Genomic DNA, 263,247 nt, shown 5'->3' with positions numbered 1-263,247 from the left:
GTAGAAAGATGTGGCTCCCACATCCAGGACTTCAGGACAAGGAGACGGGCCTGTCTCCCTGGGACCTGCATGTGTCCTGTCACTGAGGTCCACCTATTCCTTTCCCCCCAAAAGCGGCTTCAGCCAGGCCAGGAGGACACCCCAGGAAACCCCAAAGCTCCTCGAGGCCCCGCCCAAGACTCTGTAACTCACATAAGGCCTTCCACTGCTGGGAGTCGTAACATGGTGCTTCTTCTTAAATGTACACTCTTTACTAAAATAAGTAATGTAAAGTGATGCTTTTTTGTGACCATGGTAAAGAGAAAACTAGTGTCATTGGTAATCATACAAATACATACGATGAATACAAATTGTTCTTAAACGCGAGCTTGGAACTATTTCTGGCCTGGAGGGAAAGCACTGAATAACTGAAGAGTGAATAACTTCTTCACTACGTGATGCAAGGTCATCAGTGCCAGGTCTGCGACTTGGCAACACTGGTGTGGAGACAGGGAAACTCCCTGAGGGCAGGCATGTGTGTGCCCAGGCCCAGTGGGGGTGCTGAGTGCCACTCCACGGTGACTGGTAACTTCCTGAATTGTTACTGTCCCCTCCATTTGCCCTTTCCTACAAGAAGGATCTCAGCTGCACTTGGCTTCTAACAGTTTGTTTTCCTCGTGTGCCTGGGGACCCCGAAGCAAGGGAAGCATTCTACATGAGTTAATGTATAAACACAAAATGAAACCAACATACACATCCTCTGAAATACAGTAGAAAAGTCACAGAGGATCCAGCAAAGGAAGAGGCCAAGAAAGTCAATAAACAAGTTGGTGGAGACGCGACATACAGAGACGAAATATTAGGAAGAAATAAACATTGAGAAGAGGGAAAAAAGAGACAACACAGACGTTTCTTGAGCTAAGAAGTTCCTTGAGCCTTCATTTCCAGGACTATAATCTCTGGCGTCTGGTCACAAAGCCTGGGAGGGAGACTCAGTGTCACAAATGCTTAGAAATGCCTGCTCTGCCCTACCAGCCACTTCACATCCCCTGGGTGCCCACGTGGCATCGTCTGGCCCAAATTCACACAGCCTGTTTGGATACTGTAATTTAGCCCATGAAGTATGCCATATTTTGCCAATTGTAGAGGCAAGACAAGGAATTAACCTTTATTGAGGACATTCTATACAGCAGACACATTTGACTTTTGCAGTGGCTACCAAACTCCACGCAATAATACCTAATCCTTAGGTAAAGGTTTTTCTAATTTAAAAATTACCTTGCGGGAAGTCATACAGCCAGTAGAATTGGGATCAGGAGCCCAGATTGCTCTTAAAAAGCCCCTGCTGACTACTACGCTCCCTAGCAACCTCCAGCCCTGCCTGCCTTCCCTTCCCTTTGTCTTGCACTTTAAGGACAGAGGAGCAATTGTAGGAAGTCCTGTTCTTACAGCTCAGGACTTGGGGAGCCTTCAGGCTGGCAGAGGGCCTGGGATGAGCAGAGGGCAGGGAAGCCGGTGAGGAGGCCAGTGCAACAGTTTAGCCAAGAATTAACCACAGCTACAGAGGTATGAAAGTAGGGGGATAAAACACTAAACGGAGGCTTAGAAAATAAAACACATTTGAAAGGAGCTTGAATTATTCAGCCTGGAAAGGAAGTTTATGAATGTTTTGCATACATTTCATAGGAAAGCCGCATTTCCACACGGAGGTGACGGAGGCTGGTAACCATCGTCCCAGCGAACGCACAGAGGTTACCCCCAGCACAGTGCTGATGTGAGGAAGGGATGCGAGGTTGACAGGTTAGTTCTTAAAGAGCGCTGCAGCTTCTGATGCATGGAAAATAGAATCTAATGTTCTATCTTGTTCTATGACCAGCCAGCATCAACCAGTCTTTCATCTTTAGTTACAATCAGTTCCCATCTTGCTGAATTCTGAGGTGGTTTCTACCAGCAACATGGACTACTCTCTTTTATATAAGGTCAATAGGACCTCATTCTCTCTCTGTGTTTAAGGCTCTGAGATGAAGAGTAACAATTCAGATACACTGGTATTTCTTAAAGTTCCATTTGTAATGATTTCTCTCTGGGGATTGGGATGAAACAAAAAGATCCAGAGGCTATGAGGAATATTGCCTTGTGAGGGTCTCTCCTTGAAATGGGACAAATAATGACTGTGTTTAGATTCAAATACTGTACTATGTTTTGGTTTAAAATGTTATAAATTAGGGGCACCTGGGTGGCTCAGTTAGTTAAGCGTCCGACTTCAGCTCAGGTCATGATCTTGTGGTTCGTGAGTTCAAGCCCCACATTGACCTCTGTGCTGACAGCTCGGAGCCTGGAGCCTGTTTCAGATTCTCTGTCTTCCTCTCTCTCTCTGCTCCTCCCTTGCTTGTGCTCTGTGTTTCTGTCCCCAAAATAAATAAACATCAACAAAATTTTTTTTTAATTTAATGTTTATTTATTTTGAGGGAGAGAGAGACAGAGTGTGGGCAGGGGAGGGGCAAAGAGAGGAGGAGACACAGAATCCAAAGAAGGTTCCAGGCTCTGAGCAGTCAGCACAGAACCCGACACAGGGCTCGAACCCATAAACCATGAGATCACCACCTGAGCCTAAGTCGGGTGCTTAACCAACTGGGCCACCCAGGCGCCCCCATCAACAAAAGTTTTTAAAAAATAAATAAAATGTTATAAATTAGAGAGCTCTGTATTGGTGAACAGGACCTAGGCTTTTTCTTGGCTTCTCTTAGTTTAAGAAATGCTTTGATTTCTGTAGTTAGCTAAACATTGTTGCTTTAAGTAACAAGTTATGTGGCTAGGCCATAAGGAATTATGCCCACAACTCCTCTTACCAGTTACTGGTTAGAAGGATAAATGTCAGTGAGAGAGAATGCCCTGCTTCTCACGCAGGTCTGGGGTGTCTGGTCTGGTGCTGCACATGGGCTGGGCCACTGAAGGGCATCTGCTGGCTTTCAGGATAAGCCACGGCAGTGATTTCCCTGTCCTGTTCCTGCTGCAAGCCCACCTAGTCACCAAGTGGAGCCATGCCAGGGGGTAGCTAATCCTTCCTCAGTAGTGGAGAAACGGCCTGTCTTTGCACAGGGATGGTGGAACAGAGAAGTGAGAAGGTGGTGCCATTAATCGCTCCCCTTTTTTACGTGTAACTTTCAATGACTAGAACTTGCCCTTACTTTCACTAGTCCTTATTATCATCCAATTGGCTTGACAGGCTTTAAAATGTTACATGATTTTGTGTTTCGTTCAGTACCAGGGGATTGGACTTTTCCATATTTTTATTGGCCCCTATGGCTCTTTTTTGAGCATCCTGATCACCGTCCTTCCTCCCCAGTTCTACTGGTTCGGCCCAGAGGGAGCAGGAGCGGGAGGGGTGGAACGGGAGCCCCAGCTAAAAGGGGGTGTTAGTTCCCACTGCAGCCACCATCTCAGCTAGAGCTGCTAATGCCTCCCGCAGGTGGTGCATTTGGAGTGCTCAGCTGTCTCTGCTTTATGCTCAGTCTTTGGGACGTTGTCGGCAGGCAGGGAAAAGGAAAGAAGAGGAGAAAGAACGGGCAAGATCCTTCCCCTTTCTTATAGACAGAGTCAAACTGACACTTGTGAGAAACGCAAAAAAATGGTGGTCCTTCAAAGTGATGTTCTTTTAATATGGGAATGGGGGTACCGTGGTGGGGGGCAGGGTGGAGAGGGAAGGCCTCTGGCAGTTACCCCAGGACTCCCCTGTGATCCCAAAATCAGCAAGCCTGGTCCCAACCTGCACGCGCACTTGGCAACACGAAAGCCCTGCGGGTAACAGACTCGCCCTGACAGTCCGTGGAACAACCACTTGCTTCTTCCTAAGCATTCCCCTGGGGTTGATCCCACCCCCACCCCACACACGAGAGAAGTTCTGAGGACCACCTGTCTCTCCCTGGTGACAGTGCTGTTGTACCTTCAGGCTCTTATACATGGGCTGACCCACCTGAGTGGGGTTCCTGAAGCCCCTTTCCCCCCCGAGTGAGACTCAGTGGGGCAGGTCAGTGAGCGTCCTCTGTGTAAACAACTTATGATTGAAAACTTTCGTTCCACTTGTAGCCTTTTCTTTTTAGTGTGAATAATCCTGATGGCTTCATCTCACTTTCTGCCCTTCTGTCTAATCTTCCAACTGCCAGCCCTCTGGTGATTCTGGGCTTTAACACAGGCTCGTCCCTTCACACAGTTCCTTTTGCACTTTTCTGGACTACCTAGCTCCTCCTCGGGTCTAAACATCAATGGTTCCTTCCCTCGGGAAGCTTTCCTTAGTGCAGCTGAACCAGAATGTTTTCCTATTAGAGTGGACATCACACTGAGTTGTTACTCGTGTAGAAACGTCTGTCTCCCCACCAGGCGGAAGTCTCATGTCTGATGTGTTTAATGGAATATTTTTGTCTCGCAGAGCCGTGCTTGACACTTAGACAATAGGAGTTGAATGAATGTTCCTTTCGTTGAATTCATAGGACTCAATCATCTTTTAGTTTTAGGACACCATTCTCGTCCCTGATTTCAAATTCTGGTCCTTGTTCCTGACCTGCAGCCCCGGTTTCCACCCGACCTGCAGACCCTGTGTACCCAGCCTGATGGTAACCGCGCCCTGTGGCCTGCTCTGTGTCTGGAATGTTGGCTATCTTCAAAGGCTTTGTCTGTATCAGCTGGAAGGACTTCAGCGCCTTCCTCAAATCAGGGTGAACATTACACTATCCAGACTCCGCAGGCAGGTTTTGTTTATCCTGGGATCTCCTCCAAGATACCAGCTGATGGCTTCAAACACTTTTTATGGCCTCAGATTTGGACAGACTCAGATTTTCCTCCTTCATCTTCCAATCCTTCCCTAAGATTTTCCTCCTTTCATTTGTTCAAGCTGTATTACAAATGCTTTTCCATGTGTGGCTTTCCCTGCAGAAAACTGGCTTCATAGCTTACATTTGGTGCTGAGATTAGCCTTGCAAATGCCAAAGGCTAGCTGGAAAGGGCAGATGGCCTATTTCCTGATGCTCTTTTGTTATCGATCCATATTTACTCAGGCTTTCTTCCTTCCACAGGGTGGGAGTGGTTTTTTTGGTGTAGAGACAGTGGAAATAAACCAGTGGTCTCCTTAAGGAAAGTGGAGTTGAACACATTTTTAAAGGCAGGGATTGGGGACAATAGAGGTGTAAGCTTGGTCCCCTAGGTGCAGACGAGGATAGCATGAATCTTGGTGAAAAGTGTAAGGCACAAACGTATTTAAGACCACATATATTCACATTTGTTAAGCATCTCCGATGTATGCCAACATCTGGCCCGGCAGGTAACTAACATAAATAAGCCACGGTCTTTCCATTCAAGGAGCCCACAGTTAGTTAAGGTAGTAGCACCAAATAGAGCTGGGAGACCATGACAGGAAGAGCAGAGCCATTTGATTTATACATAGTCCCTTGACCTGACTGTGGCAATGGAAGCTAGAGAGCCATTTCTTAAAAAATCAAACTCCTGGGGCCCAGGATCACAGGTGTCTTCCATGGTAATGAAGACTGTTTGGAGATTCTGATATTTTCCTCTCACCTGGACTCAGAATTCAGGGAAACAACCCCTACACAATCCCCCCTGCCCTGTGCATTGTTTATTGCTGTGTAACAAATTATCACAAAATTATATCTGGAGACAAAAAAATAGAACCTCCTCCAACTCTACAAGCATCAAAAAGGCAGTAAATTCATATCTTTCAGTGCTCGCTCTAAACGTCAATGGACTCAATACTCCAATCAAAAGACATCGGGTAACAGAATGGATAAGAAAAAAGATCCATCTATATGCTGTTTACAAGAGACCCACTTTAGACCGAAAGACACCTTCAGATTGAAAATAAGGGGATGGAGAACCATCTATCATGCTAACGGTCAACAAAAAATATAACCTCCTCCAGTTTCTAAGGATCAGGAATCTGAATCCATCTTAGCTGGGTGGCTCTGACTAAAGGCTCTCGTGGGGTGGGCATCTCAGCTGAAGGCTTGATTTGGAGGAGGGTGAGTAGGATTCAAGAGAGAGCGTGAGTACCCTGATGGAAGGCACAGCCATTCATAACTAATCTCTCAGAAATGACACCCATCATGTCTGCCATATTCTATGTGTTAGAAGCCAGGCACTAAATCCAGCCCACGTTAGGGGAGGAGGTTACTCAAGGCTGTGGATACCAGAGGCAGCAACCTCTGGGCACCATCTCAGATGCCCACTGTGCCCCTCCACCCAGTCCCATTCTCCTTTCTGTCTCCCTGCTTCCTTCCTAGTTCAGGAAGTGCTTATGGAAAGGACCGGTGATGGCTTCCCTCCTTCCTCTGTGCCACCAAGACTGGGGAATGGTCTTAAGTCAAAACAGGACATTAGGTTGAATATTCTGCTTTTACACATAGTGGACCCAGAAGGACTTCTGCTGGCAGAGCCTCAGCTATAGAGGCCAAGTACTGGGTGGGAGGCAGCAGATTTAGGAAAAAGCCCTTTCTTGAAGTGTTTGGCTAGAGAGGGGAGCCATTTTGCAAATTATGACTTGAAGCTCCAGGCTTTCCCTTGGTGCTGCTAAGTAGTCTGCTATCTTATAAAGATGCTTACAGTCCTGTTGATGGCTCAGGACTGAAAAGCTGTCTTGCCAAACTGGATAGTTTCTGTGCCATCTCAGGGCTGAGCCTCACCCATTTGGTCACAGAAGCCAAAATGGTCGTGGAGCTCCCTTACCTTCTCTTAGACCCTTCCAATCCTTTCCTGGTTCTGCGGCTCAGCCTAGCCATCCTCAGCCCTGACCATCCGTGTCTCCTGTGAGCTCTCCACTGGCTCCAATCAGTCCCTGCCTCCTAATCTTAGCTAAGAAGCACTTGAGGTACGACTCCTTCCTGGGGGCTGGCAGAGACCCCTGGTTATCCCACAGTTCAGTATATAAGCCCAAAGTCATAAGGTGGCAAGGGAAAGCAAAAGTTGTTACAACCCAGTGGTGACTGGGGAATTTAGCACTCATAAAATGTGTCCATATGCAAGTACCTTGATCCTGATTAAAGCAGCCTCCTTCCTAGCCAGCTGCTTCATCCTCCTGGCCAGCCATCCTCCAGCTGTTTGCAATGTTGTGCATATGCAGAAATAAGATGCAAATCAAATGCACTTTCAGGAAGCGGGCAGTGAAGTTGGAGAATTACTCGTTCATGGGTAAACTTAACAAAGGATCTGGCAGAGGAACTAGCTCAGTTAGCAGAGGAGGGAAAATTGACAAGGAAACTGACACATCAGGCTCTTCAAAGGAAGGTGATTTGAATATCAAAGGCCGAAGAGGGGCCCTCAGGAAACCGATGAAACTCTTGAATATTTTTTTGCAAAATTATTCCTCTTTATCTTCCTGTCCTTGAATGTAAAATGGAGGAAGACATACTGTGCTGTCTTATAATTTTATCAAACAGCTAATGCCAAAAAAAAAAAAAGAACTTTCTTTTTTCATTCTACGAATTAGTGTACAATCATACAACATCCATTTTATAAAAGAGACAGAATATGTTTTTGTGATGTTTTTGTTTTGTTTGAAGATAAAGTTCCAGTAGAACCCTTTTTTTCTCACTATTTACTATGGTATTTTAGATGAAGTTGATGGGGCAGTGATGTGAGGCTGAAGGCAGGTTCAAGGAAGGAGAAAGAATGTTTTAAGCAGAGGCAACAGCTGACAGGATGTGCGATGGCACTTTTCCTGTTGTCGCAGGTGTTGGCCGCAGCTTTAAAGCTGAAGTCGGTGGTGATAAGGACCCCCACGTTCTGAAGTTGCTAAAGAAATCCCACAGGACTTGCTAAGGAAAGACTAGAGGTTCAGGAGAGAAAGTGCTTTGAAGGGAATTTGTAAGACATGCCAGCTTTGCTTTTTCCTCTGCTCCCCGCTGGAAAGGGGAATCCTTCACCCAAAGGAAGCAAAGAGTGGGGGCAAGAGAGCCTCAGGCTTGGGAGACAGGTCGTGCAAGAAGAGGAGACAAACTGGTCTCTTACTCTGTGGACAGAAGCTTGTTGAGTGGCAAAAACATTTCAGACTGTGGAGCGCTGTTACCACAGCGGAGAATGGAAGTGTCTTGGGAGAAGTTACCATGTGTCTCTTGGAGTCTGGGGGCATGAGGCCTGGCACCTGGCTCTCAGGGAGCTGTGAGTGCAGCCAGCCAGCTGGAGCTGGGTGGTGGGGTAAGGTGAGAGAGGGCAGCAGGGATAGCAAGATGTGATTCTGCCATTTGGAAGGTTAAGAGTGAGGGTTCCTGGGTGGCTCAGTCAGTTAGGCATCCAACTCTTGATTTTGGAAGGCTAAGAGTGAATTGATTCCCATGGGCCAAGTGATAGCCAGAGAGCTGCCTTGCAAGGGTCTCAGCAGAGAGAGACCCAGATCAGCCAGATAGTGCGTCACTTGTGGTGCACTGTGGGAAGACTCGGTGGTGGGAGTAGTGGAGGGCATCTCAAAAGTCCTAGCATGCCCTATAAAAGAGTTGGGCTTGGAATGAAGAAGACTTCAGGCCCTCAGGCGATAGCCACAAACTGCACCTGTTGAACATAATGGCCTCATCAGTTCCTCTCATTTTTCTCATCCCTAGTGGATCCTGAAGAAGACTGGGAGACTGGGAGGCTGGGCGGGCGGTGGGGGAGCCGTAAGTGAAAAAGGCAAATCTGGAAGAATGAAAGAACAGACATACCACCTTCCTCACTGGAGACTCTTAACACTTATGTAAGAGCTAGGCTGAATAGTGGAAAGGAACTAAACCAGATATGAGACTCAAGTGTGGGTTTAGATTGGAGCTTTTAATATCCCCAGATAGGAATGTTCTAGTACCTGAATGAGACTGAAGTTTTGGACTCAGCCTGGAGAAATCACTAAAGAGTAATAAAGGAGACACAGAGTTCATTTGAAGGCAATGGTGGAAGAAAAACAATGTTACAAATTCAGCTAGCTCAATAAACTGATGGCTTGTGTTTGAGGAAGGCTAGTGTTTCAATCCGCAACAGGACAGTTTTTCCATTTTACCTGTGTACTTATTCTTGGACTTTCACATCCAAGATAGCATTCCTGCCCTGGAAGAATGCATTGTAGTAGGAACACTGGAAAGGGAACAAGTGGTTATAATGCAATTTCATATTGGGAAAGTGCAGGTCACTGTACGAACATAGTGGGAGGCCAACCCAATCTTAGGGGCCAGGGAAACCTTCCAGTGAAGTGATATCTTGGTTTGGCTCATTTTTATGAAGAAGTAGCATCTAACCATACAGAAAGGGAGGGGGGAGGCAGGTAAAGACAGAATGGGGAGAAGGAAATGAAGGGAGGTGTTTGGGGACTGCTAATGAATTAACTTTTAGATGTGTTGATCCTATAATAAGATATGGGCCTGAAGGTCAGGAACCCTGTCTCTGTGTTAGAGATGGTGATTTGGCATCATCACCCACATGCAATATTTGGATCCCTGTGGGTAGGTCAGATTTCTCAGGACAAGCGTATATAGAGAAGAAAAAGGCTATGGCTACAAATCGTGAGATAAAGATGGACCTCAGCCCCTAAATCCTGTTCTGGGACTCTGGGACAGATAAGTTTATAAAGAACCTACCTATGCAGGTTTGATGTTTGATGGCTTTAGCCCCTGCCTTCAGGGACTGGCCCCTGGCCCTGGTGTGCTGGGTCTAACTCATGAAGCCACAGATTCTCTGGCCTGCAGTGGACACATCTAAGATCCAACAGACTGAATGGCCACGTGTCTTCATAAACCCAGATGCTAGTCTCCACTCTGTCTTATCCTTTTTATAGAGCAGAAAGGTGAATCCTAGAAAAGGCATGATGAAAAAAAGGGTAAGGAAACAAAAAGGGGTTCATTTTGGTGTCTAGAGCATTGTTGGTGAAACTGTGCCTTTATAAGATGTGCTTTCCCAGCAGCAAGTGGCCACAGGCTGACTCACTAAACCAGATATCTGGAAGATAAGAGCCCCCCAAAAGAGGGAGAAAGCACCAACTCCAGACCCTTTGGCTCAAGATAGGGCCTTGACTGTGAACTAACTGTTTGTCACTGAGCTTCCTCCTAAGAGCTGAAGAAATATCAGTGCCCTTAGAGGCCAAGAACGATCCCCAATGTTTGAGGAATGAGTGGAGGAAGAAAGATGAAATGGAACAGTTGGGAAAAATGGGAGAAACACTAGGAGAGAGTGTTCCCATAGACACTGAGGGAAGCGAGTCAAGAAAGTGGATTAATGGGGGGGGGGGGGGGATGTCCATTGGATTTGGTGGAGGTAGTCACTTGACAAAACCAATTTCAGTGAAGTGGTGGATTCAGGAACCAGACTTGCTGTGAGCTCGAGTATGAATGGGATGTAAGCGATTGGAGGTGGTGAGTAGAGTGTTCCCTTTCCAGAAGGCTGACTATAAGCAAACAAACAAAAACCATGATAGTGTGAGAAACAAGAAGTACCTCTAAGCATGGAATGGCATGAGAGAGGGTTTCTCCCTTTGTTAGGAGATCTTAGAGCATATTTGAATGATGCTGGGGAAGAGGGAGAGAGAGATTGACTAGGTGAATGGGTGGGGCATAATGGGTGGAACAGGAACTCAGGAAGCAGGAAGGAATGGATTTAGAAGAGAACAGATGTTGCATGGGTTATTAGTCTGGGATGGATAAGAACAGGAACAGATAAGGAAAGAGCAAAGAGCAAAGGAGATAGGGGTGAATGTGCCTAAGTGATAACTGGGAGGACGGAAAGGTTGAAGCTTGTTTGCTTTCATGGTGGGTAATGACATATCAACAAAAGCATTTTATGGTTTTAAAACATTCACATAAATGTTTAATAATCAAAACAAGCCAACCAGGTTTTCTGGCTAGTTCCAAATCTTGACACACCCCAGGTTCTTTATTACCCTTGGCTACCTGAGCTGGTGTTCTCTCCTATAGCTCCACACAACTAGAACTCTCACAAATTAATCTTCCCTAAATACTGGCCCAAGACAACTCTCTCTTAAAGCTGCTGCCATTGAGGGGATTCAAACAACAATTGATTCTTTTTTACCTTACCTCTGAGCCTCAAACTTCCCCAACATCCAGTGGCAACCAGCTCCAGCATGGCTGGTCAGTGCTCATTTCTGGCTTGTTGCAGAAAAGGATTTTGACCAAACCAAGGTCTGCATTGGATGCATGGTGGTACCTCTTGGCTATAACCAAGGAATATTCTCTGGCTTAATGGAGGTTCAACTTGATTTGAGTTGAGGACACTTTGGCCAGTTAACCACTTACATTTCTTCTTTTTTTTTTTTTTTTTAAGTTTATTTATTTATTTATTTTGAAAGAGAGGACACAAGCAGGGGAGAGGCAGAGACAGAATCCCAAGCAGGCTCTGCACTGTCAGCACAGAGCCCGAAGTGGGCCTTGATCCCATGAAGCGTGAGATCATGACCTGAGCTGAAATCGAAAGTCGAACGCTTAACTGACTGATACCTCCAGGCACCCCCACTACATTTGTTACAGTCTTTATAGATTTGGGTCAGTGGCCATGCCCCTTGGTCTCTGAGATTACAGGCTGCAGTTGGCTGCTCTGTCTTTTTGCTGGACATTTCCATTCTCAGCACTATTAAAACACATCTGTTGGGATCTCTTAGTTATTAGTTCATGATGTGAAAGAGGGGAGATGGGCTGGGACAAAGTTGCAAAAAATGTGAAAGACAGAAAATTGCATTGGCTCAAAGAAGCAAACATGGGACCCTCAAGTCAGGTGACATCATTTTGCTTTTATGCTAGTTGTTGTTGTTTTATGTGCTGATTTATCTGAAGGCTACTTTGAAAGAGAGATTCTGAATTTCTAGCAATAATGGCATCATTTGAGTAAAAAGATGGTTTCAAGAAAAACATTTATTTAGGTATATATAACATATTTGTGTTACACATTGTAATGTATTTGGGTTTTTTTTATGGCCATTTAAAGATCATTTAAAAGGTTCATAGTTTAATGGTCATAGTTTATCAGTCCTTCAGGCAGTGCTGCGACTATTAAAATAAAGCTCTTCTAGCTGAGATAAAAGATTTTTTTTAAAGTTTCAAGTTTATTTATTTTGAGAAAGCAAGCGAGCAAGAGAGGGGCAGAGAGAGAAGGACAAAGAGAACCCCAGCAGGCTTTACACTGTCAGTGTGGATCCCAATGTGGGGCTAGAACCCACAAACCATGACCCAAGCCAAAATCAAGAGTCAGAAGCTCAACCACTCAGCCACCCAGGTGCTCTGAGATATTTTTAAAATGTAGATCCAGTATCCAACTCTGTGCTAAGTATCTTTAACCTGTTCAGTGCAAAAGAAGAGCCTTTTGACATTGTGAATTAATAGCATGGTTAGAAGTCATAGGTTGAAAAAAAGTTGACACAGGTTAGCTTTGACTTGTACACACAAGGGGCAGATCTTTTTGCTCCCAAGTGAAGGAGAAACTGCTAGCGTTAATAAGTCAGCTCCAGAAGGCAAAACCATCTTGTTTTGAAGGCAGCTGTTTTATTTGGTGCCGTACTTTCATGTAAACCAAATAGACTCACCACCCATGCACCAAGCAAGCAATTAAATACAAGCCTGGATGCTATTTCTGCTCAGGGAAACTGTCCTGATTACCCAGGACAATTCAGAAGATTGTCCTGGCCTCTCCCCATCATCTCCTATCCCTTCTTCTACTGTCCATCCATTTCTGCAGTCAACCCAGTGGGTTTTTTGTACTTGTTCTGGGCACCATGTTAAGTGCACCGAACACAGAACTGAGCTTCCCCAGGCTTCCCCTGATGCACCCCAGGCAGCTGGACATGCTTGCTCTGGCCTTCTTGTTCTCGGCTTTTGCAGGAACTCCCTCTCAGCACCTCCACCAGACAAGGCCCAGCCTCTCTGGAGAACAGTCACTGTAATAGTAGGTAACTCCTATGCTTATCATGGGACCATATACGACGTGTGGGTTTACAGCAGGAGTGAACAAGACATATTTATCCCAAAACCTTGAGATCCTAAGTTGCTCTTATTTTAAGATGTCTCCCCAGAGAAGCCCTTTTGAGTGCCATCATGCTGCTAGCATGATGTGCCTTTAAAAATCTGCATAGACTTATTTTACATTTACTAAGCTCCCAGTGGGCATGAGTCATCACAAGTATATCAGAAGCTTCTACACCAATTCTCTGTGCTCTCTGAAAGTGCTCTCCATGTCCAGGGAAGAACCAGTGCCTCCCAGGCCCCATCTGGGTGGTGTCAAATCTATACATGATCATGCCTCTTGTGAAATCTATACATGATCATGGGTTTGGTGGTGGGTAAGGGGGGGGGGTCCCTTAATTTTGGAATAAAAGAAAAATGTACAGGGCAGGAACACAGTTATGTTGTTAGAGTGATTATTTGGCATCTGGATAACTTTTGGTCTCATGAGAAGCAGAGAGGAGAAGGTTTGGTAAAAATTAGCTCCGTTCTCTTTTCTGCAAACACAACCGGAAAAAATGGAAACCAGCTGAGTCAACAGAGTACTTACTTGCCCCAAATGGAGGCGTTTATGGAATGAAAGAAAGTTTATAGAGACATTTCAAGTTGGGTTTCCCGTGAATGAATTGGGAAGAAAGTGAGTGGATAAGACCTGGATGGAACTGGACTATCTTCATTTACATGATCCACCAAAAACCAGGACCCTTTATGGGAAACAGGGAGATTTTGTTTGGAAGATGGGTCTGGGGGATTTGAAGAAACTTCATACCAGAAAACCCTTTGAATGTGCCCTGGACTGAAATATGGTTTCCCCAGCCCTGGCCTTGGGATGGACATTTCAGAGAAGATTCTTGAACAGCAAGGTTTTCTTCTCCAAAATTATGATCCTAATAATCCACAGTATACAGTCATGGCGGCTCAGGCAGCCCAACTTTGACAACAGAGTTAGTGGACCAGTGTTTTTATTTGTAGCTTCATTAATCAAGGATCTTCATTAAGGTGTTATATTCCAAGGCTGTTTCCTCTACACAATATAGACGGGGTGATGTACAAACTTTCTTGCTCATGATGTTCAAATATATTGAAAAGACTAAAGCTCATTAAGATGTTGGCACCCAAAGATCAGTTACATTTATATCTGACACCTGTAATATTCTTATTTATCTCTACGTCAATCACACCCATGCGTTGAGCACCTTCTAGGAGGGCGGTGTTTCAAACTGGCATATGGAAGGAAGCCTTAGATGTGGTCCTTGCCCTCAGGAAACTTCATTAAGGAGACAGAAGATATGAAACATTCGTGAACAATTCAAGGCAGGATGTGATAAAGTGCCAAATGAGGAAGAATAGAAAAACCTAGAGAAACTGAGAGAAAATATAGGGCAAATGAGAAATGAGGCTTCCTATTTTTACAGGGATCTTGAATCTGTGTTCTGAAGGAAGAATTTGGCAGTTATGGAAAGAAAAATTCCAGCCCATCAATAAAAAGAACTGAGTTGGGAAAGCGAACCTAGTGCGGATGCTGGAGGCATGCAAAGAGAGACTGAATATCATTTGTTAAGGATACTGCAAAAGGACTTTCCACACCACATAAATTAAATGACATCTTCAACTCTCTTGGATCTATGAAGTGGTGATGTGCACAGTTACTAGAACATCAGCTCAGTCTGGATCTCCCAGAGGAGCAGGACCTTGCTGGACCTCAAAGGATGAATGGCCTCTAGATGGGTCCCTCCCCTCCTGTGTGTTCCCCTACCACCCCACCCCTACCTGGAAGAGGAGGACCTATGGCAGAGCAGTATCTATGACAACAGAGGCCAAGGACATAGAATTAAGTGTCCAAGATAGATGCATTCATGGTATACTTAAGGTTTGTATAATTCACCAAATGCAAATTTTACCTTTAAAAAAACTAGATAACAACATGCATTGTAAAAAGTACTGATGTCTGGGGCACCTGAGTGGCTCAGTTGGTTAAGCATCCAACTTCAGCTCAGGTCATGATTACACAGTTGTGGGTTCAAGCCATGTGTTGGGTTCTGTGCTGACAGCTCAGATTTCTCTGCTCCTCCCCTGCTCGTGTTCCCTCTCTCTCTCCCTCTCCCTCTCCCTCACCCTCTCCCTCTCCCCCCACCACCTCAAAATAAATAAATAAACTTTAAAAAATAAATAAGTACGGGCACCTGGGTCGTCAGTTGGTTAAGCATCCAACTTCAGCTCAGGTCATGATTCCATGGTTTGTGGGTTTGAGCCCTGTGTGTCTTGTTCTATGCTGACCGCTCAGAGCCTGGAGCCTGCTTCGGATTCTGTGTCTCCCTCTCTCTCCCCCTCTCCCAAGAGAGCTCTCTTGTGCTCTCTTTCTCAAGAATAAATAAAAAAGTAAATATCTTAAAAAATAAATAAAATGTATTTTAAAAATGGATTGATGGGTGGATAAGAGATAACTATATAATAAAAGATATATAGCAAATTGCTAATTATGGAATCTAGGTGGTAGGTATATGGATGTTCACTATACAATTTTCAACTTTTCTGTGTGTTTGAAATTGTTTATAATAAAATGTTAAGGAGACAAATCCATGTTGAAGAGAACCAATGGTTTTCAGCATTCACTGACATGGAATATAGAATAAGATAATGTGGATTGTTGAATTCTTACTGCTCACTAAGTGCTTTGTAGATACTATCTCGTTTACTCTCACAACAGCCTATTGAGTAAATACCACCATCCTCCCTTGGTAGATGAGATAACTGAGGCACAGAGAGCACGAAATGTTTGCTCAAAGTCACACAGTTGGTTAAGTTTCAGGTTTAGGATTTGAACCTAGGTCTAACTCCAGAACCCAGACCCAAAGTTAAAGAACTTTTTAATAATTCAGCGAAAGCAGCAGGCAGTGAGCATCTCACTGCTGGAGGCCTGAAGCAGGGCCTGTATGAGAAAGTGTCCATTCTAACTCAGAGACGCCTCATGAGGAAGCAGAGAGATGATGTTAGGCCCAGGACCCGCCTACCCAACGTAGCAAGTTCGTACCCTCCTGGGCTAGAGTCCTGAAACAAAAGGTTTTTGAAGCATTTGGTGGGAAGGTACTCACCGTTCAAACTGATGATGCACTGGAGGCAGTGCACAGAATGGTCGGACTGTGTACTCTCCAACGGTCGCAACCTGTTGTGAAGTCATTGTAGTCAGTTATGCCCTGCAGTTTTTAAAAACGGAAGTAAAATTGAATAGAATATATCAGAGTGCAACACCCAGGATAAGGATAGGTAGTAGATGTTTTTCAAAAAATATTTTTGGCTACATTTTGTGTGCCGGTGTACAAAACCAATGTAAAAATTATGTTTTACTGTGGGTTTAACTTTTTTTTTTTTACTTAAAATTTAGAAGCAAATGCAATGCCTGGAACAGAGGTGTCTGGAGTCTTCAAAGTGTGTCACAAGTTGTTAGGCCACATGCCAGAATAGAGACGAAGGGTCTCTACCAGGCTGGGCAGCTCTGACTGCTTGCTTTCTTGGCCCAGGACAACGTGAAGTTCAGGTCTGTGACCAGCAGTTGGGCCCATGGGGACACACACACACACACTTTCAAAATTAAGGGATGCTGCTGCCAGTTCTACGGGAAATCCTTTCTATAATGCAGGGTATGCGTATGATGGATCTGTTCATCCAGTATCCCTTCCTGATTTTGACATCAGCATCCACAGTCTCCACTTCCTGTGGGTAATTGTTCCTGTCCTGCTACCCATTCCATATGGTTCTAGTGGGACAGGCCATCACAGTATCTTGCCCCATCCCCCTGGCTTCAACTCGGTCCATTAGGAAGGCAATCGGCCCAAGCCAGCCCAATCAGGGTCTATGTCTAGGACTTGGAAATATTAAAGCTGTAGGCAAGAACTGAGTTTTCTCAAGGGGTTGCTAATCTTGGACGTTTTGGCCACGTTTTCCTCTAGCCACGTGGAGGAGCCCTACGGGCAGAGTGAGAGAACGAGAAGCATGATGACAGCCACGCTACTCTGGCCAGTTCTAGTTTGTGCCCCATCAGTGAAGCAAATGACAGGGTAGGGGTGTGTATGGTTGTGGTGATTAGAGGGGCTGTTTGGTTTTTGTTTAAACTAGTATGAGTTGGTTTTTGCAATTTATACCTGAAAGAGTTGCAAGTTGCTTCAGCGTGCATGTAATGGATTGGGTACAGGATTTGGAGTGAAGACCTACATTCAAAGCCTAGATCCGGTTCCTATTAACCGTGTTCAAGACGTAGAACTTGTCCAAACCTCAGCTTCTTCATCCGTACAGAGTCCAAGGTATTTGTGAGGATTAAATGAGCTAAGTGTGTGAAAGTGCTTTGTATAATGATAAAATGTTATCTCAATGTGAATTACTAATCCAAGCATGCTTCTCCAAAAGAAAAGAAGAGAAAAGGAAAAGAAAAGAAAAGAAAAGAGAAAAGAAAAGGCAGGGTGGGGGGAGTCTCCCTTGTGCACCCTTTCATTCAATGCCCTCTTCTGGAAGGAACTCTATTCTGACCTCTATCTTCATAGATTGTCAGGAAACATGGATTTGAATTCCAGTGCTGTTAATTATTAACCGTATGACTTCAGACAAACCACCTAACTTGTCAGAGCTGCGATTTTATTAATTAATGACGAGGTTAATTAAAAAAAAATTTGCCTTGGAGAGTTGTTGCAAAGTATGTTAGAGTGACATAAGCTTTTTAATAAAGATCCTTAAAATGTGATGAGCTAAGAAACAGGCCATTTCTATCTCTGTCACGAAACCATCTATGACAGGTGCTCTGGGTTGTCGGGGGCTTAGGCAACAAGTCTGATAGCATCTCATGCATTTTAAAACCATTACATTTTTTTGTCAACTCAACCAACAGGAAAGGGGAGAAGGCATGGAGGAGGCAGACTATTCCCTAAAGGCTCCAGCTTGAGTGTAGCATCCTCGCGCTCACCTTCCATTTGAGAAGGTATAGACACTCAACCTCACCTGGCCCCAAGCAGGCTGGGAAATGTAGTTCCAGGATGGACGGCCATGTTCCAGCTACAACTCTTGACAGAGAGGAAAAACAGAGTTTGCTGGAAAGCCACTGTAGGTGAGATAATGCATATAAAGTACTCAGAATATTTCCTGACAAAATGTAGCCCTCAAATATTAGCTGTTTTAGTAGTAGTCTCTCATTCTGTAGGAATTAGGAAAGAAAGCTTTTCCTCAAATTAGGCCACAAAATGATTCTTTCTAGGAAACATGTACTGGTCTCACAGTCCTATTCTGCCAGCTTCCTTTGGCAACTCTGAGCACATCGCTCAGCCCCTTTTCTCTAAGTGCCGTTCCTCTGCCCCAGAGAGCGTCTAAAACACTTGCTGGTGACAGTCCTGAAAGACAAGCCGCAGAGAAGGTCCAGCTCTATCTCTGGAATGCCTCATTCACTGTGGGATGAGCTCAGAATAGAAGCCAATTAAAGGATGATAAATGGGTGTTGGACTTGCTACACTTCCCGGCCTGGTTTTGGCCACAGAACAAATTTATGCAGACCAATGTGGAGACCCTGGGAGTCTTTTTCTTGTTAACTCTGGCATTGACTACCTTCTGTTCTGCGGACAGACTCATGGGGCAAGGTATATGGTGGGCACCTGGGTGTAAGAGGATAGCCAAGATTGATGGATGGATGGTGTGCCTTCCAATGCTATAAATAATACAGACCCAAGTCCCATTAGCCATGGAAATTTGCAGTAGGAAACTAATGATGTCTTTAATTATAAAAGTTCTAGCTATTTAGTCTTCCAAAAAGTCAAGGCTCCTAATAAACACTTTGGCAGAGGCCAGAAGCAGGGCTGTGCTGTGTAGCTGGTCAAGTGTGAGTGTGAGAGAGCACCCCTTAGACCGGCATGGCAGGGAAGCCTGAGTGGAGCTCGTTCATGACCTCAGCACATGGGCTGCCGAGGATACAAAATTCCCCACTGCCCTTTCCCCTGCCTCTTACCCCACCCTCTGGACTGCCCAGACACGTGGGAGGAACTGGGCCTCAGCTAAGGACAGCCTACCTGCACTTGAGCTGATCTGCAAACGTTACCTGGCTCTTTAACAACTTGCTTGGAGCATCTCTGTGAGTAATTAATTTGCTGGTTCCCCTAGTAGCTGTGGCTGGAACCTGATTTCTTCCTTTGTGCTTGTTACAGTTTCCAGCCGTGACCAAGTACAAGCTTTGCTTGGAAAAGAAAAAGAAGTCTAAATGATTCTCTCCTCTACTTGGCCTATAAGGATAAATGGAACCGAGAAGGCCTTCTGCACACCTATAAAAGTGTGTGCAGGTTTGAGATACCTGGATAGGGGCCAGGTGGGGAACCGGGAGGGGGGGATGGGGTTGGACTGCCCAAGGCTGTGTCCACACATACAGTGTGAACTGCAGGCAGTTGTCCTAATCATTTGGGCTAAAATTCTTTTACTGAAAATATCTGGAAAATTGAAGTTAGGTTGCTTTTTATTTTTTTGAAGTCTATTCATTGATTTTGAGAGAGAAGGTAAGAGCACGAGTGGCAGAGGGGGACAGAGAGAAAGGGAGAGAGAGGATCCTAAGCAGGCTCTACGATGTCAGCCCAGAGTCCAATGCGGGGCTTGATCCCACCATTGTGAGATCATGACCCAAGCCGCAATCAAGAGTCAGACGCTTAACTGACTCCACCACTCAGGTGGCCCAATGCTAGGTTGCCATTATTTATTTATTTATTTCTCTCCCAACTATTTTAGAAAATTAATTCTGTTTTCTGCCTCACTTCATTTGTCCAGCCAACTTACAGGGAGCTCAGTTAACTGCCTTGCTCCTAACAAGGTTCGAATCCCAAATCCAAGAGGCTGCTTCTAGAGGCAGCTACAATGTTTTGGTCATCACAGTGTCACCCCTGAGGGGAAGCGGTGCCACACGGAGGCAGGTGATCAAGAGAATGCCATGTCATCTCAAAAGCAAGAGCTAAGAGGGACCTACCATGGATTTCCAAGGGAAGGATCAAAAAACAGAGGAAGCCTGTGTTAGAAGCTTTCAGAGCCCTTTGGGATGGTATTCATGGAAACTGGAGGAAACAAAGGTAACAGGCAGCCTTACTTCAGGCTGTGGAGACAGCCCAGGGTGAGTCAGAGCTAATAAAAAGTGCTCTGTAATGTTCCCATACAAACTGTTGAGACCAAGCCTTGGAGCATTTTCACTTTGGCCTGGAGCCCCAGAGTCCATTCAGCTGGTGATTAATTGCAGGAAAGACCCTGGGAAATGGATCAGGAACAGAAAGTGGTTTATACCAGTGTGATCATTAAAATTTGATCAAAAGCTGGATGTGGCCAGTTACCTTTTGATGGTGTTTTCTGAGAGCCAGTTCTAAAAAGACATCCTTTCCCACCAGCAACTTTCCCACCAGCAACTCTCCTTTAATTCCCAAGTAATATTTTGAGGCAACAGTGCATAATGGGTCAGAAAGAAGTAGGGCAAAGCAGATGAGTGGATTGGAACCTTTTTAGGTGGTGATCTGGAAAGGAAAGCAACAGAAAGGGCTTCGGGCTTAAGACAATTGGGAGAAAAAGGTCTTAGCAACAATGAGTATGATTGACTTCTACGTCTGTTTTAGAAAGAAATAGCATACAAGTAATCTGAAATTTACATGCCAAGCAGGTCTGATAAAGTAGTTAAGTCTGAAGTTTGGATTTATAACATTTTCACACAGTTACAGTGTCACAGATCCGTACGTTTCAGATGTGACCTTAGATGACAGTTTCTGGAAGCCTCTATCCATCCACCCAGGCTGCACTGGGGATGACCTCTCTCGGGATCTTTGTAATACCTAAATCCACCCAATTTTAGCCTTATTACACTGTTGTAGTTGCCTTCTTGTGTCTGTATTCCCTATTGAACTCTGAGTTCATTTTGAGAAACTCTCCAGCTTTCGCTCAGCCCTGGGTATTCAGTAGGTGTTCTGTAAATATCTGTTGAATTAATAATAATTAAAAAAAATAGTGGTGAGGTTTCCAGCGCTTCCATAGAAACCTATATATTTTGTGGGGCTCCTGGGTGGCTCAGTCGGTTAAGTGACTGATGATATCAGCCCAGGTGGTGATATCAGGATCATTAGATCAAGCCCAATGATGGATTCTGTGTTGACAACATGGATCCTGCTTGGGATTCTCTCTCTCCTTCTCTCTCTGCCCCTCCCTCACATCTCTCTCTCTCAAAATAAATAAACTTAAAGAGAAACCTATATTTAACAGGAAAAAAACACAACTCTAACTCTTATTTTTTATAGGTTATATCTGTGTTTTCTTCTCCCATCCTGATCCGAGACTATATCCCACATGTTCTATAGAATCCCACTGCTTCTGTTGGCAAATGCACATGGCTTCCAACTGGAGCTCAGGACACTAAAACCTTGTTCATCTTGCTTCAGTTCCCTTCCTGAAGACAATTACTCTCTGCCTCCCCACCTGCTCTGGCTGTGAGTGGGGTTCTTTCCCTTTCTTTACTTTATTATTATTAGTATTAGTATTATATTTTAATGTTTGTTTTTAAGAGAGAGAGAGAGGGAGGGAAGGAGGGGCAGAGAGAGAGGGAAACACAGAATATGAAGCAGGCTCCAGGCTCTGAGGGGTCAGCACAGAGCCTGACTTGGGGCTTGAACTCATGAACCATTGAGATCATGACCTGAGCCCAAGTCAGACATTCAACCAACTCAGCCACCCAGGCACCGCTCCCTTTCTTTTATTTATACACCATTCCCTGCACTTCATGCATAGAGAGGGTGTCTCCTGGGGTCACAGCAGAAGGAACACCACCTACTCACATTCATAAGCACATGTTTGTATCAGAGAGAACATTCTTTAAGCAATGGATTTGTATCCTGGAAACTGCCCCTTTTTTCTCCCTCTTTCTCTCTCTTCTCTTTTTATTAGTTTGCTTATTTTTAGGTATTGAAAAAAGGAAAATAACAAGACAGTTGGACCTTTTATTTTTCCCCTGTAATAAAATCATTCAGAATGCTTGACTCTTGCTCTGCATTCTTACAGTAAGCCAAAATGAAAAAGCTACGCTCTTCCTCTCTGAGAGCATCTACTCTTTTTAAATTATTTTTAAGTACTATTTCCTTTGTGCATTCCTTAGCTTTGCTCTTGCCATTTGCAATATGCAAGCGCATCTCTTTCCATCTTGAGTTGCCAGTAGTTCAAGCTTTTGGAGATTTTGAGCTACTTCACTGATCCATGATGTCACTGGTCGCTGGAGTGAGGAGTTTTAGGGATGGCACAGGGAGTTCATTAATGTAGATGAGAAGTAGAGAGTGGTCTGCCTGAAAGGCAACATCTACCCCATTCATATTTTGTGAAAAATATTACTCAGTGAAAATAATAAATAGTGAATATTAATTGAATCCAAGTGTGCTATAATTATGTGGGAAGGTGTGAAGTGGGAAAGGAAGGATATATTTTTGTGGGGGGAGCATGAGAAGGTTTTGAAAAGTTAAATCTAGCTCTTCCATAGTAGGAAGTCAATAGACAAAATCCAACATTTTACAATCAGGAAATTGCCCCCATGTTTTAATGTATATCACTTATATTCATTTCATGCCATCTAAAATATTTTTTTCTCATTTTAGGTATTTTTTACATTTAGATCCAAGTTAGTTAGCATATAGTGTAATAATTATTTCAGGGATAGAATGTAGTGATTCATCACTTATATATAATACCCAGTGCTCATCCCAACAAGTGCCCTCCTTAAGGCCCATCACCCATTTAGCCCATCTCCCCAGCCACCTCCCCTCCAGCACCCCTGAGTTCTCTGTATTTAAGGGTCTCTTATGGTTTGTTTCCCTCTCTATTTTTATCTTATTTTTGCTTCCCTTCCCCTATGTTAACCTGTTTTGTATCTTACATTCCACATATGCGTAAAATCATATGATATTTGTCTTTCACTGACTTATTTCGCTTAGCATAATACACTCTAATTCCATCCACATTGTTGCAAATGACAAGATTTCATTCTTTTTGATCACTGACTGATATTCCATCGTGTGTGTGTGTGTATGCACACACACACACACATACACACCATATCTTCTTTATTCATCAGTTGATGGACATTTCGGCTCTTTCCATACTTTGGTTAATAGTGCTGCTATAAACATTGGGGTGCATGTGCACCTTTGAATAAGCACTCCTGTATCCTTTAGATAAATACCTAGTAGTGAAATTTCTGGGTCGTAGGGTAGTTCTATTTTTAGTTTTTTGAGGAAACACCATACTGTTTTCCAGAGTGGTTGTACCAGTTTGCATTCCCACCAGTAGTACAAAAGGGTTCCTCTTGCTCCATATCCTTGCCAACATCCGTTATTGCCTGAGTTGTTAATATTACCCATTCTGACAGGTGTGTGGTGGTATCTCATTGTGGTTTGGCTCGTATTTCCCTGATGATAAGTAATGTTGAGCATCTTTTCATGTGTCTGTTAGCCATCTGGATGTCTTCTTTGGAAAAGTGTCTATTCATGTATTTTGCCCATTTCTTCACTAGATTATTTGGTTTTTGGGCATTGAGTTTGATAAGTTCTTTATACATTTTGGATACTAACCCTTTGTCTGCTATGTTGTTTGCAAATATCTTCTTCCATTCCATCAGTTGCCTTTAATTTTGCTGCTTGTTTCCCTTGTTGTGCAGAAGCTTTTCATCTTGATGAAGTCCCAATAATTCATTTTTGCTTTTGTTTCCCTTGCCTCCATAGACATAGTAAGTAAGAAGTTGCTGTGCCCAAGGTCAAAGAGGTTGTTGCCTGTTTTCTCCTATAGGATTTTGATGGCTTCCTGTCTTGTTTAGGTCTTTCATTCATTTTGAGTTTATTTTTGTGTGTGGTATAAGAAAATGGTCCAGGTTCATTCTTTTGCATGTTGCTGTCCAGTTTTCCCAGCACCACTTGCTGAAGAGACTGTCTTTTTTTCCATCGGGTATTCTTTCCTGCTTTGTGAAAGATGAGTTGGCCATACGTTTGTGGGTCCATTTCTGAGTTCTCTATTCTATTCCACTGATCTGAGTGTCTATTTTTGTGCCAGTACCATACTATGTTGATGATTACAGCTTTGTAATACAGCATGAAGTCCTGAACTGTGATGCCTGCAGCTTTGGATTTCTTTTTCAACATTACTTTGGCTATTTGGGGTCTTTTCTGGTTCCATACAAGTTTTATAATTGTTTGTTCTAGCTCTGTGAAGAATACTGGTGTTATTTTGATAGAGATTGCATTAAATATATAGATTGCTCATCCAAAATATTTTCTAATTTCCATTGTTATTTCTTATTTGAGCAAGGGATTATTTAGAAACTTATTTCTTTATCTCCATATATATGAAGGTTTTCTAGTATATTTTTATGACTGATTTCTTTTTAAAAAAAAAAATTTTTTTTTAATGTTTACTTATTTTTGAGACAGAGAGAGACAGAGCATGAACAGGGGAGGGGCAGAGAGAGAGGGAGACACAGAATCTGAAATGGGCTCCAGGCTCCGAGCTGTCAGCACAGAGCCCGACCCGGGGCTCGAACTCACAGACCGTGAGATCATGACCTGAGCCAAAGTTGGACGCTCAACCGACTGAGCCATCCAGGCGCCCCAACTGATTTCTTTTCAATTGCAATGTGGTCAGAAAGTATGTGCTGTATGACTTCAATCCTTGGAAATGTGTTGAAATTTGCTTTGTGACACAATATATGATCAATTTTTCCATATATGCTTTAAAACAATATATGCTCTGAAGTTGTTGAATGCCCCATGTTCTCTCATGCTGTTTCTTTTTTTTTTTTAATGTTTATTTTGGGAGAGAGTGAGAATGAGTGGGGGAGGGGCAGAGAGACGCAGAGACAGAATCTGAAGCAGGCTTTAGGTTCTGAGTTGTCAGCACAGAGCTTGACGTGGGGCTCAAACCCATGAACCGTGAGATGATGATCTGAGCTGAAGTCGGATGCTTAACCAGCAGAGCCACACAAGCGACCTTCTCATGTTATTTCTTGATCATTTTGCTGCAGTCCTCTGTGTTCTTACTGATTTTGTTTGTTCTATCAGCAAAGTATGTTAATAAAAACTCCTCCTAAAGTATTTTTGTCTATTTTCCCCTAAGTTTCTGCCAACTTCTGCTTTATATTATTTTGAAGCTATATTTTTGAAATGGATATTAATTTATAATGGTCACATTATAAATTTCCTAATGCAAGTTTTATCATTTTGTCCTTCTTTACAGATATAGTTTACTGGATCTGATATTAACATAGCCATACTCACTTTCTTTTCATTGGTATTTATATTGTATTTCTTTATCCATCTCTTTACTTCCAACATTTTTGTATTCATATAGAGATATAGATGATTCTTAAAAACATAATTTTGTATGTCAGTTTGAAGATATTTGACTTTGTCTCATTGCAGTATATATGATTACTATGTTGGGGTTTATAATCTTATTGAATTAAGTAACTTATTGTTACCCTGGTCTACATTCTTTTTTTTTTTTTTTTTTTTTTGTCTCCTTTCTTTGTTTTTACTTTGAATTTTTTTAATTATTATTATTTTATTTTTTCCCCTCCTCTAGCTTAGAAGTTATATCCTGCTGGAGTGCCTGGGTGGCTCAGTCAGCTAAGCGTCTGACTTCAGCTCAGGTCATGATCTCACAGTTTGTGGGTTTGAGCCCTGCTTTGGGCTCTGTGCTGACAGCTCAGAGCCTGGAGCCTGTTTCAGATTCTGTGTCTCCCTCTCTCTCTCTGCCCCTCCCCTGTTCACGCTCTGTCTTTGTCTAAAAAATAAATAAACATTAAAAAAAAAAAGAAGTTATATCCTCCTTTGCATGTAGATAATAAACGAACTCTTCATAAGTCTAATGTGATTGTTATTTTTATCTTCTTCCTAAACAATGTAAGGATCTTAGAGTATTTTAATTCCATTTATTCCCCCCACTTTTACCTGACATTGTGGTTGTATATTCTAATTTTTATTGTGTGATAAGGTCATTATTTAGTTAAATTAAACTTCTCCCACCCCTGACTTCTCCTGAATCTTCAAGCTTTCATCTGGAGTCTTTTTCCTTCTGCCTGAATAATGCCCTTTAGTTTAAGTCTGTTAGTGACAAATTCTAACCTATTTTGTCTAAAGATGTGTTTCCCATTCATTCTAGTACATTTACAGTTATTTTTTCAGCTTTTAAAAGATAATACTCCATTGTCTTTTGTTTTATATTGCTTCTGTTAAAATCAGTTTTCTGTCTCATTTTTGCTCCTTTGAATGTTTGTATTATAATCAGCATCTGTTCAACATTATTCTTTGTCTTTAGTTTTGGAAGTTTTACTGTAATATGACTAGATATGGTTTCCTCTTTTCTTTTTTAAAGATTTGTTTGGAATTGGTTAAGATTTGTTGAATATATGGCTTAATATCTTGATCAGCTTTAGAAAATTCTTACCATAATTTCATCATGGTAAATGAATTTTACTTTATTCTCTCTTTCTCAAGTATGTGATATCTTCTTATTATATCCTCTTTTACTTATCCTAGATTAGATATTGTCCATTAATCAATCTCTACATGATTTGTTTATGAATAAATGAATTATTTCCTCTGACCTATCTTCCATTTCACCACTTCTCTCTTCATCTGTGTTAAACTCATCCGCTAATTTCAGTTATCTTCTTTCAGTTCTACAATTTTCATTTGTTTACTTGTATAGTTTCTAGTTCTTATCAAAATTACCCATCTTTTCATTTATCTCCTTGGGCATAGTGAACAGTTAAATAAGACTTTTACTGCTAATTTGCGTATCTGAAGCTCTTATGGGTCTGTTTTGTGGTTGGTTGGTTTTTTTCTGGGTTTGTTTGATTGATTGATTTATGTTCATGTTGCCTTATCTCATCACTTACCTTGTTATTTTTTATTGGGTGCCTAATGTTGTATTTTCAACATTGTTTGTAAAATTAATTTTAGGCCTAGGATGACATTTCCCTCCAGAGAGGAACACAACCAGTTTGGATTATCTCAATTCAACTTTAGAGATGAGGTCATTTGAAGTAGAGATTTAATCTTTATAAAGCTTTATAAACCTAATCCACCCTTTTTCCTAGAGTGATCCCTCAGGGTCTCAATTTGTAGCTCACCAGAGATCCCCTTGGTGGGGTGCCTAGCCCAATATGGCTGTCAAAAGCAACTTATAGCCTCTCAACCTCTTCTTTCAGAGTTGGCAAAAGTCCCCAGGAAAAAATCATCTCCACATGTTGGGTCACCTCCTTGTACCTCTATCCTCCAGCCTGGGGATTCGTTACTATCTTGAGAGTTCTCAGATGTCTTCAGACAGACATTTCTAATATTCTGCTGAAAAATTCCTCTAATTTTCCTCAGTGGGTAGATTGGTTTAAATTGATAAGTCTATCATTACTAAAATCTAAGTTATTAAAAAAAATGAGTTACAGAATCTACTTAATGACATTACACCATTATATAACTAGGGCTAAAAATGTATATCTTGCTTCCAGGGTGATATATTCCATTTCTATACCAATATTAGAGTATAAAAATTACTTTCCCTACTTTAGCGTCTATGAGGGAAATTGCAAAATTATAATGACAATTTGAGAATTTTTAGGTTTTTTATTATGATATAAAGTAAGCTGTTAGGAGATCTTTCTCCATTTCCCGTCTTCAATTGTAATTTTTTATTTATTTTGGATATATGCTCACAGGGTAAAAATATATTAATGTAGAATTACATAAATTCTGGATTGGCCTCTGTTCTGCTAGGGGAAATCTGAAAATGTTTTGGCCTTTGAGAAAAAAATTAGTCTTGAATTTTTTTTCTATTCTGTGTTTCTAAGATTTTTCCTCCTTTCCATAGAGTTTTTATCTCCTTCCCCTCTGATTGCTATCTTGTGCCAGAATCCTGACAAATCATTGCTTTAAAGGAACCAGCATCATGGTTAGAAGATAGCAGGAAAAGTCCATTTTTTTTCTTTTTTATTAAACAAGCAACGGCATTTAAGGTCTGAGATGACCAGAGTCCAGTGACGTTGCTCTCAGATTATGTGCCCTGGAGCCTCAGGAATCTCTTGTGATTGAATAATTCCCAGGCTTGAGCTCAGCATTTTGTCAAAACAGATTAAAGAGTGTTTTTTTGCTTGATATAATTTTCAATTAAATAATCCTATATGCTATGATTCCTCAAAACTTTGCTATTGGATGAGAGCATATGGGATTTGCTTTTTTTAAAAATCAAGCACTTTATACATAGATCGGAGGATTTGGATGTGACAAATTTGCCCAATATGTTCTTGATACTCCCTTTCCTGAGGCCTGCAGATTAGAAGATCCTTTCAAGTAGATAATGGCAATGGCTTCCGTCACAGGTGGGTGGGTGACTGATTATAGCTTTCCTGAATGAACTCTTGTTATCCGTGGGAGAAATGTCCGTAGGCCACAGACCTAGGTCAAGCATCCTCAGTTGAAGTTGCTTATTCATTTTTATTCATGAAATAGCATTGCATTTGTTGAGTAGGTCCTAAGTATCAGCCCTGGGAATAGAGCAATTAAAAGTCAGACTTGGTCTTTGCCTCATGGGACTTCTGTTCTAGCGGAGAAAACATGATGAAAGTACATAATAAGTAGGCAAGAGAATTGTAGGTTGTGCTGTGCATCCCAGGAAATAGCAGGATGATGAGAGAGAGAGTAATCAAGAAGGCCACTTCAGATAAGAGGGTAAAGGAGAGTCTAAAGCAATCAGCCTTGGCCTGAGGCATGTGAATAAGTCAGTCATGTAAAGATCTGGGGAGAAGGAAGTGCAGGCAGAGGGAATAACCAGTGGGAAAGGATTTGCTATCATCAAAGACCAGAAAGGAGGGCACCCTAGGATGGGCAGGAATCAGGTTTTTAGGAACCTAGAGGCCTTGGTAGATTGCATGTTGGTCCAATTGTAAGTGAATATTTTCTCAATATGCATGACTGAAGGGATCCAATTATCCTTCTTAGAAGGCCAAATAAATTTGTCAGGACTGATCTCATAAACTGCATAGAGCTCTGTAGCCTATAGGAAAAGCACCAACCCACTAAACCCAAAGTCAGGACACATGAAGTATGGGTCTCAGTTGTGTTCATTGTAAAGCAATCCTCATGATATTTAGCCAGTCATTTCCATGAGGCTCTTACCAAGTCTGGATCAAATTCTGACAGAGTCTCAGCTGGTCTGCTCACCATAAGTCGGGATGCAATATGGAGTCAAGGAAAGCACTTGACTCAGAAAGGCAGCACACTGAGGATATGGCAGACTAGTGTCCCAAAGATCCGGCCCCCCACAGCGTGGAATTGGAGCTGCTTTTATGTTAGGAAGAGGGGGAGGCAAAAGGGGGTTGGAGTCAAAAAGTAACTGATGGCTGTAGACACCTGAGGAAGGGCATGTAACCTTATCTTTGGTCCGTGGATCTTTGCATACAGGAATCTGGTCATGCCGTTCCTGTAAATCTTAAACATAACATAGTCATGGCTGTCCTTCCTTATCTCCTCGAGTGAGGTAGGTTTCAGGTAAAAAAGTTTGTACTTCCTTATCTCCTCATGTCAGGTAGGTTTCAGGTACAAAAGCAGTTTCTGGCAAATCTCATCTGTAAGCAAAATTCCTTCCATGATTAACATACCTACGTGCAGGGCTAATCAAAAGTTCCTTAAGCTATAGGTCACAGCAGCAGGGGAAATAGAAGCAATATGGAGTCAGACATGCCACGTTTCTCCCTGTTACAACATAATGCATGTGAAAGCATTTGTCAACACAGAGAACTGTGTGAACACAAGATGTTATTCTTTTGATTTCTGGCACAATCTATGTCCTGTAATTATCTTTCAAAGAAATTTCAGAGGGGTTACAGACCATCTGGGCATAACATCCTGAGTAAAGCAGGGAAGACTATGCCCACTTATGTGGTTGTAGGAAGGGTTAAATGAGGTTGTAGGAAGGGTGATTGTGCCATACTGCATGCCTGTCCCAGAGGTCATAGCTGCCTCCTCCCAACAAACTTTGTTCAGTGCTTATGTTCTGGATCTTTTACTATGTCAGCTCTAGTCCCCACTTCAAAACTTACCTGTCCTGTGACCCATGTTATCATCATTCTTCCTTGTAAGATAAAGTAGGATGCCTTTATGATATTCCCACCAAGTTATACCACCCCAGAAAAATGAACTAGTGTCCAGAAGGCCTAAGCAATAACTAGTTTGGGGGCTGTCAGTTACTGTAGAAGTCATTGGTCACATATGTGTATTTCTGGATTTTTTTGGACTCCCTGAATTACATCCAGTGAATAGCTGCTGATTTTGCATGCAGGTAGTTTGGATGTTAGACCAAAGCAACACAACAGACATTAATTATCTATACATTTTTTCCTCTCATTTAGGCCTTATCACTCAATTCCGGGCCAGATCTCCCTGATCTATCCACTGCTCTAACAGTCCTGATGTCCAACCCAACATTTTGAGCAGCATTTTCCTTCCTTCCCCTTCACCAGGAGCCCTGTAGCTATGGTGACCATATGTCCCGGATCGTTCTGGTGTCTGTCTGTTTCTCTAGCATAATTATTAATTCATGTACTTACTCCCACCCCCTTTCAAATGCATGCTAATTTGAAAAAGAAGTTATGTGGTAACTCTGCTTGCTGCTGAATGAATTTGAGCAAAGCTGGAAGGCACATCTAGGTTGAGAAAAAGAGACTGCAGAGCTATCAAAGCAAAGTTAAGAAGATGCCAGTGTCTCTGGGTCTCCTGGGTGGCTCACTCGGTTTAGCATCAAACTTGGGTTCAGGTCTTGATCTCACGGTTTGTGATTGGCTAAGGTCATGATCCTGTGTTTTGTGCATTCAAGCCCTACGTCAGGCTGTCTGCTGTCAGCACAGAGCCCTCTTCGGAGCTTCTGATACTCGGTCCCTGTCTCTCTGCCCCTTCCCTGCTCGCATGTGTGTGCATACATGCGCACGCTCTAAATTAAAAAAATTATTCTTTAGTACATAGAGATTTTACATTGTTTCCTTTTTACATTAGGCTAATTTCATTATATGCCCCCCAAAGAATTTCACTTCTGATGTCTATATGCTTGAAAATCTTTTTTTTAATTATCCTATCATATTTCAACAAAAGTATATGAACAAATTGAAATTAGAAAAAAATTCTTGTGACTGTAAAGCTCTAAGGGTAAAAAAAGAAAGAAAACTTAAGGTGGTCCTGTCACTATAATTGTTTTCACCAACTATAATCATTAACCATGAAAGTAAAATTTCACTGGAAATATATCACTTAGTAAGATGGATGGGGCTGCTTTGGTTTTTAAGCAAGTTCAGTTATTTTTGGCTGAGTATAATTTATTGTATCAATTGTATTACCTTTTTTATTTTTCAAACGTCAGTGCTGAGGAGCATTATTTATATAAATAAGCAATGAAAGGACTTTTCTTCTAGCAACGTCATTCATTTCTCTGAAGTCCAGAGTTATAGGTAAAAAATGAGCCAGTAATCTGTTATCAAAATACATTTTTAAAATTTTTTTATTTTAGAGAATAAGAGTGCGAGTGAGCAAGAGGGGTGGAGGGAGAGAGAGACAGAGAGAGAATCTTAAGCAGGCTCCACGCTCAGTGTGGAGCCCTACACAGGGCTTGGTCCCACCACCCTGGGATCACGACCTGAGCAGAAATCAAGAGTCAGATGCTCAGCTGACTGAACCACCCAGGTGCCCCTCAAAAATAATTTTTAATATGCTATCAGCTGACAATAGGTTCACTTTCACCTTTTTGGAAAGTAAAAACTTGGAAACTAGCTTTTGCAAGAATTGGACTTACTAAAGAATTTATTTCCCAATCTTTAAAGTTGTTCACTTTCTCAAAAGCAATGCCAATATTTTGAACTGTTCCCTAGTTTGGAATCCCTGGGATCTTTCCTCTCTGGAGCAACACCCAGAATGCAGTACAGGACAGGTGGGAAGTATTCCTGCCTTTTGTCAAAAGTGAGAGAAAAAAGGCTAGAAGAGAGGAAGTGAGAAAAGTAGAACCAGCCAGGCAAGGGACTTTCCCAGGCAAATGAATTTCAGGCAAGAGCCCCTGTGCTCATAAATCTGGAAACTGATTCCCTTAGCCTCTAACCCACAAATATACACCCTGAAAGAAAATCTTCCTGATGCTCAGGGCTACATGTACCTCACTCTGAAGATCCAGCACCAATATCTAAAAACATCGACAGTGTTCAAGAACTGTCAGAAATTTCTTTTCTTTTTATTAAGTTAATTTTATTTACTTATGATTTGGTAATATGTTCACTGGAATAAAATTAAAAGACATTAAAGGGTATATAGTAAACCTTTGCCCTCCCACTCTTGTCTGTCAGCCATCAGTTCTTTTCTCCAGGGAATGGGTGTGACAGTTTCCTGTGAAATTCACAAAGATAATCTGTGCATATTCATGCAATTATCAACAGATATACTTCTTCCTCTTTTGCAACTGCCACTTTACACATTGCATTGCGCCTTACTATTCTGTTACTGTTTTGCTTAGAAATTACACTGGAGATTTTTTTTCATGCCATCATGTGAACAATCACGTTTGTTGGACTGAACAATATTTTATTGAATGTTACATTTGGCTTAAACATGCCCAAATTAATAGCCTTTTAGGTTATTTCCAATCATTTCTATTAAAATAATACTGAGATAAATGTGTTGTTCATGTATGACTTTGCATCTGTGTGAATGGATTTGTTGGGAAACTTCTTTTTTTTTTTTTAATGTTTATTTATTTTTGAGAGAGACAGAGACAGAACGCGAGTGGGTTAGGGGCAGAGAGAGAGGGAGACACAGAATCTGAAGCAGCCTCCAGGCTCCGAGCTGTCAGCACAGAGCCTGACGCGGGGCTGGAACTCACGAGCGGTGAGATCATGACTTGAGCCGAAGTCTGACGCTCAACCAACTGAGCCACACAGGCACCCTTGTTGGGAAACTTATAAAAGTGGGATGTCTGGGCAAAAGTCCTGTGTATGTATTATTTTGATCAAACATTAGTAGAGTGCTCATCTCCAAAGAGGATGTACCAATTTAATCTACCACCAGCCAACACTAAGAGTGCCTATATTATCTATGAAATCTGTAACTATTACTGCATAACAAATCACCCCAAAACTTAGTGGCTTCAAACAACAATAATAATTTCTTTCAGTTTCTGTGGGTCCAGCCGAGGAATGACATAGCTGGGTTGTTCTGGTTTGGGATCTTTCAGAAGGTTATGTTCAGATGGCAGCGGGGGCTGGCGTCATTTTGAAGACTTCCTCAGTCCTGTGTCTGGTGTGGGACTGGGTGGAGCCAAATCGTTGGGCAATGAAATTGCTGGGTCCACTGAAATGTCTCTTTCTACCCTTTTGTGGTCTTTCCACATAGTTACTCTAGCCTGGTGGCATCAGGGTGGCCAGACTTCTTTGGAAACAAGAGGCAAGATAGGTGCCCAGGGCATAGAATTTAAGGAGGCATTCTTTTTTTAAGGCTGACCCTGCATTGGCACAACATTGAGAACGAGTGCTTTCTTTCTTTCTTTTTTTTTTTTTTTTTGAATGTTTATTTATTTTTGAGAGAGAGAGAGAGCATGAGTGGAGGAGGGGGAGGGGCAGAGAGAGGGAGACACAGAATCTGAAGCAGGCTCCAGGCTCAGGGCTGTCAGCACAGAGCCCAGCCCCAGGGCAGCACTCACGAACTGGGAGATCATGACCTGGACCGAAGTCAAATGTTTAACTGACTGAGCCACCCAGGTGCCCTGAGGATGAGTGCTTTCTTGCATTTTGGGACCTGGCATATTTCTTGCCTCACCTTGGTCCTGGCCCTGCTTACACGTCACATGACATCCCTTTTACACACCATTCTTCTGAAGAATAACAAGCCCATCCAGAGGCAAGGGGAGGAGGTGCAGAGGAGAGAGCTCCCTCTTGATGGGAAGAGTGTCATTCACCTTGTACAAAGAATATATTGAATATACGTTCAAGCTCTGTACCTTGCCAGTCTGACGAGTAAAGCATGGCTTTCTATTTCAAAATAAACTTCTTTCTGAGTCACCTGAGTGGCTCATTCACTTGAGTGTCTGACTTCAGCTCCGGTCATGATCTCAAAGTTCATGTGTTCAAGCTCCAGGTCTGGCTCTCTACTGTCAGTGAGGAGCCTGCTTTGGATCCTCTGTCCCCCTCTCTGTCTTTCCTTCCACCCCTCCCCAAAATAAATAAACATTAAAATAAAATAAACTTCTTTCTGAATGTAGTGAGATTATACTTTTAACTTACATTCCTCTTATTATAATTTTTCTATCAGTTAACTCAATGTGTGAAGGGTTAACCAATCTTTTGTCTGTGATGTGAGTTGTGAACATTATCTCAGTTTATTCACCAGTTGACTTTGTTTATGATAGCTTTTTCATGAAAAAATGTATTTTTCTGTAGTGAAATTTATCTTTTAGCCTTCTGTATTTTCTGTCATGCTTGGAAAGGCCTGTATCACTCTGAAATTATAAAAGTTTTTTCATGTTCTCTACTCCTGTGTATGTGTGTTTAGCTTGCCTTTTTTTTTTAATTTATTATTTATTTATTTTTAAATTTATATCCAAGTTAGTTAGCATATAATGCTGTAATGATTTCAGGAGTAGATTCCAGTGATTCATCCCCTATGTATAACACCCAGCACTCATCCCAACAAGTGTCCTCCCTAATGTCCACTAAAGGGTGGACCTTTAGTCCACCCCCCCCATCTACAACCCCTCCAGTAACCCTCAGTTTGTTCTCTGTATTTAAGAGTCTCTTATGTTTTGTCCCCCTCCCTGTTTTTATATTATTTTTGCTTCCCTTCCCTTATGTTCATCTGCTTTCTATCTTAAATTCCTCATACAAGTGAAGTCATATGATACGTGTCTTTCTCTGACTAATTTCACTTAGCATAATACCCTCCAGTTCCATCCATGTAGTTGCACATGGCAAGATTTCATCCTTTTTGCTCACCGAGTAATACTTCACTGTAGGTATGTGTGTGTGTGTGTGTGTGTGTGTGTGTGTGTGTGTATTATATACCATATCTTCTTTATCCATTCATCTGTCAATGGACATTTGGGCTCTTTCAATACTTGGGCTATTGTTGATAGGGCTACTTAGCTTGCTTTGTTTCTTTACATGTTTCCCTTTGATGCATTTTTACTATTAGATTAGTATTTTTACTTTAAGTTGTGAAGAAGGGATTCAAATGTCCTTTTTTCCAAAAGGTATCCAGTTGACTTAAAATGTTACCTATGTCATGTCACATTCATGAGATTTGTCTCATTTTTGTCTCGTTCTTCTGTCCCATTCATTCATGTGGGTGTTTATGTGATAGTTCCATGTGTCTTTGATGGGACCACAGATTTATTGGGGGCTCCACACATGCACTCACGATGTCACCCAACAACTGCATGGTTACTCAGTGCCCATGAGGTGGCTTCTGCCCGAGGCTGTGCCCAGAGGCAGTGGGGTGCAGTCTTCTCCCTGGTGGCCCAGGCCCAGCTGGTGCCTTCCTCCTGGGCAGCTGAGGAGGGCACCAGGGTGGCCCTCACCTGGAAAGGGGGTGAGCAGGGAGCCAGTGGCCAGGGTGGAGGGGCTGGCTGCCCTCTCCCCAAGGAGTGGAGCATCTGCAGCTGTTTCACCATCTGCTGGCTGGTCTCTGGGATCTTGCCAGCCAGGAACACCTTGTCCACAACCGTGTAAACGTTGTAGAAGTTGAACACCAGGTCCAGTTCACAGACATTTTGGAAATACTCCTTTAAGACCTCCATGAAGTTGTGGATTGCCTAGCATTGGGAAGTGATCTAGAAATGCAGACCTCCACCAGGTTGGTGTGATTGATCTCGCACGGTGGTTACGCGTGCACCTCCTCATTCAACCCGTTCCTCATCGTCATCGAACTGCATGTACCATGTGGCCAGGTGCATCTTGCCCATGCGTTCCTGGTTGAGGATGTAGCAGATCTGGGGACTCCTGTCTGGACCCCAGCTGCTCAGTCTGGTGGCTATCGGGCAGCTCCAGCTCTGGCAAGAGTTCATTTTTTTCTCCCCACAGTTTTAGGAATCGTAGCCACGTGATGTATTTTAATACCTGGTAGTCTACTTCCCCTTATTTATCATTTTCATGATGTTCTGGGTTATTCCTTCTAGTTTACTTTTCCATGAAAACAATTCCTACACTTGATCTTAGCCAAAAGGCCGAGAAGTGATCCGTGAAAACAATTCCTTAAGTTAATTGCATGGTGATATTACCAGTCATTAAATGTGATTAGGATGACACCCTGGGGTGTTTGGGATTTTTCTGCACATAAAAGAAGGAAATGGGAGGTAACCTGGCATCCTAAAAAGAAAATTGGCATTCGGAGGGATGAATTTCAATCTCAAACCTGCAGAATATTCTATGGCCTTGATCCAAGCCATGACAATGCTTGAATAGAACTGAACCAGGGTGCTGAAGATTAATGAGAAGAAAAAAACCCTAACTTTTTATAAGATCGTTTTCCTCTTTTAATAATTTTAGTATGCCAGATCTCTCAGGGTAATGGAATCTCTCTTTAGTGACTAGGAGTCATGCATTATTTCTGATTGTTCATCTGTGGTGGTGTTTTGGTATAATTTGCAGAAAAGCAATTTTTTCCTAAAAGCATAGAAGGGAGTAGTAGATAGGATTCAGTCATTAGAGGTTTTATTCACAAATATTGGGCTTTTACATGATTTCCCACAAACAAATAAGTCTAATGAAGTCTCCTAGAAGCACATTTTTGTTACTTTTCCATTTCAGTTCCAGGACTGTAAACACACGTTTCTATGTTGTGACTAATGCACAACAATATTTAAAGCCTAGGACTTGGCTCATATTGAAACTTTCCTACTGAAGGGATCAAAGGCATTTTGCTATTACTCTTTCTCCATTTTCCTGGGATCTGGGAGATACTGCAGAATCTCTTGTGGTCCATGCTTATAAAATTCTTGGATTTATTGAGGCTTTGCTGTTATTATTTAATAATCAGTCTTAGGATTTTGCGATTCCTATCCAGGGAAAAAGCAAAGCTCAAAATTCAAGAAAAGCATGAATACGAAGCAAACAAACTGAAAATGTGAAGACCCTGTCATGTATTGAATTGTAGCTCCAAAAAGACATATACAAATCCTAACCTCTATACCTATGAATGTGACCTTTTGTGAAAGTAAGTTATTTCTTAAAGTTTAAGGTTCTAACATGTTGATTTGATACGTTTATATATTGCCATATGATTGCCAGCATGGCTTTGGTTAATACTTCTATCACCTCACATAACTATAATTTTTGTGTGTGTGTGTGGTGAGAATATTTAAAATGTAGTCTGTTAGTAATTTTGAAGTATGTAATTCCATATTGTTGACTATTGGGAACAGGCTCTTTGGAAGTATGATTACTTAAGGTTCTCTAGATGAAATCATCCCGCATTTAGACTGGGCCTTAAATCTAGTAACTGGTGTCTCTGTGAGAAAAAGGGGAAGATTTGACACACAGAGACACAGAGGAGAGGACGCCATGTAGGTGGAGGCGAGGATTGGAATGATGCATTCACAAGCCACGAAAAACTAAAGATTGCAGGTAGTGACCAAAAGCTAGGAGACAGGCATGAAACAGATTCTCCCTGAGGGCCTCTGGAAAGAACCAACCTTGCTAGCACCTTGATTTCGGACTTCTAGTCTGCAGAACTGTAAGAGAATACGTTTCTGCTGATTTAAGCCACCTAGGCTATGGTAATTTGTTATTGGGAAAAAAAAAAAAATGGCAGCCATAGGAAATTAATATAGCCCTGTCAGGAGAGGCTGGGAAGGAAAGCTTTTGTTCTGAGTCTAGCACACTTGTGTTTTGCTATTTGTGTGTGTGGGTTTTTAAAAAAAATTTTTTTAATGTTTATTTATTTTCGAGAGAGAGAGGCAGAGTGCAAGTGGAGGAGGGTAGAGAGAGGGAGATACAGAATCTGAAGCAGGCTCCAGGCTCCAAGCGGTCAGCACAGAGCTCAATGCAGGCTCGAACCCACAAACCGTGAGATCACCATCTGAGCCGAAGTCAAAGGCTCAACCGACTGGGGCCACCCAGGCACTCCGAGTCCAGCACACTTGTGAAGTAGAAGAAATATTTCTTCAGCAGCTTTCTGCCTCCACCCGGTTCTCCTTCTTTTGACTTTCCTGCCCTGGTGTCCACTGTGTCAGGCCTCATTCAGATTGCTCCTTTGTGAGTCACTCTCTTCCAAGTCACAAAAGTACCCTCATTTCCTCTTCAAATCTTTTCCTGTGCCAAGACCTCCACCGGTGATCAGCTTACAACAGCTTGTTCACAGCGTGGTAGAGAACAATAATGTGGGGTGTTGACCCTCTGAGGAAAATTCTTATCTTTAAAACAGATGGAAAGGACTTTACCACAGAGGAATTCTCTCTTCTGGTATAATCTCCAGAATTAACACGTGGGCGAGGTGGATACTTTTGCAGAGGCTCTTCTTCCATCCTCAGACCTCCGTGCCTTCTCCCCCTCAACTCTTTGCCAGGAATCCTGGTTTCCATGGCTTCTTTAGAGTGAAAGAGGGACCCCACTATCTCCATCTACACAACTGCCCTCTCCAGGCACAGCATGCCACGGCTAGTGGGGCCAGGTTGGGCAAGGCAGATTGGCCTGGAGGTTAAGGTTCGTGGAGAAACTGCTTTGAAGGAAGGGAGATTTTTTTTTTTTTTTGAAAGAGAGAGAGAGAGAGAGAGAAAGGGTGCAAGTGAGTGGGGGGTAGAGAGAAAGGGAGAGAGATAGGGAGAGAGAATCCCAGTGGGGCTCATGCTCACCAGCAGTGAGGCTCAAGTTCACCCAATGTGGGGCTCAAGCTCACCGGATGCAAGGCTCAAACTAATGAACCGTGAGATCATGGCTCAGCCAAAGTTGATTGCTTAACCAACCGAGCCACACAGTCACCCCCAAAGTGAGATTTTCTGTGAAGGTCATGTGTGGGCTGAACGGCTACCTAATTTTCACAGCCCAGTACAAAATAAAAATGTGGGGCCCCCTGCGCATACATATTAAGAATTTCATCATGGTGAAAGCAGAGCATTAAACCATGTCAGGCCCCCCCTCCTTCTTCTGAAAGAGAGAGAGTGCATGCAGGGGAGAGGGGCAGGAGAGAGAGAGACCGAGAGAGAGAGAGAGAGAGAGAGAGAGAGAGAGAGAGAGAGAGAGAATCCTGAGCAGGCTCCACATTCAGTGTGGAGCCCAGTATAGGCCTCGATCCCATGATCCTGGGATCGTGACCTGAGCTCAAATCAAGAGTCAGAATCTCAACTCCCTGAACCACCCAGGTGCCCCAATATCAGGGCCCTTCTAAACATGGGACCCTGTGCCACCACATAGGCTTCACACCCATGAAGCTGGCCCTGTGTGGGGGTCACCGAAAGCTTTGAGTCAGAACAGAGGGGCTGTGTTAACTTGCATCAGTAGGTGTCTATTTGTGGACTTGAGCTCATTCCAGAAATTGGTGTGGTGCAAAGAGAAGCTGCCACTATCAGAGATGTGGGCTTGGCATGGGGACTCAAAGGAGGGGATGTGCAGGTTGGCTAGATGAGGTGGTGCAGGTGATGGAAGAAAAGAGAAAACAGAAAAAAATGGCCTGATACTTAAAATTTTCTCCACCAGGAAGAGCCTGGTATCTGGGGGAGTTCTTGTTTTTGGACCCCAAAGTCATCTTCTGCCAGTCCAAGAGCCAATTAGTTGGCATAAGCAAAGGGGTGAGGTGCATGTGATGGGAAATTTGAGGTGAAGAGGAAGGATGGGATACTGAAGCTGAGGGAGAAGCATACAAAGGCAGAGATTTAGGGGAAAAGAGGCACATCTAGGGGACTTTTTTTTTCTTAATGTTTATTCATTTTTGAGAGAGAGGGGCACAGAGCACGAGTAGAGGAGGGGCAGAGAGAGAAAGAGGAAGACACAGAATCTGAAGCAGGCTCCAGGCTCTGAGCTGTCAGGACAGAGCTCGACGCAGGGCTCGAACCCATGAACCATAAGATCATGACCTGAATCAAAGTCAGAAGCTTAACCCACTGAGCCACCCAGGCGCCCCTAGAGGACTTTTCTAAGTGCAATTCTGTGTGTGAGTGATGTAACTCCCCTGCCTCCTTACCCCACCCCTAACTCCCTCCCTCCCTTCACCCTGGCAAACCTTTTATAAAAGAACAATTTCTTAGGAATCTTTGAGGGGGACAGAGAAGTGTTTATCAAGGGTGAGAGCAGAAGATGGGGCAGTGGGGGTTAGTATATTGTAGCCTTGCTAGAATGGAGAAGTAAGCTTCCATAGAACTCACTCAAATGAAGGGGGAGGGCTGAGCTAACCAGCCTCAGAGAGATCACGAAGACAATCGCTGTACACTTTTTTAAAAATTTATTTATTTATTTTGAGGCAGAGAGAGCATGTGGGAGGGGCAGAGAGAGGGAGAGAGGCTCTGCCCTGTCAGTGTAGAGTCCAGTCCAGGGCTGCAACCCATGAAGCGTGAGATCATGACCTGAGCTGAAATCAAAAGTTGGATGTTTAACCAACTGAGCCACCCAGGTGCCCCTCTACATTTTCATTTAGTCCCTCAGCTTGGAAAAATACTGAGGAAAAAAAAAAAGGAAAGGTTGGCAGGCACAGCCTGATTGGGGCAGGTCTAGTTACTAGGGAAGGAGGAGGCTAAGCAGGACTGATGGCGGTCTAGTTCTGGGGGCCAGGCAAGGAGTCCAGGAAGAGTACTGAAGCCTCAAGCCTCCTTCCTGACAGCAGATCAGATTTAGTCCCAGGGCTAAAGTCATGCTGTGTATATCCCTCCTGCCCAATTATTGTGGGCTATTTTCCTAGCCAGATTCAAAATTACTGCCCTGTAACATTCCCTCTGGCTACTGGATGTGTTGCTGAGGAGGTATAACATTATTTGCCTAGTCAGTAAATACTGGTAATTGACATGTTAGTCTAGAAAGTGCTATCTCTACACAACTAGTTGGTGGTTGTATGTCTGGTTGAACTCACCTGTGTCCAAACTGGTCCAAAGCCAGTGTATATTGTGGTAACTGCCAGTTCCGGAAGGGAACACCGGACATATTTTCTCGCTCAAGCAGCACAAAGAAGTTTTTATTTGCCCTGAGTAAAGATCCAACAGTATCCTACCTAAACAGGTTCTACAGATGAAATGCCTCAAGATACAATGTGTTCCCTAAAAACCCTGAGAATGTGCCCACTCATGTTGTTCAGTCTCTGTAAACCACACTGGTGTGAATGAAGGGGGCGAGTAGGTTGACCTTCGGCATTCTTGTGTAGGGTGGAGAAAGGTATTTCCAATTACCTGCATCACCCCGAGGCCACCTCTAAGAAACACCCATCCCTTATCACTCTTTCAAATTGAAAGCTTCTCTGACCACAGCTCTGTGGAGATTCCCAGGCATCCCCACGTGCACATGACAAAGCAAAAAACAGACCTTCACTCCTGGCTGATGGTTTCCTCTCCACTCCTCAACGTAGAATTAACTGAGGTATATAATTTCTAAAGCCTTCGCTTCGAATCTGTATGTGAGTTGCTCTCTGCTTATGGGACTGCTGTTTGTATTCACTCAAGCAGGCCAGAAAATATTAATATGATGAAGTCCTAAAGTGTCATTTGGTACAGAGATTTAAAAAAGACATCGGTTCCTCACGTTACAAAAACATAGCAATACTTAGTTTTAGATCTCTGTATTGTCGGTCTGGGTTGTCTGTAACATTGGATCCCTGAAAAGGGTGTTTGCTAGTTTAAAGTAATTGCCTGTCTTTTTAATACTTTCGCACTTGTAATTGCTCCCCGTTGCAGCCCACTACTCCTCCCTCACCCCCCACCAAGAGAAAGCCTGCAGGAGGCCAGTGGTCTCACAGCATTGTTTAAAAAAGTGAGTGAAATCATCCATTTGGGGATTCCATCCATCAAATCAAATGTTTGGGTTTGTTTTGTTTGGTAGATGAAGAAGCCCAAATTGGCTGTCTCCCAGTCCATTCCACATACCACTGTGTGAAAACCCAGACCCTGGGTCTTCCCAAGAAACAACAGAGAATGGGTCATTCTGTGAGCTAAGAAGCCAGCAGTTCATCCTTTCCATCAAAGCCTGTGCAAAATTCCAGCCTAGTTGTTGGTACACAGTCTCCAGAACGGAGGGCAAAGGAGTAATCACAGCAGTCAGGTTCACTGAGGCATTCATTTATTTCTTCGAACAAATATTGAGCACCGACAATGTACCACACACCATTGTGAGCCCTGTGGCTATAGCCATGTTCAAGATGTTGATGCAGAGAGAGTTAGAAGGTCAACCCTGGAGACAAGTGGAGTCTCAGAGCCTCCGGGAAGCACACTGTCATCAGGTGTCTCTGCTCCACATCCTCTACGTCCCACAACCATCCTGACAAGTGACTATAACTGAGGGCAGAAAACCTAATGCTTCTCAAGTAAGACCATTCCATTTCCCATCAGTCCCAGCCTCATCCCCTAGAACTGCACAGAGCCACAGTGCCCCTTCCCACTGTGACCACTCTCCCACCATAAGAAGGCGGCTGCCATAGTTCTCATTCTTCACACTAAACGTAGGGACAGATGGCCCAGGCTGGGTCCAAGCTAAAATGCAGAAATGCCTGGGCTTTTCTGTCACTGCCCGGGGTATGTCTGTCAGAAGGCTGAATGAGGCTGTGAAGACCTTGTTAGGAATGAACTCATCCAGGGAAGGAATAAGCCTTAGGGACCAGCTTGACTTCTCACCACGCCTTGATCATTGAGGAAAGGGAAAAAACCTGAGCAAAGCCGGATCACAAAAACAGATGTTAAAAATACGTGTGGGATATGCGTAGAAAAGTGAGATAAATGTTAATATTTTTTCCTCTGGGAGGTGAGATTATGAGGGATTTTACTGTTTTCTTTAAACTTTTTTAGTATTTTCATTATCTCCTATAATGAATGTATAAAACATATTAATAGAATAACATTTTATTTTACAAACCATTTAGAAACCCATTTTCCATAGTGATTGGCTTATCTGCTCCTTTTCACTGTAGAACAACAGCCCTTTAGTTTACATAATAAACAACATTCAGAAAAATGCTGTTAATATTAGCAAATATGCTTCATAGAATTTTTCATCTGTTACTTATTGGCTTTGGTCTCCTCTCTCTCCAAGCTTATGAAAGAAAGCACCGGGTACCAGGCCTATAAAGACACTTTAAAATGCCTTAATGATTTTCTTTAAACAGGTAACCAGCAAATCTTCATTAGCATCCTACCGTTTGGGGGGAAAAAAAAAAGTAACCACCAACAGAAATCCATTCCCCCTAAAGGATTACAAAGTATCTCTTAGAGAAGTCTGAGACAAGGGCATTAGGACAAAATTTCTAAGAGCAGTTAAACAGTGCTTCTTAACACATAATCACATCAACTAAAATTGCTTTTCAGATGGTGGAGGGATTTACAAAACTGATCAAAGACATTGACACACATCAAAATTACCATCCAAAGAACTTAGGTTGTAGTTATAGGTCTTAAGGAAATAATAACTCTGAATTACAGTTTGTGACCAGTGATTATTTAATGCGTGGGATAAGATTTTCAGTAAGCATCTTAATGCGTTCAAGACTATGAATTTTGTTTTCCTTAACTCTGGGCTGGGTAGTCATCAGATTTTGTTTCTAATATGGTGGAAATCATACAAACATGCTGTTTTTTATTTCATTGCTGGGTTTAAGGTTACAGGGTGAAAATGTTGATAGTAAACCGGTTTTAAGACTGGTTCCCTTGCAACGTGCATTTCCAGATGGGCCCGGGGATGGCATGGGATCTCCATGCGGGCCAGAGGCACCGAGGAGTTCCACAAAACAGGGGTAGGAGTAAATTTGACTCCGTGGCAGTTCATCAATCCACAGCTTTTGGTCTGGAAATTGCTCTATTAAAAAAAATTTTTTTTAAGTTTATTTGGAGAGAGAGCACAAGTGGGGCAAGGACAGAGAGAAGGGAGAGAGAGAATCTCAAGCAGGCTCTGGCTATCAGAACAAAGCCAGAGGGGCTCAAACCCACCAACTGTGAGATCAAGATCATGACCTGAGCGGAAACCAAGATTAGGATGCTTAACTGACTGAGCCACTCAGACCCCTCATTCTGGAAATTGCTCTTTAATGGAACTGAAATAAATCTTTCACAATCAAGGTGGTGAGGGGAGGATTAAAAAGATGAAAATGATTGCCCAAAACTTGTGATTTTCTGATCCAGTTTGGTTTCTTCTCCAAACTCTTATTTCGTCTGCTGTAATGATGGCTCCTTGCTCTTTCACAGCAACTTCACAGTTGCTCCAGAAATAGCTGATCTAAGCCTAACGCACTGAGGCGACTCTCATTTCTAGAAGGAAGTATACACAGGGGTCTGTCTCACCTCAGAAGGAAGATAGGTTTAGAGAAAATTAAACTGAGAAAGATTAACTCTTTAGGCTTTAATATAAAACACTAGGGGACGCCTGGGTGGCTCAGTCCGTGTATCATCAGACTCTTGATTTTGGCCCAGGTCTTGATCCCAGTGTCACAGGATGGAAGCCCAACCTCGCTGAGCATGGAGACTGCTTGGGGGGCATTTCTGTCTCTCTGTCTCTCTCTCTTTCTCTCCCTCCCCCCTGCCCCTCCCTGCTCACGCTCCCCCCACCCCCCGCAAAAGAAGATAAAATATTTGGGATCCTTTAAAATCACCTTTAAGTGCACCCTGTGCTGCAGTCTCACTTGTGATCTGATAATTCACTGCTACATCCATTTGAAGTCCATTCCCTCCTGTCAGACACAACTGTGCTTCCAGAGCCTTGTTGCTAGCAGCACCATTTGAAAGTTCAGACTGTCAAACCAGACTACCTGGGTTCAAATCCCAGCTTTGCTATTTACTAGTTGTGTCAGCCTGAGTGAGTCACTGAATCTCTCTGTGCTTGGGCTTTCAGCATCCGTAAAGAGGAAATAATAACAGTAGCTGCCACGTGTAACTGGTGTTAGGATTTAAAGCGTTAATCCACGTAAACCATTGAGAATAGTGCTTAGCAGGCAGTAAATGCCACAGAAGAGCTCCTTGTGCTCTTAGTTCTTTCCAAACTGGCCCTCTCTCCAAAATGTGTGAAAAAAATAAGACCAGCCTTTGCCATTATTGTGGCCAAAGGGAATGAATATTTTTTCCCCTAAGTTTTTTTTTTAAACTTTTTTTTAAGGTTTATTTAGTTATTTTTTTTAATTTTTTTTTTAACATTTATTTATTTTTGAGACAGAGAGAGACAGAGCATGAACGGGGGAGGGTCAGAGAGAGGGAGACACAGAATCTGAAACAGGCTCCAGGCTCTGAGCTGTCAGCACAGAGCCCGACGCGGGGCTTGAACTCACGGACCGCGAGATCATGACCTGAGCCGAAGTCGGCAGCTTAACCGACTGAGCCACTCAGGCGCCCCTATTTAGTTATTTTTGAGAAAGAGAGAGAGAGAGAAAGCGTGAGTGGGGGAGGGCAGAGAAAGAGGGAGTCAGAGAGAGAATCCCAAGCAGGCTCTGTGCTATCAGTGCAGAGCCCGATATGGGGTTTGAACCCATAAAGCCACGAGATCATGACCTGAGCTGAAGTCAGGTGGTTAACCAAGTGAGCCCCCCAGGCACCCCTATTTTTCCCCTAAGTTTTACATTTATTATCAAATAAAAAATCTGGCATTAGAGAGATTGCAACTCCATCTTTCGAAATCGTAATGGTATTTGTTTCCATTTTTGGTATTTTTTTTCTTTTTTGTGGTTCATTTGCAAGTGTGATGGATGTGACTTTTTTTTTAAGTATATTTATTTATTTTGAGAGAGAGAGAGAGAGAGAGAGCAAGTGGGGGAGGGGCAGAGAGAAAGAAGGGGACACAGAATCCCAAGCAGGCTCTGCACTGTCAGCACAGAGCCCAACACAGGCTGTGAGATCACGACCAGAGCTGAAGTCAGACGCTTAACCGATGAGCCACCCAAGCACCCCAGATGTGACTGACTGACTTATTTATTTATTTATTTATTTATTTATAAATTAATTATTTGTCAAATTGGTTTCCATACAACACCCAGTGCTCATGCCAAAAGGTGCCCTCCTCAATACCCATCACCCAGCCTCCCCTCCCTCCCACCCCCCATCAACCCTCAGTTCTCAGTTTTTAAGAGTCTCTTATGCTTTGGCTCTCTCCCACTCTAACCTCTCTCTCTTTTTTTTTTTTTTTCCCAGATGTGACTTTTTTAAAGGGCATTTTAGGAATTTTCAACATGGGAGAAAGGCTTAAAATGTGTCAACTTTCTTCAGGCTAATAAAGCCTAAATGAGATTCTAACCGAAACCTTACATGAGAATAAGAGCACTTCCTCTAATATTGTACCGTCTTCCAGTTCACTCCAGCGTCCTGTTTACCTTTTCCCCTGTGCTGCTTGCTGGCTGTTGCCGCTGTTGCTGCTGGGAAATCACCTACTAACAATACACACTTGGCCTTCCTGGTCTGCTCCACAAGCATTCTCCCCTGTCAGAGATGACCTTACTTCTCTTTGCTTTTGTTCCCTTTTCCTTCCACAGTTTATTTCCCTTCAACTCCTCCTAGAGTTTTAGTGAGATTCTTTTTCTCTTTCATTCCCTTCAATAAGTACCTGGAGCTTCCTACCTGTGGGCTTCACTCCCCAAATTCTGGTGCTCTGCTCCGCTTTGGAAGGCCTGCTTTTATATTTCTTTGGAAGGTCATCTGTGCAAATCATTACAGCTAGAGGGTTAGTACTAATGACCGGTCAACTCCATTAACGCAGTCACCCCTCTGTGAAAGTTTACTTTTCTGGTTCAGTGTCTTTTACTGCAGTGCTTGTTAAGTGCCTTTATTGCTTAAAGAAGGTGCCCCCTTGGAACCTCAAGAGTTCCTGTTTATACACAGTGCAAGGCCAGCTGAACTCTTGACAGGGCAGGAGCTCCTGAGCTTTGCCAAGGGCTCTGAGCGGGTCCCAAGGGGAGCCAGGATGAGGGTTTAAAAGTGAGTATCTGCATGGCTGCCAGAGTGGTGCTAGAAGCTGGGAGAACATGCCCCGCCAGAGCTGGGGATAGGTTTGGTGCTGCTAGTGGACATGTCCATACCAGGAGGGCTGCCATGAACCAACAGGTGTCTTGGTTCTAGAAGAGGAAGAGGCACCGTCTCCTAGGCCCCAGGCTGAGTGGATAACGACCAAAGGCTGAGTTCTCATTTTGCTGACCAGACCGTTATCTTGAGCTCTGGTCCATACACATAGAATTTACAGAAAATCTGAACTTGCCCCAATCCCTTCCGCGTCCAGCAGGGTCTAGACGGTGTCATCGTCAGTTTGTGCTGCAGTGTGACACTAGTCACAAATCAGAGCAGTTTTGCAGGAGCTCAGCATTTCCTGCCCTGGCTGAATTTCTAAGCCCCACCCTGCAGTAAATGCTCTACCTCCAAAGCTGGCCCTGTGAAGTACTTTTACTCAGAATGCCAGCAAGCATGTGACTCCATGCAGGATCTTCTACCCTGATTGGGGGTGGGGGGAGGATCCATTGTCTGGGGCTGAATTAATTGCTGAAAGCTGCCCGAAGGCATGGAGTCTCAACAGAGAGTCCTGGAGAAGAGCCAGGACAGGCCCCCTGCCACGGGGCTTGCCTCCAGGGTATCGAGTTGCTGGCATAGGAAGAACCAGATGAGACACTCACCCACAGGGTCACAAGAAGCAAATCCAAGGAACCAGTGTGCATTTTCCCTCATGCAGGAGGGAAGGAAGCCATAAGTATAAGATCAGCCCTCTGAGGGTCTCAGCCAGGTGTGGAGAAGCCTATGACCCCCAAAATGCCCACCCTCAGGCCAGGTTCTTCCTCCCTAGCATGGCCTTCAATAAACCTGGCATCATCTTGCTTCCTGGCCCCCTTTTATCCGGGCTCCACACCACGTACTTTCTTCCTGTTGGTACAGTCAGCCCTCAGGTAGTAGGGGAGATGTGGGTCCGTTTCCACCTAGTCCACTTTGCTTGGACATATGGGGTGAGTGTGTGGTATTATTATTGCTAAACCCACTACTTGTATTCTTCCTTCCATCCAGGTTCCAACTGTGCAACTGTGGCACAGAGAAGAATAGTCTTCCTTATATATCTGCCTTGGTCATCCTTTATATATCTTCCTTACTTATCCTTACGTATTAGTGCCACCATTGATCTTTTACCACAATAATCGTGCATCATAAATAACCACAGAACCTCTGTGACATATACCAGTGGCTGTTTGTTGTGCTGACATGTCCGGGGTGGTCAGCCAGGCAGCTCCACTGGGGTGTTGTTGGCTGGCTGTTGGTCGGTTGGCGAGGTGACTCAGCTCGGCTGCACACCCCGCCCATCCTTCAGAAGGCTAGCCCAGGCATGTGCTCCTGCCATGTGGAGGAACACAAGAGAGAGACTGGAATCATGGGAGCTATTCTATCCTCTGCAAGATGTTGCTAACATCCCGCTAGGCAAAGTAAGTCGCAGAGTCAAGCCCAGAGTCAAGGAGTAGGGAAATAGACTGCCTCTTTAGTGAGAGGATGTTGGGTCAGGGAGTGTCGCAAATATCACCCTCATCCTGGTCTCACCTGGTGTTAGGCTAACTCCACCGAGAGAGTGAACTTCCGTGACAGCAATCCCAACAGAGTGATGAGTTACAGCCAACAAAGTCAGTTCTTTGTCTCCATGAATGATATAGAGAAAGATCTTTTCCTTGGAGTGTTTATAACAAAAAATGTTTGCTACAAAGTTGTTTTTTCTTTGTTTTTTATTGTTTTGATAAGTGTTGGGAGATGATTCTCCATGGATCTCTCCTTTTCTTCATGTCTTGTGAGCAGAGGCACTAACTGCCATTTGCTCCTAATTATATTTTCAAGTATGTTTGTATAGCAAATAGCCTTGGAAGATAGAGATAGGGGGTCCCTGTGGAGCAAACAGCAGAGGCGAGATATCTCCCTCCAGAGCAAAAGTCAGGCAAATGTGCTTAGTCCCTTTATAAAAGATCCAAGTTTCCCAAGCTCAGGGTTTCTCATTTGTGACACAAAACCATTTGGTGTACATACGACATTCACCAGCGTCCCTCAGCATTGCCCCTGTGGGGTGTGGGGGCAAGAGACACCAGTGCTCATGCTGCTTGTATGCTGTGAGCAATACAATTCTTTGTCTCTGACTCAAGAGTCTCATGTCTCCTGCCAGCATCCATGAAAATATGGTAAACTACTTTGTTAGTCTGCAATTAGGGCCAGATTCCAAACCCTTCATGATTCTTCGCAAGTTAAGTAATATCCTAGCAGGCTATCCATGTACCTTGCTCCTGGTTAACACCAGGATCTATTAGCCATTGCTGTAGATCCCTCTCTGTTGGTCAAAGCAACCTGTTTGTTGCCCTGGACTCGCTGTTCATTAAGATCATTCTGCCTTCTTTGTTCTGATCGTTATCTGCTACCATTTAGTCTCTTTCGGCATTCTGTCATTTCCATTGATACTAGGGAGCCTACTTCCAGGACAGGATCTCCTACTCTCAGCCCTGGTCCCTACCAAGGACAGCTACCATCAAACTTCTCTAGGATGTCAGTGCCTCCTTCACCTGTAATCCTCATTGTCTTAGTGAAGGGAACACTCCCTCTGCCTTCCTGAGGAATACAGGACACCGGTGGCTTCTATGGTCTTGAACAACAAATCTCTTCTAATATTCCCACAGACCTGAGCTTTCTGACCCCTTCATCAACACAATGCCAAAGCTATTCCAGCATTTTTACCTCATTTCCTGTGGCCATTGTTTGAGCTAAACTTCAAGGAACAGTTATTACAATGTATTAGGATCATTCCTGGGTATCCTTTCCGTGATGTCCAAACCATGGGAGAGGGCTCCTTTATCAGTTAATTCCCCCGTCCAGCCTTATAATCTGCCGTCGCTAATGATTCCACCTTCTCCCCTAACTGCTTCTTTTTATATCCACATCCTCATGTGATCCTTGGCTCTTACTGGTACATACGAACAAAGTCTCACAACGTCTTTGGTGTCTATGATTTTTATTCCTGGAGAAGTATCTGTGTTTTCTACTCAGCCTACTGAGACCACATCTTTATTATTCTCTGAAGACACTAAGAGAAATAATATTGAGGAACATAGATATCAAGTGGGGCTTCGGTACTGTCTCTCAGCAAGGGCACTTTGTTCTCTCCTCTAGGAGAGAGGGTTCAGAGGAACACAAAGATTCTTGCTTCTCAGGCTCATCCACCCATACATCCCCATCCAAATCTTAGGGTCTTACCCTTTTTCTACCTTGAATTTGATACAAGAAATTTGTTGAAGCTGTGAATTAATTCCTTGGCTCCTTCGCCACTGTTACAATTAGATCCCCGGACCAATTGAGCACATTCTACTCTGTGACGGCTGGAGGCCTTCTAGCTTTCATGTCATACCTTCAGTTGATAGTTAGCTAACCTGAATCATTGGTTTTTATGACTTCCAGAGAGTTTAAATCAGACGAGCTCCCCAGTCTTTGTAATTCTCCCCCCTGCTTCATTTAGTGTCCTAGCTGTCACATAACCCCGCATTTACCTTCTACCTGTACAGGTGAGAGTCTGACTGCAATGCTACTGCGTGCCTGGGGGTATCCCCACCACACTCCAGACTCCCATTCTGAGAGCCCGCTTTTTAGGACCACTGCTACCACTGGTTTGTATTTGGACCTATTTATGGACCTTCAAGTCTATCTCATTGAAGTTTTTGACTATTTGTGTGTCAGTACCACACAGCTGGCTTGTTGTATTTTGATAACATGTTTTACTTTCAGAAAAATAAATAAATTGTGCTCTCGTCACTTTTCTTTTTCAAAATAGTAAGCTTGTTTTTTCTAGATTTAACTGTGTTGCTGGGCCCAGACCTAAGAGGGGGATCTGGCTCTCCAAGCTAACTCATGTGTTCTTCCCAGGCCCCAGTCCTGAGTCAGGTTCTCTTTGTTCTCCAGGCACAATTAGGAGATAGTTTACATAAATGTGAGCCCACTCATCCATCCCCCTTTGGCAAGGGCATCCCTAAAGGCCTCCACCAGTAGTGCTTCCAAGTTCTAGTGGGATCCACCCTCCTCTGGGCCAAACACAGGGCTTGAAGTACTTCTCTTGTTCAAGTTCTCAGAATAAGTTCTGAAGTTTGATGTTTTTCCCCAACTAATGTCAAATAGCAGGCCTGTAATTTTCCCAAATTTGAGAGCATTTTTCCCTGGCTTCCTGGCTGGCTCAGACTTGTGAAAATATTCTCCATGTCAACCTTGCTTCCTCTAACATTGTGCAAGACAGTGTGTGGCAAAGCCTTTGAATGTAAAACGTTTCTGACATTTTCACTCTGCAACTTGCCAGTTTTTCATTTGATTCTTTTTCCTTTTTATAAAGACAAATTAGAAAGCAATCACTGCATAACCTTTGGCTTTATTATTTCTTTATCCTTTGTACTACCCAGTCCTATTTCCCTGTCTATCATTTTTTTATTGATTTTGGATCGTTTGGTGTTTACCTTGGTGCTTTGCAAAAAGAACCATTGATTTTGAATAGATCTAGGAATGTCGGGAGCATTTGGCAACACAGTCAATCTTAGCGTTGCTCCTAAAGGCATTAGACACGGACTTGCAAGTGAATTTATCATCTCTGTCTTTGATTATGGAAATAAAGACTACTGCCGGCTGTTGGCAAAGACCTTCAGAGTTACCATCTGCCTATCATGACAACAAGAGCCAGGAGTGACCTGTTGAGTGTCCTACTGAACCACCAACGTCTTCAATTTCAATTCTAAAAAATAGGATACGGTGTAATGGAAAGAGAACTTTGGATAGAGAATCAGAAGATCTGAATATAGTCTGGATGTGCTCTGTCTAGGTAAAATCTCTCACCAGGCTCTGGAGAGGAAGGCTGCTGAATAACTCATAAATAGGAGGTGGTTGCATACAGACTGTACTAGATCGTCCCTAATTGATAAGGGCCAGATTTTTACCCAGTTTCTGGAAGATAGCCCATGAGAAATTAGTGGCCAAAGGACAAGCAGTGGAAAAGAGTGAAAGGAAAAACTGAAGTCATTCTCAGGCTGGAGAACTAGATGCTAAGCAGTTGACAGTTGCCTGTAAATATGTAGGAAGGAAGACAGTAAGGGATGAGCTCAGCCCATCCCCCAGCCCCCAAGATGGTGCCAAGAGGAAGCTTTTGTCCAGGACCTAAGGTGCTTGCCGCTTGCCTACCTGGATCCTGCCAGGCTGACCTGCCTGGCCAAGTGTCTTCCCTTACTAAGGTCATCCCCGTGAGTGTCTCTGCTTCTGGAGAAGTGAGGAGCTGTTTCTCCATATAAACTGTTTAGGAATTAGTGATGATGCTCCAAGGAAAAGGAAATATATCAAAATAAGAAATGCACCTGCATTTCTCAGCAGTGCAGAAATTACATTGGAAATGACTCAGCAATCTTGGGTGAAAACTTCAGAGGGCATTGATTTGAAAAACGGATTTCTCAGTTGCTTGGGCTGTGGTGCAAAATGAGACCGCCTTCCATGTCCCCCCAACCCCCCGAAATCATCAATAAATTCTGTGATTCTCAGGAAAGAGAATGGCTTTAGTGGCAGTTGAGGAAAGAGCTCACAAATATGGTGAGGGGTGAAGAGACAGGTGGCTGAATAGTAAGAGGTAGGATAATGACCCACAGGTTTGTGAGCTGACTCACCTGCGAGTCAAGCAAGATTTTTGTCCAGGGCAAACCTTTGCAGGGAGAAGGAGAAAATGTCTCAGGGACACCCACCCATTTCATCCCAGGCTGAGTCATCCTTAGTTCTTTCAGATTCATTCATGCCTTTTACCTTCCTGGATATTAAGGAGAAGTAGGGGTCCTGTGTCTAACTAGAAGTCAGAAGTCTTTTTGAGGTCATCTTGTTTATTCTTGATTTTCAGGTAATGGGTCAGTCTCACATTGATGAGTCACTGCGTCTCAAGTGGTCCTTTTAGCCACATCTGCCTCTTCCTTGAGCAGAGAGGCCCTGATTCCTCACTAATCACAGTAAGGGGGTGGGGAGCAGGTGTTTGAATGCATCTGCAGGGGGCTGAAGAGAAACCCAGTGCACAACTCATCCCAATTTACCTTACCCAGGTTTCCCTCCCTCCTGATGAGAAAATTTCACTCACATTTACTCTTGGTGGAGTATTTGGAATCCCATAATCTTAAAACATTTATTTCAACTCACTTTCCACAATTTTTATCTGACTCAATATTTGAAGTGAGAGAACATGGGAAATATGGCATCTGGGTATAAACTTAGTTTGGGGGGAAAAAACAGTTTCCTTTAATCTGATAAAGGAAACCTACAAAAATCCACTGACAAAGAATAAGTACATAATGGAATATTACCCAGCAGTAAGACTCAATGAATTATGGTGTGCAAGAAAATGGATGAGTCTTAGAAACAATGTTGAGCAAAAAAAAGTAGCAGCTCCCAGAATCCTTCTATATAGAAGGATTGCTAATTGCTATAATAACATAACAATTTTATAAAGACAAAATCTAGCTAAATGAACTGTTTAGGTAGGTAGTTTAGTAGCACATATGTACAAAGCAAGGTGTCTGTGCATTAGTTTCCTGTGGCTGCTGTAACAAAGCATCACAAACTTGGTGACTTAAAATGACACGAATCATTCTCTCACAGTTCTAGAGGCCCAAAGTCTGAAATCAGTTTCACTGGGCCAATATCAAGGTGTCAGAAGGGCTGTGCTTCCTTCCTAGGAAAGAATCCCTTCCCTGCATTTCCAGCTTCTCGTGCTGCCAACGTTCCTTGGCCACATCACTCTGGTGTCTGAGCCTCCGTGGTCACATTGCTTTCTCCTCCTCTCTAGTCAAGTCTCCCTCTGCCTCCATTTCCTATGGATTATATTTAGGCCCACTTGGATAATCCAAGATAATCTCCCCTCTCAAAATTCTTAATTTAACCACATCTGCTGTCTTTGTCATATAAGGTAACATTCACAGGTTCCTGAGATAGGATCTCTTTGGGGTCTGTTATTAAGCCTACCACTATTTTCTCTTCCTTATGATTTTCTTAATAGCTTTTTCTTTTCTGTAGCTTACTTTATTGTAAGAACATGGCATATAAAAGGGGTGCCTGGGTGGCTCAGTCGGTTAAGCATCTGACTTCGGCTCAGGTCATGATCTCACGGTTTGTGAGTTCAAGCCCCGTGTCTGGCTCTATGCTGACAGCTCGGAGCCTGGAGCCTGCTTCTGATTCTGTCTCCCTCTCTCTCTGCTCCTCCCCTGTTTACACTCTGTCTGTCTCTCTCTTTCAAAAATAAATAAACATTAAAAAAATTTAAAAAAAAAAGAATGTGGTATATAATACATATCACAACAAAATATGTTTACATTTTTGGTAAAGCTTCCAGTCAACAGTAGGCTATGTGTAGTTAAGTTTCGGAGGAGTCAAAGGTTATTTGTGGGTTTTTGACTGTGTGAGGGTGGGTGCCCCTAAACCCCCACGTTGTTCAATAGTCACTTCCTCCTAGGATGATACATACTAAGTTCAGGATCAGCGGTGCTGGAACCGGTTTCTACTATCTTGTAAGAGCTGATTACGCACATCTCTTCCCAGCTCCACACTCTGTCACCTCAGATTGGTAGCTTGAAGTCAGTCATGTGGGAGTATTTACTCCCCAGAAATCGACAAGCCCTGTAAGTCAGAGCCTTTCCCCCAGAGAACTGGTTTACACCGTCAAGAGTGATTGCTCTCTGGGTGGGGGAAGCAGAGGGTGGAATTGGGTTTGATACGCTCTAGTTTTTCAATTGGGTGCTGTGTTCATAGGCGTTTGTCTTAGTATGCTTTGAACTTATATAAAACCCATCCACACACATATACACACCTATATATAATCCTGAATTTTTTCCTTTTTTACTTAAAGGGTGAAAAAGGAAGGTAGCAGGATGCTCCTGATCTTTCAAAAAAGAAATAACGCAATGCCAGCTGCTAGTGAGGACGTGGACATAGTGGATCTTTCATACACAGCAGGTGGAATTGTCAAATGTTACTGTCACTCTAGAAAATAGGGTGGCAGTTTCTTCCAAAACTAAACATACTCATGCCATACAAGCTAGCAATTGCACTCCTGGGACTTTGTCCCAGAGAGATGAAAACATTTTTGCACACAAAACCTGGACACAGTGTTCACAGCAGCTTTATTTGCAATAGCCCAAAACTGGAAACAACAAATATGTCCTTTGGTATGTGAGCAGTCAAACTATTGTGCACAATTATTGATACAGGCAAAAACTTGGATGGACCTCCAAGACGTTATGCCAAGTGAAAAAAGCCCATCACACAAGGTCACGTATTGTATGAATCTACTTGTATTACATTCTTGAAATGACAAAATGAAAGAGATGGAGAAGATATTAGTGGTTGCGAGGGATTAGGGATGGTGGAGGAAAAGGGTGGTTAAGTGCAACTATAATAGGGCAGGAGGAAGAGAAGTGGTGGGTGTGGCCGTAAACAGGTAGTAAGAAGGAGCTATTTGTGGTGATGGAATATTCTGGGTCTTGTATGTATTTACATAACCATTAGGGGCAACTGGGTAAACAGAACATGGGATCTCTCTGTTCTATCTTTGCAACTTCCTATGAACCTATAAGTAAATTCACAAAGTTAAAGTAAAAAAAATTTTTCTTTAAACTTTTATAGGAAAAGCTGTGACTGCTGAACAGCACCTTTGGTTTTCCCTGAATCATCCTTCAAGAGTGCTGAAGCAGTTCCAAAAAAGTTCCAAATCAGAGCACCCACCATTGTTCAGCATCATCACCATGTACCCCATCTCTGTTTCTGAGAGCTGTCATTTAAGATGGCTTTCACTCACCTCTCCCTGTCTGCTGTGTGTACGTGACCTTCCTCTAGCCCCCTTCACCACGCTTTATTTGAGCACACACCCACCCACGCTTTATTTGAGCACACACCCACCCACGCTTCCTCCTCATCAGCATAGGGAGCAAACACACAGGGTTTCTTCCTCATCCTGACCTGCTGCCACTTTCCTCCTCCATGGCCTGCTTTTTAATCTCTGCCCAAGCCTGCCTTGCTGTCCTTTATCACAGACACCGACCACCAGGCAGAAGGTTGAAAATATTCTCTGAGAAAAGCAGCCCATTGAACTTGATGTGTTTCCTCTCCTTCTTTTGTTTCATATTTGGAATCTCCCTAGCCAGCTGGTCAATAATAATTCTTTGTTTTTCTCGTCTCTTCCCATACGCAAATTCCAGCCAGGATCAGTAATATTGCCTGCACCAGGCCAGGACATTTCAACTTTGATGGGGAGGGAAAGTAAATGGAGAACAGACTCACCCGTAGGGACTCCCAGCTTATGATACACAAGGACCAGAGGATCATAATGGAGGGATCTTGCAGCCCTGAGATGAGGGCAATTTCAGGCCATTCTTCCCTTGGTATTTCTGCAAATTGCCTCTAGGAACCAATGCCTACTGATGAGCTTTCCACTTCTTGCCTGGGCGTTTTCTTTCTTTTCGTAAATTCATTTATTTAAATTTTTTTTTTTTTTTTTTTTTTTTTACTTTTGAGAGAGACAAAGACAGAGCGTGAGCAGGGGAGGGGCAGAGAGAGAGGGAGGCACAGGATCCGAAGCAGGCTCCATCCAGTCTCCGAGCTGTCGGCACAGAGCCCGACGTGGTCGAACGCACGAACCGTGAGATCATGACCTGAGCTGAAGTCGGACACTCAACCGACTGAGCCCACCAGGAGCCCCTGTTCATTTATTTTTTTTAATGTTTATTTATTTATTTTGAGAGAGAGAGAGCATGCGAGAGGGGGAGGGACAGAGAAGGAGAAAGAATCACAAGCGGGCTCCATACTGTCAGCGCAGAGCTCAAGGCCTGGGGCTCCATCTCACTGAACTATGAGATCATGACCTGAGCCGAGATCAACAGTCAGACAGACGCTCAACTGACTGAGCCAGCCAGGCGCCCCACATTCATTTATATTTTTATGCACGCACAGAGCTAAAGTCAAATTGCCTTACAAGACCTGTGAAGGAAAGCAGCGCCCCTCCACCCTCTGCTCCAGTCTCATTCCCAGAGGTAACTATTCTTACTCTGTCACCTGTTTCCCTGGCCGCTTGCCATATTCTCAGTTTATCATCCAATCTTTCCATTGAATTCTTAACTTCAGCTACCACGACTAAAATTTCCGAAAGCATTTTTTCTATTCTCAAATTGTTGCTGTGTAATATCCATTTCTTGTTTCATAGACACAGTATCTTCTCCCATTTCTTTGAGGATATTAGAAATTTGGTGGGGGGGGGTGCGGTGTCTGGGTGGTGCCATTGGTTAAGCATCTGACTTCGGCTCAGGTCATGATTTCATGGTCAGTGGGTTCAAGCCCAGCATCAGGCTGTGTGCTGACAGCTCAGAGCCTGGAGCCTGCATCGGATTCTGTGTACCCCCTCTCTCTTTGCCCCTCCCCTGCTCGTGCTCTGTCTCTCAAAAATAAATAAATGTTAAAAAAAATTTTTTTTAAGAAAAATTTTAAATCTCTCTACATTATCTTGTTTTCCTCCATGTTCTATTTTCTCCCATGTTCTTGTATGTTATATTCTCTGTCCTTCACGCTAAAGGTTTTCCTCAAATATCTGGATTCCTAGTTGAATGATCAAATTTAAGAGCAACACGTCATACATACAGCACATTAAAAGATGTATGACTGGTAGGTTGTGCTTTAAGGTGATCAAGTGGTAAGCTGGCCTTTCAATGGGGAGGGGGTCCTAAAAGGTCAGGATCTGCAGGAGTTTTCATTGGAACCTTTAAGTTTTTTTCAAAGAGGGAGACTCTAGTCTTCTGTGTGCTATGATCCTGGCTACCACTGTTTTGAAAGCCAGGAAGGAAAGGGGCTGAGGGACTCTTCAGTTAGTAGAAAGATTTTTATTCAACCTCCCTGTTTTCAGTAGAGCATCTCCCACCCATCCTCTCCTAAGATCTAAAATGCGCTGATATCCCAGAATGAGGGTCTCTTTACATTCAAATTTCCAGAGAATAAACATCTAATTTCCAGACTAGGCAGTGCGGGGAAGGAGGTAGCTGCCTGCGGGGTGGGAGAGGGGGAAAGACACAGGGGTTTTCATTTCTCTTTACCTTTATTCCAATTGTTGTGAAGATTTGGGCATCCTTATAACACATTGAGGGAAAACCGCACTTCCAGGTTCTATTTTTAATAGTCATCCCGGCCTCCCATGACTCTTGGATAATATTGTTTCCTTAATTGTCCTGGATGAAACACGGTGTTCTTTATGCATTGTGCATGTCTGTCAAGACTCCAGTTATTTTCCTTGCTAGTTTGGAATGTCATCTGCCATCACTTTGTTTTGTGATTCATATTCCAAGCTTTGGTATTAAGGGTGGAATAGAAGCAAACATGGTGTGAAGTCATAACTTCCCAGCAAAAAAAAAAAAAAAAAAAAAAAATCATAAGCCCTCGGATCCTTAAACTCAAAGGCTAAGGGTTGGCTGCCTAGAGAGAGTCAATGTTTTTTCACTAAAAGCAAAAGAACGATCTTTCTGCAAGCACAAGACTGTGTTCTCTACCTGTTGTATGAACCGTAAAATTGCTCAAGGTGAAAAGAGTGTCAACAGTGGTCCATCCCAACCACTCACACCATGCTCAGAGCCCCCACTCCCTGTCATCCCTCACTCCCCATAAAGAAGGGTTGTAACCAGGCTTGGGCACCTCTGGGGATGGGAATTTACTCCTCCTTTAGGCAACCTCTTCACCCTTCACAGCTTTAGCTATTCTTATTTTTATCATCTATGGCTTATTGAGTGCCAATTATGGGCCCAACTCTCTGCTGAGAGCATAACAAACATCACATGTAATCCCCACCACAACCCTGGAAGTGTTATTATTCCCTTTTTGCAATTCAGAAAACTCAGAGAGATTAATTGCTTGCCCGAGATCCCATACCTGGTGAGCAGCAGGGCCAGCAGGTGCATACGAGCCTATCTGGCTATAAGTCCTCATTCTTCCTACTCATTCTTCCTTTTGTCCAGCCCATAATACCCCCCTCTCCATAGCTTTCACCCACTTGGACAATTTTTTCTCTCTCAGGAGCACAGAGGGCAAAGCCAACCTCTCTTCCACATGAGCTCTCTGCAGCTATTTCAAGATATTTATCTGATGTTTCCACTCCAGGCTAGAGCTTTCTTTAAAAAAAATAAATAAATAAAAAGAAGATCCATATCTGTTTTAAAGGTATTAACTGTACTTCTCCCTTCAGTATCTAAGTTCTTTTCCCCTGTATGGCACTGTAGGACCACTGGCTTAGCCTCATAAAAGGGCAAACACTAGATCTCTTTAGCGTGTGGTTAGAAGTCGCTGCCCAGAGAATGACTGAGGGTCTGGCCCAACCCCACCTTTGTGAAGGGCCCAGGTGGGTCTGGGTAAGCTGGGAGCTTCTAGTACCTCAGCCCCTGATGTTACACCACTCTTAATGGAGTTTCCTCAGGAAGAGACTCGGCTGAGTCCTGGGCAGGATTAATTGCTTAATAAAGGAGATCCGAAGTAGACTTGTTGTGTGCTATTAAAGCAGCTTCAGGTGAAAGGATTGACACTGAGCAAATACCCATATAAATCCCCCCAGATAGCCCGGCACCTTGGTTACAAGTAGGTTTGTTTTACAATGTCATTGCCCAAATTTTCCTGATCATAATCCCTGGGGAGTTTATTTAACCCACAGCGTCCTAGACCCCACCCCAGACCTCCTAAGGCAAAATCTGCAGGGGGTGGGGAACTGAAATTTTAATCAGCCTCTCCAAGGGATTATCATCATCACCCAAATTTGGAAAACACTGTTTTGAGGAGATCGTTGCCAGAAATTTTATTCCTTGTCTTTAAAAATTGGAGTAGGAACAGAGCTAAAGGAAGACTGTGATTAATTTTGTGTTTGTGTTATTTTTTTGTGTCATCTTGGCTGGGTCACAGTGCTCAGATACATAGTCCACCGTTGTTGTGGATATTTCTATGAGGGTGTTTTGGGATGAGATTAATATTTATTTATTTATTTATTTATTTATTTATTTATGTATTTATTTATTTATTTAAAGATTATATTTTTTAAGTCATCTCTACACCCCCTGGGGGACTTGAATTCCCAACCCTGAGATCAAGAGTTGCACACTCCACTGATTGAGCCAGCCAGGTGTCCCTTCAATGAAACTAACTTTTGTATCAGTGTACTTAAGGGATGCATGGGTGGCTCAGTTGGTTGTGCATCCAACTCTTGATTTCGGGTTGGGTCATGATTGCAGGGTCATGGGATCAAGTCCAGCGTTGGGGTCTGTGGTGACTGTGGACCAGCTTAAGATTCTCCCTCTTGGGACACCTGGGTGACTCAGTCGGTTGAGCGTCAGACTTCGGCTCAGGTCATGGTATCGCAGTCTGTGAGTTCGAGCCCTGTGTCGGGCTCTTTGCTGACAGCTCAGAGCCTGAAGCCTGCTTTCGATTCTGTGTCTCCCTCTCTCTCTGCCTCTCCCCCACTCATGCTCTGTCTCTCTCTCTGTCAAAAATAAATAAACATTAAAAAAAATTTTTTTTAAAAGATTCTCACCTCTCCCTTGGCCTCTCTTGCCCACTCGCACTCTCTCTTTCTAAAAAATCAATCAATTAATCAATGGACTTTAAGTAGATTCTCTCCAAAATGGGTGAGACTTATCCAATCAGTGGAAGGCTACAAGGAACAGAAACGCGGACCTTCTCCAAGCAAGAGAGAAGTCTTCAGCAGATAGCTTTGGCTTTGAACTGTAGCCCTGGCTCTTCGTTGAGGGGAATGCATAGAATATTTGCGAAAAGAAGAGATTAAGAGAGTTGTAGTATTCTTCTGAAGGGATGAGGGGAGTTGAAAGCTAGTTGCTGCTTTATGAGTGAACAAAAATGCCTTGATGACCTTGCTATAACCCTGCTGTGACAGCAGCCCATAATCAAATAATTTTGGAAAGCAGCAGGGGCAGAGCTGGGCCTATTTTTAATGCTAGATTTGCGTTTAAGTAAGACAAACTGAGGTGTAATTTACACACAATAAAACCACCCTTTTAAAGTAGAATGTTGGATAAGTTTTGGCAAATGCATAAATTCACATGACCGCTATAACCATCAAGATGCAGAATATTTCCATTACCTCAAAAGTTCCCTGAATCCCTTTTGAGTCCATTCCCTCTGCCTTTCCCAGCCCCAACGACCCCAACCCCCAAGCACTGATTTGTTTTCTGTCAGTATAGTTTCAAGCTTTCTAAAGTTCCATGTAAAAGGAATCACACAGAACGGAGCTTTTTGTGTCCGGCTTCTTTCATGTAGCATAATGCTTCTGAGATACATTCAACACCGCTGCATCTATCGGTAGGCTTTCCTCTCCCTTGCCGCATAGTATTCCACTGTGTGGACGTCCACAAGGTATCCACTCACCAGTTAACAGACGTTTGGGTTGTTTCCAGTTTGGGGCTATTATGACTAATTCTTCTCTGAAGATTCCCATTTTCATTTCTTTTGGTTAAATATCTAGGAGTGGGGTTGTTATATGCTAAGTGTATGTTTACTTTCATTGACCAGCTATTTTTCAAAGTGGCTCTGCATTTCGCATTTATGTCAGCAATGTAGTACCGGAGTTTTTCACAATGACTATTCATCTTTGAATTGAATTGACCTTGATTTTGTGTCATCAGCACAGACAGAGAATTAGCTTTGTATAAAGCATTGTTTAGGAGTGTTGGAGAGACCAAGTTGACAGTATTGCTTCTGTAATTCAGGAAAAGTCACTACATCTCTCTAAGCCTATTTCTCCCAATTGTGAAATGGTGATCATAATGGTGCTTCTGCTTAGGCATGTTGTGAGGATCAATTGAGATAAAACCTGTCAAGTGCTTAATACAGAACCTGGCATGTAGTAAATGATTAGTATAAATTACACTTGACCCTTGAACAACACAGAGATAGGTCTGCAGAACAACCCCCCCCCACCAGCCCCATGTAGTCAAAAATCCACGTATAACTTTTAACTGCCCCAAATATAACCACTTCTGCTCTTGACCAGAAGCCTTGCTGATAATATAAACAGTTGGTTAACACATATTTTGTATGTTATGTGTGCTATATGCTGTATTCTTACAATAAAATAGGCTAGCAAAAAGAATGTTGTTAAGAAAATCCTAAGGAGGGGTGCCTGGATGGCTCAGTCGGTTAAGCGTCCTACTTCGGCTCAGGTCACGATCTCACAGTTCGTGAGTTCGAGCCCTGCGTCGGGCTCTGTGCTGACAGCCCAGAGCCTGGAGCCTGCTTCACATTCTGTGTCTCCCTCTCTCTCTCTCTCTGCCCCCCTTCCCTGCTCATGCTGTGTCTCTCTCTGTCTCAAAAATAAATAAACATTAAAAAAAATTTTTTTTTTTTAAATCCTAAGGAAGAGAAAATACATTTGCAGCACTGTATGTACATTTACTGAAAAAAAACCTGCATATAAGCAGACCCACACAGGTGAAACCCATGTTGTTCAAGGATCATCTGTACTCATAATCCTAAGTACCTTCTTTGGAAAAGTATGCTGTAGTAGGGTTTAACCATATGAGAATATATATACTACAGACTTTGCTTCCTTGGGGTTTCTTCTGCATAATAATTTAGAACTCAAGAAAGCCACAGGAAACTGGAAAGGATGTTTTATCACTGAAAAAAGGTATCTGTAGTTATTTGGAGTGACCACCCACAAGTCTTTTTGCCTCCTTTCTAAACCTGCTGACCTCAGTTTCCTAATCTGTAAAACAGAGGTAAGAATTCTTACCGTGCCTCTCTCATAGGTTTGATGTGAAGCTCAGGAAAACCGAACACTGTAAACTGCAAAGTGTTATGGGCATATTTGCCACCAGTAAAAGTTTTAGAAAAGAACTTTTTTTTTTTTTTTTTTAACATTTATTTATTTGAGAGAGAGGGCGCAAGTGGGGGAGGGGAAGAGGGAAACGGGGACAGAGGATCCGATGCCGGCTCTGCCCTGACAGCAGCGAACCTGATGCAGGGCTGGAACTCATGAATGGGGAGATCATGGTCTGAGCCGAAGTCAGACACTCAACTCACTGAGCCACCCAGGTGCCCCGAAGAGAACTTTTATCAGAGATTGAGTTGGAAACTTTCAGGTCATGGTATCCTTTATAAAACGTCCTTTTCCTTACATTACAGGGGAAAGAATAATAGCTGGGAAAGATTGCAACCAAGTGCTACGAAAATAAAAGATGTAAGAAATTGGTACCAAGGAGACCAAACTACTCTGTTGGTCTCCAACCAGCACTAATGTACTTCCAGGGTAGAACACACATCTGACACCTTTCACACCCTACAGCAGGTTAACATGCTGAATTCACCACGGTATTTCAGAAGCTGCAGGAAAATGGTTTGTCCATGCATCTGAACATCTCCTTTCACTTGCTTAGAGGACACTTGAGTTTGAATATGTTACTTGCAATCCTTTTGGAGCCCCTATGAATTGAATGAAAAAATCTTTTTGTGCAATGGAATTTTTGACAGCACCGGGAAAGTTTTCATAGAAATGTACGTTATTTAGCTTTCCATTGGAACCTTGTGGGGGAATAGAATATAAAGTACAGTGTTGCATTTGGGGACAGAGAGGCTATGTGTCTTCAGAATGTAAAAGAATTAATTATGCCTTCCATGGCATGAGTACGGCCAGACACTCAGCCTAAGCTTCTAAGTCACATCTTTTCTCAGGACCTGGACCTGCAGGGTCTGGTCCTGTCTTTGGAAAAAGGTCTGCTTCCAAAGAAGAGTTAGAGAAGGCGGCCTTTGACACAGCGTTGACACAGCTGACCCTCAGGCTTATCTAGTTGAGGTGGACTCTCAAACGTAGGCATTTAGCATTTCTCATTTAATAAGTCACTTTTCTGCTAAATAAAAGAACATTTATCATGAACCTGAGTTTTTAAAACTCAGGAATAAATGAGTTGTGTTTTGAATTTGCTAATGGATGAATGTGTTCATACATTATCTTTTCCATGTATGTTTATTTTTTAAATTTTTTTAATGTTTATTATTTATTTCTGAGAGAGAGAGAGAGAGAGAGAGAGAGAGCGAGCGAGAGAGCGCATGAGCAGGGGAGGGTTAGAGACAGAGAGAGAGAGAGAAACAGAATTGAAAGCAGGCTCCAGGCTCTGAGCTGTCAGCACAGAGCCCTACGCAGGGCTCAACTCACTGACTGTGAGATCATGACCTGAACTGAAGTCAGATGCTCAACCGAGTGAGGCACCCAGGTACCCCGTCCATACATTTTTAGTGTGGACATGCTGATATGTACAGCATAAACTGAAATTATTTGTGTGGGCAGACACGTAGAACATACTGTTTACACAGAACCCAGCCTGAAATGCCATGAGTCCAAAGCATTCACTAAGCACTTGTCCACCTCCGGGCAGTTACATTCATACAGGATCACAGTTCATTCTCATGATAATTCCAAGGTAGGTATTACATTTATTTATATTTAATTTTAAAGATGAGAAGACCAAAGACCAGAAAGGTAAAATAACTTGCCCACAATGTCAGAGCTAGTAAGCAGGAGAAAGAGAACTGAAGGTGAAGTCCTCGTATATGGCTATTGGCAAGTAACAGCTACAAACCCCCAAAGAACTAAGGACACGGAAACTCTAATAACATTATATTTTGATCTACGATGCCAAGGAAAATGGCTGAAATACCTCAATTCCCTTCCAAGGAAATCGACCTCGAAATTTGGGGCATGCATCTGAAATAGCACTGATTTCCTTAATAATCTGATGAAGGTCTTTAATCCCTAAATTTCCTAATATTTCTTAAATTTGTTGATAGTTCTAACCCAGACTAGCTCTTGCGATAATATGCCTTACATTTACGGCCAATTGTGTTATTCATTATTGCTTTTATATACACCTAAAACATTTTTCAATCTTCAGTGGGTATTCCCCATCTCTGGTGTTCTGAGTTTTGGGGTGCACATTCTTTCCCTAGCTATGCTTGCAGAGTTTCATAAAATTTGCTCATATCTTCCTCCTTAATTAAGAATATACAGGGGCGCCTGAGTGGCTCAGTCGGTTAAGTGCTGACTTGGGCTCAGGTCATGATCTCTCTGTTGGTGAGTTCGAGCCCCACATGGGGCTCTGGGCTGGCAGCTCAGAGCCTGGAGCCTGCTTCCGATCCTGTGTCTCCCTCTCTCTCTGCCCCTTCCCCGCTCATGCGCTCACTCTCTCTCTTTCTCTCTGTCTCAAAATTAAAATAAATTTTAAAAATTACAAAAACTATTCAGCTTCTGGGGTGCCTGAGTGACTCATCAGTTAAGTGTCATGATCTCATGGTTCATGGGTTTGAGCCCCACATCGGGCTCTCTGCTGTCAGTGCAGAGCCTGCTTCAGATCCTCTGTCCCCTCCTCTCTGTCCCTCCCCACTTGCTCTCTCTCAAAAATAAAGAATATTCTTTTTCTGAGTCTGAGTCTGTCCTCCTTCGTAAGCAAGCCTCTTCATTACAGAAGTTGATTCTGAACATTTTGCAGATGAAAGAACAGGTAAAACCTATCCTATCTGGCTGCCTTCACAAGCCTCCCTTTGTTGGACATCATCTCCTTTCCCCCCCTGCCCTGCAGGTCTGCCTTTAGGACACCTGTTCCTCTCTCTCTGCTCAAGGAATGATAACCAATTAGACCTCAGGGTTTTTGTTGCCTTTTGGTATTCCACACCGTTGAAAGGCCAAATATCCCCTACCTTTCTGATGAGTGCTAACATTTTAGTCTTAGCTATATTACATTTTTAAATAGTTTTAAGATTATATTTATATTTTTGCATTTTGTATTTACACATATAATTTTTATATTACATCATACATTCCTTTGAGCAAAATCAAGCAAAGGATGTGGGAGAGAGAGAAAATGACCACTTTATCTAGCACTCGCAACTTCAGTGGATCACAAGTCTACCTGCAGATTCCAGGGCCCGACCCAGACCTGGTGAGTAGGGATCTCTGGAGAGGAGTCCAGGAATCTTCTCTTAACTGGTTTCCCTGGGGAACGATTCTGATGCCAGTGGTCAGAAACAGTGCAGTGATGTGTTTTCTTCTGGAAAGATGCAGTGTCGCTGATCTAAAACTGCAGTTATTCATGACCTGTGACTTGAGATAGAAAATCCTATGTAAAATGATGGGCGATCTCAGAGGCTCTTCTTCTGAAAAGTCTAAAACAAAAAACAAACAAAAACGCTCAGCCATCTAATCAAATAAATGCTGCCCGAAAGAATAGTGGCGGCTGTTCTGTCTCCTCGTCCATGATTGGAGACAGTGTTTCAGTTCTTCTCCATAAAGTAGTAGGAAAATATTACATGATTAGAAATCTGTGGGCTCCTCCTCTGTGGGCCCTCTAGAAAACAAATATAAAATCTTTGGTCTTAAGCCCAACTGAGAAACGTTTAAAGGTCCACATGCACAATCAGATAATCCCCCAAATGCCTTTCCCCTGGCCTAACTCAATTCAGATAACTGTGTTTGTCTGTGAGAAACCCTCAGAGCAAACATTCAGGCCAAATGATCTCATGCCTGGATTTTGCAAAACAATATGTGCACAAGACCAGAATTTATATCATCATCAAGTAGGTGCCATTCCCAAATCCAGCCCCAGGATTTCTCCAACAACATCGCTGCTTTGCCACGTCTGAGTCACTTCCTAGGCCTGGATCCAGGACAGCCTGCAGACCCCTGGCCACCTCACAGACCACACAAGGAAGCAGTTCCGTGCCGTTTCTAGAAATGGCATCTTTTAAAATTATTTTACACTTATCTCACCCATTTTGCTATCCCAGACATTTTTAAAAAGGAGGGTCAGCATGACCAGAAGTGATGTTTAATCCTTCTTGAAAACAATTTACATGATGTTATTGTGTCCAACCGTGAGAAAAATCGAAGGTACACTGTGGTGGTAATGCCCGACAACCCCTGGAGATGCTGGACTGGTCTCTTGGGACAAAATTCTGGAGATTTGTTTGCTGCCTTCAGGTATTAGCTACCTTTGGGCCACTGTTTGAGGGGACATATGGGGGACTCAAGAGTATCTCTTCCTTTCCAGGGAGATGTGAAGATGCAGGAAAAGTTGTCCTGGACTCAACCTCTAACCACAAACAATAAATGGTAACACTTGTTGGTGCTTGAATGTGTTAGACTACATTTTGTGGTTGAAAAGCTCTGACATCGTTTTCCTGGTTGTTGCTTCCAGAAGGGCCACTCTCCACGTGGTATATGTGACCTATCTATACGGGTATCTTTGTATTAAGGAGAAGAGTTAGGGAGAGTTACTCTGTGTCTGTCTTTGGGGAAGAGGCTATAGTTTGTAGACAGGCCTACTTTACAGGAACATCCTAGATGCTGGTATGGCTTCCTGGAAGAGGCACATTCAGTCTAGGGACTAGGGGATGGTATAGCTGAGCCCAAACTTCCCCACACATTACCTGTTCCACGTACCTCCTTGGGCTTTCTTATAAGGTCTGAAAACCCCACCATTAGATGTTTATTCGAGTTCATAGATTTCCTCTTTAAGTGGTCAAATATGAATAGGTTGGGGCATCTAGAACACTCTTCCTGTATCTCTTGTTGCTTTATTAACCCAGTTCTCTAAAGATCAGGTAACAGCTCTTGCAGAAAGCTTTTCTATTCTTGGATCAGGGCTCTTCTATGGGCCCTGATAGTCTAGGGCTGTGTCGTCAATTCTTGCTGGTGGTGAGTGTTCTCTACTGGCCTCCTTGAAGGTAGGAACTGCATTATTGATCATCTTGTCTCCCCTGGGCCTGACACACAGTCATTACTGTATAAATAGCAGCTGAATCATCCCCAGTATCTTCGCCTGTCTTGGCGTGTCCATGAGATAATTTATATCAAAATGTTGCTAAACTGTAAAGTGCTATGCAAACTAAAGTCATTATAATAACTTGCTAGGAGGTGGGAGAGAAGTCTCAAAGAGGGGCATAGAAACCTCACCACTCTGAATGTTTTCCTGAGGCCTGTTCTGAGTGATTACACCTAGAAGGCAGTATGCACAGGACTTTGCTCTGCCCTTATATCAAGCTCCTTTGCCCTGTGTAAACCTGAAAGGACTTATTCCCAAAGGTGTTCCCAGAATTCGTCTTTTTATAGAATACCAGAGGCTGGAAAATGAGATGCTAATTCTCACAGAATCTGTTTCATAACTAGTTTGATGGATACTTGCATTAATTATTAAAGTTAGGAGCCTGAGCTTGAGAGAAGCAAGAATTTACTCATTACTCAGGTGGGCCATGATAGAGTGGGACACTGTAGGGAATCGTAGAAAAGATGCCACTCTTTATCCCCCTCATATCCCCTCCTTATAGAACTTGCCTCCCCTCCTGGCCCTGTCTGTCCACCAGGGATGGAGAGCTTATAGTTCAAGCCTTCACATTTGAAAGAAGTAAAGTCACAACAGGGCTCTACCGTTTGGATCGTCAAGAGTTTGAACAGAGACTCTGGCTAGGAGTGTATTTTGGACACATGATCAGGGAGGCAATCTTGGGCCAGGCTTGACACTCCCGGTGCCCACTGAAGCAAAAGAGCCAGATGAGACCCAACACGCCATTTCACCAGGCCCTATCTCTGCGCCGTGGTCAACTTTCAGAAAGGGTATTTCACTTAAAAGATAGCTAAGATGTAATTGGAATGAAGAGCATTAGCAAGTAACATGCCTGTATCTAAACAAGACAGAAAAATAATAACAGAAAAAGCAGTGGTGTTCATTTATGATAAACGTTGGAGTATGCAGCAAGGAACCAACGGAGATTTTTGTGGAGCTTCCGGAGGGACTTTCTGGGCTGCTTCAGGTTCTTTAGAGACTGATGATGCTGGTGTCTTATGTTTGGTAAGTCTGTATGGAATATAAGTTGCCTGAGGTGAAAGTCAATGTTCTGTGAATGGTGGAAACGGAGGTGAAAAAGGACTCATGGGCAAGATTAAAATTGAGGAGATAAAGGAAGTGGTGGGGAAGGAACAGAGGAAAAGCTATTATCCACGCTTGTCATCTCTGCCATTTAGTTTGGCTGCTATCTGGAGTTGATGGGAAGAAGGATTTTGGTGGAGGTGACAAGGTTGGCTATGACCATGTAACCCATGCACAGCTTTTTTTTTTTTTTTAATTTTTTAATGTTTATTTATCTTTGACAGAGAGAGAGACAGAGTGCAAGCAGGAGAGGAGCAGAGAGAGAGAGAGACACAGAATCTGAAACAGGCTCCAGGCTCTGAGCTGTCAGCACAGAGCCCGACGCGGGGCTCGAACTCACTTACCCCGAGATCGCCCAACCGACTGAGCCACCCAGCTGCCATCCCCCATCCCCCCCCCCCCCCAACCATGCACAGCTTTCTAAGGTGTACTCATAATTGGGTTGTGTCTGTTTGGAAACAGTTCTCCTTGAGAGAAGAAGGGATTCATAGGAAGTCTGGCTTGTTGTCACAATGTCAACATAAAACCCCATGGTGTCTTCACAGACTTAGAGATTATGTATCTTCAAATTTCAAGGCTTCTCAGAGACCTCTGCTGTGTGGCTCTGTGTTTACTATCCTTGCAAATAGAGCTTCAGAGGCCCTCTTCTTACACTCACAAGGTCCTAGAATCCTGACTTGTACTCATGTTTTCTTTTCCTTTGCTTGTCCTCAACCCCTTTTCTTCTTTTCCCAAGTATTATATTGTTTTCACTTACGCTTTTCTTTCTACCAACTTCCTTCCTTCTTTTTAGAAAGTTTCCTTTCCAATTTTTTATCTTTTTAAAAATACTGGTTCTCTCAAACCTCCAACCAGGGAGAGAAAAAGGTAATGTTCTCCTTTCCTGGGTATTTACGTTGCTTGCTTTTTGGCACAATTGTCACACCATTATGGTCTTTCAGGCCCACCACATCTTAGAGCAATAATGTGAAAAATTTAAAAGAACTGTAACCTTGGAGCCATTTGCGAAGTGTTTGTTCTGTAAATACAAAGTTTAGTGAGTTTGAATGTCAGCTTATCTCACATTCCCATTTGTTGTTCATTTAAATGATAAATACACTCAATTTATTGCTCTAATCTTGTACAGGCTGAACTTAGGATCTGCCTGAACATTTCTGGTCCTTTTCCAAGTCTACACAATTTCCAGTGATTGCCTCCTCACAGCGCTTCTCTGTGATCCAAGGTTCTTTATTTGCCAAACTGCGTATTACGTGGGGGGATTGGTGGTTTTCTTTTTGGCTACTCCTTTACTTTCATAAATAAAAAATAAGCTATGCAATACTTTTAGGCAGTAGGTAATCAAATCTATCCATCCTTTCTTTAATCAAAAGCTCAGTGAGTGCCTATCATGAGCCAGGCACTGTGCTTGATCCCGGGGTGCAGTGATGGCAATTGTAGAAACAATGACAACGATGCACCTGCCCTCATGGTGCTCATAGGGGCCCAGTTTAACACTCATCTGAAGAAAGGAACTGTATTGTTCAGAGAAAATATTTTATTACATCCTCCTGAGGGTCATTCTTGACATCATTATTAAAGTTAAGACTATTTTTTTCTTTTTTCCCCCTAAAGTTTGTTTGTTTGTTTGTTTGTTTATTTATTTATTTATTTATTTATTTATTTATTTATTTATTGAGAGCGCACACATGAGCAGGGAAGGGGCAGAGAGAGGGAGAGAGAGAATCCCAAGCAGGCTCGATGCTGTTAGTGTGGAGCTGGATGTGGGGCTGGAATCTAGAAACCATGAGTCGATCCCACGAACCATGAGATCATGACCTGAGCCAAAATCAAGTCGGACACTTCACCGACTAAGCCACGCAAGTGCCCCAAGACTATGTTTTCTTATTCTTAGTACAGTGAATACCTTTTCCCCAGCATTCTCCTAATGAGAATTCTACATACATTGTGGTAGCCTGGCTATCAAGCTGCCCTTTTCCTATTTTTGTGTTATATCATTTACTGCTAAAGGTCTTATTTATCAGGATTTCTTGCAGAGCTCATGGATATAGTCGAGCATCTAACTTGTCCCTAGGGGGTGCTTTTTACCCCAGAGAGAATAGAGCACTAGCATACATCCTCAGTAATAGTGGGCAGGACTTGAAAAAGACATTTGTAATTTTTAGAGGGAAAAGGACTATGTTCTGTAAGTATAACATGTATTTTCTTTTGGATAATGTATTTGTTCATTCGGGCCACCAGGCTAAAGAAGGGCAGAAGCCCTAAGTAATATATTTTTGATCAGCAGTTTTTTTCATACAGCCCAAAATCATGCCAGGTTTTGTGCAGCATTCGAAAGAAATTTAATGGCTGACATTATACAAATGAAAGATGTTATTATTATAAGCAGTGCTGTTGTTACAGTCTTGGTTTACTGAGAGTAATGGCTAACTCTATACATTTAAGCACTTCATAGAACCTGGAACACCATGATGTTATAACTTAGCCTCCATGACCTGTTTGAACATTCGCAATCATTGACTTCTTAGGAAACTTAGCAATATACACAACAAGCCTAGTGCTTCTATCATGTGATAGTCTTCGGGTCTTTGAAGGCAGCTACTCTGTAAATCACATAGCCTTAAGAATTTCTTAAGAAATTCTTATTTGCCATCCTGATTGCCTGTTCTGCATTCCAAGTCCTACATTTCTTCCTTTGCTCCATCTCTTAAATTGGTCTTTTCTTTATTTTCTATCACCTTTACCTGCACGTCTGTGAAAACTACCTCTCCATAGACATGATCACCTGGCTGAAATTTTGGGAAATGCAACATCAGACTCATTTTTATGACTGTCTTTTGGAAGGCATGGGAATAAAGCAATGCATATAACCACTGCCAATCATCCTGGGACAGGATTCAACATGACATCGAGGTTTAGCTTGACTTGCAGTTGCAAAAAAGACCAGGACACAGGAAAGTAGTGTGCCTCTTTCAAGTCTGAGAAGAGAGAGAATTCTAGGCAGAGCAACTGCTTGCTGTAGAAACATTTTCGTATCTCCTAAGACACCCCTCCCTCAAAAACCGTCAATGGTTCCCCATTATTTCAAGTATAGAATCTAAACTTCTGAGCTGCCTTTCAAGCACTAATACCTACCTGCTAAATGAATCTATTTCTTGCCTGTCCTGCCCCAAATAAAAGCTCTGTGTTTTCCTGCCTTTCCTCTTTGGTCTCTTTCCTCTTTAGCTGTTTCTTCTATCTGCTATGCCTTAATTCTCTCAGCCTCACCAAAACCGACAATTTTCAACACTGATCACCTAAGTCAGTCACCCATGAAACGTAAAAAAGAATAAGAAGGAGGAGGAGGAGGAGGAAGGGGAGGAGAAGGAGGAGAAGGAGAAGAAGAGGAAGAAAAAAGAGGAAGAAGAAGAAGAAGAAGAAGAAGAAGAAGAAGAGGAGGAGGAGGAGGAGGGGGAGGAGGAGGAGGAAGAAGAATTATTCAGCAACAATACCCTACCCCAGACCTGTGTGTCACAACTCTGGGGCTACAGCCCAGAGAGCATATATTTCTTTGCGTTGAGAACCACTGGCCTGCCTAATCTATTAGTGTTCAATTCAAATCTCACCTCTCCTGGGAAGCCTTCCCTGACCCTTGCCAGGGAAGAAAGTCCTTCCTGCTTGCGATTATGAGTACACTCACTGGCACCTAAGGCTTGTAGTCTTATTTGGCCCTAAGTTAGATCAGAAGCTCTTTGGCAGTGAAGCCAAGGTTTACAACCTACTATTCTCTGGCCACCAGCATAGTCCTTTGCCTTGGCAGGTATGACCAAAACTAGATAGGGAGCATGTGATAGAAGAACACCAATGCTGGGGATCCAAGGCAGGATGTGGGGACAACAGTGAGTCTTCTAACCCCTTATATCCACAAACAAAGATAAGCTATGTGACCACAGGAACTCATTTCAGTCCAGGTGAGCTGAGAGCAGGGTTCTGAGAGTGCATCTCAAGGGCTTGAGGAGACAGCTTTCAACTGGAGAGAGGGTACCCTCTGGCCCAGGCAGATAGGTGGAATCTCCAGGGTCTGAGGGTATTAGAGGAGAGACAGCAGATGTGGCTAAGGGACTGGAAGTCAGTGAAATGCAGAAAAGGAACTCTCCCAAGGTGGAGTTGGAAGAGGAAGTGAGAGATTGGAGGCAGAGGAAGGAGGCCTGCTTAGAGAGAGACAGATCAACTTCTTGAGCCATGTTTTCATCACTTATGAATTAGGTGAGTGGCAGACTTACATATTAATTGATTCCTTTATTCTCTTACCTAATTGCCTAAGTAGTTGGGCACTTTCACATGTGCTAGGCTGCAGTAAAGGAGGCCTAAGGGAGGGATAGACTGTCAGGGACCGTGTCTGCTGAGAACCGGGTGTTTTCCTGCTGGAGTCCTGCATTCTGAGGACTAGCCTGGGGCGGCCAGCCAGGCAGGAGCCTTTGAAAAGTCACCCAAAGAAAACCCTGCAAAGGAGCCTTCTGTTTGGGAACTTGCCGGGGTGCCTGTTTCATCACAAAGCCTTCCATTTCTGTGATCCCACAAGTGATAGATATTTTTTAAACAGAGGAACTAGATCTTTCTGATAACACATTTATTGAAACATTCCCACCCTACCACAGCTGGAAAAGTCCTCCAACAGAACACTTGATTAGAAACAAATTAAGAAAACAGTCTGTTGACCCAGGGGCATCCCTCTCCCTTGATGGGTGGGTCTCTGGGTAGTGGAGACTCCTGAGGCCTCATCAGTCAGTGATCTGGGGGTGGTAAGAAGGAAATTACCAAATGCCAGCCTTGTGCCTTCTTCTTCCCCTGAAAACCGTCCCCAAATCTCTCTCCTCAGCTAAACACCTGCTCTATGGTGTTGGGGGTGGGGACTTGTACCAGAGGCCTGAGACATAATACCTGTTTCCTGTGTCCCCACCGTGAGCAAGCTCTCTAGCTGCTCTGCACTGAGCTCATTTAAATGTCAACTCTGTGATATAGGTATTAGAATACAGATTTAGAGGGCAGGAAAACAAAGCAGAGAGAGAAGTTGAATACTGAGACTTGGGGGCAAGTGGAAAATAAGGGCTTTCAACCCAGGGCTGTCTGAGTCTAGTTAATAATAATGGGAACGCTTAACATGTATTACCTGTCAAGCATTGTTTCTTTTATTTTACTGAGATAAAATTGACATGTAACATTGTGTAAGTTAGCTTAGCTAACACTTCTATCAATGTCCCGTAATTATCTCCTCTGTGTGCGCGTGTGTGTTGGGAACCATTAAGATTTAGTCTTTTAGCAATACTGAAATTTATAATATTATATTGTTCTCCATGATCACTATGCTGTGCATTAGATCTCCAGGACTTATTTATTTACTGGCTGTGAGTTTGTCTCTTTAAACACCATCTCCCCCACACCCCCACCCACCAAACATTGTTATAAGCCCCTGCATGTACCCACTGACAATAATCCTATGAGGCAGGAGCTATTATTATCATTTTCCTCCTTTTACTTATGAGAAAACTGAAGTACAAAAAGATTAAATAATTTGTCTGAGATCACAGTATTATGTGGCCATGGCTGGGTCTGAACCTAGAAAAGTGGTCTAGCTGCTTCCCCTGAGAGTCCTAGGGTCTCCTTTACTTGGCCTGCCTAGGCCTTCTCAGCCTGGTGGCAGAAGGTATCATTAAATAGCAATGTAGGGCAATTGGTATGATAGAAAATTAGGGTTTTTAAACAGATGAACACAGGGGAAGAGAAGGAAAAAGAAGATAAAAACAGAGAGAGGCAAACAATAAGAGACTCTTAAATACAGAGAACAAACTGAGGGTTGCTGTTCGGGAGGTGGGTGGGGGGATGGGCTAAATGGGTGATGGGCATTAAGGAGGACACTTGTTGGGATGAGCACTCTTTGTTCTACATAAGTGATGAATCACTAAATTCTACTCCTGAACTCAGTATTCCACTATATGCTAACTAACTTGGATTTAAGTAAAATTCAAAAATTAAAAAAAAAAGAAAAGTTTTTAAAAAAATGATTATTGAAATATTTGGGGTTTGTTAACAGAGCTGTATGGAAACCGTTGGGGATTCTCTAATGGGATGTGCACTCTGGGATGGTCACCAGCAAGCACAGAAATAGGCCTTGCTTAGACAGGATTAAAATTGGAACAGACAGAATTTTTACTAACATGAGGAAATGCTTAGGTCGTGGTGTTAAGTGGGGGAAAAAAAGCTACAGGGCTATCTACAGTATGATCTCAGTGATGTAAAAGATGCACAAAAATGATGAAACCAGGGGTGCCTGGGTGGCTCAGTGGGTTAAGCATCTGACTCTTGATTTCGGCTCAGGTCATGATCTCACCATTCTTGGGATTGAGCCCTTCATGGGGTTCTGTGCTGACAGCGTGGAGCCTGCTTGAGATTCTCTCTCTCCCTCTCTCTGCCCGTCCAGCTCTCTCTCTCTCAAATTAAATAAACATTTAAAAATGATGAAATCAATGAGCTTACAGTTTTTCAAAAAAGATGTTAAAAAATGTTTGCCAAGCAGCAATAAAGAAAAATCTTTCTACTGGTGTACATTTCTTCTTTCTTTCTTTCTTCTTCTTTTTAATGTTTATTTTTGAGAGAGAGAGAAAAAGCGAGAATGAGTGGAGGAGGGGCAGAGAGAGGACAGAGAATCCCAGCAGGCTCCATGCTGACAGCCGAGAGCCCAACACGGTGCTCAAACTCACAAACCGCACCGTGAGAACATGACCTGAGCCAAAGTCCGTCACTTAACCGACTGAGCCACCACCCAGGCAACCCCCACAGGGAGTTTTGAGCACCTACTGTGTTGCTGGCTCAGTGACACGGGCACCTCTGCCTTGCCCAGAGAAGTCTGCATCTGGTGCTGGTGGCTGGGCTGTGAGGTCTGCTCTCTTTCGCCACCCTGGCCGGGCAAAGCAGCCTGAACTCAGCCTGGCTGGGAAGACTTTTGAAGTAAATGGAGGTATGCTGTACATTTCCTACCAACTCCTTCCTGAGTCCTGCTCCTACCACCCAGCCAAAATCCTGGCATATACAAAGGCGCTTACCATGTGTGGACTAAAAGTACATCTCTCCCTTTCACTCAGCGTAAAATGTTCCTTAAAGCCGAACAACTCCATTGCTAATCATTTGCTAATAACTTTGAATGTTATCTTTATCCTTTTCCGCATTGTCTTTATCGAAATTAAATCGGGGTTATATACATACAAAGAAAGAAACCTTACCATCCTTTCCTCTTACCCTTCTACTTTTTTACTTTGCAAGATAAACCAGTGGGTTTTAATATAATAGAACGTGAAAAGCTGATAGATTTGTTTTCAGATTCCACATCACAATTAACCTCTAAAAATCTGTTTGTTGAATTTTAGCATCATATCAGAGAAGAATCAATAGCCACTATTATCTAGAAAGCTATTAAAGTCTCCTCTTCCGGCTATATGTCTGTGTGAGGCTGGCTTTTCTTCCTTTACTTCAACAAAACAACATTGTAACAGTTCGAATGCAGAAGCAAGTATGAGCACCCAACTCTTTTCTACTAGGTCATAAGTAAAAAAAAAGATTTGCAAAATTATAAAACAATGTTACTCTTCCCACTCAGTACTTTTTGGTTTCAGAAAATATGCTTTTTTATTTGAGATAAAATTCACAAAACACAAAACTCAGCATTTTAACTGTTTTAAAGTTTACTGTCCCGTGGCTTGCGTAGTACATTCACAAGGTTGTGCAACCACCACCACCACTGATTTCAGGACATTTTCATCACCTCCAAAAAGAAATCCCATACCCATTGGCAATCATTCACCATTTTCCCCTCCCCAAGCCCCTAGTGACCACTAATCTGCTTTCTGTCTCTATAGATTTGCCTATTCTGGGCATCTCATATAACTGGACTCCTCCGTGACCTTTTGTGTCTGGCTTCTTTCATTTAGCCTAATGTTTTTGACGTGTATCTATACTGTAGCATGTATCAGTATTTCATTCCTTTTTATGGCTTAATAATATCACACTATATGAATATACCACGTTTAGCTTGGACATCTGGTTTATTTTTTACTTTTTGACTAACAAAACTGCTATAAACATTCCTGAACAAGTTTTTGTTTGGACACCTGTTTGCAGTTCTCTCAGGGAGATACATAGGAGTGGAATTGTTGGGTCGTGTTTTAACCCTACGTTTAACTTTTTGAGAAACTGCCAAACTGTTTTCTCAAGCAACTGCCCCATTTTACATTCCTGCCAGCAGTGTAGGAGGATTCCAATTTCTCTGTATCCTTGGCAGCACTTGTTGTTTTCCTTCTTTTTTTTTTTTTTTTTTTTTTTTTTAAATTATAACCGTCCTAGTGGGTGTAAAGTGGTATCTCTTTATGGTTTTGATTTGCCTTTTCCTAATGACCAATGATGTTGAATATCTTTTTATGTGCTTATTGGCCATTTGTATGTCTTCTTTGGAGAAATGTTTATTCAGATCCTTTGCCCATTTGGATTTGGGTTGTCTTTTTGTTACTGAGTTAAAAGAATTATTTTTATGTTTTTGGATACTAAAGCCTTATTAGATATATGATTTGCAAATATTTTCTCCCCTTCTGTGAGTTGTCTTTTTACTTTCTTCATAGTGTACTCTGATGCACAAGTGTTTTAAATTTTGATAAAGTGTGATTTATCTTTTGTTTGTTTCTTGTGGGTGCCGTAGTTAATAATCCATCGCCAAATCTAAGTTCATGAAGATCTGCTCCCAAGTTTTCTTCTACGAGTCTTATAGTTTCAGCTCTTACATTAGGTCTTGTATCAATTCTGAGTTGTTTTATATGGTGTGAGGTAAGGGTTCAACTTACTCTTCTGCTTGAGAGGTTCCTATAAATTGGTCACAAGATATTAACTGAAGAGTAAGACTTGGGTCATTAGACACTTGGTTTGTGCTGGAACTCCCCACTCAGCAAATGATTCCATCATGAGTTTGTCTTAATGAGAGATACAGTCTAACATAAGTTCTCTCAAGATACAAATAAAATAAAACTTAGAAATGAATATTCTAAAAGCATTTTCATACCATCCAACTGCCACATAGAATGTTTGGTTAGGTTCTTTATTAGAAAAATGGCCTACAATTAAATCCTGGGCTTGCTTAGGACTTGGACAATAAACACAAAAATAGAAACCAACATTTAATTCTCTCATTCACCACTACCTAGAATGGCCTGAGATAGTAATTGAATCACCATAGCTGCCATTTATACTTTGTAAGATGCCATATACTATTGCTAATAATTTCCATGAAGATTTGAGAGACTTGGGTTATAAAAAGTATAATAAGACTATAAGTTTATTAAAATTCAACTTATGCATATAAACAAACATTATTAAATGGCTTGATTTTACAATGTTGAAAAATGAGAGATTTTCTCAAGGTAGTTCCTTGAAGGACACAATAAATGCACAGTCTCTTACATTAAAATATTAGCAGGTGGGGCGCCTGGGTGGGTCAGTCTGTTGAGCATCTGACTTCGGCTCAGGTCATGATCTCCTAGTTCATGGGTTCAGAGTCCCACATCGGGCTCTATACTGACAGCTCAGAGCCTGGAGCCTGCTTTGGATTCTGTCTGTCTGTCTGTCTGTCTCTCTCTCTCTGCCCCTCCCCCACTCATGTTCTGTCTCTCAAAAATAAATAAATGTTTAAAAAAATTTTTTAAATGTTAGCAGGTTGTTGGCACTGTTACGTTCAGGCTTTGGCAGATTTCCTTCACTTACAATGTCATGAACGTAGAAGCTTTGGGAAGTGTGCTGGGCTGAGAGAAAGAACCTATGCTTCTGGACCACAGCCAGTTTCAGACAAAGGGTAAGAGAGATTTAACAATTTGTTTTCTAAGTTTGAAATGTTTCTCCTGAATTCCTTTTGTGTTATCAGTAAACATGGTAGTTGCTTTTTCTTTTGAGGGCTCTGAGGTTAAAACGCACTTTGAACGATTGTTTACTTTTCAACAGGCATATCATATTGTCTTTCATCCTATGCTGAAATGGCTACTTTCTGCCAGGTCAAAGAAAGTTCAGGTTTCTAAGGGAACTATGCACTGACAGAGTCCCACATTACAAGACACAGAGATTGTTTCTGATGCGGCTTTATTTTTAGGATGGTTTTACTGATTATTTTTTCATGTTAATTTTGATCCCATCAGCAATCAATAAATGCATTATGAGTTGCGCTGAAACTTTATTTTGACTTGAGAATCAATACTTCCATTTGGATGTGAAGGCCTTACCTGGTTTATAAAGTCATGGAGGCTCCTGAAGTAGTCGTATGCAGAAGTGCAAAAGAACAACTTGAAATAAGGGGAAATTTCTTTTTGGTATTAAGTTGTGGAACTAATTAGTAAGATGATGCCTATCAGGAAAGCCAGTTTAGACAACTGGTGCATTTCACATGTCCCCAAAATAAATGACAATGATATTTGATTCAACCCAACTTGGATAAATGTCTAGAGAGTCTCCCAGCCTCCATCAGAACCTGGGCGGTGAAGTCTCTTGCGGGAATGTTTCCCACAGCCTGTTAACAATATTTCGTTTGGTTAGAATGCATTTAGTATGGTGAGATTTATCAGGCCTAATTGTTGGTATGGTCTGAGTGATTGAGAGAGAAATTGGTGTCTTCTAGTGCCTGAAGGCTTGCCCTTGACTCGGGTACTGAGGAAGGTATAACAGGACCTGACTCCACAATCTGGTGGCGAAGGGAAGGATTTGACCCTGGTCTTTAATGTTTCCAGGAGGGAAGCTCCAGTTCTGCCTATCCGTGGCCTACGACAACTTTGCACTCTGTAGGAGTCCTGATTCCATCTGTGGCCCTCCATCTTGTTTGTGTTTACTTGATGACCTCTCTTGCAGCTGCGTGTTCTGAAGATTAATATACATGCATACCTTACAAATACCCATTAAGGCCAGGAATGGGGGGAGGCTTATTTTGGCCTCCTGGGAATCTGTTAGAGATAGGATGGTTTTCCCCTTCCTGACACACAGGTAGTGCCACGAAATCTGATTAAAGGTTAGCTGTCAGTTAGGCACATGCAAACCCTCTGATCTCACGACAATGCCCTTATGTGTGTCCCCTCGCTCTGTAAAATCTAGACTAAGGTCCAGACTTTTTAGAGAATAACTATGCAGCTCCCGTCGATTGTCCTCTGCCCAGTCTGCCTACTGCGCCCCCCCACCCCAAGTAAGTTACCCTGATTAAAACTCTGTGTAAACTGGACAGAGTCACCTGATTTGTTTTCTGGCCTCAGAGTGCCTTCTCAGTTTGGGGGATGCTTTACTGTTCCTCCCCCACCTTCTAAAATACTCATACGAGGGGCACCTCACATTTACCACACCTCCACTGGAATCCATCTCTTATGACATGTTTATTACCTCTGTGGATGACACAGCCTGCCATGTATCACCCGGCCTGGAAACCTGGAGGCCATCCTTGACTTGTTTTCCTTCACTGACCACCCAGCTGGTGCTGTGAGCCCACCATCAGCCCTGATAGAGGTCCTCATCCCCACTCTCCTGGAAGCGTGGTCTCTCCACTTCTGGTCTTGTTCTCATCCAGTCCCTCTCCTCTTACCCAGTTCCATTCCAGGCAGAGCAACCTACAACAAGACTGGACCATCCTGGGATTGAAAACTTTTAGCGGCTTCCTGGAGACCTCGGGTTAAACTTCATAGTGGGACTCATAGGAGTCCCCCACTCCCACTCCCCAGTCAGTGTCTTCTCATCTCTTGCTTTTCTTCTGTGTGTGTTCTTCAGCCTTGTGCTTGCTGGTCTTCAGGGCCTTTGTGCATGCAGTCTCCTTTATCTGAGTGGATTGCCTTCTACTTTTCACGTTATGAACTCCTGCTCCCTCCTGAAAGCAATGTCATCACCCCCAGAAGACCTCCTGTAATGCTCTTCTCCTTCTCCAACTGTTTTTCAATACTGATGAGCTTGTTTGGCACCTGCTCTTACCTTTAGCATGGCATTTTTACCGAGACGGTTCTCTATCACTCCAAAAGGCTGGGTGCCTATAGAGGGTTAGAACGTGCAAACTTTATATCCCCAGGCTTAGCATGGTGCTCAGCAGTGTGTATTAGATGAACACTATGCATTCCAGTTATTTATTTAATTGTGGTTCCACTGGTGATCAAAATATGCATTGATCTTGGGGTGCCTGTGTGGCTCGATCGGTTAAGTGTCCAACTCTTTTTTTTTTAAATAATTTTTTAATATTTTTTGTTTTATTTTTGAGAGAGAGAAGAAGACAGAGTGTGATCAGGAAAGGGGCAGGGAGAGAGGGAGACACAGACTAGGAAGCAGGCTCCAGGCTCTGAGCTGTCAGCACAGACCTTGACACAGGGCTTGAACCCACAAGATACGAGATCATGTTGGATGCTTAACCGACTGAGTCACCCAGGAGCCCCTAACCATCCAACCCTTGGTTTCAGCTCAGGTCATGATCTTGGGGTTCATGAGTTTGAGCCCCACCTCAGGCTCTGTGCTGACAGCCTGGAGCCTGCTTGGGACTCTCTCTCTCTCTGTCCCTCCCCTGTGCATTCTGTCTCTCTCTCTCTCCCACTCTTTCTCTCAAAATAAATAAACTTTAAAAAATATGCATTGATCCTCATTGAACTGTATCCATTCACTAGATTTTAAGCTCTTTGAGTATAAAGCCCATGCTTCATCATCTTTGTATCCTCCTTACACATAGTAAGCAAATGTTTGCCAAAATAATTCCTGGTTGTTGACAGTACAATCATTTCTCCTATCACCTTTTTCTTAATTTCTTTTTATAAATTGAGATATATTTCACATACCATAAAATTCACTCGTCTCAAGTGTATAGTTCAGTAGTTTTCAGTGTGTATTCACAGAGCTGTGTAACCATCACCACAATCTAATTTTATGAACATATTTGGGGCCCCCAAAAGAAATCCATACCCATTAGTAGTCACTGCTCACTTCCTCCTACCCCCAACCTCCACCCCAGCCCTAGGCAACACTAAACTATTTTCTGTTTCCCTACAGATTTGAATATTTTAGACATTTCCTATATATGGAATCATACAATTTGTGCTCTTTTGCTCCTGGCTTCTTTATTTGAGTCATACTGGTGCGTGTAGTATGGTTTTGCATTTCCTGGTTTGCATTTCCCTGATCACTAATGATGGTGAGCATCTTTTCAGGTGCTAATTGGCCATTTGTATATATTCTTTGGGAAAATATCTATTCAGATCCTTTGTCCATTTTTTAATTGAATTGTCTTTTTATTACTGACTTGTAAGAGTTCTTTATATATTCTGGATAAGGTGCCTAATCAGATACATGTTTTGCAAATATTTTAACCAGTTCTGTGTTTTTCTCCTACTTTCTTGATGGTGTCCTCTTACCATACAAAAGTTTTTAGTTTTTATGAAGTACAATTTATGTATTTTTTCTTTTGTTAATTATGATTTTGGTATCATATCTAAGAAATTACTGACTTACCCAAGGTCATGAAGAGTTACTCCTCTGTGTTCTAGGAGTTTTATAGTTTTAACTCTTATATTTAGGTCTCAATCCACTTTGAGCAAATTTTCTCTATGTTGTGAGGTAGGGGTTCTATTAATTCTTTTGCAAGTGTATATCCAGTTGTCCCAGCACCATTTGTTGAAAAAACTATTCTTTCCCCACTGAAATGTCTTGGCACCCTTGTTGAAAATCAGTTGACCATAAATGTGAGTTTATTCTGGACTTTCCATTTTATGCCATCTATGCTTATACCAGTACCACAGTGTTTTGATTCTCATGTCATTAAAAAAAAAAAAAACAGTATAGGAAAACTGTGTAATAGGCAAATTGGAAGAGTGGCCTCTTTAACTTGGAGAAAATTCTTTTTGCAGGAATATGGATGTCAAGGGGAGGGAATAAACATCTGTTGGGCACCTATTATATGTTAGGCATTTTGGTAGAAACCTTCACACACATTGTAATAACAATCATGTAAAGTCATAATAATTCCATGCAATAGGTAGCATTATCCTCACTTAAAAACAAGAAAAATAGGGGTGCTTTGCTGCTCAGTGGGTGGAGCATGTGACTCTTGATCTCAGGATCATGAGTTCAAGCCCCATATTGGGAGTGGAACCTACTTAAAACAAAAAAAAATTTTTTTTAAATATTTAAAAGGCAAGAAAAGTAAAGTTCATGAAAGTAAAGTAACTTGCTTTTGATCCTTTTCTAACCAATGGAGAAGGAAGTGGTATTTATACACAGTCCCTAGGAATCCAAAGTCCATGATCTTTCATAACAAGGAGCTTTTATTACTGCATGCTTAGTGAACACAAACTGCATCTGAAGGCAGTAGAGGTACTTGAATTCATTAATATCAAACATTTTTCTCATGACACTCCAGAAAATTAAAGAGGCACTTATACTATATATATACTATTTTGAGACCATTGTCTAAAAGCAGCATTTCACAAGATATTTAGAGAAATCATTTTTCAACGATAAAAACTAGTTTATTGGCTCACTTTAATTTCACAGCTAATGTTAGTTTCATTTATATGACTCAAAATGATTGAACATTATTTTGTATAATTAGCATAGCACAATGCCATTTAGTTGGAAGAAAAACTAGAACGAGTCTTAGTTGTGTGGGTTGGCCTTGTCCTTAATTCTTTTTTCATTGAAAACCTTCCCAAGGTTGTTCTGAAATGAACACAGGTCACAGCTGTCAAATGCATTCTATGTGAAATAATAGAAGGTTTATAACTGAGAAAGATTTGCGAAATCAGTGAAGTAATGGCATTTTTTTTTGCAAAATTCATTTAATACAAAGCTTTTACATTTTTTCATTATTATTTTAATTTTAATTTTTTTTTAATGGAGGGCAGGGACAGTATCCTTTGGGTCTCAGGATCTAGAGAGTTCAGTTTAGATAATGCGGTTTCAGCCATGACAGAAACACAGTCTAGACAATTCTGTCATTTCTTGTGAACTTTTTACCCTCTCTGCTCTGCAGGGCACGAGTCTACTGCTTTGTCTCAGTGAAGATGCTGCACCCAGATGTTTAGATTGCCCAGTGGCTCTTATGTAAGGATTCCCATGATTCAATTCCTCTTAGAAGTTAATGCCAGGAAAAAGTTTGTCTAACTTGAAGAACAACTCTGATTCTTTTACCAGACCATGAGAACTGTATTATTCATTGTATGTCATTCTTGCCTTGGCTCTGGGAAGCCCAGAGCTAAATTTAATGCTCAACTGTGGTAAGTCAAGACTGGTAAGAGAACTTATTGCCTTCTATTATTTTTTTTAAGTTTATTTATTTAGGGAGAGAGAGAGAGAGAGTGAGAGTGCAGGGGAGGGGTAGAGAGAAAGGGAGAGAGAATCCTAAGTGAGTGGGCTCGAACTCACAAACTGTGAGATCATGACCTGAGCTGAAACCAAGAATCGGATGCTTCACCAACTGAGCCGCCCAGGCACCCCTTGCCTTCTATTGTTTTTAATACCAAGTAACCCCAGGGCCATATGGAGATAGGCAGAATACATGTTATGGTCAATAATACGTAATAATTATATTACCAATAGAAAATAATGCATCTTCTAACTCTAGCACTGTGTGAAAATAGGGTATCCAGCAATTGCTAGTTTTATAGATATACATGTTGCACTTCCTGTTTTCAGAAGACAATTGAAAGAGAGGAAAGGAAAAGTTTTCCTTCAAGGCAAGGTTTTCAGCTTGGAGATTGGGTTTTTCAGTCTGGTCCATATTAGGGACAAGCATCCTCTTCACTGCAAAGAACAGCAGTGGTTTCCTCAAAATCTCATCTCAGCATTGCTACTGAATAACACTGAGAACGTTCCAAATTTTATTGTAAGTACTAATGAGCCTAATTGTAAAATCTTACCTCTTAGAGGTTTTGAGAGCAACAGATAATTCATAATAGAAAAGATAAAGCACAAGTCAGGGACCAGATGTACAGCATTGTTGTAATAAAAGGCTAAAGCATGCTTTCATTGGGTGGTTTTATGCCTGTCATGAACACCATAAGACAGCTAATCCCCCAAGCTTCTTTGTATTTTGTACCTCTTCAGAGAAAAGTTTGTAATCCAGGAAAATGTCTGTAGGTGAATATTTGGAATGAATTTAATTTACCAGTTGCATGTTATTGAGCAGCTAAGAATGTTGGTGAATTTACATGCAACATATGAAGTAATATTGCAGTTGAACATTCTCACTGTATGGAAATTTCCACCTCACTTCAGGGGTAATCTCAATTGGATGAGGGCCAGATGGATTTGTTTATGGTAGCAGTGACATAATAGGAGGAAATGAACAGAGCACCTTCTTGAGCTGAGTTTTGCTAGTCATGTGGAATCAAGTTTTGGAACTATAGGCAGGAAAGCAGAGCACTTCTTTGAGAGAAGTCAATGACAAATTAAAACCCTTGTGTCACTTACAGAAAAAAGGAAGGCTGCAAGGTAGAGGCTGTGGTTTGAAGACAAAAGTGGCCAACAACTTTTAGTTTTGTCAGAAGACAGCAAATGCCCAAAGTTCTGTGTGCTCTTTTCTTTTATGACTTAGCCACAGTGTATTTTTAGAACCATGTTTTCCTTTGGCTCCTGTGTGGACGGTGTCCTCAATACATGTGTGAAAACTAAGGAAGTGTTTTCTACAAATCATTGAGATTTTCTTTATCAGGAGCTCTTGGCCCTTTATATCTGACTTGGTCCTACTGCCCTCCTGTAATGCAGTTACTGAAAAATCCTACGAGCTGATTTGCATCTGTAATATTTGTTCTTACTTGGAGACATTTTGCTATCCTCATTTAACAAATAGCCTAGCATCTTGGTAATGAGATTTCAGTACAAATGGGGAAATTTCTTTAGTATTTACGAGTGTCATGTTCACCTTTGAGTTAAAAACTGCCAGTTAGAAGCAGAAAATTAAATATGATATGGCTGAGTCCATTGGATACTTCGGCCAAGCCAATTTCTGTAGCCAAAAAGACCACTCTGTCTCATGTGGATGAGAGCACTGGTTTTAATTGGCCAGAGCCCTTTTTAATCAGGAGAGCTTTTCAAGTCTTTGTGCTCAAAACTGCCTTTTCTCCATCCATATTTGTCAAGGAAAATGGATTCTTAGAATTTCAGATGACTTCTTTGTATGATTAGATTCATGGGTAAAAACGCATGGTGATGGTTTTTAAGAGACTGTGACTTTTCACAGGATCTCAGTTTGGTGAACTGCAATTTTGCCAGTTTCCTTGAAGAGATTCTCTGCTTAAATCATTTCATCTTTCAGGTGATCTTCAAACGACATTGATTTCTGAGTGTGTATCTAGATCATGGTTTAGGAAATATCAATCTCTAAAACACGGGGGAGGTGGATTTGAGAGGGTAGTTTTTATGAAGATGAGTAGGAAAATTTAAAGTCAATCTATATTCAGTATGCTGACAATCATGAAAATATATCAAATCTGTCTGTTGTAAGTGCAGATCTTATTTGCATTCCAAGCAGATTCACACTCAGAATAGGATACAAAATGTTCGCACATGAAAAATACCTAGCCCTGTTGATGCAAGTTACATTAGGTGGAGTATAATGTTCAGAGAAATGAATGATTTGTACAGGCAAGTAAGTTCAGAATCACAACATTTTAGCCAGGCACCACTATAATTTTACCTTGTGACCTATCTAGTGGCTCATAATTATTTTCTTCTAAGGCCTCCTTGTCATTTGACCAAACTCTTCAGGTACCCTTTAATTTCTTATAATTTCTTCCTCACTCATCTCCCGTTAAGTGTTTCTTGAACATGTGGCTGGAGCACATGAAAGAAGCAGCATTCACAGTATCTCAAAGTTCCTCTTATTATCCCTCTTTCTCCAGCTACTTTTCCAGAAAACTGAAGTACTTTCTTCTTGAACTGTATCTTGTAGCATCTCTTTCCTCTGTTGTCCCTCCCTTTCCCATTGTTAATTTTCTCCTTCTCATCAAGCGTCATTTTTCTACTCTTCAGATCCAAATGATCCTATACGGGGGGAAATTTTAACCCAAATCGCAACAAACACAGTTCTGAGAAAACTTTACTTTCTGATCACTCAGGCGATTCTCCTGTGAATTCAAGGCATAAAATGAGTGTAGGCTTCCTAATTTACATGTCCCAGTAGGTATTTACTGTGTCAGCCATTCAGAAAGATACAAAAACATAAAGCTCAACTCTAGGCTTCAGAGAGATTGAGATGTAGACGAGGCACTAATTTAAATTACACACATATGAAGTATGTAATACCACCCTGTGATGCCACGTTTAGGTACTCAGCAGAGTCCATGAGGGCGGACATGTTTGTGCTTCTCTTGGTTCATTGAGGCACCTTCTGTGCCTGAAACGGTTCCTGGCACATGGTAAGGTGCTCGATAGATGTGTGGAATGAAGTACATTCTAATTTCTAAACGTAGAATTAAGGCCAGTCTCCTCCGTTACCAGCCTGTTTCTGTAATGAGAATATATGTAACACAAACGAACTCATTCGTGATTGATATGTAGGGAAAGGATATTAATAAACTGGGGTGGTTGTGTTGGTTCACAAGCAATTGTTCCCGGCGCTTTACTATTTTGCACTACCAAGTAACAGCAGCTACAAGCAAAAACACAGAGACCGCCAGTTGTGGAGAATACACAGTGCTATGGCTGATGCCCATTCACCTTGTGTTCTTTTGTTTGGATTTTGCCTTCACCATGAGTTCTAATTTGGGAGGGCTTATTGTCAGGGGGGAATTCACCTCTTATGTTTAGGTTTTGTGCTTCTCTTCCTAATGCAACAGCCTCAAACAACTCTCCCTCCAATCTCTTCATCAGTTACCTGCATCCTTTTTTAAAGGTAAAGTCCTCTATATTTACCGTAATATTTATTAGGAATTTAACACGGCCATAAACTCTGCTAGTATGTTTTTTGGATCCGTTACTGTTTTGTTAGTGTTCTAGTTGCAATGTTACATAGATTTGGGCTCGTTTGTTGCTAACCCTATTTTCCCCATAAGCCTTGTTATTTCTAGCATATGATTTCACAAAATGGGAAGAACACACACATCCTTTTATAGAAGAAATGTACTACAAACTTCAAGTTCAATGAAGATAAGTAGGATTTAGCTGTGGGAGAAGATAAAAGAGAGCACTCCATTTCTGGCAAGAGCATCAGCAACTCCCAAGTGGATACAGTATGGAACCTTCTGGGAGGAGGGAAGGAGTCCCAGCTGGCAAGTGAGGCTCTGAGGAGTGGGTAAGTGGACGGGTTTGAACACAAGAGGTTTAAATTCAGGATTTTCTGTGGCGAAGTGCCTCCGGAGAGCTTTTCAAACAGGAAGTGGCCTGCCTGAGCAGTGCTCTAGAACCATTACCCTGTGGGCATGTGCAGATGGATGCCCCTGCAAAGAGGGTCAGAGCAAGGAAGGGGGGCAAGGCCGCTGAGATCATTAAGGCCCCCAAACAGCCAGAAGCAGGAAGGTGGACTTGGACTTGGAAAGGACAGGGCAAGTGGGAAGACCTTAAAATGCAGAATCCAGTGGGAGAGGCTATGGCATTGAAAGAGAGGTTCGGGATTGACTGGTAGGGTCTGAGTTCAGGCGACTGGTGGATACAGGTATCCCAGACCAGAGGCAGAGAAGTTGGGGACAGGAGCAAGTCTGACAGGAAAAAAAGACAAGAAGGGTGTGCCCGGCCACGTCCCCAAGTTTAAATCACAAGAAATATTGCCACCTTAATTCGTGGCCATTTAACTGTAGTTTTTGGTGCCACTCTGGGGTGGCAGAGGGGAATCAGTCCCCTCTCCAACAAGGATGCCTTTTCAGACTGTCGGCTAAAGTGACTTAGGAATTCATCCTGAAAGCGTATTTTGGGCAGAGGAGAATGTTTCAAAACCCAAGCTATCTATGTACAATTATTCTTTGTGACGGCTTGCAGTTTCCTCACCTACAAAATCACAGGGCAAAGAAACTTATTCCTGGAGCCTCCTCTCCGGGAGAGGAAGGTGAGGATGGGGGTCCAGATAGCCCCAACCCACCCTCCCGCTTTGGATCCCCGGGGATCACCGGACGGACATTTTCCCGCTCCCCGCCCCGGCCTGGGGAATTGCTTTGGGCACTCCAGGGCAGGCGATCCGCGGAAGGCGTCCGGCCTATCACCCTCGACTCCGACTTTGCAGCTCCCCGCCTGCGCCGTGCTCATTGCCGGCGCTCCTGAGACGGTTTCCCGAAACTGCCCCCCGAAGGCTCCCCGCCGCGGCTCCGGGGTCCCTCGCAGGATTCCAGGAGGCGCCGCCGCCGCCGCCACCCGGCGGGCGCAGTGACCCGCTCCCAGGCCCCGGGGCCTCTGCCCCTCCTCCCGGGGATCCCCTTTCGCCAACAGCCTCCCGGGCCCCGCAGGACACTCCCCTCCGGAGGCCGGGCCTCGTCGGCCCGCCACCGCCCCCGCCTAGCCCCCGGCCGCCCCGCCCCGCCCGCGCGCCGCGCCGGGAGAGCCCCGGGCCCCGACCCCTCCCCCCGGACACCCGGCCCAAGAGCGGGACCCGGGCGGCGAGGGTGACTGGGCTGCGGCGCGGTGCCGGGTCCTGGGCAGGGAGGCTCGGCGGCCTCTTTCTTTCTCTGCTCCCGCCCCTCTCTCTCCTTCCTCCTCGCTAGCCCCGCCGGCGGCGGCCGAGTTCGGCACTCTCGCCTCGCCTCCTCCCCCACCCGGGGACCCTCTCCTCTCCCCTCCCCTCCCTCGCCCGCTCCTCCCGCCGCCTCCTCCCTCCCGGAGCGGCTGGCTGCGAGGAGGCGTAACGGAAAGCCCCGGCGGGGGAAGGCTGCGAGCTCGGGGCCGGAGACGCAGAGCCGGGCCGGGTGAGTTGGAGTCGCCGGGCCCCGCGCGTGCTGCAGGAGGGAGAGCCCGCAGCCCCGGCCAGGTGGGGCCGGGCGGCGCCGGCGAGGGGGTACCCAGCCCGGGCGCTGGCGGAACCGTCGCGGCCGGCGGAGCCGGGGCTGTGTGCGCGGCGGCTGGCGCGGGAACCGCGCTCCCGCGCTCCCGGAACCCGCCGGGAGGGAAGAGGACCGTCCCCGGGACTGGGACGGGTGTCGGGGGCTAGGAATGGCAGGGATCGTCTGTTTCTGCTCTCACCGCCGTGGCTGCCGGCAGCAGAAGTGGAAAAATTGTGCCGGGAAGTCGGCGTGAGCCGAGCTCTCCCGCCGCCACCGACGGGCTTCGTCCGGCCGTTCCCGCGGGCACCCAGGGCGCACGGATCTTGGGCGCAGCTCGGCGCCGGGCACTGCGCGCCTGGTACCGCGCCTCGGGGGGTGGGGGTCGCTGGCTGGTTGCCCGCTGGTCGCCCGCTTGGGGCCTGGTGTGTGGCGTGTGGGTCACGCCGGCCACAGACGTCAGCTGCTTTTCAGATCTGGGCTGCATTTTTGTGGGCAGCGCAGTGATTTGGGGTGCCTGTTGGAGGAGGTGGGCGTGTAGTGGGGAAGACTACATCTGGGATAGGTGGGTTGAGCCCATGAGATGGGGTAAAGAACTGGAGGAGACTGTGTACTTGTTTCGGGATGTTTTTAGGCTCAGAGTCCCCCCCCCCCCCCTCCTTTTTCCCTTCCATTCAGTGGTCTGGTGTTCTTTGAATTCAGAACAGCAAAAGGGTTTTTCTTCGATCCCGTTCAACTTTTATCTTAATCCAGGAGCGTCCTGAGTTTCAGGGGAGTCCGCGAGCCGTTTCAGTGGGAGTAATGAGAGTGAAGACAAAGTCTTATCCCCCACCCCCATCTTCACTCCCCCCCCCCCTCCCGCCCCGGACCATTTCCTGTATTTCCCGTTTTCTCTCTGTGATTGTGTGCGTGCGTGGAGGTTGCCATCGGTGACCCACATGTGAAAGTAGAACTTCTGTTGGAAATCGCAAAGCAGCCCCTGTGGACCAGAGTGGGTTTGAGCCAGAGGGAGGAGAGATGTGAGGGGGAAGGGGAAGGGAACTGTTAGAGCCCAGTCCCAGAGAGTTAAACCTGAGTAACCAAGTTCGAAGGTCCGTTTATCATGGGCACGTTGCTTTTGCTTCCCTCTGGAGCTTGAGAGCTCCACCCCCGCCAGGTTTAAGCCAGGATCGATGCTAATTTCTTTGGCGTTGCCCTTTCCTGCGTGTTTCTGATTCTTTCCTCCTGTTGTTCTTTAAAAAACGACTTCTTTTCAAATTTAGGAGATAGGGAGCACATGCTAGTAGGGAGTTTAAATGTCTTGAAGACAGAGAAAAGAAATAAAACCCAAGATGACCATTTCTTTTTGCTGTCATACTGTGATAGGCTTGTTATTAATCTGTGTCAGAAATCTCATGCTGGTGAAATATTTGAGGGGTTTGAAGTCATACCACTATTATGTTATAATGCTATTTTTCCAAGTGGTCACACAGAGAGCAGGTAGTGTGTCTGGTTGTGGTTTGCAAAGGGTGCTGCGAACATTTTATAAAATGCCAGGAAAGAAGACACGGTGTGTTGCAGGAGATGATGGGGGTGGAGAGGGAGAATCATTTGTCTTTAGAGCAGTCCAATTAGGAAGAATAATTACACTGTAAATGAACATTCTCAAATATAATTTGAATCATGCTACACGAACCAGTAATTTGTCTTTAGTTAGGAAAAAGGCTCTTTGTGGATGAGAGCAAAGCGATCCCTTCTGGAAAAAGTAATGTGTACTGTTCATGCATGTAGATGGGCTCAAAATTGATGGAACCTGCTTACAAAGATGTGTAGAGTGATGAATTAAAGAAAGAGATTTCACTGCACAGAGCAGGCAGGGCAGGAAGGAAAATTCCAAAGGAGAAGACAGAGAAACAATGTATGAAAAGTATATAGTCTTTTTTAATGAACATTGTATACAGCTTCTTAACTTTAAATTGACAAAGGAGGAGGCTAAACCCTAGGAGGACCCAGACTGGTACTGTTGACTTCCTAGAGGTGCCACTTACTGTCTGAACCTTGGACAAGTTATTTAATTTCTCTCAGCCTTGGTTTCTGTATCTATAAATTGGTGGCAGTAAGAGTGCAAGTCAAAGACTAACCTTGAAGATTAGCTAGGATTACTTTTGCATAGGATTTAGGTGGTGCCTCCTGCTAAGTGCTCAGAAAACGTTAATGATGGTTGTCAAGTATTTCAAATGCCCTGGAAAAAGCAGTGCCATTCAAAGAGCTGGAATGGATACCTGATTTAGAGTAAGCTGTGGCTGCCTCAGGCAGACCCTGAGCTGAGGCTGTACCCCTGCCTCGGGCAGCCCACAGGCAGAAACACTTGATCTTTCTAGAACTTACATGCCGCGTGCTTTTGGCCCATTGTGGTCAGCCTTCTCTGGGACTCCAGTTCTGGAGAGTGTAGCACAGGCTGTGTTTGGCTCTGAGGGCAAGAGCACAGGTGTGGGTGTGCAACTGCAGGCCTCACTGACTCTGTGATGGCAGGTTCTCAGGTTTCTGGTCCATGTTTGAGAGAACAAAAACAAAAAAAACAAACCAGCAGTGGGCAAGGTGCATGCCTCTTTGGGAATCCCAAAAGCAACATTTTACTCAATGCATACTGCTCTTGGAAAGATACAAACAGTGAATATCCAATCTCTAGAATTTGTTCCAAAAAGCAATGGTTAAGGCATGTTTTGGGATTAAGGATACACTGGCCAGTTTTTATTAAGGTTGTATCTAACGGCTAAGTGAACAAAAGGCGTTCTTAGCAAAACGCTAGTTCTTGAGCAGGGCAACTATACTGTATACTGCTCTTCTAACTTAGGAGGACCGCCTATTTGGTCATTCACCCACTGTTTTATCCTGTCATTCAGCAAATATCCATGAAGCCTGTCCCATGGGCTGGGCTCTGTTCTGGCCTCTGGTGACATAGCGAGAACCAAGAGCGGGCTTCCTGCCTCCCAATGCACGCGTGCTAGTTGGAGAAGCAAACTCCATGTGCAAACGACCTCCATCAACCCGGGAAACTCCTTTTATGATTTCAGACAGCCTGTACTGGGAAAGCAGAGCACTGGGCGTGCTTCCCTTCCACAAACCAGCCTGCTCAGAGGGAAGGGACCTGGCGGCGGGTAGTGATGGGGGCAGCCGGGTTTATGGGTTCTCCCTCGGGATAAGGGAGAAAGAGACTATTTCTTCTGTGCTTAATACAAGTCTGTGTCCATTTGGGTAGTGGGTGAGGAGAACCATCAGCCAACATGCCATGAAAACAAAGAGTTTCTTTCTCAAAGGTGAGATTTCTGAGCCTTAGAAAGACAAAGAAGGAATTAAAGGTCACTTCTGGTCATCACCCTGTAAAACCCAGGTGTGTCCAGGGCAGAATCTGCTGTGGCACTTGAGACACCTCACTCTCTCTTGCTGTATAAGGCGTGGCTGAAGGAGGAAAAGGAAGAGTGGATACTTGGTTCCTGGTTTTCTTTTTTATTACTTTTAAAAAGACATTAATACATGATGCAGTAATAATCACACATTTGGAGTCTAGAAGGCTGGCAAAGGTATAAGGCAGGTAGGGCTCTGATAGTAGTCGTGTGTATGGAGGCAAGGTCGAGAGGGAAGTACCTGAGGGTGCTGGGGTTGGGTGCTGAGCTGAGGAACCTGAACTTCGTCTCTAAAGCTGGCTGAAAGAGAATTTGCAGCAGGTAAATGACTTGTTTTGTAGTGCTTTAGAAAGAACTTGGTGGCCATGAGGTGGGTTGGGTGACAAGGAGACCAGAGTGGGGACAGAAGTTGAGCTTGAGAGGCTAGTGTGGGAATCCTTGAGGGACTTGGAGAGGGAGAGGTTGGGAGAGATTGCTTACCCTTCCTGGGTCTTCTCTCAGTTGTGGACACCAAGAGGGAGTCCAGGGTGACTGGTGTGGTCATGGCACCATTCACTGAGGTGAACAACTGTGGGGAACTTCAATTTGAGGAGATGGTATGGAGTAATGAGTTCAGTTGGATCCCGAACAGAACTGTGAGCCTTCCAGGGAGAGATGTCCAGCAGAGAGCTGAAAACACGGGCAGGAAGAGAGTCTGGAGTAGAGATGAAAGATGGAGTTGTTTTTATAGTAGTGGCAAGTAGTTGCCTGGATTGTTGAGATTTACTAAACAGTGCTCAGGATGGGAGTGATCTGTATACTTGTAACTGAATTTTTCTCTTTTATCCTTGTAACAGGCCTCACTGGGATAATTAAACCTCTGACCTTGGCCTTAAATGACCAGTCTCTCACTGTTATTTTACAGACCTGGTGATATCTGTTTATGTTACTTTGAACTGGGATCATTGAAAGGAATATATGTAGAATGGCTGTGAACATACTTAAGTAGCTAGGATGTATAACTGAAATTGATTACCACTCCCCCAACACAGACACACACAGACACACACATACACACATACGTTATAGACCATGTTCTTCCCCAAGTTCATATGTGGAAACCCTAACCCCCAGCGTGGTGGTATTTGGAGGTGGGGTCTTTGGGAGGTGATTAGATTTGGATGAGGTCGTGAGTCTGGACCTCCCTGGTGGGAGTAGTGTCCTTACCCAAAGAGAAAGAGAGATGAGAGCACATCAGCTCTCTCTCCACCACAGAGAGGAGGCTGTCATTGCAAACCTGTAAGAGGGTTCTCATCAGGAACCAAATCTCACAGTGCCTTGACCTTGGACTCCCAGCCTCTAGAACAGTGAGAAATAAATACTGCTTAAATTATCCAGTCTCTGGTATTTTGTTATAGCAGCTTGGACCGATTATTACACAGGTATGTGTTGTGTTTAAGAAAATGTAAGATGACCTTTACTTGCTGAGGAAGTAAAGTAGTTTTGTGCACATCTAGAAAGTACTGAACATACAGGTGTGTTACCTGTGTGTTTTCTTAGTTAAACTGTAATATCGTCAGCTAGGTCAAGAGAAGTTCCCAACTTTGACTTTGAGATTTGCCAGGTAAGAAGGAAGAACCTCAGTGTATTTGAGTTTTCCTCCTGTAGGTTCTGATTTTGATTTGATACTACATTTGTTGATTAAGTGGTGTTTTGGACCCTATTTAAAAAATACTTTCATCAAAATTGAGTAAGACTACAGAGGTGTTTACTTGGGTGAATTGTTGCGGTTCCATTTAGGACATCACAACCAAACTCGCTTTTAAAACTCTTCACATGGTTTCTAAAATAATAAGTACTGAATTCTGTAGTCAATTATGGTATTTGAATGAAGAATATTGAGGGTTTCAGCGGGTTCATTGCAAACAAAGTTTAACAATTACTGAGGTGACATTAGCCGTAAAAGCAGTTCTTTCCTTGTGTCTTCTGTATGTACAGAGAATGGTTCAATGACGTCACCAGGTTTCCTGGCTTTTGGCAACTTACGGGTAATACATTGAGGATTTGCAGCCTAGGCTAATATATGAAGCTAGGATGTTATAACAGTGAATATGTGGCCTTTTAAAGCACTCCCTGTTTGTGGAACTAAGGATATTTGATTACGGGCTGAATATCTTTCATCCTATAAGTGCACAGACTTGCAGGCATCCCTGGATTGCTGGTAGGGAGCTCCACACACACTTGGGGTTCCCAGGTCTTTATTTCCAAATGCTCCATACACCCTTTCTCCCCAACACTAATTTTCTCCCTAACACTAATTTTCTCCCCTTAGAGAGGGTGGTCAGGCTTTTCCCAGCCCCTGTGAGAAGACACGGGGAGGAGGCGGCTGTCTACAAGACAAGGAGAAGCCTCCAAATGCATAGGTGCCATGAGACCTTATATTGTGAGAACTAACTTTTGTTTTCATGTCCACGAAGGAGAGGCTTATCCATCTTCTTTTTTTGAAGTTACCATATGGCCCTTCAGGGCTATTGCTGTTACTATGAATTTCATTCATTTGTGAAATAATTAAAAGTGTGCAAAATAGTCCCCAGTGAATGCTTGTTAAATTGCAAGCATACTATTTGATTTGTGCGCAGCTATTACTTCCCTTACGGCTCTGGATCTAGGGTAAGGCCAGTGGGGGTGACTAATGATTGTCAGTCTGTGTAATGACCAAGAACATCTCCCCTCACCCTTGCCTGCTTAACTGGGGTGCCATCGGAAGGAAAGCTGGTAGCCGTAGACAGACTCGAAGGATGTAGACTAAAATTTTAACTGTTCGCCTTGGTCTGGTGATTACAAGTGACTAGTTATTTTCTTTATTTTTCTGTTTTCTGTAATATTTTCAGATTTTCTGTAAATAGCAGTTACTTTTTTATTAATTTTTTTTAACGTGTATTGATTTATTTTGAGAGAGAGTGGGGAAGGGGCAGAGGGGTGTGGGGAAATGGAGAATCTCAAGCAGGCCTCATGCCCAGTGCAGAGCCTGATGTGGGGCTTGATCTCACAACCATGAGATCATGGCCTGAGCTGAAATCACGAGTCAGATGCTTAACCAACTGAGGCATCCAGGCGCCCCAATAGCTTGTTACTTTTAAAACCAGAGCAAAAGAGTTGGTGGGTCTGTGTGTGTGTGTGTGTGTGTGTATGTAAACATGTTCGCCACAACACCGTACCTCTCCTTACATCTGTGGTGCATCCATTGTAAAGGAGGTTTTTGTCTTTAAAAAGAATTAAAATTCGTATTTGCTATAATTGTAGTTGCTCATACTGGGAGGCTAGGGAATACAACCATGATTAGGTGCTGTGATCCACAGCCAGAGTGGGACAGCTCTCTCAGAACTATACAGAAACCGACTCCTTAGTGTATATTTTGTACGTTTTTGTAAACATTGTAAATGTGATTTGAGAGGTGTTTCACTTATACATCTAGGTGTGTAAATGGCTGTCTGATAAGTCTTGAATCAAATCTGATAAGTACTGAATTAAATATGTGCTATACTGACATGTTGGGTTTCTTTCTTTTTAAAAATTGTTTCAGTGTTCAGTACAACCCAAACCAACAGTGAGATCTTAAATATCCCTTTAGCAGCAACCCCTGCACATGCCTGGAAAATTAGAGGGGCTCTTTTTCCTCTACTGATTCTTTCGTTCAGCATTTTCTTTCTTTCCACACTGAGCTGTGCTGTCAAGGGCACCTGGGGTTCAAGCTTCCCTTCTCCTGGGACAGGCTGCAGTTGGGCTGGATTTCACATGTTGTTTTCCAGTTTTCAGGCAGTTAGCCAGTTGTTTAAGGATGGTTGTAACTGCATGGACAGTAGGGTTGTTTAATCTTTAGGTAAGTGGTGCATAGCACATACATATTGAGGACAAATTAACCTCTTAACAATTTTCAACTCCTTTTTTTTTTTTTTTTTCCTCTTGCTTGTAGAGACCAAATATTCTGGAATTAAAAATAATGGATAGTCTGGGAACTGCAAGCTGTACCAGTAAGCAGTGTTTTTGTCTTTATAAATGACTATTACTTGGGTATTCAATACAGACTTAAAAAAAACATGGGTCACATCTTTAAAAACAGTCTAAAATCACATCCAATTTTTGTAATGGCTGTCTATTCCTAGATGATGATCCCACATAGAAGTATGTCTAAACAGATACCTACTCTGTCATTTGCTCATTTTTATAGTAGTCCTTTCAAGGTTCTTCTGTACTAGAAGCTCATAATTTACTGGCCTAATTACTAATTCTGCATGGATTTATGCTGTACTAGGTAGCATAGTGTGCTGGCTTAAACAGGCGATGGTAGGTCTTTTTGATCTGAATCCTTTCGGTAAATGAGTGTGCTTAGGTTGTCCTGTCTGTTTATGTGTTTTTTCAAGATGGTGCTTAGGCCTATAGTTCTTTTCTCTATTAGTAAAGAAACAACAGCTTCGAAGGAGCTAAGCTGATGTGTGGAATGTTTAAACTATAACTTAGGGCCTAAAAGAGCTATAGCCCGGTAAGGAGGCCACACTTTATTATAAGAACACAGTTGGTAGTGGTGATGAAAAAGTGTGATAGGTTGTGTGTTCATCTGTGTGGACAGGTGGCTGGGGGCCTGTTTAGGATAGTCTTATCAGCTATGCTGCAGAGGGACCACTACTTCCTTGGTCTGGAAACCAGACTGGTGGACCCTAACAGTAAATTGGTTAGCTTTCTCAGCAGGTGTATTAGTCAACACAACTGGCATGTTTTAAAACATTTTATTTTTTTTATTTATTATTTAAAAAAAAATTTTTTTTTAACGTTTATTTTTGAGACAGAGAGCATGAACGGGGGTGGGGCAGAGAGAGAGGGAGACACAGAATGGGAAGCAGGCTCTAGGCTCTGAGCCATCAGCCCAGAGCCCGACGCGGGGCTCGAACTCACGGACCACGAGATCGTGACCTGAGCTGAAGTCGGACGCTTAACCGACTGAGCCACCCAGGCGCCCCTTAAAACATTTTAAAATGAGAAGTGCCATCATGTTAGATTCCTCTTGCTTATGTATGTGTGTTTGATTTTTTTTAAATCTTGACCATGGGACTTCCTGTTTCTGTCCAGATAATTCTGAATTCTGACCTGGTCATCTGCCATGTCAGCCATCCCTCTGGGCTGCCTGTTGTGTTCCTCGACACATTCTGCTCATCAGTCATTGAAGTTCTTTGAGTTATTTACTGGTACTGCTCTGTTAGACCTCCCCATGTCATTCTTCTGAGTCTTCTTTGTAACCAGGGGTGTGTCAGCCTTTGTAGGCGGCCAGAGGTTAGAGGGTTGGAGTCAGTGCCAAGATACAGAGGAAGCTAATCATGCTTGTGACCTTGCCCTCATTAACCCTGTGTTGGAACCAAGAGAGCCAGCATTCCGTGGTATTGTTTGACTTTGGATTGTCTCTATTGATTTATGGTAATGGGCTCCCTATTTCAGAATGTAAGAGATGATCAGTACTTACTGCCTCTTTCTAACTACTGAAAAGTCAGGCTTTGGATTGTCAGATTAGTCATTGGACCCTGTTGATGGTGGTTTGGTCCCAAGACAAACCAAGACTGACAAGAGTGTGAGGGCAGAAGGCCTCTGAGAGTCTGGAGCATAAGCGGGTGGGCTGATGACCTGGGTGTTCCACAGGTGGGGGTAAAACACTCAAATTTCAGTGTGTGCAAGAATTACCTGGGACCTTGTTAAGATGTAGATTTGGATTCAGCAGGCCCACGTGGGGCCTGGGATTCTGTATTTCTAGCAAGCTTCCTGCCATGCTCATGCTGCTGGTTCCATGTAGCCAGGCTCACACAAAGGTGGGTGGTGGATAAGACTATGGACTAGTCAGCTGGACGCTAAAACCTGTACAGTCTGATAACCAGGAGGCATCTGTGGGGTCTGACTTAGAATTGGTTGCCTGCTACCTAGGGCTGGCCTCTATTGGGATGAGACCAAGGGCCCTGAGCCTAGTCACTGTCCTTAGGACCCATAATGGCCACCAGGAGCAGCTGCACAGTGTTTCCCCATAGTCCTTAGGGCAGGGACGTTGTGGAGGGTCTCTTAGGTGAGATACGATTAAGCTAAAGGGCAGGTTTTGTTTTTGCCAAGTTTTAGTTAAATTGATTTCCTCACTGCATGTTGAGTATATTCCATAATTTTAACTAGATAAAGAAGGCTTTACCTTTCTTTAATTAAACCTGCATTTTCTCATAGGCCCTGTAACTGCAGTTAATGTAATTACAGGGTTTTGTAAAAAGTTACCTCTTACTTTATTTGGAGCATTTTTTATGAAACTTGCTTGATATTCTGCTGGGCTAGCTGGCTAGAATATATAGATGTTCTCAGACCTCTCCCCAGAGGTTTTGACTTTATAAGGCTGGAGTAGATCCTGGGGATCTATAGCTTTTAAACAAAGCTTCCAGGTAGTTCTTATGGTCAGGCAGGTTCTAGAAACACCAGTGTAAAGAAACATCAGTTTAGAAACCCATCTATCTGAGCCTGTGATGTTGACCATGTCTGGGGGATGGATGCCCTTACAAGTTCTTTTCTTGCCCTCTTGGGTACTTGGTTGTGGAGAACTGGTTTCTCTCCCTGTGGGATCACTTTAATTTTTATCTTGACACATGCTTTTATTCTTACAGAGGCCCTTATCTTGGGTGGAACCGAAGCAGAGAGTCCTTTTTCAACAGCGTAAGAGCTCAGTTCTGTGAAGCTGTTATTTTTAGGAAGGTTTTACAGACACTGACTATTAAGTGCTTTTGGGCATGCTTGGAAATTCTAGGCTTTAAGCTTTGGGCCTCTACGGAGAAGTCTTAGGAATGTCCTGCAGCTGACTTTTCCCACACCCTCTCCCACTTTGGTTTAGACAGACAGCTGGGGATAATGAGTGTCCCCTTTCTAAGTAAATGCTGACCAGAAATGGATGAGGAGGGGCCCTTCATCCTCCACAGACCAGTTTGGTTCTGATCCAGGTGAACTGACAGGTTGAGGAGTTGGGCTTTCCGTATCATTATATCAACATTAACCTCCCCTTTCTGCAAATGCAGGGTCCATCTCAGCCCCACGCAAGAGGCCAAGTCAGTTTGTGAAACAGATGAAGTAGGAAATGGTCTGTGTGATGAGATTGGAAGGGTGTGGAAAAGGGTTTCTTGCCTGGTGATTTGGACACCGTTACATTTCCATCAGAACGCACATTAGAAGCAGCCTTCATGCCCGAGATCTGAGGCTATTTGAGCCTTTATTACTAGTGATTTCCTGATTGGTACACCTGCACCATCTGGCAGAGAGATTCTTGTCGTTGGTGTTAAAGACGGTCACTGAGATTAAGAAGATTCTTGGTATTTCTGGAATCATGTATGACAGCATCAAAGCCCCTAGGAACTGCTGCATGGGAGTAATGAACTTCTTGATCTATTAAAAATTAAAATAAAAAAAAAAAGGAAAGTGGAATTCACTTAACTGTTTTGCCTAAAATTCTATCATTAGAGAAATTTGGTCCAAACACTTCTCTTTAAACAACTCTTAATTCAACACATAAGGATCTGTATAGGACAGGTAGCATATTTTTTATTTATACCTTAACAGGAATAATTTCATAACATGCTTCTCAAAAGCAGCTAAGGTCAGGGAATGAGAGAGGGGACTCTGACTTTAATGGGGTGGAGTGTGGGCACTGGACAAGGAGGGCAGTGCCACAGAGGATAGCTAGAGGCAGCAGGTACGCAGGCCAGCTCACCAGGAGCCAGGCTACCTAGAATGGCCTGAGGCAAAACTAGTCCCTCTTTACTTTGCGTGTGCGCACACATACTGTGTTGTAGGGACTTGAATAGCCTTGATGATGTGTGTGGCATATTTCTATCTAATGGGGCTATTTCCCATATACTTGACCAGTTGTAATGAAAAGCCAGGTGATCTACATAAGGAAATTAAGATTAAACATCCCAGTTGTACTTGGGGTTATTTTGCTGTCTTTAAACAGTCTGTTTAATTTTGAGAGCAAAGCTCAGGAAATGATGCTGTTCTGTGCCTACTCAACAGGTGAACTTGGCCAGTAGGAGAGACCTCCCTTCTTCTACTGAGGGGCTTTTTCCCAGTCTGTTTTGAGAAGGGCTTGATTCTTCTGAGACTCCATGCCACCTAGAAAGTGTGCTGTAATGCATGCCTTCTTGTCATGTCTGCAAAGAACAGTTCACAGCTCCTGGGTGAACTCTGAACTTAGATACCCTCTTACCAAAGCCAAAGCTTGTTTGAGTGATACAGTGTGTTTTCAGAAAAGTATAATGATGGGTTGGGAGATTATCTTACCCCCGCTGTCTGAGTAAGCCTGAACTAATAGAGAAGTTACACAGAAGTACATCTCAGGACCAGAACTCTGGGAACTTCTACGAAGACTGACCCACACTCTCACCCACAGCCATTTCCTGCCCCTGCTTCTCCTAGAGCCCCTGCTCTGTCTTTAGATTGGGCTTGGTGCCCCTGATTCTGAGATTCACAAGATGTTCCTTCATGCTCTTAGGGTCTTGAAATAAAGCACACAAAAAATGAATACATCCTATTACAAACAAAATACCTTTGTCTTCAAGGGGTACTGGTTTCCTGGTACCCAGGAAAGGTGGGAACACACAGCCTGTGAAAGTCAGAAAGCACTGAGAACCATCTATCCTGACTCCTGTAGTGTGATCATTAGCTTGCTCTGTGACCTTGGACAAGTCATTTTACCTGTTTGGGCTAGAGACAGTTAAGGGATGAATCCAGGCCTGAAATTCTTATTCTAGGTGAGTCTGTATGTCTGTGTGTTCAGTCATTTAATCAACACAAGCTTATTGAGCCCCCCAGGGAGCTGACAGTCTGATAAGAGAGGCTGTAGAAGAGTCATTATCTTTATTTATTTTTAAAATTTTATTTATTTTTCAGAGAGAGAGAGAGAGAGAGCACGCCAGCAACAGAGGGGGCAGGGGCAGAGAGAGAGGGAAAGACAGAGAGAATCCCAAGTAGGCTCCACACCGTCAGTGCAGAGACCGATGCGGGGCTCGAACCCGCGAACAGTGAGATCATGACCTGAGCTGAAGTTGGACACTCAACTGACTGAGCCGCCCAGGTTCCCCAAGAGCCGTTACCTTAATGTGGGTAGTTATGTGTGCATTGCAGGAGACAGACCATGCGGGACATGTATGAAGCCTTTACAGTTGTGGGTTCCACATGCACAGAGAGGGTGGGGAGGCTGGAGAGCCGGGGTGTGCAGGTGGAGGCTGTAGTATAGGGAAGGTGCTAGGGATCTCTGCAGCATTGCTTGTTCCCCTGGACCACATGTATTTGCTTGATTGTTATGAGATCCTGCAGCCCAGCCACCCTCTTTGTGATGTTGGCAAGAGGGGCAGACTCTGGAAGCTGAGTGTGGTTGGGGTATGCAGTATATGGCTATGATCTGTGTTGATCTGAACACTGTTTTTTTTTTTTTTCATTAAACAAATTTTTTTTAATGTTTATTTTTTTTGAGAGAGAGAGCGAGCGTGCGCGAGCATAGTGGGGGAGGGGCAGAGAGAGAGGGATACACAGAATCTGAAATAGGCTCCCGGCTCTGAGCTGTCAGCCCAGAACCCAATGCGGGGCTCGAGCTCCTGAACCATGAGATGATGGCCTGAGCTGAAGTCAGATGCCCAACTGGCTGAGCCACCCAGGCGCCCCTTTAATTTTTTTTAATGTTTATTTATTTTAGAGAGAGAGACAGAGCAACAGAGCGTGAGCAGGGAAGGGGCAGAGAGAGGGAGACACAGAATCCGAAGCAGGCTCTAGGCTGTTAGCGCAGGGACTGATGTGGGGCTCGAACTCAAGAGATGTAAGATCATGACCTGAGCTGAAGTTGGATGCTCAACCGACTGAGCCACCCAGGTGCCCCGATCTGAATACTGTTTTTATTAAAAAAAAATTTTTTTTTAAGTCTATTTATTTTTGAGAGAGAGAGACAGAGACAGAGTGTGAGCGGGGGAGGGAGACACGGAATCTGAAGCAGGCTGTAAGCTCTGAGGTATCAGCACAGAGCCCAACTCAGGGCCCGAACCCACAAACTTGTGGTATCATGACCTGAGCTAAAGTTGGACACTTAACTGGCTGGGCCTTCCAGGTGCCCCTGTTTTTATGTTTTGGACCCCATTTCCCCCCCTTTTGTTAAGCAAAGCAAGAACTATAGAAACATAAGAATGTGAGGATTTGTCTGCTCTTTACAGAAATATCCTTTTTGTTGGGGGGTGGGAGGGATAATTTTTTCTTTCTTCTATGGAGACAGTAGATACTTAGAGAGGCAGCTGAGCTGAGCTATTCTCATCCTGAATTACGTTATGGCTCCTGGGCCTTGGTATCTTTGTAACCACGGAGTGTGTTCCACACTCCAGAAGGAAACTTGACCCTCACATAAAACCACTTGGAGCTTTCCGGATGGCCCATTTCTTTTTCTGGAGTGGTCAGATTCTGTGCCTAGGTGGGGGGAGAAACACAGTCTGCAAGGAGACGTGCGTGCTCACTTTGGCAGCACTTAAAGTAACATTGGGACGATACAGAGATTAGCACGGCCCCTGTGCAAGGACGACACACACATCTGTGAAGCAATCCATATTTTAAAAAGATGAATGAATGAATAAAAAAGAGAAGTATGTGTCCACTTGCCTGAAGCTGGAGTTTATTTTCCTGCCCTGAAGCAAATGGAGGCTGTAGAAGGGGATGGGGCACGTCTTCAGGAAACAAAATCCTCCTGCAGCACCATATCCCCACCCCAGCGGTGGGTTCTGGGCTCTCTACCCATCAGTCTGCAGGGCTAGGAGGGATTCCAAGCCTCAACGGAGTTGTGTGTTTTCTTGTAAACAAAAATGGACATTGTGGGTCATAGGCCAGGCCAGCTCTGTGCTCTGTACCCTCCCCAGCCCCTGTCCTGGCACTGCCCGCGTTTGGTGCCACTGCCTTAAGGGAGCATCCAGATCACTTGGAGGGCTTTTAATAACACATTACTCCCATCCCCAAAGATTCTGAGTTGCTAGGTCTGCAGTGGGCTGAGAATTTGCATTTCTAGCACATTCACAGTTGATGCTGATACTGCTGGTCTGGGGACCACGCTTTGAGAACCACTGTGACACTAGGCACTCCTTGACCTTCTGGAGGGTGTGTTGGGACAAGCAGACTCCACTCCTGATGGCGTGTCTACCTGTGGGGAATTGCCCAGTGCTGGAAGAGCCAGTATTTCAGAAGCAGTGGTTCATTGGAGTGCCACAGGGGCCCTGGCCCTAGAGCCTTCTCTATTGGCTCTTTCCACACAGACCAGGGATGTGGCATTTGGAGTTGCTGATTAGGGCTCTCATTGCCTCCATCTAAGACCTTCTTGTCTCAGGTGTTGCAGAAAACTTCCTGGACCATGTTGCTTTCCTATATAAGATCCTTCAGGGGCTTGCCGTTGGTCTTAAGATAAAGTCCAAAGTCCTAAAATGGCTGCAAGGCCTTTTGTGATTCTCTACCTTTATAGCTTTGTCTCTTGCCAGCCTCCGTCTTGGCCTCTGAAATACTCCAGTGGTCACTAACCTCTTTCTTTTCTTTTTTAAGTTTATTTATTTATTTTGAGAGAGAGGGAGAGAGAGATCCCAAGCAGGCTCCGCACTGTCAGCACAGAGCCCAATGTGGGCCTCAAGCTCACGAACCGAGAGATCATCACCTAAGCTGAAATGAAGAGTCGGGCACTTAACCGACTGAGCCACCCAGGCGCCCCACTAAATTCACTCTTTTATGAACTCACATCCCATTTCAGGGCATCCCATTTTGCTGGTGGCTTTCCCTGGTATGCTGTTTGCTTGTCCTCTTAGTCTGACATCTCCTGCTTGTCAGACCTCAGCTTAGCTATCACTTGCTCTGGTGAGCTTCCGTTGACCCCTCTGGAACCAGTTAGGGCTTCTGTAAAGGTTTCATATCACCTCGCAGTTTTCTCACTTTGGCTCATATCGGCTGCATCAAGGTCCTGATTACTGCCTGTTTATTTCTCTGTCTCTGTGGAGGGGCTGCAAGCCCATCACATGATCATTCATGTGATCCCAGGCTTGTCATGGTGGTTCTGTGAGGTAGATACTGCAGGGGAGGAAACTGAGGCAAAGGTAGGTTAAGTACCTGGCTTACAGTTCAGTTACCCTGTCACTGAGTTACAACCCTGGGATTCTCATTCAGGTCTCTTCAACCTGACCCCCTAGCCAGGCTTCCTGCTTTGAGACCAAGAGCCCCAGGCATGGTCTGCAGACCTTTCCTGGGAGCATTAAAAGACTGGCTATTCCAAATTAACAAAAATGGTCCTTTCCTGTTGTTTTTTAGGTAAACTGGGAAGCAGACTCTTGAATTCACAGCTGGCTTGTGGTTTTTGCATCTCGTTAAAGGGCACTCATCATACAGGTAAGGGGTTAGTTCTTGGGACCTGCTCCTCATGCTTAGGTGGGTTGTAGGAAAACTCTAGTCATGATGATGCACCCTGGTAACTCCCAGAGTTCTCATTCAATAACAAGAAAATCCTTAAATGAGGAAAGGTGTGAGGTGGTCCCCCACCCCTGTTGAGAGTTTATGGGGTGAAGGTGTTTACTTGGCTGGCTTTCTCCTGGGTGTTGCTGGCCTTTTCACCACCCAACATTCTTTTCTGTGTGCAGGGTTCCCTTCTCCCATCCATGTAAGCTGGTGCTTAATTCTTTTTCTAGGGGTGCCTGGGTGGCTCAGTCGGTTGAGCGCCCAACTTCGGCTCAGGTAATGATCTCGCGGTCTGAGTTTGAGGCCCGCATCAGGCTCTGTGCTGACAGCTCGGAGCTTGGAGCCTGCTTCAGATTCTGTGTCTCTCTCTCTGCCCCTCCCCTGCTCACATACACTCTGTCTCAAAAATAAACATTAAACAATATTTTTTTAATTCTTTTTCTTCATTTAAGATGCAGTCCAAATTTCTTTTGTTATTTATCAAACTGCATCAGGAAGAGGCTTCTTGGAGCATAGCCTTTTCCTCACCTTTACAGCACAACCAATCACTGCTTATCTGCTCAGACAGCACACTTGCTTGCTATATGAGCTTTACTTAAGTGTTTGTGTGCATTTTTTTCTTCCAGTCTGTGAGTTCCTTGGCTGTAGTCTCCCATCTAGCATATTTTCTGGCATGAAACAGACTTTCAGTAAATGAATAAATATGTCTGACAAAACAAAACAAAAAACAAACAAAAAAACAACAACCCCTAGTAAGCTCAGCTAAGGCACAGCCACAAAAAAAAATCATGATGTATTTCTAAGCCAATGAAATGATATGTAAATTGCTCTTTTGGATTAATTCTGTGCCTGTTTGCTCATATAAACATGCATAATTGAGAATTTACCCTAATATATTAAATTAGTAGGAGTTTAGACTCTTCCTCCTAATGAAAGGGATAAAAAGTCAGGAGTTTTTGTGTCATTGTCTTTCTATGGAGTAATAAGTGATGTAGGTCTTGAAGCACTAATGTGCTAAATGACAACCTGCAGCTCTGAGTTTGCTCTTGGAGAGACCATTGTCACCGGGACCCTGGGAGCCCTGGTCAGCTCTAGGGCTGGACATGTGTCTAAATGTATAGGCAGCAAGGGAGCAGTCAACAGACTTTCCCAATATATAACCTGGAGGCAATGAAAATATTTCTGAGTGGTTTGACCATTTGTTTTAAAACACAGTTCAGGTTTAAATAATTTTACAAAAAGCTTAAAAAAATTTTTTTTAATTTTAGAAAGAGAGAGGGGGTAGAGGAGAGGGGCAGAAGGAGAACAGGGAGGGGGAGGGAGGGAAGGGGAAGGGAGAGAAAGGAAGGAAGGAAGGAAGGAAGGAAGGAAGGAAGGAAGGAAGGAAGGAAGGGAGAAAGAAAGAAAGAAAAAGAAAATCCAAAGCAGGCTCCATGCTCAGTGTGGAGGCCAGTGTGGGGCTTGATCTCATAACCTTGGGATCATGACCTGAGCCGAAATCAAGAGTCGGATGGTCGGCCAACTGATCCATCCAGGCGCCCCTTTAATGAAAAGCTTTTAAATCAGTGCACCTCAATCCTCCCCAGACTTCTCAGGTCATTGGGTTCTTTGAGAGGTGCACTGATTGGCTTCATCCTGTGGGTTGGGATTAGCAACCCCCAGGGTGGTGGCTCACTGAATATTGAAGCCAGAATGGGGCCTGGGTCTTCATCTAGGAGAATATGGTATTGAGTCTTTACTCTTGCCTTCCTATCCTGTTCTACATTAACACTGCTCATTGTTCAGCCTTTCCAGCTGCTTTGGTTGGGTGTGTGCGGCACTAAAGCAAAGAGAAAGAAGTTGTCTTCTGGTTTCTGCATTCCTAGTAGAGGTACTGGCCAATAAATCCACGTAAAAGCAATCACATAACTGTGGTTTCTTTTACCTGGTGCCGAGCCCCAGTTGTACAGCCGTATGGGAGAATTTAGTGAAAGACAAAGCAGTACAAGAAATGTGACTCTCAGTTAACCCTACTCGTGTTCTTAAAATTTCCTAGGGCTTGGGTAGAGTGAGGACTTCAGCTTTGCTCAGGAATTTCCAGTCTCCATGTAAGCCAGTTTGTCTGCCATATTTGAAAAATAAATTAAGGAAATTAATTGCAGTTTAAAAGCCCACGTGTTAAAATATGAGGAGTTTTAGCTTTATAGTAGGTTTTGAAATTTGACTATTGACTGTTTTGCACCATTCCTGCAGAACCCAAATGCAAGGTGGTTGTTGTGTGTCTAGTTTTTATGCTGCCAAATGCATGAGGAGTGCTTACAGATTGGTAAGAACTGGCAACGCATTGAGCTTCTGGGAGATGTGATTCTCGGAGTGACTCCTGTTTTACAATACAATTCTAATCTGGTTAGAAAAAAATGTGGTAGGTCAAGTTATTCAGCTGTCCTCCTCCATATGGGGTTCTCACACATAGGTGTGCATTCAGGCACACTTCACTGCCTTCTCTGGTTGAATCTTGACTACCCCACATCATTTGGACTAGCCCAAGAAGTGCTACAGTTCTTGGATTTTCCTAGAGCTTCCAAACTTTGTGTTTTGGACTTACGCTGTGGTGTTCTTTCATGGAATGGTTACTGTTTCTAAAGATGAGCCCGCTAGCACCCCACCTGTAGAATTTGTGTATCAGGGTGTGTGTGTGTGTGTGTGTGTGGTTAAGATGGCCTGGGCCCCTAGTGTCCACAGTAGACATTTGGGAGCCATCAGAGCGAAGGCAACTAGCGGGCATAGCGACTGTTCTGCTGGTCTCAGACTCCAGTGTCATTAGCTTGCTGGTCTCTGACTGACCATTTCCTTTATTGCCGAAGTGTCTGGGAACCCAGTCTGTAGCTGGTTATAGACACATGCAAAAAGTAAATGGCACATCCCCCTCCCAACCCCACCGGGTGTCTTTGGTTTTCTCAGGTGAAGCCTTTATCTTTTCTTCTTCTGAAAGAAGCAGCCAAGTCTCCAAAATAGGCTTTTGAGGTTCATGGTAAAGCTGCACCCAGGCATTGACATTTATGGGAAGAGTTTGCTTTTTTCCATTTCCAGGGCACAATCAGTGCATCACTTAGGAGCCACTTTTTACTTTGATCAGGTCACTTCTGAGCTGTGATATGTGGGCTGGTCTGTCTTATCCAGTGTAGAAGCTTGTTGTTGATTTCAAAGATAACTTATAAGTACTTGTTTCCAGGAAAACTTGCTTGTAAGTGGAATATCTTGGACCTTGCTTTATGAAAGGACTATTGTTTTGGTCACTCTCATGTCCCCTTTCAGTTAAGAAATGGCTATTTCCTGTTTCTTAGCATCTTTTTACAATTATGGACCTGAGTTGGAAGGAGGCCTTCAGATAACTAGTTAATAAAAGTAACTTTTCCAAAGAGGCAAAAGAGAGTGAAAAGATTTCCCCTTTCGTCTCTTTTAATGACGAAGAATAAATATCCTGCATTTTAAATGATTCCTTTTCTCTATGAAGCATTTCTTACATTAAGCGGTTTCTGAGGCTTCCGGAATCCTGTTCTCTCAGGTTCCTTCTTCAAAGCTGGTGGCCGCCCTGTTTGGCTCCCTTTAGACCACCTCCACTGATGCTTATCTTTCTTCTCTTTTCTTTCCTGATGGGCAGGCCATGGTGCTTGCCTCCCTGCCTGGGGTGACTGCAGAGTATCCTCCTACCCTTGATGGCTACGAGCTGAAAAAGAAAACAAACAGCTGAAGCTCCCATTGAAGCCCAGCAGGCTGGGGCAAATAGTTCTCATTCTCCTTGTTCCTGGGTTCAAAGTGCACTTCACATTTTATGGGGGTGATCAGCCCTCCCAAGGTGCTGGTTTGAGGGGGCCTGCATCTGAGCCTGGTGGACAATTAACCGTGCTGACCTCCTCCTTTTTGCCTTCGCCTTACTGGCTGAGCTGACGTTAATGCTCCAAGTGAGAAGGGGCCCGCTCCTCCTTTGAGCGCAGCACCAGGCAGGGCTGGAGAAACGGTTGATCCTGTTCAAAGGGGATGTCTCTGAAGCATGAAGATTGAACTGATTGTGACCCCACCCTGGGGGAAGGAGAAGCGCCCTCTGGAGAACAGGCCTGGAGGAAGGGGCTGTCAGTTACTAATCTCATTGGCTTGTGGGTCTTCAGGGACTTACATCCATTTAAAAGAGAATTGGGGTTGAAGGTAATAAAATAGGCCTTAAATTAGAGGAGCAGGGGGTCATTTCATCTAATTTTGTGGTTGTTACTGAGGAATAAAAGGCAGAGGAGATAATTTCATTAGCCCCTTTGAGACCTTTATCACGGTGAGATGGCATTTGGGGATGAGCAGAGCCTCGTGGGTGCTGACCTTTCCCCTTCAGGGGCCTGACAGCTGGATTTCCTTGGCACTGGGGGACGGCCTGGGGAGGCACAGACACCATTCCGGGCACCGTGATCAGGAACATAGTTTCTCCTGCTCTAAGTGATGAGAGTTAGTGACTCAGGACAGCTGATGCGTGTCCCAACATACCACTCTGCCAGTGTGTCATCCACACTGAAAATAAAGAAATCCACCAGACGAGAGGTCTGTTAGAATTGGCATCATATCTTTTACTTTTGAGGAAGGCTTGCCTGTCACCTGTTGATGTGATTTATTTGGAGCATGATGGTCATGACATTCCTTTGAGCTGAGCAGTGTTCAAAGTGTTCAATCTTATGGAGGAGAGTTGGCGTAAAAGTGGAAGCTGTGCCTTCTGTTTGCTTAGTCCTGTTCTGTTCCTAGTGTATGTTCCTGTCCGCTGCTTCCGAAAGCCTCACTCGGTAGGTGGCTATTCCCACCCATGTTTGCAGAGAAGGGAGTAAGGCAGAGGTTCTGGGACTTGTTCTAGGTTCCCCAGGAGGGAAGTAGGGGAGCCGGGATTCTCTCTCCGGGGACTTTCAACTTTCAAATTAAGTTCTCTGTGATTATTATTGAAGGCACAGAGGAAAGAGGAGGAGGAGAATGATCCAGATTCTTCCAAGAGAAGGGAGAGAAAAGTAGTGGTTAATAGATAGTTCTCCACACCAGCCACCAGCTGGCACCGTCCCTCAAGGCAGCCTGGTTTTTTTCTGAAGGGGAGAAAAGTGACCAGGGTGGGCTGGACAAGACGAGGTGGGAATTGGGGGAGATTGAAGAAGGGAGGGTGGGAAGGGCTATTTGTCTATCTGAAGCAGTCATAAAGCGTTGAGTAACTTCTGGAAAGCCTCTGCATATGATCAGGAGGGACAGTGACATCAAGTCTTGCCTCTTGATAGTTTATTTCTGAGGCCCAGCTTTTCCCACGTCTATCTTCATTCGTGGTCTTATTTTCTTCTCTCTAGTTTCTCCCTCCCTGTACTGTATACATTTCTGCTTAATATTTGTGAACTTAGCTCTGAGCAAAAGAGCACTTCTATTAACCTTAACCACTGTTAAGTGCCTTTAATCCTAGATTCCTTTTGTGTAGTTCTTACCAAAATCGATTCCCCCATTGATTCAGGAGCCCCCCTGTCTGTTGATAATGGAAAGTGTACACCCCTCCCTTTCTGGTAGATGTGGGGCTCTTGGGAACTTCCAGAAAGTAAAACTCCAGCCAAGTGTTTTCCTGAAATGTTAGCTGAGGGGAATGTTTCTGGTGGGTAGGGGGCATTTCACTTGTTTCACTAATGTTTCTCCACATTCTGTTCAAGAATCTTTGCCCTGTGGTCCTTAGAGGCAAGAGTCCTCCTGCCTTGGCCGGGTGCTGTTCCTTTCCTTCATGACTGCGGCTAATCAGAAGTTGGCTGCACTTCAGTGCCTCTTAAAAGCTTTTCTCCATGGCTGTGTCCAGGAAGTTGAAGTGCAGTGTCAGAAATGATGTGAGTTGATGAAGAAGAAATAAACAAATCCAGGCAACATGTGAGGAAGCCTTGGCAGCCCAGCTCCTGTTTTTATGTCGTTTTGATCTGAAGGAACCAGATTTCCTCCATGTGGAAGAAATGGGGCAGTGAGGGTCCCTGTGCCAAGGAGCCTGAGGTGTGCATGCCACTGGGCCTTCTAGAGTAGGGCTCCACGTAGTCTAATGAATGTCTGGGATGAAAACGAGTCGTTTTTGCTTGGCAGAATGGAGATAAGTCACACGTCTGCAGCCTGAGCTATATGTACGTGGAATAAAAATAGCATCTGTTCAGGAAAGCAGAACATTCCAGAATGCTTCATTCTCCTCTTGGCACTAAAGCAGAGAGGGAGGGGATAGAAGAGCTGGAAGGGACTTAAAAGAGCTTATCCAAGGCTTTGATTTCAATTAGAGGCACCAGATAACTTGACCAAAACCCCATGAGGGCAGGGACTCCAGACTGTCATGCTTGTTCACCTTCATAACTCTGGTTCCTTGCAGGTCATAGGTGTTTAATATGCCCTTGTCGGGTGAATGACTGATATAAATGAAGATAGGACTTCTGACTCCTAGTCCAGTGGAGGTGTTTGAGGTGTATCTTTGAGGTATTTTTATAGGCTGAAAAAAGTGTAAGAAGTGGTGCCAAGTAACTTTTATGTAGTTGATTGTGATTACACGTCGATGAAAAAATTGAGACGTGGTGAGATTAAACTGATTCCTTAAGGTTGGTGGTGAAGTTGAGGGGGAGAGAGGCCTTCTCAGGCTTAGGGGTGGGGGGGAGGCAGGACTGCCACGTTGTTGTGTGTGTGACCGGTGCCTGGTGGAGCTGGGCAGGGCCTGGGCTGTGGAGAGGTGATGTTCCCCTTCGCAGGTTCCCCAGGGGGATCGACACAGCCATGGAGCAGACAGGTCTGAACTTGTTCTTCCACCCACGCATAGTACCTGCAGCTGGGAGCCACCCCTCCTTCTGTGGCCCAGTGCCTTCACTTTCAGAGGGACGTACTACCTGGGGCTCATGGAACTTTGAGTCTATTTGTGGAGGTGCATGTGTACGAGACGCTGTGGTGTGACTGGAGGTCAGGATGTGCTTGAGCGTTTCAGGGATGGGAGGAGGACTCTGTTCTCTCTACTGCCAGGCCCCATTAGCCAGCAAATGGGGGTCTCTGTCACCACCCAAGCTCATTTTGAAAATTGCAGCAGTGGCTTCTGTCACTGGGCTCAAGCAAGTAAATGAGGTCACTGCAGTGTACTTAGTACTTAGAAACCCACCAGGTAAGCCATGCCATTGCTGTCAGGCCCGTGAGGCAAGGCGTTGCTGTTCATTTCTCTCCCTTGTTTAACTTCCCAGTTAACCCACGAAATAAGATTTACCATTATGTGGAGTTCTAACATTTAGAATCATTAAAGGAGGTTATTTCAAGATTAAGAGTGGCCAGAGAGGGGGCACCTGGCTGGCTCAGTCAGTAGAGCACGCTTGATCTCAGGATTGTGAGTTCGAGCCCTACGTTGGGAGTAGAGTTTACTTAATTAAAAAAAAAAATTTTTTTTTGTTTTCTAAAAGTTGCCAAAGAGATTATAAGGTCAAGATTTTTGTTTAAATTCACAAATATTGAGTAAGGACATGTTATTGTTTGCTACTTAGTGAGTTTCATCTACCCAATGAACCTGGTCTATCTACCCATCCCCCTATCTTCCCAGCCTGGATGGACGTGTATGTATCTCTTTATATTGACCTTTGGGCTCTACCACACGACCTTAATGTCCAGAGTTGAGTGTGCTTCCTCTGGAACCCCTGGCAACTGACCACTTTCATGTGGAATTTTCTGTGCCACCTCTGGGAGAGAACCCTGTTTCTTCTGGAAATTCTTCCTCCCTATTGGTCCTTTCTCTAGTTCACCTGACTTCTGCTGCTTCATTGACTTCATACGATGTCTCCTGCTTCTTTCCAGGGACTATGCAGCAGACATCCCATCTCCCGGTGGGTCATAAGACAAGCTGTAGTCTGACCCTGATTGATGAGTACAGAAAGAATCAGCTGGGTTAGCAGCTTCTGTTCCGTATTAAGGATCACGGATCCGATCATTAAGGATCGGGCTTATTGATCCAAAGTGGGCAGGCATTCTGCAGGCCAGAGGTGGGTCTGACCAGGTCTCTGTAGTGGGAAGAAGAATGATTACCATTGGCTGGACTATTAGAGCTTCAATAAAAAGAGCAAGCTTAATCTTGTCCAGTGGCATTAATCATTACTTTTGTGTGTGTATGTATAAAAACCAGGCCCTGAGAAGTGATTCTCTGGTAGTGCCCTCATAGTCTGGTGTTTGACCTTCCCATGGGGGCTATTCTTTGGCACTGATGTAGTTATTTGTGAGCTGGTCCTATTGTGCAGAGCTAGCATGATGCTTTGGAAATGAACAGTGAATGTTTTACTTGAACTGAAAATATTCTGTGTGCAAAACCATGCAAATTAGAAACAAATTCAATTTTTAAGACTGCATATGTGTTGACAAAAACAGCTTTTGGGGAATATCTAGTTTCTTGAAATCATTTACATGTGGGGAAAACCTGATTATTCTCTTTAGGATTCTTTTTTTTTTTTTTTTAATGTTTATTTATTTATTTTTGAGAGGGAGAGAAAGAGGGAGAGAGGGAGGGAGGGGCAGAGAGAGAAAGAAAGAGAGAATCTCAAGCAGGCTCTGCATTATCAGATCTGTGAGATCATGACCTGAGTGGAGGAAATCAAGAGTCAGGTGCTTAACTGAACCACCCAGGCGCCCCTCTCTTCAGAATTATTACAAGTATAAACAAAGGTGGGGTGTGAGCCTTGAGCATTTGTGAAGGGTAATTTAGGAAGCAGACCTTTTAGTGGAAAAGTGTTTTAGTATTGCTTGTTCATGGAGGCACTCTTTTTACCTCTTTACTTATTTTACTGCATGTAGCATAGTTTCATTTGTGTAGTTCTCCTTATCTTTTCTTTCTTTCTTTTCTTTTCTTTTCTTCCTTCCTTCCTTCCTTCCTTCCTTCCTTCCTTCCTTTCTTTCTTTCTTTCTTTCTTTCTTTCGTTTTTAATTTATTTTGAGAGAGAGAGAAAACCAGCACGGGAGGGAGAGAGGAGACAAAGGATCCGAAGTGGGCCCTGTGCTTGCTCTCAGTGCAGAGCCTGATGTGGGGCTCCAGCTCAGACCTTGAGATCATGACCTGAGCCAAAGCTGGATGGTTACCCGACTGGCCACCCAGGTGCCCCTCTCCTTATCTTTTTTTTTTTTTTCTTTTTCTTTTTCTTTTTCTAGCCATCTATGGGGGTCTGTAACCACAGTGGCAGAAGAAAAGTTAATGGGACTTTATATAATACTGTTCATATTTTTAAAATTAAATGCTCAGATGTGATAGAATTGTGTATTCGTAGGATTCCAACTTACTGTAAAAATGTAATGTTAATAAGTTAGAAGATTGGTTCGTATTCATGATTTTTTATTGTGCAGTGAAATAGTATATATACACTCATTAATTGCTCCCCCCCAAAAAAGGTATAAATCATGTAAGTATAGTTTTATGGAGAATAGGAGTGTAAGAATCAAAGTTTGTGGTTATTTTGCAAGTATCTTGCTCTTGTTTTTACAATTCAGAGAGTTGTAAAATTTGGAGAAGTCTTTAATGTGCTCCATCTGTCTTCTCTTGCATTTATTCCTTCTGTGTTTTCTCTAGCTGATCACTTCCCCTGCTGTGCTCTTTCCTGAGAACCGGGATTAAATCCCTGATCTCCACCCCAGTTTAATCAGCCTCTGTAATGCCTGAACTCTAGGGTCTTCATGAGAGGACCAAGTTTTTCCTCCAGTCTGGCCAGGTCCCAAAGATATCTTGGTCCTTGTTTTGTGGTCCTTACTGGAGCCCAGTTGTACCTCACAAGCAGCCCAGCTCACCCTGAACCTAAGGACCATGCATTTTCTGTAGCCTAAAAATGGTAATGATTAAATATACAGGATTAGATTTTGTTTGGTGATTGTGCAGTCTGATTAAGTGTTTTACCAATTAATAAATATTAGAGTAATGATAAACATTATCAGGCTCTTGGGAAAGAGAATGCTTGGGAGACAGCCCTTTCAGCCCCATTTTGCCGCTGGGGCTAGGACTGGACTGAGTGGTTCTGGTATTTGGATGGGTTCTGTGGTAGGGAAGACCCCGCCTAGTATCAAGGAAGCTTGGGTTCAGTCTCTGCTCTGGGTACCCAGGCTCTAAGACCTTAGGCAAGTCACTTCTCTTTCAAGGCTTAGCTTCCTTCTCTGTAAAATGGGGATACTTGTTAGGAGAATTAACTGAGATCACTTTTGTAAGGCATACCTAGAGCACAGTAAGTGGTAATCATCACTCCTACTACAATGGGAGCAAGTTGACCTGAGTAATCCAGTGATTTCTGAAATTTCTTCTTGAATTGTTGCCCCCCTCAGCTGAGGTGCTCAAAGCATTTTTGTAGCTGATGTTATTTTGAGGCCTGTAGTGAGTGTAATGGGGGGTGGGGGTGGGGAGTGCTGCTGTTTCCATATCAAAGCCTGCTGTGGACCAAGTTTCCGACAGCTCAGGGCCTGTGTTTACCCTTTGTCTGTGGCCGATACCTTTCATAAACGGGCTTTTCCCAGGGCGTCCTTTGCCTTTAGGATCAAAGGAGTTGTAGAGTGTGTATTTGACATGAGGTAAAATTAATAGTCATTTAGAAATTAAATGAGCCCTATGGCAGCTTTGTTTGAGAGTCTGTGTTTGTTGGGAGGAATACCTACTGGGTGAGGGCCCTTGCTCAGTGGCGATCTGCTCTGTGGGGCAGCTACGATTCGGCCTCCTGGAGTAAAATGTTATTTGGAAAGAAGGATGCAAAGCCAAAAATTCTTCAGAAAGTGTTTATGTTTGTCCTGGGAGAGTGGCAACACATCGCACGCTGTTAACGGGCCTGGCCTGCTAATAGTCCGGTGCCGCAGTTTGCACTAACCCAACAGTGTAATTTATTTCACTGAGGGACTTGTGGTTTTATGTGCCATGTATCGGTGTCATTGAGACCTTGTTTGGAGAGGAAAATAGCAATTAACGTTTGAAATAGGAAGTAGCTTTACACATTTGTGGTGGACGAAACCCAATAAAAATGACCATCAGGAGTTCCCTAAAGGTGAACATAAGAGTTTATAAATGGTGGTTTCCGTCTGGTAGGTTGACAGCTTTTGATTTGTAAGTATAAACCAGAGTATGAGAGCCACAAACAGAGCAAGGCATGCGAGGGAGCATGACTGCAGGGAGGATGGTGACTCCACGGGACATGCAGGCAGGTATCTGCGTTGTCTGAGGGGCGGGTGGCTGAGGGTGAGGGTGTGTTTGGCCAGCTTAGGCCATGTCTGCATCACTGCTGGGAGATGACAGATGTACAGGACCCTCCTGTACTGCACAGGTGCTGGTACTGAAAGAGTGGCTGCTAATTTGTGACTGGGTCTGCTTCTGCCCTTGCACAAACATTTCAGCTCATTATCTCAAGAAACAAAAGAACCGAGCAAGTTACTGAGTACTGAATCCTTTGACGTTTGTTTTCTGGTCTGTCTTCGGTGTTTCCGAATGACTAGATCGTCTAAATTAAAAGTAACTTTTAAAAATTAAAGAATGGTTTCCTGAGAATTGGGATTTTCAGGCTTGGGAGACTTCTTTTTAAAATTGAGATAACTCCTAGCGCTTGTGAGAAAGTTGATTATTGTATGTGCGTGGTTCAGAAACATAAAGGGAGAGATGATGGTGACTCTAACGTCTGCTTAACAGTCTGCTCAGAGTGTGTGCCTTCGAGCAAGGTTGCACAGCTACTGACGGTAGCAGGGTTGGCACTCTTGACGTTTTGTGTGGAATAGTTCTTTGTTGCGGGGCCGGGCTGTGCATTGTAGGATGTTGAGGAAGGGTCCCTGGCCTCTGGTGACTAGATGTCAGAACTCCCACCCCTAGACATTGCCAGTTGTGCTGGGATGGGGGCAGGGAGGGCCAAACCATCTTGGCTAGAACCACTGCCTTGGACTGAGTGTGCTAGGAGGTGTTTTCATTTGGTTGTTCACCCAGGTGATCTTGGCTCAAAGTCCTCTCACACATCATCTTGCCTTATTGACTATGCGTGAGTAAGAGAAAATAAAATAGTGAGGGTAAACTGCAAGGGATGACTAAGAGATGATGAGTGGAAAGCATTAGGGATTTACTTACTCCTCAAGGGAAGGCAACCCCAGTGAAATATCTCCTGGAAATTTCTAAAGGCCAAAGCTGTACAAAGAAGAGTGATCGGTTCCGCTACACAACTCTTTGCCTTGTCAGTTCAGAATTTCTTGGTAACAGTAGGGCTCATGGCCAATTTCTAATCGGCCAATTTCCCTGCTGTTTTTGACCAGTTTTTTTTAAAAGCTGTCACTCTGTTTCTTTTTTGTCAGGCTCAGCCCTTGAAACAAGCAATTCTGAATGTATATGTTCAAGGCTCGGTGCAAGTTACCTTTACTTCAAAGTCTTTGAAATATATGTTATACAATATGGCTGGGAAAGTTCTGGATTTTAAAACAACTTGTACCTCCTCGAATCTGGGTGGGTTTGTCACCACTTGACCAGGAGGGTATGACAAAAATTGTCATCATGTGACTTCCGACCCTAGGTCGTGGAAGGCCATGCAGTTCCTGCCTTGTTTGTGGGAAGACTGCTTTTCAAGCCATGAGCTGCCATTTAAGAAGTCTGCTCTGTGGCCATTGTGGCAGGTGATGGCGGTGGACCATCTCGGCTGAACCCAGCCTCCCATCCATTCCCACTGAAATGTGAAGGAAGCCACCTCGATCCTGTAGACTGGCCCATCCGGCCACTGCATGCCACCTCTGACTTGCCCCGTGGAACAGAAGCATCATCCAACTGTTCCTTTTGCCCAAATTCCTAACCCATGAAATGTGAGACACTATAAAAAACTATTTTTAAAAATTAATTAATTATTCATTAACTCATTCATTTAATGTTTATTTACTTTTGAGAGACAGCATAAGCAGGGGAGGGGCAGAGAGAGAGGGGGGCCGGAGGATCCAAATCAGGCTCCACACTGACAGCAGTGGGCCCAATGCGGGGCTCGAACTCACGAACCATGAGATCATGACCAGAACCGAAGTCCAACGCTCAACTGACTGAGCCACCCAGGTGACCCCTAAAAAGTTGTTGTTTTAAAAGACTCCTATAAAAACAGATCAGGGGCTCCTGGGTGGCTCAGTCGGTTGAGTGAATGTCCTACTTCGGCTCTGGTCATGATATTGTGGTTCGTGAGTTTGAGCACTGCATCAGCCTCGTTGCTGTCAGTGTGGAGCCCAATTTGGATCTTCTGTCCCCCCCTCTCTCTGCCCCTCCCCTGCTTGCACTCTCTCTCAAAAATAAATAAACATAAATAAAAAGAAAAGAAAAAAAAATCACATCAACCATTTCATCTAGTGCTCTACTGAAAACTTGTTCTAGGAGCTTCTTGAGATATGGTTTATTGGTCTTCTTGAAGAACTTTTTCAGGGGAATTATGACTGTGTTTTTGCCTCATTCTGCTGATTGACTTTAATACCTCTCTGGCATAGTCTACTAAATTGTTAACAGATGTTTTAATTTTAATAAGTATTGCTTAATAGTAACTATTAACTAGACGTGAAGTTGCTCTGGTTTAACCTGGATATTAGGGTCACAGTCCTTGCCTTCATTTGGTGCCTTATTCCGGATTATTGCTCTGATGTCCCAAGACCCAATGACTCTTGGGGCCCTCCCTGAAGTGTACACTTTTGGCAGAGCTTTGCAGTTCTTAGAAGATTAGATCAGTGTGTCCTAAATCCTGTCCTGGGGTTGGAGGCACTCTAAAAGGTATCTTTTCCTAGAGATGAACAGCATTAAAGTATAGGTTGTAAAAATCACACCTTGGGTATATAACAGAATATCCCTTATGTTTAGCTGGTTAGGGAGGAGAGATACACAATCATTTGAACGCATCCTATGAGAGAACTAATAGTGTCCTTGTAAATGTGAAGTTACACTTCTAGGAAAGCCTGGAAATAACACAGTGACCAACATTAGAGGAGACTCGTGACACTTCAGATTTTGAGGCCTGCATCAGGAGCTCTCCCAGAAGCCAGGGTGTGCTTCAAGGAAGTAAGCATCAGGGATGGCTTCTCCTGAGTTAGGGCAGGCGGGCGGAAGAAGCTGCCTTTTTGCAGATTGGTGCCAGAGTGCAAACAAGTCCAGGTTGTGGGGGTGTGGACCTCCAGGGATGTCACTGTTAATGCTAACATCAGTGAGGAGGGTCAGGCTAATTAATATGAGGCATTATTGGCTGTGATCCTGCAAGGAGAGCTGTGGTTATCTTCCGCAAAGGCTGTGAAGGACTGTGAGGGTAAACGGGACTTCCTGAGGGTGAGCTGTTTCTGTCACCCTCATCCTGCATCCCTTGTAGCAGCCTTTCCTTTTCTCTCTGGGGCATGTCAGCACACAGACCAAGGGATTAGGGGAGCTGAACATCTCCTGGCATGGTTTTCTGAAATCTGGATGTGACTGCTTTGGAATTCTTGGCAAAACCCTTTTCTGGCTCTGTGGTTTCTGTGTAAAGTGTCCTCAGAAGCAATCCATTGTTACAAAGGAAGCCTGAGGAGAGAGGGTTGGATCTGCCCAGGGATTGAAGAAAGGGGAAGAGAGGAGTAGAGGGCAGAATGAAGAAGGAGGGCAAGAAGAGGAGGGGTGAGTAGGTGGTGGGGCACTGTAACTCTTTTGTAGGTGCTGCGGGTCTGAGGAGCACGAGCACCATAAGGCACTTCAAATCCTACATCCAAGCCCCAGCTTTGCAAACATAAACCTCTCTCTAGTCAGCTAGGGGAGCTGCCTTTGGCTGGTCTCTCCAGAGTGACACCACATTGGTAGAGAAGGGAGGGCAGCCTGAGGAAGGAGTATGGGTGTTGTATTTGTTGTGTATCTATCACCTTGACCTTCTTAGCAGTCTATATTTTTGAAGCCACATGAGTGGTCCCCTTGTCAGAATATAGGTTCTTTTCTTTTTTTAACTTCATTAAAAAAAAAATTTTTTTTTTAATCTTTATTTATTTTTGAGAGAGAGAGAGAGAGAGACAGAGTGTAAGTGGGGGAGGGGCAGAGAGTGAGGGAGACACAGAATCCGAATCAGGCTCCAGGCTCTGAGCTGTCAGCACAGAGCCTGATGCAGGGCTTAAAGTCACAAGCCGTGAGATCATGACCTGAGCTGAAGTCAGACACTTAACTGACTGAGCCACCCAGGTGCCTCGTAACTTTTTTTATTTCAGAGAGAGAGAGAGTGAGCGAGAAAGAGCGAGAGCGAGAGCAGGGGTGAAGTGCAGAGGGGGAGAGAAAATCCCAAGCAGGCTCCACATGCAGAGCTAGATACCCGGCTCTGTCTCATGACCATGAGATCATGACCTGAACCGAAATCAAGAGTCGCACTCTCAACTGACTGAACTGCCCAGGAGCCCTAGAATATAGATTCTTACTAATTGTAGCAATCAGGTTTTGAATCCAAATTCAATCTTTATTCTGGGACAGTCTGAGTTCTTTTAAATTAGGCTGAACACAGTTGAGGGCTTTTCACCATGCCCCCGTCAAGAGGTCAGATTTGTAGATTGAAGATTGTCTGGCAGGTCATAAGTTAATTTGAAATCTTGGGCTTAGAGTTTACAAAAGAACAGATTAAGAATGCCTACCATATATGGATTTGTTTTTAGAAAGCAATTTTCTATTAGCTGCTGAGTCTTGATGACTTTTCAAAAGTTTGGATTGTTTTTAGTCTAATTACCAGTTGAACAGTGCAGGAAAAGGAAGGAAATTTGGTGTGTGTCTTCCTTTTGTCTCTCATTTCTTTATCTTGTTAGCATTTCTTGTTTAAATTTTCTTTTTTATTTCGTTTTTTCATCTTTTATTAAAAAATTTTTTTAAATGTTTATTCATTTTTTGAGAGAGAGAGAGAGAGAGAGAGAGAGAGCGAAAGCATGATGGGGTGAGGGAAGAAGGAGAGGGAGACAGAATCCAAAGCAGGTTCCCAGCTCTGAGCTGTCAGCACAGATCCTGTTGTGGGGCTCGAACCCATGAACTGCAAGATCATGACCTGAGCAGCAGTCAGATGCTTAACTGACTGAGCCACCAAAGTGCCCCCTTTAAAAATTTTTTTCCATGTTCATTTTATTTATTTTTGAGAGAGTAAGAGAGCACAAGCAGGGGAGGGGTAGAACAAGAGAGGGAGATGCAGAATCTGAAGCAGGCTCCAGGCTCTGAGCTGTCAGCACAGAGCTTGATGTGGGGCTCGAACCCATAAACCATGAGGTCATGACCTGAGCCAAAGTATGACACTCAGCTGACTGAGTAACCCAGGCATCCTGCTTGTTTAAATTTTCTTGATGTCCTTTTGATTTCCTTTTCTGTTTACTATAATCGTTCTCAATTGGAGCCTGGTTGCCTTCTGTCCTCTCCCCCTTTCTCCTCCATTTACAGGGGGTGTTTGGATCTGGGAGGGAGATTAGACTGCCCTAAGGCTTTAAGAGAATAGCGATGGGGAATCCTAAATGCCTGCATGGGAATCACTCCTGAAATGTTAATACTCCCCGCATTGTAGATGGAAGGCATAGGGTCTTCTGCAAATTGGAATGGAGAAAGAGTCTTGAACTTTGATTTGTAAACTGTGACTAAGTGTAGAGTGGTTAAAAGCTCAGGCTTTGGAGTTAGACTACTGGGATTTGAAACCAACTCTAACATTTACCAGCTGGGTGATCTTTGGGAAGTTACTTAAAGTTTCTTTGCTTCAGTCCCTTCATCTGTGAATTGTGGTCAATAATGCCTTAAAGGTTTTTGTGACAATCAAATAGATTACAATAATACTTGGCATATTTTAAGTATGTTCAATGATTATATCTTTTGGTAAAAGAGTATCATTCCATAAGGTTCCAAGAACCTTCTTCCTATGTCTGAATCTTTTAGTCTTTTTTTTTCCTTTTTCTAAACATGAGCTATTTGATATTCCCATTTTATTTTTATAAATCTAGAAGTATTTTATATTTATAGATTTTAAGCTCAAATATAACAATAATTTTAGAATACTTCATAGAGACTTCTAATAAAATGGGTAGAGTCTTGCAATAGAAAACAGTAAGTTTGTGTGCCAGACAGTGTGAGGAGCACTTACAACAGTCTGATTTAGGACTGCTTTTCTGATTTTAGAGATGGACTTCGGAAGTAGGTTCTTTCTCTATAAGATGAGTGGGCTTTACTCAGACACTTAGATGCTCAGAGTATGGGAAGGAGGGGCTTTCTTGCTATCTCCCACTGTCCTGAGACCCAGTGGAGATGTGAATAGATTCCCTGGCCAAAGAAGATGGTTATAATGGGGCACCTGGGTGGCTCAGTAGGTTAAGCTCCCAACTCCTGATTTTGGCTCAGGATATGATCTTGCTGTTTGTGGGTTCAAGCCCCACGCTGGGCTCTGCACTGACAGCACGGAGCCTGCTTGGGATTCTCTTCCTCTCCCTCTCCCTCCCTCTGCCCCCTCCCCTGCTCTTTCTCTCTCTCTCGGTCTCTCAAAATAAATAAAGTTAAAAAAAAAAAAAAGATGGATACAGTTGTTCCAGTAGCATTTCTCTGTTGGATCCTGTTCCTAAGGGGCCAGCTAGAAATGGTCCTGATTCTACTGCAAGTGCCCAGGCAAACCAGGCCAGTCTGCCCAGGGGCATTGAGGGTGACCAGACCAGATTCAGGGCCAGGACTGTTCAGGCATATTTTACCCGTAAAGGCTCTTGAAACTTAGAGCTAACCCCTGTTATCCACTAATGTTACAAACATAGCATGGGCACCGAAATCAACATCAGTCAGCAAGCATTATTTCTAAGGTCTGCTCGGCAACGATAGTGGGCTACCATCTGGTGCCCGGTGACCAAGCAAAGAAAGTGTTGTTATTAAGTGGCATTTGCTTAGGGTGTCCAAGGCCCCAGGGAGGATACCGACCAGGGTTGTCTACAAAGACAGCCGTTTACTCCCTGCAGGTATGTTCCCAGTAAGCCATTAACTGTGATGTTAATGTCCCACCATGTACCTGGTGAAACGGCATCACAGGTTCCAAAAACTTTCCCAAGATCATACAACCAGGAAGTAGTGGAGCTGGGTTTCTGACCACAGCTCTGTTTGATCTAAACCCAGTTTTAAATCACCACCCTGGCCTTTCTGTTAGTATGAAGTAGATATGGGTAGTCCATTTTGAATGGATTAAAAAATTCGAAAGATACAAGCACAGAAGAATGGAACTCACTAAAAATAGGAGGAGGTTGACTTCATGCCAACAGAAGAGAGTAATAATTGGCATCTGTTGTATGCATTGAATGTGTAATGCATTGCACATTCATTAGCATATTTAAACTTCACAACCTCCCTGTGCAGTATTAGACCCATTTTACAGATGAGACAGAGGCTCAGTGAATATAAGTCACTTGTGTAAATGACACAATTAGTAGGTAGCAAAGGAGGGTTGTGAATCCTTTTTTCACCATGCCATGCTGTGAAGAGTCTGGGAAAGTTTCCTTGCCTAGTGACTTCTAGTCATGTCTAGGGTGCATGGGATAATCCTGAATTTAGTGGTACCTGGGTGGCTCAGTAGGTTGAGCGACCAACTTCGGCTCAGGTCATGATCTCACCGTCTGTGGGTTCGAGCCCCGCGTCGGGCTGTGTGCTGACAGCTCAGAGCCTGGAACCTGCTTTGGATTCTGCGTCTCCCTCTCTCTCTGCCCCTCCCCTGCCCATGCTCTGTCTCTCTCTGTCTCAGAAATAAATAAACATAAAAAAAAAAAAAATCCTGAATTTAAGAGCCAGGATCTTAGAGAATCTAGCTTACAGAACCAGCTGCCTTCATGCTGCAAATTCATTTCTCATCAGGGAAGCTTGCCCATGGCTGAAGAGAGAAATAGCACACAATGGTGGTCGAAGGCTGGCAAAAGAGGCCTGGCCTCTATGTCGTACTTGCCATGGACTTGTTCTCATTCCTATGGCCTATGCTCCTCAGAAGCTGGGAAAGGGCTTATGGCAATCGGCACTTTTTGCACCAGTGGGTACATCTGCGCACGACTGCTGGCTCCACAGAGCTACCCCTCCCTTTTGGTGTTTTATCTGCCACGAGGCCCTCAGGATTGCCGGTGTGCACATGGCCAAGCTTGCTGCATAGGAGAGGCTGGGATGAGTCTGTATGTCCTTGAGCAATTAACGGTCTATCCCACAGGCACCATGAAGGATGGTGCTTTCGCTCAGCCTTAATTCATTAGGAAATCACCATCTCCCCAGCTCATTTGGTGCCAGACTTCAGGGCGCTGTAAATGTAGGACCAAGTGCTACTATGAAATGGAGACTGCTGCTTTCAAGACTGTCCCTGACATCAAGCCTGTGGGCTATTGCGATTTACAGGAGCTGGTTTCGTAGAAGTAATTCCAGGTACTGGGGCAACGAATGCAGCCTTTGTGTAGATGAAATGTTCCATGGGTAGGTAGTTGACTGCTTATTAGTTTACTCTTGCAGCCAAATTATTTTTGTTGCTGTTAAAAATTAATTTTAATAATTACTTTTGGATCAAGCTGTTGAATAACTGAGCCAAGTTTTCACGCCCAATGAACTTTTATGGCAAACTCTCCTCTCTTTATGGGGTTATTATGAGGATGATATTTGTAAAGCACTTTAACTACTCAATGGAAGGCTCGAGATAAATGGTAGTCATACTTTCACGAGTTTTGTAGAGTGATTTTACAATGGCATTCCAGTTCTAAAAGGTGCAAATCATACTCTGCTACTTACCATTTGCTTTAGGGGCTATTTTCCTGTTTTTACTTTTTAAGGGGAAAGCTTTGCATAAGACGGGGGTGATTTCTCTATTTCCGTATCATTATTGAACTAGTTAAAAAAAAAATCTCCTTAATCTGAGAGGAAATGTTTTCACGGTATCAGAGTTTGAATAGTAAGGAGATAGTAGGATGTGCTCCAGTCAATGAACGGCTAACTTTGCACTAATTGGTAACAAAACATCTTATGAAAGCACAATCCTTTGCTATAAAACAATACAGTTGACCTTTGAACCACCTGGTTTTGAATGGCTGGGTCCACTTAATATGTGGATTTTTTTTTCACTCAACACAGTACAGTACTATAAATGTATTCTCTTTTCCTTATGATTTTCTTAATAACATTTTCTTTTCTCTAGCTTACTTTATTGTAAGAATACAGTGTATAATACATATAACGCGAAATAATGTGTTGATTCTGTCGTCAGTGAGGCTTCGCGTCAAGGGTCGGCTACTACTAATAGTCAGGTTTTGGGGATTCACAAGTTATACGTGGATTTTTTAACTGTGCAGGGGTCGGCACCTCTAACCCCCAGGTTGTTCAAGGGTCAACTGTATATTTTTTCTGTCTTACAGTTCTCTTCTGTCCTGCCTTTTGGAGGAGAAACACCCCAACATTGAAATTGTTGTTTTGTTTTTTCGGAGAGAGATACATTCCCTAGAAGGGACCGCCTTACAACGTACTGTTGGTTTTTAAAGAGTGTGCTAGTGTGCGTTCTAGGAGCTTATCTGTACCACCTGTGGGGAAAATGGATTAGGAAAAGGCTGTGCTTTGTGGCCTCAATACATTCTGAGTTTTAACAATAGATTTTCTTTTTTTTTAATTTTTTTTAACGTTTATTTATTTTTGAGACAGAGAGAGACAGAGCATGAATGGGGGAGGGTCAGAGAGAAGGAGACAGAGAATCTGAAACAGGCTCCAGGCTGTCAGCACAGAGCCCGATGCGGGGCTCGAACTCACGGACTGCGAGATCATGCTCTGAGCCGAAGTTAGCCACTTAACCGACTGAGCCACCCAGGCATCCCTTAACAATAGATTTTCAGTAAAATTTGAAAAGTTTGATGACCTACATGATCTGTGATACACACACAGCAGCTGTCAGGATTATTAAGAATGTAAATTAGGGGCACCTGGGTGGCTCAGTGGGTTAGGTGTTTGACTCTTGATTTTGGCTCAGGTCATGGTCTCTCGGTTGGTGGCATTGAGGTTGGTGGGATCGAGCCCTTGTGTTGGACTCAGGCTGACAGCACGGAGCCTGCTTGGGATTCTCTCCCTCTCTCTCTGCCCCACCTTCGTGGTCTCTCTCCCTCTCTCTCAACATAAATAAACTTTAAAAATGTAAATTAGGCTATAAATTTGACTACATTTGCATCCTACTTGAAATCCTCCATTCTTCTCTTGTTGCACCAGGATAAAATCCAAATTCCTTGTCAAGATGCCTTCCTGCCAACTTCTCCAGCCCCTGCTCTAGCTGTCCCTGTGCTCCTCAGCTCCAGCCCTGACACTTGTCTTTCTGGTCCTTAGCCACCGACCTCCTGCCCTTTTCAGGGCCCTCCGTGTGTGCATTTTCCCTGCCTGAAATGCTTTTGCACCAAGCCTCTGTCATGGCTTCCTGGGGCTCAAGGCTCAACTCCTCACCACCTCAGGCTCTGGTATGTCAGTCATTGAGAAGGAAGCCCAGAAGAACCACGGGCCAGGGTCACATGGCGATTCTTACCCTGTCTGGGTGCAGAGACTGACAGGGAACAGAATTCCAGGCCCAGGCTGAGCTCCTTACCCCACAGTGATCTTGCCCTGCTCTGTACTGTCCTCCCACCTCCAGCTCATACTGCAGTTCTGGATCCACAGTGGGCCTCTTCTGGACCTATTAACTGGTATTTTAGAGGAGCCAAGGAACCCTTGACTCCTTGGTGGAGTCTTGCCACTGTTTGGTGGGCATGCATACTGATCTTACCAGACTGTCTTCCCCAGTGGCCTTTCGGCTGCATCTCTTGGAAAAGTGGAGCAGGCCTCAGGCATCTGGTCTTTTCTTTTCTCCACTCTCTTTTGGTGAAGTTGCATTTAGCAATTCCCTGCTCAGTGCCATGGGCTGAGTACAGAGGGCCTAGCTGGTATTTCCTGAACCAGGACCCACCATCCTACCCTGCCTCTCACGAAGTCCCAGAGTAGGAAGGTGAGCCTGTGCTGATGAGCAGGTAGTCCAGTGGCCTCAGTGGCCTCCCCTGGGAGTCACTGCCAGCTCTGATGGGGCAGTCTGAGTAGTTGAATCCACTTGTGCTGGGAACTATTAGCCAAGGCAGGTGCTTCACCAGCCTGAGGATAAGGTGATTTCCTTTCTGGAGCTTCTGATAGATGGACAGTGAATTATCATCCTGTAAATAAAGCATGACTGTTATTCTCTCCAGAAGAGTATTGTTTTTTAAAAAATAGATGTATCAATGACCCCACCCCCAATATAAAGAAAGAAGCTAAATTTTCAGTTGTGTGTGTGTTTTTTCTTCTGTTGTTTAAAGAAATGCTAATTATGGAAAGTTTAAACAACATGTAAAAGTACAGGTAAAGGGAAAATCATGCCAAGTACCTACCTTCTAAAAGATAATTATTGCCCTTTATTTTTTTATGATCATCATGCACATATGCACACTCACAACCTTAAATATATAAGATTGTATTATAGGGCGTTGGTTTGTTTTTTTCTTCACAGTAGATTGTGGTAGTCTTTCCAAGTCAATCAATTTAGACCCCTCCTTTTTAATATCTGAAATATATTCCATTGTATGAACGTGCTGTGATTTATTTGACCAATCTCTTAAAGATGAAATATTTTCCCTGTTTTGAATAATGCTTCATTAAACACCCTTGTACTAATCTAATTCTCTCACTAGACTGCCGAGTCACAATATAATAATTATTTTGGATTTTCACTCAGGCTGACAAACTACAGAAATGTTGAATCATTTTTTATTGTCCTAAATGAATGAAAACATGTTGCTGACTTCTTTAATGCTGTTCTTTTAATGTATTTTAAATGGTTAATTTTCTCGAACTCTTTTGCTACTTTTTTTTCTTGGCAAGTGGACTTTGGATAACTAATGGAGGGAGGTTTAATGATTAATTTTGTAGCTTCACTGGCTAAAAACCAAAATGTATATCCAGTGTGTATTTTCCCCTACATCATTCTTGTATGCAGTTGAATGGGAGGAAGAAATTTTCCTCAGGTTAGAAGCTTCTTTTAGCTGGACTAAGAATTAAGTTTACATGAGACAGATTAACAGGAGAAAAAAATCCAAGTTTTATTATGTGTACCCAGAAGCCCAATAATGAAATTGAGAACCAAGCAAGTGACCAAAGGCAGGCCCTTCTTATACCTTTAAGACAAAGAGACAGTAAATTGGTGGGGAATTGACAGGATAAAGAAAACAGGTGTTTGGAAGCTTTAATTAATAAAATGTTCCCAGTGGAATTTAGACTGAGATACTAGATGAGTAAAAAAAAGTAACAAAGTTTGATTCTCTAGTTTTCTCAGCTTTAAAGTTCCTATCTCTGGTGATAAGAATGTCTTTTTACTTCTTAGTGTGGGGAGGGTACTTTTCATAAGGGAGATTCATTTCCTGCGTTCAGGGGGACAGAGGAGGGATCTGAGTGTCCTTGACTGGCTATTTCCCAAGTAGCTTCAATTCAAAATAATCAGTATGCCATCGTGGTACATTTGGAGCCACCTGTCCTACGCTCTTACACAGTTATGTCTTCTTGCAATTCTGATAGCAGTTAATCATCACATTGGAGGTTATGCAATTAAAACCATTGCCCCCTTTAGGTCTTTATTGTGAGCAATCTTTCATGGTCTGTACTTTCATATTACTCCTAAAACTTTGTTAAAGACAGCTTTTGACAATAAAAGTAACAAATACCACTTTGTAATTGGATAGGGATTTTTAAAAAATAACTCTTAAATTCTTATTTGAAGGTATAATCTTTAGGTGAGTATTCTAACATTTCTACTGTGGAAACACTGCTTTCATGACCATCTCTAGTTTCTTCTAGAATGTTTTCCCCATTTGTTTCAGTCTGTGAAAGTTTTCCCAGATCCGTGTGATTGATGACCTGTTGTTCTACCTCTTTGAACTTTATCTCCTTGATCTCATCTGTCCATCCTCTGGTGTCACCTGAAACTTTGACCAGTTCATTGGTTAATTGCTTATCTTTCTTTCACACTTTCTTGAGTTCATCTAATGATAAGGCTATCATATATCATCTTAAAAAGCTTTTGTAGTGTGTGTTCTTTTACAGGTCAGAGTGATTCAGTGTTTAACATTCATTATGTGCTCCCTTTGTCTGGGTGTTACGTAGATCTACGGAAGGTAGATTTGTATGTTGAGACTGTTGGAATAACAAGATGTAGGCAGTTTAGCTTAGGAGAAAAAGCACCAACTTAGTTTTCTTGGTAAAGTTATTTGGAATTTGAAGGGATGATTTTAAAGTAGTTTGGAAGAGTTTTTCAATGTCTTGTCTCCTCATCAGGTAAAGCCTTCTAGAGGGGATAGACTCTTCATGTACAGTTTTGATTAAAAGACTGGGATCATTAAAAGACTGGATATAAGGAATGGTTAGGGAAGAAACTAACTTAGAATACAACGGGAATGAGAGGTGGGAACCAAGAGGAGGAAAGAAAATAGGATATACAAAAAAAGACATTTTAAAGGAGGTTGTCAGAGTAAATACGGCAAATCTTATTTGTAATTAAATCATAACTTATTTTTATTTTTATTTTATTTTTTTAAGTTAGTTTATTTATCTTGAGAGACAGAAAGAGAGAGAGAGAGAGAGAGTGTGTGTGTGTGAGCAGAGGAGTGACAGAGAGAGAGTTGAGAGAACCCCAAGCAGCCTCTGGAACCCTAGCATGGAGCCCAACGCAGGGCCCAAACGCATGAACCATGAGATCATGAACTGAGCCGAAATCAAGCTCAGCGGGTCATTAACTCAATGACCCACCTAGGTGCCCTGATCATGACTTACTTTTTTTTTTTTTTAATTTTTTTTTTCAACGTTTTTTATTTATTTTTGGGACAGAGAGAGACAGAGCATGAACCGGGGAGGGGCAGAGAGAGAGGGAGACACAGAATCGGAAACAGGCTCCAGGCTCCGAGCCATCAGCCCAGAGCCCGACGCGGGGCTCGAACTCACGGACAGCGAGATCGTGACCTGGCTGAAGTCGGACGCTCAACCGACTGCACCACCCAGGCGCCCCATGACTTACTTTTAAATATCCTTCGTTCATGTCAGAATAGCAAAATATAAACCTGTGTGAGAAGATATACCACAACTTTGGGTGTGGATTGGTACAGGAGACAAGGCTATAATTGACTCAGTGAGGCTGCCATCTTGCCACACCCTGTACTCAGGCTACAGCCTGAATCAGTGCCAAGGACTTCTGGGAGGGGACACAGAATGAAGTGCTTGCTCATCCATCCAACTAAATGCTGGGATTCCAGGCTGGAGTTGGTACTGTGTGGCAATTAACATTGTTTTCCAGCAAACAGTGGGATTCCCCAGTGTCTAATCATGCTGGTGCTGAGTTGTATGGAAATGACTCTTTCAGGACACTAAGGTACCATTTAATGAACTGTTCCTTTAGTGTCATTTAATAACTCACAATCTTAGTGTGTATTAAGTGGTAGTTAATTACTGACTCTTTGAGCCACTGGGGAACCATTTTGTAATTACTACTTCATTGCCATTTAATACATTTCTGTCTTGTACATTAAATAGCTCTGAGCAGTAATTCACAGCCTGGTCCCTGGTGGCCTCTTCCAGAGATGCTCATCTGAAACCAGATGGTTGCTTAGGCATAGGGAGAGTAAAGGTGCCATAAAAATTTTTTAAATCCGTGGTCGCCAGACTTTTGGATTTAATGGACCACACTTTGTTTTTGTTTTTGTTTGTCTTTAATGTTTAGGGCCATACATAAGGTTGTTAAATTTTTTGTTTTATGGAGTTTTGTTCCCCCTAAGAAGCCTGACTCGGGAGCACATTGTCTAGGGCAGGGTATAGTAGGCATTCGGTAAATATTGGTGAAGTTAAATTAAGTTATGCATTTTAGACCAGAATTTTTGTTGGTGACACCTGCTTAATTTTGTTATTATTTTATCAGAGCTCGTATTGGAGATGTTAATTTTTTAAATGTGTTATCACATGTGACTGCTTAAAGAGATTTCATTGTTTATGGGGATTTTGAGGGCTAAATAGTAAATGTGAAAACTTTGGAAGGACCTCAAACCAGATTGTGAATGTGAGGTAAGTAATATTGCCTGCTGACAGTAGTATGCAGAAATGATGAATTTTTCCATTATATTAAACTCTGGGGAATTCTAAGATGTGGAACTGATTAATACAAAAGCAGCTCTTACACAGATTGTCGTGTCTTGATTCCTGAGGTAAATTTGTGACAGATCAAAGGAGAAAGTGGGTTCGTAAGGATGATTTAGTTAAAATTGATACCTTAAAACAGAATCATAAAGGCACTGCCTTTTCTGTGATTTTTGCTTATTGTAGGAGCTAGGTGTATTGTAAGGTGATGTGTCTGAATTCTATCCAATATCAGTAGTGTCATGGCCATGGTGGTGGTAATGATGATATAAAAGATCCTAAAAATCCTGGTGAGTATTTTGAAGGATGGTAGAAGGAAGGATTGACAGCCTGTGGCATGGAGAAGTGGCCCATGAAACAAGTTATTGGAATGGCTGATGACCCTGTGGTGCCATCTATTTCCTGGAAAGACACATGTCCTCTTCTTCAGGGGCTGGGCAATGTATCAGTGCTTTTTTCCTCTGAATGCCTGCCAGATTTGGAAGTTGCATTGCTTGTCTGGTTGTCTTGTAGAATGTCTGATTTTGTCAGCTAATCAACAGTTAGTTGAAACACTTTTCATTAAACTCCTCTTCCTAATAATGTTTAAACCATAATTTAAGCCTTAGCCAAGTCATGGCTTTTGTTACCTGGCTTCAGAGCCCATTAATATACACAAAGTTTACAGGGGGCTGGATAACCTTTTCTTTACCGGAAGTAATGGAAACCTCCTGTCATATTTTCTGATAGAACACATTTTAAAAGATGAATTTTCAGACACCATTATTTTGTAGATGTTCATTCAGCAAATTATCCAAGTACAAAACTGTTGTAAACACATTGCTCAGACATAAAGTTAAGTACATTCTATCAGAAAATTCACTGCATCTGTAATCCTAGGCTTAGTGCTATGGTTTAAGTAAGAAGGGATTTAGAGAGTTCATAAATGCAAAGACTAGCATAAACAAAAAGGATTAAAGGAACTGTTTCCTGAGCAGCACTAATATAGAATCTCATACCTCCTTTCTCTCCAGGGATACTGTTGACTTTATTTTAAAGCCAGTTTTCAAGAAGCTATAGGGCAGACAGGTATCTTAATAACACAAATTAAGAAATTAGGGATGTCTGGCTGGCTCATTGGATGGAGCGTGCAACTCTTAATCTCTTGGACTCAAGCCCCACCTTGGGTGTAGAGATTACTTAAAAATAAAAATCTTAAAAAAAATTAATTTCTCTGATCAGAGTATGCATGTGATGTTGGCATGAATACAGGTTTCTTTGATCACATAGCAACCTATTATTGGTCTCCATTTTGACTTTCTATACTTTGTGTTTCTTCAGCAGATGTGAGCTACCATAACAAACTATAGCCAGTTGAATTCTCATTTATATCATTCTCTGATTTAGTTCTGAAATTGTATCTCCGTGGGACTGTTTTATGGTTTTCAGTGGTGGGTACATATTATTGCACTTAAAATATTTAGCGTTATTGTAATTTCACATTCCATATAGCTGCATTAACTACATCCTCATTTTGAATAGCCCATTTAGTATTAATCATTTTATGTGTCATGATGTGCTCCACTAGCCCCATATTCAGGCATTCGAACTCTTTTCAGTTTGAGACTGGCATGAACAATCCTCCTGTAAGCATCTTTAAGCAGATTGCTTCCCCCTCTCTTCACCTTGGGGTCCTTCTTGGGAATATATTTCCCTAGAGAGAAATCCTTGGTAAAGAGTATGACCTCTTTTGTTGCTCTTGTTCCGTGTTATTGATTCTCCTTTGATTCAAGGGTCCTCTGAAGAAATGCTGTAAGAAAGGGGAGGGACGTCTGGGTGGCTCAGTCGGTTAAGGGTCCAACTCTTGATTTTGGCTCAGGTCATGATCCCCGGGTTGTGGCATCAACCCTGATTTTGATTTCAGCTCAAGTCATGATCCCACGGTCATGGGATTGAGCCCTGTATCGAGCTCTGCGCTGGGCATGCAGCCTGCTTGAGATTTTCTTTCCCTCTGCCCCACTCCCCTGTTCACACACATTCTCTCTCTAAAATAAAAAAAAATTAAAAAAAATTAAAAACAATTTAAAAAGTGGGGGGAAATGGCTGCAAGGAAAAGGAATTGTCTCTGAGGTCTGAAAACTTTTCACTGGCAAGAGACCAACAAGTGAGACTTTGCATGCTATTGGCCAATCAATAAATTAGTGTAGTGGTTAAGAGCACAGCCTGTGTAGTTTAGCCAGGCATGGGTTCACATCTGTTGCTTTCCCGAGCCTCAGGTTCCAGCTTTATAATGTGCACATAATAACACCTGCCTTGTGGGTGGTGTTGAGCTAAATGCTTTACTGTGCTGTGAGGCCATTACATGGCCTGGGCCTGGCTAATACTCAGTACTCCGTGCATGACATCTGCTGTGATTTGCTCTGACTGGGGGGCTGGGGCTGTGGCAGCAGGCCTCTAAGTTGGGTTTATGTAGTGTTGGCAGGTTGTTGCCAAAGTCCTTGGGCTCTAGGATGCTTCTTGGGTGTATCAACTGAATTCCGGGTTAGCCTTCTACCTGGGGTCAGTTCTTGCAATGTGCTCATTCTTGAGTTTGTATATGAATGGATACTGGTAATTGGTTTCTGTGACTTAGGCACCCCTGCCCCAGGCAGATGTTTGTTCTTTAAGAACAAACAAATAAGGACCATATCTTATAAGAATATCAACCATCTCTGTAACAAACATATCATTTTCTTTCTGGTGTCATAGTTTTTGTTTGGATGATAAAAGCAGAATTTGAGAAGGATGTGTTCCTTCCAGTCCTATCTTTACTTAGCTTGCAGAAGATGCCTTTAGAGAAGCTCATGTATAAAAATTTTAAGTTGTTTGGGTATTGTAAGAAAATGTTGCACCTTTTCCTTTCCTGTGACATTAATAGAAATCTCTCTACCTTACAACCACCTAATTTTAAGAAATCAAAGAAGCATCAACATCATGTGGGCCTTAATTTTTTTTTTTCTTATTTCCCTTCTTCATTGCCATCATTGTCCCTGTTAACCATGTGTGTATTTTGGGATCAAGGATTTGTCATTCTCTCTCTTCCTTTTCTGGAAATTTCAGTGGAACCTCTTTTAAATGTGGTACCATATTTCATCAGTGGTTTTTAGAGAAGAGTCTAAATGTGTGTGAGTATATGTCTGTGTGTGTGTTTTCAACATTAATATATATTTTAAAAACAGTTTTTAATTTTTTGGTTCTAAGGAGTTAAACTTCCTCACTCCCTGACTTTTTCATATTGAGGTCCAGCCACATTTACAATTGTTCAGCAGTGTTTAGCTAGGGAGGAGATGGTCTACATCTGCCGGATGAACTGAGGCTCAGAGGAAAATGACTCTCGGGGAGGAGACTGACAGGTCAGAGAAGGAGCACCCCACACCCCTCTCCAGGCCTCCAGCTTCTCTTCTTTCCCTGGCAGGTTAGCAAGTGGCCTGGTGAGAATGCAGCCAACCCTGGACCCTGGGGAGTGCTTGTGAGGGTTGGAAGGTTTGTTTTGTTTTGTTCTGTTTTTTTTTTCCTTCTTTTTTTTTTTTTTGAATTTTTTTTTGAATTAAAAAAAAATTTTTTCTACATTTATTTATTTTTGAGAAACAGAGAGAGACAACATGAGCAGGAGAGGGGCAGAGAGAGACGGAGACACAGAATCAGAATCAGAAGCAGGCTCCAGGTTCCGAGCTGTCAGCACAGAGCCCGACGTGGGGCTCGAACCCACGAACCGTGAGATCATGACCTGAGCCGAAGTCAGACGCTTAATCAACTGAGCCACCCAGGCACCCCATTGTTTTTTTCCTTCTAGTGCTGTTGAATTGATTGGTGGTATAGGTTTGCTACATAGAGATGGCTGATATTCTTGTTAAGTTTTGTTCTTATCTGTTTGTTCTTGAAGAACCAACATTTCTTGGGAAATCTGCCTAGCTCACAGGGATCCTTCAGTATGAGTATTAATTCATATGCAAACCTAAGAATAATTTGCATGGCTAGTGGGCACTTACTCTGGGAGGAGGATTCAGGGAATACTCCATGACTCTACACTCTTGGGACCTTCTGCCCTGAGACCTCATTTCTCAATGGTGGCTTTGTGAACATGGTAGAATCATCTCACCTTCATAAATCTCAAGGCAAACCACATCAGTCCTTCCAGAAAAGGCATTTGTTCTGTTACCTTACCCTCACAAAGAAGTCAAGGGTCCAAATACTTATCATCCGCGATGACACCTCATTTTGCCTTTCACCACCAGACCAAATGGTAGGAGTTGTTCTGCTTCATTGTGTCTTCACAGTTTTTCCTCTGAGGCTCCTCTGTCTGTTGTTACTTGATCTTTCAGACATGAGTGCCCTCCTGGCCTGCAGGGTCACTCTTACATGGAGGTCTGGCAAATGGCAAACCTGCTCATCAAGTGTTGGGCAAATTTAAATGTGATTTCCTTTTACTTTTGAGTTTCAGTCAATTTTTTTTTCTTTAAATGGCTAACTTGATTTCAGACACAGACTAAAATGGAGTGTTGTCCTGGTGGTCTGCTCTTGATTTTCCGCTGTGGAAAGTATTCTCTCAGCCAGAACATTTACTTTAGTTACCACCTTCAGAGTATTTTGTTAGTAACATCTCTCTGAGGGGTAAGTATATTGTCTGCTTGCATTCACTAGTCATTTATTTCTCTGAAGGCTTTATGTTTGATTTTTGAAACTCAGAAAGTAGATAAATTATCTTTTGACCCTGGTCATAATTTTAACTTCTCTTCTCATGAGCCCCGGCTCCACACTGAAGAGCTTACTGATTAACTCTTAATGTGAAACTTTGCTATGGCCATATGCTGAGAGAGCAACATGAAATAACAGGGCTTTGTTAGAACTGGTATCTGGTCTGCTCACTTGACAAGAATATCTCTGTACGTTTTTGACTTGGAAGGCTCATCTTAAAGTGAAAAACCTCACCTTGAAATTTTCAAAACTACTTAGGAATGTAGTAAGTACAATGCTATCATCGTTAGTCTTTCAGTATACTTTTCACACACGAAAACGTTCCCATTATTTGATGTGCATTTCCCTAGGAAGCTTCTCTTTCTGAAGAGTGTATTGCTTCCTCCTTATTCATCTGAGTGAAAGATCGTTAAGAGTCACAATTAAGATTTGCTTAGTTATATAAAATTTTCTTTTGGTCAGATACTTGACTCTGAACAGCCACTTCAGAAATTATGTGTTTTCAGGCATTTTTTAAAGATTTATTGAAAAAATAATTTTTTTTCTTTTGAGAGAGAGCTAGAGAGAGAGAGAGAATCCTAAGCAGACTGCACCCTCAGCACAGAGCCTAATGTGGGGCTCTATCCCGTGACCCTGGGGTCATGACCTAAGCTGAAATCAAGAGTCAGATGCTCAACCAACTGAGCCACCCAGGCTCCCCTTAAGATTTTATTTCTATGTAATCTCTGCACCCAATGTGGGGCTCAAACCTACAGCCCCAAGATCAAGAGTCACACGCTCTACCGACTGAACCAGCGAGGTGCCCCTTCAGGCATTTTCTAAAGAGAACTCCAGAAACTGCTAATAATTTGGGGGATAATTTGAAAAATCTCAATTTGAGGGTTAAGAAGTGCTTACCATTGTGCCATTACCTATGCCAAGTCACCAGCAGACAGGATCCCAAGGCTAGGCGGTAAGCTTTGACATTTGTCATTCGTTGTATCTTTGAACTGGCAGGTAGAGCCAGTATGTAGACATATGGTCTCTTCTTAATGAAGAAGTTCTATCTACTAGGAAGAGAGTTTAGCCTTGGCTTTTCATTCTTGGAAAGTTTTTATCTGTGGACATCATGGGAGTCTCAAAACGCAATTCGCATTAATTGAAGAAATAAAACCATATCCATAGCACTTGGGAGGACAAAGGAATGGTGTAGTATAACAAAATAAATAGTACTGCTGTGCCAAAAGGAGAGTAGTACGATACCAATAGTTATTGCGAGCTCAGCATTTCCTGTGACTCGTTGCTTGAAAAACTAGGCATAACTGCTTAGATTATCCAATGGGTCTGTATGTTCCAATTTTGTGAAATTCATGGGACTGTCTCCTGTTTGAAGGCTTTGCACAAATGTAATGATGCTTACTGTGAAAACAAGATAATTTATTGTCGTTTTACTTTGAAATGTTATTTGAAATATAACATGGAAGAAAATAATTCATGAAGTTACTGGCTTGTCAGTGGATAGACATTCATGATTATCATTGTTCTCATTTAAGAATACTTGGGAAAGCACTATTCTGGAACTCCTCCAGAATGCTTTTTCTGTCAGAATGCAACGTTAAATGTGTTTTGAGCAAGTGAATTAAGTTGTGCGGTGAAAAAAATCTCGTAAAATTGCCTTGACCCAGAAGTTTCCAGATTTTCTCTCTTTGTGGTGCTCTAAGTTTCTTGATAATTGTTTTTAAAAGAAATACCTGACAGTTTTTATTAAGCAGTTAAGCACAAACCAATTAGTATTTATGTCCTAATAATTGAGTTTCCATTTGAAAAAGTAAGACTTATAAATTTGTAAAAAACATATACTTTTCTCTTAAAACTTTAAAATTTATTTCATTCTTAAATAACCACTATTATTTACTGATAATGTGTCTACTTGTTGGACATTGCACAGCTTCTCAGACCTTGGAATTACATTAGACATCTCATGCTCATTTCCTGCTCCATATTGATTTTCAAATGACACTTGGGTTTTTATCACAGGAATTGCAAAACACACACACACACGCACACACACACATACACACACACACACACACACACACACACTCCTTTTCACAAATATATGAATGATGTCATCAAAAGGAATGTAATGCAATCTGTGAATTAACTTGAACAACACTTCACTATGTTTTATCTGAGAAATTGGAATGCCCTCCACCTTCCTGTAAGCTCCCTCTGGCTCTCCAGGGCACCTTGGCACACGGTCTGGGGACCTGCGTCTTAATCTGTTTTTGTTCTCTGTAACCAAGTCAGAGTTGCCTTAAGGGGCCTGTATTAACTGTATTATCTAAAAATTGGCTTTTGTTGTTAGTTTGTGGTTGTCAAATTTTGGTGAACAACAAAAACATTTTTAGGTTCTGTATGCTAGAAATTCTGATTTATTATATTTGGGATGAGTTGATGGCACCCAGACACCTGCATTTTTTTAACAAGCTTGCCTGGTGATGCTAATGCATATGTAGTTTGAGAGCCAGTGAATACCATCACTAATCCCTTGAGTTCAGGGAGCTTGTTGCTCTTCACTTTAATCATCTTATTCCTGTAATGCACATAATGTACATTTGGCAGATCTTCCTGGAATGGCCTTAAACTAATGTCGTGTCCCTTACTTCACTTCTGTCTCCTTCCCAGCTTTAATTTCGCTTCTTAAAAGGAAAAAGGAAGGAAGGATTGGGGATCTTAGGGTTTTGTAACTTGCCAAGCCTCCTGTCCATGGTCTTCCCTAATCTACCCTACCAGTTCCTCACTTTCCCAACAAATCCCTCCACACTGTTGAATCAGTCTGCTCATCTACCCTGAGATGCGGTTGGCACATTTGTCTCCACCTTTCCTTGCTTGTGTCTGGTATTAAGAGTTGTAAGTGTCCAAAGTGGGAAAAAACTCTGGGATTGGGAGAAAAAATTTTAAATTTATATGTGTTAAGCTAGAAGATACTCTGATTGGTATTTAATACAGTGCTTCCATGTTAGAATTGAGGAAGCACATGGAAGACATGTGCTGTCCCCAAGGTTACGCAGGAAGTGAAAAGCCACGCTTAGAAAGTTATTGCCTGGCTCCTTGCCTGGGGCCTATCCACTACACCACAGCCCACCTGATCTCTGGAGAGCAGTACTGGATGATCATACTTAATCTCTGGGAGGCGGTCCTAAATCATCATACTTGATATCTGGGGGATAGTAGTGGATCATTCTACTTGATCTCTGGAGGGCAGAACTGGATCATCCTACTTGATCTCTGGGGCATGGTACGGGATCATCTGTGACTTTTTCACGTCTCACAGGTGATTCTGATATAGAACAAGGGCTGAGAACTGGGCTTGGTAATTTGCTCATGAAAAGAACACATTTGGTGTGTTAAATATTTGTGATTTATTTAATCAAAACTTACAGATTGAATTTGTTTTTAAATGTTTGAATTTTGATTTTTATATGAATTTACAGACTTTGGACATGGGCAACTTAGTCACTCAACTTTTGTGGTTTAATTGGGAGAAGGCAGAAACTTGAAAGAGCAGATGAAACTGTCATTGTTATCATAAAAGGAGAAATTGGTCTTTTCTGGATGTTTATTTATAAGTTGTATTCTATCAACATCAGAATATGATGGGATATTGTTGGGATTTGGACAACATTTCCCTGCTCAGGGCCCCTTTCTCCTTCCCGGAACCTAGCTGGATTCTGAGTGATTGTGGTTCCGGGGGCCTGACTTTGGAACATAGCTGTAGTAGACAGTTTCAGGAAGGCACGTGATACCTTCATCCCTAAGCAGAATTGGAGTGATTAGATAAGAATCACAAGGATCGGCCAAGGAAGACCAGTCACTTTTACTGTGCTTCTCTCTATCACATTTCCGGTATATTTTAGAAGAGGTAAAACCAATTTATGTGTAGGGAAAATTGGGCATTGGGAGACTCATGCAAAGTACTCTTGGAACTTTGCAATCCCAGAGTTACTTTATTGAAATGTACAATCAATCATTCATTCATGCCTACATGCCTCACTCATTTATTTGACATTTATTCACTCATTCATTTATTCTCTCTGAGAGGTCTTCCTCCAAGTGGCTGCTTCTCTCCTGTGAGATGATGTGGAACTACGTGTTCCTTGGAAGTTCAGCCTTTTAGAATGAGAACCCTCCCTCATTACAACTTTCTTGAGAAGTCATCTTGTAGCTGTGCCTCTTTTCAATTCAAATTTCAGTTAATAATGTGCTTAGCTTCAATGGTAGATGTTATAATGATATCATAAGGGAGGGGGAAAAAAGGATCATTTGGGTGTCATATGAAGTTGCTTGTAATTTACGACAGCTCTTGTAATCTGTTTCTTCAGTTTAGTTGAGAATAGCTGGGGAACTGAGAGTGCTACCTTTTTTCTAATAAAACAGTGTCTCAACTTTATTAATCAAGAACGAATTGACTTAAATCTACAAATAAGAGTGACACTACTTAATACCATTACTGTTAATTTAAACCCCCCTTTCTCTTCTGGCTTTTCTTTGTTGCGAATCCCCTCTAAAGAGGGGCAGTTTCGGAAGGAAGGGGCACCGTGGGCTCTCCTGATGCCCTCCTGAACAGCCAGGACTGCTCATCACGCCTCTCTTGTTACTGAGCCATCAGGTACCATGGGAGAAAGGGCATGCGAATTATGGGTGCCAGAAATCCATCCACTCACTGTGCTAGGGTTGCTTTTAAGCACTGACGTGGCTTAAACTGCATTTGACCTGCTGCTTCGGATGCAAGCCAATAGGTGACTCATTATTTCAGATGTTTGGATTGTGCTGTTATAGTTGAAGCAATCTGTAAGGAAAATAGAAAAGCTTGTTGTAAAAATACGTCTGTCTCCAGGAAGGAGAATCCCTGTGCCCTGACTGGAGGTGGGGTGTCGGCACATGGCTTGTCAACTTGTTTTACTTCAGATCCTGGGTTGAAGCAGTCCTAGGAACGTCCACCGGTGCATATTTAGAGGCATTGCCACTTTTTTTTTTCTTTTTATATTCTTGCATGTGAGCTCTGAAGAGGCTGGGTATGAAGCTCTCTATCCTGGTCACTGAGAGATAGCTGTGCACCCTGAGGATAGGCCAGCCAGGTACCAGTCCCCTGGCCCCATTCTGAGGGCAAGAACCCGGTGCTCACAGCCATACAGAAGGTTAACGTCCTCAGGTAGTTTCTCTCTGAAGTTTAAGATGGGATGAGCCAATTTATATTGTTTCATAGATCACTGGAGGCTGTTCATTTTCTAATATGGGGTTTGCTAATTATGCTTTCTAGAAAGTAGGCTTTCTAGAATCAAAGACTATTATAAAATGTCATTTTTAAAAATCTTTAATACTATGTTTTTAAGTAAAACATTTTGCTAACTTAAATTTGTGCCCTTTCTTTTTCTCGTGTCTTGGTTCTTATATCCCAGGGGAACTCTTAGGAAAAATTCTCAACTCTCTCCCCAAACACTATGGTAAAGGAACTGTTCAAGATTTGTAGGGCTGTGGCTATGAACCAACTATTACATGCCAGTTTAGACTAAGTCATTGCTTTTTTATAGAATTTTGATTAGTTTGTTAGATGGTGACTGTCAGATGCTTTTTTTTTTTTTTTTACATTGTATTTTTAAGTTATCTGTCTACCCATGTTGGGGCTCAAACTCACAACCTCAAGATCAAGAGTCTCATGCTCTACTGACTGAACCAGCCAGGTGCCCCTGTCACATGCTTGTTTTGAAAACTTTGAGCTGAGTCCGTAATAGCTTCTATTGAATATGTGCCAGGAACTCCGTTTAATCCTCACAGATCTACTAGGTGGCATATATTAGATGCAGTGGGTAGTCAATACTCAGAGAGGTTAATTAACATGCCCATGACCACACGGCTAGTAAGAGCTATAAAAGCCATTTACATCAGCTTGACTTGGCGGATGTGTCTACACAAAGCTCTACTGCCTTTCTCCCTGAAAACAAGGTCATGCTACATAGTGCTGAATGTCCTTCAGCCTCTCTACTTGTCTATTGATACGTAAATAGCCCTTCTTTCAGAGAAGCTGGAGAGCATAATGGTGAAGAACAAGGACAGCTGTCTGACTCCCACACTTAGTAGCTCTGAGACCTTGGGCAAGTTCCTTACCTTTTTATGTCTTGTTTTTTTCCCATCAGTGGATAAGACAGTACCTGTGTTTGTGAGGTTGAAATAAGTATCTATGAAGTGTTAGAAGAATGGCTCGTAATGATGACTATGCAAGTATTCGCTATTTTTGTATATTATTGCGAAAACTGATGGGCATGAGATGTCTTCTCCATCTCCTCTTTCTTGCCGCAACAAGCAAGGTGCCCTGGGTCTGCCTATGGGAATGCTTTGGAGTAGGGCGGGACTGGCGTCACCTGCCGCTTTGGGAGTGAGGCCTCTCCCATACACTGTCCAGTCTTTACCCCCTAGGCTGTGGGCGTAGCTCCCAGGTTCTTCTGCACATACCCGGTCTGTCCGGTCTCTGGTCTGCTTGCCTGTTCTCCTCAAAATGTGCATGTCCTCCACCTCTGCCGCATGTGTTTTGAATATATCATTGCCGGTTCAAACATTGATTTAGTGTCCCAGCCTGTTGTCCATATGTTTCAGCTGGTGTGGCCACAAGGGTATATCATAAATTACGACCTTCTGGAGGCACGGATCAGGTCTGTGAGGACCTTGTAGAGCAGTTTTTTAAAAAAGCTTTGTATCATGCAAGTGATATATTACTGGAGTGTGAAGGTGAAGGGAGAAGTACCTGGGGGAGGCAGAAAACCACAAGGTGGAAAGACAGCATTAGGGGTCTTAGGGCCTGTGCTCTGGCCTTTCCGAGTTCTCTCTCCCCTTCTTTAAGTCAGGGAGCCTGAAGGGCTTGTCACCCATCCCGCTTCAGGGCATGAAGTGTTTCCCTTCTGATTTCAGGGAAGGGAAGTGAGTCAGGCATTCCTGGTGCAGAGGTCCAGCTGCCTGGGAGAGGACTCCCCAGGAGCGCGGTCCTGCCCACTCCCCACCCCACTCCTTAGCGCCGTGCAGATAGTGACCCAGCGCTGCCACGGTGAGTGACTGCCGCCACCCAGAAAGCTTCAGTGTCGGAGGCTGTGCACAAATTGCCAAAACCAGATGTAGAAACGGCCTGTTGGTTTTTGTGTTGCTTTTTGTGTTAATTGTTGTAAAACACACATAACATAAAATTGCCCATGTTTACATTTTTAAGCATGTAGTTCAATGCCATTAAGTACATTCACATTGTTGTGCATCCATCACCACCATCCATCTCCAGATCTTTTTTTCCTTTGTCTTGCAGAATTAAAATTCTGTATCCATTAAATAGTTATTCCCTATTCCCCTCCCGGCAGCCACCCTTCTGCTTTCTCTCTCTGTGAATGTCACTACTCTAGGAGCCTCATGTAAGAGGAATTGTACAGTACTTGTTCTTTTATGGCTGGCTTGTTTCACTTAGTGTCATGTTTCAGGGTTCATCCGTATTGTAGCTTGTGTCAGAATATCCTTCCTTTTTAAGGTTTCACATTATTCCATTGTGTGTGCCACGTGCTGTTTACCCAACTCATCTGTTAATGGGGACTTGAGTTGCCTCTACTTTTTGGTTATTGTGACTGATGCCACTGTGACTGTGGGTATATCACCATTGGTTTTTGTTCTGATGGGACCTTAGGGATTCAGGAGTAGAGTCTCTTGTGACTGTTGGGGTAAAGGGACCTCTGTACAACTCTGATTTTTTTTTTTTTTAATTCAGTAAGAACGACAACCTGGATCACCAGGAGCAATTCAGCTGATTATCTAGTTATATATGTACCGGGGCGTTTCACTGATACGAGGAGTGATCAGGCAGAACTTGGTGTAGAAGAAATGAGAAGCAATGAAACCGAAGGATGTTCCGAAAGGGCCAGTTCAGTAGGTAACTGTGGAACTCGCTGCCCCCACGGAGCGGAGGGTTTATGTAGTTTACCCTGGGAAATTTCAGCCATGCAGGAGACAGACGCAGGTCAGCTCTTCCTCTGTGGAATCACCACTGTCTTTCAGACAGAGGAACGGGCGCTAGGCTCAGAGGCTTCTTCTGGGAGGTGGTGCCCTGTCCTTCCTGAGCTGCTGGCACCAAGTGCCACCCGTGAGTCCTTCTGGTCTTTGCAGAGCTCCCTGGGTGGAACTCTCTAACTTCCCTTTGATCTCTAACTGTAGGTCTGTGTTGCTTGTTAATAAGAAGATCGTACTGTTTGCTAATTCAAGATTAGGTGTTCTTGACCACTGTGAAAAGACCGCCAACCGGAAATGATTTGAGAGGAACCATTTCTTTTCAGAAGCTTTCCAGATGTAGCCTACAGCGCATCCTTCCCAGCGGCCCTGTGCTGGCTCTCAGTCATCCACCCCATTCACCTCATGTTCGGCCAGTTGCACGCACCCAGATGGAACCGTGAGAAAATTGGATGGATGGATGTGTTGCCCTTTATTATCTTCTACCCATGTTTTAAATGTGCCTAGTTATGTTTTTGTTACCTCAGCTAACAAGCTGAAGCCAAATGGTTTTAGCAATGCAAATTATTCCAAAAGAATGTCTTGTTTAATAGCTGTCAAAAAGAAGGAGCTCCATAAAGATAGGAAGGTAGAGATGACATTATTAAGGATGATGGGGCAGAAAGGAAGGCATATATTTTCTTCGCATTGGTCTCAGGATTCACTTTGAATTTTCCATGTGGTCATCCCATGTTTCCATCCCAACTCTTCTGCCTGGCTTTTTCTAGATGATTTTATTGAAAAACAGTGGCAAAGTATGGCTTGTCTTCTCTGCTCAAGCTCTAACAGAGAGTTTGTTCCTAAATTTAAACATTTCAGTAAGCCTTTTGTTTAGTGACTCATTAATGTGATGAGGGAGAATGTCCTAATAAAGATAAAGAAACTATAAACTGTTTCAAAAGCTGCCGAGGGAAAAATGTTAGGGCTCTGTAGGTCAACTACTTCTCCTTGTTCTTTGCATTTCATTTGTTGCTTGGTCATGGGACCAGATAAACTGGTCATTTAAGGTTATGTCCTCATCTTAATTCTCCTGTATAAATTTATACGCATATGAGTCCTGGGTGTTTTACTTCTGTAGCACGGCTTTCTGTATGGACAGGGACTACGTCTGAGGAGATTTTATGAAAAATAGAAAATCTCTTTTCCCTCTTCCACCACACAATAGCAAATTAAATGTGTTACTAGGTTCACACCAAGAAATAGCTTGGTTAATTTTTACTAGTAAAGAGTTTGATTTTCTCAGAAGTAGCATGAACCCCAGGTATAAAGAGTCAAAGATCTCTAAGTGGAATTAAAGGCGTGAGAGAATAGGAAATCTCCCTAGCACTGACTGTGGTTACATAAGGCATAATCAGCATTATCCATTTGTATACAGTCATTCTAGCGGTATTATAAACTTCTGTTCTACTTAATTTTGGTAAGATTAAGTGTCCCAGCGTAGATGTAACTATTTCTAGGTTTTGTATGAGTGTTTAATGAAATATTAACATATTCCATGTAAAATACTCTCTGTAACAAAAGCACATTGATCTTTATTAAATCCATGAGGAAACATCATAGAGGTTTTAAAAACAATTATTCAACAATTTTTCACTGAAGTTTTGAGAGGCAGTTGTATGCCTCTCTGATTCTCAACCTTTCCAAGAGGAAGATCCACTTATAAAGTGGAAAAAAATGCACAAAATGAGAAGGAAAAAAATGGACTCAGTATAGTTACTAAAAATAAAAAACCAAGAGGACAGACCAATTGACTTTGTGGCTGTAAGCATAGTATAAAGAACTTGGAGTTCATTTTACTAATATAATCAATGCCTTTATCTAAGTTTGTATCTATTCTCTTGCCTGGTACTTTTCAGTAGGAAACATAATGATCCAAAGGTAATTTTTCATTACAACATACCTTTAAGCCTATTGCCCATGTTTTGGTTATTATTGATTGGGTTTTCTTGGACGACTCCCCCCAAAAAAGTATAACCAGGCACCAGTTATAGTCCAGCCATGTGTGTGAACGTTATGTGCCTTTGTGTTTGAGACAAGAATATTTCATAGTAGTCATGACAAGCCAAGTTTCATAATGGTATAAATATGCTTTACAGTTAGATGTCTTTCTAATTACATAGGCTTATGAAATGCTCTTTGTATGATGTAGTCTTCTGTACTACACAGATCATACTCTGCAGTGGCAAGGTTTGATTCTGGGCCCTTTTAACCTCTCTTAATTGTCACATCAGTCCTCAGTGCAGCAAGGATAACATAGATGGACAGCATTCATGCATTCATTGAACCGACAGTGCTGTCCTCTGCCCTGAGCTGGGCATCCGGTGGGGCTTTGGGTTAACGGGAGGTCAACAAGAGGCGCTGGGCCTCAGGGAACCAGCCTGTGGTCTGTTAGAGGAAGACAGACACAAACCAGCCGGTGTGCTGCTGGGTGACAAGAGCTGTGCCCAGGTCCACACAGGCTGGGATGTGCAGCAGAGGCCCCTGCTCCTCTCACTGCTCACAGGGGTGCAGGTTAAGGAGGAACAGGAGAGCGAAGGCAAGAAGAATGCCCTTTGAGCTGAGTCTTGACTCTTAAGTCCAAATCAAAAGCTGTTTCATAACAATAGACTTTGAACCACACTGATTATATAAATTAGGTGACTTTCTCATTTTGAGGGAGACTTTTTTTATTCTCCCACTTCATATCTAATGGAAACAAGGCAATGGAAAGCATAGCCTGGGTTGTTTGCCTGCCTTTGAATCCTGGCTGCCACCTAGTAGCTGCTTGACCTTTCTGAGCTTCACGCAGAAAGGGGATAATAAAATATGCCTCATGTGTTGGTTGCATAGGAGATTATGTATGTAACAACGATTAATTTCTCCGTTGCACACTGAAGTTGATGCCTTGAAAAAGACAATTTACTTTGAAAGGTGCCTGGTGAAACAAGAAAGAAAGCAGGGTTAGGGGCGCCTGGGTGGCTCATTTGGTTAAGCTCCCGACTCTTCATCTCAGCTCAGGTCATGATGTCACAAGTCGTGGGAGCCTGCTTGGGATTCTCTCCCCTACACCCTCTCTTCCCCTCCCCTGCTCATGCATTCTCTCTCACTCTCAAAAATAAACACACTTAAAAAAAAGAAAGAAAGGGTTAATTACAGGATAATGAGAGTAAGTTAATTACAGGATAAAGGTGCCTAATATTAGGCACTATTTTAATTTTTTTTAAATGTTTATTTATTTTTGACAGAGAGAGAGAGACAGAGCATGAGCAGGAGAGGGTCAGAGAGAGAGGGAGACACAGAATGGCAAGCAGGCTCCAGGCTCTGAGCTGTCAGCACAGAGCCCGATGCGGGGCTCGAACTCACAGACCACGAGATCATGACCTGAGCCGAAGTCGGACGCTCAACCAACTGAACCACCCAGGCGCCCCCATTTTAATTTTTTTTTAATTTATTTTGAGAAAGAGAGGAGAGAGAAAACGAGTGGGAGAGGGGCAGAGAGGGGGGACAGAGGGTCCAAAGCAGACTGTAGAGAGCCAGATGCTGGGCTTGAACTGTGACATCGTGACCAGAGCCAAAGTCAGACGCTTAACTGACTGAGCCACCCAGGTGCTCCTCACCCCCACTTTTTAAAGATGAGAAAATTGAGGCGAGAGTAGTTAAATAACTTGTGTTAACCCTGCTTGTCTGGCTCTAGGGCTCTTAACCGTGGAATGGAGTTTTTGAAGATCGTAAGGATGACATAATAATCCTTGATGTTTACGCGTCGTTCTCTGAGGAACACTTCTGTTTACCTTGTTACACGTGTTCCTCATAAAAAATCAGAGATGGCTAGAAATTGGGATAGAAAACCGAGGTTTCCAAGAGGGGAGGTGGCTTGCCCAGGGTTACTGAGTCAGTATGTGGCTGAATTGGTGAGAGAACTTGTCCCACCTGATTCTTGTGTTTCTAGAATAAAAGATTAGAACAGTACACGAATCCCGTTAAGAAGTGGATGCTATTAAAAATTTTAAATCCATAACAGGCACAGGGAAGTTCATTGTGTTGCTTAAGACCACATGTCATGCCAGTGGCCAATTATAATTAGAAAGGGCAGATCCAGCCCCAGAGCCACACAGCTTCTGAGCGACCCAAATGCAGGAGTTGGAAAAGTCCTAATGCATCTATTTTCTAGGCTACTTGGAGCCATTGTGCATCCTCATGCCTCCCTTTGGGAGTTTGGAGCCACTGGGGAGGAACCAAAGTCATCCAGGGACCCCCACTTGCTGTTTGCTCACACGGTCTCCTGCCACAGTCTTGAGGCCTCTTTCTAAATGTGCCTGAACAGCCACAACCAAACGGGAGATGATGAGGATTTGTTCACGTCTGTGTGTTAGGGATGGTGCAGAGGACCTGGGCCTCCTTCTTCCAGTGCTAATCAGCTCTCTCTGCAAATTGAAGGCTCAGCGCAATTTTAAAGAGAGCAAGAGAGACAAGAAACCAAATAAGGTTGGGCCAAAAGCCTGCTGGAATTATGTGGTGTTTTTGCCCTGTAGCTGGGGATCCAGTTACAGATGCCTGTGATTATGGCCTTTGCAAACAGTTGTCAGAGAAATTTATAAGATTTCTAAAGGCTGCAGAGGAGCAGATGTGGAATTAAATTTCAAGAACAGCTACTCATAATGGCTTACATGTGAGTATAGGATATTTAGGATTCAGACCCGAGTCCCTGTGTCCAAGAGGTGTGGGATGCAGAGACAAAAGCAGAGGTTGGAGGTGTCGGCATTTCCTGGTGGTCTTTTCCTCTTGTATCATTTATTGTTTGCCCACAGGCCCTTAAAAGCAGTGAAATTCTTCCCTAACAGCTAGCGTGCAGTGTCTAACATAGGCTTTGGTTGTCCTGTTTAGTAAGATGGGCCTGATCGGCTTCTTTGCCAACAGACATCAACAGTGCCAGCAGATAGATTGTGGAAAATGTGAGTGTCTATGACCCAACTTTAATTGGCTGTGCAACAGATATTTTAACATTAGCAAAGTTTTTAGACTTGCCTTGTTTCATACCTGTTTTTCACCATTCATATGGCAAAGGCTTTAATGACTGTAAGAAATGCCTTTGGTATTACTAATGAAGGACAAGATTGGAATGATAGGAGTAATGATAGTCATCTAACAGTTTTTCTTTCTGAAGCAATAACTACTAGGTTTCTTCCCACCTCCAGTAAAGAAATATGCTTACTGAGTTTAAAAATCCATTAAACCTTCATTAGGCAGCAGAAATAATTAAAAAGAATATTTCAAGTCTTGGTATGTATAAAAATAAAATTCTAAGGGCACCTGGGTGGCTCAGTCGGTTGAGCGTCCAGCTCTGGCTCTGGTCATGATCTCAGGGTTCGTGGGTTCGAGCCCTGCATTGGGCTTTGCATTGACAGCATGGAGCCTGCTTTGGATTCTCTGTCTTCCTCTCTCTCTGTCCCTCTCCCACACTCGCTCACTCTCTCACAAAATAAACATTAAAAAATGAAAAAAAAATTCTAGTTCTTGTTATACTGAAATGCCCTTTTCCAGAGCTTTTCAAATAATTGCTAGAAAACAGAGCTTATACTGTATCATTAAACAGAGGACCCTAAGTTGAGTAGTGGGACAAAATTTAAGGAGCAACTCTTTTTTTCCTATAAAGTCCAGAAATTTATGCTGGTATTTTATTTGATATGTATACCTCCTGTCAGGGTGGGGGAGCAGGAGTGAGTCCCAGCCTTGCATGGGACCACTGTGGGGACACTTCACTGTGCTGAGTGGTAGTTCTCTTTACAGAGCCAGTTGCCTGAGCCTGTGAGGTTTTGTGGTGACTGAGATAAAGGGTGGAGGAAGGAGCAGAAGATGGGTGGCAGGACAACACGGCTGTGTGATGGCTCCATGTGCTGGGCTTCAGTTGCTGTGTTAGTGAGACACGGGTGCCACTGCTCTGTACTCCACACCGTGCTTCTGGAAACCCAGATGGCATAGTGCTTTCTGCAAAGAAGACAACGTGAAAATCAAATGGAATAGCAGCAGTTAGTCTTTGTGGACTGCCTTATCATCATACAACCATCTCACTGAATCCTTAACAGTTGCCTAGTGAGATTACATGATGACGATTTCATGGTAGAGATGAGGGCAGAAGTTCTTAGAGGTTGGAGTAACTTGCTCCCGGGAAAGGAGAATAAAATGGGCAGTTACTGGCCACCCATGGGATCTTTACATCCCCAAACTGCAAATGGTGAAGCTGGTTTTAACGCAAGAATCTGAACTCCAGAGTTGGTGCTGTTCTTCCTCCTCAAGTCCTTTAGAGACGGAAAAGCATTGGGTAAAAATGGCCTTACCATTCCTCCCACTTTCAGCTCTGGTGTTGCCTTGCCTTTTTGACCACTGGGAGGTAGTGTGAGAAGGGTCTGTGCTACTTGTTGGCTGTATGACCTTGGGCAAGGTACTTGACCCATCCCACCCTAACTTCCAGTGTCCCCATCTATATCATGGAGTTAATGGCTTGTCTAATGTAATTGTTGTGGGTGTTCCATGGAGATAAGTGCTCTCTCTCTCTCTCTGTCTCTTATTTATTTATTTATTTATTTATTTATTTATTTATTTATTTATCACTTACATATAACACCCAATGCTCATCCCAACAAGTGCCCTTCTTAATGCCCATCACCCGTTTTCCCCACCCCCATCAACCCTCAGTTTGTTCTCTGTATTTAAGAGTCCCTTATGGTTTGCCTCCCTGTTTTTATCTTATTTTTCCTCTTCTTCCCCTATGTTAAGTTTCTCAAGTTCCACACATGAGTGAAATCATGTGATATCTGTCTGTCTTTGACTGACTTCACTTAACATAATACCCTCAAGTTTCATCCATGTTGTCACAGATGGCAAGATTTAATTTTTCATTGCCAAGTAGTATTCCATTGTAGATATATATCACATCTTCTTTATCCATTCATCTGTCGATGCACATTTGGCTCTTTCCATAATTTGGCTATTGTTGATTGTGCTGCTATAAGCGTTGGGGTGCATGTGCCCCTTTGAGTCAGCACTCATGGCAATAAATACTAAGTGTGTAGCTCCATGGCACCTAGCAAGGCCTCAGTCTTTGCATGATAGTGAAGAGAAGAAAGATTGTTGTTACTGCTAAGGTTCTCAGTGCTCTTAAGGTTTTGACTGCAGAAAATTCTCTGTGGACCCATGCGTGGCTGGGCTGTTTTCAGGCTGAACATCCCCTCTTGACCTTCCCATGTTACACACGCCCATGATAGCTTCCTGGGGGCTAGTTTCCACGGAGAACAGCTATTGAACTTCTTTTATCATCTATTTCCCATTCATTCCACATACCTCAGTTTAAACTTTGAAGATTCTTCTGCCTCATGCAGCAATGGAGATGGCTGGGCCTGTGGTGCCTGCTGACCCCCATGCCTTCCTGGGGCCGATGGCACTCATAGCCTCTGTCCAGAGCTAATCTTTTAATTCATCCTTTGAAGATTTATGGATCTTCATAATCTTCATATGGATGGGATATTTTCATCCCAAGGAGAACCAAAGAGGGACTTTATGTTCCTCCACATCACTTCTCCGGGACTTGGCAAGTATCATCTCATCTCATTTCCTAGAAACTGGTAGAGACAGGTCCACACGAGGACCCAAAAGCTCGGGTCACCCCACTTCCCTCATTTTCAGTGTAATGGGAAGTACTTACCAATAGATGTTCTTGCTCTTTTCCTTACGTTTCTTGGTAAGTTTTTCATCCTTGTGTCTTTTCTTACTCATGGGGAACTTGAAAGACTAGAGGATGCTTCTCTTCTAACTTTGTCAGTTTTAATCTAAATTTTATGAAAATCCTAGACCACTTAGCTCCTTCCCTCCCCAGCTACGATGTTCTTGAGCTTAGATTGCCTATTCCATATACAATGTCCTTGAAATCAGCTGCTTGCCGAGAGCTTCAAATCATCATTTAGGCCAGATGGTTTCCACATAAACTAAGACTAAAGATCCTTCATTTAGCATCTAGAAGAAAAACCATTTTTAAAACTATCACTCAGAAACACACTATCACACAAAAACAAAAACAGACAAGCAAAAAAAAAACCCCTAAGCCATTAATATTAAACTTAGTCAATGAAACTCTGAATGGAATGGGAACAAAATAAATTTCCTTGTTCTTAATTCTGGGGCTCGTGTTTATGCAGAGTGGCCCAGGGATAAAGAAGTAACCAGTGTGAGTTGAGCTGGATGAAATAAACAGGTTGAAGATATTTGTTTATTTGCTTACTTATTCCCTTTTACTGCTAGTATTCCATTGTAGATATATATCCTCTGCCATCACCATCCTCCAACATCTTGCTTCTCATTCCTGTAGATGAGGAAACTCCAGTGATTTGTGTGGGTTTTTTTTCGTCACCTAGAGATCCCCATTGAAGTCCTTGATTGGATATACTGAGCTAGGATATAAATGAAATTTGTATTAAATGAGATGCTAAAGAGCAATCAGTCCAGCCAGTCAGCAGTAGAAACTACTCATTTATGGTGGGCATTTGTGTAACTTCATCTTTATACTTGTCTTGGTCCTCAAATCTGAGAAGATTCCAGCCATGGCTCCAGGTGGTTGCACTGGTTCGACCCGCAGTGCAGGGAAACAACCAGGCCGTAACAGATGGCAAACCACTGAACTCAGGGCACTTCACAGGCCACACGAAGGCCTTTTTCCTTTGCATGAGGGCAATTTTCATCTCCTTTGTGGAGTCAGATTCAAAAAGGTGGAGGAAGTAAACTTCATGTTTGCACTGGCTTTTAGTTAGTGTTCACTGTTATACCACCTTGCTTAGAAGGATCTGCTTGAAATGAAGCTATTTGTGAATTGGCACTGTCCCCGCTACTGGATTATAGTCCTTAGGTGGCAGAGAGCTGGACTTGGTGCGTTGTTGATGGATCGTATCGTAGTTTTGCCTTATTACAACCCAGGTAGTTAGGAGCAGATAGGCTCCTGGGAACCAAGAGTTTGAGATGGAGTAGAGTGAAATGGTGTCAGAAGCCTCATACCTAAATCATTTCTGGAAGATACTTCTCAGAGAAACTTGGCAGTAAAATGAAGCCATCGATCTCACCCCTTGATGTGTTGGTAGAGGTAAGTGCCAGGAAAGGTGGGGGAAGAAGTCTCTGAAATACATCTGACTTGGCTGTGTATTTATGTGTAATAAGCCAGGCCACTCCTAAGCAGGGGTAAATGTGACTGTTGGAAATGGAATTGCCAAATGTCTATGCCGGGAACCTTCCTTCTTGCAAGAAAAGGAAATTATCAACTAAACCGTAGCTGTAGGTGCCCAATTTCTACATTTCTATGATGCCACCTGCCAGAGAGAGCCTGCACTCAGCCTCATTTGGACTCTTTAATTGGCAGAAAATGGTTTTAACTCTTCCTCCTTCCTACCCTGTAGGTCACAGGTTTTGTTTTGTTGTTTTGTTTTTTCTGCTCTCTCATTGCTTTTGAGAAACCCATAATATTCCTTTTATTCTTCCAGTGATTGGCATCTTGTTTTTGTCACAAAGATAGAGTGCTAGCATTTTATGTCTTTACATTGATCTTCTAAAAAGGTGAAGTATGAAGGACCATGCCAGAGAAGGAGGCGTAATTAATCTTTGTGATGTTGTCCAAGTTCTTGAGAAACTATTAGAACTCTATTAACTTGGTGTTTGCCAATTGAGGTCAAGCCAACATCTGTATGTGTCTTTATTTCCCAGAGGGCATGACAAGAAAAGAGAAAGAGAAGAGTTCAAGGAATTAAAAGCAGAGTCTTCATTAGGATAACATTTGGGGTCAGGTAAACATCTCTTTTGAATTTCATTGAAAAATTCCAGGAGGCCAAGGGCAAAATCTCCAGAAGACTTGTTTCAAGGAGTGTAGTTCAGTGGAAAGTTCACCTTAAAAAAATTTTTAGGAAACCTGAGTATGATACTGCTTTGGGGATTCTTAGAAAAATAGAAAAGGAAAAGGAAACCAAAAAACACAATTGCTTCTCATTTGGGAAGTGTGGAAGGCCTGGGAAAGATTTTCCCCAGTGACTAGGAAATACTTCTTTCTTGCACATGAGCTAGTTTCCTTCCAGGAACTGTACTCATTTCTTTTTTTTTTTTTTTTTTCTTTTTTAAAATTTTAATCTAGCATACAGTGTTAGATTAATTTCAGGTGTACAATATAGTGATTCAACAATTCCATACTGTAGAGTTATTTGTTTTTGTACAATTTTTTTTTTTTTTTTGAGAGAGAGATAGTGTAAGCATTAGTGGGGCAGAGGGAGAGAGACTTTTTTTTTTTGTTTTTTTTTTTGATGTTTGTTTATTTTTGAGAGAGAGACAGGGCACGAGCAGGGGAGGGGCAGAAAGGGAGGGGGCACAGAATCCCGAAGCAGGCTCCAGGCTCTGAGCTGTCAGCAGGAGCCCGATGGGGCCCGAACTCATGAACCGTGAAATCATGACCTGAGCTGAAGTTGGACGCTTAACCGACTGAGCCACCCAGGTGCCCCAGAGGGAGAGAGACTCTTAAGCAGGCTCCACGACCAGCACAGAGCCCGATTCAGGGCTTGATCTCATGACTGTGAGATCATGACCTGAGACGGAATCAAGAGCCAGACAATGAACCAACTGAACCACCCAGGTGCTCTGTAGCATCATTTCGTAAACTTGTGAACGTGAGTCGTGAATGCAGACATATGGGAGGCACTCATCTGGGCAGGAAAGAACAGCGTGACCGGCTTTAGTACCTGGGGACGTTTCACCCTGTGCTTTAGCCTATAACCTAATTCTCAGTTGTTCACCTTTGTGTTGTTCCATTTATGAATTTCAGGGTTCAAATGACATCTTTCACAAGAGTTTAGTTCTTGTTTCACTTTTTTAAAAAAGTTGAGAGAACCAGTCCCCTTTGACTCTGAAGGAAATTAAACCACAAGTCAGGCTACCAATGGAGATTGTGGAATTTCTGTCCTGGAGGTCTTCAAAAGTAGAACATAAAAATTAGGTCACTTCAGTAAGGCTGCTTGGAATCTAACCAAGATGGCCTCCTGCAGCGTTCCAAGTTTATAGAACAACTTGTGTTAATATTCATATATCCGTAGAGCATAAGGAAAGTCAGTACTTTGCCACCTTATCTTTTAGCTTCTTAAAAATGTGTTGAGCTCCTGGTGCTTAGAAATGGCTGTGTCTCTCATTTGCATTGTGCTAATGTTGCCTGTGGAAACTTAGAGGAGTGAGTGGGAGGGAGGAAGTAAGAGCAGTTCTAAGTGACATTCGATCTTTTCAGAGGATAGCACTGAAGAGGATACTTGGCTTAAGCAGAGCTGACTTGACTGAGCATATTAACAAACTCCCCAAAGAACTGTGCTTAGTGTGAGGACACTTCCTGTAAAGAATTATTGCATTACTAAATGATTAGTTTGCTGGCTTTAAAATGCCTGTAAAATGCAAAGAGGTTGCTTGGTACAATGTCATTGGAAGCTATTAACTGTAGAGAGTTAAGAAGATTGTCTGAAGCAAGATTTTTAAATCATCTGGATCCAGTATGAGTCTAGAATGACAAAAATTAAAAAGTCAAAGGAAAGATTCTTTGTGGAATGCCAAACCACAGCGAGCATAGTTCTTGGTGACTTGTTGGATTTCCAGTATCCCCAGGGCTTTCTCCTCCTTCGGCAAATTGTATCCAGCTCTAGCCTACCACATAGTGACAAACCAGTTTCCCTCCTGCCTACTGACCTTAAAGAAACACAGTTTGAGGGCTTATGAACACCTGTAAGAAGGACTTGTTTATTTAGGACATTGAAAGCAGGAGAGCAGAATATGGATTTTTTTTTTTTTTTGCACAGTTTATGAAAATTCTTCTTTTTTCAATTCTTTTTTAGTAAGGATTTAGCTTAGGAATTTAAATTAGGAAGTTAATGTCCTTTGTGACTCAATTTCCTGAAATTGTGTAGTCAGTGCAATATGGATTTAAGACTTTCCCAGGGAGCTAGAAACTAAAATATCTCCCCTTGTTTTTCTTCTCTTTGTCTTTTTTGTTTTTTTGTTTGTTTGTTTGTTTTATTTTCTTGGGCAGGCAAAAGTAAAGGAGAGAACTCTAAGCTATAACATTTGGTTTTAGTACTGTTTTCTTTCCTTGTTCTGTTTAAGAAAGGACACATTCATTAAAATAAGATCCTATGTTTTTAGTTCTTTCTCTCTTTTAACTTTCCTTTTATTTGAAGTTAGTTCTGCCATGTGGTGGTTTTCAAGTTGTTTGTTTATTTATAGTGGAACCCTTTCTTTCATATAAAATTTTGTGTTTAACCCTTATGAAACTGTAGCCGTTCTGGGGAATTAACCCCCAGCCACCTCCTGCCCCATGGTTTCTGAGGCACATCTGAACACACCCCCCCCTCCCCCACCCTAGGGGCGGGGGGCGGTCCTAAGGAATCTGGTTTTTAATCCCCTAACAGGAACACGGGATTAGGAGGGAGGGCCTCATTTGCTGTTCCCAGGCTGCCGCCAATACTTTGTCACTTCACATCTCTGGACTGCTTTGGTGAAATGATGGCTTTGTGCTAGATCATCTCTGATGTCCTTCCTGCCCTAGGTAGTTCTGAGTTACTCATAGAAAGCATCGAGGTGGTAGCATTTTGGTGACTGAGGATTGCACACAGCCAGAGCAGAAGGCCTGGCTGAAGGAAGAGTCATCCTGTTCTAGCATGAATAGTCCTCAGTTCATGCAGATGAAATCTTGGGAACCAAAATTGATGCATCAGCAGAATTGCCTCAAGAAAATGTTTTCCAGAGATTTCAGTGAGGCATCTCCAACCCTCTAACACAGAAGAGTCTTGTGGAGAAAGGAATTTAAACCATTGTAGGTTCTTGTTTACTGTTGATTGTAGTCAAATTTGCTACTAAGTGGTTAGCTCTTAATAAATAAAACCATTTTTCCTCACTAGAGAAAATTATGTCCTATCACTTGTACATTTGCGTGTGTATGTGTGTGCGCGTGTTAGTTTGGGAACGCCTCTGAGACATAGTTCAAGAATCTGCAGCCAGTTAACACATTTGGTTAGAGAATGGGGATGGTGAGGCCAAGGTCAGGGTTCAGTTGCTCTGTGGACCAGTTAGCTAGGCGGGGCTGTGTGGCCAGACTGTACTTTTAACCTCAACCAGCTGCCTCTCACATGTATACCATGGGTCCCAGGGAGGGTTAGAGTGTGGAAGGATATCTGGACTCAGCTTTTCCTCCTGGGACCTCGTAGGGCCTTTGTCCTGGTAGTGGACAGCTTGGCATTCATGTTGGTGGCTAGAGGGCCCCTAGCTTGCATATTTAACAGCTAAAAGGAAAATGTGAAATATTCGCTGTGAGCCAGAGTCTCAGTGCCTGCCGTTTGTGGGTCTCTCCGGTCTGAAGACAAAACTCCCTACGCTAAGTTAGAGTAGAGAGTATTGAAATAGTGCTCCATGGTTCTCGACGTGAATATACTGTCCTCCTTTTTGGAAACTGGGAGAGACTCCATTAGAAGAGAAATTCACTTTTAAGTTCTTAAGATCATCATCCGTTTCCTCTACTTGTTCTCATTTCTTCATTTAAACACAGTTTTTTAATAAAAATTTGAAATCCTTGATTTGCATCTGTAAAGGAATAGGCATCTTAAAGAGGTTGGGGAAAAAATATTATTCCAATGCATATAATTCCCCTAGAGAATGGTGCTATGTGAATAGGTGTTTACTATTAATTAAATATGGAACATTTTCTCGTTTCTTAGCACAAACACAGCAATGTATGAAGCCAAAGGATTTCATTTTTGTCTCAGGAAGCAATTAAATTTAGTTATAACTTGTTTTCTATGAACAATAGGAAAGACAAGTAGTCTGGAATAAAGTATCTCAAACACTTTTTTTTTTTTTTTTTTTGGTGAGAGAAGTGTTCATTTTGATTCTACAGAATTCAAACATTATAGAATTAGAAAACTTACGCATCTCTTAATCACTGCACAAATGACCCCCACCATGATCACCATTAACATACTCTTAATGAGCCAATTGTGAAAATGGGTATAAACATTAGAATTTTAAAACTTTTGTTGCTTTTTATCCCCAGAATTAATTTTTGCCAGGTCAGTGGCTTTCAAAATGTTTGTTGTAACAGTGAGTGCTTTCTTCAAACCCAATTTTCCGTAGAGTTCCAGTTTAGAAAAGAAAAAGAGGCAAAAGCAGAGATACTCTGGTTGTAGCTGGGGGAGAATTCTGCTCGCTTCCTCCTCTGCCCTGACCAGTGGAACCCTCAGGGTCCCTCCATGGAAAGACCCGACATCGCTTACAGCAGGCATTTGGCCCAGTTGCTTCAGTGGTTGGTTGGTATTGGTGTTGGACTTTGCCTCCTTGACTAACTCTTCTGAATGGGCCGCTCATAGTGACGTTTGTCTTCCCATCATGGACTTTGGGTGCTTATTTTTAGTTAAGCTATAGTTAGCCACAAACTTAAAAGCAAACCACGTAAGCCAACCAGTGATTGTTTTCTTCTTTCTTGAAATTGGACCTTTACATTTAACTCATCCTTTGAGTTTTGCACAAATGCCACATTGTCACTACTCTTTAGTCTGTGGCAGCAAGTTTTTTTTTTCCCGCCCTCCTTGTGGATGTAGGTCTAAATCTGTAACTACAGTGCTTGCACCATGGTAGACATTCATGTTCACGGACCTGGTAGCAATGAGTTTTTGCCTTTCATACCCCATTTCTGGTAATAGTGTTCCTGCCTGTTGTCTTTGCCCCACTAGATAATAAAAAGGAAGACAGCGTGGGGCGTCTGGGTGGCTCAGTCGGTTAGGCGGCCGACTTCGGCTCAGGTCATGATCTCGCGGTCTGTGAGTTCGTGCCCCGTGTCAGGCTCTGTGCTGACAGCTCAGAGCCTGGAGCCTGCTTCAGATTCTGTGTCTCCCTCTCTCTGACCCTCCCCCATTCATACTCTGTCTCTCTCTGTCTCAAAAATAAATAAATGTTAAAAAAAAAAAATTAAAAAAAAAAAAAAGGAAGACAGCGTTATTTCATGCTCTAGGTAATGCTGGAGAATCTCTTCATCTTCAATCATACTGGAGTAACTCGGAGTCCTCCAAAAGGAAAACACAGCCTGTGTAAACATACAGTTCTCTAATCCACATTATGCCCAAATGCTCTAGGCTAAGGTGGCACTAAAATGGTCTTTATCAGTCTTAAAAGCGTTCATATATTCAGTAAGTATTTATTGAGCATCTGCTGTGTAATTTGGCTAAGCCTTGAAGAGATGGAGAGATTGGGAATTTCACAAACACCCATTCCTTCATTACAAGTACACACATCCCTATGAGGTAGAGGCTTTTAATAGCCAGCTCTTCCCTTACTCACTGCACATGGTTTTCTCAAGGTAATCTCACCGTTACCTATGGCTCCAATCACCTCCTATATGATGCCAATTCCCCAAACTATATCACCTGCACTAATCTTACCTCAGTTCCCCACCATGCCTGCTTGAATCTCCCTTCCCTGTTTGCCCAACCAGGACCTTCAAGCCTCAATGAGCAAATTTTTTTCCATATCCTCACCTGATCTCCTTTTTTCCCTTGGTTTCCTGTTTTGGTCAAGACATTATCATCTGCCCACGCATGTGTTCACCAATTGATACTCACTGAGAACTCACGGTCTCAAGTGCTACTCCAGAAATTAGGGATCTATATAGCACAAACTAAAGCACATTAAAGGTCTTGTCTTAGGGGCGCCTGGGTGGCTCAGTCCCAGTTGAGGGTCTGACTTTGGCTCAGGTCATGATCTCCCAGTTTGTGAGTTTGAGCCCCACGTGGGGCTCACTGCTGTCATGTCAGAGCCTGCTTTGGATCCTCTGTCCCCATCTCTCTCCACCCCTCCTTCACTTTCACTCTGTGAAAAATAAACCTAAAAAAAAAAAAAAAAGGAAAATAAATAAAGGTCTTATCTTAATGGAGCTAATATTCTAGTGGACAAACAACTAACTTAAAAAACAACGTTTCTATCTGTAAATCTAGATATATCTCTATTATCCTTCTGTCTCTGTGGATGGCTGTTAGGCAGTGGGGAGAGCTATGGAGAAAAATAAAGCCAGGTGAGGATGGCAGACAGTGCTGCAGACTGAGAGGATGTGTGTTGTGCTTTTTTTATGTAGGGTGATCAGAGGAGGTGACCTTTGAACAGAGACTTGAATGAGATGAGGGGACAAGGCATATGAATATGCTCAAATCTGTGATTTGGGGAGGTCCTGCCTCACCCTCTGTTAGTCTTTTTTTTTTTTTTTTAAGTTTATTTATTTTGAGAGAGAGAAAGAGATGGTATGAGCTGGGAAGGGGCGGACGGAGAGGGAGAGAGAGAATCCCAAGCAGGCTCATTACTGTCAGTGCAGAGCCTGAGAAGGGGCTTGAACCCATGAAACTGTGAGATCGTGACCTGAGCTGAAACCAAGAGTCAGATGCTTAACCAACTGAGCCACCCAGGTGCCCTTGTTAGTCTTTCCTAGTGAAGGACTGAGTCATGGCCATTTTTATAATGTTGCCTAAGACACCATTTATAAATGTTAGCAGTTGGGTGGATGGGCTTGGAACAGGGAGGCAGACAAGCAAATAATTACTATCTAGTATGCTGGGTGTGACATAGAACCATGCCCAGAGGTCTGCATGAGCTCAGAGAAGGGAGGAGTGGGAAGAGGGCAAAGGCAAGAGTAACTTTAGAGAAAACTTCAGAGAAGATGGCACTTGAGTTGGGTCTTGAGCGGATTTTCATGTATGGAGATGGGGAAGACGTAGAGGCAAACGGTCACAGGCAGAGGCCCTGGAGCCTCGACACTGAAGTTTGGAGGACACGACGTCAGATTTGGGGTCAAAGCAGGCCACATAATGAGGGATCACAGTGACTTGTGACTTGTGAAGGAGACTTGTGACTTGTGACTTGTGAAGTCTTGTGAAGGAGAGTGGTCAGCAAATCCCTAGGATAAGTGAGCTGGGATCGGGTGTGTTCTAAGAAGTCAGATTCCATTAGTGGGACTTTAAATGCTGTCCTTAAGAAGGGAAAGATGGGAGAAAGAAGGTTAGGCTTTCCCCTTTCTCTCCTTCCCAGGTGCTGCCTCCCTGAGAGCATTGCTTCCTCACATCCCCCTTATCCTGTGTCCTTCCTTTCTGATTATAAAGACAATCATGGCAGGTTCTGGTTCTGAGAGCTGTTACAGAAGCCTCTGCCATCTTGGCTAGAAGATTAGTCATTTTTGTGTTTTGAAAAGTCTCTGTTGTGTTGTGTCACAAGAAGACTGTCATACTTGAAAGCCTCAGGGAGGGAAGGCTGGTGTCCACCAGGGTGAGGATGGGGTATCTGGAGGGAGGAACAGGAAGGACATGCTGTGGCCCTTCTAATGAGGGACTGTGGGCTCTGGAGTCACCCTTGGTCAGGGTGCCCATTAGGAATGGGCTGAATGTGCAGCAGAGACCCTCCAGGAAAGCGCTGCCATCTTCCACATGCAGCTTTGGTATTATTTTGGTTTCACTGCATTTGCCCCTTCATTTTCTCTAATTTGTTAGAGAATTTGTTCCCCAACCATTTTAAGTTTTACTTGGAGTACTTTATAAATGCAGTGATTTAGTGATGAGATCTCTGTTATGTATGATAATTTTTATTCTTTAAATCATTGTGTGTCTTTTTGGTGTGTACGTTCCTTTGCTTAGGTAAGAGAGCTATTCTGGGAGATTTCATGAGTAAGTATGCACCTCATCACCTCCCTCCCTGGAAAGCAGTGGTTGTGCTTGGACTCCCTTGTCGGGTAGTGCTTGTAGGAAGCAGGCCTCGTTACAGGGTTCCACTGGTGAGGTGTTCTGGGGTTTATTTTTATTGATAAATCACACTCTTCATTACTGAACAAGACTTAGCCGTAATTCATGAGTTTTATAAAAATGTTTACCAAGGGTTCATGTACGCTTTGTTTTGTTATGCTACAGAGATTTTACAAATTTCTTGAAAGTCTTCCCTTGGCAAGTGGCAAAAGCTTCGCCATACTGTCCTCACATAGTTTGAAGTGATTTTATTCCTCTGAAATGTATTCAGAAGTCGTTCTCACTCCTATTGAGATGACACAGGCCTTCTGAACCCTCCAAGGGATGAGCGAATCTTCCTCTTCTCCAGCTCTGCTTCACCAAAATCCTGTTCCTTGCTCGCTAATGTCAAGGTTTTAGAAAAGCTCAAAGCCTTTGGTTATGTAGACTTGAAACTGACGATGTAAGTGCACCTGGAAGAGATAGCAGTGACCCTCGTATGTTGTGGTATACACGATGGCTGCCAGACGCTTCGTGGGTCTTGGGACCTTGTCTTGGGACCCGTGGACCCTTGGGACCCAGCACCGAGGTAGAGGACTGCTGAGGGTGCAGGAGAGACAGTACTTCTCTTGGGAGTAGCAAATCACGCCTCGTTTGTTCTGGTCACCCTGGTGCTTGTCAGGGATTGGGTGCCCAAGAGATAATTTTTGATAAGGGGTGGATAAAGTAATGGACAGATAAATGCTTTTAGCATATGCAAGGTAATGAAAAGGATAAATACTTTCGATATGGGAGCCGGGCCTCCAAAAGCACACTGTCTTTTATCACTAGAATCAGCGTTGCTTGGATGCAGAGACTCTCGGATTTCTTGCCTTCTTTTGCAGGAGATTTCAAATCCTTTAAAGGAAAGACGTTTCCAGAATGGTGAGTTAGCCTGTTTTGATGGTGTAACAGCCTTGCCCCCTCAGTGAATTTCACCTGTGTAAAAGTGATGCTATGCAAGGGTCTTGGTGTCTTTCCACGGGCCAGAAGGGCTCATTCCTAGACTTTAAGGGGATTATAATTGAGATGGCCAGCCTGGGAACAGTGTCTCTACTTGCTGTATATATGCTCTCACCTGAGTGTGTCCATATTACCCTCTTTGGAAATGTTTTTAATATGTAGACTTTGTTTATTTCTAGTTTAAATCTTGGCATGTTTTTCAGAAATCTTGGTCTGTTATTATCTCAAGTTTATGCCCAGATTTGGAATGCAGACTGCTAGGAAATGTCACACAGAGAAAGGGCTTGTCTGCGCTTTTGGACCACGCTACCTGAATGGCTGCCCGTTAGCCTTGGCATGCCCTCTGAGCCTGCTGCACTCCCCTGTCTGCCTCTTAATGACCTTTGTCTGTCCATCTTCAATGACTTATTCTCAAACAAGTGCTTGAGGTATTTGATGAGGCTTGCCCGTTGCCAGTGCTCGACAATATTCACAAGTGTTTCTGTCTTGCAAAATGATCACATAGCTATATTCAAGGTTAAAAAACAGAAGACCAAGAATATTAAGAGTAGTTGTCATTTGGAAGAGTATTTCTGAGAATCACTAAAGGACTCTTTATACGTACTTGCCCTGGTCACCCTCTTCCACCACTTGTATTCCAAGGATATCATGGAGGTTGGTCTAGACCTTTTGAAACACACCCCACTTGAGGACTCCCCCTGTGTGGTCAGGGTAACCACTGCCTTCCATGCCTGCCAACTCATCCTTTGTCTCTAGTACTTTCTCCTCCTGGATTTCCTGCTGTCATCTTTGTGATGATTTTCTCCATCTTGTCAAACCCGTATTTCTTTCTTCCCCCTATCCTGCCTTTTCTATCTGTAGGAAATAATCCATTTATTTATTTAGTAAACATTTATGGAATGTCTACTCTGTGCCATGCAGTGTGCTAAGTGCAGGAGATACGTAAAGGAGTAAGCTAGAGTAAGGTGTAGTCTCAGGGAGCTTCTGGTCCAGTAGATTTATCACTAAATGTTGGGGAAAGGCTAACAATTATGTGAATGAACATGGTGCCCAAACCTGATGTGTTAAAAGGCAGTATAATTGAGTCAGACTTGTTTCTGGCACACTGGTAGGTTCTTCTGTTGTTTTCAGATATTTAAAAACTTACCCTTTAACAGCCTCATGTTGATGTGATTTTTGAATCAAGTAGTTTCTCCTTCCTTAAGAGCGAAAGGAAGTTTCTGTGATTAACAACATTTGGCGTATAGACTGTGAGGTCTCTAGAAACTTGAACTTCAGTCATTCACTGCGCGGCTGAGTGGCAGGGCGGGCATTGTAGAGGCTCAAGTTCCCAGCCTTTCACATGAGTTAACATAGTCCAGCCTTTGGCGACCTGCCACTCTCTCTGCTTGTAGACAGGTTTGTGAAATTTGACACTCTCATGTCTTTCCTTAAAAAATCTTGCAAGGTTCAGCAGTCTTCAGTGACTGACCCATTTCTCTTAAACTCCCGTTGTCAGACGTAAGTGTGAGGTTCTCCTGGACCTGTCTTTGAACAACATTTTATGCTTTGGATGCAGAAACGGGACCCTGCTCTTCGTGTCTGTTAGGCTGCCACCGACTCCCCTTAAAACGTGAACCATATACAAGCATATAGGGTATCAACAGAGCGTTGTGAAGTAGGATTTGGACAATTACTCCTTTAGTCGATACAAGTAAAGCAGAGCCTAGAGAGTTGTCTACTAAAAACTCCAGAGTACTTCTTAGATGGAGATAGAGTAGTTTGTAAGAATAATGGGGCTCTTACCATATTTTGCTTTTAGCACATCTCCTTTGGTTTCATTTCCATGCTTCAAGTCTTTAGGGTCCCTTCCTTGCCCTCGTCCTTGATGACTAAGTATGATGGTTGAAAAGCACCATGTTGCAAGGACCTAGCATTTACTAATTGTGTGACTTAGCGTAAGTGGTTCAAATTCCTAGTCTGTAAAGTAGGAATAATAAATGACGTCTGCCCCGCACCCTCACTCCAACTGCCTTCTACTCATCGTGTGGGTCACATGAGAAAATGAGTTGTCAAGTATCATTTAACTTCTCTAGTCCTCTGCCGTGGGAACTCCTGTTCTCGCCAAGGATGGGTGTAGGGAACTATTATTGCGTGGTTCATGGAATGATTCTTTCCCCTTTGTTGGCTTTTGTGATCATGAGCTGCTGCCTCTTAACCCACCCCAGAGGCGACCTGGTCCTCTGCGTGGCAGCTCTGTTTATTATGACACTCTTTCTTCAGTTGAGCTGAAATTTATCCCTATAACTTCCAATATAAATTACACTTGTTGGTTCTAGTTTTACAGAGTTACATGAAACAACTCAAATCAGCACATTTCAAGTCACAGAAATTTATAACTGAGAAAGGGGTCTTACAACTCTGCTTCCTGTTTTTGGCGGTTCAATTCATTTCAGTAAATAAGAGCTGGTGCCTATCACGTGGGTGCTGTGCTGAGGCCCTGAAGGCAGCTATTGTTTCTCCCCCTGATCTCCGGAAGTGGAACAGAAGGGCATGAAGGGCATGCAACCCAAATGGAGATGGATGGGAAGGAAAAACTTTTTAACTCCTTAATGTGCAAAAAGAACGATGGTTTTAATTTCATTTAGGATACTTGCTAAGTAAATAATGCCTGCCTTTCTTGGGTTATAAATAATTGCAATGGTCAAGGAGACTACTGATCTATAAAAATGAAGATGAACGAATGATAATAATAAAGACTTATATTTGTGCTTTTTATAAGCTCCTCTGTGTTTATTAACCAGCAAGCGAAAACATAATTGCAGAAAGAGAAATGGAAACCGGCGAAATGACAGCATGATTACACCTCTGTATGCACTACACTAGATGTTCTTATAGTGGCCGCGGCCCTTGGGAGGACCTTGAAGTGTCTTCTCAGAGATTAAAGGCAGAAAACGCTGTCTTCATTAAGTTACATGTTTTTGTTTTGTTTTGTTAACGTTTATTTATTTTTGAGAGAGAGAAAGAGACAGAATATGAGTAGGGGAGGGGAGAGAGAGAGGGAGACACAGACTCTGAGTCAGGCTCCAGGCTCCGAGCTGTCAGCACAGAGCCCGATGCACGGCTCGAACTTGCACACTGTGAGATCATGACCTGAGCCCAAGTCGGACACTTAACCGACTGAGCCACCCAGGTGCCCTGAGTTACATGTTGATTAACAGAATTTAAAACAAAAACAAGCAAATAAAAAAAAAAATAAAATAGCGCTGACGCTGGAGTTGGATGCCCCGGGTTCTCTTCTTGACCCTGTTGCTGACTGGCGGTGTGGTTTGGGGGGAAGTCAGTCTTTATTCCTCAGAGTTTCATTTCCCTCAAATTTAAAATGGGGCTAAATTTATTTTGCCCTGCCTGTATAATTCAGCTGTTAGGAGTAAGTGTGTTCCTTTGCACAGACTTGAATCTTCACTTCTTACAAGCCGTGTAACTTTCAGAGAGTTCTTTAAACTTCTCTGTGCCTGCTTCTTCGTCTTTAAAGTGGGATAATATTAGTACCTACTTCAGGGTTTTTGTGAGAAGTGAGTTAATTCCCACCAAGGATGTACAACAGTGCCTGAAAGTTCATGCTTCATACAGTAATTATTTTTTTGTGAACTTTTGAGGGCTCTATGACTTAGTATATTGTTAGTCTACCGAAGTTATAAAATAACATTTTTAGAAAATAAAAATAACATAATGCCCTATTGTCACATGTTATCTTGTCATTTGGTGATTTTACAAGATAGGACTTCGTTGTCAGAAAAGGTTAATCGTGATACTGAACACTTATTCTCAAATGCGTTTTTTCTTCAGAGCTTCAGACCAAATTTATTTATTCTAGGAAATGCGTTTTACTGGCAGTGTGAGTTTGGAAAGCTTTAGGTGGGAGTCAGGATATGACCCTGCCTTCTCTATTACTGTTAGAGGCTGGAGATCTGTCCTAACTGTCTAGAGTTTTCCTTGTGTTGTATCGAACAAAAGATTTTTTAAATGTTATCTTTGATTTTGAACTGTGCTGATTCAGCTTTGAGGGGTAATGAAATGTTGATCAAGAGCTCCATCACAACAGACCCATTTGTAATAATCTTAGCGGCTTATTTCACAGAAGCAGTTTTCAGATAAAAATACTGATCATGACTTCCTGTGACTTTCCCTGAAGGGGTGAAATTAAATTGTGGGAAATGCTTGGAATTTAGCTAGTAATTAACTTATAAAGGACCATTTAAAAAAATCATAACTCCCCTAAGCTATTATAACAAAGACCTTGTGAGTTTAGAATTCTTCTGTGTATTTATGTTTTATAAAGTGGAACCTAATGACCATTGTTCACTATCTTGAAATTTGTTATTGAACTAAAATGACGGATGTAGATGGAGGAGCCTTTGAGCTGCTTGCTGGCTTTTCAACCTCAGGTCCCGTTTAAATTAATACTGATGCTGCTACTGTTAAACTAGTTATCTGGGTATAAATGTGGAAAATTTTAGCCTGATATTATACACTCCATTATCAAAATTCGATGATGGGATATTTGAAAGTTTGATGATAGAAAATGGACACGAAGATTTTTCCTGCTTTTCTGTTTATCAATAGAATTGAGGCTCTCAAATATTTTGTTTCACCTGTCTTATCCTGTTTGTGTACTTACCATTTCTTGAACTCTAAACCCTTTATTTCTAAATGTTTACTGCTATACAGTGTTACATTACAGTCCCTAAATAGCATGATTAGGCTAACCATTTTGAAGTGAAGAAATTATTTTTAAGCATACAAAAAGCACAAGTTCATTTTATCTGCTAGTTGGTTTCTTTTCCAGAGTGTTTGTGTTACGGAATGTCAGGTTTCTGTCTGGGGAGGTAGTGAGTAGATTAGCAGGTGTTAGGGTAAAAGGTGTTTTCAAGGGGCTGCACGGTAGGATGAAAGGATTGCAATTTGGAAACCCTGGGTGTATGTGATGCTGGCGAAGTTTCTGTGTTTCTTTCATTGTTAGTTTTTTCATCTGTCAATGGAAATACTGCCTGTCTGGACAGGTTATAATCTGATGTCACATTGTGCTGATCTTACATATCAACATATGATACATAATGTCAGCATGATGTAACTGATCATGTAAAATGACCAAATGATAACTGTGATATTTTACATTAGAAATTTGTTTCATTGATATTTAATTTTTCAAAGCCTTGCTGAATAGATATTTTTGGATTCTTTGTGAATATATTAATAGGCTTATAATTTTCTAGGGTTACCACAAGACTTTGAGAACACCAAAAGGAATACTTGATTTCTAAATAAACTAATCACTGAAGAAATTCTTATTTCTTGACTCCTTTATTTACTGTGTTAGAGTTGTAATGACCATTTTTCCCTTTCTCCAGTTTTGGACATCCTTGTGAGTTTGCCTTTTAAAAAAAGTTAACAGAGTAACTGAAAAGGATATAGAATACTTCCAGGGTAGTTTCCTCATTCACAATTTTATATTTCATTCCTTAATTTGTTTCAGAATTATTTGAACCTTTTATGGCTGTTCATAAAGTGCCCTCAAGGATGCAGTACCTTCAAATTGATGTCCTTGTGAGGGGAAAAGAAAGGATGCAGTAATGTCCATATTCATGGGCTGTACCTTCCCCACTGTTCTCATTTGTTCTGGTTTGGACCTTGTGTTAGTACATCAGTGTTTCCAAGAATGGGTGACTACGTTCTAATGCAGGTTGAACTGTCTCCTGCCTGGGGGCCAATATTTAAAACATCACATATTTTAATGAGACGTAAAATTGTATGCTAAATCTTCTTTATGTTTAAAAAAAAAAATCGGGGCGCCTGGGTGGCACAGTCGGTTAAGCGTCTGACTTCAGCCAGGTCACGATCTCGCGGTCCCTGATTTCGAGCCCCGCGTCGGGCTCTGGGCTGATGGCTCAGAGCCTGGAGCCTGTTTCCGATTCTGTGTCTCCCTCTCTCTCTGCCCCTCCCCCGTTCATGCTCTGTCTCTCTCTGTCCCAAAAATAAATAAACGTTGAAAAAAAAATTAAAAAAAAAATCTAACTTTTTTTCACTTTGTTTCTCCAGGTGGCATTTTTCTGAAGTTGATCATTGAGATTTACCAGCATTCCTACAGATATAATAGGTAAGTGGTTGAAATCAGATACCCTTATTATGATGATTCCTTGGATATACTTTCCAGCTGGATAGCAAATTACTTCTTGAAACCGGTTCAGTGTGTCAAACTTGTGGACTTGAATGGTAAACACTAGTTTTTGTTTGTTTTATGTTTTGTTGTTAGAAATACCTCTTGGATGAATAGACACAAATGTTATAAAAGACCCTGTAAAGTTTCAAAATGGTATTAAATTTAATGCTATCATTTCCATGTTTCCATTCTGACACCTTTGTTCTGTCACTATTCATAAACAAATTTCAGAATTCTTTATGATGGGCTCAGGTGACTTTAAGTTGTCTTTCCTTTTGAGTTTTCTGTGGGCCACGTTACCAGTTGTTACCATTTCTCTGTGAAAGGGGAAGTAGAGGTGACCAAATTACCCAATTTTTTTTTACTTGATGACAGCTCTGGTAGGGGAACTGCCTAAATAAAAGTTGAAAACAGTTGACTAATAGGTGACTTGTGCTTAAGTCTATAGAGTCTGGTTTATAAAAGTTACTTTTAGAAAATATTAGTAATAGTTACCAGGGGTTAAGTAATCTCCTACAGTATGCATTCAGGAAAATCAATTACATAATTATCTTAAAAGACTTTGATCCACCTCTGCTTCTTAAAGGGAGACGGTATTCAACCTGGTCCTCTAAGGACCTTGTTATGAACTTGAGGATGTGGCTCATGCCAAGGGAGCCAGGATGTGGTTTGGATGTGGGACCCATTGACACCCCATCCGGGAGGGTCTGCCGTATGCAGGGAGTCCATAGAATACATTCACAGACACCATCTCATTTGTGGAAAGGTGATTTTTTTTTTTTAGGTTACAGATTCTGGGGAAGGAAAAATTGCTCTTATACCATGAATTAAACTGTTGATTTCTCAAATGTTATTGAATTGTTCTAACAGTTACTACTGCTTGGGTTAGATTAGGAAGCTTGGGTTGTCCTTTTTTTTTTTTTTTTTTTTAATGGGAACTGTAAACACTTGTGAATTATGAAATTATTTGAGCAAAGTTCTCATGGGAAAGCTAGGGCTGACCCAAGATGGGTGGGTGTCCTGTGAAGGTTAATCATTGGCACCTTACCAAACTGATAATCTTTAAATATCTGTCCCATATTTATTTACTGGGAATAGGTGAAACTGATTTTCTATTAATAAAGACTTTTAATAAAAATATATATCTTTTCCTCTGTGTTGAAAATAAGGGATTTATTACATGTGATTTTCTGAACATGTGATTTTCAGAAGCCTGTTTAAAACTTGGTTAATAATAACACTCTACCATGTATTGTTCAGGTCTAGACTTCTAGATGCTGCCAGCCAGGTGATATTGGGGTTGGTAGTGAGGCCTGTTTTCACTCACACAGTTCTTTGAGGGGAAATGTTCTCAACAGAGACGGGTCTGTGCCAGTGAGGAGTGTGTTTATTTCCCCTCTCAGGCACTGTCTATTTGAGTGGAAACAGGTCCAATTGTCATTTTGTCCATTATATGAGGAGAGTCACATGTGAACCCCTGAGTTAAGTGGCTCCATATTTCCCATGTATTCCAGTGGTGATTTAGTCTCCCATTGTGGGTTGTCGCCCTAGATCACTGCCAGGATGGCCTGTTTAATCCAGCTCTGGGGAAAAACCAATTCCATTCTGCCAGTGCCTTCAGAAGCTAAGTCATGTTCACCCTTGAAATCCCCCTTTCTGAAGATTTAGCCAGATAAAACTCACCTTCTGTGTCTCTTTTTTTTTTTTAATTGTGAATTCATCCCATACAAATACAATAAAACTTTATGAAGTCAGACATAACAGTAGCCTTCCTGAAGTAACAGCATGTGAATTACAGAGCAATGTGACTACTCACATTATATCCACTTGGTGAAAGGTTTCTCTTGAGCAAAGAGTCATTGTGGTCTGGGGAGAGCCTCATCATCAGGCAGTCCTAGGCTGAGGCTCCATCTTTGCTGGACACAAACCCAGGTTGGGACCCCAAATGTGGTGCCAGTTGGCTATGTGACCTAAGGCATGTTCCTTTACCTGATGGATCTCCCATCTCTTTATGTGTGGATATCCCTTCCTCCCAGAGTGGTTTGGAAGATTCAGAGAGGCAAAGATAGGCTGTGTGGTATAAGAGCAGGCAACAAGTATCCCCCACCTGGCTTCCTGACATCAGGAACCTTGGAAGGAACTCTGGACACGGGATGGAGGAACTGCTCTGCCATGTACCTCCTTGCCTCACTGGTAGAGACGCAAGTTATACTTCCTCTGTTCTGCCCTGCTTACTCTGTGAGAATTGTGAGAAATATTTGAAAAGTGTGAATTTAGGGTATTGGTTGGTATTAGAAGGTGTCTAGCGGGCAGGCTTTAAAAAAAATCTAGTCAGACTTTCTGGGCTTGATTCCCAGCTCTACACCTTATAATGAGGTGTATGACCTTGAACAAGTCATTAACACCCTCTCTGGCTCTCACCTGTCTCACAGGATTGCTGCAAGATTAAATGATGTACTCTGTGTAGAGTGAGGCATATGGAACTAGCACCCAGTGAATCTCAATAAATATGCTCATAAATTCGCCAGGACACAAGAAGGGAGGCGGACAATCTGACTCGAAAACATTTGCATGGTTTTAGAATCTCATGAGTTTGAACTTTGACTTAAGGAGCTGCCTTTTATATCATCTTATGTTATTTAGACCAGGAAGGATCATCTTTTTCCTGAATAAACTGAGAGTGATCTTATCCTGCGGTGTGGGATTCCCTCATCAGAAGTGTGCTAGTCTTCTTCAGTTTTCTGTTCATGAGTGAATGCATCTTTCCCCATCTGGGGGAGTTCTTGATGGAATTGACCAAAGAGCAAAGTGAAAGCTCTAGGCTTGCACTGCCTGTTATGGTAGCCATTCTCTTGAGCACTTGAATTATGGCTAGTGCGACTGAGGCATGGAATTTTTGATTTTATTTCATCTTAGTTCATTGAAAATTTAGAACTGATGGTTAATTAAGTTGTTGGAAAACATTTAAGTATGTTTGGGATCATTCAGGCATGCAGATTTATTTTTTCATCTGTACATTTTACATAGTTTAATCAGATCAAGTATTTCTGCTGAAAACTTAGTACCTGAATTGAGATGTGCTTTAAGTGCAAAATACACAGCAGATTTTGAAGTGTTAGTGTTAAGGAAAAAGGATGTAAAATATTTTTAATATTTTTTGCATTGATTATGTGTTGAAATGATAATGTTTTGGATATGTAGAATTAAATACATTATTAAAATCAATTTCTCCTTTTTAAATGTTTCTACTAAAATTAAAAAAATATTTAATGTTTATTTATTTTTGAGAGATAGCATGAGTGGGGGAGTGGCAGAGAAAGAGGGATACAGAGAATTCAAAGCAGGCTCTGTGCTGTCAGCCCACAGCCCAGCATGGGGCTTGAACTCATGAACCCTGAGATCATGATCTGAGCTCAGGTCAGATGCTCAACCAACTGAGCCACCCAGGTGCTCCTTTACTAAAATTTTTAAATGCTGTACATGGCTCACATAATACTACCATTGGACAACAATACTCTAGAAGATCCTTGAAAGAACAGGGTAATTTTTTTTTAATGTTTATTTATTTTGAGAGAGAGAGAGAGAGAGAGAAAAAGAGTGAGTGAGTGTGGGGTAGGGACAGAAGGAGAGGGAGAGAGAATCCTAAACAGGCCCTGCTCTATCAACACAGAGCCATACGCTGAGCTGGATCTCATGAACTGCGAGATCATGACCTGAGCAGAAATCAAGAGTTGGATACTTAACAGACTGAGCCACCCAGGTGCCCCAAGAACAGGGTAATTTCTAATTTATTAAATAAATTAGTTTTTTCCAGTAGGTTGTGAGGAGTATGAAAGTGGTTTGTTTGTTTTTTTTAATTCTTTTAAAGTTTTTTTCACAGTCTGCAGTTAAGAGGGGTATTTTTAAATATTCAAAGTTGGAAAAAAAAAAGAAAAGAAAAGGCACATCTCTGATGTGTTCCCTAAACCTTATGTTATACAGCGCAAGGCTCAATTCTGATGTCTTTGCTGTAGACCTTTCCCCTCGCTTTCTTAGGAAATGTGCCAAGGGAGGTACTCACCACTGTTCCACCAGGATAGGAACCCAAACACTGCTTTTCAGCTGAAAGTTCTGCTTCTTTGATGATTGTTAACTTTGACATTTGATGCAGGTACCATGTTCCCAGGGTCACATTTTGATATGCCCAAGAGAGATCAGTTTAGGAACCGTCATCCATGAAAAAAATGACTTTTAACCACCTACATGAATGAGCATTCTCTTCTTACTGTGGCACCAGAAATACAGAGATATATTTTCAAGGGAGTGATTGCTGGCTACATGCTTAGTTGTCACCAGTGTCTGTATGAAACATGAGAAGGTAATGTAAGCAGGGTTATCAGTGTGTTTCCTTCTCATTCATGCCCTGGGTGACACTTAAGTGTATTCTAAGAGGTGGGGGAAGGGTGTTTGACTCAGAATCATGATGGCTGGCTCACAAGGTGATGGTGGTGAGGTTTCCCAAGCTCTCTCTGATTCTGCTCCTGTGTAGTTGGTGTCAACAAACACCAGCCACTTTCTGTGTCTAAATCTTGCATTGTGTGTACTTGATCTGTGACAGCACATTCCTTTGTGTGATAAACATGGCAAATACATTGCCATCCTCATACTTTTCCAGGCGGAGTGAATGAATGAGAAGGTTTACTTTCCAATGCTGTTCCACCCAGGAATTAAGCAGGATTGATATTTCTGTATTAAATAGAAGCCATTATACATTTTATAATGAATCTCTAGCCACCAAAGAGTGGCTTTTCCTTGCATAGAATTTAACTGTTATGACACTGAGACTTTTAAGTTCCAGTGGTAGAGTATAGAATTCATTTCCACCGGTAGTTTGGAAGCACTTTACAGGAGAGGATGAAATAGCTTTCTTCCTTTACTGAGGATAAATTAGACTAAATAAATGGTGTCTGGAAAGGAAAATGATAAAACAAAGTAGAAATAAGATTGTGATTTTCAAGATTTCAAAAAAAACAAATCAAAATAATTAGATATATTGAAGACTGAAAATGAAAGTAGTTCTTTTTCTGCTTTTGTTACGTGAATGTTGACGGCTTCCCTTTTTTTCTGATAAGTTTTGGCTAGACCTGTGCCTGTTTGACAAGAGAGTCCTGAGGATTCTTCTGAGCAAGGACAGAGTGAAAAGTTGCTTTCCTTGGTAGACTGTGAACTTTTGAGGACTGGTGTGAGTCTTTTATTATATCTTCAGTGCCCAGTACATTGTCTAATGCATAGTAGGTGCTTGGTGAATATCGGTTGATGGATGGGAGGTAAATGTCTGTGGTTAGACCATAGAGCTAATTCTGTAACATTCTCTGAAGAAATCTCTACTTCAAGCACATTATGGGCTGCCCAGCCTAATGTCTGTTATAGGTTATGTGCTCGATAAATGTCGGACAAATGGAGGAGTGAATGTGGGCTGATGTATAACTTCCAATTTATAAGGGGTTGTGGCATTTTGACCCATTTATAATTTGGGAAGCCACAAAGGTACTTTTAAGTAGGGAAGTGAGGTTAAACATTAGGAAGACACCAGCTTAGCAGATTGGACAGAGGCTAGGAAACCAGGTAGGAAGGGGTCACTGGCAAGAAACAATGAGGGTGGAAAGCGAGGCTTCAGAGGGTCAAGTGGGCGAGGCTGCAGCTAAACTGAATGGAGCGCAGTCCCAGGGGGTGGGTATCTATCTGGTTAGCTTTGGATAGGAGCTGGGGTGGCTCTCTGGATAGGAGAGTTACCGTAAATAAGCTTTAAGTCCAAGGAACAGATAGGAAGAGTATTCTGGGGTACTGGCCTAACTTCTTCTGAAAAGTAGAAAAAGTCACCTGTTGAGGGGGATTAGGTGAAGCGGGGGGTTAATGCTTCCCTGTGTGGAAAGGAACTCTTCTCGGTGCTGATGTGGCGAGAGCATCCATCTTCTTGTGAATTCTGGTCATCTGTCTGGTGGATTATTCCATGGAGAATTCAGGTCCTCCATCTGATGGGATAAGTCCACAAGGATGTTCTGGATCTCACATCAACAAACAGGTAGTTTTGTTGTGATCAAATGCTAAAGTCTGTGAAAGAGGCTCTAAAAAGCTCCTCCATCAAGTAGATTTGGTTCCAACTGGTAGTCCTCTTATCATTCCAGCTGCACAAAGAAATGCCATGATCCTTAAGTAGAAAGCTTTTTCACCTTACTGATCCATTTTGTAAATTTCTCCTTGAAAGGAAAGGGTTGAACTCACCTCATCTGAATGAATATATACTGCGATGGTCTAGAGGTGTCTCCTTCACTGTTACTGTAAAATATATGTGTGCTTTTACATGAAGCTTGTTAACGTAGGTAAGTCATAGCTGTATATATTTTTATCATTTCCCATGTCAAACCACAGCAACCCCTGCTGACCACTAAAGAAGGCAGTAGTAGCTGTGAAGTTCTGAGATCCTGCCCCCATAAACACCCTCTCTGCTCTTTGAAATTTCATCATGATTTCCTAACAGAAACTGGCTTCTTTTGAATTAAATATTGATTTAATCTACATTCCCTTTTGGATTAATTCAAAAGCCAAAATAAAGTTTTTGTAATCATTTCCTTTCCTTGTGCTCTCATGCCTACGGGAAGTGCCAGTCATACATCGATACTGTCTTTTAAGACACCAGCCTCCTCTGAACCACAGGCTAGCCACTCATCACATATCTAGAGTTAGGGTGCCAGGCAACCTGTAAAGATGGGATTGACCCCTAGTCTCTGTGCCTTCTGTTACCGGCCCAGAACAGCCTGTGAAAAACTCTTAAGAGCTAATTGGCAAGCTCAGATGAACTTAGAAGTGTACCTGATTCTGATCCAAATTAATATGTATATGCGGCCAAGTTGTGTTAGGAAATGAGCTCTTCCTGTCATTAACTCACAGCTTAGGTCATCTCTTTCATGTAATGAAGGCAAATATGAGAATTCACTTTAGAAATCTAGTGTGACTAATCTGAAAGAGCTGGTTCCACTCTGGTTGCCTCATCACCACAGTTCTCTCTTCCTGCTTCATTCCCAAATTGCATCCCTGTTTCAGTTGAAGTTCAATCCATTTTTCTCCTATTCATGGACTAGCTGTGGACTGGCAAGACACAGCCGGCCTAGCATGGTGGTCAGCTGCTTTCATGGACTTCCCATCATTGTTTATTGTCAGAGTACCCATCTTCTTGACCATTTACACCCTACACCAGGTACATTCTGGTAACCATCAGGCATTTTGGTATAAGGGTAGTTGTAGAGAAGGTCACTTGGGCAGACCTCCAGGAGTTGTATTTTTGTTTAGCTGCTGTGATATTGTATGTTTTATGCTTGCATATTTATATTATCTGCACATCTCAAAGCAAAGGTAGTTCTTCAGCTGCCCAAAGGTCACACCTCAGTCTTCCCTAGTGCCTTCTGTACTTTTGAAGCCAGGCAGCAACCCTTATGTGCTAACTATTATTGCCGGACTAGAATTGCCGAAAGATGTGGATCTGTGTTTTCTCCCAATTATCAAAATAATCCAGGTTCATACAGGAAAGTGTACACATGCAGGAGAAAAAAATCAGTCTCCTTGGAAGTCACCACTTCCAATCTACTGGCCAGGCTCCTAAGAGTGTCTCTTTTTGTACATTTTTTTTTTTGAAGTTTATTTATTTTGAGAGAGGGGTGGAGGGAGGGGCAGAGAGAGAATCCTAAGCAGGCTCCGCGTTGTCAGCACAGAGCCCACCGTGGGGCTTGAACTGTGAGATCATGATCAAGGATGCTTAACTGACTGAGCCACCCAGGCGCATCGCTTTTTGTATGTTCTTTTCTTTACATAGTTGAGTGCTTACTCTGTATACAACTTTGCAGTCAGTTACTTTTTTGTTTAATATGATGTTATATTCATTTCCTTGTATCATTAGAAGTTTCTTGTTAAAAGAAAGCATTTCACTGGTTGAATATTGTATCTGTGGTATATATTTAAATCATTGTAACCTTTTATTTTTAATATTTAGGTTTTCTGGTTTTTTAAAATCCTTGAATATAAACCTTGAATGTCCTTTTATAGACATTTGTTCGGTTTTAAAAATGTGTTCCAGAAAGTTGGGCTGTCAGTGGCAGTAAAAGACAGTGCTTGTTTTAAGCCCACTGTAAGGATCCCTAAGGACCCAAACTTTTGCCAGTTTAGAAAGTAAGAATGGCACCTCATTTTAATTTTTACCATTTTTATTACTAATGAAGTTGGATGTTTTTCAGGAACACAGTACCTGCTTGTATTTTCTTTTTTGTGATTATGTCCTTCTTTTCAGGTGAAATTGTCATTTGTGACTTGTGATGTTTATGATGTTGACCCATTTTTCTAGAAAGGTTTATTGAGATGCATAACTTTGCACATACTGTCATCTCAGTTATGGTTAATTGCATACAAAATTGTCCTGTATTTGAGGTAAAATCAGGTGTGGAATTGTTGAAGAGAACATACCTGGAGGTTCTCGTGTGAGTACTTGGTTGTGACTGTTAGCATCTGGAAAGTCAGCTCTAGCCAGTGAGCACCAGACCTTGTGGGCACTCCAGTCATCACCCTGCCTCCTACCGTGGTACTTCTCCTTCCCCTCTGCCTGTCCAGGGTACATGTGGTGTAGCTCATGTTGACAGAATCATAACAATAAACACAAAATGCTGGCTTATAATAGAGTATTCACCGACCCATGAAGTGATTTGTACCTGCTTCCCTCCAGCATTTCTTCTCAGACCGCTTGGCTGACTTCCTTTACCTCTTCCTTATCATTGTTTCCAGGAAGTCGTCTCCCCACTTCTTTCCTTCTTCTCCTTGCATTCTCCAAATTACGTAGCCCACCCCATGACTTCAACTGCCACTCATGGGCCAGATCTCCCCAGACCAAATAACTGCTCCAGGCTGCAGGCCCATATAGCCACCTACTCACGGTAGATCTGCCCTTGGTGTCCCACTGGCATTTACAATACGTCATGCCCCAAAATGACCCTATTCCTTCTCTCTGACTGGCTCTGTGGCCTGAATTCTCGCTCCTACTAAAGACATCCAGTCCATCTACCAAACCAGACACCGGGGCAGCATCTTGAGATCCCTCTTTCCCTCATTGCCCACATCCCATGGGTTCTATGAAGACCTGTCTGTTCTACCTCCTTCATAATGCTTCATCTGTACCCCTGTTCTTCCTGCCCCTGGTCCAGGCTGGACTCCTAGAAGCAGTGAATGTGTGGTTTTCCAATTAGATATGGTCTTAAAAGGTAAATGTATATTTTAAATATTATTTTATATATTATTTAAAATAAAAATTAATCAGGCTTCTCTAAAATAAAATTGGTATTTTGCAAGGCATGGTATTTTAATGGAATATTTGTGAATTTTTAATGTAAAGTGAATCCTTATCCATGAATTTACCTTTTGTAGAAACTTGAATTCTGTACCTACTTATTTGTTTTAAAGCAAAGTATGCCTCACATAATATGTAATACATATTAGTCAAATGAGAACCCCTGGACATTACTTTCCAGCTAAAAGGCTTTTGATTTGAGGGCTTGACATTTTTTCTTTGGATATTAAGTATTTCCATATTGCAGTATGTATTATTTTTTTGTAATATTGGAATTATCCTGTATTAGCTAGCTTTTCAACTTCACCTCCCAGGGAACTCAGGCAAGAAATACAAATATTTTCATAAGATTCTTTGGAGGAGTAAAATTAATATTTTTGAGAATGAAATATGGTGAATTGTCTCCTAAGGATTGAAAGACTTTATTAAGATAGCAAAATATCCTTCCCCAGGGGTGTGTTTTTTCAGGGCTTATTGGAAATATGGTGCCGGGAAGAATAAAAGGAAATTTAATGCCATGGAAGTTGGAAACAGCCACTGAAATCCAATCCGTTTTTAGAACACATATAACACACTAATTCCCAGAGATTTAAGATCGCTCTCTTCGCTTCCTGAGGCTGTCAGGCTCATTATGACTATGACACGGAAAGGTTCTTCAGCACAAATATGCCATGACAGTGTTTTATTTACTGTGAATATTTACTACACTTGAAGGTGGGGTGTCCCTGTGGTCTGCCTTCCTTTATTGGTATCAGGTTGCTTCAGTGTTGGTATTTTTTTTTTAGATTGACTTCCCCCAGACCAGATTCTGTGACAGGATTCAAGGTTGTTAGAGAGGTAATCCTGGAAAGCATCATTGAGGGAATAGGTATGTGAACTAGGGAGGAGAAGAAGGGTAATAAAGGGATGACCTTGAACAAGATACTGCTGTGGGTACCTGGGGCTGAATCCCTGGTGAATTCTAGGAGGCATTCTTCAGAACCAGACCATCGGAGGGGCCAGCCAGCTGGGATTGGCCGTCTCCACCTCTCATCCGTCACTGACTGCTCTTGAGGCCAGCAGTTAAATCCTGCTCTGTGCTTGGGTGGTTATCATGGGTGCTTGCTGTAAGCACGTGTGGGAACAGGGAGCTGAGGGATAAACACAGGGCACTGATGGTGCCTACTGAGCATACTGCTTTAGTATTTAAAAATTTTTTTTTTCAATTTTTTTACATTTTTTTATTTTTGAGAGACAGACTGAGACAAAGTGAGAGTGGGGGAGAGGCAGAGAGAGAGGGAGATACAAGATCGAAGCAGACTCCAGGCTCTGAGCTGTCAGCACAGAGCCCGACGCGGGGCTCAAACCCACAGACCGTGAGATCATGACTTGAGCCGAAGTCGGATGCTCAACCGACTGAGCCACCCAGGCGCCCCTGCTTTAGTACTTTTAACATTGATAGACAAGTTCACTTGAGGGGGACATCTCAGGTGGTCAGAAACAAAGCACATACAGAGACTGCTAGTAGAGTGTAAATTACATCAGTGTCTGGTAGATGTTGAAGTGAATTTAAAATACTGAGAATTTGATACCATTGAAACTGAAACGGGGAAGAGATTGTAGGGTCAGTCTTGGAGAGGCATCTAGGTGTTGTTCCTAAAATGACATATTGTGCCTCAGTAACAAACACGGAACAGCCATTACAGTAACAAATGGAACAACTGGATTGTACAGGCCTGAAGTTTGCTCATTGCTAATCAGCCTATAGAATTATAACCAGGCCCACAAGGAAATTACGATTTTTTTTCCATGCACTCAGATCTGGAAGAAAACAAAATTCTGACGGAAATCTGTAGCCAGCCAAGTCTGAACAGAGCCATCTACATTACTTTGGGAAATTCCTGGGGAAGGAAAGAAGGTGGCGTCCAAGCCGTTAATGCACCTTAAAAAGAGCCCTTCTCTATTATTTTTTTATTCCTCTCTGTTACACAGCAGTCTTGAGGATGCATCTTAAAATGGAAAATACAGTCTAATATCCTGCTGGCTGTTCTTGAGTGTCATTTAGAGGATGAGTGCATAAGATCTTGAAGCCACCAGATACCTAGTCATTCGGACCTATTGTGTGATGGTGAAGCAGTGAAGAGTAGGAGAGTGTCCCTGTCCTTCAAGAGTTCCCAATCCAGCCATGAGAAGACAAGCAGAGAAGTCACTGCTTCAGTGATGAACTGATTATATTGGGGACAGAGGAAGGAACAACTAATTCTGCCATTCGGAGAGGGCATCCCAGAGCTGTGACATTTGACTTGGGCCTTATAGATGACTAGGTTTCACTAAGGGATGAAGGCAGAGAATGGCATCCAAATGGGGATGAGTGTGGACAGAGGCAAGGGGGCTGGGAATATGGTGTGTGGTCAGGGAGCAGGGAGTGGTTGCTGGGGCTGTGTGCAGTACATGACGGAGTGAGAAATCAGTGAGCCTGGAAATACAGGCAGAAGAAGTCAGCTGGTCAAAGTCCCAAGGGCCTTGCCACTGCCTTTACGGTCTCTCCCACACCGTCAGACGGCAGATGGCATTTACAGCCAAATCATTTCTGTCCATTTCATTTTTTCCCAGCCAACATCCTGCTATCATAGAAATAACTTAGGGTGATGAATGGAGCTTTTGCAACCTGTGTGGGGTTCAAAGTTCCACAGATGAAGCCTTTTTGGTAGTGCAACCAACATTTTGTGCTCAGTGGCTGATCAGTGATCCTGTATGGCCTGTGAGTGCCTTGTCGAAGGGGAAATCAGCAATCTTCATGCAGGTAATCATTATTATACAAGTATATATACTACTTAGCCTCTTTTTGCCATGTATTTTCTATCATTCCAACAAGCCGAAGTGTTCTACATTTCTGGAAATATCTAGCTGTACATAATAGAATATAGAATTCTTTGTGCTTATTTTTTCCTAATTTCCTCTCTTCTCTGCTCTAGTTGTGTCCTAGAAATAGTGTGGTGGTGCTTTTGGCCATGCTTCAGGAGCGCATCTGCTCTTAGAATGAGAGGGAAACCAGTTGGGTTGAGAAAGGGAAGCCAGTTGTAAGCTGGCCGCGGGTATTCTCCCATATTACAATAAGCAGCTGAATACCTTTAGTTGTTATTTTTGTCTTTTGGTTCTAATGGAGTAGCTAGCTACCTTGGTAGAGGGAAAGACCACTCGATATGGTGTCTAGGTCCTGGGACTGTTTCTCAGGGTGAATTGGGAGCAGGAGCTAAAACTGACTCCCACACACATCTCTAGGATCCCAGAGGAAGTTGGTCCATTACTATCTCACCGGATCCTTGGGCTGACCTCTTGCTGCTTAAATTCAAAATTGCATGTAGTTCATCCACTCTCAAAAAGGCCCCCCCAGTGGCTGTGCTGTAGAGAACTCCCTCAGCCAGTCACCTTGTTTATTTCTTAGGCTGACCAGTGTGCTCACGATTCTTTCTCCCGTAGGAATTTCTGCTTCCTTTTTCATCACTCATGGGGTGGTTTTTTTCCCATGGAATTCCCCTGTTTCTCTGTAGATCCACTTTTATCCCATCCTTTGAAATGGCATTCAGGCTTCCAGGAGATGTTTTCCCCGATGATTTCACAGCAGAAGATAAAGACTTAAAAGTTTTCAATGCCAAAGAAAGAAAGATGGACATGTCTTGAATCCAGTGTAGTAAACTGACTCCTGACAGCTGTATATCTTTGGGTGAATCACTGTCCTTTAGTGAATGAATGTAAGAATAATCAGTTCTAAGAAACTGTTCCAGTAGCCAGATGCATAGATTATTCTCTCTACTCCTTGTGAGTCCCTCTCCCAATACAAGAGAAAATACAAAGGTAAATGGGATATTTTTTCAGTTTTATGTGTAGTATCCAGCATTGCACTGTGCCTTCACTGTGCACTGTACTCTATTCCACGGGCAGGGACTGTGCGGGGGATTTGGTCCTTGAATTTGAGAAGACTGCTCTTGTCGTTCCTGGTCTTTTGAGCGCACACGTCTCAGCAGCTCTAAACCGTGATTTGACTTGGCCCGGCCCATGTGAGTCTTCACTCACTGTTAGAACCATTATGGTCTCATGACCAGAGCACTGGATCATTTTTTTCCATATTATCACTGTTGAAAGCTGCCAGTGGAGAACCTCTTGAGGATGAATGAGCTTTTTCTTTCTAGTTGAACAGAAACTTGTATGGGAGGGTACAAATTTATGAGAGGATACGGGTTGGTGACCAATGGGCAGATAAGAGATAGAGTTGTTCATTAGTGGTTAATCACCTTCTGTGGAAGAATAGCCTTTGGCCTCCCGCTCTGCTATTGGTTATGCTGTTTTCATTGAGTTTTTAAACTTGTGAAATTTAGTCATAGTGAATGTTCATGTCCATTCTGTAGGAAACAAGACTAATATCAATGCTCAAAAAGTGAAGAAAAAGCCTCCACACCTTTGTGCATACAACTTTTAGGAAGGTTTTCTATGGCTAATCAAGATGATTTTGAGTGGAAGTTTCCTCACCTCTAATTACCTAACAGATAACTGTGATGACTTTTAGTTTTATAACCCCAACTCAGTACTCACGGTACTGTGTACCACTTCCATATTAGAAGACGTGACATTTCTGGCTTGTTTCACAGGTCATCAAGAGCAAAGCATGCGAAACAAGAACTATTCCTAAAATTCAGAATTTATGGTCAAGGTTTCCAAAATAGCGTTACAGGAAAGTAGTCTTCTTTGGCTTCTTTAAACTTACTTGTTTAAGGGCACCTGGGTGGCTCAGTCGGTTAAGTGTCTGACTCTTGGTTTAGGATCAGGTCACCATCTCACAGTTTGTGGGTTCGAGCCCCGTGTTGGGCTCTGCTCTGGCAGTGCGGAGTCTGCTTGGGATTCTCTCTCTCTCCCTGCCCGTCTCTGGGCTGTCTCTGTCTCCCTCAAAATAAATAAAAACTTAAAAAAAAAAAAAACCTGTTCATTATGAAACAGGATTTATTTTTACTGTGTCACTTTTCAGAGACATTAACCTGCTAATGTGCATAGCAGCCTTTCAAAAGTGGGATATAGGATTTGGCGTTTGTCCCGAGACCCCTTTGGTGTAAGAGCGCCTGTGATCATTGCTCAGAACTCACGTCACTCTGACACACTGGGGGAGATGTGGACATGTGGTAGATGTGAAACCGTCACAGATCCTTTTTTGCTCTTCTCATCCAGAACTGCAGCCCTATTTCCCTACTCCTTGAGCCTGGACGGGCCTTCTGGCTCGCTTGGCGTGATCGATGCAGCACAAGTATTATGTGAGTTCCAGAGCTTAGACCTTGAGAGGTCTGGCAGCTCCTGCTTTTGCCCTTTTGGGACTCTGCCTTGGGACTTTCATGTAAGGAAGCTAGTCCTCCCCACATGAGGATGAGAGAGAGGCATGTGGAGGAGACCTGCCCCCATTGGCAGGCAGTATTAACCACCAGATGTATGAATGAAGCCTTAGTGGGTGTCCCAGCCTAGCTGACCCAGCTGAGAGCAGTGAGCCTGGACAAAACCAACGGAGGGAGCTGCCTAGCCGACACGTGGAATTGTGGGACATAAGAAATCACTGTTTTAAGCCACTGAATTTTGAGAAGCTTTGTTACACAGCAGTCGTTAACAGAGATACTGTGACGTGAGCAGTAGCACCCAAGTAAAAACTGAAACAAGACAAAAAATGTGGGTGTTTATCTAATCAGATACTTTCTGTGAGGCTTTCCTAGCTGCAAATGAAATTTACGGACAGGGATTTTCTAGAAACCCGAGTCGAGTGAATAGTTAACAAGAAAAAAATGTGTTTGGCACATGATTAATGGCACCAGAAAATGGCCTCCAGGCCCGGCGTGAGTGACCCAGTGCGGGTGGTGCTAACACTGCCTCTGGAAGAACGTTAGAGGAACTGATGGAGGACTTACAGCCTTCTCCCCTGCTGTCAGTGACATGTTCCCGAGGCCTGTCTGACAGCTATCTCTGAGGTGACCAGGGTCACTTAGGGCTCATTCTTTCAGCCTCATGATTAGATTCAAGCAGACACAGCTTCGGATGCGGCCCATCTGTTCCACTCGCCGGCCAGCTGCGGGGATATGAGACCTTGCCCGCGTTCCAGCCATACGGCAGGTTTAATTACTACCGGCTCCTAGGAGCAAATCTGATTAGCAGATGTCAGAAGGCCCCACTGAGATGTGGAAATGTGAGAGGCCCCGGGAGGTGTCCCTCACTGAGGCCTGATTGCTGAGTGCCCCCGGGTCTGGTAGCTCTAGTCCTCTAGGTACTACATACACCAGGTTTTTAGTGCCCTGGGGCCAGGTGGGGCGATTTACATGGTAGCCAGGACTGGAGGCTCGTTACTGCAGCTGGGAGGCCTCAGGCAGAGCCACCTCAGTAGCTAGGCTCGGGCCTTAACGTGCTCACATGGGAGGATTGTGACAGTCATGCTATAGCCATGCTGGCCACAGTGAGTTGGGAAGAAGCAGAAGGTTCTGGGAATCATGGGAGTTGGAGCTGGAAAAGACCCACTTGGTCATGAAGCCTCTTCCTCCGTCATGGCCTGATCATTCCCCCCCGGGATACTCTGGAGTGGTTTGTAAAATATGTTTCCGAATGACTCAAGCTGGGAGTCTTCCAGCCGCCCCCTTGGGAGATGGAGTGGCTTTTTCTGTGGAGGAAATATTTCCCTCACTATTGGTTGGGATCTTTTGTTGGTTGGCTCCAGCCCCATCACTCCTGGCCAGTCTCCCTCAGACCACCCTGAGCAAGTCTCCCTCTACCTCTTGCCTTCCCACAGTTAAATCTCTGTCTTGCTTCCGCTGAGCAGCAGTTAAACTGAGGAGGAGGGGCCTGCTTCCTGGTCTTGGCGCTTTCTGAAGTGATGACTTTCTCCAGCTGCTTCGGCATTCTGAGTCCCCTACGCTGAATTTCTCCCTGATATTTTCGTCCCTGTAACATTTCGTGTTGTGGTACTTCATAAGTACTCTAAAGGTATGTATTTTACCATGAGAGTGGCATGTTTACTGAAGATTTTTCAAACATTCTTTTGAGTCCTTGCTAGACTGGATTGACCTTGGTTTGTATGTCATGGGCTAAAGGGTGCAAAAAACTGTAAGTGGAACACGGCTCCTCCAGAACCCAGTAATAACGATACCAGACATGGTGCATACTGGTTGGCACGGCCATGTGCACACTGGAGTCCTAAGGCACTTCTTCTGGGGAGTTGCTGTAACTCAGTGTACAGTCAGTAAAACAAAGACAATAAGAATCTGTGTATCTGCACAGACCACGGCCATGTTTGGAACGTTGAGTAAGCAAGAGATCGTGGTTTTGTGGGTCTCCGAGTTTGTTGTTCCTGACGGAGCTAGGAGATGAACGGCAGGAGCTCACCAATGAGACTCAAGTTCAGGCCACGTGGCCTGTGATCCAAATCAGAAGAATGGTTTAGATGCGTGTTTTTCTGAGCGTCTTCCACAGAGTGCTACAGTATATGTAGGGGCATTCTAGGGGCTCCCTGGAGGTGATGGTGGTCATGGCAGCAAGGTGGCCCTTGTCAACCCCTGATTTTATCAGCAGCATGACTCTGCTTTTATCTGTTTCATATACACAACTGGGGTTGTGTGTCAGATTCTGTTTGATAAATAGTGTTCCATGCTCAGAAAGAAAGTTTGCAAACCACAGGTTCAGAGGACTGACTTCTAGTAAAAACAAACAGAGAGAGAAGCCTCTTTAGCCAAGCAAATAACGATTACATTTCTGGGATCCACATAGATCAATCCAAAGACGTTTGGAAGCAGCAAAGGCAAAGAACTAAACAAATAGATATTTCTGGGTAACTACTATGTCATCAGGGAACCCTTCATCAGTATAAACAGAACATGCAGACTGTGACCTCTAAGTGGCAAGGTGAACAAGAGGCTAGTTCTGGTCATAAGTGTAGGTGACTGCACATTGTGTTGTTCTTAAGTAAGCACAGGCGAGTCCTGGAGTTGAGGTGAGTAAGAATCACGTGATAAAAGCAACCGTTTATTGAGAGCTTTCCATTTGCTGGACACCGTGCCTCAACATGCGTCATCCGTGCTAGGAAATGTAGGTCCTGTTATCCCCATTTCACACATGGGGAAGCTGAGGCTCAGAGATGAATTTGCCCAAGGTGACACAGCTGATAAAGTGGTGGAACTGGGGATGGGTTCCTTAGGGTAGAGTTCATCTCCTTAAATATTCTACTGTATTGTCTTTCTCTTTGTGTGTGTGTATGTGTATGCATGTAGGGATATTTTTTCCCCCTCCTAATGGGTTTGGTGAATGGAGTGCCTCAGGATACCTAGTGTGAGAAAACGTCTTTCTTATCACAATTCCATCTGTGGGGTGTTCTATTCAAAGTTTACTCCATAGAGAGTGGAAATTTAGTTCTACATGCAAATAATCCTCTTTGATAGAAAAAAGAATGTAGAGAAAAGGAGCTAATAGTGTGTACTAATACTAAGCAGACGTGTGTAGCTCCATAAGTATGTTTGTGCCTGGATTTAATGGCTCACAGACAGTCATGCAAAGTTTTATTGGTGCAGTAGAAATCAGACCTGACAAAGCCCATTACTAAGGCAGAGGGGAATAACATTTCACCGGTTTTCAGTTTTTAAATACTGGGTGCTTTTCTCAGATTTCTTAGTTTCTCCAGTTCATCCTTTTAGCAAAAGCTGGGTAAGGAGGTGTCTCTTTTGGGGGGGGGCGGTCTGCTTTTGGCTTAATTCAAGGCCTTCCACACGTGCATGACCTTACTCCTTGTGGTGGCCAATAACCAGATTGTTCGAGCAAGTGTGTTCGATTCTGCTGAAACTTCTCTCTGGTCAGTTGACTCTGTTGGAGCAAAGTAGGTCCCCTAAAGAGTGAATTTAACGGGCATTTAGTTTTGTTTTTATAGGTGCATTTGGAAAAGCTGGAACTGTTTGAGAAACTATTTCACAGCACATCCAGGTGGCTCGAATGATCTGCCTCCATGCAGCACACCAATTTTAAGCAAGACGAAAACTTGTAGTGCATTTCTCTCCTGGAGCAAGCGAGGCCCTCAGGGAGAAACATGAACTTATGTGGGTGCTTAGGAAGTATTGAGCAATAACTCTTTAAAGCCACGAGGGCCCTGTTTGCCTAGCAGAAATTTATGAACAGTGCCCTGGTGGCTTACAAAAGTTCATTTTCTTTCCCAAGTGCCTGGCTCACTTCCTGAAAGTAATGTTTTCATTGAAGGGTTTGACCATACTAGATCCTTACAGAGACATTCCCGAGAAGCCCCACCCTAGATTCTGTAGCCTGTGACAATGACTTTGCTGAAGTAGGGCCTTAGAAGTAGCCTCCTGATGGGGAATGTTGGTGAAAGGGGACCTGAAGGAAGAGTTGCTAACCTGCAGAGTTCTAGAACTGATCTCATGGAACAGATATCTGAGGTCTTGCAGCTCATGTTGGAGTGGGGTGTGCAGAGGCATTGGACCCGACTGGCTGTGAAAGTGTGTGATCTGCCTCGCAGTGACAGGCAGCTTGTCAGGGGTTTCCAAAACATCTGTTTCAAAGAAGGCGGCTGAGATTCCTACAGGGGAGTGTTTCCATTCATTGTCCATGAGAAACAAGAGTGAGTAGGCGTGAGTGAGACACAGATCAAGAGGAAATGAGTCTGCTCTCCACTTGGGATTACAATACAGATGAATTCCATATTTTGGTCAGGGAATGTTTTCTTTTAGAAAAAGGAAGGCAAGAGAGACAAGTTCAGATTCTGACCCAGTTACTGAAAAGCAGATGAAGAGGCCATTAGTTGTACGCTTGCTGGAACAGTCACTTCAGTGGTTGTGTCTTTGTTTTCATGTTCTGGGGTGTGTGTGTGTGTGTGTGTGTGTGTGTGTGTGTGTGTGTGTACGTACATGCCAGAAAATGGTCTAGGACTTACTGGCACACTTTTCTGCCGTGGGCTTTCCCACCACTGTGGCCCGATCTCATGAGAACAAGCTGCTTTAAAACTGCTGTCATCGTCATCGGGGCGCCTGGGTGGCTCAGTCGGTTAAGCATCCGACTTCAGCTCAGGTCACGATCTCGCAGTCCATGAGTTTGAGCCCCGCGTCAGGCTCCGGGCTGACGGCTCAGAGCCTGGAACCTGCTTCCGATTCTGTGTCTCCCTCTCTCTCTGCCCCTCCCCCGTTCATGCTGTATCTCTCTCTGTCTCAAAAATAAATAAAAACATTAAAAAAAAAAAAAAAACTGCTGTCGTCATCGGAACTGTGGGTCCTCCCTGAATCTGTTCACATCAGTGACTTGGGGATTCAGAGAAATAATACGTATTCATCCTAATGACAAAAATCACAACAGAGGTTTTCCTGGCTAATTTTTTTCTGAGAAATGGTAGCCCCCTAAGAAGGCACCTTTCGATTTTGATTTGGAGATTTTATATGCCCACCCTGACCCTTACTACATAAATCCTGGAGTGGAGAGGCTCATTTGCTGTTTGTACTCTGTGTTCAAAGTGTGCTACCTCTCATGATTCCAAACCAAAAATCAGTTGTTTTACCGCTGAGGTGTCATTCAACAGGTCATTGTTGGACGCCTGTTGTGTGCACCACATGCTGTGTGAGGTTGTGACGGTGAGTAGGGGAGACACACATGGTCCCTGCCCTCTGGAGTTTGCTGTCCACAGCAGGCTGGGCAGTGAGGCTCTCACAGGCTGGGGGCTTGAAGTAAGGGAATCGCACAATGTCTAGAAGAGAGCCACCCAAGGAGCTGCAGAGCCAAGGACAGGATACTCTCCGTTGGGAAGTCAAGTGTCTCCCTCTCATTGCTACCCCAGCACTGGCGAGTGGTCAGTGATTTTCCTCAGCCGCCCTCAGGCCTCCCCAGCCTGGTCCCGGATCGGTCAGCCGTGTGGTCTTCTCAAGACCCAGGCCAGAGAGTGCTTGCAGCCCACCTGGCCCGCTGGAGTTGGGTCTGCCCTCTAGCGTTCTGGCCTGGAATTGCAAGACACAATCAAAGCCTGTGACAGACTGCCCCCTCCCGCAGTCACCTTTTCTGTCCTCGGTGCACATATAGCAGTGGCTTTTATGCCTTGGCCTGATGCTGCGGATATTTTATCCTTGTTGGCACCGTGCAGATCTCCCTCTTTCAGGCCTCCAGCTGTGTGTACCTGAGGATGGCTTTCTGGCTGAGGAAAGGCGCTTTTTCTCCCCTTGTGTCTGGAAGGCCAGGCCTGAGGCTGCAGATTGTGTTAGGGACAGGGCTGTGGCCATGGCCGTCCTGCTGTGTGCTGCCCTGTCCAAGGGGCAGCGAAGGAAGGTGGGAAATCTGGAGAGCCTTAGCATGAAGGATGGGAGACTGCCATCCCAGCGCCTGCTCTGGCAAGGTCTGTGGACCCCTGCCTCCCTCCCTACAGGCAGAAACAGAGCTCTGGGGAAGTTCCCTTAGGTGCTTACTGAGTAGGCACTGAGCGTGCAGCCCTGCTGGCTTGGGACGGGGAGTCGGGTGAGGATTTGGAGCTCAAGAAGTGTGTGGGGCTGTCCAGTAAGGGAGAAAAGGTGTTGTCTGAAACCCCCCCCTGCTATAGAAAGTGTTGTACCATTGAAGGGGTACAGATAAAGGCTGGATCCCATTCAGTGGAGGCAGGTGGTCTAAAGGGAAAGGCTTCTGTGGAAGAGATGCCATGGGAGCTAGACCTTGAAGGCCACACGGGAAGTCGGCCTGTGGGGTGTGAAGGGGTAAGGAGACAACAGCATCGGGGTGGGCACCGGCAGGCCACCCGCTTGACTGGAGGTCTGAGAGCAGCGGGGAAGGCTGAGTTGTGTTCCGCACCTCCCAGGACACACACAGGGGCCGGAGCAAAGAGGAGCCCAGCAGGGTGATTCTTGAAAGTCCCAGGAAGCAATTCACAAGCTCCCTTTGCTGGCAGCTTCCACAGAGGGACAAAGGCAAGTGGGTTTGGCAGCTCCGTAAAGATCATCCCGCTGGGCTCACAGCAGCGTTTGCCATTCAGAAACCTGAGACTCTCAAGGGACCCTTCTGGAGAAAGCGTGCTCTGGAGTAATGTGAGGCTCAGTAGAGATTGTTAACTTTGCTTTTCCTGATGGCAAATCAGAGCCATCACACACAATGCTGGAGAATTTATTTCCCAAGGATGTAGAGGTAGTTGGACAAAAGCTTAATAACTACAATGGTTTTTTAAAAAAATCCAAAGGTCACGGAGCTATTAAATTTCTGTAACTTAAGGATTCTGGAATTACAAATGGCTTCCCCCTTAAAGTGAACCTTTGTCGTAATTCAAATCAGAGCATACTAATGTTATTTCTGCTATAGAAATGCATTTTAAAAATGGGGATGATTTTTTTTTCTTTTAGTTTAATTTAACCTTAGTGGTTAAGCCTTCTGTCATTTGTAGGCCAGGTAGGCACAAGTTCATGACAGTGCTCACCTAAGTAGGTACCGGGTACTTGGTGCTGCTTTAATTATTACCATGTTCCTGGGGTGCAAGTCTGAACTGAAAGTTCTCTTTTGTGTAGGTTTTGCAGCACAGTTTTCCTTTATGGGTTTATTCTTTATTCCCCCCACGCTGAGTGTTACTGGGTCCCCAGGATCTGTTTCAGTAACAGATTTATCAGGTGTCAGGCTGGCCTTAGTACGAGAGTTTATGAAAGGGACCCTCCCCCCTTTCCTGAGGCCTTTGTGACTGGCCCAGCCAGGAGTCCAATGGGTTGTGACAGTCTGCTTCTGTGTTCTCTGTGCAACAGTAAATGAGAAATGGTTTCTTTTTTTTTTTTTTTTAACATTTATTTATTTTTGAGACAAAGAGAGACAGAGCATGAACGGGGGAGGGGCAGAGAGAGAGGGAGACACAGAATCAGAAACAGGCTCCAGGCTCTGAGCCGTCAGCCCGGAGCCCGACGCGGGGCTCGAACTCATGGACCGCGAGATCGTGACCCGGGCTGAAGTCGGACGCTTAACCGACTGAGCCACCCAGGCGCCCCGAGAAATAGTTTCTATAAGCAGCAATCACAGTTGCAATAAGAGCTTTGTAGCATCCTTCGGTGGACGCCCACATCTCCCGGCTGCGCTGCGGGTACTTGGGCAAGAAACTACAAAGGAAGCGCTCACAAGGCCTTTGGGCCTTCAGTCAGTGTGTTCATATCTTGTCAGTAGATGCTTAGAAGCTGCCCTTCCCACTTTTTCCCATCCCCTCCAGTTCCCCAAATGTTTCCTCTCTCCCACCTTTACCACCAGCCAACTGAAAAGTCCCGTTAGACAATTTTCAAAGCAGCTGGGTTAGCATCTGTGTGCAGAGTGAGTGCCGTGCAGGTCGGGGCTGAGGTGGGGGTGGTGGATAGAGGTGTCGTATACATGTATGTATATGTGTGGCTGCCACTCACTGGTGATATGTCAAGCAGTTAATAAAGGGACACACGCCCTCTCAGTGGGGGGTAAGGGGTTTTCTGTTCCTTTATTCTTAGTGCTAATGTTCCTGCATTTTCCCTCTTGGAGACCTCAGGCTCTGCTCAGAATCCTTTCATGGCAATGCTAGAGGTCAGCACTCCTTCCTCACAAAGACACATTCAGGTTTCCTTATTGCTAAGGGCAGTGGTGTGGGGGGGAGATGACAACTGTCCATGTGCCCCATAGCAGGGTGACAGCTGCCTGGCAGAACTGTGAGGTTTGTTCAGACAAACACATCGCTCCACATCCACCCCGGAGAGCCGCTTCAATGAGACCATTGTCTGCCCCATGGAGGAGGAACTGTCATCTAGGACTGCCATTAAAACAGTGAATTTTGTAGCTGTTTTGATGTGCCACCTAGGAGTCACAGCTGGTCGTGGTGTGGCAGCAGTAACAGGATGCTTGGATAAATGCCGGGAATGGTCCCAAACACCTCTACTTCCTCCCCATTACTTGGGGAGGCTAAAAATGACCATTGTGGTTCTCTCCCAGCCAGTGCCTTCTAGTGACCACCAGGCCCACTGCCTTCTGCAGGCTGTGAATGGGAGGCCGTTGTGGTTCCTGAAAAGGACAGCCGAGACCAAGGTCTGTGGCCTCTTGAAATCAGTGATGGATACTTTAGAACTGAAAGGAGGAACTAGCATGAAACCATTGTTTTTGGAAACACATATCATGTTTTTTCCGCCAATTTTGCAGCGTTGGCAGATAAAATGCTGCAGCCCAGAGATCATCACCAGTCGCTTTTTAAGGAAACAAACAAGGCAGTGACCTAATTCAGTCCCTTTTCATTTATTATACATTCGAACATTACCAAAGAAAACTGGAAGGATTCCATTTCATAGTTTAGTTAACATGAAACATGTCTCTTCGCACACAAGGGAATGGGTATTAATGGGCATGGCATGTATTTTGTTACATTGCTTAGCACTTTGCTGTTGCAAACTAAATGCAAAAACATTTATTGTTATGCTGAGAAGGGAATTGTTGTATACGTGTATGTACATATGTGTACTTTAAGAAATACCTTCTGCTTGCCACACATTGTGCTAAATCACCTTTAGAGGCCACTTAGACTTTTTCTGAAGAGTCATGGGGTCTGTATGAAATACTGAGAGAGCGTTAGATGCTAAAATGTGTGGTCCTAACCCAGTGCATTTAGAGATCTGAGAAGGGAGAGATTTATATGGGTTGGAATGGAATTAAAAAATATATCTTAACTTCAAAGGGAGGCATATGGAAATGTTAATGACTTAAAAAAAAAAAAGTAAAAAGTTGGCTGGTTTGAGCGGATGTTGTGAGCAGGGATAAGGACCGTGCCCAGCATAGCTGTGCGGCTTCAGGTCTCTGTCCCAGCAGCCCGCATCCTCAGAGGCTGATGGGGGCAGGCTGTCCAGGGACGACTCCAGTGCCTCTTTCCCACCCTAGGTGACAGCATGGAGGGTTTGAAAGCTCTCTGGTTCTCTGGAGGGTAGGATAGTCAAAGGTGATGGGAAGGTCCATGGCTTAACAAATGTTTGTTGAGCACCAACTGTGTCTAACGATAGCAGTAACTACCCTTATTGAGTGCATAGATACGCTACACAGTATTTTGTTTGTTTCCCTCAGTAACTCAGTGGAATAGTGATGAAGTGCTTTCCCTGATTTCGCAGAGCAGGGAACAGGCTCAGAGGGTCTGCCTAGGGTCATCACACCGCTCCTGAGTGGCAGAGCCAGGAATTTGAACTAGGTTGCAGACCTATGGCTCCTGCTGTCGAGGACTGTGTTTCCTGGAGTGTGCTTGGTGCTGGGCACTCGGCAATGGAGAGGCTATGTGGTGTGGGGTTGCAGACCTCAGGCGACCCTTGGATCTCAAACAGGACAGGACTATAGGAAGATGTGGCTCCCATGGCTGGGCTCCTTTGCCCACACAGGGATGTGATGGGGAAAGTGCCAGTGCAGATGTGGCTGCTTACCTTCCGAATTAGTGAGAAGGGTTGAAGGGAAGGTTAACGCTATGGGCAACTGTTCTTACTGATTTGGGAAACGTTATAGCCTCCACTGTGCCTCCACAGTCACACATTCAGGTAGGCAGCAGGAAGGAGTCATGTAGGCTGCTGTGCTGTGTAGCAATGTGGAGTAGTGGAGACTGAGGTAAACTAAGGAATTCATGCCTTTTCTTTCTTTTTTTTTTTTTTTAATGTTTATTTATTTTTGAAGGAGAGAGAGACAGAGTGTGAGCGGGGAGGGGCAGAGAGAGAGGGAGACACAGAATCCAAAGCAGGCTCCAGGCTCTGAGCTGTCAGCACAGAGCCCGACGCAGGGCTCAAACTCACAGACTGCGAGATCATGACCTGAGCCAAAGTCAGACACTTAACTGACTGAGCCATCCAGGTACCCCAAAATTTATGCCCTTTCTAAAAAGACGGGCCACTTCTTTAGTCATCTCTGTCATGTGGAAATGTAAGCCCAGTATTGCCAGGTGTATGGGTTCTTTTCCTCCCCCCAAAAAAGCCAGAAATCTAGATTTTTACATTGTCTTTCAATCTTTGAATGCTACTATTTTTTTTTTTAAATTAATGGGTCAGCTATTGTATAGAAGCTGCCAGGTTTTCAAGCCTCTGAAAAAGTTGGAATAGAAATAGGAACATAGAATTTGGACCCCCCCCCAAGACAAGAGACCAGGCAAGTACATCTCACTTTGTGAGCCCACGCCAGCCCTTCTCATACTTCCGTGTGCATGCAGATCACCTGGGGTCCTGTTCAAATGTACAGCCTGGGTGAGGAATTCTGGGGTGGGTTTTGGGATTCTTCAGGAATAGGGACTCGGCAGAAAAGGATTCTAAGACAGTATCTAGGCTCAGTGGCAAAAAGCACTGTGATGAATTAGTGCCACCTACTGTGAGCAAAGAAAAGGCACATGGCCTGACACGCTGGCTGGGCCTGTAGCACACCCAGATATCAAGGTGGATCAGCTGCTGATGGTCACTTCCAGATCTCCTAAAAAGTCAGAATTTGAGAACACAGCTAGTCAGCAGCTTTTGACTTTGCATCCTTCCTTCTTGGGCACACTCCTCCATACAAGAAAAACTTGGATTCACCTCTCTATCATCTGGGAAATGGGGATTAGACTATTAAGGTTTCAACTTGGGTGGGTTGAAAGAAAAAGAGTTAACTGATGGGCTCTCTATTTTTCTGCTGTATTTAGAGGATAAAAAAAATATGTCTTGCATATGTTGGTGTCCTGTTACTTCCACGTGGCCTTGGCGTCCCGTCAGCATGGGGTCCATGGTGGGAGGAAAGGGTGGGTGCTGAGGAAATTGCTTTGAGCAGAAATCATCTTGTTTCCATTCACTAAGAGCTGTTCTTGGAGCCCTCTCCATGTCCCCTGCCTGTGTTCAATGCCCTTGGAACCGTATGCCAGGAAACAATATGATCTTTCTAATTGGACAAGTGGGAGGAGAGGGACTGGGTGAGCCAGGATGGGCTGGCCGTTGACACCTAAAAATAGATCTTTTTCCTCATGAATAAACATTTTTGGGGGACAGAATGCCTTGCACATCTCTAACCATCCCAGACAGGTCATCGGAGGAGGCCAGCTGGGCAGGGTGCAGCCAGGTGTGTGGGATGTCTGCAGAGTGGGGTTGCCATGGTGACTGGGCCCCTTGGAAAAGCTTCAGTGACCTCCAGGGAGCATGGGCTGGTCTCAGATCTGAGGCCAAATTATACGTTCAAGTAGAGGATGGGTAGAGGGGCGTGAAGGTGGGAGGAGAAAGGCCTCAGAGCAGTGCTTGTTATGCTTTGCTGCGGCTGCGAATGTTAACTACAGATTCTGATTCAGGAAGTCTGAGATTCTGCATTTCTCACAAGTTCCAGAGCCATGCCCATGCTGCTGTTCCAGGCAACATACTTTGAGTGGTAAAGGGTTAGAGTCCACTGTGGTCTTCAGGCCTCAGAGGAAGGGTGAAGGCACACAGACAGAGGAATTACCCCACTCCACTTTTATCATCTTGTCTTTGGCCTAAGCTTTAAAAAAAAAAAGGCAAGTACTTTGATAGCTGCTTCTGGTCATACTGATAATGTTTCCCTTGCCTGGTCGTGCTGAGGACGTTTAACATAACAACAAGATTAAAAGTGTTGCATATTATAATTGTCCTGGTAACAAATGCGTATGGTTGGGCAAACTGACCACTATAGATGTAACGACTAATTCAGCAAAGCGCAAACCTGTGCTGGTTGATGTGTACGGAGACTTTTTTAAAACAATGGAGCAAACTTTACCAAAATCGTAAGGGCAAAAGAATAGCCCAGACATTGAAAGCCGTAAGGTGAGGGGTGCCTGGGTGGCTCAGTCGGTTGAGCGTCCGACTTCGGCTCAGGTCATGATCTCACAGCTCGTGAGTTCGAGCCCCATGTCGGGCTCTGTGCTGACAGCTCAGAGCCTGGAGCCTGCTTCGGATTCTGTGTCTCCCTCTCTCTCCGCCCCTCCCCTGCTCATGCTGTGTCTGTCTCTCTCTCTCTCAAAAATAAATAAACATTAAATATGTATATATATATTTTAAAAAGCCATAAGGTGAAAGTCATTTTGATAATTTTAAAGCCTTCACGAGCATATGTGTAGTTTGCATGGTGGCAGAGGAATAAAACCATTCCTGGAGAAGTTAGGGTTCTTATCCTGTCTGTAGGAGAACAAGAATGATAGGCTCTGGTTGATACTGGGGGGGAAACTTGGGCTGACTCTGTAAGCTGCTGGGGTTTCTTATAGAGGCAAGGAGGAAACCGTACTCTTCTGTCTCCTTGAAAGACTTCCCTGGAGGGTCGTCTTTTTGTTGTGGCATCTGGCTGACTGAACAATAGAAGTAACAAGAGTTGGCAGAGCCCTAGCCAGGTTCCACTTGAATACTGACAGCCCCCCCCCCCCCCCCCCCCCCGCCTATGGGAGTTCATCCCGCATGCTCTTTTGGGCCACCCCCACTCCCCATGTGATCACATCTGGTGCCTGGGCTATTTTCAGTCTGTGGCATTGGTCTTCTTGGCACGGGCCCCTGAGGAAATGTGGTGAAATCTGGCTGCAGAAGCCAGAAGCCATGACTGGGGGGATCTTCATAGAGGGAAGTCCGGTGAGCTCCCTTTGCATGGGTCTTTTGGTTGACTTGCACTTCTCTGAGGGAGAATGCCTGTCTTTTCCAAAGGCATGATCAGCCAGTGTGATTATTAAAACTCTGAGGCCAGTAAGCTCCAGCTTGTGATTTTGATTGTATTCTAGATTGTTAGCGGTTTGAGTCAGAATCCACAGCCCATTGTCATGTGGAAATGGTGTGGTCAGGTCTGTGGAAGGGCCCACAGCCGACCCGCCCTGGGGTAAGGAACTGTAGTCAGGGAGTCCATGGCCAGAAGTCATGATGTGCTTGTGGTTAGTGTATATGGGAGTTCCACAGACGGCCCCAGCCAGGCTTGGCAGGGGAGCAAGCACTAGACTTTCCTCACTTCCCATACACGGGGCTCCAGGGCTTGGAAGGCATTAGCGAGTAGGTGGGACTGGGAATTCGCAGGCTGACTGGGGACCCAGACAAGGGGGCTGGCTGGGAGGAGCCCCTGTGGATGGCTTTTCTCCCCCTGCTATACCAGCTCTTGGCTCTGGTGGGGAAGGGGTCCTACTAGATGTTTACCCTTCTCAATTGCCCTCTCCCCTTTGTGGGCACCTGGGGCAATGAGACAAGCAGGAGCCGACTGAGATGGGGAGGGGTATCTCTGCAGCAGAGAGGGTTTTTTGAGTATTATCTTGATCTCTGTTTCCCCCCACAGTGATTCAATCAGGGTCAGAGTTCATTGGAAGGCTGGGGGCGCCGGTGCCCTTGGAGGCTAAGTGTAGTGTTCCAAGTCAGGGCTGTCTCTGATTCCTTGGTAGAACCACTCCTTTATGTCTTACCTGTGGTGTGTGCAAAGGTTCAGAGGAAGCCTCATTTCCTTTTGTGCGATACAGAGAACTGAAATGTAATGGGGAGCAGTCCTAGGACACTGGAAAATGGGGTTTCTTCCCAGTTATTCCTAAGAAGTCGAGGGGTTTTCTTCCTGCATTCCAGCAAACTTGTTCAACTTGAAGCAAAAATGCTATTAAAGCTTTAAAGTTTTGCCGTGGACTTACAGTACCAGGCAAAAAATAATATTCCAAGATTTGAAAAGCTTAAGTTGAGGCGGCTTTGTGATTTTGGCAGTGTTTGTCCAAGTGAAATTGCTGGGCCTCGTCACGGCCCCCAACTCCCCCGTCACAGGTTGGCAGGAACGGGGAGTTTTGCCAGAGCCAAGCAGGGACAGCAAAGGCCTGATAGGGCTTCAGTGGTGCCCTAGGGACCAAAGCTTAGGCCACTGCTCCCCCAAGGATCTGCAGCCAGTTCAGTAACGCGGGAAGTAGGGAAGATTGATCCCACATCTGGCGCTCTGCCTTTACGTTCCTATTTTGCTTTGAAACCAAAGGATGGTCAGGAAAAAAGAAAACCCAGCAGTCACAACACGAATGAGTCAGCACCAGGGATGGGTGAGGCTTGAGGACAGGGAATCACTGAGTCATGGACGTTAGAGTCCAGAAGGTCCTTTGACCGTTTGCTTTCTAACAGCCTCATTTATGCAGGAGTCCGTAGAGCCCCGCCCCAGAAGAGCAAAGCAATCTGCCCAAGGACACACAGCTGGTTAGGGGCCATACTGGAAGGGGACCCGTGTTTTGCTGGACTCCCAGGTTACTGCTTCCTTCAGTACTCCCTTCTCTGCACCTGTGTGACTCCCACTGACTTCCTGTTTCTCTCTGTGGCTCCCAGCACACTGCCCTGTCCAGGCCCGCCAAGCTGCCCTTGCCAGTTCTTTTAGCCTTTGGCCCCAAGGGGCTTCTTCTGCTTTTCCTCTAAGAGGGATTCCAGGTCTCACAGAGCTCCCTTTTGGAAACCTGGAGGCCCGTGCCATTTCCCATCCCTTCTTCCACTCCCTCCTCCCCCTCCACCAGTGTCTAGCACCACAGGGGGTCTGGTCACAGCTGCACCCCTTTTTCTTCCTAGGGTGCCATCTGGGCACTGCTCTTCTGCCTTGTCAGTCACCCCATCCAGACTCCCGGCTGGAGTGGGGATGTTCACACCCCACAGGGCCGGGGGCAGCTCAGGGGCCCCCAGTCTTTGTTCGGCAGCCTGTTTGGTGTGGTGTTTCCCCACTTTCTTAGAGCCATGGCATATAATCTGAGGTAGTGCCTGCAGGTTTGGAGGGGAGTAGTGGACCTCAGGTTTATAAATTTAATAAAGCAGCTTCAGTTCTAGGAATGAAAAGAAACAATTTTAGGTGTTGATAAATGCTTGGCAGAAATCTCTTCCTCTTTTCAGAGCTGATCCTGCAGATTAAGGTTTTGGCACAGGGCTTATTACTTAACAACCCATACAAGCAGGGAGAAATGTAAATGACACTTTCTTTTCTTTTCTTCTGCTGAAAAGGGGGCTCTGACCTTGGAATAGGAGCCTTCAGTTCCAGCACTGACATCCTCCTAGCCAGAGAGAGCTTTCCCCCCACCATTTCCTTTGTTCAGGGAGACTGAAAAGTTACACGCTTTTACTTACCTTCCTCCCCACCCACCCCTGGGGCCCCACACCTCCCACCCCTGCTCTCACAGTGTTAGCAGTACATTTACAAACTAATAACTTATTTTTCTTCTGATTTATTCTCACGTATATATGTCACAAGTCTTCTAAGGAATGTCACCAGGCAACAGTTTGAGTTTGTTCGTATGGTTTGAATTACTGCCATACCTGATGGAACAAAGCTTCATCTGTTTAAAAAATAAAAAATATGTCAAGGCTTAATGTCCAGTGCTCCCTGGTACATCTTCCATACGGAGGTGTTACTTTTTGGTGGGGAGATCGATACCCGGAATGTGAAAGGTGCCTTCTAAAATGTTGGTTTTTGAAAGGTGATTGCACTGAGCTAAACCTAGGTTAATTGTTTTCTGCGGTTGACCAGTGAATCCCGAACGTGCCAAAGCAGCAGAGGATTTCAGTCTACCGGACCTCGTTGGTAAGGCTATAAGTAGACCCAGTAGAGGAGAGGTCAGGAGAGGAGCCTCTGAAGTCACTTGGTACACTGCCCGGTCCACACCAGAATTGGGCTCTTTTGGCACCATTGGCTTGGCCAACATGTCTACTTGTCAGCACGCGGCAGGTAGGAGTGTGGCCAGGCTGGCACCGGAGCCCCTGCTCATGATTCCAATCCATACCCTTCCCTCACCTTTGCCTCTTTGGTTCCTTGGGAGGCCAGCGATGTGCCCTTCATGATGGTAAACTGACACTAGAATCATTTGGGTGGAAACATTGGGGTTTTAATTAATAAGATAAAAGAGAAGTATCTGAAATGTTTGTGGTATCGCTTCAGAACAATCCCGTTTAAGTGAAGGTGATGGCTTTATCACTGTGATTAGCCTTTTTTTTTTTTTTAAGTATTCCTAGTTAAGAACTGTGTTTATCAGTTAACTGAGACCCACTTACAGTGCTTGAAACAAACTAAGAATTGTGTTGTTTTCAGGTAATAAAGAATCCTAAAAAAGACTGACTACGATGATAGCTTCATGACATTGTCTTCTTGTCGCACAGCAAGACATTTCGTTCTTGATGGCCCCATTGGAGCCTTTAAGGTCACTTTCCCCAAAGGGGAAAGGCCGGTATCAAAGCTGAGTCAGGTCCTTTGCTTTTATCAGGTTTTGTTTGTTTGTTTGTTTGTTTTGTTTTCTACCGCCGCCCCCCCCCCCCCAGCTTCATCGAGGTATAATTGACAAATAAAATTGTAACAAACTTAAGGTTATGATGCGATGATTTGAAAGGATTCCCACCACTGGGTTAGTTAACACATCCCCCACTTAACATAGTTACTTTTGTGTGTATGTGTATGTGTGACAGAGCCTCGTCCTTTAGCTTTCCCAGAAACCTCTCCCCATCTCGTCTATTTAAATCTCATTGGTCACCCTATCTGCAAAGGGTGGATAGAATTTCTTTCAGGGCCAGGAGTAAGGTGAGCCAAGTACGGCACTTACCTTTGTGCACAATTTAAGGGAACACCAAAAACCCAGTAATTAAGATAAATGGTGTTTTAATACAATGCTGCAGTGCTATATTTGAGCCTGAGGTAAAAGGAATAATTGGTAATGCTGACCTGGTATTTTTTTTAAATTTTATTTTCGTTCATTGTGGAGTTTTAAATTATGTTGATTTTTTTTACATGATTGTATATTAAGATGTTATTTGTCATAATCCATCGGGTTTTGGCATCCCCTTAAATTCTGTGCTCAAGGTGAGTATCTTACTCTCCTTACCTCAGTTCTGGCCGTAAGTTTTCCTAGTGAAGGAGAGGAGGATGGATATTGGGTAGGAACCTGGAAGCTTCTGTTGGGGAAAACTTACCTGTTACTTATTCAAGTACTTAACCCATTGGTGGTTGTGAAATGAGTCAACTTGGGGTTGAGGGGATACCCCTGGAAGGCGAGGCTGTGGGGGCATTATTCCTATCACACAGGAACTGCTCAGAAATAACCCTGGTCCTTTGGGTGTCACCTAGAAGTAACATCTTTGTTTCTGCCTCTGGAATTCTCAGAAGGGTTAGGTGCTGTTGGTGACCAAGGATGAATCCGTGTGAGTGTTGTGGTCAGTCTGGCATTTGTGTTGTAAAAGTGATTAATGATATCTGGCCCAATAGATTCAGAGTCAACAACCCTGGAGCTGGAACTTCTTAGCAGAACCACTGACTCAACATCTTACCAGTTTCTCTAGAACTCTGGGCACATGATTTCACTAAATGATGGGTCCTTATCAGGAGAGAAATTCATGAGATACCATATCAGGATGAAACTCTCCAACTCTCCGTTCCATGTGTAGACGTACTTCTCAGAATGACCATTTATCGTTCAGGTTGGTTTCATGTGGACCTTAGTGGTTAAGGCCTTCTCCACAAAAGAGTATTGGAGAAACAGTAGACTAAAGCCACCTGTATACGTAAAACCAAAACAGTTAATTTGATGTTTTTAAATCCTAATGATGTAATTTGATCATAGAGTTTAAAATCTGGGGGTGGGGCGCCTGGGTGGCGCAGTCGGTTAAGCGTCCGACTTCAGCCAGGTCACAATCTCGCGGTCCGTGAGTTTGAGCCCCGCGTCGGGCTCTGGGCTGATGGCTCAGAGCCTGGAGCCTGTTTCCGATTCTGTGTCTCCCTCTCTCTGCCCCTCCCCCGTTCATGCTCTGTCTCTCTCTGTCCCCAAAATAAATAAACGTTGGAAAAAAAAATTTTAAATCTGGGGGTAATATCACATGGCACTTCAGAGAAGCCCATTTAAAATTTCATGACAAAAGTATCCGTAATTTTAGAAAAGTTCCTGTTGATGGTGTTTAGCTATGAATTGGAGTGCTCTTGAGCAATTACTAAAGGTGCTTATTGGATCTTAGGGTTTGACTTAGTATATCATCAGAAGGAAAAACATGATAATCTCTCTTTTTGGTAATACTTCTGGTGTAGACAAAATGGCGTCCAAACAGTCTGCTGTACTGGGGTTTAGTTTATTTTGCTCCCTTTCGTCTTCTAGTTTCCAGAAATCATATCTCACGTAAATTTTATAAATTATCTTTGCAAATCATTAAATGAGTCAAACCTAAAACAGAAAGACAAGTGCTTTTGGAAGAGCTGTTGCATTTATGGGGTGGATTTTTACAAGGGTGTTACAAAATCATTTTGTGGCTATGATTCATACCCTGGTGCTTTTATAAATTCTTGCATTGCACAAATTCATGATTCAGTCTGTCAGATGGTTTCCCTTCTTGCAAATATATAGTATTTCAAACATTCAGTGACCTGTTTCACAAATCCTTTCACCTGTCTTCTTGTGTAATGCTTTCTATGTTTAAACCTATGAGCATTTTATCACCCAGCTCGGTGCCAGCCTTGATGCATGGCTGGGCTCCATCCTGGATGAAGCCCTGTTGCCTGCAGACCACAAAATGCTTTCCAGAGGCAGTGTGAAAGCTTCATGCTTCAGGGGAAAGTGCTATAGTTTATCAGTTCTTTTCAATCTTTCACAGGAAGGCTGAGGCAGTAAAATGAGATCACCAGGACAAGTACTTTGGTTCTTATAGGATTCCAGGTGTTGGTATGGGTAAATTTTTTTTTTTGGTATGGGTGAACATGTAACTTTAAGGTATGAAAGTACTCGCCTTTGACAGTGCTCTGCTAATTAACATGTGGTTGTTTGTGTCCTGTTGAAGAACAATTTTCTAAAATAGTATTTCAGATTAATTTAAGGTTACACTGGTTAAAATAGAAGTACTTTGTTTTTGCGATTTATTAGTATCTTTTTAAAAAATGTTTATTTACTTTTGAGAGAGAGAGAGTGAGAGCACAAGTGGGGTAGGGACACACACACACGCACGCACACACACACACACACGTGCACACACAGAATCCGAAGCAGGCTCCAGGCTCTGAGCTGTCAGCACAGAGCCCGACATGGGACTCAAACTCATGAACCGCGAGATCATGACCTGAGCCTAAGTTGGACGCTCAACCGACTAAGCCACCCAGGCACCCCTATTAGCATCTTTTGAATGTGGATGCTGTATCTTGGATGTTGGAGGGAATGCTCTATATTTATTGATTTGCTTAAAAGGCCCTTAGCTCAGTGTCCTCATCTGTGAAGCAGGAGAACAGCACCTGTCTGGAAACTGTGAAGGAGTTCAGCAACAGTGCACGCATGGTACGCAGCACAGCGCCATTGGGCAGCATGGGCCTTGGTAAGGCCTGTAAAGGGCACCATCACTGTTAGCTGTTGCTGCGTAAGCATATTCTGCAGCACATGCACAAACGTGGCTGTGAGTCAACAAGCAGAGCTCAGGACAGTCTGAGAACGTAAAGTAGGAAGTGTGCAAACAGAGTTGTTAGGGCAGTCTGTCTGATAGGTGTATTTTTAACTCCAAAGCCCCCAGCAGACACAGTTCCGTGGGCGACTTCCCACGTGAAGTGCCTTGGTTCAGACATTTCAGGATTTTCTGTTTTGGGGAGCACAGCTACCCTAAAGAGAGATCCAGTTTTAGGCAGAAGGTTGTGGTTTAGAGATCAGTTGTAACGAATGAAAAGTCCCGAAGTGGCTGTCAGTTTCAGAAAATGAAGAAACAGTTATCAGAACTGAGAAACAAGAGAAAGGAAATATTGAGGTTGGTGGATATTGGATGTTACTCTTCATTATCCCAGCTCACGTCCATTGCTTACTGTTTCCAGGACTCAGCTGGATGTGTTGCCGACTTCACGTTCTTATCCCGGGAACTCCGTAAACATCGTGTATGTGAATAAATAAAGCTAGGGTGGGAGGGAATAGAGGACAGATAGCTAATTTTTCCCATTGAATGGCATTTCTCCGTACCTCTTTTGATGGGAAAGACTGTTGTAATAAGGACATTTGAAAAGTCATGATATTTTCCCCTCCTTTCCATGTGAATGAAGTAAAATCTAAAACCCTGTGTTCCTTAGCTCCACTAGAAGTATAGTGGCTACCTAGATCGGCTTTTAGGCAGAGACTTGGTGTATAAAATTTGGAAACACAAATGGTCAGGTGGAAATAACGAAGCAGGATGCTGATCCAAATTCCTGATCCTTTTGAATTGAAAAGTATCCCAAGCAGTGGAGGCGGACTGGGCCTTCTGGGAGGCAGTCCACGTTGCCATTTGTTAGCCTTCTTCCCTTCTAAGCTCTTGATGACTTTTCATCTGGGCTTTTGAGAAAAGAATCTCATCAGCATTCAGAGCTTCCCTGAAGCTTGATCTTCTGAGTCTTGCTTCCTGATTTCCAGACAGAACTGAGTTTAAAACATAGTAACTGGGTCCGTTTGTTTTTCGGTCTCCAAGGCATCTGGCCCCATGTTAGTCCTCCCAGCCAAGGCAGGAGAGGAACATTTGGTTACTCAGATGGAACGCTGACAGCAACCAACTATGGAAACGGTGACTTGACAGAATGTTGGCTGGGGAAATCTAGTTCTTCAAGCAGGGCTAACCGATTCCCAAATTAATTCTGACACAGCGAGTTTACCATTCAACTTTCGGGAGTTTGTCACAATGGTTTAGGATATTTTAAGTTAACCATATATCTGTTGCCTGTTATTCTAGTGTCTGACTTCTCCTAGGTGCGGGGGACTTTATTTATGTCAAACTTTTAGCTTTTTAAGCTCTGCTGTAGAAGTTTTAATCTTACACAAATTACCCTGGAATGTAAATGTCACGTAATGTCTTTGATTTGATGTCGGGGTCAAATAGAGGGCGCTGCATGGCCTTCCTTCAGGAAAGAACGGAGAGTTGTCTTGTTTTCCTCATTTGGTTCTTAGAGCGCATTCAAGTGACAACAACATAATAGGAGATCAGGGTGAAAAATCACTTGCCTCCACTGCGGTTTTGAGTGGACAAGACTTAGGCGTGGATGATAGATGTGTGGGCACTTTGTTGAATGTTAATGTGTGCATCCTTACATGCTGGGCACAAGCCTCCTGCTATTCTGGGTTATTTCGTTTACTTTAATGAAAAAAGAAAAATATGGTGCACTTGAGTGACATAATAGACAACTGCATGTTATTGAGATACATGTAAAGCAAGGTCAGAAAAAAGACACCGAAGAGGGTATTTTGCCACATACTTCCAGGCTTTGGCTCACAAAGGCTTGGTTGTGTTTTTGAATGGCTAATTAGGAAAGATCTCCAGTTTAGTGTTGCATTGTCTGCGAGTCAGATGACTGTTTGAAACAGCTTCTTTCAGACTCCAGCTACTGGATAAAGTCTCTGTCCAAGTCCAAGAAGGCTTGGATGCTGGTTCACTCTGTGCTTGTGTTCTGATCTCCCATGCAAAGCCAGGCTGTGAGGGAATGAATCACAAGCCCCACCGGCTGAGCAGGAGAGGTGCTCTTGTGTTCTTTCTGTGTGTATGTGTGTGTGTGTGTGTGTGTGTGTGTGTGTGTGTGTGTGGAGGTGGTGGGGGTGGGCTGGGGTGCCAGCGGCCGAGGGAGGCTTCTCTCAGTCTCCAAATTCAGCATGTTTACTCTAATTTGTGGCCGAAGTAGTTTTTAAGAAGTGTGAATTTTACCTTGTCCACTTTGTGTCTGGTTACTTATCTCTGGTATATAGCAATTTTTCTATTTCATTTCTTTTCTCTATTCTCCTCCCTTTCATCCCCAAAGGGATTAAAGCAGCTTGATTTCCATCAAGGTTAATATTAATAAGTGGTTGTGTTTCTAGCATATTGGCCATACGTGCCCTTGTACAGACTGTTTAGACATGAGCTCTCTGGGGGGTTTGTTCTTACCTTATGGCCAAATGAGCAATATGCTCCTCCATCCTGTCTTCCCGAGTCACAGGTCTACAACTCTTCTTTAACCACTGTCTTCGCTTTCATTTACTGAATGTGTAGGATGTGCCGGGCTCGGTGCAAAGCATTTTACATGTACATCCTCATTTAATCTTCATCTCAACCCTATGAAGTGGGCAGTATTATCCCCCATTTTATAGCTGGAGGAATTGAGGCACAGGGAGGCTATTACTTGCCCAACTTTATTCTGCTAGTATGTCCCACAGCCAGGGCTTGAAGCTCACCTTAATCTAGGTCCTGTGTCCTTAACCACAGTGGGTACCTTTTTGAGCAAAACTGTCCCTGAAGGGCATTTAGAAGTATCAAGACATTTTTCTTTTCTTTTCTTTTTTAATTTTTTAAATGGAGAGAGAAAGAGTACGAGTGGGGGAGGAGCAGAGAGAGAAGGAGACACAGAAATCCACAGCAGGCTCCAGGCTCTGAGCTGTCAGCACAGAGCTTGATGCGGGGCTCGAACTCATGAACCGTAAGATCATGACCTGAGCTGAAGTCAGATTTCCAACTTACTGGGCCACCCAGGCGCCCCTCGAAAGACATTTTTCATTGTCACAACTGGGGGACTGCTACTGGCATATAGTGGGAAGACGCTGGAGATGCTGCTAACACCCTCTGACTTGCAGGACAGCCCCTCAGAACAGAGAATTCTCCAACCCCAATGTTAAAGGTACGAAGCTTAAGAAACCCTATTATTAGTTACAGCAGAGCATTTATGTTTAACAGGTAAGGGGCCCCTTCCAAGTGATGTTCTGAAACATCCTTTACTTCAAGAAATATCCCTTGTTTGCATAGGTACTCAATAGGGAGAAAAATATATAACTGTTTACAAGAAAAAAATATTTCATAAAATTCCCAAGTTGTGAAGTGCAACGGATTTCTAACAATTCCTAATCCTCTGCTGTGATATGGTTATTGGAACAGGACAAGTCCCGTGGATGATTCTGCTAGACATTTTTCCTTGGGTCCCACTTAACAGTCTCAGTGCACATAGGTTCTTTGCGAGATAGCAGCAGGGAATTTTTAAATTGTGAAATTTAGTGTGTTGGCCTGTTTGGTCCCGTGAGTGGGTGCGGCTCTTCTGACTTCACAGGCCATGCACCCCCAAACCCTATGGACCAGCCTGGAGAAGAAGACCACAGGCTGAGGGAACATGGTCTGGACGCAGGGTGAGCCAGGCTGGAGTTTCTGTGTGAACGAGGCTGCATATACGTTCTGCAACGGCCTTAATCACGACCGTCTGTTTTTGTGTTCCAGTCATGTGCTCAGCCCCTCTGCTCATCAGGCAAAACCGAGCGCTCCCAGTTGGAGAAGTTTAAGGTCTTCCTGTTTGTCTGAACTCCTGGCAGCGAAAACGTAGACATCTGTGCATTGTCCAGCTCATTTCCTTCCCTCCAGCCCTGCTCCCCACGCCCCCAGCAGCATCTACAGCACTGTATTGTTCACATTCTTCCTCATCTTGACCTTGTGCTAACTGCCTGTTTATTGTAATGACTTCTCCGATAAATTACTCCTTGGGACCTTTTTTTTTTTTTTTCATTTAATTAAATGAAAAATTTAATTTTTCATTTAAAATGAAATGGGGCTGGCAAATTGAGGATGTAGCTAAAATGCAATGCGTGACATTCTGAAGTGTATCTCAGACCACAGTGGGACCCACTTTAGTTCCTGCTCAGGAATCTCTTTACTGCTTTTTAGGATCAAATGTTTGTTTTGTAGGACATGAGTGGCCACTCCCTCCCATCTCTCTCCATCATACTTTCCAGGACACATGGTCTCCTCATTCTTCCCCCTTGGACTGCTGCTTGTTTCTCTGGCAGTTTTCTCGGATCCTCAGGGCACTTACCTGGCCCTGCTGTCCTCTTATTCCATACCCTCACCTTTGGAGAGTCATTCAAACCCCTGCTGCTCCTTACTCTGGGAGCTCCTACATCCCAGTGCCTGGTGCACATCCACAGAGATCTCAAGTTCCTCCTGACCCAAACTAGACACATGATTTCCGTCCACTTGTTTGTTCTTCCTTCCATTTCCTCCAGGGAATGGAAGCATTCAGGTGGTTAGACAGAAACTGGAGAGTCATCCTGGATTCCTCAACAGCCTCCATGTTCAGTTAGGGTCGGAGTCCTACTGTCCCTCTCAAACCTGCCCCTCCCCCGGCAGTAACTCACACTCTTACCTTTTCTCACCTGGATCACCTCAAGAGCATCCTAAAGGCCTTGTTCCCCCTCCCTGCCATGTCACTGAAGCCCGGGCTCTGCCTGGCTTCTTGGCAGCAGTCTCCCAGATATAGGGTTCAGCTGCCCCCTTTGAATGGTCCTGGGGATCGCCAGCTCTCCGCAGATCCTGTGTGTACCTCTGCTTGCATGTGTGCAAAGTGTATACACAGACATACTCAGGGCACTTGTACTCCTTCCTGTTACATGGCTAACCCTTGCAGGTATCCTAGAGGTGATCTTCCAAAATGCAAACCTGATTTTGTCACTTTTAGACTGAAATCGTTCTGCAGACTATTCTTGAAAATGTGTTGGGCAAAGTTCAAAATCCCAAAGATGTCCCGCCCCTCCCTTGATGGCTCCTGCTGTCTTTCCCTGTCACATTCCTGCCTGCACCACCTTTGCTTCATGGGACAGTGCCCATGTGAGCAAGGCATGTGCTGAGCACTTGTTCCCCGTGGCCTTACCTGCCTCCAGGTGAACAGGGCGCCCCATCTTTACTGACAAGTCAGTGTGCCCACCTGCTGACTCACCTGTTGCCCCACAAACCTGTGTGTGCTTTGAGGACGAGGACTCATCATTTTGGTGTCCCAGCCCTGCCTCAGATCCAGGCATGGGGAACAGATGTAAGTTAATGCTGATGGTATGTGAATATGATCTTTCACCCAGAAATGAGATCAGTTCACCCCTCGGTGCCTGGATTTGGTACATGGCTTCTGAGGAATGGTCACTACCGTGCAGACTGCTGCAGCTTTTCTTTCTTTCTGATGAGGAAATTGGGGTACCCTTGTCCCTAATTAAGTTGTCTTTCTTACATAAGATGGAAAGCTTGTACTTTTCTCAATCATATCCACTGAAGCCCCCTTCCTTCGTCTCCTGAAAATGTCCCACGTGGTCAGGAGCTACTGGAGAATTTAGCAGGAAGGGACAGCTTGCAAAAAGGGTTGCAGATTTGTTTTTGGAATCACACTGATATTTACAAACTCTTCCAGTAATGTGGTCTTTTATTTTTTTCCTGAGCCAAATATAAACACGCACTTATTCTGTCACATGCACGCTGCTTCTTTGAATGGTCGAGTCCCGCTTGCACCAGTGTTTCAGGACCAGAGGGTACCATCCTCTGGAGCAGAAGTGGATGAAGGCAACGCAGACCTGCCGGGTATACCCCCCTCTAGCTCCAAAACCAGAATGAGCTTGAGGCCAAACAGAACATGTTTGTCTCTTAAAGCTGCCTCAACCTGATGTGTTCTAGGAGCTTCTTTCTTGATAGAATTTGGATGAGAAACCCAGACTCGCTTAAAGTTCATCATAATGGGGCGCCTGGATGGTTCAGTCAGTTCAGCGTCCATTTTCAGCTCAGCTCATGATCTCATGGTTCATGGGTTCTAGCCGCCCCCCCCATCAGGCTCTGTGCTGACAGCTCAGAGCCTGGAACCTGCTTCAGATTCTGTGTCTCCCTCTCTCTCTGCCCCTCCCCAACTTGTGCTCTCTCTCAAAAATAAATTAAAAAAAAAAAAAGTTCATCCTAGTTCCTTGAAATAATTATAAAAAGTTCACAAATAATTCTGTCAGTGACCAAATGCATTTGAATGGGGAAGAGGGTCTGTTAGAACACGGGTCAATTTTAATTAGTTTGTTTAAAATTCATCATATTATATAGGATTAAATTTTATTCTCCCTCTCAGCCACCATTTCTACTTAGATACACCAAAAACCCCAGAGGGTGATCAGCTACTTCTGTTTTTCTCACAACGTAAGGGGTGTCGGCAGGATCCACCCATTCAGCCTTCCTTTAAGAAGTGTTTTTATGCACGCATCTCGGGTTATCCAACAGAAGCAGAAAAACCCCCTGACCTTTTCCACCAGCTGCAGCTCTCCCTTCGATTTACTTCCCGGTCATTATCTTCCTGTAAGACCTTACCGTAGTCAAGATCCTCCCCCCTCCAGTAGTGCCCCCTCCCTGACCCACCTTCTGAGTTCTCAGCTCCTGCTCCTCAGTGGCCTGAGTCTGTATTGTCTGTCTCTTGATTCCACTTGAGGGCAGTGAGCGTCTTTGTGTCTCCTCTCCTCCCTCCGTGACCCAGTGGATTGCTCTACGTGCCTTGGACAGTCAGGTCTTGAACAAGGTATTTGTTTCTAGAGGGAACTGTCTTACCGTATCTCTTGAGAACTTGAGTGCTTGGTTGCTAATCCCAGTGATAGATAAAGGTAAGTAATGCACCTGACTATGACTTCGTCAGTTTGGGGAGCTGGCAGCCTAAGACTCCTTACGTGCTTTGTTTTTAGCACAGATTTAATGAGCATTATTTTCAAAGAACGGTGGGGTTTAACGAGATGAGAGCAGAAGAAAACAAAGAAATCAGATATTCTGGGGCCCAGGAAAAAGAAGAGTTGTTTTTGCAGGATAGGGCAGTTTTATGATTACCTCAGAAATTCATTCCTTGTGTCCGTACAGCATCTGGGCCCTGGCTTTCTCAGTCGGGGTGGGAGGTGTTTCTGTGCATGTGCACAACTCATTTATCAGCATATTAGCACCTGCACGTAGCTGGCCTTACATATGGGCATTTTTATTCCTTCTTCATCACAGATGCCTGATAGGGTTCAGCACTTGCTTTTATGAATTGCCACCTCCGCTAAAGGGCATTTGGAACAAAGTTCAGGAAGTTAAGAGGGGTGAACGTGGACGCGTTCGTGAGTGTTGTTCTTGTTGTCGACATAGCTTTATTTTCACTGCCCACGCCTGGAGCCTGCCTGCCAGTTTAGGATGTGTGTGTTTGACCACCAGATGATGTGTCTTACCAGCACCTCTCCCCGCTGGCCTCCTCCTGGCCTTTGCTGTCTGTGGTTTCTAATCAGATCGATTTTACTGAACCTTGATAAAATATTGCCTTTGACATCATTGGGACCAAAATTCAAAAAAACAATTTTTTTTCATCCATCCATGATCTCACTGATAATGCCAAAGAAAATTGGAAATCACTTTAGATTAATGTGGGTTCAGCAGCTTCATCGCCAGCCTGTCGGGTTGGAGTGCTGAATTTTGAAACATCATTTGAATCACTTGGTTGATCATAACAAAACAAGACATTTTATTAGATCATTAATAAGAGTACTTATCAGAAATAAGTGCCCCTGGATGGATGCAAATCAGCCTTCTGGGGCCGTTTATAACTGAGCAGAGAATTGTACTGGCTGACTTTAATAATTCACCAAAGAACAGAGAATAAACAGTAGCAAACATTAATTTTATAGGACAGTTTCATACGGTTTATGTTTTGGAATAAAAGGGATATGACTTTTGACTCCTGCCTGAAACTAAACGCCTTAAAAAGGAGCATCTCTTATTGCTGGCTTCTCCATCTGGAGGATTCATACTAAGGAGCATCTGTGAATCAGCTGGTACCCTTTGTAAAACACATAAGAAATCAACATATAAATACTTTAAAATGATTATAACTTTGTATTCTATCATGTCCTCTGGCATATGGCTGTGAAATTCTTCATGATCAAGCATTTTACTTGTCTAGGACAGGAAGCAAAAGTATTTAAGAAAGGAAGGAGGCTTTGGGTGCCTGGGTGGCTCAGTTGGTTAGGCCTCCAACTCAGTATCGGCTCAGGTCATGATCTCCTGACTGTGGAATTGAGCCCTATTTTGGGCTCTGTGCTGACAGTGTGGAGCCTGCTTGGAATTCTCTCTTCCTCTCTCTCTGCCTCTTCCCCGTTTGCACACTCAGGCTCTCTCTCTCTCATAATAAATAAAAGTTGGGGGGAAAAAAGGAAGGGCCCTTTTTATGACCTTGAATTTTCAGAACTGAGTAAGGGTTCTCTAATTTCAGGGTTCATCTCTGAGGCCAAGGACAGGAGGGGGCCTCATTTGTAGCTGTTAGCCCAAAGACTCGAGTGGGGGGTACTGCTCTGCTTTGTTTCCAAGAATAAGAGACATCCTGGAGCTGGAAATGAAAGGTCAGAGCTGGGTTGCCCCACCCCAGGCAGAAAACAAGAAGATGATGGGAAGAGGGAACTAATCTAGCTCAAGCCCTCTAACCATGGTCCTTGGACAATGTCCCTGTGCACTGCCCAAGGGCGTGACCCCCAGACCCCACAACCCCAGTGCTGTGATCAGATGTGACCTTCTCTTCTGCTGCCTTTTTGTTTTTTAATGTTTATTTATTTCTCAGAGTGCAAGCATGGGAGGGGCAGGAAGACAGGGAGACACAGAATCTGAAGCAGGCTCCAGGCTCTGAGGTGTCAGCACAGAGCCCGGCATGGGGCTCGAACTCACGAACTGTGAGATTATGACCTGAGCCGAAGTTGGATGCTTAACCGACTGAGCCACCCAGACGCCACTTTTCGGCCACCTTTCAGCCACTGTGTTTGGCATTCCTCATAACCTGCAGGGCCTCCCCTCTGCCCTCCCCCGCAGGCCTCCCGCTCCAGAAAAGTAGGACGTGGGGCCGCCTGCTCCAGGGGAGCCCCTGGTCTGGGAGAAGGCAGTAAGAGGTGGTCTTATGCTTGAAATGACTGACTTTTGGCACCGGAAGTGACAGTGGTGATCCGCAGACCCATCCCTGTCACTTTGTGGCTGAGACATCGAAGCCATAACAGTTAAAGTGAGCTGTGCGGTCATATGTCAGTTGGGCAAGAGCCTAGAGCGGCACCCATGTTTTCCAGGCTTCCCATCAAGTGCTTTTTTCCCACGTATTACTTTGCCATTGGACAAACTTCCGTCTGTAGAGAGTTACTGATACGAGAAGGTGATTTTTTGCGGCCATGTGGAGACAAACAGCCTTTTGAGAGCAGAAAAAATGTTGACTGGTGATAAAAGTAATGCTTCCTACCCCCTAATGAGTACTTACAGTTAAACTTTACTTCACGTGGACAGGTTCTGTAATCCTGTGTGACAGCCTGTGAGGTAGATACTTTGATCACCCCCACTTCAGAGAAGTGAACTTCATTGTCCAAAGACACAGAGCTGGTCCATGGCCAGGGTGACAGCATTGAATGTAGACCCAGCTCCATTTTGCATCCTTCCTGCTTAGGACTCCCACATGGAAAAGACTGGTATTTGAAGGTGAGGGAAACCACCACATGCCAGGTGGGCCTTAGAACAAGGAGATCTAAATGGCAAAAGGAATGCCTCAGGCACAACCTCAAAAGGGACCATTTGGGTGCAAAACCCCCATCGGGGGGCTGGGGAGGCTGGAGCCTGTTCCAGAGAGGGTAGGCCAGTGCCTGGAACACTTACCATGTGCCAAGCACTCTTCTAAGCTTGTTATTTATTTTAACTTAGTAGATCCTTACAAAAAGCCTGTGTGGTAGGTTGTATTGGTACCCCAGTTTACAGACACAGGAACTGAAGCACAGAGGCAGGTCTGTGCCAAAGTCACCATCTAGGAAGTAGCAGAACCAGGATTCAAATCCAGGCAGGCTGACTCCACACTGAATCGCCCCCTGGTGCTGCCTTTCTGGGGAGCTCAGTGGTCTAGTCGGGTGGAGCAGCCTGTGTTGTAGGAACTTTGAGATGCTGACTCTCGAGCCCACCCTCATCCTGTGAGGAAGCCTGAGAGACCCTCCCCCAAGCCCTGTCCAGCCCATATTTTATGTTGGAACCCAGAATTATCAGCCACCCTGCTCATGGAAGAGCTTGGCGTTTCACATGCAAAGAAAAGAACTTTCTCTGCCATATGTGGGTATCATCTCGTGAGGCTGGCGGTGATCGGGGCTGTGGGAAATGGCGTGCTGTCGGGAAGTCTGTTTGTTCTCACGCCCTCTGTGAGGTATGTTCCGACTTCTCAGGGAAGCTCCATTTTCTTACCCAGCCAGATACAGTTAATTTTTTTTTCCCCCACGGATTCCCCCAGGCTTTCTTGCCTAGCACCTTTCTCTTACCGAGCCATGTGGGTTCTCAGTGAGTCATACACTCCAGCGGGCTCGTGCTGGGGAGGAGGGTGGCAGGAGCCCAGTGTGGCGCTTGGAGCCCACAGCACTGGATGTGTGTAAAGCAGGACAGGCTTCCTCTTTGCCAACCTTGTCTATCAGCCCTTACAGGGGAGAAGCTGGGAACAGAGGGTTGGGGCGTCCCTTCTCATAGAAGAGCACTTTTCCCTTTGTTTTTAAGCAGCCTGGCCCTCTGACACATTCTCTCTTTTCTGAGACATCCAGTTGAACTTTATCTCTGTTCACTGTGCCTTGCTATTGTTAGAAACCGTAACAATAAATCCCTGTTTCCAGAAAGAAAGTACTAGATCATATGATCAAGTACAAGGGTTCAGGCTTCCAAAACAGGGGGTTTTCTCTGACCATCTGGAACTTTGAGTCTGCATTGACTCCATCTAGGCTGCAGTGCGGGAAGCTCATCGGACCGCCGCCGCGGGCGCGTTCCTCCGTCACTGGGCCAGTTCGGTAATACAGGCCGAGGCTGTTGCCTGCATTTGAGGACTTCTCTGTCTTTGCAACTATCAGAAGCTGCTGGCAGCTGTATATTGAGCACACTTTTCCTCGAAGAGCGTGCATCCCTTTGGGAGCTACGCTTAAGCCCATCTGTTTTCAAAACAGTTTGAATTCTAAATATCTGGGGAATTCCTCTAGTTAATAAATGAAGACAGTTTAAACCTGCTTATGGTTTTGAATTTGGCATTCTCATTAGGGAACGTTGACAAATGCTGGATAGCTTGATGGCTGGCTATGAAATCAGTGAAATGGATAGTGTTTAATGACCTGGATGTGGAGGCAGTATGCAAATCTGTCTTGCTGATTTTTTAGATGTTTAAAAAAATCCAATGTTACAAATATGTACGTGTGTGCACATTCCTGATCACACAGTATAATTCATAGGTCTTAAACGGACAAGAGGAGGAAGGCTCTAGAGAGGGGAGATTTCTGATACATGGAGTTATAAAGAGCCATGTTTGTGAACACCCACCTTGTACTTTCTATTCTTTATTGCATGTGTGTTTGGTGCATAAAGCTTTAGGCTGATGTCAGTTCCTTCTCCGAGCCCACTGGCATTCAGGAAGTGTGTGCACACAGGACAGGGTGGCTCAGACTGTAGGCGGCAGGTTGTGTCTTCAGTTGCAAAAAGCCAGTATCGATGTGAGCAAAGTAATAAAAAAACGAGTTTGAACATTTCAGGGTTGCCCTTAGAAATAGGAGTATACTCTACAACAGATTTTGGCCCTTTTCTTTACCTCATTCAAAAACTTTTTAAAATTCTACCGCCGGGGCGCCTGGGTGGCTCAGTCCGTTAAGCATCTGACTCTTGATTTGGGCTCGGTTCATATCATGGTTGTGGGATCAAGCCCCACATTGGGCTCTGCACTGAGGATGGAGCCTGCTTGGGATTCTCTCTCTCCCTCTCTGTCCCTCCCCCACTCACTTTTGCTCACATGGTGTCTCTCTCTCTCTCTCTCTCTCTCTGAAAATAAATAAGTAAACATGACAAAAGGTAAAATTCTACTGCTTAGCAATATTGGTTAGAAACAGAAGTGACTTCCGTGAGAATATAAAAGGTTTGAAAAGAGGGTGAGTAATGTCTTCGTCTCAGGGTAAATCCAAAATTATTAGCCTCTTGGTTTCTAAAGATAGGGGTTGTCTTGCATCTTTAGGCCCGGTTCACCAATAATAACCTTTAGTGGGTATTTAGAAATACATCACTCCACAGAGAGCTCTGCAAGCAGAGTGGACGGCAGCTGGCAGCTTTGTGCTGTGCTTGTTTCAAGGGGATTCTGGGTGACGTTTGCTGCCGTGGTGAGCTGCTCCTGCCCTGTGCCCTTCGGGAAGTTCCTGGGTGAAGGTTGCACCAGCAGGTGGGAACCTCTCCTCTGAGTCATGTAGCTGGCCTGTCCCCTTGGCCTCTAGGATGAGGTTTCTACGGCACCTCTGCTCACACCCATCACCTGCTTAGCGGCCGGTGGAACCTTGGCACCGAGGCCCGGCTTGAACATTAACCTCTCCTGTTTTCTTGTGTCAATAACACTGATGGGTGAGATTTTCAGGGCCAGTGGGGGTGCAAGGAAAGGAAAACTTTTTTTGCTGTTTTTTAACTACTAGTGACTGTTTCCAGATTAACGTTTATGTCTAGCACTATTTACTGAGTTCATAAAACGATACCATATTGCTGTTAAGAACAACAAAAAAAGACTTGGTTCACAAAGAGACAATACCTAAACTAAAACAAGAGCTTTGTTTTTTTTTTTTTAAGTAGGCTCCACACCCAGCACAGAGCCCAGCGTGGGGCTTGAACTCATGACCCTGAGATCAAGAGTCAGACGCTTAACCGACTGAGCCACCCAGGAGCCCCACAACTTCATTTTTAAAGTGACAGATATTCTCATGAGTTGTTGAAAGTCTTCCTCCTGGAAACCACCAGTTTGCACCCAGCTGCTATCTCTGAAGTGACCATATTCCTAGAGGGAATATTCTGATTCTCATGGTAGAGATTACCTGAAAGAATTTAAAGTATGGTCATGGCTGTCGCCCTGTGGCTCACTGCTTCCACCTCGTGCATCACTGACTTTGCCCTCTCTCCCCTTTGGCTGTCCTGCCTTCTGGGTGGCCATTACTTCTTGTTCCACAGCCAGAAGCTCAGGGTCTGAGTCCTGCCCCGCCCAGTGCCCTCAAGGGTCTCTTGTCCCCTCTGTCAGTTGATACACTCACTCCAACCCTATGGTTTCCAGTTCCTTGCAAAGACCTGCCCTGACGCATGTTGCAGACAGGCCTCTGGGCAGCCCTCACGTTGGTTTTGTGCCGACATCTGGTACCAGCTTGTCCTGCAAGGGTCTCCTGCACTGAGCGTGAAACCTACTTGGGACTCATTCATTAATCCATTCATTCATTTTCTCTTTCTCTCTCAAAATAAGTAAACATTAAAAAAAAAAAAAATGCTGCTGTGGCCCAGCCTTCCCCCTCAGGCAAAGGTCAGAGGTCCCCTGTGCTAAGGGAGCAGACTTCCTAGCTGTGGTCCCAGCCGGAGGCAGTGGAAGATGGCTGGAGCCACCCCAAGGGTGGAAGAAATAGAAGCAGAGAAGGGAAAGCTGAGGCAGCTCCAAGTGAGTCAGGGCTCTGGGGTGAGAGACCTCAGAGAAGCGCCTGATGTGGAAGCGATTCTTCAAGCTGGCCCTCTGAGTCACTTTGTAAGTGTCTGCATTTATTCAAAAGGGAATTTTTCTTCGGTCTTAGTACTTCCATTTATTAACCCTAAGATAAATATATTGAGAGGAAGATCTGTATTGTAGCAGCTTACCTCACTGAATTGTACAGTGAGTACTTCTGAGATAGTTGCCAAGCTTTAACGTTTCTCATTTGTCATTGTTTAATCTCAGAAAGTTCTTTGGCACGTGTGTGGTAGAGGATGGTGAAGTAGAATTTAACCTGGTGCCAAAGAGAGTCAGGACAGGCAGGCGCTCGGATCCCAGTGGGAGCACTGCCGTTGGAAGAGGTCAGGTTGTGCTGTGACCCTACAGTCTCAGCACCGGCAGTAGCACGTTTGGTTTTTTTGCCCACACTGCATGTTTATCAGGGATCAAGGGCCCCCGCTTCGTGTTGTCAGGGACCCAGGCCGATGGGGCGGCCTCTGTCTGGGATCTTTTTGATCTCGTGGGAGACATAAGGGAGCTGGAGAATAAGTCACCGGCTCATGAACTCTTCTGCTTAGAAGTGGCACATGTCACTTCTCACATTGGCTGAAGCCAGTCCTGTAGTCGGGCTTGATGTCTACAGGGTAGAAAAATAGAACCCTCCTGCAAGGAGAGACAGTATGTTTGAGGGAATAATACAGTCTTCCACAAAAGCTTTCACAGAAGCTTCTAGTCAGAATGAGACTCTTGTTCTAGTTGATTCTCGGGGTTTCTGCTGGTTTATGAGTTTGTGTGAGAGACTCAGAAGTAACAGATGGCATAATCCTCTCCATTTATCATGTTTGGTTTTTCTTAAGCTGTTGGAAGGGAACCTGGCCGATGGCATTGTGTCTTGTGAACAGCAGTGATTCTTTCAGCCTGTGTATGGAAAGGACTAGAAAGCCTGCAGTTGCTATAAGAATGAATGCCTGTGCTCCCCAGTGCTGGGAGAAGCTGTCCAGCTGTCCACTTAGACAAGCCAGAAGCCTGTTCCCTAAGGGTTATTTATTCTCAGAGTTGAGGCACTTAAACAGAGGGCACTTGGAGTCTCTCGTGTTCATTGGGCGTTCAGGAAGAAGGAAGTTATATATCTTGATTTTTACGTATAAGTTCTCCTGAGCTTTCTGTTCTCCAAACTTTGTTACTTTTCTCCATTAAAACACTCTACTTTCTCATTGATCGTGAAAAAACTAACGAGACTCACTTTAAGACTTATATTTTGCCTGTTGTCACAGAATTCATTATGATCTTGAAAAACACCTTCAGTTTAAAATTATGTACCATAGTGACATAAAAAGGCAACTCTTGAAATTCAAGTTCTAATTCCATTGAAACAAATCAAAAACATTTGGACCCCACAGTATGTTCAGGGCATAAACATATGGCCCCTGGCTTATAGGATGTGAGCTAGAACAGACTTCATGAGATTGGTTCTTCATTCCCTCCTGTTTGATAGAGTAGAAGACAAGTATGGAAAGACTTGGCTTCTAAAACTTTTTAGATGATGTTTGTGCAAGGAAAAAGTTACGAAATAAGTTTGGTGGACTTCAGAAATCTTAAAGAATAGATCATCTAGAAAATAGGACGAGGCAAGTAGACCAGCTCCCTGTGGGTTCTGACACCTCAGGGAAAAAGTGTAAAAGTCCATCTCTAGAAATGGGTGCTTGGCAAGCAGATGGACTGGATACAGAGGAGCGAGAGCGGGCATCAAGAAGGAACTGTGTGACTGGCCAGGAGCAGGGAATTAAGGGGCAAGCTTGACAGTAAGCAAGAGATCACTGGGTGCTCCAAGCCTAGAAAAAAAAAAAAAAAGGCTTGTTCAGTTGCTTTTGGAGGGGCAGGGTCCTTGCTGCCCTGGGGGGGGGTCCCTCAGGCAGCGGAGGCTGCTGAGAGGTCCAGCTGGAGAGGAAGGCGGCTTGTAGAGGAAGCCAGGGTGGGGTCAGGTAGTAACTGGAATGTTTGAACACTACCCAGGGCTTCTTGGGAAGTTCCTTGAGATTTCCTGGCATTTGGAGCGGCCACCTGAGCATGGGCTGAGTGGACAGCCCGACTCTGGACAAGGGGGATTTGACACAAGTTAGGGCCATGTGGTCAAACTGAAAGTTTTCTGAGGTAGTCCGAGACCTTCAGGGAGGTAAAGAAAGCAGCAAACGGCCTCCTGCTCTTAATAACCTGGGCACCCTATTTTGCAATTTGCAGAATAGAGCTGACTGAAAACAATAGCTGGCTTTTGTATGTGGTCCAAACAAACTGTCAGGGCCCCAGGAGAGGCAGGGTCAAGGGCACTGTTCCTGAGTGTGTTCCCTCTGGCAAGTTGGAATCCATGTCCTGTCAGCTTGCCATCTTGGGCACACAGACTCACATGGACCTTAAACAAAAATTCAGAAAAACAGCCAAAAATTAAGTAAGGTAGTTAATACTGTGACTACCCATCCAGATTGTAGAACATGGCTTACTCATTAGAATAGACCTTCGTAAATACTACAGGCATTAGCAATCTGTGTCATGTTGTGCCTCCAAATGTAAACGTTGTTCTATATGCAGGAAGCCTCTAGAAAAGGATTCTCACTGTTAACACTGCTGACATTGCCCCTTTTGTGGGGCTGGCCTGTGCACCGCAGGCTGGTTAGCAGCATCTTTGGCCCACAACATGCCAGCGGCACACATTCCTGCTCCCCCCCGCCCCCCGCCCCACGTTGTGACCACCTTAGAATGTCTCCAGACATTACCACGTGCCGTCTGCAAGGGGGAGGGAGCAAAATCGTCCCTGTTGAGAAGCACAGTGTGACTTTTCCCAGTGGGGTCAGAGCTGAGCTGGAGGAGGTAGTGAGGAAAGGAGGGTGGCAATATCCTGGAGGATTTGAGCGTGTTGAGACTGTAACTCCAAGAACAATAGAATTCTTAGAGCATTTGGGCCCTCTTCTTAAATATTGTCAAGATGTTTACATTTCCCTAATCTGTGTTTTTGAGGGGGCAGCCAGGGCAAATGAGAGTTTGCAAAACCTCCTTTGGTAGCTGACTTTTTTTTTTTAAGTTTATTTTATTTTATTTTTGAGAGCAAGAGCGAGAGCGAGAAAGAGACAGAACCAGTGGGGGAGGGGCAGAGAGACAGGGGGACAGAGGATCCGAAGCAGGCTCTGCACTGATAGCACAGAGCCCGATGTGGGGCTCAGACTCATGGACCATGAGATCATGACGTGAGCCAAAGTTGGACACTTAACTGACTGAGCCACCCAGGTGCCCCCAACTGTTTTTTTTAAGTCATGCCAAGTGCTGATCTTTTTGTACCGGCACTATCCATCCATTCTGCGAGCTGCTTTTGTGCTCTGAAGAGAAGGTCCTGAATGTTTGAGCTCATTCGCGCTGTGAATGCAAGGACCATTGGACAACATGTGAACGGGGAAGCAGCTTCTGTCCCTGTAGAATCATTGTTCCAGAGATGTGTGTGACGCCATGAGCTGTGTCAAAGACAGGTCATCTGGCTCTATCCTAATGAGCCAGGCCAAGCTCTTCCTGACCTCTTCTCTTTGGCCCCTTCCCCAGCTCCAAGATACCAGTGACCTCACCGAGTGCAAGGCTTCCTCCCAATGGAGTCTTAGACTTTACTGTGTAAAGAATCACCTGGGGGGTTGTTACAAACACAGTTTCTGGTAACACCTCCAGAAAGTTTGATTCAGTGTGTGGGGATCAGGAACTTAGAGTTTTTAAAACAGGTGGCCTACATCTCCCTCTAGGAGGTGGAAGGTGGTCCAGGGACCACCCAAGAGGCAGTCCCTAGAGGGACTTTCCAACTTACGGAAGGCAAAAGCACAGAAACTCTACTCACCTAATCCTCTTAGGCTTCCAGAAGACACTGGGATGGAGACCATATTGCCAGAGAAACCACCAGTGACGTGGGAGCAAAATACAATCTGCTCGGAAGTGTATTGATTCTTTGGGTCACATGGGTCACTGTAGTAAATTTATTATGTAGTCATATGATCGTGTGATTCATATGATGATGTGTTATCATTTAATCACATGACAATGATTAATAATAGCTAACGTATGTTAAGCACAATGAACGGGAAGATATGCTGATTATTCTCCATATGCCATCTCCTTTAATCCTCATGGCCGCCTTTGGAAGAAGATGTTGCTTTCTTTTTTTGCAGATGAGGAAACTGAGGCTGGCGGAGGTTAAATCTAAATAGCCTGCCCAGGACACACAGCTATTTAGTGGCAGAGCTGAGATTGGATCTTGAGTCCGTGTACAAGGCTCTTAAGACACTCTCACAGTTTAGTGGCCTCTGCTCAACCTGGCATTGCCAGCACCTGATGCTCCCTCCGGACTGGCTGAGGGCAGGGGTGGTAGGAAGAGAGCAAGGCCGGAGGGAAGCTTCAGGGAGCCCAGATCTGTCCTTTTTGAGAGGGAGGGCTCTGAAGTTAGAGGAAAGATGCCCCCTCCTTCTTTCACGCAAAACCCAGGCTCTGTTGGCTCAAGTCAATCCTCCTGGAAAGGGCTCTTCAGAGTTGTGTCTTACTCCCCAGGTTTGCAGATATTTCTGTGTTTTCATAAGTAGTATATAAAATGTGGTTCCATTTCAAAGAAATACAGCAAATATTTCTTAGGAGTAAAATCCCTTCGGTAAAGAGCTTTAAGCTTCTGGGATGGCTGGGCTGGCATTTTTTAAGACAGGGCTTCTCAGCAGTGGCTTCAGAACTCACCCAAAGAGCTCTTTGAAACATACAGAGCTCACCCAGCCAGCCTTTTGCGTGCTCCCTCATCAGAATTCTGGTTGTTCAGGGCCAGAGAGGACCCTGGGTATGTTGTGTGTCTGTCTTTTTTTTTAAAGTTTATTTTTTAAATTATTTTGAGAGAGACAGAGACCGCAAAAGTGGGGGGGAGGGCAGAGAGAGAGAGGGAGACAGAGACCACCAAGCAGGCCCCGCACCGCCAGTGAGAAGCCCACTGTGGGACTCAAACTCATGAAACCGCGAGATCACGACCTGAGCGGACACCAAGAGTCGGACACCTAAGTGACTGAGCCACCCAGGCGCCCCTGTCTGTCTTGCTTTCTATATATGTATGTGAATAAAGATACACACACACACGTACATATTCATGTATGTCCATTTATGTATAAAATTATTCTGATTCTGAGGTATAGCTCAGTATTGTTCCTCCCAAATGTGATATAGCAGGAATAACAAATACGGCATCACCTACAAAGAAGTCTCACCAAAATATTTAAGGTGATTCTAAACTAGCCTTTAGATTTAACCTCGTTTCTATAAAGCAGGGGATGGAGAACAACTTTAAATGACAGCATGAGGATATAGACAAATCTACATTGTTGAGTATTCTAGAATACAAATGGCCCGGTATCCTCAAAAAAAAAAAAAAAAATCAGCGTCAAGGGAAAAAATGCAAACAGGGTTAGAGGTGAAAGGACTATTTTTTACTAAAAGAAACTACAGACACAAAGCCAAATGCAGCGCATGAGTCTTGACTGAGTCATGGTTTTAAGAAAACAGCTGTAACAAATGGGGCAGGATAGGGAAATTTGAGTGTGCACTAGGCTTTGGATATAAGGGAGGTATTGTCAGTTTTTTGGGGTGTGTTAATTTTATTGTGGTTTTGTAGGAAAATGTCTTTATTTTTAGGAAGTGTATTACAGTATTTAGGGTTCAAGTGTCAAGACATCTGTGGCTTGTTTTCACATGGCTCAGGAAGAAAAAGGTCGAGTGGTAGAGTGAGGCTGTATACTGGCGTTGAATCTGAATGTTCATAGTCTGTTCTTTTCAGCTTGTATCTCTGTTTGACGATTTCCATAATAAAGTAGCAAAAGAGAACCAGGGTGAACAAGCAAGGTGAACAAGCAAAACTCTGTCCTGGCCTTTGCTGCTCTAGTAACGGGGGCATGCTCTGGTGATGTGCGCCTCGCTGTGAAGTCCTTTCCCTCGGCTCCTTCATTTCTGTTGTGGTTTCCTGACCAGCCGGCCCAGAGCGATCTTGCTTCACCCGTACCTTCTTCCCTTCTTACTGACAGCAGGAAGCTGCGAAAGAGAGAACCCTGTGGTGGAAGGTACAAACCCAGCTGGGCTCGGCTTACTAACTTCATCCTTGTTTTAAAGATGAGGGCTTTGAGGCACCTGGGTGGCTCAGTTGGTTAAGTGTCTGACTCTTGATCTTGGCTTGCATCATGATCTCATGATTTGTGAGATCGGGCCCCATATTGGGCTCTGTGCTGACAGTGCAGAGCCTGCTTGGGATTCTCTCTCTCCTCTCTCTGTCCCCACCTCCCTGCCCCTACTCATGCTCTCTCAAAAAAAAAAAAAAATTGAAAAAGTTTATAAATACGAGGGCTGTGTGTATATATTATGATATATATATATTATGTGACTCCCATAGCCAAACCATTAATCAGTTCCCCCTTGCTCTGCATTCTGACTGTAATATTGCTGGAGGTTACTGTAGGTTTCTGCAGGATTCTCTTCTTGGTTGTTTTTGTTTTCTTCTTATTGCTTGCTAAGAGGCTTTACTCTGTGAGCCTTTGTGATAATCATAGCATCATTTTCAGAAAGTCAGAGGACCGTCCAGATTATCCATGACCATCAGGGAAATGATGGTAAACTCAGCCGTCCTGGAGTGGAAATGTACTTAGTGGCCTATGGAGAGAAGACTTTTACATGGAATGTCAATTAAGTGAGTTTTGGAGAAGCAGGGATTACAGGGAATAGCAGTGGATAGCATATTGAGGAGCTCTGTGCTGGAATCCCTACAGTTAACAAGATCTACGAGGAGGATCTGTTTCCCCTTTGCTGTGGATTTTGTCCCAGCAGGTGCCTGTCCTTGCACATGTGACATGACCAAACTGGGACACTGTACAGAGCACAGACTTGATGCCTTTCCAGATTGTCCGTTGTGCCATCGACCTGAGGACTTTTCTTGGATGCACAGGAAAGCCAGTCAGTCAGCCGTGCGTAGCATGGCTATTCTACTTATAGTAGTAATTAGCAAACTTGGCTGGAGAGACCAAAGCATGTTATCTCCCTATTCCAAACAGAAGAATAAAAGCCTCATTCCAGCCACGCTGGCATGGGTGTGAGAATTTGGTGCAGTAGATAGGGGATTGTTGTGGCATGGATGGACAGAGAACTATGTTTTGTGAACTTAAGCACATGGTTCCCTAAATAATTCCGCCCTAAATGTGGCGTGGACCGTTTGCTAAGCCTGAATGTGCCGCTTTCTGTTCTCCCAAAGTTTCACATCCTTTCTCTTCAGAAATAGCAGTCTGATTGCGGGCCTGACTCTGAGCCAAGTTTGCTGACCAGCACAGTGGACATTTGGCACGTTCATTACAATCCAGGTCACCTGAGAGGTTGCAGCAGAGTCCTGAGGCTCTGCAAGAGGACAAACACATAGAGGTTTTATGTTCACATTGAAATTTTCCCATTCAACAGAAGAGGAGCAGGGATTGAGATCAGCTGGCACATCAGTGAGCTAGTTGTCTAATCAAATGGAAAGACTTTGTAGTGTAGAAGTCTCGTCTTCTCCTCATGGGCTGGCTTTCCACCTGTTGATTCAAAGCATCTGTGAGCCTGGCGGGCGGGCAGGTGGGTGCAGCTCATGGGGCCTCTGGGAGTCATCGGGGGCTTGTTTCTTGTTCTCATTCACAATGATTGTTTCATTCTAAACAATCTCCCCCAAAGCTTTTTTGTGTTGGTAACTCTTTTCTCAAAAGGCATTTCTCTGTGGTGGTATTTGGGGTCGAGTGGGGGTGAGATCAACGAGTGGGAGTAGATTCTGCTTCTGGCCTCATGCTAATTTATTTCACAGTTGAGTTTGGCAGCAGGGTAGGCAGTGGGGAAGTAGGAAGACCAGGACCCTCCCAAGAAGCCCACCGGGGAGGCTGACACGAGTGACCTCCTCCCTCCGTCTCTAAATAGCCTGTGCTTAATCTTTGATTGTGTGTAAATAGCCAAGTTTCTGTGGTGGGCAGGGCAGTTCCAGCAGTTAAATTGTTATCTGATCAGTGTCCTCCATGTTGGAGGAAAGGCTTCTAAGGGAAAGGAGTTGCTATTTAGTGAGTGTTTATTCTGCCAGACCCTGAGGTCTAACAGATTCTTGATAGTTTCTCGAAGCGGGATACCTTACTGTTTCCATGTAGGTGAGGAAAGCTGCAGCTCTGAGAACTAGGCGTCCACATGGCCAGTTGGTTGTGGGGCTGTTTTTGGAACCCAGACCTGATGGACTCCAAAACTTTTGGGGTGAAACACACTTCTCCCTTCCCCAGCGCTCAGGAGAGCTGCGTTACACACACACACACACACACACACACACACACACACACACACACTGACAGTCATTAATGGCCTGTGTTTTTAGTACTGTGCTAGGTAATTTCCCCAAACAGCATCTTGTGTAAGTGTAATGACCTGAGGATTTTTAAATGTACTGTGTTTTATGAGATAAGTAGTTCTCTGTCGCTACACCTTGTCAACCAGCATGGTGTAGAAGCTTTGAAGCTTTGACTCTGGGCTTCCTTCTTTCCCCACTTGCCTTCCTCTTCAACATCTCCTGGCCCCACCCCACTGCCAGCATGCCAGAGGGCTCTTTGTGGTTCTTGTGCAGTTGACGTGACCTCAGTTAATAAGATCTCATCACTCAGAACAGAGCCTTGCACCCAGATGTCAGATGTGAACTGTGCGATTCTTTCTGACCTTGGAGAAGGGGTAGCAGATGGGGTTGCCGATGAGCACTGTACCCCTGTTTCAGGGTTCAGGCCCCTCTGAAAGAGATTTGAGCTGTTAGAGCAAAGCCCTCTGGTTATGAAGCCATTTGTCCCTGGGAACAGAATGAGCCCTTGTGAGACCAGAAACAATGGGCATGTTGAGTTGCAGACCTGGGGTGAATCAAAGCTCAGGCAGAGGCGCATGGGATGAATTGGGACAGTTCAAGGAACACATTCTTCATACGCAAGTTTCTGTTGTCAACAAGTCCACTCAGTGGTAATGACACTTAGTCAGTGGTCATTCATGCCTCTTTTTTGAATAATTTCCCCAAATGACTAAGTCATGAACTCTTCACGGTTTTCTTTTCTTCTTCTTGAGTTTTAATTAGTGTAGTTTTTTTGGTCCAGAAATCACCCTGTGAGAAATGAATAAAAATAAGTTTGGGGAGCATTGTTTCCTTTTGTATCCTCATGCACCTATGAAGCTGATACTCTTGTGTCTGCTACTAATTTGATTCCCAGCAATACAAGTGGGTGTTGCTACTCTCTATCTTTAACCAAAATCTTTTGGTGCAAGTTTGTCAAAACTTAGCTCATTTAGTACCAAGACAGCAGGCAGAGAGGGTCCCGTAAGCTCTATAAAAACATAGCCAGTCTGTTGGCAAGGTTGACTGGAAGTCCCATCTAGTTGTTGCTGGATCTCCCTGCTGTTTGACGTTTTCGAGTGAGAGATGATGGAGCAGGAGCCACACATCCCAAGGGTGCAGCAGCTCGGGCACGAGCTCCTGTGCCAAAGGGTGCGCCTGGGGTGGGTGCGGGAACGGGCACTGGCCTGGAGTTGTGCTGCCCGGCGATAAGGGAACCAGCGCAGTGCGAGAGCACGGGAAGGGACGACTGGAAACAAAGAAAACCAGTTAAGTGCGCTGCGAACGGCGGCTCCGGCCCCGGATCGGCCACAGCTGGGTTCTGTCGGAGGATGGAGGTCGGAGTGGCGGCACCGGCCGGGAGGGCGGGGAAGGGCGGCCGCGCGGGAGCAGCCTCTTGGCCAGCGCACTGGGGCTCCGGGACCCGCGAGTCTGCTGGCGGCGCCGCCGCGGGGCGGAGCCTGGGCGCTGCTAACCCCCCTCCTCCCTTCCCTCCCGTAGGTGAGAGGCCGCGCTCGGAGCTCTGACATGGCAGCATGACGGCCCCGGCCCGCGCTGCCACAGGCCGGCCAGAGGGAGCCCCAGGCTGTGGGAGTGAGCGCCCGGAGCAGCGACTTCCTTCTGCGGCCGCCTGAGCCTCCTTCCCCCCACCCCGGCCTGCTTTTATTATTCACCCCGTGGACTCCTGACTTTTCCGCCTGGAACATCAATATGTGTCATGTTATTGTCACCTGTCGCTCGATGCTCTGGACCCTCCTGAGTATTGTGGTGGCTTTTGCAGAGCTCATCGCCTTCATGAGCGCCGACTGGCTGATTGGAAAAGCCAAGAGTCGCAGCGGCGCCGCGCCCGACGACCAGAGCGGAGGCTCGTCGGAGCCCTACCACCCGACCTTGGGCATCTATGCCCGCTGCATCCGCAACCCGGGCGTGCAGCACGTGCAGCGGGAGACGTTGTGCGGGCCCTACGCAGAGAACTTCGGCGAGATCGCCAGTGGCTTCTGGCAGGCCACGGCTATTTTCTTGGCCGTGGGCATCTTCATTCTCTGCACGGTGGCCTTGGTGTCCGTCTTCACCATGTGTGTGCAGAGCATCATGAAGAAAAGTATTTTCAACGTCTGCGGGCTGCTGCAAGGAATCGCAGGTAAGCGTGCAGGGAAGAGGGAGGGGACCCGGGCACACGGCATCGCATGTGCCGCGCACCCCCTGCCGCATTCCTTTCCTGCCCGTTTTGAAGACCAGCTTCTGTCCAGATTTGCTGTGTAAAGAGTGTTCCCGCGCAACACGTGCCCCCCTCATCGCTCCCGTTTCCCTGTTACACTGTCCCCTGTTCTTTATTTCACGTATTTCTTCATTGCTCATTTCCTTGGGTTCTAAGCCGTTGGATTTTGTTTGACTAACTTCTCCTGGTTTTTTTGCTTTTCCTGTTAAATTAAAAGCATGCTTTCCACATCAGTGCATCCCCTTTTGGAAACATGGTGTGAGAGGCCCACCTGCAGCAGGCGCTCTGTGCTGGGAAGGAATGTGAGTGTGGGGCGTTCGTTCCAAGGCAGTGAGCCTGGTCCTGCCACCCGCCCAGCCCCATCCCCAACCGCAGGATGATTTCAGCTTTAGGAGGAGAAGCTGCAGGCTGGGAAGGAATTAGTATCAGCTGCTCTGTGTTTAATAATGTTCTGGTTTAAATTGTCTGTCTCCTGGAGCCTGACAGAACGTTCTCTGCATTCGGATCAGAAAATACAAACTAAGTGTTCCACTTTCAGGGAATTTCTCACTAATGAGCTTGTTAGAAACTGGTGGAAAGAAAAGTGATCCCAGAGGGGCAGCTGTGAGCTGCGAGAAAACTTCAGTGCCCACTAGCACTTTCATAGCCTTTCCCGTAAGGGTTTGAAAGGTGGATCCTGAACAGAGAGGGTGTCAATCAGTCTGTCTGTCTAGGCTCAAGGGCTTTGTTCTGGTTGGCAGAAATACACGCACGTAGACACAGATGGGGCAGTTTGTAGACATCCTCGAGGAACTAAAGGAATAGAGTCGTGCTTTGACTTTTCAGGGGGAAAAAAAATCACTTTTTGAACGATTACAACCAAAGAATTTTTTAATCTGATCTCTAACAGGAGAACAGTAATCCACCTGCAACCCTAACTGAAGTGCACAGGTGACTCATCCCCCAGCAAATCCTAAGCTTTGTATGTGGGACTCTTGGACGGTGAAGAGAAACATGGAGCCTGGTGTCCAGGCCTGTAAAGAAGCAGACCCCAACTGAATTAACTCTAGTCTGCCTAATTGAGCTCAGCAGGGCTGGCTTCCAAATCAGCAGATCAGACAACAGTTAGGTTCCAAACAACTGATAAGTTCATGTTTTCTGTTTCTCCTATCTTAGAGGAGCCCACATATATATATATATGTGTGTGTGGAGGTTGGTAGATAAGGGCCTAGAGAAATAAATAGACGACCTGCTCCCCAGTCCTGATCTGCCTGCATTGGGGGATACTCTCAAGGCCTTCATCTCTTGATCTGAGAGGAATAGCCTTACCACGAATGACTCAGGCACTCCTACGTACTCACAGAATTTGGGAGACCAGGATTCTGATTCTCAGTTTTGCTTGAGATCAATGTGCCACCTTGCTGGACTTTTGCATTCCTCCTCTCAAAATCAGGGAGATTGCAGGGTGCCTGGGTGGCTCAGTTGGTTAAGCAGCCAGCTTGGCTCAGGTCATGATCTCACAGCTTGTGAGTTCGAGCCCCGCGGTGGGCTCAGTGCTGATAGCTCAGAGCTGGGAGCCTGTTCCGAATTCTGTGTCTCTGTCTCTCTCTGTCCCTCTCCCTCTCATGCTTTCTCTCTCTCTTTCTCTCTCAAAAATAAATAGACATTAAAAGTTTTAACAAAAAAATAGGGAGATTGGAAAATATGACCTTATCTTAGATTTTTGATTCTGTGAAGCTCATTATCCCCTTTTTGATTCACTTCTGGAATCTGCAGTTCATCCCCTTCAGTTTGGTGTTTTACCTCCCAGAAATGTTAAATCAGATTCATCTTTTCTTGTCAGAGAAATGCCCCTCCTTTACTGCCGTGGGACACACAGTGCCTCAGGCAGTGCACACATGTGCATATATGCCGTGTATATCTTAAAACTTTGGCTGAGAACTCTTACCAAAGGCTTTTGAAAAGCCAGAATAAACATGTAGATGAAGGGAAGGCAGCATACACAATTCATTAATCCTGGCTAAGCACCCTGGTTGACCAGAGAAGTGGATTTCTGCATAAATTTTCCTTACTATGTTGTGCTTCCTCATCCTTGATGATTCATGCCTTTACTCTGAATTTTATCGAAGCACTGGTATGCAGGCAAAACTCCTGGCTTATCATTCCTAAGAATGCTTTTCATCCTGAGAAACTTAGTGCCTTCTAGCAAATCAGTGGCCATTTATAGTACGAGTGGGGCCTCTTGGAGCGGGGGAGGGAGTAACACCACAAGCTTTTACACTCATTCAGAAGCAACCTGTAGATACCCTTTCAGTCTTACTGTTTACGTGCAGTTTTTAATAAGGTGTTAGTCCAGCAAATTTGATCTCTAAGAATGAGGGTTGGTCCAACACATCTTTTGGTGCTCTTGTTTGCTATTTCACATAGATGGCAAGAAGATTCATTTTGGCACAAAGACCAGTACGTATCTTAGGTATTATTCATACACTCCAGTTAACTACTCCTGACTTTTCTCTTTCTGGCTGTGTCAGGCCTCTGGGAAGGATGGTTGAAAAGAAGGAAGGAGGAGCATACCTGAGGTGCTAGTCTGTTTGTCACCTGTCCAATTCCCAAAGTCTAGATTTTCTAAGAGAACTTTCTCCCCATCTTTATCGCTTATGTTCCCCGTGCATACACAGAGCACCCCAGAAAGTCTGAAATTACTTAAAAATTGGAATTGGCAAGCGGCCGGGATTTCTGTGTAGTCAGACTACCTCTCCAGGGCCTACCGATCTAAGGCTAAGAACTGAAGTACAGGAAGTAGTTTGTTTTCTCCTGCCAGCATGGCAGCGCCCCTCTTGGAGCAGAAATCACGGGGAAGATGGACCAAGCACTCGGCAGGCGACTCTCTCATGTTTCGGGGCAGGCGGCACATCTGTAAGGGATGCTCAGTGGGCTCTTCCCTTCCTCGTGGAGGTTTCTACCAGGTAGTTCAAGGCGGCATCCACGGCAGCCATGGTCCTTGAATCTACAGCTGAGAAAGTGCCCCCCCCCCCCGCCCCCGCCGTGTCTGAAACCGCTGACTTGCTTTCTCTCCTGTCAGCCAGTATGTGATAGCATCTGCTCAGCCCCAGCCTCAGCCAAGGACTTGTTGCAGCTGTGAGCATCAGTCTTTCCCCTCCCCACAACCCGTTTCTCAGCCCTGGATCTATGTGATGTTGGAACAAACGGTGAGAAAGGAGCTGTTGCCAGGGCAACAGAAGCATTCTTGGGAAATCGACTCACACCGTGTTTGTCCTTACAACTTTCATTTTGGCAAAAGTGACACTTTCGTAAAATATAACTGGAAGAAAAATGACAAGCTGTTGTAAGCGTGTTCCTTTGTTACGACTAATTTTAAAGAATAAACGGGCCTTAGGTTTGTGTGGCCTCATTGCCTATAGAAAGTGTAACATAAATCATCAAAATCTGGATATTTTGAACTTAGAAGTGGGTGTGAAAGAATTTGCTGTCTCAGTGGAAATCTCAAAATCTCATTTACTTAAAAATAACAATCAAATACACGTATTGACTATTAAGTTAATCCAGATACAGGATTTGCCTTCAAGGTCTAGCCTACTGGTGGGCACCAATCTGACACCTCCGAAATCCCTATGCACAGATGCCCTTGGTGTTCAGTTTTCCAGTCCCAGCAGCGATTAGACGTCAAGCCTCACCTGCTCCTGGGTCAGTCCTGACCTCCCTTACAGTGGCTGTGAAATGTCTAGTGATGTACCTCATTCTCTAAACCTTTTTTCTCACTTATAAAATGGGTATAATAGTAGTACAACCCTCAGGGTTGTTTTGTGGATGAAATTAGATAATATATGAGAAGAAAGGCTTAAGCACAGTTGGCACACGGTAAATAATAAGTGGTAGTTCTTTGGCTACTAAAGTGTGTCTGCTTTCTTGGCAGGTTTTAGTATTTTTTTATGTTTCCTAGAAATGCTGCCTTTTTTTTTTTTAAGTATTCTTTTATTTATTTTATTTTGAGATTGAGAGAGACGCAGTGTGGAGGGGGCAGAGAGAGAGGGAGAAAAAGAGAATCCCAAGCAGGCTCTGCGCTGCCAGCACAGAGCCTGAAGTGGGGCTTGAACCCACGAACCGTGAGATCATGACCTGAGCCGAAACCAAGAGTCGGACGCTTAAAACCGACTGAGCCACCGAGGTGCCCCCTAGAAATGCTGCGTCTTAAGGAATAGTGGTATTTACTTTAGTCCTCAGAATTGACCTTGTTCTCTCGCAGTCAAACATGACCGTGTCGTATAGGGCCGCTCCCTGGCCCGTTCCTAGCCTGCCTGTATCAGGGCTGAAGAGCGTGTAGAGCAGTCCTGCGGCATTGGTGTGACTACGGGTGTTCTTGGGGCTTTTTTTTTTTCTTCTTTTTTCTTTTTAAGCAGGAGATAGCAGTTGAATTGACAGGAAAACCAAGAACTTCTCCTCCTCTTCCCGCAGACACACACAGTCTGTAGTTCCTTCCCTTTCTGGCATCCGCTTCGAGCAATGGAGCCTTGACTGCAGGTGCCTTTGCAGGCTCCCCCCACAGAGTAACTCACAGGCCGACTGCGTGTCCCTAGGTGAGGGCTTGTTTGGCAGAGCCAGCAGCACACATCAGGCCCTCGTCCTCTGGGATTGATTACAAAGGCTGGGCACGCAGCCGGCAGGGTCGTTGCTGCCAGCTTCTCTTCCTTAGGTTGTGACCTGGATGTAATCCATAATGAAACCATAGAACGCAAAGATCCAGGTTTTCCATGACAGCATCGAGCGGTTTGTTTTTAGAAACGCATGGAGGGCTCTCTTGGAAGTCCATGGAATCCCCAGTGACTCAGGTTTGGGACAGAAGCCATTAAAATGAGCTCAGGATTTGGCTCACTTGCATTGGCTTGGACCGTTCCACTGGCGTCGCCGTGAGGGTTGGACTAGCACATGAGCTGCGGGGCCTGGCTGCCTGCTGTCTTTTCAGTCTTCCCTCATCTGCTTGTTTGCTCCTTTGTGTCTGGTCGGCCCTCACGCTCTGTACTCCCGTAGCCCTCTGTCTGTCTACATCCATTTCAGTCCTAGAGGATCGCCTCGGCAAGCTGCCCCACCAGTCTGACCAGATAGATGGCTGTGGGGCTGACCTCTGCCTACGCTGGGCTGGCACAGAGGGTGTGCTCATGGGAGTCGCTCTCTGTCGCCATGGCTCAGCACCTGGGGGGTGCAGGCTCAGCTTTCTGGGAAATGAGCAGTGACTGAGGATGAAGGAGGACGATATGAAAAAAGGGAAAGGAGTAAAAGAAGAATCAGTGAGAGCAGACAAGGAGAGGGTTTTACCTTTGCTGCTTGTGGAACTGCTTTGTCGTAAATCAGAATGGATGTGCAAGTATGGATAGGCATCTAAAATAATAGACCATGATCATTAGCTAGGATTTGGTATTCCCACGGTTATTTTTCACAGGGTGAACAGTAACCTTAGCATCAAGAAGATAACTATGACTCACCCCAATCTCAGCATCTATTCTGACTTATCCCGTGCTCTACCCATTCACTTCTGGGCCAAAAAGATCAGCCATTGGAGAGGAGAAAAATAAGAACGGGGACTTAGAAAGCATAGGGAGAGGGGAAGCGATTCCTGGCTCTCACAGAGACCTTGTCCCGTAGTTTCACACCTGAAAAATTAACCTGGCTTTCTCCACGAAAGTAGTGTGACCCTGATTATCCAACTTCAGAATAACCTCAAAGAAAAGGCATGAGGAAAATAGAGGAAGCATCCCCTGCTTTTCCTTCTTAGAACAAGGCACTGGAAGCTTCTGGCCATCAAAAGGAGGCTCTCCATTCTGGCTCTCCAGACAGAAAGTGCCAGAGGTTGGGTCTAGCAGCTCTATGTCTGAAACAATTTAAGAAAACCATCGATTATGACATATGTACTCATTCATCAATCTCTGGTAATCCCTTGGTGAAAACTGAAGAATGCAGAAATGTTCTACAGCAGGGTAGAATTAAATTTCAATTCAAGGAGCTTTTATGGGATGCCTAGTAAGTGCGAAGACCAGGTCTACAGTTTTTTGAGTTTCTGATCCCCAGCCATATTAGTCTTTGTTTTACAAACTGTACCCTAGATAAGCAAAATGTGTGTGTGTGTGTGTGTGTGTGTGTGTGTGTGTGTGTGTAAAGGGAACAGAGAACTCAACCATATTGTTAGATACAGAAAACAAGCAAAAAAAAGACCAAAAAAAAAAACAAAAAACAAAAACAAAACTATTCCCTAAAAGCAAGTGGACCAAGCAGACACCTAATTTGAATAAATCTAGGAACTGGGATCTGTTTTTGAAGAATATATAGGATCCTGCCCGAGTACATAATGGGAAAACAGGCAAATTTGAAGCACTGTTAACACTGAGAGGTTTTTGAGTCAGGGATGGCTTCCCAGGGAAAACAATATCTTAGCTGAAATCTTAAGAATGAGATGGAAATAGGGGCACCTGGGTGGCTCAGTCGGTTGAGCATCCGACTTCAGCTCAGGTCATGATCTCATGGCTCGTGGGTTCAAGCCTCACATCGGGCTCTGTGCTGACAGCTCAGAACCTGGAGCCTGCTTCAGATTCTGTCTCCCTTTCTCTCTGCCCCTTCACTGTTTGTGCTCCTGTCTCTCTCAAAAATAAGTAAACATTAAAAAAAGTTAAAACAAAATCAGTTGGAAGGTCTGGAAGAAAATTGCAAATTCTCTTAAAATTCAGATATAGCAATTGATATGCATATATAAAATGTGGAAAGCCATTTGCCATGGCAACCACTTAATTACAGATGTAAATTATCATGGAGGCATGGATGCTGTATGTTCAAATTCCATTAATAATCACGTTAAGTATGGCTCTGAATATTTACATGAGCAGTTCAGGTACTCTGTTTTAAGAGCTTAATGCAATGATGGTTTTCTAGGCTGCATTGCCACTTGAAAAGTAATCTGCATCTCCTCTGATGCTGTGCTACGGCATAGTCAGCCATTATTTATGAGCTCAGTTACTGTATACAGTCTCTCCAGTAGTGTTATTAAATGTCCAGGAATCAGTCTCTTTTTTAAAAGACAGCCCCCAGTACCAATGAAATCTCAAATAAACATAGGACATGAAGCCAATATTAAAAACTTTAACACAAAACGCACAGTTGCTATGTGTTGAGAGTTTTGAGGCTAACCTCAGGGCCCTAGTGTTGAAAAGATGATGTGTGCTTCCCTGTAGGAATTATTTAACGTGATCTGGACCCTAAGACCTTTAGCAGGCAAGAGATTTACTTATTATCCTAAAAATTTCATAGCTCAACATTTTTTAAAGTGTCTTTTACTCTGCTATACACTGCATTTTATTTTGGAAGTTTATTTTGAATGATCAGTGTAATTTGGTTATAGTCAAACAGGAACTTTTTTTTTCCTTTTTTTTTTTTTTTTTAAAGAGAGACAGAATGTGCAAGCAGGGGAGAGGGGCAGAGGGAGAGAGAGTATATCAAGCAGGCTCCATGTTCAGGGAGGGAGGGCGGGGCCAGGGGTGATGCCATGACCCTGGGATTATGACTTGAGCCTAAACCAAGAGTCAGAGGCTCAACTGACTGAGCCACCCAGGTGCCCCAAACAGGAGCTCTTTCTTAATCCTGCATGTTGGATGAATAATTTATCAAGAAAATATTTCATAAAGTTTTCCCAGTTGCATGTAAATAGTTTAAAAAATAGCTTCTCACTTAGAATGAAAGTAAAACTGTATCAGTAATTCACAGGAAGGAATAATCTGAGTAAATTCTTCTTTACCTGTGTTTGTTAGGATGCATTTTAAGAGTTAAGGCTTTAGAAACTGGTGAATAATTTGCATATAAATATGAATCATTGCTGAGAAAGACTTCAAGGAGGGTTCAACATGAGGGAAAGTGCATCTTTCTTATAGATTGTTTCTCCATATATTCTAAGGGCATCAGACAATTCTTAATTGGTGGTCATTAATTCTGAGTAATTATAACAGAAACTTCCTCTGGGGCCTTGGTTGTAAAGCCTCTTTGTGACAACTATGCTCTGATGGTCTTCCAAAGAATTCCCTTTATGTTGCTCTGTCATCCGCTGTCCACCCCCCACCCGGGAAAAGTATTTTTCTTGCTAATTATAATTCCATGGGAGTGTTTTTAGTAGGAGACAAGTACCGTACTAGACCCTTCTGGGAGATGGTGGGAGTCTTAATAGAGCTTTTTAAAAAAATTGACACCTGATCCTTTTCTTCTCCTTTCTTCAGAAAATCTGGGTGAAAAACCTCTAATGTTATTAATCCTGTAGGAAGATGACATGTAGATATAATCTGCATTACAAAGACACTGTGGTCATCAGTCAAAAACCCTTTCATTACCCGTGAACGCTTTACCTCCAGTTCCTGACCTGGCTATCAAAGCAGAGTTATTAAATATAAGAGTTGAGCCTAGTCTGGCTTGTCCATAAACTCCTGACATTTTAAAATTCAGTGCAGTAAAAACAATTTTAGATTTTGGATTCCAAAGAGAGAATTTGAAAGAGCCTCTTTACTCTTGAACCTATTACTTGCTTTTTAGAAAGGTGTCCCCAGCCTGACACAGGACCCTCTCCACCTCCCTTCGCTCTCCTCAGATGGGCCTCTTGCCCAGCAGTTACTGCCTTTGAGTGAATCCTGGTCCACTCTGTGCGAAGGTTTCCACTGCAAAAGGTGCACAGCAAAAACGAGAAAGATAAGGACAGTGTAGTAAGATTTCTTAGAGCTGCATGTATTCAATTTATAGTACTGTCCTTCATTGTCAGATTACATCCTTCACTGTTTTTGTGTTAAAATATCCTTTCTTTTATGCAATGATGAGGAAAGAAGATTGTGGTTATTTTCAGTGTCCTTATATTGGCAAAATAAAAATATTGGCCTTCCAGTAACTTTTCTGGCTATTATACTAGTGTGTGAGGTCCAGAAGTGTGGGCAACACTCTTCAAGAATGTTAAAGGGTGTAGATTGTGTCTTTTTCACAGTTCTAGTTCTACTACTCAGAATGGGCCTCAGTAAATGTATGTTCACTGATAAAAACATGATCTGTGTTATGATCTGTACTAGCACAGCTGTAAGTTTCTAGATATTTGAGAATGAGTAAAGTGTTTACCAGTGCTACTGAGCCCCATCCTGACATGACCTCTGCCCGCCCAGACAAGGCATAAATAATTAATGGAGCCATCACCTGGAGAACTAAAGAATCATTTCAGAACCGGCAAGCACCAAAACCAAATTCTGTTTTGGCTTTTGAATAAATTTTCATTGAGAACTTGAAAAACCTTAATGGGCAAAGTGATTTCAAAGGTATAGGTTAACCAAAGGTGGCAGTTCTTGGGCAGAAATCTTTGATTTGCCTTATAACTAATACTTAATTACTTGTTTATAAATACTATTCAAATATCCCTGACTCTGAATGGCTAACTTGACATTTTGGAACTGAGGATAGTGGCCTGGCATCTGAGAAGTCAAGCAGGCTGGAATACCATTGCTAGTTAGCTTTGGAACTTGGGAGGCATGGGAGCAAAACTCTCCTTGGATGGAAAGAAGGGTCCTGGGAGCCACCATCCTGGTGTTTGCACTTGTGCTAAGCAAGATTTTATGAGAGCCTGATGCCTAAGACTGAGGGCAATATCCCGGTCCTGTAGACACCAAGACAAGCAGATTTCTCACCAACACATGGTTAGCTTAAGCCTATGATGCAGAGACAATGGCACAATGAGGGAGGAGGAGGAGGTCAAGAGAGACAAAGATCATCAGCCATATTCTATGGATTTAGAAAAGCCACCTGAAGGGGGTGAGATGGTTAAACAGTGGCTGACCTGCTGGAGGAGGATGTAATTTGGGGGCTGAGAATGCTCTAGGTGCTGTGTTTTGTCTAATCGGCTGTCCTGGGAAGAACGTAGGACATGTTTTCTTGTGGATGACATTGTTCTGGGTGGATGTGCAGTTTTAGATGGTCCCCAATCATACAGAATCTCGGAGCAAAGACAAAAATGTGTATGGATTGTATGGCTTACATTTTTCCCCTCTAGTCCAGTGGGGTTTATGTTTTGCTTGCAGTTTTCTCACACAGGTGTTCCACACCTTCAGAAGAGGACATCACCACAGACTTGAAATTGTTCTCACTTGGTCACTAGGTTTTCCTCCTAGAAGCTTCTCTGGCCAGGGACAGCATTCCCAGGTGGCATCTACATGGCAGTAAGGAGGTTGGTGATACTCAGACTGTAATGGAAGAGAAAGTCCTGTGGATGGAACTTCTTTACCTTTTGGTTGTCTTGCTGTACGGTTAGCAAATCGGCCTGTCCTCACCTTTTGGTGCAGTCTCCCTCTCCCCACCACCCCCTCACAACACTCCTGTGGTTCTCTCACTTGATAAGTGTTCCTCATCATCTGCTCTCTAACCTCTTGTAGGTGTAAGGAAGCCAGCCATACGAGTCTCCCCTCTTCAGCTGGACACATGCTTTTGTTTCAGAAGCTAATCTCTGGTTTGCAGTGAAGCAGCAGCAGTAGTCTAGCACGAAGGCTCAGGAGTGGACTCTGGAGCCATATTGCCTGGATTGGAGTCCCAGCCCCACCACTCATTACCTGTGTAACCCTACTTAATTTAACCCCACATGCTTCTGTTTCCTCATCCATCAAATGATAATAGTGCCAACCTCCGAAGATTGTTAGAAGGACTAAATGAGTTGAAATGCTTCACCAGTGCCTGGCACATTATAGTGCTCAATGAGCATTAATGCTTGTCACTGTTATTTTTTTTTTAAGTTTATTTATGTTTGAGAGAGAGAGAGAGCACACATGGGGAAGGGGCAGAGAGAGGGAGAGAGAGAGAATCCCAAGCAGGCTCCGTACTGGCAGCCCAGAGCCCAATGCAGGGCTCAAACCCATGACCCTGTGAGATCATGACCTGAGCTGAAGTCGGACCCTTAGGCGATTGAGCCAACCAGGTGCCCCTGGTTGCCGTATTAAAAAGTTCTAATCATTCGTATAAACTTCCAACTTTAGTTATAGTTGTGAATGTGTAAAATGGGGAGGGTGTTTATAGCTTTAGCTCCGTGTCATCTTTACTTCGAATCTACTATTTTGCCATAGAAGACCTTTCCAAAAGGTTCTGGAAAAGATGTTAAGACTAGAAAGAAAACAGGAGTAAGAAACGACTTGTGAAGTTGGGTCAAGAACACAGCATGTGTAGAGGAAAATGGCTTAAAGACTGAGTGTGGATTTGGGATAGGGATGGAGACACAGAAGCCAAGGAAAAGGGACCACACTCCTTAGGGCTGTTAACAAGTTTACAATTGAAAGGGAGTCCATCTGAGCCAAAACCAATACTGTTCTTTTATGGGACAAATGCATATTATGTCAGAGTTAAGACTTCTCTTTTTCACTACCCTTGTTCTAGATAGTTTTCCAGATAGTTGGTTAACCCTATACTTGCACCTTAAAATTTCATAGCTAAAATTGTTAAATAAAAAGTACACTTCGGGGCACCTGGGTGGCTCAGTCTTGATTTCAGGCCATGTCACAATCCCAGGGTCGTGGGATCCAGCCACAGGTCAGGCTCCATGCTGAGTGTGGAGCCTCCTTAAGATTCTCTTGCTCTCTCCCTCTGTCCCTCTCCCTTGCTCAAATGCTCTAAAATTTAAAAACAACAACAAACTTACTTTTCTTCTTTCTTAAAACAGTAGAGAGAACCTAGTGAAGCCTTGTATCGTTACTGAGAGCAATCAGTACAGAAATGTCTCGCACAGTCCCTGCACATGAGAAGTATACAGGTTCATACCATGATGATTGGGATAATAGCAGCTTGATGACAGGGGCTCCTGGGTGGCTCAGCTGGTGGAGCGTCTGACTTCGGCTCAGGTCATGATCTCATGGTTCGTGGGTTCAAGCCCCGCATGAGGCTCTGTGGTGACAACTCAGAGCCTGGAGCCTGCTTCAGGTTCTGTATCCCTAATTCTGTGACCCTCCCCTGCTCACACTCTGTCTCTCTCTCAAAAATAAATAAACATTAAAAAAATTGTTTAAAAAAAAGAATAGCTTGATGACAGATTCAATGGGTGGGAACTGGAGATGGTCTGATACAGTGTGCCTTCTTCATGATGTATGTTTGCCTTGGAGTACTGTAAAAGAGAAGTGTCTTCACCTAGTAACAGTTGATGACCTACAAATAGCCATTAAGGATGGCCAAAATGACTTCCGACTGTCAGCATGAAAGATGATTTGGGGAAGAATTCAAATTTAGAGAGAAGAGAGAGCTAAACATCCAGGTAAATGTTAACCAGCATCCCTAGGTTTGTTGTAAATCACCCTGTACATCAGTTGTTGTACCACATGATGGTTCCAGACTTAGAGGTAAATAACTCAACATGGTATTCCTCTCCTGGAATGCACACCACACACATCAGATGCTAACATGTGACCCTGCCTTCTGGGCTGCTGATGAGGTGGGGGCTGGGGGGAGTCTTTTCCTGGGCTAAAGAGCAGTTCTGTGTTCTCTGCCTTCAATTCTGGCACCTTCTGTCTGTCTTTATATTCTCCAGACTTATGCTGCTTCTAGGTACCACCCTTACCTCTTTGCAAACTGCCATGGTCCACCTCCTTCATTTACCCTTGTATCCCTCTGCCTTCTGTCACCTGCCATTTTTCCTGAACTTCCCCAGGTTTATCCCTGCACTGATTCCCTCCCCTCTGGTGTCTTGGAAAGTTCCCACAAGTCAGCCACAGCTTCGCTGTCTTTTTAGCTGTCCTCACTGCAGCCAGCCATTGTTGGAAACAGTTTCAGAGTTTTGAGGCTAAATTAAGGCTAACTGCTAGATAACTGAAAATCTGTTACATTTAATTGGCTTAATACCCTTTTCTTTGTGTTCTCCCAAAGAACATCATTTTCTATAGCTAGAAAGGAGGTTTTCCTTGCCTGCAGTCAAGTAAAAGGCCAGTACCGTGGTTTGGACCTTGTGTGGGTTTCATTAGTAAGTATGGCTGTTGTGTTGGCCAAAATTACCAACACCAGAGATCCACGTTATTGACTGAAGCTTTTCTTCCAACCATTTAAAAAACTTGTCAAGTATGTTATATTAGTTTTCTTTAAGATGTGACATCTGCATCACAGCACTGTCTTTTCATCCATCCCACAAATATTTACTGAGCACCTTTTATATGTCTTACATTGTTCTAGTCAATTGGGATAAAGAATAACCTAAGTTCTTTCTCTTCATGCAATTTACACTGAAGATGGCAGAGACACAGTAAACCAAATAAATTATTTAGTATATTAAAAGGTGATGGATGCTACAGAAGAAAAAAAGGTGTAGCCAGGGTAAGAGAGGTTAGGTATGCTGGGATGATAAGAGGACAAATTCTAATATGAAATAGGCTAGTCAGCATAGAATTCAGGGAGAACAGATTTAAAGACTTAAAAGGAGATAAAAGAGTCAGCCCTATGGGTAATCAGGAGAAGGAGCTTTCCAGGCCCAGAGAACAGTTAGAAGGAAGGCTCATAGGCCTTGCTGATAGAGAGCTGTGGACTCTGAGAGAAAGAGCAGAGTCAACAATGATGCTAAGGTTTTTGGCCTGAGCAGGTATAAGAACTGAACTCCTATTTGCAGATATGAAGTCCACAGAGCAAAGATAAGCTTGTGAAGTGGGGAGGGACAAGAGTTAGGTTTGCACATAATTTTCAAGCACCTTGTTAGACATCCAAGTAGAGATCAGGTAGACAATTGGATATGCACATCTGGAGATGAGAGCCTAGAGTATTTAAAGCCATGGGACCAAGTGTGATCAATGAGGAGAATACAGAGAAGAGGACAAAGGATTGAGCCCCGGGCACTCTAGAGTTAAGATATTGGAAAGTTAAGGAAGAACAGCAAAGGATGCTGAGGAGAAAAAGCCAACATGGCAGATGAGCTAAAATTCTTGCAAGGAGGACTGTTTTGCTTTAATCCTTTACTGTCGGTACTTTTTGAACTTGTTGATTGGAGTTCCCCATAAGCCTGGAATGCTCTCTGAACGGTGTCCTAGAATGGGGCTGGGATACTAGAAGCCAGTCAGTCATTCTCTGGTCTTACTTGCCTTGCTTCTTGTTAGAGAGATGGCTGCCTTGGAGAAAGGGAATGAGGTGTAGGGGTGTGGTGTCAGGGGCAGCCTCCTGGCATTATGCTCTGGTGAACTGAGCTGGGTCCACAAAACCTGGAGCCAGGCTAAGCTAGGTCCACATCTCAGACCTCTGAGTCATAGGGTAGACCTGAAAGGGGTCCCCAGCTGTGTTCCTAGAAGAGTCAGTGGCTATTTCAAAGAAGTAAATTGAACTCTTGACCTCTGTTATCCAAAGTTAACTGTGACACACCCATCAGGTTTGTGGTAAACGCGAAGACAAAATTGTGATGTATACTAAGAAATAAAATTTTCTGCCCTCAAGGGGCTCAGAGTCCTACCAGGGTACTGCTGTATACTCACCAGGGCTGAGTATAATGACTGGCACTGAGGAGAGAACTCAGTAAATAGCTGTTGAATAAATATACAAAAATAACAATGTGATAAAGAGCTGAAGAGGAATATGCACAGGGTAGTGAAAGCACACAGAGAATACCATTCTGGCAGGAAGTGATGACACATGTTTCACATGGAGGGGACATCTGAATTGGGGGACAGGGGATATTTCCAGGTAGATGACTACCCAAGGGGTCAGCAGGAATATAAGGCCCCTTGTTCAGGGAATGGTGATATGTGTGGTGTGACCAGATTCCTTGAGGATTACTGGCCTAAAAGCATTTAAAGCCTATGAAACCCTACATGACCCCAGTCCTCTACCCCTGCTGTGGCCCCTGGACTGTGTCGGGCAGCAGGACAAGTACATGGTATATACTCAGCACACACTCCCCGTGACTTACCTAATTGGAACCCAAATTTATCTAAAGCTAGTAAGCCTACTGTCAACTATCTGCTGTGTGCTCACTCTCCAGAGAGATTAGGATATTTCATAGCTTTAGAATGAGCTTCTTGATTACAATGTAGTGGAGGCTCACTGTTGTGTCCCTCGCTGGGGGCCTCGCTACAGGTTGACAGTAGCAGTAACAGATGGCCTTCTTTTCTTCCTGTCCTTAGAAAATTGCTTTGCAAACTAAGGTCTAGCCTGTCTTGGCAGTTTTGTCTGGAAGCCTGTCTGAAGAGGAGGTAGGAACGTGATGCCCAAAGACCCACTTGTTTTTCTGTAGAGGAGGAGCCAGCCTTTGGTTCTGATGTTTTCAGCCCAGGAAAAATGGCTTTCTTCCACAAAAATGGTGGGTGACCCACAAAAGACAAGAAACCTTGAGTCCATACCCTTGGCCAGCTGGTGGTGAAAGAGTGACAATTGTGTGGTTGATCTTGAGGGAAGGAGGCGATGCTCTAACAGCCAAGGAGAGACTGAAACAGCATGGAGACTTTCTTCACTTCCTCCACAGACTAAAGAGCTATGGTTCAGACTGGGCTCCCCCATTCCTGGCATCTCATAAAATGTGAGGTAGTCATCTTCAGCTCAAGTAAAGTATTATTTATTATATTCAGCAACTCCTAGTCTTTCTAAATTTGGGGGCTTGGCAGGATTATGGAGATGTTCGTCTTCCCACCTAAAGGATTTCCTTAAAATGTACATTTGCTATCATTATTTGATTCCAGGGCAGTAGTCCAAAAATTACATAAGATATACAACTCTGTGGTTGGTCTAATCACAGTCAATGAATGTGGGTCACAAAGCAAGAGGGTGAGGACTTTACTCTTCTTGGTGCATTTCATTCATGTTTTTTTTTTTTTTTAGAACCTTCTAGATTTTAGGCACTGAAAATGCTGTAATAAGACATAGCTCCTATCCTCTTAGAGCTCATGTAGTTTAATTATTTGAGTTAAATCCAAACCACATGTTTAGGTTGACCACAGAGACTGAAAACTCCTATGCAGCAAGATCACACGGCTGGGAATCCAGGGTTGAATCTGAAAGCTCCATCCAGGTAGGGGTAGATATTACTAAAACAGCAGAGGGGCGTGGTGGGCATTGCATTGTGATAGCTCATGTGATACATCATGAGAGAACTGACACCGTGTGGTTGGCCTCACTGGGCTTGTCAGGGCTCTGTCTCCGGCCTGTGGTGGCGTCTTGGGTAGTCCAAGTAACTAACCACCAGTTTCTTTTTTTTTTTTCTTCCCCAAAGTTAAGTCATCCCCAGGTGACCCCATGATGAGCAGATGCTGGCATCTTCTAATCCTCTTGGGGCAACAAACTGGGAGGCTGCTAGCAAGAGACAAGATGGGGTACAGAGATGAGGATATCTTTTAAAGTTGTAGAAAATGGTACCTTCTCGGGTACCGTTCTAACAAGTTGAGCCATGGCAGAGGTTATCAGCCCTCTGAGTGACTTCCTGTCTCTTTCAGTGCTAGCTGTTTTCTTTGGTTGCTGGGCAGTATCATTCTCCCTGCTTTTCTTCCTCCCAGCTGGGCCAATCACTGCTCAACCAGGCACATGGGGAGATATGCCAGTCAGAAGAAAAGCAAAGGCCCACTGGCCTAGTCCCTTTCTCTATCACCCCTCTCCCCAAACAGTAATGCTTTAGGGCAAGGTGATAGACCCCAGAGACAACTACGGTCTGACCTAACTTCAGAAACTACTTTTTTAATAGCGGCAGAGGAAGATCAGACCATTTTCTGGCATGGCTCTTATGTTAAACTCACTCCAGAGCACACTTCACCTGCCATTTGGTCTCTAGCTATAACCCACAACCAAGCTGAGTGCCCCTGGATGGTATACTCCAAATTGAGGACCAGAAGAACCATTCCCAATATGCAGCAGACTTGGTAGGTCTTACTATATTCTTCTGCCTGTTGTCTGACGTGCCTGTTTAAGACTTTAATTCTGTCTCATTAGCTGGTATCATTAAGCCTATTTTGAAGGTCAGGGCTTAAGTTTGCTTCTAAACACTGGGATTCACAGACCTGCAACAGGACAGTGTGATAGGATAAACCAAAAACCAAGAGTCATCATTTCCTTTTCTGCTGGCACATTTCATTCTTATTGACTGGTATGTGTCAAGTTTTTTTAAATGGTTTTCACGGGATGCACCATGGTTTACAGATATTTTATTACCGGTTTAACTATGTTCCCAGCACTATTCTGAGTCCTGGCTTCATAGTGCTTAACCACATAATAGAAAAGTCCCTGCCCTAGTGGAGTTTAAAGTCTAGGATGGAGATGGAAACAAAGTAAAATAGTAGGTTGAACTACATTTTATGTCCATTTTTGTAGGTCACAAATGGTCAAATATTAAAAGTTTCATATGATTCAAAGTAATATATTCTATGTTAGTAATCATAAATGCTAAGGAGAAATAAAGCAAGGACAGTGGAGAGATACAGGGTTGGAATTTTAAATAGATTGGAATGGAAGGCCACACCAACACGGTGGCATCTGTAGCTTAAAAGCCATCTGGAAGGAAGACACTGCTGGGAAGAGGAATAGCAAGTGCAAAGGCCCGAGCATGGCTGGATGTCCGTGAAAAAGCCCTCTGGCTGCTGAGGCTGGAGCAGAGAGCACAGGGTTACAAAGGCAGGCAGGGGTCAGTTTGAACAGGTAATAGGGAGCTGGATGACGGGGCCTTGAAGGCCAAAGAGAGAAAGAGAAAGCTGGATTTTACTCTGAGATGGGGAACCCTAATGGATCTGTTTCTCACTTTTATTAACAAGCAAAAAAAATCTGTTAGAGTGCTGTTTCAGTGCTAAGGAATGCTTGTTAGGGCCCAGGCTGCTCATAAGATGCACTGGGCCTGAGAGCAGTGGAGTTAGGACATTGTAAGGTAGGGACTAACCGTGGCAGTCACTGGAGAGGGCCACCTGAATCATTAAACTTTCTGGAATTCCTTTGGTAGAGAGCCTGTGTGTAAATACCAGAGAGAAGAAAAATGGGACTTTTTTTTTTTTTTTGCTTACCCAAAGGCCCACTGTTTCCTTTCTCTCAATGAGATGTAGGTCTTGCATTTTCATGGCATTAACTGTGCTAGTAACCACTCTGATGAGTGTTGAGAGGAGAGATCCCAAAAGCCACGGCAAGGTACATGGTAGCCATTTCCCCCCTCTGAGAATCTGGTTAAGGCCCTCTTGTGTTTGTCTAGGCTGGCTGCCCTGGGTGGCAGCCTGTGGTTTCAGCACAGATGGCACCCACCGGGGCTTGCAGAAATACCAGGGCCCACTTTTTTTACCCTCCCACATGGACTGCCCTGTGGGCTTATAAATATTCAAGCTGAGGCTTTGGACAAACTCATAAGCATGGCACCCTTCTATGTGAAGAAAAGCCTCCCTGCTGTCCTTATTCACAAATTGGCCAGTAGCTGCCACAGGATTTTAAGCTGGGCTGACGCACTTCTAGAACCTTAGCTGAGCTATTAGAAAGGGGGAACAGCTAGAAGCACTAAGGAGCAGTGTTGGAGTGAATGTTTGTGACTGCTTGGTGAAGAGGGATCTGATATTAAAATAAAGACTGTATTATTTAATTATTTTGAAACTGCCTATTTCCCACAAGGATCTGAAATAGCCAAAGTAAGGTATTTTTTATGTCCTAAAACCAACTCCATCCCTGTGTAAAGGCAAACTCTATGCTTTCTGTCTTGATCATATTAAAAAACATTACTTATGCGGCATAAGCCCAATAATAAAATGATATACATAATTAATATTTAATCAGAGCCACAATTTAAATATGAACACTTGGGTCTTTTATAGGGACAAGCAGCTAATTAGGCTCCCTTGCCTAGAGCTTGACCATAGAGCCTCCATGCCAGAGAGTCTCTGAATCCTTGCAGAAGTCTCAGCCATGGTCCCTCACCATTTCCAGGGTGGTAACTTAGTACCTGTGGGTGGAGACTACCAAAGTTCCATGTTCCTTGGGTGAAGTTTCCTAGGGAACGAGATGGAGATTAATCAGGCTTTATCATAGGCCCTTTGAAATACAAAAGAATTTGCTCAGTAATTTTAGATCTCCCCAGCTGAGTAAAGTATGTTCCGATGGAGGAGAGTATATATATTCTTCCAAGGTTATTAAGTTGTAGCTTGGGTTCTCCCCTCCTCCCCACCCAATTACTACACCTTTCAAAATATACCCTCAAAATTGAATGGATTTGCTTATTCATAACTGGTGAACTTTAAACTGATTTTATATAGGAGGGATCTGCCAAAGGCTTTCACCTATTGTCAGCTGTTAGTCTGTTCCAGTTTTGTTACTGCCATTACTATTAGGGACATGGAAAGTATTTTTTAGGTGCTTTTAACATTCACAACTATTTTATGAGTTAAGGATTAGCCGTTTTACAGGTGAGGAATCATAATCAGACAAAAGAGATTTTTTTTCTAAGGGCACCAGTCTTAAATGGCAAAAGCTTGGGTTCAAACCTCTATCATACCCTGAACTCAGAGCTTGTAACTATTAACTGACCTACCTCTTAATTTACTGAGTCTTTGCTAAGACCTTGCATATTCTAGAGTACCAACACATTCTTCACTGGTGGCCTGGCCTTATCCTTGGGGGAATTAGCTCCTTTCACTTATGCATCTGACTGTGGAGGGCATTTCTCTACCTACTTTCTAACACTCTGACCTATGGAGAAATAAAGGGTTGCAGGGTTGGAAAGACTTCATTTTTGAAGCACCCTTCTTCAGACAGTGAACAGAGGAACCAGTTCCCTCTATTCCATCCCTGCTAGAAAGTCCTCTAAGGCCTCCAGAGTAGAACAATGGAATTAATTAGGGAAGCAGGGATGGTCAGATCCAAAATCAGACATGAAATGCCATGCTTGGTGAGAAGATGTCATCATAGGATGAAGACAGAACTATGAAAGTTGTGATGTGTGGTTTGAAACACAGCCCTTGATCTTGTTCAAACCTAATACTACCACAGGTTCAGTCACGTTCTTTTTTGTGGGAAAGTTGCTGTAATGACTTGGAAGCTTTGGTGTGGTAAACCCAGAGAATTTCAGTAAAGGTAGGAAGACAGAATTTAGAACCAAGATTAAATGAGGAGGATAGAATTGCCACCGCAAGGTATCTGAAAAAGCTTTTGGGGGATATAAATTAGCAATCTTGATTATACAGGTGTCATTTTGCAGAGAAAACTTTTTTTCTCCTGCCACATAAAATAAAGCCATCCTCTTGCGGCATTCTTTCTACCGAGAAAGTTTCATTAGGTAAGATTTGGGGCCCTCTGTTGCCTTTGTCATTTCAGGTTCTGGACTTCCTTATGAGCAGCTTCTGGTGTGGGACTGGCAGCCAGGGCTAGAGGGGGACAGGCAATGCACTCACTCTCTCCCACAGGGCAGACCCCTGAAAGTGATGGTCTCCTTACACTTTGTCTCACTTGCTTTGCCTTAGTCCTCAACTCCTAGAGCTGGCAAGAGAACTCTCAGTTACATAGCAGTGAAGCCATAAGGAACAGAAAAATGGACATTTAATGATAGGGTGGTGGGGTCAGCAAAGTGGCAACAGAGCTTATTAGTGTCTATTCAGGGCCAAATTCATTTAAAAGCATTCTAAAAGAATTCAGACAAAACAATTCTGAAGTTTGCAGTGTTTTTTTTTTTAATTAAAAAAAATTTTTTTTAATGTTTATTCATTTTCTGAGAGGCAGAGAGAGACAGAGCATGAGTGGGAAAGGGGCAGAGAGAGGGAGACACAGAATCCAAACTCTGAGCTGTCAGCACAGAGCCCGCTGCAGGGCTCGAACTCACGAACTGCAAGATCAGGACCTGAGCTGAAGTCAGACCCTCAACCAACTGAGCCACCCAGGAGCCCCTGCGGTGTGTTTCTAAATGCTTATATAAGTATAGAAATCTCTGACTTGGTATGTAGTCGGTTGTTGGTGAATGCCAACAAAAAGACTCCTCATAGGCTTTAATTCAGGTTAAGATCTGGTCTCTTGCAATTTAACCATGGTTCTGTGCGAATTTCCTTAGAACAGGGGCTGGCAAACTTTTCCTGCAAAATTCCAGACAGTAAATAAATATTTTAGATCTTTCTCGCCCTAGGGTCTGTAGAAATTACTTACTCTGCTGTTGCAGCACCAAAGCAGCCACAGGCAAAGTCCATAAAATGAATGGTCACAGGGTATGTTCCAATAAAACTTTATTTATAGAACCAAGTCCGCATTTCACTTGTGGGCCTTAGTTTGCCAATGTCTGCCTTAGACCTATAGGAAAATGCTCAGTGCTATAAGAGCTTTGTGGGAAGAAAAAATAACAAGTTTGATTTGCTTTTCTAGAAATTACTGAGTTCACATTCCAGTACGTATAAAAGAGGCTAAAAATATTTCTAAGAAAGGGATGAGATTTCTCGATCAGGTCGGATCAGTTGCGTAAAATAGTCCCTGATACTTGATATTGCAAAACAGATGCCATCGCCCAAAGCAGGGAAATCAGTAACAATTACAACCTATCTGTACAGTTATTCACTTTATACCGTAAAGCCAGGGGAGGTTCTCACCTGTCTTCTCTTCTGCCCTGCAGGACTGTTCCTTATTCTGGGTTTGATACTCTACCCTGCTGGCTGGGGCTGCCAGAAGGCCATAGGCTACTGTGGACACTATGCATCGGCCTACAAACCCGGAGACTGCTCCTTGGGCTGGGCCTTTTACACCGCCATCGGAGGCACAGTCCTCACCTTCATCTGTGCTGTCTTCTCCGCACAAGCAGAAATTGCAACCTCCAGTGACAAAGTACAGGAAGAAATTGAAGAGGGGAAAAGCCTTATATGCCTCCTTTAGTTTGGAAGAGACACAAATGCCACTTTCTGCCCATGTAACCTGTGAAACAGCACCCCTCTGGTTTCATCATCTGAGTCAAGTGAAGAACTAGCCTTTATCTACCAAAGCCTACATTCCACAGCCTTGAGCCTTAACAGGACCAATGAGAGGCAACAATCAGCTAAGTGATGGCACTCGAGGACCACAGTGCAAAATGTCAGAGATGGAATATAAAAATACTGCATGAAGCCTGACACAAGTTGACAAGTCTGTCTGACTCCATCTTCCCCAAGGCTCAACAAAGGATAATGACCTAAACCATTAAGGCCGCAGTTCTTCTGGTAACAGAGGAGATTGTGAGCTAGATTTTCAGGCTATTTTGAGATGTGTTTCTGCCACAAGGCTGCATGCCTGTGAGCATCTCTGCCTCAGAATGAGGTACGGGGGTTGGTGTTTTTGTCTCCTCCTAGTTCTTCCAAGTTTTCTCAGAGACTAAAAATGAAGACTGCATACTTACTGGGGATAGGGATGTGTGCTCAAGGGCATACAAGACACTGCCTCTTAATTAGCTGACCGAGGGGTGAGCAGGTCAGTGTGGAATGCTGTTATGGAACTTATTCTAGGCTGAATTCCAGAGTAAGGTAGATCTATTGAACTGTAATTCCAAGATTTTAGAAATTTGACTAAGGAAAGAATAAGGACTTGTATGATCATGAGAATAAAGAAGAAAATCCTGCTAATGAAGACAAACTCATTCCACTTCCCAGCAGTCAGGCTAGCACCAGTACTGGCCCAGTCTCCTCTTCCAATGGAGATCACATGTTTTTCTCCTAGGGTTAGGATTGAGCTTTGACTGCCAAAGGAAACCTCACCCTGTTTCCTCATTCCAGGAACAGAGATCTCTAGGCCAGCTGTGGCTCATTCAGATGTACAGTGGAAGAACTTGCCAGAATCTCAGCACTTGTGGGGAGACCTCTTCCCACTGGTAACCATGTGGTAGTCAGCTGTATTTCCAACCCCAGCCGCAACTGAATGACATTCTTTGCAGGAAAAAAGGAGCTAGTCATCTAAGTCAAGTTTCTCCAGTTACTGGTATTGATCCTGAAAGCAGACTAAAATAACATTAAAATTACTGCAATGGGTAATTTGCATCAAAGGCTTCATACCCAAAAATGCACAGAGTAGAAAGTTAATACAAAAATGAGAGCGAAACCAAGCCTAAAGCACCTGCCTATAACTGTTTACAAAAATAATGGAACACCACTATTAAAAAGGATTCAGGAGACTTTAATCTAGTTTCTGTAAGTTGCCAATAAAATGGATTGAGAAAAATGGTATTAGCCATCACTTTAAATTTACTTTGGAATGATCTCAGTGGCAAGAACCCAGTTGGGTATTGCCCCAAGCTTCAGAACTGCAGAATGATACAGAAATTTAAGCAAGTGGAGTTGGATCTGTGAGATTTCTGGAAGAATTAAAAGGATAGGTCTATTTGGGCTTATGAATCTGCTCACGTGACAGCTTGCTTTGTTTTGAAAGCTTAACAAATAATTTACTCTGCACCTGCTCTGTGTAAGGTATTGTATTCTAAGTGCCATCAGGCATAGAACCCTGATTCAGATTTTACGACCTTGCCCCAGTGAATCATCTTCAGGCTGACTCTAAAACCATGCCTTGGTGCAAAACAAATAACTGCTTTATACATAGATGCAATGGAGTGACTGAAGTTTTATTCCCTTCTGGCCTCTGGTCTATACCACAAATCATCCTATCACACAAATTAAAAGCTAAGGGCAGGAGGGGTGGTGGTGTAGAACCCGGCCTTAATGAGTTCACCAGTGTTCCACCAAAGTTCAAAATAAGCAAGATGCAGTCCTAGGACTTCTTTTGAAAAGAGAAGGGGTAAATAGGTATCCTCATAGCAGCCCTCGGTACAGCCTCAGGAAACAATCCTATTGAACACCACACAGAAATAGGTTACGGCAGCCAATGGACAGGGCTCCTGTCCCTGACTGTGCATTTATATGCTCTCACCAAGCCTCAATGCCCATAGTAACTACTTTTTAAACCTGAGCAGTAATTTTCATTTTAAAAAAAAAAATTCCTTTTATCAGAAGATTCACTCTATTTTTTGCTGTAAAAAATAGAGAACCCATTTCCTAATTCCCTAACACTAATTTTATACTCTAACTTTCCTTCTTACAGACAAGTTCAAGTCCTAAGCCCTGACACTCCTCTGAGCATGTCCATCATCTTTACTGTCTGATTGCTCTTCGGCTTAGGTGGTGATGTATATCTGGAACACCCTGATAACAGCAGTCACAAGTGTAAACCTTACTTGGCCAGTGTTCTACTCCATCAGTCTGAATGCTACAGAAAACAAAGCACATGCACACACACATAACCCCAAACCACTAAAAACTACTTAAATGCTGACTGAGTAATCAGAGATGGAATTTCTCTAGCAGAGACAGAGTAAGAAGTAATGTTGGGCCTTTTAAACCTTCAGTCCATTAGCTAGGCTTTGGGGAAAATGGACCATTAAAATCATGCTAGTCTACACCAAAACTGTACAGCTGTTTAAAAACCACTGAATATGAGGAATGTGTTGACCCACACTTTGGTAATTAATATCAATCACCTCATCACCTCAGTCTCAAAGTCTAATACACCTGGACCATTACTACTACCAGAAAAGTCTTATTTATTTTTGCCTGCATCTGCGCTTAAAGTTTTGTGATGGGCTGGGCTTCTCAATGAACTCCAAGAAGGCAGAAATATGTGCCTTGGATTCTGTGGATTTTTTTAAACCTGTGTGCTAATTCAACAATGTTACATTCATTGTGTAAGGGTTTTTGTATAGTTTTCAAACCTCTGTGGTGTAATGATCTTTGTTAAACATGTAAAGTGCCATAGTCTTTTTTTATGTGTAGCATATTTAAAAAATATATATGTATATTATACATACACAAGTCTGTGTGAAAGATGTGCAATAACAAAGGTGTATGTATGTTTTGTTTTTTTTGGAAACTGGACAGGAGTCAGAACAGGGATTGTTTCTGTTTTGGCAAAGGAGAGGTAAACATTTTTTGCCTTCATGGCCTAGTCATTAACCCGTAACAATTTAAATGCTACACAAACCGATGTGAAGATAAGACTGGTATGGAATCATTTATTCCTGGGTCTAAATTAAAATAATCACTAGATTTACGTGAAAATTAAGCCAGCACCAGGCCCAGTGAATGCTAGTCTTTCATGTGAAATGTGAAGCTGCCATGTTGCCTTTTCTGTTAGTGTGATAACTAGTAGCTGGTACATAATCACTAAGGAGCTATTTCTTAACACGCTTTGATAGACCACGTTAATGCTAGACCACTATTTAAGGGCTGCTCTCATACCTTTGTAGCCATAAGAGTCTGGCTTAGAACAGACCTCTCTGTGCAATAACATGTGGCCACTAGAAATCCCTGGCCTGTATTTGTACTGGGGCAGCAATGACTCCCAAGGGCCAAAAGAGTTAAAGGCATGACTGGGATTTCTTCTGAGACTGTGGTGAAACTCCTTCCAAGGCTGGGGGTTCATTAGGTGCTTTGGAGGAACTCAGCATCACTTGATATTCAGTAGCCACTTGAGCCAAATAGAAAATTGTATTTACCGCTAATGGACTCAATTTGAGCCTTCAAATTTGTGGTTATCCTATTGTATTGTAAACTAATACATTGTCTGTCTAGCATTGATTAGGTTCCTGTGCATATGTATTTCACAATGCCCTCCCCTCCCCAGATCTTAATTAAACCAGATTTTGGAAACTCATCCTGATTCTTTTCAAGTTTAAGTCTATTGGTTTCAATGGGATATATACAAGTTTCTCAAGAAAACCTCTACCAGTCAAATTTTATGATAAACCCTAATTTATATGTAATATTAACAATAGGAAAAAATATTCAGGTACTTTATTCCATTCACTAGTAACATATATATCCCTACCTTAGGTTAGCTTTAACTTTAATATTAAGTACACATTTCTTCCTTGGAGAAGCATCAATATAAATGGGGTGGGGGGACTCTCAAATACTATACAAATACCTTAAATTTTATAGTAAATTTAAGAAATATGAAAATGCTTCTAAGTATTACAAAGGCTTTACAAAGAAATATGTGTAATAATGACAAGAAAGTCAGATGAAGGGCACCGTCTCTTCCAATATGAAAAGCCAGTTGTGGAACGGTTCCACATCCACATTTCTTGAAGGTAATCCTGCCCATAACAAGCCTTATCAAGAAGGAGAATTCTAATTTATTAATTGAAAGATGACACAACCTATTTCATAAACTCTGATTCAACTCTCCATATCCCATGAAGCACTTATCTGACAGAATAAACAAAAATGGCTATTTCTTTTCTGATTGAGGACCCATAACAGCTGAAACAACATTTATGCTTTGGCTTCTAAACATACCTGAAACCTGCTAGGTTTCTGATAGGAGTAAAAATTAAAAGCTGACAAAATTATTCGAATCACTCAAGAAAAAATATTCCAAACAAGTTATCTAAATATCTCAAGCAAAATTGGACATTTTTGGTTGCTTTTTCAACTATCACATCTTTAATCCAAAAGAGAAAGGACCCTGACTTTACATGCCAGCAGAAGCTGGAGAATCCTCATAATTGCTTCCCATTTCATCCTTAGTTTTTACCTAGCAATTCTGCTACTGGATCAGCTTCTCATGATTGATCTCTCTGAACACTGCATTCAGCTTACTCCTAGCTCTCCTTAAAGTCTTTGCTTAACATTAAAACTACTTAAGAACAGTCATGACTATCTTGGACATTTATTTTTAAGTGAGTGTTTTCAGGAATTTCCAATAATTCACCATCTTTTCAACTCTGCAACACTAAAGGATAAAAACAACATCAAAGCAAACTTTTAGCCTCCTCTTCAAAGCAGCAAGAAGCAGTAACTGTCTTTATTTCAGAGTCCATGTCAGCTGCTTAATCATTTGGCTGGGGCCATGCAATTGCTGTCCCTACTACTATCTTCTTCCTTGCAGCTTCTTCCTCACCACATAGAGTTCTACAAGATAAGTCTTTAAATTGTAAACTGCTCATTTTGCTGAGGAATACAGGATGTAGATAAAAGCATAAATAAGAGGAAGCAGTAAAACCACATGGGAAGGAAAAGTCAACCAAATAACATGTAGATATGTGCAGTTCTTTGGCTTTTTATAGTAAAATATACAGAAAAATCTAACATCTATAGGCAAGCAGTCAACCAAGTATCCAAGGGGGATACCACTTTGACCTATCCGCAAGAGAACAAAGCCTGAATTAAGGCAGGTGATGGTGAAAACTGTAAGATGAATTAGATAGGTTTTGGAAAAAAAATGGACAGCTTGGTGACTAGTCAGAAGTGGGAGGGGGTGTGGAAAGAGAGGAAGAGAGAGTCCAGAGTGACTTCCTATTTAAATTGGGCACTGGGTGAAAAGTGATGCTGTCGCCAAGATTAGAAATCCAAGAGGAGCAGAAACAGTAAAGGTGGGAGGGTTCAGCTTAGGCTGCCAGTGGAGAAGTCCTGTGTGCAGTCCGGAAAAGGATATGGAGAGAAGACCAAGTTATACAAAGAGATCTGGAAGTCATCAATACACACGATGGAATATAAAAGTTCTTAATTGCTGTGCAGTTTCTCTGTGCATGTACTGTCTTAAGCACTTAATATAATTCATTTATTCATCAAAACTCAATGAAAAGAAAATTATTCTCATGTTACAGATAAGTTGTTACTCAAGCAACTTAAGTTAAATAATTTAGGTTAAAAAGCTACAAAGTGGCAAAGCCAAGGCTCAAAGACAGTTTTGACACCCAAGTCTATATATTCTTTTTTTTTTTTTTTAATTTTTTTTTTCAACGTTTATTTATTTTTGGGACAGAGAGAGACAGAGCATGAACGGGGGAGGGGCAGAGAGAGAGGGAGACACAGAATCGGAAACAGGCTCCAGGCTCCGAGCCATCAGCCCAGAGCCTGACGCGGGGCTCGAACTCACGGACCACGAGATCGTGACCTGGCTGAAGTCAGATGCTTAACCGACTGCGCCACCCAGGCGCCCCCCAAGTCTATATATTCTCAAACAGCTGTAGATTCCTTCACCTCGAAGGTACATCGTGAAAAGAAGGCCAATACAAACCGTGGGGGAACACCAACATCTCTGTGTAGGTTAAGTCTCAGAATAACTTCCAAGTACCATTGCAAAAAGACCGTAAGCTGACAACTGACAAAAACTGCTATCTCCTCCCTTTTCAGAGAAAGACCTGGTAGTTTTTCATACCTTTGAAGAGGACACCACATGTCTCAATTCACTCAATCCTGAAAACGGCCACTAAAAGTTCATTAGGTATATGACAGCGGTAATACAAATAGTGGTTTCATAGTTCTTATTTTGTTATAAACAACCTCTCATCCAGGATAAGCAGCTATTATTATTAGCTAAAAAAGCCCGTTTTCTTCATAGTTAACCTAATAAGGATTTGACCTCAGCTAAAGTTTCTCCAAACATAAACACAAATGCCAAAGACCATTTGGTAATGGTACAGCAGGTACTCACCCACACTTCAAAAGTACATGCTGTAATTTTTTTCTTGGTTGTGGATTTTTTTTTTCCTAGAGTCCTATCCCTAAAGGATGGATATGAATTATGGATATTAATGTGAAAAAATGGAAAGGGAACAAAGTTGGAAAGAAGTGGTACCATGGGGCAAAGATCCCATATGTAACAGGAGTGAGGAGACACAGGTCTAGCTGCCCCTTCACCACCGCTCACTGAGTGACTGAGATAATTTTCTACTCATCTATAAAAATGCAGCCAGTAATAGAAATTACATCATAGGTCTGGTGTGAGGATTAAGTGATGTATGTAAAGCATTTAGTATACTCTCTGGTATAAAGTCCTCACTAAATAAAAGTTATTAGATGAAAAACTTTTGAAGAATAACATAACTTGTTAAAACCAATCTAATTTTACCTAGAGAGCCTCAATGGATTTGCTACCTGAGGCCACCAATGCTTTTTCCATCCTAATTATCCTTATCTTAGTGCTTTCAGGAAGTGGAAGATTTCTCTGTAGATTCAGGATACATGGTCACTCCTATTTAGCAAAACCAAAAAACAAACAGGTTAGTGTTGAATGCGCCATCATCTATCGACAATGAGAATCTAAAAGAACAAACCTGTAAAACCTACTGGTGGCAAAGACTTTAGAAAAGAACATCCAATTTGGCAGAGTATGGATAAAGAGACCATTTCAGGGGCACCTGGGTGGCTCAGTCGGTGAAGCATCTGACTTCAGCTCAGGTCATTATCTCATGGCTTGTGAGTTCAAGCCCTGCATCGGGCTCTGTGCTGACAGCTCGGAGTCTGGAGCCTGCTTCTGATTCTGTGTCCCTCTCTCACTCTGCCTCTCCCCCGTTCGCGCTCTGTCTTTCTCAAGAATAAATAAAAAACATTGAAAAAAATTTTTTTTTAAAAAGGCAGTTTCATACAATACTGACAGGATATAAATTGATAAAATTTTCTGGAGCAATTTGGCAATGCACAACAAAGGCCTTTAAAAATATGCTTAAGTTTTGAGGACCCGGCTGGTTCAGTTGGTAGAGAATGTGACTCTTGATCTTGGAGTCTTAAGTTCGAGCCCCACATTGGAGGTGGAGTTAAAAAAGAAAACGCTTATGTTTTGACCCAGCAATTTGCCCTAAAGAAAGAACAAAAGACTAGGCCCCCAAACTTAGGAACAATAGATTCCTTGATAAATTATTAACACAAAAACCTGAAAATGAGAACATAAAGGAACAACAGGACTTAGAAAAATAACATATGAGCAGCTGAAAACAATGAACAAAATAGCAATAAGTTAATAACTATCAATAATTACTTTAAATGTAAATGGACTAAATTCTCTAATCAAAAGACACAGAGTGGTTTGAATGGATAAAAGAAAACAAAACCCAACTTTATGCTGTCTACAAAAGATTCACTTCAGATGTACGGGCACATATAGATTGGAAATGAAATGATAAGATCTTCCACGCAAAAATATACCAAAAGAGAATTGGCATCGTAATACTTATATGAGACAAAATACTTTAAAATAAAGACAGTAAAAAAGACAAAGAAGGGCATTACATAATGATAAAAGGGTCAATCCAACAAGACAACATAATATTTATAAGTATTTATACACCCAACATAGAAGCAACTAAACATATAGAGCAAGTATTAACAGCCCTAAAGGAAAAGGGAGACAAAGCAATACAATGAGGTAATAGAAGGACATTATAGTAGGACATCAACAAACAGATCATCCAGACAGAAAATCAATAAGTAAACATTGGCCTGGAATGACATATTAGATCAGATGGACTTACTAAATATAAACAGAGCATGCCATCCAAAAGCAGCAGCAAACACATTCTTCTCAAGTGCACATGAAACATTCTCCAGGACAGATCACATGTAAAGTCACAAAAACAATTCTTAATAAATTTAAGAGAACAAATCATATCAAGCATCTCTTCCAACCATAATGATACAGAACTAGAAACCAATTACAAGAAGAAAACTGGAAAATGTGCAGATTAAACACTGTGCAACTGTGAACAACCAATGTGGGTCGATAAAGTAATCAAAGGAGAAATAAAAATACCTCAAACAAAAATGCAAACACAACATACCAAAATTTATGAGATGCAGCAAAACTAGTTCTAAGAGGGATCATAGCAATACAGGCCTACCTTAAGAAATAAGAAAAATCTCAAACTATCTAACTTCACACTGCAAGAAATTAGAAAAAGAAAAAAAAGCCCAAAATTAGTAGAAGGAAAAAAGTAACAGATCAGAGAATAAAAATGAAATAAACTAAAAACAACAGAAAAAGATCAATGGAACTAAGAACTGGTTCTTTGAAAAGATAAACATAATCTTAACACCTTTAGCTAGACTTATCAAAGAAAAAAGACGGCTCAGATAAATAAAATCAGATTTTACAAAGATACCTGAGAAACATGAAGGATGTTGAGACTATTATAATTAATTATATGCAAATAAAAGGGACAACCTAGAAGAAATGGATAAATTCCTAGTGACATACAGTCTTCTAGGACTGAATCATGAAAAAATAAAGAATCTGAACAGACTGATTACTAGTAAGAGGACTGAATCAAAAATCAAAACCTCCAACAAATAAAAGTCTAGGACCAGATGGCTTTAAGGGTGAATTCTACCAAACATTCAAGGAATTAATACCAATAATTCTCAAAGTCTTCTAAAAAAACTGAAGAGGAGAGAATGCTTCCAATCATTTTATGAGGCCAATATTACCCTAACCAATATCAGCTAACGACACCACAAGAAAATTACAGGACAATATCCCTGATGAGCATAAATGCAAAAAGTTGTCAAAAAATATTAGGAAACCAAATTTAACAATACGTTAAAAGAACCATATACCATGATCACGTAGGATTTATTCCAGGGATGCAAGATGGTTCAACATCTGCAAATCAATTTCATATACTACGTTAACAAAATGAATGATAAAAATCATATCATCATCTCAATAGATGCAGAAAATAGCATTTTGAAAATTCAACATGTATTTACAACAAAAACTCTCCACAGAGTGAGTATAGAGGGAACATACCCTCTTTCGTAATGGTGATATATGGACAAGGTGAAAATAGACAAGCCCAGAGCTAACATCATACTCAGCAGTGAAACAGGAACATGAGAAGGATGCCCACTCTCACCATTTTTATTCAAAACAGTATTGGAAATCTTATCAAGAGCAAGGAGGCAAGTAAAAAATTAACAAAGACATCCAAATTGGAAAGAAAGAAATAAAACTGCCACTATCTGTAGATGACATGATTTTATATATAGAAGAGCTTGAAGACTTTATTTTAAAAATGTCAGAATAAATGAATTCAGTAAAATTTCAGGATATGAAATTAATATACAAAAGATCTGTTGTATTTCTACACACTAAAAATGATCTATCAGAAAGAGAAATTAATAATCCCATCTACAATTGTATCAAAAAGAATAAAACATCTAGGAATAAATTTAACCAAGGTAAAAGACCCACAGACTAAAAACTGTAAGACATGATTCAAGAAAATAAAGATGACACAAACAGATGGAAAGATATTCTCTGCTCACAGAAGACTAATGTCAAAATGTCTATACTACTCAAAGCCATCTACAGATTGAATGCAAACCATTTCAAAATTCAAATGGCATTTTTCACAGAAATAAAATAAATGATACTAAAATCTGTATGGAACCACAAAAGACTCTGGGCAACCAAAGCAAACTTGAGAAAGGACAAAACTGGAGGCATCACACTCCCCGATTTCAAGTTATATTATAAAGCTATAATAATCAAAACATTATATTAGCATAAAAAGAAAGAGCCCAGAAATAAACCCACACATACATGATCAATTAATCTATGACAAAGGATTAAAAAATATAAATGGGGAAAAGAACAGTCTCTTCAATAAATGGTGCTGGGAAAACATGCAAAAGAATGAAACTGGACCATTATTTTATACCATACACCAAAATTAACTTAAAATGGATTAGAGAACTGAATGTAAGACCTGAAACCATAAAATCCCTAGAAACAAACATAGGTGGTAAGTTCCTTGACACTGACCTTGGTAATGATGTTTTGGATATGACTCCAAAAGCAAAGGCATCAAAAGCAAAATACCTGTAAATTAACCAACTGAACCACCCAAGAAGGTTGAAAGAAAAACTTATTTTTTAATTTCAGGATAAAAGGTATCTTCCTCAAAAATTAATAGAAACATATAAACCAAATTTTAATGTTTATTGGTATAAAATTATGAGCAACTTTATCTTTTGCTTTATAAATATTTTCTGTAATTTCTACTGAAATGTGTATTTATTTTATAAATTAAAAAAGTTTATTTTAGAAGCTAAACTATCAGACCATTATGACATAATGCTAAAAGAGGGAACATAGGATTAAAAAACCCACACTGTTTATATCCCTTAATTCTATATAAATGTATGCATGGATAGAAAAAGTGGAAAATACAGTAAAACATTAGCAGTGATATTCCTAGATGATAGAAACACAGATTTTTTTTCTCATTTATCATTTTCCATGTTTTCTAATTGTTCTCTAATAGGTATATAAGACTTTCAAACTAGAAAAAACTAGTAGAAAAAACTACTTTGAGTAGGAGGCACAAACTACTAGAAAAAACAAACTAGAAAAAACTACTTTGAGTAGGAATGTGTGTGCCCAGTGGACTGAGTTTTCGTGTAGACTATAATATTGCAGGAACTACTGTGATGACCAGATAAAAGAGTGATTTTTGGCTGAAGAAACAGCTGAAGAATATTATAAGCTACCAACAGTAACAACTACTCACAACTATGATTTATCTTGAGAATCACTGGCCTACAAAATACTAAATGAGTCTTGAAGGAATTCTAAGATTACATATAAGAATTAAAAAATAAAATTTGCATGCTATGATTCTACAAAGTATAACTGTTTAAATGTAGAGAAAATATTTAGAGTAATTCTGTCTTGAGTATACAAAACATCATTAGGTTGGAGAAGATTAACTATTTTCTGTCCTATTAGAGAAAAGATAAAATGGTTTTAGTGGCAGGAAAGTTTTAACTACACCATCAGCCATATAAGCCCAGAAAGATATAAGCTGAAAAATAAATCAAGATTTAGATGAACATAAAATTTAACACTCACTACATTGCTACCTGGTGGCTCCTATCTCCTTGCCATTTGAAAACATAAACAGTGCTAGTGAAAATTCTATAGGTTAAAGGCTTTTTCTTACCGAAACCACAAAGTTAAACTGTAAATATGAAACCTCAGGAAGGGTAAGAACACTAGAGAAGAGTCTTTCCTCATTTTCCCAGAAACTTTAAATTGAGTAAATCTATCTACCTTCTATAGATTAGTGGCAATGTCTGGCTTAGCAAATTTCTATAGATTTCTTTCTAGCTCTCTATATACTATGACAAAGCCCTAATGAGGTTTTAAAACACCCATCAATACAAAAAGCATGCTATTTGGTAAAATGTATCCTCAAGTTCTAGTGGAAATACTTCACTTCCATAATATTTAGACACTAAGATATAAATTTTTAGTTTAATAAACAAGTATTTAAAACAACTCTAGTGTTTTAAAACATTCTACCCTACATAAATTTATACTGTGGTACTTGAAAATCTATCAAAGTAAGGCATTTTTTATTTTTAACCATCAATTATTTTTACATTAACCATTTTTATTTAACTTGAAAAGGTCTTAATTACATGGAATCAAAAAATCCCTCTAAACATATTCCTTAAGGGAAAAATGGAAGGAAATACAGTGTGCAATGGTGTCTGACAGCCATGGTAATTCTAACAGGGGAAAATATATGCAAAACTATAACAAACTCTATATATAAACAGTCTAAACATAGATTTTCACCAATAAAGATATAAAATTAAATGCTATTATGTCAGCATTTTCAGAAAAAGATATAGCAGTAACTGTGAAAGCATTATGCTAGTACAAATAAATTACAGAAAATAAACT

At 43.3% G+C, this 263,247-nt stretch overlaps 2 protein-coding genes, 1 non-coding gene and 1 pseudogene across 3 annotated transcripts; 3 read left to right on the top strand and 1 right to left on the bottom strand.

The window, feature by feature from the left end:
- Positions 1-35,399: 35,399 nt before the first annotated feature.
- LOC113593199 (AP-2 complex subunit sigma-like) lies at positions 35,400-36,047 on the bottom strand (annotated as a pseudogene).
- A 53,061-nt stretch (positions 36,048-89,108) lies between these two features.
- On the top strand, positions 89,109-228,275 carry LOC113593201 (uncharacterized). The gene is made up of 6 exons (XM_053221725.1): positions 89,109-89,411; positions 89,550-89,952; positions 105,759-105,836; positions 163,445-163,484; positions 169,641-169,700; positions 228,136-228,275. Exons 1-5 carry the CDS (start codon positions 89,109-89,111, stop codon positions 169,666-169,668), a joined length of 852 nt encoding a protein of 283 aa, XP_053077700.1. The 3' UTR covers positions 169,669-169,700; positions 228,136-228,275.
- On the top strand, positions 103,932-104,035 carry LOC113595001 (U6 spliceosomal RNA). Its single transcript, XR_003415474.1, has one exon. It is a non-coding gene; the product is annotated as a U6 spliceosomal RNA (small nuclear RNA).
- Positions 228,140-254,424, top strand: LHFPL2 (LHFPL tetraspan subfamily member 2). The gene is made up of 2 exons (XM_015072096.3): positions 228,140-228,771; positions 250,376-254,424. Exons 1-2 carry the CDS (start codon positions 228,342-228,344, stop codon positions 250,630-250,632), a joined length of 687 nt encoding a protein of 228 aa, XP_014927582.2. The 5' UTR covers positions 228,140-228,341; the 3' UTR covers positions 250,633-254,424.
- The last annotated feature ends 8,823 nt before the right edge of the window (positions 254,425-263,247 follow it).

This window comes from Acinonyx jubatus, chromosome A1 (genome assembly GCF_027475565.1).
Source record: "Acinonyx jubatus isolate Ajub_Pintada_27869175 chromosome A1, VMU_Ajub_asm_v1.0, whole genome shotgun sequence".
Classification (NCBI taxonomy): Eukaryota; Metazoa; Chordata; class Mammalia; order Carnivora; family Felidae; genus Acinonyx; species Acinonyx jubatus.
The sequence above is the reverse complement of the archived record's forward strand: the minus strand, read 5'-3'. Positions and strand labels throughout refer to the sequence as shown.

Coding starts and splice junctions, on each gene's coding strand:
- LHFPL2 (XM_015072096.3), top strand. CDS start 228,342: ATGTGTCATGTTATTGTCACCTGTCGCTCGATGCTCTGGACCCTCCTG. Junction 228,772..250,375: donor GCTGCTGCAAGGAATCGCAG/GTAAGCGTGCAG, acceptor TCTGCCCTGCAG/GACTGTTCCTTATTCTGGGT.
- LOC113593201 (XM_053221725.1), top strand. CDS start 89,109: ATGGGGGTCCAGATAGCCCCAACCCACCCTCCCGCTTTGGATCCCCGG. Junction 89,412..89,549: donor CCGCCGCCGCCACCCGGCGG/GCGCAGTGACCC, acceptor GCCCCCGCCTAG/CCCCCGGCCGCCCCGCCCCG. Junction 105,837..163,444: donor AAAGGGCACTCATCATACAG/GTAAGGGGTTAG, acceptor CTTCTTTTGCAG/GAGATTTCAAATCCTTTAAA.